General features: G+C 52.5%; 2 protein-coding genes and 1 long non-coding RNA gene across 4 annotated transcripts; 1 reads left to right on the top strand and 2 right to left on the bottom strand.

Annotated features, from left to right (window-relative positions):
* Positions 1-124,398: 124,398 nt before the first annotated feature.
* lypla1 (lysophospholipase 1) lies at positions 124,399-186,377 on the bottom strand. Of its 2 annotated transcripts, XM_048529387.2 has the most exons (9): positions 186,164-186,373; positions 179,685-179,716; positions 174,023-174,088; positions 160,370-160,417; positions 155,992-156,062; positions 147,767-147,840; positions 135,821-135,922; positions 126,819-126,995; positions 124,399-125,470 (listed from the first exon to the last, which is right to left on the bottom strand). In XM_048529387.2, the coding sequence occupies exons 1-9, from the start codon at positions 186,230-186,232 to the stop codon at positions 125,417-125,419; spliced, it is 693 nt and encodes a 230-aa protein (XP_048385344.1). In that variant the 5' UTR covers positions 186,233-186,373; the 3' UTR covers positions 124,399-125,416. The 2 variants fall into 2 exon arrangements, with proteins under 2 accessions (XP_048385344.1, XP_048385346.1); XM_048529389.2 differs by lacking the exon at positions 135,821-135,922 and having other exon boundaries at positions 186,164-186,377.
* Positions 186,378-186,423: 46 nt separating this feature from the next.
* On the top strand, positions 186,424-200,879 carry mrpl15 (mitochondrial ribosomal protein L15). The gene is made up of 5 exons (XM_048529386.2): positions 186,424-186,927; positions 195,890-196,047; positions 197,846-198,011; positions 198,912-199,035; positions 200,240-200,879. Exons 1-5 carry the CDS (start codon positions 186,826-186,828, stop codon positions 200,575-200,577), a joined length of 888 nt encoding a protein of 295 aa, XP_048385343.1. The 5' UTR covers positions 186,424-186,825; the 3' UTR covers positions 200,578-200,879.
* On the bottom strand, positions 198,879-248,347 carry LOC132209588 (uncharacterized). The gene is made up of 3 exons (XR_009445764.1): positions 248,161-248,347; positions 247,109-247,243; positions 198,879-199,110 (listed from the first exon to the last, which is right to left on the bottom strand). It is a non-coding gene; the product is annotated as an uncharacterized LOC132209588 (long non-coding RNA).
* Between the last annotated feature and the right edge of the window lie 40,011 nt (positions 248,348-288,358).

The raw sequence follows: 288,358 nt of genomic DNA, 5'->3' as shown, positions 1-288,358 counted from the left end.
CGAGACGGAGAAGGGCGAGAGACGGAGAAGGGCGAGAAACGGAGAAGGGCGAGAGACGGAGAAGGGCGAGAGACGGAGAAGGGGGACCGAGACGGAGAAGGGGGACCGAGACGGAGAAGGGGGACCGAGACGGAGAAGGGGGACCGAGACGGAGAAGGGGGACCGAGACGGAGAAGGGCGAGAGACGGAGAAGGGCGAGAGACGGAGAAGTGGGACCGAGACGGAGAACGGCGAGAGACGGAGAAAGGCGAGAGACGGAGAAGGGCGAGAGACGGAGAAGGGCGAGAGACGGAGAAGGGCGAGAGACGGAGAAGGGCGAGAGACGGAGAAGGGCGAGAGACGGAGAAGGGCGAGAGACGGAGAAGGGGGACCGAGACGGAGAAGGGGGACCGAGACGGAGAAGAAGGACCGAGACCGAGAAGGGGGACCGAGACGGAGAAGGGGGACCGAGGCGGAGAAGGGGGATCGAGACGGAGAAGGGGGACCGAGACGGAGAAGGGGGACCGAGACGGAGAAGGGGGACCGAGACGGAGAAGGGGGAACGAGACGGAGAAGGGGGAACGAGACGGAGAAGGGCGAGAGCCGGAGAAGGGCGAGAGAGGGAGAAGGGGGACCGAGACGGAGAAGGGGGACCGAGACGGATAAGGGGGACCGAGACGGAGAAGAAGGACCGAGACGGAGAAGGGCGAGAGACGGAGAAGGGGGACCGAGACGGAGAATGCGGACCGAGACGGAGAAGGGCGAGAGACGGAGAAGGGCGAGAGACGGAGAAGGGCGAGAGACGGAGAAGTGGGACCGAGACGGAGAAGGGGGACCGAGACGGAGAAGGGCGAGAGACGGAGAAAGGCGAGAGACGGAGAAGGGCGAGAGACGGAGAAGGGCGAGAGACGGAGAAGGGCGAGAGACGGAGAAGGGCGAGAGACGGAGAAGGGGGACCGAGACGGAGAAGGGCGAGAGACGGAGAAGGGCGAGAGAGGGAGAAGGGGGACCGAGACGGAGAAGGGGGACCGAGACGGAGGAGGGGGACCGAGACGGAGGAGGGGGACCGAGACGGAGGAGGGGGACCGAGACGGAGGAGGGGGACCGAGACGGAGAAGGGGGAACGAGACGGAGAAGGGGGAACGAGACGGAGAAGGGCGATAGCCGGAGAAGGGCGAGAGAGGGAGACGGGGGACCGAGACGGAGAAGGGGGACCGAGACGGATAAGGGGGACCGAGACGGATAAGGGGGACCGAGACGGATAAGGGGGACCGAGACGGATAAGGGGGACCGAGACGGAGAAGAAGGACCGAGACGGAGAAGGGCGAGAGACGGAGAAGGGGGACCGAGACGGAGAAGGGCGAGAGACGGAGAAGGGCGAGAGACGGAGAAGGGCGAGAGACGGAGAAGGGCGAGAGACGGAGAAGTGGGACCGAGACGGAGAAGGGGGACCGAGACGGAGAAGGGCGAGAGACGGAGAAAGGCGAGAGACGGAGAAGGGCGAGAGACGGAGAAGGGCGAGAGACGGAGAAGGGCGTGAGACGGAGAAGGGCGTGAGACGGAGAAGGGGGACCGAGACGGAGAAGGGGGACCGAGACGGAGAAGGGGGACCGAGACGGAGAAGGGGGACCGAGACGGAGAAGAAGGACCGAGACCGAGAAGGGGGACCGAGACGGAGAAGGGGGACCGAGACGGAGAAGAGGGACCGAGACCGAGAAGGGGGACCGAGACGGAGAAGGGGGACCGAGGCGGAGAAGGGGGACCGAGACGGAGAAGGGGGACCGAGACGGAGAAGGGGGACCGAGACGGAGAAGGGGGAACGAGACGGAGAAGGGGGAACGAGACGGAGAAGGGCGAGAGCCGGAGAAGGGCGAGAGAGGGAGAAGGGCGAGAGAGGGAGAAGGGGGACCGAGACGGAGAAGGGGGACCGAGACGGATAAGGGGGACCGAGACGGAGAAGAAGGACCGAGACGGAGAAGGGCGAGAGACGGAGAAGGGGGACCGAGACGGAGAATGCGGACCGAGACGGAGAAGGGCGAGAGACGGAGAAGGGCGAGAGACGGAGAAGTGGGACCGAGACGGAGAAGGGGGACCGAGACGGAGAAGGGCGAGAGACGGAGAAAGGCGAGAGACGGAGAAGGGCGAGAGACGGAGAAGGGCGAGAGACGGAGAAGGGCGAGAGACGGAGAAGGGCGAGAGACGGAGAAGGGCGAGAGACGGAGAAGGGCGAGAGACGGAGAAGGGGGACCGAGACGGAGAAGGGCGAGAGACGGAGAAGGGCGAGAGAGGGAGAAGGGGGACCGAGACGGAGAAGGGGGACCGAGACGGAGGAGGGGGACCGAGACGGAGGAGGGGGACCGAGACGGAGGAGGGGGACCGAGACGGAGAAGGGGGAACGAGACGGAGAAGGGGGAACGAGACGGAGAAGGGCGATAGCCGGAGAAGGGCGAGAGAGGGAGAAGGGGGACCGAGACGGAGAAGGGGGACCGAGACGGAGAAGGGGGACCGAGACGGAGAAGGGGGACCGAGACGGATAAGGGGGACCGAGACGGATAAGGGGGACCGAGACGGAGAAGGGGGACCGAGACGGAGAAGGGGGACCGAGACGGAGAAGGGGGACCGAGACGGAGAAGGGAGAGAGACGGAGAAGGGCGAGAGACGGAGAAGGGGGACCGAGACGGAGAAGGGGGACCGAGACGGAGAAGGGGGACCGAGACGGAGAAGGGGGACCGAGACGGAGAAGGGGGACCGAGACGGAGAAGGGCGACCGAGACGGAGAAGGGCGAGAGACGGAGAAGGGCGAGAGACGGAGAAGGGGGACCGAGACGGAGAAGGCGGACCGAGACGGAGAAGGGGGACCGAGACGGAGAAGGGCGAGAGACGGAGAAGGGCGAGAGACGGAGAAGTGGGACCGAGACGGAGAAGGGGGACCGAGACGGAGAAGGGGGACCGAGACGGAGAAGGGGGACCGAGACGGAGAAGGGGGACCGAGACGGAGAAGGGCGAGAGACGGAGAAGGGCGAGAGACGGAGAAGGGCGAGAGACGGAGAAGGGCGAGAGACGGAGAAGGGGGACCGAGACGGAGAAGGCGGACCGAGACGGAGAAGGGGGACCGAGACGGAGAAGGGGGACCGAGACGGAGAAGGGCGAGAGACGGAGAAGGGCGAGAGACGGAGAAGTGGGACCGAGACGGAGAAGGGGGACCGAGACGGAGAAGGGGGACCGAGACGGAGAAGGGGGACCGAGACGGAGAAGGGGGACCGAGACGGAGAAGGGCGAGAGACGGAGAAGGGCGAGAGACGGAGAAGGGCGAGAGACGGAGAAGGGGGACCGAGACGGAGAAGGCGCACCGAGACGGAGAAGGGGGACCGAGACGGAGAAGGGGGACCGAGACGGAGAAGGGGGACCGAGACGGAGAAGGGGGACCGAGACGGAGAAGGGCGAGAGACGGAGAAGGGCCAGAGACGGAGAAGGGCGAGAGACGGAGAAGGGCGAGAGACGGAGAAGTGGGACCGTGACGGAGAAGTGGGACCGAGACGGAGAAGGGGGACCGAGACGGAGAAGGGCGAGAGACGGAGAAGGGCGAGAGACGGAGAAGGGCGAGAGACGGAGAAGGGCGAGAGACGGAGAAGGGCGAGAGACGGAGAAGGCGGACCGAGACGGAGAAGGGGGACCGAGACGGAGAAGGGGGGGCGAGAGACGGAGAAGGGCGAGAGACGGAGAAGGGCGAGAGACGGAGAAGGGCGAGAGACGGAGAAGGGGGACCGAGACGGAGAAGGGGGACCGAGACGGAGAAGGGGAACCGAGACGGAGAAGGGGAACCGAGACGGAGAAGGGGGACCGAGACGGAGAAGGGGGACCGAGACGGAGAAGGGGGACCGAGACGGAGAAGGGGGACCGAGACGGAGAAGGGGGACCGAGACGGAGAAGGGAGAGAGACGGAGAAGGGAGAGAGACGGAGAAGGGCGAGAGACGGAGAAGGCGGACCGAGACGGAGAAGGGGGACCGAGACGGAGAAGGGGGACCGAGACGGAGAAGGGGGGGCGAGAGACGGAGAAGGGCGAGAGACGGAGAAGGGGGAGAGACGGAGAAGGGCGAGAGACGGAGAAGGGGGACCGAGACGGAGAAGGGGGACCGAGACGGAGAAGGGGAACCGAGACGGAGAAGGGGGACCGAGACGGAGAAGGGGGACCGAGACGGAGAAGGGGGACCGAGACGGAGAAGGGCGAGAGACGGAGAAGGGGGACCGAGACGGAGAAGGGGGACCGAGACGGAGAAGGGGGACCGAGACGGAGAAGGGCGACCGAGACGGAGAAGGGCGACCGAGACGGAGAAGGGCGAGAGACGGAGAAGGGCGAGAGACGGAGAAGGGGGACCGAGACGGAGAAGGCGGACCGAGACGGAGAAGGGGGACCGAGACGGAGAAGGGCGAGAGACGGAGAAGGGCGAGAGACGGAGAAGTGGGACCGAGACGGAGAAGGGGGACCGAGACGGAGAAGGGGGACCGAGACGGAGAAGGGGGACCGAGACGGAGAAGGGCGAGAGACGGAGAAGGGCGAGAGACGGAGAAGGGCGAGAGACGGAGAAGGGCGAGAGACGGAGAAGGGGGACCGAGACGGAGAAGGCGGACCGAGACGGAGAAGGGGGACCGAGACGGAGAAGGGCGAGAGACGGAGAAGGGCGAGAGACGGAGAAGTGGGACCGAGACGGAGAAGGGGGACCGAGACGGAGAAGGGGGACCGAGACGGAGAAGGGGGACCGAGACGGAGAAGGGGGACCGAGACGGAGAAGGGGGACCGAGACGGAGAAGGGCGAGAGACGGAGAAGGGCGAGAGACGGAGAAGGGCGAGAGACGGAGAAGGGCGAGAGACGGAGAAGGGGGACCGAGACGGAGAAGGCGGACCGAGACGGAGAAGGGGGACCGAGACGGAGAAGGGGGACCGAGACGGAGAAGGGGGACCGAGACGGAGAAGGGGGACCGAGACGGAGAAGGGGGACCGAGACGGAGAAGGGCGAGAGACGGAGAAGGGCCAGAGACGGAGAAGGGCGAGAGACGGAGAAGGGCGAGAGACGGAGAAGTGGGACCGTGACGGAGAAGTGGGACCGAGACGGAGAAGGGGGACCGAGACGGAGAAGGGCGAGAGACGGAGAAGGGCGAGAGACGGAGAAGGGCGAGAGACGGAGAAGGCGGACCGAGACGGAGAAGGGGGACCGAGACGGAGAAGGGGGGGCGAGAGACGGAGAAGGGCGAGAGACGGAGAAGGGCGAGAGACGGAGAAGGGCGAGAGACGGAGAAGGGGGACCGAGACGGAGAAGGGGGACCGAGACGGAGAAGGGGGACCGAGACGGAGAAGGGGGACCGAGACGGAGAAGGGGGACCGAGACGGAGAAGGGCGAGAGACGGAGAAGGGCCAGAGACGGAGAAGGGCGAGAGACGGAGAAGGGCGAGAGACGGAGAAGTGGGACCGTGACGGAGAAGTGGGACCGAGACGGAGAAGGGGGACCGAGACGGAGAAGGGCGAGAGACGGAGAAGGGCGAGAGACGGAGAAGGGCGAGAGACGGAGAAGGGCGAGAGACGGAGAAGGCGGACCGAGACGGAGAAGGGGGACCGAGACGGAGAAGGGGGGGCGAGAGACGGAGAAGGGCGAGAGACGGAGAAGGGCGAGAGACGGAGAAGGGCGAGAGACGGAGAAGGGGGACCGAGACGGAGAAGGGGGACCGAGACGGAGAAGGGGGACCGAGACGGAGAAGGGCGAGAGACGGAGAAGGGCGAGAGACGGAGAAGTGGGCCCGAGACGGAGAAGGGGGACCGAGACGGAGAAGGGGGACCGAGACGGAGAAGGGCGAGAGACGGAGAAGGGCGAGAGACGGAGAAGTGGGACCGTGACGGAGAAGTGGGACCGAGACGGAGAAGGGGGACCGAGACGGAGAAGGGCGAGAGACGGAGAAGGGCGAGAGACGGAGAAGGGCGAGAGACGGAGAAGGGCGAGAGACGGAGAAGGCGGACCGAGACGGAGAAGGGGGACCGAGACGGAGAAGGGGGGGCGAGAGACGGAGAAGGGCGAGAGACGGAGAAGGGCGAGAGACGGAGAAGGGCGAGAGACGGAGAAGGGGGACCGAGACGGAGAAGGGGGACCGAGACGGAGAAGGGGGACCGAGACGGAGAAGGGGGACCGAGACGGAGAAGGGCGAGAGACGGAGAAGGGCGAGAGACGGAGAAGTGGGCCCGAGACGGAGAAGGGGGACCGAGACGGAGAAGGGGGACCGAGACGGAGAAGGGGGACCGAGACGGAGAAGGGCGAGAGACGGAGAAGGGCGAGAAACGGAGAAGGGCGAGAGACGGAGAAGGGCGAGAGACGGAGAAGGGGGACCGAGACGGAGAAGGGGGACCGAGACGGAGAAGGGGGACCGAGACGGAGAAGGGGGACCGAGACGGAGAAGGGCGAGAGACGGAGAAGGGCGAGAGACGGAGAAGTGGGACCGAGACGGAGAACGGCGAGAGACGGAGAAAGGCGAGAGACGGAGAAGGGCGAGAGACGGAGAAGGGCGAGAGACGGAGAAGGGCGAGAGACGGAGAAGGGGGACCGAGACGGAGAAGGGGGACCGAGACGGAGAAGGGGGACCGAGACGGAGAAGAAGGACCGAGACCGAGAAGGGGGACCGAGACGGAGAAGGGGGACCGAGGCGGAGAAGGGGGATCGAGACGGAGAAGGGGGACCGAGACGGAGAAGGGGGACCGAGACGGAGAAGGGGGACCGAGACGGAGAAGGGGGAACGAGACGGAGAAGGGGGAACGAGACGGAGAAGGGCGAGAGCCGGAGAAGGGCGAGAGAGGGAGAAGGGGGACCGAGACGGAGAAGGGGGACCGAGACGGATAAGGGGGACCGAGACGGAGAAGAAGGACCGAGACGGAGAAGGGCGAGAGACGGAGAAGGGGGACCGAGACGGAGAATGCGGACCGAGACGGAGAAGGGCGAGAGACGGAGAAGGGCGAGAGACGGAGAAGGGCGAGAGACGGAGAAGTGGGACCGAGACGGAGAAGGGGGACCGAGACGGAGAAGGGCGAGAGACGGAGAAAGGCGAGAGACGGAGAAGGGCGAGAGACGGAGAAGGGCGAGAGACGGAGAAGGGCGAGAGACGGAGAAGGGCGAGAGACGGAGAAGGGCGAGAGACGGAGAAGGGGGACCGAGACGGAGAAGGGCGAGAGACGGAGAAGGGCGAGAGAGGGAGAAGGGGGACCGAGACGGAGAAGGGGGACCGAGACGGAGGAGGGGGACCGAGACGGAGGAGGGGGACCGAGACGGAGGAGGGGGACCGAGACGGAGGAGGGGGACCGAGACGGAGGAGGGGGACCGAGACGGAGAAGGGGGAACGAGACGGAGAAGGGGGAACGAGACGGAGAAGGGCGATAGCCGGAGAAGGGCGAGAGAGGGAGACGGGGGACCGAGACGGAGAAGGGGGACCGAGACGGATAAGGGGGACCGAGACGGATAAGGGGGACCGAGACGGATAAGGGGGACCGAGACGGATAAGGGGGACCGAGACGGAGAAGAAGGACCGAGACGGAGAAGGGCGAGAGACGGAGAAGGGGGACCGAGACGGAGAAGGGCGAGAGACGGAGAAGGGCGAGAGACGGAGAAGGGCGAGAGACGGAGAAGGGCGAGAGACGGAGAAGTGGGACCGAGACGGAGAAGGGGGACCGAGACGGAGAAGGGCGAGAGACGGAGAAAGGCGAGAGACGGAGAAAGGCGAGAGACGGAGAAGGGCGAGAGACGGAGAAGGGCGAGAGACGGAGAAGGGCGTGAGACGGAGAAGGGCGTGAGACGGAGAAGGGGGACCGAGACGGAGAAGGGGGACCGAGACGGAGAAGGGGGACCGAGACGGAGAAGGGGGACCGAGACGGAGAAGGGGGACCGAGACGGAGAAGGGGGACCGAGATGGAGAAGAAGGACCGAGACCGAGAAGGGGGACCGAGACGGAGAAGGGGGACCGAGACGGAGAAGAGGGACCGAGACCGAGAAGGGGGACCGAGACGGAGAAGGGGGACCGAGGCGGAGAAGGGGGACCGAGACGGAGAAGGGGGACCGAGACGGAGAAGGGGGACCGAGACGGAGAAGGGGGAACGAGACGGAGAAGGGGGAACGAGACGGAGAAGGGCGAGAGCCGGAGAAGGGCGAGAGAGGGAGAAGGGCGAGAGAGGGAGAAGGGGGACCGAGACGGAGAAGGGGGACCGAGACGGATAAGGGGGACCGAGACGGAGAAGAAGGACCGAGACGGAGAAGGGCGAGAGACGGAGAAGGGGGACCGAGACGGAGAATGCGGACCGAGACGGAGAAGGGCGAGAGACGGAGAAGGGCGAGAGACGGAGAAGTGGGACCGAGACGGAGAAGGGGGACCGAGACGGAGAAGGGCGAGAGACGGAGAAAGGCGAGAGACGGAGAAGGGCGAGAGACGGAGAAGGGCGAGAGACGGAGAAGGGCGAGAGACGGAGAAGGGGGACCGAGACGGAGAAGGGCGAGAGACGGAGAAGGGCGAGAGAGGGAGAAGGGGGACCGAGACGGAGAAGGGGGACCGAGACGGAGGAGGGGGACCGAGACGGAGGAGGGGGACCGAGACGGAGGAGGGGGACCGAGACGGAGAAGGGGGAACGAGACGGAGAAGGGGGAACGAGACGGAGAAGGGCGATAGCCGGAGAAGGGCGAGAGAGGGAGAAGGGGGACCGAGACGGAGAAGGGGGACCGAGACGGATAAGGGGGACCGAGACGGATAAGGGGGACCGAGACGGATAAGGGGGACCGAGACGGATAAGGGGGACCGAGACGGAGAAGAAGGACCGAGACGGAGAAGGGGGACCGAGACGGAGAAGGGCGAGAGACGGAGAAGGGCGAGAGACGGAGAAGGGCGAGAGACGGAGAAGGGCGAGAGACGGAGAAGTGGGACCGAGACGGAGAAGGGGGACCGAGACGGAGAAGGGCGAGAGACGGAGAAAGGCGAGAGACGGAGAAGGGCGAGAGACGGAGAAGGGCGAGAGACGGAGAAGGGCGAGAGACGGAGAAGGGCGAGAGACGGAGAAGGGCGAGAGACGGAGAAGGGCGAGAGACGGAGAAGGGGGACCGAGACGGAGAAGGGGGACCGAGACGGAGAAGGGGGACCGAGACGGAGAAGGGGGACCGAGACGGAGAAGAGGGACCGAGACCGAGAAGGGGGACCGAGACGGAGAAGGGGGAACGAGCCGGAGAAGGGCGAGACGGAGAAGGGGGAACGAGCCGGAGAAGGGCGAGAGAGGGAGAAGGGGGACCGAGACGGAGAAGGGGGACCGAGACGGATAAGGGGGACCGAGACGGATAAGGGGGACCGAGACGGATAAGGGGGACCGAGACGGAGAAGGGCGAGAGACGGAGAAGGGGGACCGAGACGGAGAAGGGCGAGAGACGGAGAAGGGCGAGAGACGGAGAAGGGCGAGAGACGGAGAAGGGCGAGAGACGGAGAAGGGCGAGAGACGGAGAAGTGGGACCGAGACGGAGAAGGGGGACCGAGACGGAGAAGGGCGAGAGACGGAGAAAGGCGAGAGACGGAGAAGGGCGAGAGACGGAGAAGGGCGAGAGACGGAGAAGGGGGACCGAGACGGAGAAGGGGGACCGAGACGGAGAAGGGGGACCGAGACGGAGAAGGGGGACCGAGACGGAGAAGGGGGACCGAGACGGAGAAGGGGGACCGAGACGGAGAAGAGGGACCGAGACCGAGAAGGGGGACCGAGACGGAGAAGGGGGACCGAGACGGAGAAGGGGGACCGAGACGGAGAAGGGGGACCGAGACGGAGAAGGGGGAACGAGACGGAGAAGGGGGAACGAGACGGAGAAGGGGGAACGAGACGGAGAAGGGCGAGAGACGGAGAAGGGCGAGAGAGGGAGAAGGGGGACCGAGACGGAGAAGGGGGACCGAGACGGAGGAGGGGGACCGAGACGGAGGAGGGGGACCGAGACGGAGAAGGGCGAGAGAGGGAGAAGGGGGACCGAGACGGAGAAGGCGGACCGAGACGGAGAAGGGGGACGGAGACGGAGAAGGGGGACCGAGACGGAGAAGGGCGAGAGACGGAGAAGGGCGAGAGACGGAGAAGGGCGAGAGACGGAGAAGGGCGAGAGACGGAGAAGGGCGAGAGACGGAGAAGGGCGAGAGACGGAGAAGGGGGACCGAGACGGAGAAGGGCGAGAGACGGAGAAGGGGGACCGAGACGGAGAAGGGGGACCGAGACGGAGAAGGGGGACCGAGACGGAGAAGGGGGACCGAGACGGAGAAGGGGGACCGAGACGGAGAAGGGCGAGAGACGGAGAAGGGCGAGAGACGGTGAAGGGGGACCGAGACGGAGAAGGGGGACCGAGACGGAGAATGGTGACCGAGACGGAGAAGGGGGACCGAGACGGAGAAGGGGGACCGAGACGGAGAAGGCGGACCGAGACGGAGAAGGGAGAGAGACGGAGAAGGGCGAGAGACGGAGAAGGGGGACCGAGACGGAGAAGGGGGACCGAGACGGAGAAGGGGGACCGAGACGGAGAAGAAGGACCGAGACGGAGAAGGGGGACCGAGACGGAGAAGAAGGACCGAGACGGAGAAGGGCGAGAGAGGGAGAAGGGGGACCGAGACGGAGAAGGGGGACCGAGACGGAGGTGGGGGACCGAGACGGAGCAGGGGGACCGAGACGGAGAAGGGCGAGAGACGGAGAAGGGGGACCGAGACGGAGAAGGGCGAGAGACGGAGAAGGGCGAGAGACGGAGAAGGGCGAGAGACGGAGAAGGGCGAGAGACGGAGAAGGGCGAGAGACGGAGAAGGGGGACCGAGAAGGAGAAGGGGGACCGAGACGGAGAAGGGGGACCGAGACGGAGAAGGGGGACCGAGACGGATAAGGGTGACCGAGACGGAGAAGAAGGACCGAGACGGAGAAGGGGGACCGAGACGGAGAAGAAGGACCGAGACGGAGAAGGGGGACCGAGACGGAGAAGGGGGACCGAGACGGAGAAGGGGGACCGAGACGGAGAAGGGAGAGAGACGGAGAAGGGCGAGAGACGGAGAAGGGGGACCGAGACGGAGAAGGGGGACCGAGACGGAGAAGGGGGACCGAGACGGAGAAGGGGGACCGAGACGGAGAAGGGGGACCGAGACGGAGAAGGGGGACCGAGACGGAGAAGGGCGAGAGACGGAGAAGGGGGACCGAGACGGAGAAGGGGGACCGAGACGGAGAAGAAGGACCGAGACGGAGAAGGGGGACCGAGACGGAGAAGGGGGACCGAGACGGAGAAGGGGGACCGAGACGGAGAAGGGAGAGAGACGGAGAAGGGCGAGAGACGGAGAAGGGGGACCGAGACGGAGAAGGGGGACCGAGACGGAGAAGGGGGACCGAGACGGAGAAGGGGGACCGAGACGGAGAAGGGGGACCGAGACGGAGAAGGGGGACCGACGGAGAAGGGCGAGAGACGGAGAAGGGGGACCGAGACGGAGAAGGGGGACCGAGACGGAGAAGGGGGACCGAGACGGAGAAGGGGGACCGAGACGGAGAAGGGGGACCGACGGAGAAGGGCGAGAGACGGAGAAGGGGGACCGAGACGGAGAAGGGGGACCGAGACGGAGAAGGGGGACCGAGACGGAGAAGGGCGAGAGACGGAGAAGGGCGAGAGACGGAGAAGGGCGAGAGACGGAGAAGGGCGAGAGACGGAGAAGGGGGACCGAGACGGAGAAGGCGGACCGAGACGGAGAAGGCGGACCGAGACGGAGAAGGGGGACCGAGACGGAGAAGGGGGACCGAGACGGAGAAGGGGGACCGAGACGGAGAAGGGGGACCGAGACGGAGAAGGGCGAGAGACGGAGAAGGGCGAGAGACGGAGAAGGGGGACCCAGTCGGAGAAGGGGGACCGAGACGGAGAAGGGGGACCGAGACGGAGAAGGGGGACCGAGACGGAGAAGGGGGACCGAGACGGAGAAGGGCGAGAGACGGAGAAGGGCGAGAGACGGAGAAGGGGGACCGAGACGGAGAAGGGGGACCGAGACGGAGAAGGGGGACCGAGACGGAGAAGGGCGAGAGACGGAGAAGGGCGAGAGACGGAGAAGTGCGAGAGACGGAGAAGGGGGACCGAGACGGAGAAGGGGGACCGAGACGGAGAAGGGGGACCGAGACGGAGAAGGGCGAGAGACGGAGAAGGGCGAGAGACGGAGAAGGGCGAGAGACGGAGAAGGGCGAGAGACGGAGAAGTGGGACCGAGACGGAGAAGTGGGACCGAGACGGAGAAGGGGGACCGAGACGGAGAAGGGCGAGAGACGGAGAAGGGCGAGAGACGGAGAAGGCGGACCGAGACGGAGAAGGGGGACCGAGACGGAGAAGGGGGACCGAGACGGAGAAGGGGGACCGAGACGGAGAAGGGCGAGAGACGGAGAAGTGGGACCGTGACGGAGAAGTGGGACCGAGACGGAGAAGGGGGACCGAGACGGAGAAGGGGGACCGAGACGGAGAAGGGGGACCGAGACGGAGAAGGGCGAGAGACGGAGAAGGGCGAGAGACGGAGAAGGGCGAGAGACGGAGAAGGCGGACCGAGACGGAGAAGGGGGACCGAGACGGAGAAGGGGGACCGAGACGGAGAAGGGGGACCGAGACGGAGAAGGGGGACCGAGACGGAGAAGGGGGACCGAGACGGAGAAGGGCGAGAGACGGAGAAGGGGGACCGAGACGGAGAAGGGGGACCGAGACGGAGAAGGGGGACCGAGACGGAGAAGGGGGACTGAGACGGAGAAGGGCGAGAGACGGAGAAGGGCGAGAGACGGAGAAGTGGGACCGAGACGGAGAAGGGGGACCGAGACGGAGAAGGGGGACCGAGACGGAGAAGGGCGAGAGACGGAGAAGGGCGAGAGACGGAGAAGGGCGAGAGACGGAGAAGGGCGAGAGACGGAGACGGAGAAGGGGGACCGAGACGGAGAAGGGGGACCGAGACGGAGAAGGGGGACCGAGGCGGAGAAGGGCGAGAGACGGAGAAGGGCGAGAGACGGAGAAGGGCGAGAGACGGAGAAGTGGGACCGAGACGGAGAAGGGGGACCGAGACGGAGAAGGGCGAGAGACGGAGAAGGGCGAGAGACGGAGAAGGGCGAGAGACGGAGAAGGGGGACCGAGACGGAGGAGGGGGACCGAGACGGAGGAGGGGGACCGAGACGGAGAAGGGTGACCGAGACGGAGAAGGGCGAGAGACGGAGAAGGGGGACCGAGACGGAGAAGGGGGACCGAGACGGAGAAGGGCGAGAGACGGAGAAGGGCGAGAGACGGAGAAGGGCGAGAGACGGAGAAGGGCGAGAGACGGAGAAGTGGGACCGTGACGGAGAAGTGGGACCGAGACGGAGAAGTGGGACCGAGACGGAGAAGGGGGACCGAGACGGAGAAGGGGGACCGAGACGGAGAAGGGGGACCGAGACGGAGAAGGGCGAGAGACGGAGAAGGGGGACCGAGACGGAGAAGGGGGACCGAGACGGAGAAGGGGGACCGAGACGGAGAAGGGGGACCGACGGAGAAGGGCGAGAGACGGAGAAGGGGGACCGAGACGGAGAAGGGGGACCGAGACGGAGAAGGGGGACCGAGACGGAGAAGGGGGACCGAGACGGAGAAGGGCGAGAGACGGAGAAGGGCGAGAGACGGAGAAGGGCGAGAGACGGAGAAGGGCGAGAGACGGAGAAGGGCGAGAGACGGAGAAGAGGGGGACCGAGACGGAGAAGGGGGACCGAGACGGAGAAGGGGGACCGAGGCGGAGAAGGGGGACCGAGACGGAGAAGGGGGACCGAGACGGAGAAGGGGGACCGAGACGGAGAAGGGCGAGAGACGGAGAAGGGCGAGAGACGGAGAAGGGGGACCGAGTCGGAGAAGGGGGACCGAGACGGAGAAGGGGGACCGAGACGGAGAAGGGGGACCGAGACGGAGAAGGGGGACCGAGACGGAGAAGGGCGAGAGACGGAGAAGGGCGAGAGACGGAGAAGGGGGACCGAGACGGAGAAGGGGGACCGAGACGGAGAAGGGCGAGAGACGGAGAAGGGCGAGAGACGGAGAAGTGCGAGAGACGGAGAAGGGGGACCGAGACGGAGAAGGGGGACCGAGACGGAGAAGGGGGACCGAGACGGAGAAGGGGGACCGAGACGGAGAAGGGGGACCGAGACGGAGAAGGGCGAGAGACGGAGAAGGGCGAGAGACGGAGAAGGGCGAGAGACGGAGAAGGGCGAGAGACGGAGAAGTGGGACCGAGACGGAGAAGTGGGACCGAGACGGAGAAGGGGGACCGAGACGGAGAAGGGCGAGAGACGGAGAAGGGCGAGAGACGGAGAAGGCGGACCGAGACGGAGAAGGGGGACCGAGACGGAGAAGGGGGACCGAGACGGAGAAGGGCGAGAGACGGAGAAGTGGGACCGTGACGGAGAAGTGGGACCGAGACGGAGAAGGGGGACCGAGACGGAGAAGGGGGACCGAGACGGAGAAGGGCGAGAGACGGAGAAGGGCGAGAGACGGAGAAGGGCGAGAGACGGAGAAGGCGGACCGAGACGGAGAAGGGGGACCGAGACGGAGAAGGGGGACCGAGACGGAGAAGGGCGAGAGACGGAGAAGGGCGAGAGACGGAGAAGGGGGACCGAGACGGAGAAGGGGGACCGAGACGGAGAAGGGGGACCGAGACGGAGAAGGGGGACCGAGACGGAGAAGGGCGAGAGACGGAGAAGGGCGAGAGACGGAGAAGTGGGACCGAGACGGAGAAGGGGGACCGAGACGGAGAAGGGGGACCGAGACGGAGAAGGGCGAGAGACGGAGAAGGGCGAGAGACGGAGAAGGGCGAGAGACGGAGAAGGGCGAGAGACGGAGACGGAGAAGGGGGACCGAGACGGAGAAGGGGGACCGAGACGGAGAAGGGGGACCGAGGCGGAGAAGGGCGAGAGACGGAGAAGGGCGAGAGACGGAGAAGGGCGAGAGACGGAGAAGTGGGACCGAGACGGAGAAGGGGGACCGAGACGGAGAAGGGCGAGAGACGGAGAAGGGCGAGAGACGGAGAAGGGCGAGAGACGGAGAAGGGCGAGAGACGGAGAAGGGCGAGAGACGGAGAAGGGGGACCGAGACGGAGAAGGGGGACCGAGACGGAGAAGGGGGACCGAGACGGAGAAGGGGGACCGAGACGGAGAAGGGGGACCGAGGCGGAGAAGGGGGACCGAGACGGAGAAGGGGGACCGAGACGGAGAAGGGGGACCGAAACGGAGAAGGGGAAACGAGACGGAGAAGGGGGAGAGACGGAGAAGGGCGAGAGAGGGAGAAGGGGGACCGAGACGGAGGAGGGGGACCGAGACGGAGGAGGGGGACCGAGACGGAGGAGGGGGACCGAGACGGAGAAGGGTGACCGAGACGGAGAAGGGCGAGAGACGGAGAAGGGGGACCGAGACGGAGAAGGGGGACCGAGACGGAGAAGGGCGAGAGACGGAGAAGGGCGAGAGACGGAGAAGGGCGAGAGACGGAGAAGGGCGAGAGACGGAGAAGGGCGAGAGACGGAGAAGGGGGACCGTGACGGAGAAGTGGGACCGAGACGGAGAAGTGGGACCGAGACGGAGAAGGGGGACCGAGACGGAGAAGGGCGAGAGACGGAGAAGGGCGAGAGACGGAGAAGGGCGAGAGACGGAGAAGGCGGACCGAGACGGAGAAGGGGGACCGAGACGGAGAAGGGGGACCGAGGCGGAGAAGGGGGACCGAGACGGAGAAGGGGGACCGAGACGGAGAAGGGGGACCGAAACGGAGAAGGGGAAACGAGACGGAGAAGGGGGAGAGACGGAGAAGGGCGAGAGAGGGAGAAGGGGGACCGAGACGGAGGAGGGGGACCGAGACGGAGGAGGGGGACCGAGACGGAGGAGGGGGACCGAGACGGAGAAGGGTGACCGAGACGGAGAAGGGCGAGAGACGGAGAAGGGGGACCGAGACGGAGAAGGGGGACCGAGACGGAGAAGGGCGAGAGACGGAGAAGGGCGAGAGACGGAGAAGGGCGAGAGACGGAGAAGGGCGAGAGACGGAGAAGGGGGACCGTGACGGAGAAGTGGGACCGAGACGGAGAAGTGGGACCGAGACGGAGAAGGGGGACCGAGACGGAGAAGGGCGAGAGACGGAGAAGGGCGAGAGACGGAGAAGGGCGAGAGACGGAGAAGGCGGACCGAGACGGAGAAGGGGGACCGAGACGGAGAAGGGGGACCGAGGCGGAGAAGGGGGACCGAGACGGAGAAGGGGGACCGAGACGGAGAAGGGGGACCGAAACGGAGAAGGGGAAACGAGACGGAGAAGGGGGAGAGACGGAGAAGGGCGAGAGAGGGAGAAGGGGGACCGAGACGGAGGAGGGGGACCGAGACGGAGGAGGGGGACCGAGACGGAGGAGGGGGACCGAGACGGAGGAGGGGGACCGAGACGGAGAAGGGTGACCGAGACGGAGAAGGGCGAGAGACGGAGAAGGGGGACCGAGACGGAGAAGGGGGACCGAGACGGAGAAGGGCGAGAGACGGAGAAGGGCGAGAGACGGAGAAGGGCGAGAGACGGAGAAGGGCGAGAGACGGAGAAGTGGGACCGAGACGGAGAAGTGGGACCGAGACGGAGAAGGGGGACCGAGACGGAGAAGGGCGAGAGACGGAGAAGGGCGAGAGACGGAGAAGGCGGACCGAGACGGAGAAGGGGGACCGAGACGGAGAAGGGGGACCGAGACGGAGAAGGGCGAGAGACGGAGAAGTGGGACCGTGACGGAGAAGTGGGACCGAGACGGAGAAGGGGGACCGAGACGGAGAAGGGCGAGAGACGGAGAAGGGCGAGAGACGGAGAAGGGCGAGAGACGGAGAAGGCGGACCGAGACGGAGAAGGGGGACCGAGACGGAGAAGGGGGACCGAGACGGAGAAGGGGGACCGAGACGGAGAAGGGGGACCGAGACGGAGAAGGGCGAGAGACGGAGAAGGGCGAGAGACGGAGAAGGGGGACCGAGACGGAGAAGGGGGACCGAGACGGAGAAGGGGGACCGAGACGGAGAAGGGGGACCGAGACGGAGAAGGGGGACCGAGACGGAGAAGGGGGACCGAGACGGAGAAGGGCGAGAGACGGAGAAGTGGGACCGAGACGGAGAAGGGGGACCGAGACGGAGAAGGGGGACCGAGACGGAGAAGGGGGACCGAGACGGAGAAGGGCGAGAGACGGAGAAGGGCGAGAGACGGAGAAGGGCGAGAGACGGAGAAGGGCGAGAGACGGAGACGGAGAAGGGGGACCGAGACGGAGAAGGGGGACCGAGACGGAGAAGGGCGAGAGACGGAGAAGTGGGACCGAGGCGGAGAAGGGCGAGAGACGGAGAAGTGGGACCGAGACGGAGAAGGGGGACCGAGACGGAGAAGGGCGAGAGACGGAGAAGGGCGAGAGACGGAGAAGGGCGAGAGACGGAGAAGGGGGACCGAGACGGAGAAGGGGGACCGAGACGGAGAAGGGGGACCGAGACGGAGAAGGGGGACCGAGACGGAGAAGGGGGACCGAGACGGAGAAGGGGGACCGAGGCGGAGAAGGGGGACCGAGACGGAGAAGGGGGACCGAGACGGAGAAGGGGGACCGAGACGGAGAAGGGGAAACGAGACGGAGAAGGGGGAGAGACGGAGAAGGGCGAGAGAGGGAGAAGGGGGACCGAGACGGAGAAGGGGGACCGAGACGGAGGAGGGGGACCGAGACGGAGGAGGGGGACCGAGACGGAGAAGGGTGACCGAGACGGAGAAGGGCGAGAGACGGAGAAGGGGGACCGAGACGGAGAAGGCGGACCAAGACGGAGAAGGGGGACGGAGACGGAGAAGGGGAAACGAGACGGAGAAGGGGGAGAGACGGAGAAGGGCGAGAGAGGGAGAAGGGGGACCGAGACGGAGAAGGGGGACCGAGACGGAGGAGGGGGACCGAGACGGAGGAGGGGGACCGAGACGGAGAAGGGTGACCGAGACGGAGAAGGGCGAGAGACGGAGAAGGGGGACCGAGACGGAGAAGGCGGACCAAGACGGAGAAGGGGGACGGAGACGGAGAAGGGGGACCGAGACGGAGAAGGGGGACCGAGACGGAGAAGGGCGAGAGACGGAGAAGGGCGAGAGACGGAGAAGGGCGAGAGACGGAGAAGGGCGAGAGACGGAGAAGGGGGACCGAGACGGAGAAGGGCGAGAGACGGAGAAGGGCGAGAGACGGAGAAGGGCGAGAGACGGAGAAGGGGGACCGAGACGGAGAAGGGGGACCGAGACGGAGAAGGGGGACCGAGACGGAGAAGGGGGACCGAGACGGAGAAGGGGGACCGAGACGGAGAAGGGCGAGAGACGGAGAAGGGCGAGAGACGGAGAAGGGCGAGAGACGGAGAAGGGGGACCGAGACGGAGAAGGGGGACCGAGACGGAGAAGGGGGACCGAGACGGAGAAGGGGGACCGAGACGGAGAAGGGCGAGAGACGGAGAAGGGCGAGAGACGGAGAAGGGGGACCGAGACGGAGAAGGGGGACCGAGACGGAGAAGGGGGACCGAGACGGAGAAGGGGGACCGAGACGGAGAAGGGGGACCGAGACGGAGAAGGGGGACCGAGACGGAGAAGAAGGACCGAGACGGAGAAGGGGGACCGAGACGGAGAAGGGAGAGAGACGGAGAAGGGCGAGAGACGGAGAAGGGCGAGAGACGGAGAAGGGCGAGAGACGGAGAAGGGGGACCGAGAAGGAGAAGGGGGACCGAGACGGAGAAGGGGGACCGAGACGGAGAAGGGGGACCGAGACGGAGAAGGGGGACCGAGACGGAGAAGGGGGACCGAGACGGAGAAGGGAGAGAGACGGAGAAGGGCGAGAGACGGAGAAGGGGGACCGAGACGGAGAAGGGAGAGAGACGGAGAAGGGCGAGAGACGGAGAAGGGGGACCGAGACGGAGAAGGGGGACCGAGACGGAGAAGGGGGACCGAGACGGAGAAGGGGGACCGAGACGGAGAAGGGGGACCGACGGAGAAGGGAGAGAGACGGAGAAGGGCGAGAGACGGAGAAGGGGGACCGAGACGGAGAAGGGGGTCCGAGACGGAGAAGGGGGACCGAGACGGAGAAGGGGGACCGAGACGGAGAAGGGCGAGAGACGGAGAAGGGCGAGAGACGGAGAAGGGCGAGAGACGGAGAAGGGGGACCGAGACGGAGAAGGGGGACCGAGACGGAGAAGGGGGACCGAGACGGAGAAGGGGGACCGAGACGGAGAAGGGCGAGAGACGGAGAAGGGCGAGAGACGGAGAAGGGCGAGAGACGGAGAAGTGGGACCGAGACGGAGAAGGGGGACCGAGACGGAGAAGGGGGACCGAGACGGAGAAGGGCGAGAGACGGAGAAGGGCGAGAGACGGAGAAGGGCGAGAGACGGAGAAGGGGGACCGAGACGGAGAAGGGGGACCGAGACGGAGAAGGGGGACCGAGACGGAGAAGGGGGACCGAGACGGAGAAGGGGGACCGAGACGGAGAAGGGCGAGAGACGGAGAAGGGCGAGAGACGGAGAAGGGCGAGAGACGGAGAAGGGCGAGAGACGGAGAAGTGGGACCGTGACGGAGAAGTGGGACCGAGACGGAGAAGGGGGACCGAGACGGAGATGGGCGAGAGACGGAGAAGGGCGAGAGACGGAGAAGGGCGAGAGACGGAGAAGGCGGACCGAGACGGAGAAGGGGGACCGAGACGGAGAAGGGCGAGAGACGGAGAAGGGCGAGAGACGGAGAAGGGCGAGAGACGGAGAAGGGCGAGAGACGGAGAAGGGGGACCGAGACGGAGAAGGGGGACCGAGACGGAGAAGGGGGACCGAGACGGAGAAGGGGGACCGAGACGGAGAAGGGGGACCGAGACGGAGAAGGGGGACCGAGACGGAGAAGGGCGAGAGACGGAGAAGGGCGAGAGACGGAGAAGTGGGACCGAGACGGAGAAGGGGGACCGAGACGGAGAAGGGGGACCGAGACGGAGAAGGGGGACCGAGACGGAGAAGGCGGACCGAGACGGAGAAGGGGGACCGACGGAGAAGGGAGAGAGACGGAGAAGGGCGAGAGACGGAGAAGGGGGACCGAGACGGAGAAAGGGGACCGAGACGGAGAAGGGGGACCGAGACGGAGAAGGGGGACCGAGACGGAGAAGGGCGAGAGACGGAGAAGGGCGAGAGACGGAGAAGGGCGAGAGACGGAGAAGGGCGAGAGACGGAGAAGGGGGACCGAGACGGAGAAGGCGGACCGAGACGGAGAAGGGGGACCGAGACGGAGAAGGGGGACCGAGACGGAGAAGGGGGACCGAGACGGAGAAGGGCGAGAGACGGAGAAGGGCGAGAGACGGAGAAGGGCGAGAGACGGAGAAGGGCGAGAGACGGAGAAGGGGGACCGAGACGGAGAAGGGGGACCGAGACGGAGAAGGGGGACCGAGACGGAGAAGGGCGAGAGACGGAGAAGGGCGAGAGACGGAGAAGTGGGACCGAGACGGAGAAGGGGGACCGAGACGGAGAAGGGGGACCGAGACGGAGAAGGGGGACCGAGACGGAGAAGGGGGACCGAGACGGAGAAGGGCGAGAGACGGAGAAGGGCGAGAGACGGAGAAGGGCGAGAGACGGAGAAGGGGGACCGAGACGGAGAAGGGGGACCGAGACGGAGAAGGGGGACCGAGACGGAGAAGGGGGACCGAGACGGAGAAGGGGGACCGAGACGGAGAAGGGCGAGAGACGGAGAAGGGCGAGAGACGGAGAAGGGCGAGAGACGGAGAAGTGGGACCGTGACGGAGAAGTGGGACCGAGACGGAGAAGTGGGACCGAGACGGAGAAGGGGGACCGAGACGGAGAAGGGCGAGAGACGGAGAAGGGCGAGAGACGGAGAAGGGCGAGAGACGGAGAAGGCGGACCGAGACGGAGAAGGGGGACCGAGACGGAGAATGGGGACCGAGACGGAGAAGGGGGACCGAGACGGAGAAGGGCGAGAGACGGAGAACCGGGACCGAGACGGAGAAGGGCGAGAGACGGAGAAGGGCGAGAGACGTAGAAGTGGGACCGAGACGGAGAAGGGGGACCGAGACGGAGAAGGGGGACCGAGACGGAGAAGGGGGACCGAGACGGAGAAGGGGGACCGAGACGGAGAAGGGCGAGAGACGGAGAAGGGCGAGAGACGGAGAAGTGGGACCAAGACGGAGAAGGGGGACCGAGACGGAGAAGGGGGACCGAGACGGAGAAGGGGGACCGAGACGGAGAAGGGCGAGAGACGGAGAAGGGCGAGAGACGTAGAAGTGGGACCGAGACGGAGAAGGGGTACCGAGACGGAGAAGGGGGACCGACACGGAGAAGGGGGACCGACACGGAGAAGGGGGACCGACACGGAGAAGGGGGACCGACACGGAGAAGGGGGACCGAGACGGAGAAGGGCGAGAGACGGAGAAGGGCGAGAGACGGAGAAGGGCGAGAGACGGAGAAGGGGGACCGAGACGGAGAAGGGGGACCGAGACGGAGAAGGGGGACCGAGACGGAGAAGGGCGAGAGACGGAGAAGGGCGAGAGACGTAGAAGTGGGACCGAGACGGAGAAGTGGGACCGACACGGAGAAGGGGGACCGACACGGAGAAGGGGGACCGACACGGAGAAGGGGGACCGACACGGAGAAGGGGGACCGACACGGAGAAGGGGGACCGACACGGAGAAGGGCGAGAGACGGAGAAGGGCGAGAGACGGAGAAGGGCGAGAGACGGAGAAGGGCGAGAGACGGAGAAGTGGGACCGAGACGGAGAAGTGGGACCGAGACGGAGAAGTGGGACCGAGACGGAGAAGGGGGGCCGAGACGGAGAAGGGCGAGAGACGGAGAATGGCGAGAGACGGAGAAGGGGGACCGAGACGGAGAAGGGGGACCGAGACGGAGAAGGGGGACCGAGACGGAGAAGGGCGAGAGACGGAGAAGGGCGAGAGACGGAGAAGGGCGAGAGACGGAGAAGGGCGAGAGACGGAGAAGTGGGACCGAGACGGAGAAGGGGGACCGAGACGGAGAAGGGGGACCGAGACGGAGAAGGGGGACCGAGACGGAGAAGGGCGAGAGACGGAGAAGGGCGAGAGACGTAGAAGTGGGACCGAGACGGAGAAGTGGGACCGAGACGGAGAAGGGGGACCGACACGGAGAAGGGTGACCGACACGGAGAAGGGGGACCGAGACGGAGAAGGGCGAGAGACGGAGAAGGGCGAGAGACGGAGAAGGGCGAGAGACGGAGAAGGGCGAGAGACGGAGAAGGGCGAGAGACGGAGAAGTGGGACCGAGACGGAGAAGTGGGACCGAGACGGAGAAGGGGGACCGAGACGGAGAAGGGCGAGAGACGGAGAAGGGCGAGAGACGTAGAAGTGGGACCGAGACGGAGAAGTGGGACCGAGACGGAGAAGGGGGACCGACACGGAGAAGGGGGACCGACACGGAGAAGGGGGACCGACACGGAGAAGGGGGACCGACACGGAGAAGGGGGACCGACACGGAGAAGGGCGAGAGACGGAGAAGGGGGACCGACACGGAGAAGGGCGAGAGACGGAGAAGGGCGAGAGACGGAGAAGGGCGAGAGACGGAGAAGTGGGACCGAGACGGAGAAGTGGGACCGAGACGGAGAAGTGGGACCGAGACGGAGAAGGGGGGCCGAGACGGAGAAGGGCGAGAGACGGAGAATGGCGAGAGACGGAGAAGGGGGACCGAGACGGAGAAGGGGGACCGAGACGGAGAAGGGGGACCGAGACGGAGAAGGGCGAGAGACGGAGAAGGGCGAGAGACGGAGAAGGGCGAGAGACGGAGAAGGGCGAGAGACGGAGAAGGGCGAGAGACGGAGAAGGGCGAGAGACGGAGAAGTGGGACCGAGACGGAGAAGGGGGACCGAGACGGAGAAGGGGGACCGAGACGGAGAAGGGGGACCGAGACGGAGAAGGGCGAGAGACGGAGAAGGGCGAGAGACGTAGAAGTGGGACCGAGACGGAGAAGTGGGACCGAGACGGAGAAGGGGGACCGACACGGAGAAGGGTGACCGACACGGAGAAGGGGGACCGAGACGGAGAAGGGCGAGAGACGGAGAAGGGCGAGAGACGGAGAAGGGCGAGAGACGGAGAAGGGCGAGAGACGGAGAAGGGCGAGAGACGGAGAAGTGGGACCGAGACGGAGAAGTGGGACCGAGACGGAGAAGGGGGACCGAGACGGAGAAGGGGGACCGAGACGGAGAAGGGGGACCGAGACGGAGAAGGGGGACCGAGACGGAGAAGGGCGAGAGACGGAGAAGGGCGAGAGACGGAGAAGGGCGAGAGACGGAGAAGGCGGACCGAGACGGAGTAGGCGGACCGAGACGGAGAAGGGGGGCCGAGACGGAGAAGGGGGGCCGAGACGGAGAAGGGGGGCCGAGACGGAGAAGGGGGGCCGAGACGGAGAAGGGGGGCCGAGACGGAGAAGGGGGGCCGAGACGGAGAAGGGGGGCCGAGACGGAGAAGGGCGAGAGACGGAGAATGGCGAGAGACGGAGAAGGGGGACCGAGACGGAGAAGGGGGACCGAGACGGAGAAGGGGGACCGAGACGGAGAAGGGCGAGAGACGGAGAAGGGCGAGAGACGGAGAAGGGCGAGAGACGGAGAAGGGCGAGAGACGGAGAAGGGCGAGAGACGGAGAAGTGGGACCGAGACGGAGAAGGGGGACCGAGACGGAGAAGGGGGACCGAGACGGAGAAGGGGGACCGAGACGGAGAAGGGGGACCGAGACGGAGAAGGGCGAGAGACGGAGAAGGGCGAGAGACGTAGAAGTGGGACCGAGACGGAGAAGTGGGACCGAGACGGAGAAGGGGGACCGACACGGAGAAGGGGGACCGACACGGAGAAGGGTGACCGACACGGAGAAGGGGGACCGAGACGGAGAAGGGCGAGAGACGGAGAAGGGCGAGAGACGGAGAAGGGCGAGAGACGGAGAAGGGCGAGAGACGGAGAAGTGGGACCGAGACGGAGAAGTGGGACCGAGACGGAGAAGTGGGACCGAGACGGAGAAGGGGGACCGAGACGGAGAAGGGGGACCGAGACGGAGAAGGGCGAGAGACGGAGAAGGGCGAGAGACGGAGAAGGGCGAGAGACGGAGAAGGCGGACCGAGACGGAGTAGGCGGACCGAGACGGAGAAGGGGGGCCGAGACGGAGAAGGGGGGCCGAGACGGAGAAGGGGGGCCGAGACGGAGAAGGGGGGCCGAGACGGAGAAGGGGGGCCGAGACGGAGAAGGGGGGCCGAGACGGAGAAGGGCGAGAGACGGAGAAGGGGGACCGAGACGGAGAAGGGGGACCGAGACGGAGAAGGGGGACCGAGACGGAGAAGGGGGACCGAGACGGAGAAGGGCGAGAGACGGAGAAGGGAGAGAGACGGAGAAGGGAGAGAGACGGAGAAGGGCGAGAGACGGAGAAGGGCGAGAGACGGAGAAGGGCGAGAGACGGAGAAGTGGGACCGAGACGGAGAAGGGGGACCGAGACGGAGAAGGGGGACCGAGACGGAGAAGGGGGACCGAGACGGAGAAGGGGGACCGGGACGGAGAAGGGGGACCGAGACGGAGAAGGGAGACCGAGACGGAGAAGGGGGACCGAGACGGAGTAGGGCGAGAGGCGGAGAAGGGCGAGAGACGTAGAAGTGGGACCGAGACGGAGAAGGGGGACCGAGACGGAGAAGGGGGACCGAGACGGAGAAGGGGGACCGACACGGAGAAGGGCGAGAGACGGAGAAGTGGGACCGAGACGGAGAAGGGGGACCGAGACGGAGAAGGGGGACCGAGACGGAGAAGGGGGACCGAGACGGAGAAGGGGGACCGAGACGGAGAAGGGCGAGAGACGGAGAAGGGCGAGAGACGGAGAAGTGGGACCGAGACGGAGAAGGGGGACCGAGACGGAGAAGGGCGAGAGACGGAGAAGGGCGAGAGACGGAGAAGGGCGAGAGACGGAGAAGGGCGAGACGGAGAAGGGCGAGACGGAGAAGGGGGACCGAGACGGAGAAGGGCGAGAGACGGAGAAGGGCGAGAGACGGAGAAGGGCGAGAGACGGAGAAGGGCGAGAGACGGAGAAGGGCGAGAGACGGAGAAGGGCGAGAGACGGAGAAGTGGGACCGAGACGGAGAAGGGGGACCGAGACGGAGAAGGGGGACCGAGACGGAGAAGGGGGACCGAGACGGAGAAGGGGGACCGGGACGGAGAAGGGGGACCGAGACGGAGAAGGGAGACCGAGACGGAGAAGGGAGACCGAGACGGAGAAGGGGGACCGAGACGGAGTAGGGCGAGAGGCGGAGAAGGGCGAGAGACGTAGAAGTGGGACCGAGACGGAGAAGGGGGACCGAGACGGAGAAGGGCGACCGAGACGGAGAAGGGGGACCGACACGGAGAAGGGCGAGAGACGGAGAAGGGCGAGAGACGGAGAAGGGGGACCGAGACGGAGAAGGGGGACCGAGACGGAGAAGGGGGACCGAGACGGAGAAGGGCGAGAGACGGAGAAGGGCGAGAGACGGAGAAGTGGGACCGAGACGGAGAAGGGGGACCGAGACGGAGAAGGGCGAGAGACGGAGAAGGGCGAGAGACGGAGAAGGGCGAGACGGAGAAGGGCGAGACGGAGAAGGGGGACCGAGACGGAGAAGGGCGAGAGACGGAGAAGGGCGAGAGACGGAGAAGTGGGACCGAGACGGAGAAGGGGGACCGAGACGGAGAAGGGGGACCGAGACGGAGAAGGGCGAGAGACGGTGAAGGGCGAGAGACGGTGAAGGGCGAGAGACGGAGAAGTGGGACCGAGACGGAGAAGGGGGACCGAGACGGAGAAGGGCGAGAGACGGAGAAGGGCGAGAGACGGAGAAGGGCGAGAGACGGAGAAGGGGGACCGAGACGGAGAAGGGGGGCCGAGACGGAGAAGGGGGGCCGAGACGGAGAAGGGGGACGGAGACGGAGATGGGGGACGGAGACGGAGAAGGGGGGCCGAGACGGAGAAGGGGGACCGAGACGGAGAAGGGGGACCGAGACGGAGAAGGGGGACCGAGACGGAGAAGGGGGAGAGACGGACAAGGGCGAGAGAGGGAGAAGGGGGACCGAGACGGAGAAGGGGGACCGAGACGGAGAAGGCGGGCCGAGACGGAGAAGGCGGGCCGAGACGGAGAAGGGGGGCCGAGACGGAGAAGGGGGGCCGAGACGGAGAAGGGGGACCGAGACGGAGAAGGGGGACCGAGACGGAGAAGGGGGACCGAAACGGAGAAGGGGGACCGAAACGGAGAAGGGGGACCGAGACGGAGAAGGGGGGCCGAGACGGAGAAGGGGGGCCGAGACGGAGAAGGGGGGCCGAGACGGAGAAGGGGGGCAGAGACGGAGAAGGGGGTCCGAGACGGAGAAGGGGGGCCGAGACGGAGAAGGGCGAGAGACGGAGAATGGCGAGAGACGGAGAATGGCGAGAGACGGAGAATGGCGAGAGACGGAGAATGGGGACCGAGACGGAGAAGGGGGACCGAGACGGAGACGGGGGACCGAGACGGAGAAGGGCGAGAGACGGAGAAGGGAGAGAGACGGAGAAGGGCGAGAGACGGAGAAGGGGGACCGAGACGGAGAAGGGGGACCGAGACGGAGAAGGGGGACGGAGACGGAGAAGGGGGACCGAGACGGATACGGGGGACGGAGACGGAGAAGGGGGACGAAGACGGAGAAGGGGGACGGAGACGGAGAAGGGCGAGAGACGGAGAAGGGCGAGAGACGGAGAAGGGCGAGAGACGGAGAAGGGCGAGAGACGGAGAAGGGGGACCGAGACGGAGAAGGGGGACCGAGACGGAGAAGGGGGACCGAGACGGAGAAGGGGGACCGAGACGGAGAAGGGGGACCGAGACGGAGAAGGGCGAGAGACGGAGAAGGGCGAGAGAGGGAGAAGGGGGACCGAGACGGAGAAGGGGGACCGAGACGGAGAAGGGGGACCGAGACGGAGAAGGGGGACCGAGACGGAGAAGGGGGACCGAGACGGAGAAGGGGGACCGAGACGGAGAAGGGGGACCGAGACGGAGAAGGGCGAGAGACGGAGAAGGGCGAGAGAGGGAGAAGGGGGACCGAGACGGAGAAGGGCGAGAGACGGAGAAGGGGGACCGAGACGGAGAAGGGGGACCGAGACGGAGAAGGCGGACCGAGACGGAGAAGGGGGACGGAGACGGAGAAGGGGGACGGAGACGGAGAAGGGGGACCGAGACGGTGAAGGGCGAGAGATGGAGAAGGGGGACCGAGACGGAGAAGGGGGACCGAGTCGGAGAAGGGGGACCGAGACGGAGAAGGGAGAGAGACGGAGAAGGGCGAGAGACGGAGAAGGGCGAGAGACGGAGAAGGGCGAGAGACGGAGAAGGGCGAGAGACGGAGAAGGGCGAGAGACGGAGAAGGGGGACCGAGACGGAGAAGGGGGACCGAGACGGAGAAGGGGGACCGAGACGGAGAAGGGGGACCGAGACGGAGAAGGGCGAGAGACGGAGAAGGGCGAGAGACGGAGAAGTGGGACCGAGACGGAGAAGGGGGACCGAGACGGAGAAGGGCGAGAGACGGAGAAGGGCGAGAGACGGAGAAGGGCGAGAGACGGAGAAGGGCGAGAGACGGAGAAGGGCGAGAGACGGAGAAGGGGGACCGAGACGGAGAAGGGGGACCGAGACGGAGAAGGGCGAGAGACGGAGAAGGGCGAGAGACGGAGAAGGGCGAGAGACGGAGAAGGGGGACCGAGACGGAGAAGGGGGACCGAGACGGAGAAGGGGGACCGAGACGGAGAAGGGGGACCGAGACGGAGAAGGGGGACCGAGACGGAGAAGGGGGACCGAGACGGAGAAGGGCGAGAGACGGAGAAGGGCGAGAGACGGAGAAGGGCGAGAGACGGAGAAGGGCGAGAGACGGAGAAGGGGGACCGAGACGGAGAAGGGCGAGAGACGGAGAAGGGCGAGAGACGGAGAAGGGCGAGAGACGGAGAAGGGGGACCGAGACGGAGAAGGGGGACCGAGACGGAGAAGGGGGACCGAGACGGAGAAGGGGGACCGAGACGGAGAAGGGGGACCGGGACGGAGAAGGGGGACCGAGACGGAGAAGGGGGACCGAGACGGAGAAGGGCGAGAGACGGAGAAGGGCGAGAGACGGAGAAGGGCGAGAGACGGAGAAGGGCGAGAGACGGAGAAGGGCGAGAGACGGAGAAGGGCGAGAGACGGAGAAGGGGGACCGAGACGGAGAAGGGGGACCGAGACGGAGAAGGGGGACCGAGAAGGATAAGGGGGACCGAGAAGGATAAGGGGGACCGAGACGGAGAAGAGGGACCGAGACGGAGAAGAGGGACCGAGACGGAGAAGGGGGACCGAGACGGAGAAGAAGGACCGAGACGGAGAAGGGGGACCGAGACGGAGAAGGGGGACCGAGACGGAGAAGGGGGACCGAGACGGAGAAGGGGGACCGAGACGGAGAAGGGGGACCGAGACGGAGAAGGGGGACCGAGACGGAGAAGGGGGACCGAGACGGAGAGGGGGGACCGAGACGGAGAAGGGCGAGAGACGGAGAAGGGCGAGAGACGGAGAAGGGCGAGAGACGTAGAAGTGGGACCGAGACGGAGAAGGGGGACCGAGACGGAGAAGGGGGACCGAGACGGAGAAGGGGGACCGAGACGGAGAAGGGGGACCGAGACGGAGAAGGGGGACCGAGACGGAGAAGGGCGAGAGACGGAGAAGGGCGAGAGACGGAGAAGGGCGAGAGACGGAGAAGGGCGAGAGACGGAGAAGGGCGAGAGACGGAGAAGTGGGACCGAGACGGAGAAGGGGGACCGAGACGGAGAAGGACGAGAGACGGAGAAGGGCGAGAGACGGAGAAGTGGGACCGAGACGGAGAAGGGGGACCGAGACGGAGAAGGGGGACCGAGACGGAGAAGGGGGACCGAGACGGAGAAGGGCGAGAGACGGAGAAGGGCGAGAGACGGAGAAGTGGGACCGAGACGGAGAAGGGGGACCGAGACGGAGAAGGGCGAGAGACGGAGAAGGGCGAGAGACGGAGAAGGGCGAGAGACGGAGAAGGGGGACCGAGACGGAGAAGGGGGGCCGAGACGGAGAAGGGGGGCCGAGACGGAGAAGGGGGGCAGAGACGGAGAAGGGGGGCAGAGACGGAGAAGGGGGGCAGAGACGTAGAAGGGGGACCGAGACGGAGAATGGCGAGAGACGGAGAAGGGGGACCGAGACGGAGAAGGGGGACCGAGACGGAGAAGGGGGACCGAGACGGAGAAGGGCGAGAGACGGAGAAGGGCGAGAGACGGAGAAGGGCGAGAGACGGAGAAGGGGGACCGAGACGGAGAAGGGGGACCGAGACGGAGAAGGGCGAGAGACGGAGAAGGGCGAGAGACGGAGAAGTGGGACCGAGACGGAGAAGGGGGACCGAGACGGAGAAGGGCGAGAGACGGAGAAGGGCGAGAGACGGAGAAGGGCGAGAGACGGAGAAGGGCGAGAGACGGAGAAGGGCGAGAGACGGAGAAGGGGGACCGAGACGGAGAAGGGGGACCGAGACGGAGAAGGGGGACCGAGACGGAGAAGGGGGACCGAGACGGAGAAGGGGGACCGAGACGGAGAAGGGGGACCGAGACGGAGAAGGGGGACCGAGACGGAGAAGGGCGAGAGACGGAGAAGGGCAAGAGACGTAGAAGTGGGACCGAGACGGAGAAGGGGGACCGAGACGGAGAAGGGGGACCGAGACGGAGAAGGGGGACCGAGACGGAGAAGGGGGACCGAGACGGAGAAGGGGGACCGAGACGGAGAAGGGGGACCGAGACGGAGAAGGGGGACCGACACGGAGAAGGGGGACCGACACGGAGAAGGGCGAGAGACGGAGAAGGGCGAGAGACGGAGAAGTGGGACCGAGACGGAGAAGGGGGACCGAGACGGAGAAGGGGGACCGAGACGGAGAAGGGGGACCGAGACGGAGAAGGGCGAGAGACGGAGAAGGGCGAGAGACGGAGAAGTGGGACCGAGACGGAGAAGGGGGACCGAGACGGAGAAGGGGGACCGAGACGGAGAAGGGGGACCGAGACGGAGAAGGGCGAGAGACGGAGAAGGGCGAGAGACGGAGAAGCGGGACCGAGACGGAGAAGGGGGACCGAGACGGAGAAGGGCGAGAGACGGAGAAGGGCGAGAGACGGAGAAGGGCGAGAGACGGAGAAGGGCGAGAGACGGAGAAGGGCGAGAGACGGAGAAGGGGGACCGAGACGGAGAAGGGGGACCGAGACGGAGAAGGGGGACCGAGACGGAGAAGGGGGACCGAGACGGAGAAGGGGGACCGAGACGGAGAGGGGGGACCGAGACGGAGAGGGGGGACCGAGACGGAGAAGGGCGAGCGACGGAGAAGGGCGAGAGACGTAGAAGTGGGACCGAGACGGAGAAGGGGGACCGAGACGGAGAAGGGGGACCGAGACGGAGAAGAGGGACCGAGACGGAGAAGGGGGACCGAGACGGAGAGGGGGGACCGAGACGGAGAGGGGGGACCGAGACGGAGAAGGGCGAGCGACGGAGAAGGGCGAGAGACGTAGAAGTGGGACCGAGACGGAGAAGGGGGACCGAGACGGAGAAGGGGGACCGAGACGGAGAAGGGCGAGAGACGGAGAAGGGCGAGAGACGGAGAAGGGCGAGAGACGGAGAAGTGGGACCGAGACGGAGAAGTGGGACCGAGACGGAGAAGGGGGACCGAGACGGAGAAGGGGGACCGAGACGGAGAAGGGAGAGAGACGGAGAAGGGAGAGAGACGGAGAAGGGCGAGAGACGGAGAAGGGCGAGAGACGGAGAAGGGCGAGAGACGGAGAAGGGCGAGAGACGGAGAAGGGCGAGAGACGGAGAAGGGGCACCGAGACGGAGAAGGGGGACCGAGACGGAGAAGAAGGACCGAGACGGAGAAGAAGGACCGAGACGGAGAAGAAGGACCGAGACGGAGAAGGGGGACCGAGACGGAGAAGGGGGACCGAGACGGAGAAGGGGGACCGAGACGGAGAAGGGGGACCGAGACGGAGAGGGGGGACCGAGACGGAGAGGGGGGACCGAGACGGAGAAGGGCGAGAGACGGAGAAGGGCGAGAGACGTAGAAGTGGGACCGAGACGGAGAAGGGGGACCGAGACGGAGAAGGGGGACCGAGACGGAGAAGGGCGAGAGACGGAGAAGGGCGAGAGACGGAGAAGGGCGAGAGACGGAGAAGGGCGAGAGACGGAGAAGGGCGAGAGACGGAGAAGGGGGACCGAGACGGAGAAGGGGGACCGAGACGGAGAAGGGGGACCGAGACGGAGAAGGGGGACCGAGACGGAGAAGGGGGACCGAGACGGAGAAGGGGGACCGAGACGGAGAAGGGGGACCGAGACGGAGAAGGGCGAGAGACGGAGAAGGGCGAGAGACGGAGAAGGGCGAGAGACGGAGAAGGGCGAGAGACGGAGAAGGGCGAGAGACGGAGAAGGGCGAGAGACGGAGAAGGGCGAGAGACGGAGAAGGGGGACCGAGACGGAGAAGGGGGACCGAGACGGAGAAGGGGGACCGAGACGGAGAAGGGGGACCGAGACGGAGAAGGGCGAGAGACGGAGAAGGGCGAGAGACGGAGAAGGGCGAGAGACGGAGAAGGGGGACCGAGACGGAGAAGGGGGACCGAGACGGAGAAGGGCGAGAGACGGAGAAGGGCGAGAGACGGAGAAGGGCGAGAGACGGAGATGGGGGACCGAGACGGAGAAGGGGGACCGAGACGGAGAAGGGGGACCGAGGCGGAGAAGGGGGACCGAGGCGGAGAAGGGGGACCGAGGCGGAGAAGGGGGAACGAGGCGGAGAAGGGGGAACGAGGCGGAGAAGAGGGAACGAGGCGGAGAAGGGGGACCGAGGCGGAGAAGGGGGACCGAGGCGGAGAAGGGGGACCGAGACGGAGAAGGGGGACCGAGACGAAGAAGGGGGACCGAGACGGAGAAGGGCGAAAGAGGGAGAAGGGGGACCGAGACGGAGAAGGGGGACCGAGACGGAGAAGGGCGAGAGACGGAGAAGGGGGACCGAGACGGAGAAGGGGTACCGAGACGGAGAAGGGCGAGAGACGGAGAAGGGCGAGAGACGGAGAAGGGCGAGAGACGGAGAAGGGGGACCGAGACGGAGAAGGGGGACGGAGACGGAGAAGGGGGACCGAGACGGAGAAGGGGGACCGAGACGGAGAAGGGGGACCGAGACGGAGAAGGGGGACCGAGACGGAGAAGGGGGACCGAGACGGAGAAGGGGGACCGAGACGGAGAAGGGGGACCGAGACGGAAAAGGGCGAGAGACGGAGAAGGGCGAGAGACGGAGAAGGGCGAGAGACGGAGAAGGGCGAGAGACGGAGAAGGGGGAACGAGGCGCAGAAGGGGTAACGAGGCGGAGAAGAGGGAACGAGGCGGAGAAGGGGGACCGAGGCGGAGAAGGGGGACCGAGGCGGAGAAGGGGGACCGAGACGGAGAAGGGCGAGCGACGGAGAAGGGCGAGAGACGTAGAAGTGGGACCGAGACGGAGAAGGGGGACCGAGACGGAGAAGGGGGACCGAGACGGAGAAGGGCGAGAGACGGAGAAGGGCGAGAGACGGAGAAGGGCGAGAGACGGAGAAGTGGGACCGAGACGGAGAAGTGGGACCGAGACGGAGAAGGGGGACCGAGACGGAGAAGGGGGACCGAGACGGAGAAGGGCGAGAGACGGAGAAGGGAGAGAGACGGAGAAGGGCGAGAGACGGAGAAGGGCGAGAGACGGAGAAGGGCGAGAGACGGAGAAGGGCGAGAGACGGAGAAGGGGCACCGAGACGGAGAAGGGGGACCGAGACGGAGAAGAAGGACCGAGACGGAGAAGAAGGACCGAGACGGAGAAGAAGGACCGAGACGGAGAAGGGGGACCGAGACGGAGAAGGGGGACCGAGACGGAGAAGGGGGACCGAGACGGAGAAGGGGGACCGAGACGGAGAGGGGGGACCGAGACGGAGAAGGGCGAGAGACGGAGAAGGGCGAGAGACGTAGAAGTGGGACCGAGACGGAGAAGGGGGACCGAGACGGAGAAGGGGGACCGAGACGGAGAAGGGCGAGAGACGGAGAAGGGCGAGAGACGGAGAAGGGCGAGAGACGGAGAAGTGGGACCGAGACGGAGAAGTGGGACCGAGACGGAGAAGGGGGACCGAGACGGAGAAAGGGGACCGAGACGGAGAAGGGGGACCGAGACGGAGAAGGGGGACCGAGACGGAGAAGGGCGAGAGACGGAGAAGGGCGAGAGACGGAGAAGGGCGAGAGACGGAGAAGGGCGAGAGACGGAGAAGGGCGAGAGACGGAGAAGTGGGACCGAGACGGAGAAGTGGGACCGAGACGGAGAAGGGGGACCGAGACGGAGAAGGGCGAGAGACGGAGAAGGGCGAGAGACGGAGAAGGGCGAGAGACGGAGAAGGGGGACCGAGACGGAGAAGGGGGACCGAGACGGAGAAGGGGGACCGAGACGGAGAAGGGCGAGAGACGGAGAAGGGCGAGAGACGGAGAAGGGCGAGAGACGGAGAAGGGGGACCGAGACGGAGAAGGGGGACCGAGACGGAGAAGGGCGAGAGACGGAGAAGGGCGAGAGACGGAGAAGGGCGAGAGACGGAGATGGGGGACCGAGACGGAGAAGGGGGACCGAGACGGAGAAGGGGGACCGAGGCGGAGAAGGGGGACCGAGGCGGAGAAGGGGGACCGAGGCGGAGAAGGGGGACCGAGGCGGAGAAGGGGGAACGAGGCGGAGAAGGGGGAACGAGGCGGAGAAGAGGGAACGAGGCGGAGAAGGGGGACCGAGGCGGAGAAGGGGGACCGAGACGGAGAAGGGGGACCGAGACGAAGAAGGGGGACCGAGACGGAGAAGGGCGAAAGAGGGAGAAGGGGGACCGAGACGGAGAAGGGCGAGAGACGGAGAAGGGGGACCGAGACGGAGAAGGGCGAGAGACGGAGAAGGGGGACCGAGACGGAGAAGGGGTACCGAGACGGAGAAGGGGTACCGAGACGGAGAAGGGCGAGAGACGGAGAAGGGCGAGAGACGGAGAAGGGGGACCGAGACGGAGAAGGGGGACGGAGACGGAGAAGGGGGACCGAGACGGAGAAGGGGGACCGAGACGGAGAAGGGGGACCGAGACGGAGAAGGGGGACCGAGACGGAGAAGGGGGACCGAGACGGAGAAGGGGGACCGAGACGGAGAAGGGGGACCGAGACGGAGAAGGGGGACCGAGACGGAGAAGGGCGAGAGACGGAGAAGGGCGAGAGACGGAGAAGGGCGAGAGACGGAGAAGGGCGAGAGACGGAGAAGGGGGAACGAGGCGCAGAAGGGGTAACGAGGCGGAGAAGAGGGAACGAGGCGGAGAAGGGGGACCGAGGCGGAGAAGGGGGACCGAGGCGGAGAAGGGGGACCGAGACGGAGAAGGGGGACCGAGACGGAGAAGGGGGACCGAGACGGAGAAGGGCGAAAGAGGGAGAAGGGGGACCGAGACGGAGAAGGGCGAGAGACGGAGAAGGGGGACCGAGACGGAGAAGGGCGAGAGACGGAGAAGGGGGACCGAGACGGAGAAGGGGTACCGAGACGGAGAAGGGCGAGAGACGGAGAAGGGGGACCGAGACGGAGAAGGGGGACCGAGACGGAGAAGGGGGACCGAGACGGAGAAGGGGGATCGAGACGGAGAAGGGGGACCGAGACGGAGAAGGGGGACCGAGACGGAGAAGGGGGACCGAGACGGAGAAGGGCGAGAGACGGAGAAGGGCGAGAGACGGAGAAGGGGGACCGAGACGGAGAAGGGGGACCGAGACGGAGAAGGGGGACCGAGATGGAAAAGGGCGAGAGACGGAGAAGGGCGAGAGACGGAGAAGGGCGAGAGACGGAGAAGGGCGAGAGACGGAGATGGGGGACCGAGACGGAAAAGGGGGACCGAGACGGAGAAGGGGGACCGAGACGGAGAAGTGGGACCGAGGCGGAGAAGGGGGACCGAGGCGGAGAAGGGGGACCGAGGCGGAGAAGGGGGACCGAGGCGGAGAAGGGGGAACGAGGCGGAGAAGGGGGAACGAGGCGGAGAAGAGGGAACGAGGCGGAGAAGGGGGACCGAGGCGGAGAAGGGGGACCGAGGCGGAGAAGGGGGACCGAGGCGGAGAAGGGGGACCGAGGCGGAGAAGGGGGACCGAGGCGGAGAAGGGGGACCGAGGCGGGGAAGGGGGACCGAGGCGGAGAAGGGGGACCGAGGCGGAGAAGGGGGACCGAGACGGAGAAGGGGGACCGAGACGGAGAAGGGGGACCGAGACGAAGAATGGGGACCGAGACGGAGAAGGGCGAGAGACGGAGAAGGGGGACCGAGACGGAGAAGGGCGAGAGACGGAGAAGGGGGACCGAGACGGAGAAGGGGTACCGAGACGGAGAAGGGCGAGAGACGGAGAAGGGGGACCGAGACGGAGAAGGGGGACCGAGACGGAGAAGGGGGACCGAGACGGAGAAGGGGGACCGAGACGGAGAAGGGGGACCGAGACGGAGAAGGGAGACCGAGACGGAGAAGGGGGACCGAGACGGAGAAGGGGGACCGAGACGGAGAAGGGCGAGAGACGGAGAAGGGCGAGAGACGGAGAAGGGCGAGAGACGGAGAAGGGCGAGAGACGGAGAAGGGGGAACGAGGCGGAGAAGAGGGAACGAGGCGGAGAAGGGGGACCGAGGCGGAGAAGGGGGACCGAGGCGGAGAAGGGGGACCGAGACGGAGAAGGGGGACCGAGACGGAGAAGGGGGGCCGAGACGGAGAAGGGCGAAAGAGGGAGAAGGGGGACCGAGACGGAGAAGGGCGAGAGACGGAGAAGGGGGACCGAGACGGAGAAGGGCGAGAGACGGAGAAGGGGGACCGAGACGGAGAAGGGGTACCGAGACGGAGAAGGGGTACCGAGACGGAGAAGGGGTACCGAGACGGAGAAGGGGTACCGAGACGGAGAAGGGGTACCGAGACGGAGAAGGGCGAGAGACGGAGAAGGGCGAGAGACGGAGAAGGGCGAGAGACGGAGAAGGGGGACCGAGACGGAGAAGGGGGACCGAGACGGCGAAGGGGGATCGAGACGGAGAAGGGGGACCGAGACGGAGAAGGGGGACCGAGACGGAGAAGGGGGACCGAGACGGAAAAGGGCGAGAGACGGAGAAGGGCGAGAGACGGAGAAGGGCGAGAGACGGAGAAGGGGGAACGAGGCGGAGAAGGGGGAACGAGGCGGAGAAGAGGGAACGAGGCGGAGAAGGGGGACCGAGGCGGAGAAGGGGGACCGAGACGGAGAAGGGGGACCGAGACGAAGAAGGGGGACCGAGACGAAGAAGGGGGACCGAGACGGAGAAGGGCGAAAGAGGGAGAAGGGGGACCGAGACGGAGAAGGGCGAGAGACGGAGAAGGGGGACCGAGACGGAGAAGTGCGAGAGACGGAGAAGGGGGACCGAGACGGAGAAGGGGTACCGAGACGGAGAAGGGGGACCGAGACGGAGAAGGGGGACCGAGACGGAGAAGGGGGACCGAGACGGAGAAGGGGGATCGAGACGGAGAAGGGGGACCGAGACGGAGAAGGGGGACCGAGACGGAGAAGGGGGACCGAGACGGAGAAGGGGGACCGAGACGGAGAAGGGGGACCGAGACGGAGAAGGGGGACCGAGACGGAGAAGGGGGACCGAGACGGAAAAGGGCGAGAGACGGAGAAGGGCGAGAGACGGAGAAAGGCGAGAGACGGAGAAGGGGGACCGAGACGGAGAAGGGCGAGAGACGGAGAAGGGCGAGAGACGGAGAAGGGCGAGAGACGGAGAAGGGCGACCGAGACGGAGAAGGGGGACCGAGACGGAGAAGGTTGACCGAGGCGGAGAAGGGGGACCGAGGCGGAGAAGGGGGACCGAGGCGGAGAAGGGGGACCGAGGCGGAGAAGGGGGACCGAGGCGGAGAAGGGGGAACGAGGCGGAGAAGGGGGAACGAGGCGGAGAAGGGGGAACGAGGCGGAGAAGGGGGAACGAGGCGGAGAAGGGGGAACGAGGCGGAGAAGGGGGAACGAGGCGGAGAAGGGGGAACGAGGCGGAGAAGGGGGAACGAGGCGGAGAAGGGGGAAAGAGGCGGAGAAGGGGGACCGAGACGGAGAAGCGGGACCGAGACGGAGAAGGGGGACCGAGACGAAGAAGGGGGACCGAGACGGAGAAGGGCGAAAGAGGGAGAAGGGGGACCGAGACGGAGAAGGGCGAGAGACGGAGAAGGGGGACCGAGACGGAGAAGGGCGAGAGACGGAGAAGGGGGACCGAGACGGAGAAGGGGGACCGAGACGGAGAAGGTCGAGAGACGGAGAAGGGGGACCGAGACGGAGAAGGGGGACCGAGACGGAGAAGGGGGATCGAGACGGAGAAGGGGGACCGAGACGGAGAAGGGGGACCGAGACGGAGAAGGGGGACCGAGACGGAGAAGGGGGACCGAGACGGAGAAGGGGGACCGAGACGGAGAAGGGCGAGAGACGGAGAAGGGCGAGAGACGGAGAAGGGCGAGAGACGGAGGAGGGCGAGAGACGGAGAAGGGGGACCGAGACGGAGGAGGGCGAGAGACGGAGGAGGGCGAGAGACGGAGGAGGGCGAGAGACGGAGGAGGGCGAGAGACGGAGGAGGGCGAGAGACGGAGAAGGGGGACCGAGACGGAGAAGGGCGAGAGACGGAGAAGGGGGATCGAGACGGAGAAGGGGGACCGAGACGGAGAAGGGGGACCGAGACGGAGAAGGGGGACCGAGACGGAGAAGAAGGACCGAGACGGAGAAGAAGGACCGAGACGGAGAAGAAGGACCGAGACGGAGAAGGGGGACCGAGACGGAGAAGGGGGACCGAGACGGAGAAGGGGGACCGAGACGGAGAAGGGCGAGAGAGACGGAGAAGGGCGAGAGAGACGGAGAAGGGCGAGAGAGACGGAGAAGGGGGACCGACACGGAGAAGGGGGACCGAGACGCAGAAGGGGGACCGAGACGGAGAAGTGGGACCGAGACGGAGAAGGGCGAGAGACGGAGAAGGGCGAGAGACGGAGAAGGGCGAGAGACGGAGAAGATGGACCGAGACGGAGAAGGGCGAGAGACGGAGAAGGGCGAGAGACGGAGAAGATGGACCGAGACGGAGAAGGGCGAGAGACGGAGAAGGGCGAGAGACGGATAAGGGCGAGACGGAGAAGGGGGAACGAGACGGAGAAGGGGGACCGAGACGGAGAAGGGCGAGAGACGGAGAAGGGCGAGAGACGGAGAAGGGCGAGAGACGGAGAAGATGGACCGAGACGGAGAAGGGCGAGAGACGGAGAAGGGCGAGAGACGGAGAAGGGCGAGAGACGGAGAAGGGCGAGAGACGGATAAGGGCGAGACGGAGAAGGGGGAACGAGACGGAGAAGGGGGACCGAGACGGAGAAGGGGGACCGAGACGGAGAAGGGGGACCGAGACGGAGAAGGGCTAGAGACGGAGAAGGGCTAGAGACGGAGAAGGGGGACCGAGACGGAGAAGGGCGAGAGACGGAGAAGGGCGAGAGACGGAGAAGGGGGACCGAGACGGAGAAGGGGGACCGAGACGGAGAAGGGGGACCGAGACGGAGAAGGGCGAGAGACGGAGAAGGGAGAGAGACGGAGAAGGGACAGAGACGGAGAAGGGACAGAGACGGAGAAGGGGGACCGAGACGGAAAAGGGGGACCGAGACGGAAAAGGGGGACCGAGACGGAAAAGGGGGACCGAGACGGAAAAGGGCGAGAGACGGAGAAGGGCGAGAGACGGAGAAGGGCGAGAGACGGAGAAGGGCGAGAGACGGAGAAGGGCGAGAGACGGAGAAGGGGGACCGAGACGGAGAAGCGGGACCGAGACGGAGAAGGGGGACCGAGACGGAGAAGGGGGACCGAGACGGAGAAGGGGGACCGAGACGGAGAAGGGGGACCGAGACGGAGAAGGGGGACCGAGACGGAAAAGGGCGAGAGACGGAGAAGGGCGAGAGACTGAGAAGGGCGAGAGACGGAGAAGCGGGACCGAGACGGAGACGGGGGACCGAGACGGAGAAGGGGGACCGAGACGGAGAAGGGGGACCGAGACGGAGAAGGGAGACCGAGACGGAGAAGGGAGACCGAGACGGAGAAGGGGGACCGAGACGGAGAAGGGGGACCGAGACGGAAAAGGGCGAGAGACGGAGAAGGGCGAGAGACTGAGAAGGGCGAGAGACGGAGAAGGGGGGCCGAGACGGAGAAGGGGGGCCGAGACGGAGAAGGGGGGCCGAGACGGAGAAGGGCGAGAGACGGAGAAGGGCGAGAGAGGGAGAAGGGGGACCGAGACGGAGAAGGGCGAGAGACGGAGAAGGGGGACCGAGACGGAGAAGGGCGAGAGACGGAGAAGGGCCATAGACGGAGAAGGGCGAGAGACGGAGAAGGGGAACCGAGACGGAGAAGGGGGACCGAGACGGAGAAGGGGGACCGAGACGGAGAAGGGGGACCGAGACGGAGAAGGGGGACCGAGACGGAGAAGGGGGACCGAGACGGAGAAGGGGGACCGAGACGGAGAAGGGGGACCGAGACGGAGAAGGGGGACCGAGACGGAGAAGGGGGACCGAGACGGAGAAGGGGGACCGAGACGGAGAAGGGCGAGAGACGGAGAAGGGCGAGAGACGGAGAAGGGCGAGAGAGGGAGAAGGGGGACCGAGACGGAGAAGGGGGATCGAGACGGAGAAGGGGGACCGAGACGGAGAAGGGGGACCGAGACGGAGAAGGGGGACCGAGACGGAGAAGGGGGACCGAGACGGAGAAGGGGGACCGAGACGGAGAAGGGCGAGAGACGGAGAAGGGCGAGAGACGGAGAAGGGCGAGAGAGGGAGAAGGGGGACCGAGACGGAGAAGGGCGAGAGACGGAGAAGGGGGACCGAGACGGAGAAGGGCGAGAGACGGAGAAGGGCGAGAGACGGAGAAGGGCGAGAGACGGAGAAGGGCGAGAGACGGAGTAGGGCGAGAGACGGAGAAGGGCGAGAGACGGAGAAGGGCGAGAGACGGAGAAGGGCGAGAGACGGAGAAGGGGGACCGAGACGGAGAAGGGGGACCGAGACGGAGAAGGGGGACCGAGACGGAGAAGGGGGACCGAGACGGAGAAGGGGGACCGAGACGGAGAAGGGAGAGAGACGGAGAAGGGGGACCGAGACGGAGAAGGGCGAGAGACGGAGAAGGGCGAGAGACGGAGAAGGGCGAGAGACGGAGAAGGGGGACCGAGACGGAGAAGGGAGAGAGACGGAGAAGGGAGAGAGACGGAGAAGGGGGTCCGAGACGGAGAAGGGAGAGAGACGGAGAAGGGGGTCCGAGACGGAAAAGGGCGAGAGACGGAAAAGGGCGAGAGACGGAGAAGGGCGAGAGACGGAGAAGGGCGAGAGACGGAGAAGGGCGAGAGACGGAGAAGGGCGAGAGACGGAGAAGGGCGAGAGACGGAGAAGGGGGACCGAGACGGAGGAGGGGGACCGAGACGGAGAAGGGGGACCGAGACGGAGAAGGGGGACCGAGACGGAAAAGGGGGACCGAGATGGAAAAGGGCGAGAGACGGAGAAGGGCGAGAGACGGAGAAGGGGGACCGAGACGGAGAAGGGGGACCGAGACGGAGAAGGGGGACCGAGACGGAGAAGGGGGACCGAGACGGAAAAGGGCGAGAGACGGAGAAGGGCGAGAGACTGAGAAGGGCGAGAGACGGAGAAGGGGGGCCGAGACGGAGAAGGGGGGCCGAGACGGAGAAGGGGGGCCGAGACGGAGAAGGGGGGCCGAGACGGAGAAGGGCGATAGACGGAGAATGGCGAGAGACGGAGAAGGGGGACCGAGACGGAGAAGGGGGACCGAGACGGAGAAGGGGGACCGAGACGGAGGAGGGGGACCGAGACGGAGGAGGGGGACCGAGACGGAGAAGGGGGACCGAGAAGGAGAAGGGGGTCCGAGACGGAGGAGGGGGACCGAGACGGAGAAGGTGGACCGAGACGGAGAAGGGGGACCTTGACGGAGAAGGGCGAGAGACGGAGAAGGGCGAGAGAGGGAGAAGGGGGACCGAGACGGAGAAGGGCGAGAGACGGAGAAGGGCGAGAGACGGAGAAGGGCGAGAGACGGAGAAGGGCGAGAGACGGAGTAGGGCGAGAGACGGAGTAGGGCGAGAGACGGAGTAGGGCGAGAGACGGAGAAGGGGGACCGAGACGGAGAAGGGGGACCGAGACGGAGAAGTGGGACCGAGACGGAGAAGGGGGACCGAGACGGAGAAGGGGGACCGAGACGGAGAAGGGCGAGAGACGGAGAAGGGCGAGAGACGGAGAAGGGCGAGAGACGGAGAAGGGCGAGAGACGGAGAAGGGGGACCGAGACGGAGGAGGGGGACCGAGACGGAAAATGGCGACAGACGGAGAAGGGCGAAAGACGGAGAAGGGCGAGAGACGGAGAAGGGCGAGAGACGGCGAAGGGCGATAGACGGAGAAGGGGGACCGAGACGGAGGAGGGGGACCGAGACGGAGAAGGGGGACCGAGACGGAGAAGGGGGACCGAGACGGAGAAGGGGGACCGAGACGGAGAAGGGGGACCGAGACGGAGAAGGGGGACCGAGACGGAGAAGGGGGACCGAGACGGAGAAGGGCGAGAGACGGAGAAGGGCGAGAGAGGGAGAAGGGAGACCGAGACGGAGAAGGGCGAGAGACGGAGAAGGGGGACCGAGACGGAGAAGGGCGAGAGACGGAGAAGGGCGAGAGACGGAGAAGGGGGACCGAGACGGAGAAGGTGGACCGAGACGGAGAAGGGGGACCGAGACGGAGAAGGGGGACCGAGACGGAGAAGGGGGACCGAGACGGAGAAGGGGGACCGAGACGGAGAAGGGGGACCGAGACGGAGAAGGGCGAGAGACGGAGAAGGGCGAGAGAGGGAGAAGGGGGACCGAGACGGAGAAGGGCGAGAGACGGAGAAGGGGGACCGAGACGGAGAAGGGCGAGAGACGGAGAAGGGCGAGAGACGGAGAAGGGCGAGAGACGGAGAAGGGCGAGAGACGGAGAAGGGCGAGAGACGGAGGAGGGGGACCGAGACGGAGAAGGGAGAGAGACGGAGAAGGGAGAGAGACGGAGAAGGGGGTCCGAGACGGAAAAGGGCGAGAGACGGAGAAGGGCGAGAGACGGAGAAGGGCGAGAGACGGAGAAGGGCGAGAGACGGAGAAGGGCGAGAGACGGAGAAGGGGGACCGAGACGGAGAAGGGGGACCGAGACGGAGAAGGGGGACCGAGACGGAGAAGGGGGACCGAGACGGAGAAGGGGGACCGAGACGGAGAAGGGGGACCGAGACGGAGAAGGGCGAAAGACGGAGAAGGGAGAGAGACGGAGAAGGGCGTGAGACGGAGAAGGGGGGCCGAGACGGAGAAGGGGGGCCGAGACGGAGAAGGGGGGCCGAGACGGAGAAGGGGGGCCGAGACCGAGAAGGGCGAGAGAGGGAGAAGGGGGACCGAGACGGAGAAGGGGGACCGAGACGGAGAAGGGGGACCGAGACGGAGAAGGGCGAGAGACGGAGAAGGGCGAGAGAGGGAGAAGAGGGACCGAGACGGAGAAGGGGGACCGAGACGGAGAAGGGGGACCGAGACGGAGAAGGCGGACCGAGACGGAGAAGGGGGACGGAGACGGAGAAGGGCGAGAGACGGAGAAGGGCGAGAGACGGAGAAGGGAGAGAGACGGAGAAGGGAGAGAGACGGAGAAGGGAGAGAGACGGAGAAGGGGGTCCGAGACGGAAAAGGGCGAGAGACGGAGAAGGGCGAGAGACGGAGAAGGGCGAGAGACGGAGAAGGGCGAGAGACGGAGAAGGGGGACCGAGACGGAGAAGGGGGACCGAGACGGAGAAGGGGGACCGAGACGGAGAAGGGGGACCGAGACGGAGAAGGGGGACCGAGACGGAGAAGGGCGAAAGACGGAGAAGGGAGAGAGACGGAGAAGGGCGTGAGACGGAGAAGGGGGGCCGAGACGGAGAAGGGGGGCCGAGACGGAGAAGGGGGGCCGAGACGGAGAAGGGGGGCCGAGACGGAGAAGGGCGAGAGAGGGAGAAGGGGGACCGAGACGGAGAAGGGGGACCGAGACGGAGAAGGGGGACCGAGACGGAGAAGGGCGAGAGACGGAGAAGGGCGAGAGACGGAGAAGGGCGAGAGAGGGAGAAGAGGGACCGAGACGGAGAAGGGGGACCGAGACGGAGAAGGGGGACCGAGACGGAGAAGGCGGACCGAGACGGAGAAGGGCGAGAGACGGAGAAGGGAGAGAGACGGAGAAGGGCGAGAGACGGAGAAGGGCGAGAGACGGAGAAGGGCGAGAGACGGAGAAGGGGGACCGAGACGGAGAAGGGGGACCGAGACGGAGAAGGGGGACCGAGACGGAGAAGGCGGACCGAGACGGAGAAGGGCGAGAGACGGAGAAGGGAGAGAGACGGAGAAGGGAGAGAGACGGAGAAGGGCGAGAGACGGAGAAGGGCGAGAGACGGAGAAGGGGGACCGAGACGGAGAAGGGGGACCGAGACGGAGAAGGGGGACCGAGACGGAGAAGGGGGACCGAGACGGAGAAGGGGGACCGAGACGGAGAAGGGGGGCAGAGACGGAGAAGGGGGGCCGAGACGGAGAAGGGGGGCCGAGACGGAGAAGGGGGGCCGAGACGGAGAAGGGGGGCCGAGACGGAGAAGGGGGGCCGAGACGGAGAAGGGGGGCCGAGACGGAGAAGGGGGGCCGAGACGGAGAAGGGGGGCCGAGACGGAGAAGGGCGAGAGACGGAGAAGGGGGACCGAGACGGAGAAGGGGGACCGAGACGGAGAAGGGCGAGAGACGGAGAAGGGGGACCGAGACGGAGAAGGGCGAGAGACGGAGAAGGGCGAGAGACGGAGAAGGGCGAGAGACGGAGTAGGGCGAGAGACGGAGAAGGGCGAGAGACGGAGAAGGGCGAGAGACGGAGAAGGGGGACCGAGACGGAGAAGGGGGACCGAGACGGAGAAGGGGGACCGAGACGGAGAAGGGCGAGAGACGGAGAAGGGAGAGAGACGGAGAAGGGAGAGAGACGGAGAAGGGCGAGAGACGGAGAAGGGCGAGAGACGGAGAAGGGCGAGAGACGGAGAAGGGCGAGAGACGGAGAAGGGGGACCGAGACGGAGAAGGGGGACCGAGACGGAGAAGGGGGACCGAGACGGAGAAGGGGGACCGAGACGGAGAAGGGGGGCAGAGACGGAGAAGGGGGGCCGAGACGGAGAAGGGGGGCCGAGACGGAGAAGGGGGGCCGAGACGGAGAAGGGGGGCCGAGACGGAGAAGGGGGGCCGAGACGGAGAAGGGCGAGAGACGGAGAATGGCGAGAGACGGAGAAGGGGGACCGAGACGGAGAAGGGGGACCGAGACGGAGAAGGGCGAGAGACGGAGAAGGGGGACCGAGACGGAGAAGGGCGAGAGACGGAGAAGGGCGAGAGACGGAGAAGGGCGAGAGACGGAGAAGGGCGAGAGACGGAGAAGGGCGAGAGACGGAGTAGGGCGAGAGACGGAGTAGGGCGAGAGACGGAGAAGGGGGACCGAGACGGAGAAGGGGGACCGAGACGGAGAAGGGGGACCGAGACGGAGAAGGCGGACCGAGACGGAGAAGGGCGAGAGACGGAGAAGGGAGAGAGACGGAGAAGGGCGAGAGACGGAGAAGGGCGAGAGACGGAGAAGGGCGAGAGACGGAGAAGGGGGACCGAGACGGAGAAGGGGGACCGAGACGGAGAAGGGGGACCGAGACGGAGAAGGCGGACCGAGACGGAGAAGGGCGAGAGACGGAGAAGGGAGAGAGACGGAGAAGGGAGAGAGACGGAGAAGGGCGAGAGACGGAGAAGGGCGAGAGACGGAGAAGGGGGACCGAGACGGAGAAGGGGGACCGAGACGGAGAAGGGGGACCGAGACGGAGAAGGGGGACCGAGACGGAGAAGGGGGACCGAGACGGAGAAGGGGGGCAGAGACGGAGAAGGGGGGCAGAGACGGAGAAGGGGGGCCGAAACGGAGAAGGGGGGCCGAGACGGAGAAGGGGGGCCGAGACGGAGAAGGGGGGCCGAGACGGAGAAGGGGGGCCGAGACGGAGAAGGGCGAGAGACGGAGAAGGGGGACCGAGACGGAGAAGGGGGACCGAGACGGAGAAGGGGGACCGAGACGGAGAAGGGCGAGAGACGGAGAAGGGGGACCGAGACGGAGAAGGGCGAGAGACGGAGAAGGGCGAGAGACGGAGAAGGGCGAGAGACGGAGTAGGGCGAGAGACGGAGAAGGGCGAGAGACGGAGAAGGGCGAGAGACGGAGAAGGGGGACCGAGACGGAGAAGGGGGACCGAGACGGAGAAGGGGGACCGAGACGGAGAAGGGCGAGAGACGGAGAAGGGAGAGAGACGGAGAAGGGAGAGAGACGGAGAAGGGCGAGAGACGGAGAAGGGCGAGAGACGGAGAAGGGCGAGAGACGGAGAAGGGCGAGAGACGGAGAAGGGCGAGAGACGGAGAAGGGGGACCGAGACGGAGAAGGGGGACCGAGACGGAGAAGGGGGACCGAGACGGAGAAGGGGGACCGAGACGGAGAAGGGGGGCAGAGACGGAGAAGGGGGGCCGAGACGGAGAAGGGGGGCCGAGACGGAGAAGGGGGGCCGAGACGGAGAAGGGGGGCCGAGACGGAGAAGGGCGAGAGACGGAGAATGGCGAGAGACGGAGAAGGGGGACCGAGACGGAGAAGGGGGACCGAGACGGAGAAGGGCGAGAGACGGAGAAGGGGGACCGAGACGGAGAAGGGCGAGAGACGGAGAAGGGCGAGAGACGGAGAAGGGCGAGAGACGGAGAAGGGCGAGAGACGGAGAAGGGCGAGAGACGGAGTAGGGCGAGAGACGGAGTAGGGCGAGAGACGGAGAAGGGGGACCGAGACGGAGAAGGGGGACCGAGACGGAGAAGGGGGACCGAGACGGAGAAGGGGGACCGAGACGGAGAAGGGGGACCGAGACGGAGAAGGGGGACCGAGACGGAGAAGGGCGAGAGACGGAGAAGGGCGAGAGACGGAGAAGGGCGAGAGACGGAGAAGGGGGACCGAGACGGAGAAGGGAGAGAGACGGAGAAGGGAGAGAGACGGAGAAGGGGGTCCGAGACGGAAAAGGGCGAGAGACGGAGAAGGGCGAGAGACGGAGAAGGGGGACCGAGACGGAGAAGGGGGACCGAGACGGAGAAGGGCGAGAGACGGAGAAGGGCGAGAGACGGAGAAGGGCGAGAGACGGAGAAGGGCGAGAGACGGAGAAGGGGGACCGAGACGGAGAAGGGGGACCGAGGCGGAGAAGGGGGTCCGAGGCGGAGAAGGGGGACCGAGGCGGAGAAGGGGGACCGAGGCGGAGAAGGGGGACCGAGGCGGAGAAGGGGGACCGAGGCGGAGAAGGGGGAACGAGGCGGAGAAGGGGGAACGAGGCGGAGAAGGGGGAACGAGGCGGAGAAGGGGGAACGAGGCGGAGAAGGGGGAACGAGGCGGAGAAGGGGGACCGAGACGGAGAAGGGGGACCGAGACGGAGAAGGGGGACCGAGACGGAGAAGGGGGACCGAGACGAAGAAGGGGGACCGAGACGGAGAAGGGCGAAAGAGGGAGAAGGGGGACCGAGACGGAGAAGGGCGAGAGACGGAGAAGGGGGACCGAGACGGAGAAGGGCGAGAGACGGAGAAGGGGGACCGAGACGGAGAAGGGGGACCGAGACGGAGAAGGGGGACCGAGACGGAGAAGGGCGAGAGCCGGAGAAGGGGGACCGAGACGGAGAAGGGGGACCGAGACGGAGAAGGGGGACCGAGACGGAGAAGGGGGACCGAGACGGAGAAGGGGGACCGAGACGGAGAAGGGCGAGAGACGGAGAAGGGCGAGAGACGGAGAAGGGCGAGAGACGGAGAAGGGGGACCGAGGCGGAGAAGGGGGACCGAGGCGGAGAAGGGGGTCCGAGGCGGAGAAGGGGGACCGAGGCGGAGAAGGGAGACCGAGGCGGAGAAGGGAGACCGAGGCGGAGAAGGGGGACCGAGGCGGAGAAGGGGGACCGAGGCGGAGAAGGGGGAACGAGGCGGAGAAGGGGGACCGAGGCGGAGAAGGGGGACCGAGACGGAGACGGGGGACCGAGACGGAGACGGGGGACCGAGACGGAGAAGGGCGAGAGAGACGGAGAAGGGGGACCGACACGGAGAAGGGGGACCGAGACGCAGAAGGGGGACCGAGACGGAGAAGGGGGACCGAGACGGAGAAGGGCGAGAGACGGAGAAGGGGGACCGAGACGGAGAAGGGGGACCGAGACGGAGAAGGGGGACCGAGACGGAGAAGGGGGACCGAGACGGAGAAGGGGGACCGAGACGGAGAAGGGGGACCGAGACGGAGGAGGGCGAGAGACGGAGGAGGGCGAGAGACGGAGAAGGGGGACCGAGACGGAGAAGGGCGAGAGACGGAGAAGGGGGACCGAGACGGAGAAGGGGGACCGAGACGGAGAAGGGGGACCGAGACGGAGAAGGGGGACCGAGACGGAGATGAAGGACCGAGACGGAGAAGAAGGACCGAGACGGAGAAGAAGGACCGAGACGGAGAAGGGGGACCGAGACGGAGAAGGGGGACCGAGACGGAGAAGGGGGACCGAGACGGAGAAGGGGGACCGAGACGGAGAAGGGGGACCGAGACGGAGAAGGGGGACCGAGACGGAGAAGGGGGACCGAGACGCAGAAGGGGGACCGAGACGGAGAAGGGGGACCGAGACGGAGAAGGGCGAGAGACGGAGAAGGGCGAGAGACGGAGAAGGGCGAGAGACGGAGAAGGGGGACCGAGACGGAGAAGGGCGAGAGACGGAGAAGGGCGAGAGACGGAGAAGGGCGAGAGACGGATAAGGGGGACCGAGACGGAGAAGGGGGACCGAGACGGAGAAGGGGGACCGAGACGGAGAAGGGGGACCGAGACGGAGAAGGGGGACCGAGACGGAGAAGGGGGACCGAGACGGAGAAGGGCGAGAGACGGAGAAGGGCTAGAGACGGAGAAGGGGGACCGAGACGGAGAAGGGCGACCGAGACGGAGAAGGGCGAGAGACGGAGAAGGGCGAGAGACGGAGAAGGGCGAGAGACGGAGAAGGGCGAGAGACGGAGAAGGGCTAGAGACGGAGAAGGGCGAGAGACGGAGAAGGGCGAGAGACGGAGAAGGGGGACCGAGACGGAGAAGGGCGATAGACGGAGAAGGGCGAGAGACGGAGAAGGGCGAGAGACGGAGAAGGGCGAGAGACGGAGAAGGGCTAGAGACGGAGAAGGGCGAGAGACGGAGAAGGGCGAGAGACGGAGAAGGGGGACCGAGACGGAGAAGCGGGACCGAGACGGAGAAGGGGGACCGAGACGGAGAAGGGGGACCGAGACGGAGAAGGGCGAGAGACGGAGAAGGGCTAGAGACGGAGAAGGGGGACCGAGACGGAGAAGGGCGACCGAGACGGAGAAGGGCGAGAGACGGAGAAGGGCGAGAGACGGAGAAGGGCGAGAGACGGAGAAGGGCGAGAGACGGAGAAGGGGGACCGAGACGGAGAAGGGGGACCGAGACGGAGAAGGGCGAGAGACGGAGAAGGGAGAGAGACGGAGAAGGGAGAGAGACGGAGAAGGGACCGAGACGGAGAAGGGGGACCGAGACGGAAAAGGGGGACCGAGACGGAAAAGGGGGACCGAGACGGAAAAGGGGGACCGAGACGGAAAAGGGGGACCGAGACGGAGAAGGGCGAGAGACGGAGAAGGGCGAGAGACGGAGAAGGGCGAGAGACGGAGAAGGGCGAGAGACGGAGAAGGGCGAGAGACGGAGAAGGGCTAGAGACGGAGAAGGGCGAGAGACGGAGAAGGGCGAGAGACGGAGAAGGGCGAGAGACGGAGAAGGGGGACCGAGACGGAGAAGCGGGACCGAGACGGAGAAGGGGGACCGAGACGGAGAAGGGGGACCGAGACGGAGAAGGGGGACCGAGACGGAGAAGGGAGAGAGACGGAGAAGGGGGACCGAGACGGAGAAGGGGGACCGAGACGGAGAAGGGGGACCGAGACGGAGAAGGGGGACCGAGACGGAGAAGGGGGACCGAGACGGAAAAGGGCGAGAGACGGAGAAGGGCGAGAGACTGAGAAGGGCGAGAGACGGAGAAGGGGGGCCGAGACGGAGAAGGGGGGCCGAGACGGAGAAGGGGGGCCGAGACGGAGAAGGGGGGCCGAGACGGAGAAGGGGGGCCGAGACGGAGAAGGGGGGCCGAGACGGAGAAGGGCGAGAGACGGAGAATGGCGAGAGACGGAGAAGGGGGACCGAGACGGAGAAGGGGGACCGAGACGGAGAAGGGGGACCGAGACGGAGAAGGGGGACCGAGACGGAGGAGTGGGACCGAGACGGAGGAGGGGGACCGAGACGGAGGAGTGGGACCGAGACGGAGGAGGGGGACCGAGACGGAGGAGGGGGACCGAGACGGAGAAGGGGGACCGAGACGGAGAAGGGGGACCGAGACGGAGAAGGGGGACCGAGACGGAGAAGGGGGACCGAGACGGAGAAGGGCGAGAGACGGAGAAGGGGGACCGAGACGGAGAAGGGCGAGAGACGGAGAAGGGCGATAGACGGAGAAGGGCGATAGACGGAGAAGGGCGATAGACGGAGAAGGGCGATAGACGGAGAAGGGCGAGAGAGGGAGAAGGGCGAGAGAGGGAGAAGGGGGACCGAGACGGAGAAGGGCGAGAGACGGAGAAGGGGGATCGAGACGGAGAAGGGGGATCGAGACGGAGAAGGGGGACCGAGACGGAGAAGGGGGACCGAGACGGAGAAGGGCGAGAGACGGAGAAGGGCGAGAGAGGGAGAAGGGGGACCGAGACGGAGAAGGGCGAGAGACGGAGAAGGGGGACCGAGACGGAGAAGGGCGAGAGACGGAGAAGGGCGAGAGACGGAGAAGGGCGAGAGACGGAGTAGGGCGAGAGACGGAGAAGGGCGAGAGACGGAGAAGGGGGACCGAGACGGAGAAGGGGGACCGAGACGGAGAAGGGCGAGAGACGGAGAAGGGGGACCGAGACGGAGAAGGGGGACCGAGACGGAGAAGGGCGAGAGACGGAGAAGGGCGAGAGACGGAGAAGGGCGAGAGACGGAGAAGGGCGAGAGACGGAGAAGGGGGACCGAGACGGAGAAGGGAGAGAGACGGAGAAGGGAGAGAGACGGAGAAGGGAGAGAGACGGAGAAGGGAGAGAGACGGAGAAGGGGGTCCGAGACGGAAAAGGGCGAGAGACGGAGAAGGGCGAGAGACGGAGAAGGGCGAGAGACGGAGAAGGGCGAGAGACGGAGAAGGGGGACCGAGACGGAGGAGGGGGACCGAGACGGAGAAGGGGGACCGAGACGGAGAAGGGCGAGAGACGGAGAAGGGAGAGAGACGGAGAAGGGGGACCGAGACGGAAAAGGGGGACCGAGACGGAAAAGGGGGACCGAGACGGAAAAGGGGGACCGAGACGGTAAAGGGCGAGAGACGGAAAAGGGCGAGAGACGGAAAAGGGCGAGAGACGGAAAAGGGCGAGAGACGGAGAAGGGCGAGAGACGGAGAAGGGGGACCGAGACGGAGAAGGGGGACCGAGACGGAGAAGGGAGAGAGACGGAGAAGGGGGACCGTGACGGAGAAGGGGGACCGAGACGGAGAAGGGGGACCGAGACGGAGAAGGGGGACCGAGACGGAGAAGGGGGACCGAGACGGAAAAGGGCGAGAGACGGAGAAGGGCGAGAGACTGAGAAGGGCGAGAGACGGAGAAGGGCGAGAGACGGAGAAGGGGGGCCGAGACGGAGAAGGGGGGCCGAGACGGAGAAGGGGTTCCGAGACGGAGAAGGGGGGCCGAGACGGAGAAGGGCGAGAGAGGGAGAAGGGGGACCGAGACGGAGAAGGGCGAGAGACGGAGAAGGGGGATCGAGACGGAGAAGGGGGACCGAGACGGAGAAGGGGGACCGAGACGGAGAAGGGGGACCGAGACGGAGAAGGGCGAGAGACGGAGAAGGGCGAGAGACGGAGAAGGGCGAGAGAGGGAGAAGGGGGACCGAGACGGAGAAGGGCGAGAGACGGAGAAGGGGGACCGAGACGGAGAAGGGCGAGAGACGGAGAAGGGCGAGAGACGGAGAAGGGCGAGAGACGGAGTAGGGCGAGAGACGGAGAAGGGCGAGAGACGGAGAAGGGGGACCGAGACGGAGAAGGGGGACCGAGACGGAGAAGGGGGACCGAGACGGAGAAGGGGGACCGAGACGGAGAAGGGCGAGAGACGGAGAAGGGCGAGAGACGGAGAAGGGCGAGAGACGGAGAAGGGGGACCGAGACGGAGAAGGGAGAGAGACGGAGAAGGGAGAGAGACGGAGAAGGGAGAGAGACGGAGAAGGGAGAGAGACGGAGAAGGGGGTCCGAGACGGAAAAGGGCGAGAGACGGAGAAGGGCGAGAGACGGAGAAGGGCGAGAGACGGAGAAGGGCGAGAGACGGAGAAGGGGGACCGAGACGGAGAAGGGGGACCGAGACGGAGGAGGGGGACCGAGACGGAGGAGGGGGACCGAGACGGAGGAGGGGGACCGAGACAGAGAAGGGGGACCGAGACGGAAAAGGGCGAGAGACGGAAAAGGGCGAGAGACGGAGAAGGGCGAGAGACGGAGAAGGGAGAGAGACGGAGAAGGGGGACCGAGACGGAGAAGGGGGACCGAGACGGAGAAGGGGGACCGAGACGGAAAAGGGGGACCGAGACGGAAAAGGGGGACCGAGACGGAAAAGGGGGACCGAGACGGAAAAGGGCGAGAGACGGAAAAGGGCGAGAGACGGAAAAGGGCGAGAGACGGAAAAGGGCGAGAGACGGAGAAGGGCGAGAGACGGAGAAGGGGGACCGAGACGGAGAAGGGGGACCGAGACGGAGAAGGGGGACCGAGACGGAGAAGGGGGACCGAGACGGAGAAGGGGGACCGAGACGGAGAAGGGGGACCGAGACGGAGAAGGGGGACCGAGACGGAGAAGGGAGAGAGACGGAGAAGGGGGACCGTGACGGAGAAGGGGGACCGAGACGGAGAAGGGGGACCGAGACGGAGAAGGGGGACCGAGACGGAGAAGGGGGACCGAGACGGAAAAGGGCGAGAGACGGAGAAGGGCGAGAGACTGAGAAGGGCGAGAGACGGAGAAGGGGGGCCGAGACGGAGAAGGGGGGCCGAGACGGAGAAGGGGGGCCGAGACGGAGAAGGGGGGCCTAGACGGAGAAGGGGGGCCGAGACGGAGAAGGGCGATAGACGGAGAATGGCGAGAGACGGAGAAGGGGGACCGAGACGGAGAAGGGGGACCGAGACGGAGAAGGGGGACCGAGACGGAGAAGGGGGACCGAGACGGAGAAGGGGGACCGAGACGGAGAAGGGGGACCGAGACGGAGAAGGGGGACCGAGACGGAGAAGGGGGACCGAGACGGAGAAGGGGGACCGAGACGGAGAAGGGAGAGAGACGGAGAAGGGAGAGAGACGGAGAAGGGGGACCGTGACGGAGAAGGGGGACCGAGACGGAGAAGGGGGACCGAGACGGAGAAGGGGGACCGAGACGGAGAAGGGGGACCGAGACGGAAAAGGGCGAGAGACGGAGAAGGGCGAGAGACTGAGAAGGGCGAGAGACGGAGAAGGGGGGCCGAGACGGAGAAGGGGGGCCGAGACGGAGAAGGGGGGCCGAGACGGAGAAGGGGGGCCTAGACGGAGAAGGGGGGCCGAGACGGAGAAGGGCGATAGACGGAGAATGGCGAGAGACGGAGAAGGGGGACCGAGACGGAGAAGGGGGACCGAGACGGAGAAGGGGGACCGAGACGGAGAAGGGGGACCGAGACGGAGAAGGGGGACCGAGACGGAGAAGGGGGACCGAGACGGAGAAGGGAGAGAGACGGAGAAGGGAGAGAGACGGAGAAGGGGGACCGTGACGGAGAAGGGGGACCGAGACGGAGAAGGGGGACCGAGACGGAGAAGGGGGACCGAGACGGAGAAGGGGGACCGAGACGGAAAAGGGCGAGAGACGGAGAAGGGCGAGAGACTGAGAAGGGCGAGAGACGGAGAAGGGGGGCCGAGACGGAGAAGGGGGGCCGAGACGGAGAAGGGGGGCCGAGACGGAGAAGGGGGGCCTAGACGGAGAAGGGGGGCCGAGACGGAGAAGGGCGATAGACGGAGAATGGCGAGAGACGGAGAAGGGGGACCGAGACGGAGAAGGGGGACCGAGACGGAGGAGGGGGACCGAGACGGAGGAGGGGGACCGAGACGGAGAAGGGGGACCGAGACGGAGAAGGGGGACCGAGACGGAGAAGGGGGACCGAGACGGAGAAGGGGGACCGAGACGGAGAAGGGGGTCCGAGACGGAGAAGGGGGACCGAGACGGAGGAGGGGGACCGAGACGGAGAAGGGGGACCGAGACGGAGAAGGGGGACCGAGACGGAGAAGGGGGACCGAGACGGAGAAGGGGGACCGAGACGGAGAAGGGGGACCGAGACGGAGAAGGGCGAGAGACGGAGAAGGGGGACCGAGACGGAGAAGGGCGAGAGACGGAGAAGGGCGAGAGACGGAGAAGGGGGACCGAGACGGAGAAGGGCGAGAGACGGAGAAGGGCGAGAGACGGAGAAGGGCGAGAGACGGAGAAGGGCGAGAGACGGAGAAGGGCGAGAGACGGAGAAGGGGGACCGAGACGGAGAAGGGGGACCGAGACGGAGAAGGGGTACCGAGACGGAGAAGGGGTACCGAGACGGAGAAGGGGGACCGAGACGGAGAAGGGGGACCGAGACGGAGAAGGGGGACCGAGACGGAGAAGGGGGACCGAGACGGAGAAGGGGGATCGAGACGGAGAAGGGGGATCGAGACGGAGAAGGGCGAGAGAGGGAGAAGGGGGACCGAGACGGAGAAGGGCGAGAGACGGAGAAGGGGGACCGAGACGGAGAAGGGCGAGAGACGGAGAAGGGCGAGAGACGGAGAAGGGCGAGAGACGGAGTAGGGCGAGAGACGGAGTAGGGCGAGAGACGGAGTAGGGCGAGAGACGGAGTAGGGCGAGAGACGGAGTAGGGCGAGAGACGGAGTAGGGCGAGAGACGGAGAAGGGGGACCGAGACGGAGAAGGGGGACCGAGACGGAGAAGGGGGACCGAGACGGAGAAGTGGGACCGAGACGGAGAAGGGGGACCGAGACGGAGAAGGGGGACCGAGACGGAGAAGGGGAAACCGAGACGGAGAAGGGCGAGAGACGGAGAAGGGCGAGAGACGGAGAAGGGGGAGAGACGGAGAAGGGGGACCGAGACGGAGAAGGGGGACCGAGACGGAGAAGGGGGACCGAGACGGAGAAGGGCGAGAGACGGAGAAGGGGGACCGAGACGGAGAAGGGCGAGAGACGGAGAAGGGCGAGAGACGGAGAAGGGCGAGAGACGGAGTAGGGCGAGAGACGGAGTAGGGCGAGAGACGGAGTAGGGGGACCGAGACGGAGAAGGGGGACCGAGACGGAGAAGGGGGACCGAGACGGAGAAGGGGGACCGAGACGGAGAAGGGGGACCGAGACGGAGAAGATGGACCGAGACGGAGAAGGGGGACCGAGACGGAGAAGGGGGACCGAGACGGAGAAGGGCGAGAGACGGAGAAGGGCGAGAGACGGAGAAGGGCGAGAGACGGAGAAGGGCGAGAGACGGAGAAGGGGGACCGAGACGGAGAAGGGAGAGAGACGGAGAAGGGAGAGAGACGGAGAAGGGGGTCCGAGACGGAAAAGGGCGAGAGACGGAGAAGGGCGAGAGACGGAGAAGGGCGAGAGACGGAGAAGGGCGAGAGACGGAGAAGGGCGAGAGACGGAGAAGGGCGAGAGACGGAGAAGAGGGACCGAGACGGAGAAGGGGGACCGAGACGGAGAAGGGGGACCGAGACGGAGAAGGGGGACCGAGACGGAGAAGGGGTCCGAGACGGAGAAGGGGGACCGAGACGGAGAAGGGGGACCGAGACGGAGAAGGGGGACCGAGACGGAGAAGGGGGACCGAGACGGAGAAGGGGGACCGAGACGGAGAAGGGGGACCGAGACGGAGAAGGGAGAGAGACGGAGAAGGGAGAGAGACGGAGAAGGGGGACCGAGACGGAAAAGGGCGAGAGACGGAGAAGGGCGAGAGACGGAGAAGGGCGAGAGACGGAGAAGGGCGAGAGACGGAGAAGGGCGAGAGACGGAGAAGGGGGACCGAGACGGAGAAGGGGGACCGAGACGGAGAAGGGGGACCGAGACGGAGAAGGGGGACCGAGACGGAGAAGGGGGACCGAGACGGAGAAGATGGACCGAGACGGAGAAGGGGGACCGAGACGGAGAAGGGGGACCGAGACGGAGAAGGGGGACCGAGACGGAGAAGGGGGACCGAGACGGAGAAGGGAGAGAGACGGAGAAGGGAGAGAGACGGAGAAGGGGGACCGAGACGGAGAAGGGCGAGAGACGGAGAAGGGCGAGAGACGGAGAAGGGCGAGAGACGGAGAAGGGCGAGAGACGGAGAAGGGCGAGAGACGGAGAAGGGCGAGAGACGGAGAAGGGCGAGAGACGGAGAAGGGGGACCGAGACGGAGAAGGGGGACCGAGACGGAGAAGGGGGACCGAGACGGAGAAGGGGGACCGAGACGGAGAAGGGGGACCGAGACGGAGAAGGGGGACCGAGACGGAGAAGGGGGACCGAGACGGAGAAGGGAGAGAGACGGAGAAGGGCGAGAGACGGAGAAGGGGGGCCGAGACGGAGAAGGGGGGCCGAGACGGAGAAGGTGGGCCGAGACGGAGAAGGGGGGCCGAGACGGAGATGGGGGGCCGAGACGGAGAAGGGCGAGAGACGGAGAAGGGCGAGAGAGGGAGAAGGGCGAGAGAGGGAGAAGGGGGACCGAGACGGAGAAGGGGGACCGAGACGGAGAAGGGGGACCGAGACGGAGAAGGGGGACCGAGACGGAGAAGGGCGAGAGACGGAGAAGGGAGAGAGACGGAGAAGGGCGAGAGACGGAGAAGGGGGACCGAGACGGAGAAGGGGGACCGAGACGGAGAAGGGGGACCGAGACGGAGAAGGGGGACCGAGACGGAGAAGGGGGGCAGAGACGGAGAACGGGGGCAGAGACGGAGAAGGGGGGCCGAGACGGAGAAGGGGGGCCGAGACGGAGAAGGGGGGCCGAGACGGAGAAGGGGGGCCGAGACGGAGAAGGGGGGCCGAGACGGAGAAGGGGGGCCGAGACGGAGAAGGGCGAGAGACGGAGAATGGCGAGAGACGGAGAAGGGGGACCGAGACGGAGAAGGGGGACCGAGACGGAGAAGGGGGACCGAGACGGACAAGGGCGAGAGACGGAGAAGGGGGACCGAGACGGAGAAGGGCGAGAGACGGAGAAGGGCGAGAGACGGAGAAGGGCGAGAGACGGAGTAGGGCGAGAGACGGAGTAGGGCGAGAGACGGAGTAGGGCGAGAGACGGAGTAGGGCGAGAGACGGAGAAGGGGGGCCGAGACGGAGAAGGGGGGCCGAGACGGAGAAGGGGGGCCGAGACGGAGAAGGGCGAGAGACGGAGAATGGCGAGAGACGGAGAAGGGGGACCGAGACGGAGAAGGGGGACCGAGACGGACAAGGGCGAGAGACGGAGAAGGGGGACCGAGACGGAGAAGGGCGAGAGACGGAGAAGGGCGAGAGACGGAGAAGGGCGAGAGACGGAGAAGGGCGAGAGACGGAGTAGGGCGAGAGACGAAGTAGGGCGAGAGACGGAGTAGGGCGAGAGACGGAGAAGGGCGAGAGACGGAGAAGGGGGACCGAGACGGAGAAGGGGGACCGAGACGGAGAAGGGGGACCGAGACGGAGAAGGGGGACCGAGACGGAGAAGGGCGAGAGACGGAGAAGGGCGAGAGACGGAGAAGGGCGAGAGACGGAGAAGGGGGACCGAGACGGAGAAGGGGGTCCGAGACGGAGAAGGGGGTCCGAGACGGAGAAGGGCGAGAGACGGAGAAGGGCGAGAGACGGAGAAGGGCGAGAGACGGACAAGGGCGAGAGACGGAGAAGGGCGAGAGACGGAGAAGGGGGACCGAGACGGAGAAGGGGGACCGAGACGGAGAAGGGGGACCGAGACGGAGAAGGGCGAGAGACGGAGAAGGGCGAGAGACGGAGAAGGGCGAGAGACGGAGTAGGGCGAGAGACGGAGTAGGGCGAGAGACGGAGTAGGGCGAGAGACGGAGTAGGGCGAGAGACGGAGAAGGGGGACCGAGACGGAGAAGGGGGACCGAGACGGAGAAGGGGGACCGAGACGGAGAAGGGGGACCGAGACGGAGAAGGGCGAGAGACGGAGAAGGGCGAGAGACGGAGAAGGGCGAGAGACGGAGAAGGGCGAGAGACGGAGAAGGGGGACCGAGACGGAGAAGGGAGAGAGACGGAGAAGGGGGTCCGAGACGGAAAAGGGCGAGAGACGGAGAAGGGCGAGAGACGGAGAAGGGCGAGAGACGGAGAAGGGCGAGAGACGGAGAAGGGCGAGAGACGGAGAAGGGCGAGAGACGGAGAAGGGGGACCGAGACGGAGAAGGGGGACCGAGACGGAGAAGGGGGACCGAGACGGAGAAGGGCGAGAGACGGAGAAGGGAGAGAGACGGAGAAGGGAGAGAGACGGAGAAGGGGGGCCGAGACGGAGAAGGGGGGCCGAGACGGAGAAGGGGGGCCGAGACGGAGAAGGGGGGCCGAGACGGAGAAGGGGGGCCGAGACGGAGAAGGGCGAGAGACGGAGAAGGGCGAGAGAGGGAGAAGGGGGACCGAGACGGAGAAGGGGGACCGAGACGGAGAAGGGGGACCGAGACGGAGAAGGGCGAGAGACGGAGAAGGGCGAGAGAGGGAGAAGGGGGACCGAGACGGAGAAGGGGGTCCGAGACGGAAAAGGGCGAGAGACGGAGAAGGGCGAGAGACGGAGAAGGGCGAGAGACGGAGAAGGGCGAGAGACGGAGAAGGGCGAGAGACGGAGAAGGGCGAGAGACGGAGAAGGGCGAGAGACGGAGAAGGGGGACCGAGACGGAGAAGGGGGACCGAGACGGAGAAGGGGGACCGAGACGGAGAAGGGCGAGAGACGGAGAAGGGCGAGAGACGGAGAAGGGCGAGAGACGGAGTAGGGCGAGAGACGGAGTAGGGCGAGAGACGGAGTAGGGCGAGAGACGGAGAAGGGGGACCGAGACGGAGAAGGGGGACCGAGACGGAGAAGGGGGACCGAGACGGAGAAGGGGGACCGAGACGGAGAAGGGGGACCGAGACGGAGAAGGGCGAGAGACGGAGAAGGGCGAGAGACGGAGAAGGGCGAGAGACGGAGAAGGGCGAGAGACGGAGAAGGGGGACCGAGACGGAGAAGGGAGAGAGACGGAGAAGGGGGTCCGAGACGGAAAAGGGCGAGAGACGGAGAAGGGCGAGAGACGGAGAAGGGCGAGAGACGGAGAAGGGCGAGAGACGGAGAAGGGCGAGAGACGGAGAAGGGCGAGAGACGGAGAAGGGGGACCGAGACGGAGAAGGGGGACCGAGACGGAGAAGGGGGACCGAGACGGAGAAGGGCGAGAGACGGAGAAGGGAGAGAGACGGAGAAGGGAGAGAGACGGAGAAGGGGGGCCGAGACGGAGAAGGGGGGCCGAGACGGAGAAGGGGGGCCGAGACGGAGAAGGGGGGCCGAGACGGAGAAGGGGGGCCGAGACGGAGAAGGGGGGCCGAGACGGAGAAGGGGGGCCGAGACGGAGAAGGGGGGCCGAGACGGAGAAGGGCGAGAGACGGAGAAGGGCGAGAGAGGGAGAAGGGGGACCGAGACGGAGAAGGGGGACCGAGACGGAGAAGGGGGACCGAGACGGAGAAGGGCGAGAGACGGAGAAGGGCGAGAGAGGGAGAAGGGGGACCGAGACGGAGAAGGGGGACCGAGACGGAGAAGGCGGACCGAGACGGAGAAGGGGGACCGAGACGGAGAAGGGGGACCGAGACGGAGAAGGGGGACCGAGACGGAGAAGGGAGAGAGACGGAGAAGGGAGAGAGACGGAGAAGGGGGACCGAGACGGAAAAGGGCGAGAGACGGAGAAGGGCGAGAGACGGAGAAGGGCGAGAGACGGAGAAGGGCGAGAGACGGAGAAGGGCGAGAGACGGAGAAGGGGGACCGAGACGGAGAAGGGGGACCGAGACGGAGAAGGGGGACCGAGACGGAGAAGGGGGACCGAGACGGAGAAGGGGGACCGAGACGGAGAAGTGGGACCGAGACCGAGAAGGGGGACCGAGACGGAGAAGGGAGAGAGACGGAGAAGGGCGAGAGACGGAGAAGGGGGGCCGAGACGGAGAAGGGGGGCCGAGACGGAGAAGGTGGGCCGAGACGGAGAAGGGGGGCCGAGACGGAGAAGGGGGGCCGAGACGGAGAAGGGCGAGAGACGGAGAAGGGCGAGAGAGGGAGAAGGGGGACCGAGACGGAGAAGGGGGACCGAGACGGAGAAGGGGGACCGAGACGGAGAAGGGGGACCGAGACGGAGAAGGGCGAGAGACGGAGAAGGGCGAGAGACGGAGAAGGGGGACCGAGACGGAGAAGGCGGACCGAGACGGAGAAGGCGGACCGAGACGGAGAAGGCGGACCGAGACGGAGAAGGGGGACGGAGACGGAGAAGGGCGAGAGACGGAGAAGGGAGAGAGACGGAGAAGGGAGAGAGACGGAGAAGGGGGTCCGAGACGGAGAAGGGCGAGAGACGGAGAAGGGCGAGAGACGGAGAAGGGCGAGAGACGGAGAAGGGCGAGAGACGGAGAAGGGGGACCGAGACGGAGAAGGGCGAGAGACGGAGAAGGGAGAGAGACGGAGAAGGGCGAGAGACGGAGAAGGGGGACCGAGACGGAGAAGGGGGACCGAGACGGAGAAGGGGGACCGAGACGGAGAAGGGGGACCGAGACGGAGAAGGGGGACCGAGACGGAGAAGGGGGACCGAGACGGAGAAGGGGGACCGAGACGGAGAACGGGGGCAGAGACGGAGAAGGGGGGCCGAGACGGAGAAGGGGGGCCGAGACGGAGAAGGGGGGCCGAGACGGAGAAGGGGGGCCGAGACGGAGAAGGGCGAGAGACGGAGAAGGGCGAGAGACGGAGAAGGGCGAGAGACGGAGTAGGGCGAGAGACGGAGTAGGGCGAGAGACGGAGAAGGGGGACCGAGACGGAGAAGGGGAACCGAGACGGAGAAGGGGGACCGAGACGGAGAAGGGCGAGAGACGGAGAAGGGCGAGAGACGGAGAAGGGCGAGAGACGGAGAAGGGCGAGAGACGGAGAAGGGGGACCGAGACGGAGAAGGGAGAGAGACGGAGAAGGGGGTCCGAGACGGAAAAGGGCGAGAGACGGAGAAGGGCGAGAGACGGAGAAGGGCGAGAGACGGAGAAGGGCGAGAGACGGAGAAGGGCGAGAGACGGAGAAGGGCGAGAGACGGAGAAGGGCGAGAGACGGAGAAGGGGGACCGAGACGGAGAAGGGGGACCGAGACGGAGAAGTGGGACCGAGACCGAGAAGGGGGACCGAGACGGAGAAGGGAGAGAGACGGAGAAGGGCGAGAGACGGAGAAGGGGGGCCGAGACGGAGAAGGGGGGCCGAGACGGAGAAGGGGGGCCGAGACGGAGAAGGGGGGCCGAGACGGAGAAGGGGGGCCGAGACGGAGAAGGTGGGCCGAGACGGAGAAGGGGGGCCGAGACGGAGAAGGGGGGCCGAGACGGAGAAGGGCGAGAGACGGAGAAGGGCGAGAGAGGGAGAAGGGGGACCGAGACGGAGAAGGGGGACCGAGACGGAGAAGGGAGAGAGACGGAGAAGGGGGTCCGAGACGGAAAAGGGCGAGAGACGGAGAAGGGCGAGAGACGGAGAAGGGCGAGAGACGGAGAAGGGCGAGAGACGGAGAAGGGCGAGAGACGGAGAAGGGCGAGAGACGGAGAAGGGGGACCGAGACGGAGAAGGGGGACCGAGACGGAGAAGGGGGACCGAGACGGAGAAGGGGGACCGAGACGGAGAAGGGGGACCGAGACGGAGAAGGGGGACCGAGACGGAGAAGGGCGAGAGACGGAGAAGGGAGAGAGACGGAGAAGGGGGGCCGAGACGGAGAAGGGGGGCCGAGACGGAGAAGGGGGGCCGAGACGGAGAAGGGGGGCCGAGACGGAGAAGGGCGAGAGACGGAGAAGGGCGAGAGAGGGAGAAGGGGGACCGAGACGGAGAAGGGGGACCGAGACGGAGAAGGGGGACCGAGACGGAGAAGGGCGAGAGAGGGAGAAGGGGGACCGAGACGGAGAAGGGGGACCGAGACGGAGAAGGCGGACCGAGACGGAGAAGGGGGACGGAGACGGAGAAGGGCGAGAGACGGAGAAGGGCGAGAGACGGAGAAGGGCGAGAGACGGAGAAGGGAGAGAGACGGAGAAGGGCGAGAGACGGAGAAGGGCGAGAGACGGAGAAGGGGGACCGAGACGGAGAAGGGGGACCGAGACGGAGAAGGGCGAGAGACGGAGAAGGGAGAGAGACGGAGAAGGGCGAGAGACGGAGAAGGGGGACCGAGACGGAGAAGGGGGACCGAGACGGAGAAGGGGGACCGAGACGGAGAAGGGGGGCAGAGACGGAGAAGGGGGGCCGAGACGGAGAAGGGGGGCCGAGACGGAGAAGGGGGGCCGAGACGGAGAAGGCGGACCGAGACGGAGAAGGGGGACCGAGACGGAGAAGGGGGACCGAGACGGAGAAGGGGGACCGAGACGGAGAAGGGGGACCGAGACGGAGAAGATGGACCGAGACGGAGAAGGGGGACCGAGACGGAGAAATGGGACCGAGACGGAGAAGGGCGAGAGACGGAGAATGGATAGAGACGGAGAAGGGGGACCGAGACGGAGAAGGGCGAGAGACGGAGAAGGGCGAGAGACGGAGAAGGGCGAGAGACGGAGAAGGGGGACCGAGACGGAGAAGGGGGACCGAGACGGAGAAGGGGGACCGAGACGGAGAAGGCGGACCGAGACGGAGAAGGGGGACGGAGACGGAGAAGGGCGAGAGACGGAGAAGGGCGAGAGACGGAGAAGGGAGAGAGACGGAGAAGGGCGAGAGACGGAGAAGGGCGAGAGACGGAGAAGGGGGACCGAGACGGAGAAGGGGGACCGAGACGGAGAAGGGGGACCGAGACGGAGAAGGGCGAGAGACGGAGAAGGGAGAGAGACGGAGAAGGGCGAGAGACGGAGAAGGGGGACCGAGACGGAGAAGGGGGACCGAGACGGAGAAGGGGGACCGAGACGGAGAAGGGGGGCAGAGACGGAGAAGGGGGGCCGAGACGGAGAAGGGGGGCCGAGACGGAGAAGGGGGGCCGAGACGGAGAAGGCGGACCGAGACGGAGAAGGGGGACCGAGACGGAGAAGGGGGACCGAGACGGAGAAGGGGGACCGAGACGGAGAAGGGGGACCGAGACGGAGAAGGGGGACCGAGACGGAGAAGATGGACCGAGACGGAGAAGGGGGACCGAGACGGAGAAATGGGACCGAGACGGAGAAGGGCGAGAGACGGAGAATGGATAGAGACGGAGAAGGGGGACCGAGACGGAGAAGGGCGAGAGACGGAGAAGGGCGAGAGACGGAGAAGGGCGAGAGACGGAGAAGGGGGACCGAGACGGAGAAGGGGGACCGAGACGGAGAAGGGGGACCGAGACGGAGAAGGGGGACCGAGACGGAGAAGGGGGACCGAGACGGAGAAGGGGGACCGAGACGGAGAAGGGCGAGAGACGGAGAAGGGCGAGAGACGGAGAAGGGCGAGAGACGGAGAAGGGCGAGAGACGGAGAAGGGGGACCGAGACGGAGAAGGGAGAGAGACGGAGAAGGGAGAGAGACGGAGAAGGGAGAGAGACGGAACAGGGGGTCCGAGACGGAGAAGGGCGAGAGACGGAGAAGGGCGAGAGACGGAGAAGGGCGAGAGACGGAGAAGGGCGAGAGACGGAGAAGGGGGACCGAGACGGAGAAGTGCGAGAGACGGAGAAGGGCGAGAGACGGAGAAGGGCGAGAGACGGAGAAGGGCGAGAGACGGAGAAGGGGGACCGAGACGTAGAAGGGGGACCGAGACGTAGAAGGGGGACCGAGACGGAGAAGGGGGACCGAGACGGAGAAGAAGGACCGAGACGGAGAAGGGGGACCGAGACGGAGAAGGGGGACCGAGACGGAGAAGAGGACCGAGACGGAGAAGGGCGAGAGACGGAGAAGGGCGAGAGAGGGAGAAGGGGGACCGAGACGGAGTAGGGCGAGAGACGGAGAAGGGGGACCGAGACGGAGAAGTGGGACCGAGACGGAGAAGGGGGACCGAGACGGAGAAGGGGGACCGAGACGGAGAAGGGGGACCGAGACGGAGAAGGGGGACCGAGACGGAGAAGGGGGACCGAGACGGAGAAGGGGGACCGAGACGGAGAAGGGGGACCGAGACGGAGAAGGGCGAGAGACGGAGAAGGGCGAGAGACGGAGAAGGGCGAGAGACGGAGAAGGGCGAGAGACGGAGAAGGGCGAGAGACGGAGAAGGGCGAGAGACGGAGAAGGGGGACCGAGACGGAGGAGGGGGACCGAGACGGAGGAGGGGGACCGAGACGGAGGAGGGGGACCGAGACGGAGGAGGGGGATCGAGACGGAGAAGGGGGATCGAGACGGAGAAGGGGGACCGAGACGGAGAAGGGCGAGAGACGGAGAAGGGCGAGAGAGGGAGAAGGGAGACCGAGACGGAGAAGGGAGACCGAGACGGAGAAGGGCGAGAGACGGAGAAGGGGGACCGAGACGGAGAAGGGGGCCGAGACGGAGAAGGGCGAGAGACGGAGAAGGGGGACCGAGACGGAGAAGGGGGACCGAGACGGAGAAGGGGGACCGAGACGGAGAAGGGGGACCGAGACGGAGAAGGGGGATCGAGACGGAGAAGGGGGACCGAGACGGAGAAGGGGGACCGAGACGGAGAAGGGGGACCGAGACGGAGAAGGGGGACCGAGACGGAGAAGGGCGAGAGACGAGACGGAGAAGGGGGACCGAGACGGAGAAGGGCGAGAGACGGAGAAGGGCGAGAGAGGGAGAAGGGGGACCGAGACGGATAAGGGCGAGAGACGGAGAAGGGGGACCGAGACGGAGAAGGGCGAGAGACGGAGAAGGGCGAGAGACGGAGAAGGGCGAGAGACGGAGAAGGGCGAGAGACGGAGAAGGGCGAGAGACGGAGAAGGGCGAGAGACGGAGAAGGGCGAGAGACGGAGAAGGGGGACCGAGACGGAGGAGGGGGACCGAGACGGAGGAGGGGGACCGAGACGGAGGAGGGGGACCGAGACGGAGAAGGGGGACCGAGACGGAAAAGGGCGAGAGACGGAGAAGGGCGAGAGACGGAGAAGGGCGAGAGACGGAGAAGGGAGAGAGACGGAGAAGGGGGACCGAGACGGAGAAGGGGGACCGAGACGGAAAAGGGGGACCGAGACGGAAAAGGGGGACCGAGACGGAAAAGGGGGACCGAGACGGAGAAGGGGGACCGAGACGGAGAAGGGCGAGAGACGAGACGGAGAAGGGGGACCGAGACGGAGAAGGGCGAGAGACGGAGAAGGGCGAGAGAGGGAGAAGGGGGACCGAGACGGATAAGGGCGAGAGACGGAGAAGGGGGACCGAGACGGAGAAGGGCGAGAGACGGAGAAGGGCGAGAGACGGAGAAGGGCGAGAGACGGAGAAGGGCGAGAGACGGAGAAGGGCGAGAGACGGAGAAGGGCGAGAGACGGAGAAGGGCGAGAGACGGAGAAGGGCGAGAGACGGAGAAGGGAGAGAGACGGAGAAGGGGGACCGAGACGGAAAAGGGGGACCGAGACGGAAAAGGGGGACCGAGACGGAAAAGGGGGACCGAGACGGAAAAGGGCGAGAGACGGAAAAGGGCGAGAGACGGAAAAGGGCGAGAGACGGAGAAGGGCGAGAGACGGAGAAGGGCGAGAGACGGAGAAGGGGGACCGAGACGGAGAAGGGGGACCGAGACGGAGAAGGGGGACCGAGACGGAGAAGGGAGAGAGACGGAGAAGGGGGACCGTGACGGAGAAGGGGGACCGAGACGGAGAAGGGGGACCGAGACGGAGAAGGGGGACCGAGACGGAAAAGGGCGAGAGACGGAGAAGGGCGAGAGACTGAGAAGGGCGAGAGACGGAGAAGGGGGGCCGAGACGGAGAAGGGGGGCCGAGACGGAGAAGGGGTTCCGAGACGGAGAAGGGGGGCCGAGACGGAGAAGGGCGAGAGAGGGAGAAGGGGGACCGAGACGGAGAAGGGCGAGAGACGGAGAAGGGGGATCGAGACGGAGAAGGGGGACCGAGACGGAGAAGGGGGACCGAGACGGAGAAGGGGGACCGAGACGGAGAAGGGGGACCGAGACGGAGAAGGGCGAGAGACGGAGAAGGGCGAGAGAGGGAGAAGGGGGACCGAGACGGAGAAGGGCGAGAGACGGAGAAGGGGGACCGAGACGGAGAAGGGCGAGAGACGGAGAAGGGCGAGAGACGGAGAAGGGCGAGAGACGGAGTAGGGCGAGAGACGGAGTAGGGCGAGAGACGGAGAAGGGGGACCGAGACGGAGAAGGGGGACCGAGACGGAGAAGGGGGACCGAGACGGAGAAGGGGGACCGAGACGGAGAAGGGGGACCGAGACGGAGAAGGGCGAGAGACGGAGAAGGGGGACCGAGACGGAGAAGGGGGACCGAGACGGAGAAGGGGGACCGAGACGGAGAAGGGGGACCGAGACGGAGAAGGGCGAGAGACGGAGAAGGGCGAGAGACGGAGAAGGGCGAGAGACGGAGAAGGGGGACCGAGACGGAGAAGGGAGAGAGACGGAGAAGGGAGAGAGACGGAGAAGGGAGAGAGACGGAGAAGGGAGAGAGACGGAGAAGGGGGTCCGAGACGGAAAAGGGCGAGAGACGGAGAAGGGCGAGAGACGGAGAAGGGCGAGAGACGGAGAAGGGCGAGAGACGGAGAAGGGGGACCGAGACGGAGGAGGGGGACCGAGACAGAGAAGGGGGACCGAGACGGAGAAGGGGGACCGAGACGGAGAAGGGGGACCGAGACGGAAAAGGGCGAGAGACGGAGAAGGGCGAGAGACGGAGAAGGGAGAGAGACGGAGAAGGGGGACCGAGACGGAGAAGGGGGACCGAGACGGAAAAGGGGGACCGAGACGGAAAAGGGGGACCGAGACGGAAAAGGGGGACCGAGACGGAAAAGGGCGAGAGACGGAAAAGGGCGAGAGACGGAAAAGGGCGAGAGACGGAAAAGGGCGAGAGACGGAAAAGGGCGAGAGACGGAAAAGGGCGAGAGACGGAGAAGGGCGAGAGACGGAGAAGGGCGAGAGACGGAGAAGGGGGACCGAGACGGAGAAGGGGGACCGAGACGGAGAAGGGGGACCGAGACGGAGAAGGGAGAGAGACGGAGAAGGGGGACCGTGACGGAGAAGGGGGACCGAGACGGAGAAGGGGGACCGAGACGGAGAAGGGGGACCGAGACGGAAAAGGGCGAGAGACGGAGAAGGGCGAGAGACTGAGAAGGGCGAGAGACGGAGAAGGGGGGCCGAGACGGAGAAGGGGGGCCGAGACGGAGAAGGGGGGCCGAGACGGAGAAGGGGGGCCTAGACGGAGAAGGGGGGCCGAGACGGAGAAGGGCGATAGACGGAGAATGGCGAGAGACGGAGAAGGGGGACCGAGACGGAGAAGGGGGACCGAGACGGAGGAGGGGGACCGAGACGGAGGAGGGGGACCGAGACGGAGGAGGGGGACCGAGACGGAGAAGGGGGACCGAGACGGAGAAGGGGGACCGAGACGGAGAAGGGGGACCGAGACGGAGAAGGGCGAGAGACGGAGAAGGGGGACCGAGACGGAGAAGGGGGACCGAGACGGAGAAGGGGGACCGAGACGGAGAAGGGGGACCGAGACGGAGAAGGGCGAGAGACGGAGAAGGGCGAGAGACGGAGAAGGGCGAGAGACGGAGAAGGGGGACCGAGACGGAGAAGGGCGAGAGACGGAGAAGGGCGAGAGACGGAGAAGGGCGAGAGACGGAGAAGGGCGAGAGACGGAGAAGGGGGACCGAGACGGAGGAGGGGGACCGAGACGGAGGAGGGGGACCGAGACGGAGGAGGGGGACCGAGACGGAGGAGGGGGATCGAGACGGAGAAGGGGGATCGAGACGGAGAAGGGGGACCGAGACGGAGAAGGGCGAGAGACGGAGAAGGGCGAGAGAGGGAGAAGGGAGACCGAGACGGAGAAGGGAGACCGAGACGGAGAAGGGGGGCCGAGACGGAGAAGGGGGGCCGAGACGGAGAAGGGGGGCCTAGACGGAGAAGGGGGACCGAGACGGAGAAGGGAGAGAGACGGAGAAGGGGGACCGTGACGGAGAAGGGGGACCGAGACGGAGAAGGGGGACCGAGACGGAGAAGGGGGACCGAGACGGAAAAGGGCGAGAGACGGAGAAGGGCGAGAGACTGAGAAGGGCGAGAGACGGAGAAGGGGGGCCGAGACGGAGAAGGGGGGCCGAGACGGAGAAGGGGGGCCGAGACGGAGAAGGGGGGCCTAGACGGAGAAGGGGGGCCGAGACGGAGAAGGGCGATAGACGGAGAATGGCGAGAGACGGAGAAGGGGGACCGAGACGGAGAAGGGGGACCGAGACGGAGGAGGGGGACCGAGACGGAGGAGGGGGACCGAGACGGAGGAGGGGGACCGAGACGGAGAAGGGGGACCGAGACGGAGAAGGGGGACCGAGACGGAGAAGGGGGTCCGAGACGGAGAAGGGGGTCCGAGACGGAGAAGGGGGACCGAGACGGAGGAGGGGGACCGAGACGGAGAAGGGGGACCGAGACGGAGAAGGGGGACCGAGACGGAGAAGGGGGTCCGAGACGGAGAAGGGGGACCGAGACGGAGAAGGGGGACCGAGACGGAGAAGGGGGACGGAGACGGAGAAGGGCGAGAGACGGAGAAGGGGGACCGAGACGGAGAAGGGCGAGAGACGGAGAAGGGGGACCGAGACGGAGAAGGGCGAGAGACGGAGAAGGGCGAGAGACGGAGAAGGGCGAGAGACGGAGAAGGGCGAGAGACGGAGAAGGGCGAGAGACGGAGAAGGGGGACCGAGACGGAGAAGGGGGACCGAGACGGAGAAGGGGGACCGAGACGGAGAAGGGGGACCGAGACGGAGAAGGGGGATCGAGACGGAGAAGGGGGATCGAGACGGAGAAGGGGGACCGAGACGGAGAAGGGGGACCGAGACGGAGAAGGGGGACCGAGACGGAGAAGGGGGACCGAGACGGAGAAGGGGGACCGAGACGGAGAAGGGCGAGAGACGGAGAAGGGCGAGAGAGGGAGAAGGGGGACCGAGACGGAGAAGGGCGAGAGACGGAGAAGGGGGACCGAGACGGAGAAGGGCGAGAGACGGAGAAGGGCGAGAGACGGAGTAGGGCGAGAGACGGAGTAGGGCGAGAGACGGAGTAGGGCGAGAGACGGAGAAGGGGGACCGAGACGGAGAAGGGGGACCGAGACGGAGAAGGGGGACCGAGACGGAGAAGGGGGACCGAGACGGAGAAGGGGGACCGAGACGGAGAAGGGGGACCGAGACGGAGAAGGGCGAGAGACGGAGAAGGGCGAGAGACGGAGAAGGGCGAGAGACGGAGAAGGGCGAGAGACGGAGAAGGGCGAGAGACGGAGAAGGGCGAGAGACGGAGAAGGGGGAGAGACGGAGAAGGGGGACCGAGACGGAGAAGGGGGACCGAGACGGAGAAGGGGGACCGAGACGGAGAAGGGGGACCGAGACGGAGAAGGGGGACCGAGACGGAGAAGGGGGACTGAGACGGAGAAGGGGGACTGAGATGGAGAAGGGGGACCGAGACGGAGAAGGGCGAGAGACGGAGAAGGGCGAGAGACGGAGTAGGGCGAGAGACGGAGAAGGGGGACCGAGACGGAGAAGGGGGACCGAGACGGAGAAGGGCGAGAGACGGAGAAGGGCGAGAGACGGAGAAGGGCGAGAGACGGAGAAGGGCGAGAGACGGAGAAGGGCGAGAGACGGAGAAGGGGGACCGAGACGGAGAAGGGAGAGAGACGGAGAAGGGAGAGAGACGGAGAAGGGGGTCCGAGACGGAAAAGGGCGAGAGACGGAGAAGGGCGAGAGACGGAGAAGGGGGACCGAGACGGAGAAGGGGGACCGAGACGGAGAAGGGGGACCGAGACGGAGAAGGGGGACCGAGACGGAGAAGGGGGACCGAGACGGAGAAGGGGTCCGAGACGGAGAAGGGGGACCGAGACGGAGAAGGGGGACCGAGACGGAGAAGGGGGACCGAGACGGAGAAGGGGGACCGAGACGGAGAAGGGGGACCGAGACGGAGAAGGGGGACCGAGACGGAGAAGGGAGAGAGACGGAGAAGGGAGAGAGACGGAGAAGGGGGACCGAGACGGAAAAGGGCGAGAGACGGAGAAGGGCGAGAGACGGAGAAGGGCGAGAGACGGAGAAGGGGGACCGAGACGGAGAAGGGGGACCGAGACGGAGAAGGGGGACCGAGACGGAGAAGGGGGACCGAGACGGAGAAGGGGGACCGAGACGGAGAAGGGGGACCGAGACGGAGAACGGGGGCAGAGACGGAGAACGGGGGCAGAGACGGAGAAGGGGGGCCGAGACGGAGAAGGGGGGCCGAGACGGAGAAGGGGGGCCGAGACGGAGAAGGGGGGCCGAGACGGAGAAGGGCGAGAGACGGAGAATGGCGAGAGACGGAGAAGGGGGACCGAGACGGAGAAGGGGGACCGAGACGGACAAGGGCGAGAGACGGAGAAGGGGGACCGAGACGGAGAAGGGCGAGAGACGGAGAAGGGCGAGAGACGGAGAAGGGCGAGAGACGGAGAAGCGCGAGAGACGGAGTAGGGCGAGAGACGGAGTAGGGCGAGAGACGGAGTAGGGCGAGAGACGGAGTAGGGCGAGAGACGGAGTAGGGCGAGAGACGGAGTAGGGCGAGAGACGGAGAAGGGGGACCGAGACGGAGAAGGGGGACCGAGACGGAGAAGGGGGACCGAGACGGAGAAGGGGGACCGAGACGGAGAAGGGGGACCGAGACGGAGAAGGGGGACCGAGACGGAGAAGGGGGACCGAGACGGAGAAGGGGGACCGAGACGGAGAAGGGCGAGAGACGGAGAAGGGCGAGAGACGGAGAAGGGCGAGAGACGGAGAAGGGCGAGAGACGGAGAAGGGGGACCGAGACGGAGAAGGGAGAGAGACGGAGAAGGGAGAGAGACGGAGAAGGGGGTCCGAGACGGAAAAGGGCGAGAGACGGAGAAGGGCGAGAGACGGAGAAGGGCGAGAGACGGAGAAGGGCGAGAGACGGAGAAGGGCGAGAGACGGAGAAGGGGGACCGAGACGGAGAAGGGGGACCGAGACGGAGAAGGGGGACCGAGACGGAGAAGGGGGACCGAGACGGAGAAGGGCGAGAGACGGAGAAGGGAGAGAGACGGAGAAGGGAGAGAGACGGAGAAGGGGGGCCGAGATGGAGAAGGGGGGCCGAGACGGAGAAGGGGGGCCGAGACGGAGAAGGGCGAGAGACGGAGAAGGGCGAGAGACGGAGAAGCGCGAGAGACGGAGTAGGGCGAGAGACGGAGTAGGGCGAGAGACGGAGTAGGGCGAGAGACGGAGTAGGGCGAGAGACGGAGTAGGGCGAGAGACGGAGAAGGGGGACCGAGACGGAGAAGGGGGACCGAGACGGAGAAGGGGGACCGAGACGGAGAAGGGGGACCGAGACGGAGAAGGGGGACCGAGACGGAGAAGGGGGACCGAGACGGAGAAGGGCGAGAGACGGAGAAGGGCGAGAGACGGAGAAGGGCGAGAGACGGAGAAGGGCGAGAGACGGAGAAGGGGGACCGAGACGGAGAAGGGAGAGAGACGGAGAAGGGAGAGAGACGGAGAAGGGGGTCCGAGACGGAAAAGGGCGAGAGACGGAGAAGGGCGAGAGACGGAGAAGGGCGAGAGACGGAGAAGGGCGAGAGACGGAGAAGGGCGAGAGACGGAGAAGGGCGAGAGACGGAGAAGGGGGACCGAGACGGAGAAGGGGGACCGAGACGGAGAAGGGGGACCGAGACGGAGAAGGGGGACCGAGACGGAGAAGGGGGACCGAGACGGAGAAGGGGGACCGAGACGGAGAAGGGCGAGAGACGGAGAAGGGAGAGAGACGGAGAAGGGAGAGAGACGGAGAAGGGAGAGAGACGGAGAAGGGAGAGAGACGGAGAAGGGGGGCCGAGACGGAGAAGGGGGACCGAGACGGAGAAGGGGGACCGAGACGGAGAAGGGGGACCGAGACGGAGAAGGGCGAGAGACGGAGAAGGGCGAGAGAGGGAGAAGGGGGACCGAGACGGAGAAGGGGGACCGAGACGGAGAAGGCGGACCGAGACGGAGAAGGCGGACCGAGACGGAGAAGGGGGACGGAGACGGAGAAGGGCGAGAGACGGAGAAGGGCGAGAGACGGAGAAGGGCGAGAGACGGAGAAGGGCGAGAGACGGAGAAGGGGGACCGAGACGGAGAAGGGGGACCGAGACGGAGAAGGGGGGCAGAGACGGAGAAGGGGGGCAGAGACGGAGAAGGGGGGCAGAGACGGAGAAGGGGGGCCGAGACGGAGAAGGGGGGCCGAGACGGAGAAGGGCGAGAGACGGAGAATGGCGAGAGACGGAGAAGGGGGACCGAGACGGAGAAGGGGGACCGAGACGGAGAAGGGCGAGAGACGGAGAAGGGCGAGAGACGGAGAAGGGCGAGAGAGGGAGAACGGGGACCGAGACGGAGAAGGGGGACCGAGACGGAGAAGGGGGACCGAGACGGAGAAGGCGGACCGAGACGGAGAAGGCGGACCGAGACGGAGAAGGGGGACCGAGACGGAGAAGGGGGACCGAGACGGAGAAGGGGGACCGAGACGGAGAAGGGGGACCGAGACGGAGAAGGGGGACCGAGACGGAGAAGGGGGACCGAGACGGAGAAGGGGGACCGAGACGGAGAAGGGGGACCGAGACGGAGAAGGGGGACCGAGACGGAGAAGGGGGACCGAGACGGAGAAGGGGGACCGAGACGGAGAAATGGGACCGAGACGGAGAAGGGCGAGAGAGGGAGAAGGGGGACCGAGACGGAGAAGGGGGACCGAGACGGAGAAGGCGGACCGAGACGGAGAAGGCGGACCGAGACGGAGAAGGCGGACCGAGACGGAGAAGGGGGACGGAGACGGAGAAGGGCGAGAGACGGAGAAGGGCGAGAGACGGAGAAGGGCGAGAGACGGAGAAGGGCGAGAGACGGAGAAGGGCGAGAGACGGAGAAGGGGGACCGAGACGGAGAAGGGGGACCGAGACGGAGAAGGGCGAGAGACGGAGAAGGGCGAGAGACGGAGAAGGGCGAGAGACGGAGAAGGGCGAGAGACGGAGAAGGGGGACCGAGACGGAGAAGGGGGACCGAGACGGAGAAGGGGGGCAGAGACGGAGAAGGGGGGCCGAGACGGAGAAGGGCGAGAGACGGAGAATGGCGAGAGACGGAGAAGGGGGACCGAGACGGAGAAGGGGGACCGAGACGGAGAAGGGCGAGAGACGGAGAAGGGCGAGAGACGGAGAAGGGCGAGAGAGGGAGAACGGGGACCGAGACGGAGAAGGGGGACCGAGACGGAGAAGGCGGACCGAGACGGAGAAGGGGGACCGAGACGGAGAAGGGGGACCGAGACGGAGAAGGGGGACCGAGACGGAGAAGGGGGACCGAGACGGAGAAGGGGGACCGAGACGGAGAAGGGGGACCGAGACGGAGAAGGGCGAGAGACGGAGAATGGACAGAGACGGAGAAGGGGGACCGAGACGGAGAAGGGGGACCGAGACGGAGAAGGGCGAGAGACGGAGAAGGGCGAGAGACGGAGAAGGGCGAGAGACGGAGAAGGGGGACCGAGACGGAGAAGGGGGACCGAGACGGAGAAGGGGGACCGAGACGGAGAAGGGGGACCGAGACTGAGAAGGGGGACCGAGACGGAGAAGGGGGACCGAGACGGAGAAGGGGGACCGAGACGGAGAAGGGGGACCGAGACGGAGAAGGGCGAGAGACGGAGAAGGGCGAGAGACGGAGAAGGGCGAGAGACGGAGAAGGGCGAGAGACGGAGAAGGGCGAGAGACGGAGAAGGGGGACCGAGACGGAGAAGGGAGAGAGACGGAGAAGGGAGAGAGACGGAACAGGGGGTCCGAGACGGAGAAGGGCGAGAGACGGAGAAGGGCGAGAGAAGGAGAAGGGCGAGAGACGGAGAAGGGCGAGAGACGGAGAAGGGCGAGAGACGGAGAAGGGCGAGAGACGGAGAAGGGCGAGAGACGGAGAAGGGCGAGAGACGGAGAAGGGGGACCGAGACGGAGAAGTGCGAGAGACGGAGAAGGGCGAGAGACGGAGAAGGGCGAGAGACGGAGAAGGGCGAGAGACGGAGAAGGGGGACCGAGACGGAGAAGGGGGACCGAGACGGAGAAGGGGGACCGAGACGGAGAAGGGGGACCGAGACGGAGAAGAAGGACCGAGACGGAGAAGGGCGAGAGACGGAGAAGGGCGAGAGAGGGAGAAGGGGGACCGAGACGGAGTAGGGCGAGAGACGGAGAAGGGGGACCGAGACGGAGAAGTGGGACCGAGACGGAGAAGGGGGACCGAGACGGAGAAGGGGGACCGAGACGGAGAAGGGGGACCGAGACGGAGAAGGGGGACCGAGACGGAGAAGGGCGAGAGACGGAGAAGGGCGAGAGACGGAGAAGGGCGAGAGACGGAGAAGGGCGAGAGACGGAGAAGGGCGAGAGACGGAGAAGGGCGAGAGACGGAGAAGGGGGACCGAGACGGAGAAGGGGTCCGAGACGGAGAAGATGGACCGAGACGGAGAAGGGGGACCGAGACGGAGAAGGGGGACCGAGACGGAGAAGGGGGACCGAGACGGAGAAGGGGGACCGAGACGGAGAAGGGGGACCGACACGGAGAAGAGGGACCGACACGGAGAAGGGGGACCGAGACGGAGAAGGGCGAGAGACGGAGAAGGGCGAGAGACGGAGAAGGGCGAGAGACGGAGAAGGGCGAGAGACGGAGAAGGGGGACCGAGACGGAGAAGGGAGAGAGACGGAGAAGGGAGAGAGACGGAGAAGGGGGACCGAGACGGAGAAGGGCGAGAGACGGAGAAGGGCGAGAGACGGAGAAGGGCGAGAGACGGAGAAGGGGGACCGAGACGGAGAAGGGGGACCGAGACGGAGAAGGGGGACCGAGACGGAGAAGGGGGACCGAGACGGAGAAGGGGGACCGAGACGGAGAAGGGCGAGAGACGGAGAAGGGCGAGAGACGGAGAAGGGCGAGAGACGGAGAAGGGCGAGAGACGGAGAAGGGCGAGAGACGGAGAAGGGTGGCCGAGACGGAGAAGGGGGGCCGAGACGGAGAAGGGGGGCCGAGACGGAGAAGGGCGAGAGACGGAGAAGGGCGAGAGACGGAGAAGGGCGAGAGAGGGAGAAGGGGGACCGAGACGGCGAAGGGGGACCGAGACGGAGAAGGGGGACCGAGACGGAGAAGGGGGACCGAGACGGAGAAGGGCGAGAGACGGAGAAGGGCGAGAGACGGAGAAGGGGGACCGAGACGGAGAAGGCGGACCGAGACGGAGAAGGCGGACCGAGACGGAGAAGGGGGACGGAGACGGAGAAGGGCGAGAGACGGAGAAGGGAGAGAGACGGAGAAGGGAGAGAGACGGAGAAGGGGGTCCGAGACGGAGAAGGGCGAGAGACGGAGAAGGGAGAGAGACGGAGAAGGGCGAGAGACGGAGAAGGGGGACCGAGACGGAGAAGGGGGACCGAGACGGAGAAGGGGGACCGAGACGGAGAAGGGGGACCGAGACGGAGAAGGGGGGCAGAGACGGAGAAGGGGGGCAGAGACGGAGAAGGGGGGCCGAGACGGAGAAGGCGGACCGAGACGGAGAAGGCGGACCGAGACGGAGAAGGCGGACCGAGACGGAGAAGGCGGACCGAGACGGAGAAGGGGGACGGAGACGGAGAAGGGCGAGAGACGGAGAAGGGAGAGAGACGGAGAAGGGAGAGAGACGGAGAAGGGGGTCCGAGACGGAGAAGGGCGAGAGACGGAGAAGGGAGAGAGACGGAGAAGGGCGAGAGACGGAGAAGGGGGACCGAGACGGAGAAGGGGGACCGAGACGGAGAAGGGGGACCGAGACGGAGAAGGGGGACCGAGACGGAGAAGGGGGGCAGAGACGGAGAAGGGGGGCAGAGACGGAGAAGGGGGGCCGAGACGGAGAAGGGGGGCCGAGACGGAGAAGGGGGGCCGAGACGGAGAAGGGGGGCCGAGACGGAGAAGGGCGAGAGACGGAGAATGGCGAGAGACGGAGAAGGGGGACCGAGACGGAGAAGGGGGACCGAGACGGACAAGGGCGAGAGACGGAGAAGGGGGACCGAGACGGAGAAGGGCGAGAGACGGAGAAGGGCGAGAGACGGAGAAGGGCGAGAGACGGAGTAGGGCGAGAGACGGAGTAGGGCGAGAGACGGAGTAGGGCGAGAGACGGAGAAGGGGGACCGAGACGGACAAGGGCGAGAGACGGAGAAGGGGGACCGAGACGGAGAAGGGCGAGAGACGGAGAAGGGCGAGAGACGGAGAAGGGCGAGAGACGGAGTAGGGCGAGAGACGGAGTAGGGCGAGAGACGGAGTAGGGCGAGAGACGGAGTAGGGCGAGAGACGGAGAAGGGGGACCGAGACGGAGAAGGGGGACCGAGACGGAGAAGGGGGACCGAGACGGAGAAGGGCGAGAGACGGAGAAGGGCGAGAGACGGAGAAGGGCGAGAGACGGAGAAGGGCGAGAGACGGAGAAGGGCGAGAGACGGAGAAGGGCGAGAGACGGAGAAGGGGGACCGAGACGGAGAAGGGAGAGAGACGGAGAAGGGGGTCCGAGACGGAAAAGGGCGAGAGACGGAGAAGGGCGAGAGACGGAGAAGGGCGAGAGACGGAGAAGGGCGAGAGACGGAGAAGGGCGAGAGACGGAGAAGGGCGAGAGACGGAGAAGGGGGACCGAGACGGAGAAGGGCGAGAGACGGAGAAGGGAGAGAGACGGAGAAGGGCGAGAGACGGAGAAGGGGGACCGAGACGGAGAAGGGGGACCGAGACGGAGAAGGGGGACCGAGACGGAGAAGGGGGACCGAGACGGAGAAGGGGGGCCGAGACGGAGAAGGGGGGCCGAGACGGAGAAGGGGGGCCGAGACGGAGAAGGGGGGCCGAGACGGAGAAGGGGGGCCGAGACGGAGAAGGGGGGCCGAGACGGAGAAGGGGGGCCGAGACGGAGAAGGGGGACCGAGACGGACAAGGGCGAGAGACGGAGAAGGGGGACCGAGACGGAGAAGGGCGAGAGACGGAGAAGGGCGAGAGACGGAGAAGGGCGAGAGACGGAGAAGGGCGAGAGACGGAGTAGGGCGAGAGACGGAGTAGGGCGAGAGACGGAGTAGGGCGAGATACGGAGTAGGGCGAGAGACGGAGAAGGGGGACCGAGACGGAGAAGGGGGACCGAGACGGAGAAGGGGGACCGAGACGGAGAAGGGCGAGAGACGGAGAAGGGCGAGAGACGGAGAAGGGCGAGAGACGGAGAAGGGCGAGAGACGGAGAAGGGCGAGAGACGGAGAAGGGCGAGAGACGGAGAAGGGCGAGAGACGGAGAAGGGCGAGAGACGGAGAAGGGCGAGAGACGGAGAAGGGGGACCGAGACGGAGAAGGGGGACCGAGACGGAGAAGGGAGAGAGACGGAGAAGGGGGTCCGAGACGGAGAAGGGGGACCGAGACGGACAAGGGCGAGAGACGGAGAAGGGGGACCGAGACGGAGAAGGGCGAGAGACGGAGAAGGGCGAGAGACGGAGAAGGGCGAGAGACGGAGTAGGGCGAGAGACGGAGTAGGGCGAGAGACGGAGTAGGGCGAGAGACGGAGTAGGGCGAGAGACGGAGTAGGGCGAGAGACGGAGTAGGGCGAGAGACGGAGAAGGGGGACCGAGACGGAGAAGGGGGACCGAGACGGAGAAGGGGGACCGAGACGGAGAAGGGCGAGAGACGGAGAAGGGCGAGAGACGGAGAAGGGCGAGAGACGGAGAAGGGCGAGAGACGGAGAAGGGCGAGAGACGGAGAAGGGCGAGAGACGGAGAAGGGGGACCGAGACGGAGAAGGGAGAGAGACGGAGAAGGGGGTCCGAGACGGAAAAGGGCGAGAGACGGAGAAGGGCGAGAGACGGAGAAGGGCGAGAGACGGAGAAGGGCGAGAGACGGAGAAGGGCGAGAGACGGAGAAGGGCGAGAGACGGAGAAGGGGGACCGAGACGGAGAAGGGGGACCGAGACGGAGAAGGGGGACCGAGACGGAGAAGGGGGACCGAGACGGAGAAGGGCGAGAGACGGAGAAGGGAGAGAGACGGAGAAGGGGGGCCGAGACGGAGAAGGGGGGCCGAGACGGAGAAGGGGGGCCGAGACGGAGAAGGGGGGCCGAGACGGAGAAGGGCGAGAGACGGAGAAGGGCGAGAGAGGGAGAAGGGGGACCGAGACGGAGAAGGGGGACCGAGACGGAGAAGGGGGACCGAGACGGAGAAGGGGGACCGAGACGGAGAAGGGCGAGAGACGGAGAAGGGCGAGAGAGGGAGAAGGGGGACCGAGACGGAGAAGGGGGACCGAGACGGAGAAGGGGGACCGAGACGGAGAAGGGCGAGAGACGGAGAAGGGCGAGAGAGGGAGAAGGGAGACCGAGACGGAGAAGGGCGAGAGACGGAGAAGGGCGAGAGACGGAGAAGGGGGACCGAGACGGAGAAGGGGGACCGAGACGGAGAAGGGGGACCGAGACGGAGAAGGGGGATCGAGACGGAGAAGGGGGATCGAGACGGAGAAGGGGGATCGAGACGGAGGAGGGGGACCGAGACGGAGAAGGGCGAGAGACGGAGAAGGGCGAGAGAGGGAGAAGGGAGACCGAGACGGAGAAGGGCGAGAGACGGAGAAGGGGGACCGAGACGGAGAAGGGCGAGAGACGGAGAAGGGGGACCGAGACGGAGAAGGGCGAGAGACGGAGAAGGGGGACCGAGACGGAGAAGGGGGACCGAGACGGAGAAGGGGGACCGAGACGGAGAAGGGGGACCGAGACGGAGAAGGGGGATCGAGACGGAGAAGGGGGACCGAGACGGAGAAGGGGGACCGAGACGGAGAAGGGGGACCGAGACGGAGAAGGGGGACCGAGACGGAGAAGGGGGACCGAGACGGAGAAGGGCGAGAGACGGAGAAGGGCGAGAGACGGAGAAGGGGGACCGAGACGGAGAAGGGGTCCGAGACGGAGAAGGGCGAGAGACGGAGTAGGGCGAGAGACGGAGTAGGGCGAGAGACGGAGTAGGGCGAGAGACGGAGTAGGGCGAGAGACGGAGAAGGGGGACCGAGACGGAGAAGGGGGACCGAGACGGAGAAGGGGGACCGAGACGGAGAAGGGCGAGAGACGGAGAAGGGCGAGAGACGGAGAAGGGCGAGAGACGGAGAAGGGGGACCGAGACGGAGAAGGGGGACCGAGACGGAGAAGGGGGACCGAGACGGAGAAGGGGGACCGAGACGGAGAAGGGCGAGAGACGGAGAAGGGCGAGAGACGGAGAAGGGCGAGAGACGGAGAAGGGCGAGAGACGGAGAAGGGGGACCGAGGCGGAGGAGGGGGACCGAGACGGAGGAGGGGGACCGAGACGGAGAAGGGGGACCGAGACGGAGAAGGGGGACCGAGACGGAGAAGGGGGACCGAGACGGAGAAGGGGGACCGAGACGGAGAAGGGCGAGAGACGGAGAAGGGCGAGAGACGGAGAAGGGCGAGAGACGGAGAAGGGCGAGAGACGGAGTAGGGCGAGAGACGGAGTAGGGCGAGAGACGGAGAAGGGGGACCGAGACGGAGAAGGGGGACCGAGACGGAGAAGGGGGACCGAGACGGAGAAGGGCGAGAGACGGAGAAGGGCGAGAGACGGAGAAGGGCGAGAGACGGAGAAGGGCGAGAGACGGAGAAGGGGGACCGAGACGGAGAAGGGAGAGAGACGGAGAAGGGAGAGAGACGGAGAAGGGCGAGAGACGGAGAAGGGCGAGAGACGGAGAAGGGCGAGAGACGGAGAAGGGCGAGAGACGGAGAAGGGGGACCGAGACGGAGAAGGGGGACCGAGACGGAGAAGGGGGATCGAGACGGAGAAGGGGGATCGAGACGGAGAAGGGCGAGAGACGGAGAAGGGAGAGAGACGGAGAAGGGGGTCCGAGACGGAAAAGGGCGAGAGACGGAGAAGGGCGAGAGACGGAGAAGGGCGAGAGACGGAGAAGGGCGAGAGACGGAGAAGGGCGAGAGACGGAGTAGGGCGAGAGACGGAGTAGGGCGAGAGACGGAGAAGGGGGACCGAGACGGAGAAGGGGGACCGAGACGGAGAAGGGGGACCGAGACGGAGAAGGGGGACCGAGACGGAGAAGGGCGAGAGACGGAGAAGGGCGAGAGACGGAGAAGGGCGAGAGACGGAGAAGGGGGACCGAGACGGAGAAGGGAGAGAGACGGAGAAGGGAGAGAGACGGAGAAGGGCGAGAGACGGAGAAGGGCGAGAGACGGAGAAGGGCGAGAGACGGAGAAGGGCGAGAGACGGAGAAGGGGGACCGAGACGGAGAAGGGGGACCGAGACGGAGAAGGGGGATCGAGACGGAGAAGGGGGATCGAGACGGAGAAGGGGGATCGAGACGGAGAAGGGCGAGAGACGGAGAAGGGAGAGAGACGGAGAAGGGAGAGAGACGGAGAAGGGGGTCCGAGACGGAAAAGGGCGAGAGACGGAGAAGGGCGAGAGACGGAGAAGGGCGAGAGACGGAGAAGGGCGAGAGACGGAGAAGGGCGAGAGACGGAGAAGGGCGAGAGACGGAGAAGGGCGAGAGACGGAGAAGGGGGACCGAGACGGAGAAGGGCGAGAGACGGAGAAGGGAGAGAGACGGAGAAGGGCGAGAGACGGAGAAGGGGGACCGAGACGGAGAAGGGGGACCGAGACGGAGAAGGGGGACCGAGACGGAGAAGGGGGACCGAGACGGAGAAGGGGGACCGAGACGGAGAAGGGGGGCAGAGACGGAGAAGGGGGGCAGAGACGGAGAAGGGGGGCCGAGACGGAGAAGGGGGGCCGAGACGGAGAAGGGGGGCCGAGACGGAGAAGGGCGAGAGACGGAGAAGGGGGACCGAGACGGAGAAGGGGGACCGAGACGGACAAGGGCGAGAGACGGAGAAGGGAGAGAGACGGAGAAGGGCGAGAGACGGAGAAGGGGGAGAGACGGAGAAGGGCGAGAGACGGAGAAGGGCGAGAGACGGAGTAGGGCGAGAGACGGAGAAGGGGGACCGAGACGGAGAAGGGGGACCGATACGGAGAAGGGGGACCGAGACGGAGAAGGGGGACCGAGACGGAGAAGGGCTAGAGACGGAGAAGGGCTAGAGACGGAGAAGGGCTAGAGACGGAGAAGGGGGACCGTGACGGAGAAGGGCGAGAGACGGAGAAGGGCGAGAGACGGAGAAGGGCGAGAGACGGAGAAGGGCGAGAGACGGAGAAGGGCGAGAGACGGAGAAGGGGGAGAGACGGAGAAGGGCGAGAGACGGAGAAGGGCGAGAGACGGAGTAGGGCGAGAGACGGAGAAGGGGGACCGAGACGGAGAAGGGGGAACGAGACGGAGAAGGGGGACCGAGACGGAGAAGGGGGACCGAGACGGAGAAGGGGGACCGAGACGGAGAAGGGGGACCGAGACGGAGAAGGGGGACCGAGACGGAGAAGGGGGACCGAGACGGAGAAGGGCGAGAGACGGAGAAGGGCGAGAGACGGAGAAGGGCGAGAGACGGAGAAGGGGGACCGAGACGGAGAAGGGGGACCGAGACGGAGAAGGGCTAGAGACGGAGAAGGGCTAGAGACGGAGAAGGGCTAGAGACGGAGAAGGGGGACCGTGACGGAGAAGGGCGAGAGACGGAGAAGGGCGAGAGACGGAGAAGGGCGAGAGACGGAGAAGGGGGAGAGACGGAGAAGGGCGAGAGACGGAGAAGGGCGAGAGACGGAGAAGGGCGAGAGACGGAGTAGGGCGAGAGACGGAGTAGGGCGAGAGACGGAGAAGGGGGACCGAGACGGAGAAGGGGGAACGAGACGGAGAAGGGGGAACGAGACGGAGAAGGGGGAACGAGACGGAGAAGGGGGACCGAGACGGAGAAGGGGGACCGAGACGGAGAAGGGGGACCGAGACGGAGAAGGGGGACCGAGACGGAGAAGGGGGACCGAGACGGAGAAGGGCGAGAGACGGAGAAGGGCGAGAGACGGAGAAGGGGGACCGAGACGGAGAAGGGAGAGAGACGGAGAAGGGCGAGAGACGGAGAAGGGCGAGAGACGGAGAAGGGGGACCGAGACGGAGAAGGGGGACCGAGACGGAGAAGGGGGACCGAGACGGAGAAGGGGGACCGAGACGGAGAAGGGCGAGAGACGGAGAAGGGAGAGAGACGGAGAAGGGAGAGAGACGGAGAAGGGCGAGAGACGGAGAAGGGCGAGAGACGGAGAAGGGGGGCCGAGACGGAGAAGGGGGGCCGAGACGGAGAAGGGGGGCCGAGACGGAGAAGGGGGGCCGAGACGGAGCAGGGGGGCCGAGACGGAGAAGGGGGGCCGAGACGGAGAAGGGGGGCCGAGACGGAGAAGGGGGGCCGAGACGGAGAAGGGGGGCCGAGACGGAGAAGGGGGGCCGAGACGGAGAAGGGGGGCCGAGACGGAGAAGGGGGGCCGAGACGGAGAAGGGCGAGAGACGGAGAAGGGCGAGAGAGGGAGAAGGGGGACCGAGACGGAGAAGGGGGACCGAGACGGAGAAGGGGGACCGAGACGGAGAAGGGCGAGAGACGGAGAAGGGCGAGAGACGGAGAAGGGCGAGAGACGGAGAAGGGGGACCGAGACGGAGAAGGGGGACCGAGACGGAGAAGGGCGAGAGACGGAGAAGGGCGAGAGACGGAGAAGGGGGGCCGAGACGGAGAAGGGGGACCGAGACGGAGAAGGGGGACCGAGACGGAGAAGGGGGACCGAGACGGAGAAGGGGGACCGAGACGGAGAAGGGAGAGAGACGGAGAAGGGAGAGAGACGGAGAAGGGCGAGAGACGGAGAAGGGCGAGAGACGGAGAAGGGGGGCCGAGACGGAGAAGGGGGGCCGAGACGGAGAAGGGGGGCCGAGACGGAGAAGGGGGGCCGAGACGGAGAAGGGGGGCCGAGACGGAGAAGGGGGGCCGAGACGGAGAAGGGCGAGAGACGGAGAAGGGCGAGAGAGGGAGAAGGGGGACCGAGACGGAGAAGGGGGACCGAGACGGAGAAGGGGGACCGAGACGGAGAAGGGGGACCGAGACGGAGAAGGGGGACCGAGACGGAGAAGGGCGAGAGACGGAGAAGGGGGACCGAGACGGAGAAGGGGGACCGAGACGGAGAAAGCGGACCGAGACGGAGAAGGCGGACCGAGACGGAGAAGGCGGACCGAGACGGAGAAGGGGGACGGAGACGGAGAAGGGCGAGAGACGGAGAAGGGCGAGAGACGGAGAAGGGCGAGAGACGGAGAAGGGGGACCGAGACGGAGAAGGGGGACCGAGACGGAGAAGGGCGAGAGACGGAGAAGGGCGAGAGACGGAGAAGGGCGAGAGACGGAGAAGGGGGGCCGAGACGGAGAAGGGGGGCCGAGACGGAGAAGGGGGGCCGAGACGGAGAAGGGCGAGAGACGGAGAAGGGCGAGAGAGGGAGAAGGGGGGCCGAGACGGAGAAGGGGGGCCGAGACGGAGAAGGGGGGACGAGACGGAGAAGGGGGGCCGAGACGGAGAAGGGGGGCCGAGAGGGAGAAGGGGGACCGAGACGGAGAAGGGGGACCGAGACGGAGAAGGGGGACCGAGACGGAGAAGGGGGACCGAGACGGAGAAGGGGGACCGAGACGGAGAAGGGCGAGAGACGGAGAAGGGCGAGAGACGGAGAAGGGCGAGAGAGGGAGAACGGGGACCGAGACGGAGAAGGCGGACCGAGACGGAGAAGGCGGACCGAGACGGAGAAGGCGGACCGAGACGGAGAAGGCGGACCGAGACGGAGAAGGCGGACCGAGACGGAGAAGGCGGACCGAGACGGAGAAGGGGGACCGAGACGGAGAAGGGCGAGAGACGGAGAAGGGCGAGAGACGGAGAAGGGCGAGAGACGGAGAAGGGGGACCGAGACGGAGAAGGGGGACCGAGACGGAGAAGGGGGACCGAGACGGAGAAGGGGGACCGAGACGGAGAAGGGGGACCGAGACGGAGAAGGGCGAGAGACGGAGTAGGGCGAGAGACGGAGAAGTGGGACCGAGACGGAGAAGGGGGACCGAGACGGAGAAGGGCGAGAGACGGAGTAGGGCGAGAGACGGAGAAGTGGGACCGAGACGGAGAAGGGGGACCGAGACGGAGAAGGGGGACCGAGACGGAGAAGGGGGACCGAGACGGAGAAGGGCTAGAGACGGAGAAGGGCTAGAGACGGAGAAGGGCTAGAGACGGAGAAGGGCTAGAGACGGAGAAGGGGGACCGTGACGGAGAAGGGCGAGAGACGGAGAAGGGCGAGAGACGGAGAAGGGCGAGAGACGGAGTAGGGCGAGAGACGGAGAAGGGCGAGAGACGGAGAAGGGCGAGAGACGGAGAAGGGGGACCGAGACGGAGAAGGGGGACCGAGACGGAGAAGGGGGACCGAGAAAGAGAAGATGGAACGAGACGGAGAAGGGGGACCGAGACGGAGAAGGGGGACCGAGACGGAGAAGGGGGACCGAGACGGAGAAGGGCGAGAGACGGAGAAGGGCGAGAGACGGAGAAGGGCGAGAGACGGAGAAGGGCGAGAGACGGAGAAGGGCGAGAGACGGAGAAGGGGGACCGAGACGGAGAAGGGGGACCGAGACGGAGAAGGGGGACCGAGACGGAGAAGGGGGACCGAGACGGAGAAGGGGGACCGAGACGGAGAAGGGCGAGAGACGGAGAAGGGAGAGAGACGGAGAAGGGCGAGAGACGGAGAAGGGGGGCCGAGACGGAGAAGGGGGGCCGAGACGGAGAAGGGGGGCCGAGACGGAGAAGGGGGGCCGAGACGGAGAAGGGGGGCCGAGACGGAGAAGGGGGACCGAGACGGAGAAGGGGGACCGAGACGGAGAAGGGCGAGAGACGGAGTAGGGCGAGAGACGGAGAAGTGGGACCGAGACGGAGAAGGGGGACCGAGACGGAGAAGGGCGAGAGACGGAGTAGGGCGAGAGACGGAGTAGGGCGAGAGACGGAGAAGTGGGACCGAGACGGAGAAGGGGGACCGAGACGGAGAAGGGGGACCGAGACGGAGAAGGGCTAGAGACGGAGAAGGGCTAGAGACGGAGAAGGGCTAGAGACGGAGAAGGGCTAGAGACGGAGAAGGGGGACCGTGACGGAGAAGGGCGAGAGACGGAGAAGGGCGAGAGACGGAGAAGGGCGAGAGACGGAGAAGGGCGAGAGACGGAGAAGGGCGAGAGACGGAGAAGGGCGAGAGACGGAGAAGGGGGACCGAGACGGAGAAGGGGGACCGAGACGGAGAAGGGGGACCGAGAAAGAGAAGATGGAACGAGACGGAGAAGGGGGACCGAGACGGAGAAGGGGGACCGAGACGGAGAAGGGGGACCGAGACGGAGAAGGGCGAGAGACGGAGAAGGGCGAGAGACGGAGAAGGGCGAGAGACGGAGAAGGGCGAGAGACGGAGAAGGGCGAGAGACGGAGAAGGGCGAGAGACGGAGAAGGGCGAGAGACGGAGAAGGGGGACCGAGACGGAGAAGGGGGACCGAGACGGAGAAGGGGGACCGAGACGGAGAAGGGGGACCGAGACGGAGAAGGGCGAGAGACGGAGAAGGGAGAGAGACGGAGAAGGGCGAGAGACGGAGAAGGGCGAGAGACGGAGTAGGGCGAGAGACGGAGAAGTGGGACCGAGACGGAGAAGGGGGACCGAGACGGAGAAGGGGGACCGAGACGGAGAAGGGGGACCGAGACGGAGAAGGGGGACCGAGACGGAGAAGGGCTAGAGACGGAGAAGGGCTAGAGACGGAGAAGGGGGACCGTGACGGAGAAGGGCGAGAGACGGAGAAGGGCGAGAGACGGAGAAGGGCGAGAGAGGGAGAAGGGCGAGAGACGGAGAAGGGCGAGAGACGGAGAAGGGCGAGAGACGGAGAAGGGCGAGAGACGGAGAAGGGGGACCGAGACGGAGAAGGGCGAGAGACGGAGAAGGGGGACCGAGACGGAGAAGGGGGACCGAGACGGAGAAGAAGGACTGAGACGGAGAAGGGGGACCGAGACGGAGAAGAGGACCGAGACGGAGAAGGGCGAGAGACGGAGAAGGGGGACCGAGACGGAGAAGGGAGAGAGACGGAGAAGGGAGAGAGACGGAGAAGGGGGACCGAGACGGAGAAGGGAGAGAGACGGAGAAGGGAGAGAGACGGAACAGGGGGTCCGAGACGGAAAAGGGCGAGAGACGGAGAAGGGCGAGAGACGGAGAAGGGCGAGAGACGGAGAAGGGCGAGAGACGGAGAAGGGGGACCGAGACGGAGAAGGGCGAGAGACGGAGAAGGGCGAGAGACGGAGAAGGGCGAGAGACGGAGAAGGGCGAGAGACGGAGAAGGGCGAGAGACGGAGAAGGGCGAGAGACGGAGAAGGGGGTCCGAGACGGAGAAGGGGGACCGAGACGGAGAAGGGGGACCGAGACGGAGAAGGGGGACCGAGACGGAGAAGGGGGACCGAGACGGAGAAGAGGACCGAGACGGAGAAGGGCGAGAGACGGAGAAGGGCGAGAGACGGAGAAGTGGGACCGAGACGGAGAAGGGAGAGAGACGGAGAAGGGCGAGAGACGGAGAAGGGGGACCGAGACGGAGAAGGGCGAGTGACGGAGAAGGGAGAGAGACGGAGAAGGGCGAGAGACGGAGAAGGGGGACCGAGACGGAGAAGGGGGTCCGAGACGGAGAAGGGGGTCCGAGACGGAGAAGGGCGAGAGACGGAGAATGGCGAGAGAGGGAGAAGGGGGACCGAGACGGAGAAGGGGGACCGAGACGGAGAAGGGGGACCGAGACGGAGAAGGGCGAGAGACGGAGAAGGGCGAGAGAGGGAGAAGGGGGACCGATACGGAGAAGGGGGAGAGACGGAGAAGGGGGACCGAGACGGAGAAGGGGGTCCGAGACGGAGAAGGCGGACCGAGACGGAGAAGGGGGACCGAGACGGAGAAGGGCGAGAGACGGAGAAGGGCGAGAGACGTAGAAGTGGGACCGAGACGGAGAAGGGCGAGTGACGGAGAAGGGAGAGAGACGGAGAAGGGCGAGAGACGGAGAAGGGGGACCGAGACGGAGAAGGGGGACCGAGACGGAGAAGGGGGACCGAGACGGAGAAGGGGGACCGAGACGTAGAAGTGGGACCGAGACGTAGAAGTGGGACCGAGACGGAGAAGGGAGAGAGACGGAGAAGGGCGAGAGACGGAGAAGGGCGAGAGACGGAGAAGGGGGACCGAGACGGAGAAGGGGGACCGAGACGGAGAAGGGGGACCGAGACGGAGAAGGGGGACCGAGACGGAGAAGGGGGACCGAGACGGAGAAGGGGGACCGAGACGGAGAAGGGCGAGAGACGGAGAAGGGCGAGAGACGGAGAAGGGCGAGAGACGGAGAAGGGCGAGAGACGGAGAAGGGGGAGAGACGGAGGAGGGGGAGAGACGGAGGAGGGGGACCGAGACGGAGAAGGGGGACCGAGACGGAGAAGGGGGACCGAGACGGAGAAGGGCGAGAGACGGAGAAGGGCGAGAGACGGAGAAGGGGGACCGAGACGGAGAAGGGCGAGAGACGGAGAAGGGCGAGAGACGTAGAAGTGGGACCGAGACGGAGAAGGGAGAGAGACGGAGAAGGGCGAGAGACGGAGAAGGGCGATAGACGGAGAAGGGCGAGTGACGGAGAAGGGAGAGAGACGGAGAAGGGCGAGAGACGGAGAAGGGCGAGAGACGGAGAAGGGGGACCGAGACGGAGAAGGGGGACCGAGACGGAGAAGGGGGACCGAGACGGAGAAGGGCGAGAGACGGAGAAGGGCGAGAGACGGAGAAGGGCGAGAGACGGAGAAGGGCGAGAGACGGAGAAGGGGGACCGAGACGGAGAAGGGGGACCGAGACGGAGAAGGGGGACCGAGACGGAGAAGGGCGAGAGACGGAGAAGGGCGAGAGACGGAGAAGGGCGAGAGACGGAGAAGGGGGACCGAGACGGAGAAGGGGGACCGAGACGGAGAAGGGGGACCGAGACGGAGAAGGGGGACCGAGACGGAGAAGGGAGAGAGACGGAGAAGGGGGACCGAGACGGAGAAGGGCGAGAGACGGAGAAGGGCGAGAGACGGAGAAGGGGGACCGAGACGGAGAAGGGGGACCGAGACGGAGAAGGGGGACCGAGACGGAGAAGGGGGACCGAGACGGAGAAGGGGGACCGAGACGGAGAAGGGCGAGAGACGGAGAAGGGCGAGAGACGGAGAAGGGGGACCGAGACGGAGAAGGGCGAGAGACGGAGAAGGGCGAGAGTCGGAGAAGGGCGAGAGACGGAGAAGGGCGAGAGACGGAGAAGGGCGAGAGACGGAGAAGGGGGACCGAGAAGGAGGACCGAGACGTAGAAGGGGGACCGAGACGGAGAAGGGGGACCGAGACGGAGAAGGGCGAGAGACGGAGAAGGGCGAGAGACGGAGAAGGGCGAGAGAGGGAGAAGGGGGACCGATACGGAGAAGGGGGAGAGACGGAGAAGGGGGACCGAGACGGAGAAGGGGGTCCGAGACGGAGAAGGCGGACCGAGACGGAGAAGGGCGAGAGACGGAGAAGGGCGAGAGACGGAGAAGGGCGAGGCACGGAGAAGGGCGAGAGACGGAGAAGGGGGACCGAGACGGAGAAGGGGGACCGAGACGGAGAAGGGGGACCGAGACGGAGAAGGGGGACCGAGACGGAGAAGGGGGACCGAGACGGAGAAGGGGGACCGAGACGGAGAAGTGGGACCGAGACGGAGAAGGGGACCGAGACGGAGAACTGCGAGAGACGGAGAAGGGCGATAGACGGAGAAGTGGGACCGAGACGGAGAAGGGCGAGTGACGGAGAAGGGAGAGAGACGGAGAAGGGCGAGAGACGGAGAAGGGGGACCGAGACGGAGAAGGGGGACCGAGACGGAGAAGGGGGACCGAGACGGAGAAGGGGGACCGAGACGGAGAAGGGCGAGAGACGGAGAAGGGCGAGAGACGGAGAAGGGCGAGAGACGGAGAAGGGCGAGAGACGGAGAAGGGCGAGAGACGGAGAAGGGGGACCGAGACGGAGAAGGGGGACCGAGACGGAGAAGGGGGACCGAGACGGAGAAGGGGGACCGAGACGGAGAAGGGGGACCGAGACGGAGAAGGGGGACCGAGACGGAGAAGGGCGAGAGACGGAGAATGGCGAGAGACGGAGAAGGGGGACCGATACGGAGAAGGGGGAGAGACGGAGAAGGGGGACCGAGACGGAGAAGGGGGTCCGAGACGGAGAAGGGCGAGAGACGGAGAAGAGCGAGAGACGGAGAAGAGCGAGAGACGGAGAAGGGCGAGAGACGGAGAAGGGCGAGAGACGGAGAAGGGGGACCGAGACGGAGAAGGGGGACCGAGACGGAGAAGGGCGAGAGACGGAGAAGGGCGAGAGACGGAGAAGGGCGAGAGACGGAGAAGGGGGACCGAGACGGAGAAGGGGGACCGAGACGGAGAAGGGCGAGAGACGGAGAAGGGCGAGAGACGGAGAAGGGCGAGGCACGGAGAAGGGCGAGAGACGGAGAAGGGGGACCGAGACGGAGAAGGGGGACCGAGACGGAGAAGGGGGACCGAGACGGAGAAGTGGGACCGAGACGGAGAAGGGGGACCGAGACGGAGAAGTGGGACCGAGACGGAGAAGTGGGACCGAGACGGAGAAGGGGGACCGAGACGGAGAAGGGGGACCGAGACGGAGAAGGGGGACCGAGACGGAGAAGGGCGAGAGACGGAGAATGGCGAGAGACGGAGAAGGGGGACCGATACGGAGAAGGGGGAGAGACGGAGAAGGGGGACCGAGACGGAGAAGGGGGTCCGAGACGGAGAAGGGCGAGAGACGGAGAAGAGCGAGAGACGGAGAAGAGCGAGAGACGGAGAAGGGCGAGAGACGGAGAAGGGCGAGAGACGGAGAAGGGCGAGAGACGGAGAAGGGGGACCGAGACGGAGAAGGGGGACCGAGACGGAGAAGGGCGAGAGACGGAGAAGGGCGAGAGACGGAGAAGGGCGAGAGACGGAGAAGGGGGACCGAGACGGAGAAGGGGGACCGAGACGGAGAAGGGCGAGAGACGGAGAAGGGCGAGAGACGGAGAAGGGCGAGGCACGGAGAAGGGCGAGAGACGGAGAAGGGGGACCGAGACGGAGAAGGGGGACCGAGACGGAGAAGGGGGACCGAGACGGAGAAGTGGGACCGAGACGGAGAAGGGGGACCGAGACGGAGAAGTGGGACCGAGACGGAGAAGTGGGACCGAGACGGAGAAGGGGACCGAGACGGAGAACTGCGAGAGACGGAGAAGGGCGATAGACGGAGAAGTGGGACCGAGACGGAGAAGGGCGAGTGACGGAGAAGGGAGAGAGACGGAGAAGGGCGAGAGACGGAGAAGGGCGAGAGACGGAGAAGGGGGACCGAGAGGGAGAAGGGGGACCGAGACGGAGAAGGGGGACCGAGACGGAGAAGGGCGAGAGACGGAGAAGGGCGAGAGACGGAGAAGGGCGAGAGACGGAGAAGGGCGAGAGACGGAGAAGGGCGAGAGACGGAGAAGGGCGAGAGACGGAGAAGGGGGACCGAGACGGAGAAGGGGGACCGAGACGGAGAAGGGGGACCGAGACGGAGAAGGGCGAGAGACGGAGAAGGGCGAGAGACGGAGAAGGGCGAGAGAGGGAGAACGGGGACCGAGACGGAGAAGGGGGACCGAGACGGAGAAGGGGGACCGAGACGGAGAAGGGGGACCGAGACGGAGAAGGGGGACCGAGACGGAGAAGTGGGACCGAGACGGAGAAGTGGGACCGAGACGGAGAAGGGGACCGAGACGGAGAACTGCGAGAGACGGAGAAGGGCGATAGACGGAGAAGTGGGACCGAGACGGAGAAGGGCGAGTGACGGAGAAGGGAGAGAGACGGAGAAGGGCGAGAGACGGAGAAGGGCGAGAGACGGAGAAGGGCGAGAGACGGAGAAGGGGGACCGAGAGGGAGAAGGGGGACCGAGACGGAGAAGGGGGACCGAGACGGAGAAGGGCGAGAGACGGAGAAGGGCGAGAGACGGAGAAGGGCGAGAGACGGAGAAGGGCGAGAGACGGAGAAGGGCGAGAGACGGAGAAGGGGGACCGAGACGGAGAAGGGGGACCGAGACGGAGAAGGGGGACCGAGACGGAGAAGGGGGACCGAGACGGAGAAGGGGGACCGAGACGGAGAAGGGCGAGAGACGGAGAAGGGCGAGAGACGGAGAAGGGCGAGAGACGGAGAAGGGCGAGAGAGGGAGAACGGGGACCAAGACGGAGAAGGGGGACCGAGACGGAGAAGGGGGACCGAGACGGAGAAGGGGGACCGAGACGGAGAAGGGGGACCGAGACGGAGAAGGGGGACCGAGACGGAGAAGGGGGACGGAGACGGAGAAGTGGGACCGAGACGGAGAAGGGCGAGAGACGGAGAAGGGCGAGAGACGGAGAAGGGCGAGAGACGTAGAAGTGGGACCGAGACGGAGAAGGGCGAGCGACGGAGAAGGGAGAGAGACGGAGAAGGGGGAGAGACTGAGAAGGGGGACCGAGACGGAGAAGGGGACCGAGACGGAGAAGGGCGAGAGACGGAGAAGGGCGAGAGACGTAGAAGTGGGACCGAGACGGAGAAGGGCGAGTGACGGAGAAGGGAGAGAGACGGAGAAGGGGGAGAGACGGAGAAGGGGGACCGAGACGGAGAAGGGGGACCGAGACGGAGAAGGGGGACCGAGACGGAGAAGGGCGAGAGACGGAGAATGGCGACAGACGGAGAAGGGGGACCGAGACGGAGAAGGGGGACCGAGACGGAGAAGGGGGACCGAGACGGAGAAGGGCGAGAGACGGAGAAGGGCGAGAGAGGGAGAAGGGGGACCGATACGGAGAAGGGGGAGAGACGGAGAAGGGGGACCGAGACGGAGAAGGGGGTCCGAGACGGAGAAGGCGGTCCGAGACGGAGAAGGGGGTCCGAGACGGAGAAGGGGGTCCGAGACGGAGAAGGGGGACCGAGACGGAGAAGGGGGACCGAGACGGAGAAGGGGGACCGAGACGGAGAAGGGGACCGAGACGGAGAAGGGCGAGAGACAGAGAAGGGCGAGAGACGTAGAAGTGGGACCGAGACGGAGAAGGGCGAGAGACGGAGAAGGGCGAGAGACGTAGAAGTGGGACCGAGACGGAGAAGGGCGAGTGACGTAGAAGGGAGAGAGACGGAGAAGGGCGAGAGACGGAGAAGGGGGACCGAGACGGAGAAGGGGGACCGAGACGGAGAAGGGGGACCGAGACGGAGAAGGGGGACCGAGACGGAGAAGGGGGACCGAGACGGAGAAGGGGACCGAGACGGAGAAGGGCGAGAGACGTAGAAGTGGGACCGAGACGGAGAAGGGCGAGTGACGGAGAAGGGAGAGAGACGGAGAAGGGCGAGAGACGGAGAAGGGGGACCGAGACGGAGAAGGGGGACCGAGACGGAGAAGGGGGACCGAGACGGAGAAGGGGGACCGAGACGGAGAAGGGCGAGAGACGGAGAAGGGCGAGAGACGGAGAAGGGCGAGAGACGGAGAAGGGGGAGAGACGGAGAAGGGGGAGAGACGGAGAAGGGGGAGAGACGGAGAAGGGGGAGAGACGGAGGAGGGGGAGAGACGGAGGAGGGGGAACGAGACGGAGAAGGGGGACCGAGACGGAGAAGGGGGACCGAGACGGAGAAGGGGGACCGAGACGGAGAAGGGGGACCGAGACGGAGAAGGGGGACCGAGACGGAGAAGGGGGACCGAGACGGAGAAGGGCGAGAGAGGGAGAAGGGGGACCGATACGGAGAAGGGGGAGAGACGGAGAAGGGGGACCGAGACGGAGAAGGGGGTCCGAGACGGAGAAGGCGGACCGAGACGGAGAAGGGGGACCGAGACGGAGAAGGGGGACCGAGACGGAGAAGGGGACCGAGACAGAGAAGGGCGAGAGACAGAGAAGGGCGAGAGACGTAGAAGTGGGACCGAGACGGAGAAGGGCGAGTGACGGAGAAGGGAGAGAGACGGAGAAGGGCGAGAGACGGAGAAGGGGGACCGAGACGGAGAAGGGGGACCGAGACGGAGAAGGGGGACCGAGACGGAGAAGGGCGAGAGACGGAGAAGGGCGAGAGACGGAGAAGGGCGAGAGACGGAGAAGGGCGAGAGACGGAGAAGGGGGAGAGACGGAGAAGGGGGAGAGACCGAGAAGGGGGAGAGGCGGAGAAGGGGGAGAGGCGGAGGAGGGGGAGAGACGGAGGAGGGGGAGAGACGGAGGAGGGGGACCGAGACGGAGAAGGGGGACCGAGACGGAGAAGGGGGACCGAGACGGAGAAGGGGGACCGAGACGGAGAAGGGGGACCGAGACGGAGAAGGGGGGCAGAGACGGAGAAGGGGGGCCGAGACGGAGAAGGGGGGCCGAGACGGAGAAGGGCGAGAGACGGAGAAGGGGGACCGATACGGAGAAGGGGGAGAGACGGAGAAGGGGGACCGAGACGGAGAAGGGGGTCCGAGACGGAGAAGGGGGACGGAGACGGAGAAGGGGGACCGAGACAGAGAAGGGCGAGAGACGGAGAAGGGCGAGAGACGGAGAAGGGCGAGAGACGGAGAAGGGCGAGAGACGGAGAAGGGCGAGAGACGGAGAAGGGGGACCGAGACGGAGAAGGGGGACCGAGACGGAGAAGGGGGACCGAGACGGAGAAGGGGGACCGAGACGGAGAAGGGCGAGAGACGGAGAAGTGGGACCGAGACGGAGAAGGGGGACCGAGACGGAGAAGGGGGACCGAGACGGAGAAGGGCGAGAGACGGAGAAGTGGGACCGAGACGGAGAAGGGGGACCGAGACGGAGAAGGGCGAGAGACGGAGAAGGGCGAGAGACGGAGAAGGGGGACCGATACGGAGAAGGGGGAGAGACGGAGAAGGGGGACCGAGACGGAGAAGGGGGTCCGAGACGGAGAAGGCGGACCGAGACGGAGAAGGCGGACCGAGACGGAGAAGGGCGAGAGACGGAGAAGGGCGAGAGACGGAGAAGGGCGAGAGACGGAGAAGGGCGAGAGACGGAGAAGGGCGAGAGACGGAGAAGGGCGAGAGACGGAGAAGGGGGACCGAGACGGAGAAGGGGGACCGAGACGGAGAAGGGGGACCGAGACGGAGAAGGGCGAGAGACGGAGAAGGGCGAGAGACGGAGAAGGGCGAGAGACGGAGAAGGGCGAGAGACGGAGAAGGGCGAGAGACGGAGAAGGGGGACCGAGACGGAGAAGGGGGACCGAGACGGAGAAGGGGGACCGAGACGGAGAAGGGGGACCGAGACGGAGAAGGGCGAGAGACGGAGAAGTGGGACCGAGACGGAGAAGGGGGACCGAGACGGAGAAGGGGGACCGAGACGGAGAAGGGCGAGAGACGGAGAAGTGGGACCGAGACGGAGAAGGGGGACCGAGACGGAGAAGGGCGAGAGACGGAGAAGGGCGAGAGAGGGAGAAGGGGGACCGATACGGAGAAGGGGGAGAGACGGAGAAGGGGGACCGAGACGGAGAAGGGGGTCCGAGACGGAGAAGGCGGACCGAGACGGAGAAGGCGGACCGAGACGGAGAAGGGGGACCGAGACGGAGAAGGGCGAGAGACGGAGAAGGGCGAGAGACGGAGAAGGGCGAGAGACGGAGAAGGGCGAGAGACGGAGAAGGGGGACCGAGACGGAGAAGGGGGACCGAGACGGAGAAGGGGGACCGAGACGGAGAAGGGGGACCGAGACGGAGAAGGGGGACCGAGACGGAGAAGGGCGAGAGACGGAGAAGGGCGAGAGACGGAGAAGTGGGACAGAGACGGAGAAGTGGGACAGAGACGGAGAAGGGGGACGGAGACGGAGAAGGGGGACCGAGACGGAGAAGGGCGAGAGACGGAGAAGGGCGAGAGACGGAGAAGGGCGAGAGACGGAGAAGTGGGACCGAGACGGAGAAGGGGGACCGAGACGGAGAAGGGGGACCGAGACGGTGAAGGGCGAGAGACGGAGAAGGGCGAGAGACGGAGAAGGGCGAGAGACGGAGAAGGGCGAGAGACGGAGAAGGAGGACCGAGACGGAGAAGGGGGACCGAGACGGAGAAGGGGGACCGAGACGGAGAAGGGGGACCGAGACGGAGAAGGGGGACCGAGACGGAGAAGGGCGAGAGACGGAGAAGTGGGACCGAGACGGAGAAGGGGGACCGAGACGGAGAAGGGGGACCGAGACGGAGAAGGGCGAGAGACGGAGAAGGGCGAGAGACGGAGAAGTGGGACCGAGACGGAGAAGGGGGACCGAGACGGAGAAGGGGGACCGAGACGGTGAAGGGCGAGAGACGGAGAAGGGCGAGAGACGGAGAAGGGCGAGAGACGGAGAAGGGCGAGAGACGGAGAAGGGCGAGAGACGGAGAAGGGCGAGAGACGGAGAAGGAGGACCGAGACGGAGAAGGGGGACCGAGACGGAGAAGGGGGACCGAGACGGAGAAGGGGGACCGAGACGGAGAAGGGGGACCGAGACGGAGAAGGGCGAGAGACGGAGAAGTGGGACCGAGACGGAGAAGGGGGACCGAGACGGAGAAGGGGGACCGAGACGGAGAAGGGCGAGAGACGGAGAAGTGGGACCGAGACGGAGAAGGGGGACCGAGACGGAGAAGGGGGACCGAGACGGTGAAGGGCGAGAGACGGAGAAGGGCGAGAGACGGAGAAGGGCGAGAGACGGAGAAGGGCGAGAGACGGAGAAGGAGGACCGAGACGGAGAAGGGGGACCGAGACGGAGAAGGGGGACCGAGACGGAGAAGGGGGACCGAGACGGAGAAGGGGGACCGAGACGGAGAAGGGGGACCGAGACGGAGAAGGGCGAGAGACGGAGAAGGGCGAGAGACGTAGAAGTGGGACCGAGACGGAGAAGGGTGACCGAGACGGAGAAGGGGGACCGAGACGGAGAAGGGGGACCGAGACGGAGAAGGGGGACCGAGACGGAGAAGGGCGAGAGACGGAGAAGGGCGAGAGACGGAGAAGGGCGAGAGACGGAGAAGGCGGACAGAGACGGAGAAGGGGGACCGAGACGGAGAAGGGGTCCGAGACGGAGAAGGGGTCCGAGACGGAGAAGGGGGACCGAGACGGAGAAGAAGGACCGAGACGGAGAAGGGGGACCGAGACGGAGAAGGGGGACCGAGACGGAGAAGGGCGAGAGACGGAGAAGGGCGAGAGACGGAGAAGGGCGAGAGACGGAGAAGGGAGAGAGTCGGAGAAGGGCGAGAGACGGAGAAGGGGGACCGAGACGGAGAAGGGGGACCGAGACGGAGAAGGGGGACCGAGACGGAGAAGTGGGACCGAGACGGAGAAGTGGGACCGAGACGGAGAAGGGGGACCGAGACGGAGAAGGGGGACCGAGACGGAGAAGGGGGACCGAGACGGAGAAGGGGGATCGAGACGGAGAAGGGCGAGAGACGGTGAAGGGGGACCGAGACGGAGAAGGGGGACCGAGACGGAGAAGGGGGAAAGAGACGGAGAAGGGGGAACGAGACGGAGAAGGGGGACCGAGACGGAGAAGGGGTCCGAGACGGAGAAGGGGTCCGAGACGGAGAAGGGCGAGAGACGGAGATGGGCGAGAGACGGAGAAGGGCGAGAGACGGAGAAGGGGGACCGAGACGGAGAAGGGCGAAAGAGGGAGAAGGGGGACCGAGACGGAGAAGGGCGAGAGACGGAGAAGGGCGAGAGACGGAGAAGGGGGACCGAGACGGAGAAGGTGGACCGAGACGGAGAAGGGGGACCGAGACGGAGAAGGGGGACCGAGACGGAGAAGGGGGATCGAGACGGAGAAGGGCGAGAGACGGTGAAGGGGGACCGAGACGGAGAAGGGGGACCGAGACGGAGAAGGGGGAAAGAGACGGAGAAGGGGGAACGAGACGGAGAAGGGGGACCGAGACGGAGAAGGGGTCCGAGACGGAGAAGGGGTCCGAGACGGAGAAGGGCGAGAGACGGAGATGGGCGAGAGACGGAGAAGGGCGAGAGACGGAGAAGGGGGACCGAGACGGAGAAGGGCGAAAGAGGGAGAAGGGGGACCGAGACGGAGAAGGGCGAGAGACGGAGAAGGGCGAGAGACGGAGAAGGGGGACCGAGACGGAGAAGGGGGACCGAGACGGAGAAGGGGGACCGAGACGGAGAAGGGGGACCGAGACGGAGAAGGGCGAGAGACGGAGAAGGGCGAGAGACGGAGAAGGGAGAGAGTCGGAGAAGGGCGAGAGACGGAGAAGGGGGACCGAGACGGAGAAGGTGGACCGAGACGGAGAAGGGGGACCGAGACGGAGAAGGGGGACCGAGACGGAGAAGGGCGAGAGACGGAGAAGGGCGAGAGACGGAGAAGGGCGAGAGACGGAGAAGGGGGACCGAGACGGAGAAGGGGGACCGAGACGGAGAAGGGGGACCGAGACGGAGAAGGGGGACCGAGACGGAGAAGGGGGACCGAGACGGAGAAGGGGGACCGAGACGGAGAAGGGGGACCGAGACGGAGAAGGGGGATCGAGACGGAGAAGGGGGATCGAGACGGAGAAGGGCGAGAGACGGTGAAGGGGGACCGAGACGGAGAAGGGGGACCGAGACGGAGAAGGGGGAAAGAGACGGAGAAGGGGGAACGAGACGGAGAAGGGGGACCGAGACGGAGAAGGGGTCCGAGACGGAGAAGGGGTCCGAGACGGAGAAGGGCGAGAGACGGAGAAGGGCGAGAGACGGAGAAGGGCGAGAGACGGAGAAGGGGGACCGAGACGGAGAAGGGCGAAAGAGGGAGAAGGGGGACCGAGACGGAGAAGGGGGAACGAGACGGAGAAGGGGGACCGAGACGGAGAAGGGGGACCGAGACGGAGAAGGGCGAGAGACGGAGAAGGGCGAGAGACGGAGAAGGGCGAGAGACGGAGGAGGGGGACCGAGACGGAGAAGGGGGACCGAGACGGAGAAGGGGGACCGAGACGGAGAAGGGCGACCGAGACGGAGAAGGGCGACCGAGACGGAGAAGGGCGACCGAGACGGAGAAGGGCGAGAGACGGAGAAGGGCGAGAGACGGAGAAGTGGGACCGAGACGGAGAATGGGGACCGAGACGGAGAAGGGGGACCGAGACGGAGAAGGGGGACCGAGACGGAGAAGGGGGACCGAGACGGAGAAGGGGGACCGAGACGGAGAAGGGCGAGAGACGGAGAAGGGCGAGAGACGGAGAAGGGCGAGAGACGGAGAAGGGCGAGAGACGGAGAAGGCGGACAGAGACGGAGAAGGGGGACCGAGACGGAGAAGGGGTCCGAGACGGAGAAGGGGGACCGAGACGGAGAAGAAGGACCGAGACGGAGAAGGGGGACCGAGACGGAGAAGGGGGACCGAGACGGAGAAGGGGGACCGAGACGGAGAAGGGGGACCGAGACGGAGAAGGGCGAGAGACGGAGAAGGGCGAGAGACGGAGAAGGGCGAGAGACGGAGAAGGGCGAGAGACGGAGAAGGGGGACCGAGACGGAGAAGGGGGACCGAGACGGAGAAGGGGTCCGAGACGGAGAAGGGGGACCGAGACGGAGAAGAAGGACCGAGACGGAGAAGGGGGACCGAGACGGAGAAGGGGGACCGAGACGGAGAAGGGCGAGAGACGGAGAAGGGAGAGAGTCGGAGAAGGGCGAGAGACGGAGAAGGGGGACCGAGACGGAGAAGGGGGACCGAGACGGAGAAGGGGGACCGAGACGGAGAAGGGGGACCGAGACGGAGAAGGGGGACCGAGACGGAGAAGGGCGAGAGACGGAGAAGGGCGAGAGACGGAGAAGGGCGAGAGACGGAGAAGGGCGAGAGACGGAGAAGGGGGACCGAGACGGAGAAGGGGGACCGAGACGGAGAAGGGGGACCGAGACGGAGAAGGGGGATCGAGACGGAGAAGGGGGATCGAGACGGAGAAGGGGGATCGAGACGGAGAAGGGGGATCGAGACGGAGAAGGGCGAGAGACGGTGAAGGGGGACCGAGACGGAGAAGGGGGACCGAGACGGAGAAGGGGGACCGAGACGGAGAAGGGGGAACGAGACGGAGAAGGGGGAACGAGACGGAGAAGGGGGACCGAGACGGAGAAGGGGTCCGAGACGGAGAAGGGGTCCGAGACGGAGAAGGGGTCCGAGACGGAGAAGGGCGAGAGACGGAGAAGGGCGAGAGACGGAGAAGGGGGACCGAGACGGAGAAGGGCGAAAGAGGGAGAAGGGGGACCGAGACGGAGAAGGGGGACCGAGACGGAGAAGGGCGAGAGACGGAGAAGGGCGAGAGACGGAGAAGGGCGAGAGACGGAGAAGGGCGAGAGACGGAGAAGGGGGACCGAGACGGAGAAGGGGGACCGAGACGGAGAAGGGGGACCGAGACGGAGAAGGGGGATCGAGACGGAGAAGGGGGATCGAGACGGAGAAGGGGGATCGAGACGGAGAAGGGCGAGAGACGGTGAAGGGGGACCGAGACGGAGAAGGGGGAACGAGACGGAGAAGGGGGAACGAGACGGACAAGGGGGAACGAGACGGACAAGGGGGACCGAGACGGACAAGGGCGAAAGAGGGAGAAGGGGGACCGAGACGGAGAAGGGCGAGAGACGGAGAAGGGCGAGAGACGGAGAAGGGCGAGAGACGGAGAAGGGCGAGAGACGGAGAAGGGCGAGAGACGGAGAAGGGGGACCGAGACGGAGAAGGTGGACCGAGACGGAGAAGGGGGACCGAGACGGAGAAGGGGGACCGAGACGGAGAAGGGGGACCGAGACGGAGAAGGGGGATCGAGAAGGAGAAGGGGGATCGAGACGGAGAAGGGGGATCGAGACGGAGAAGGGGGATCGAGACGGAGAAGGGCGAGAGACGGTGAAGGGGGACCGAGACGGAGAAGGGGGAACGAGACGGAGAAGGGGGAACGAGACGGACAAGGGGGAACGAGACGGACAAGGGGGAACGAGACGGACAAGGGCGAAAGAGGGAGAAGGGGGACCGAGACGGAGAAGGGCGAGAGACGGAGAAGGGCGAGAGACGGAGAAGGGCGAGAGACGGAGAAGGGCGAGAGACGGAGAAGGGCGAGAGACGGAGAAGGGCGAGAGACGGAGAAGGGGGACCGAGACGGAGAAGGTGGACCGAGACGGAGAAGGGGGACCGAGACGGAGAAGGGGGACCGAGACGGAGAAGGGGGACCGAGACGGAGAAGGGCGAGAGACGGAGAAGGGCGAGAGACGGAGAAGGGCGAGAGACGGAGAAGGGGGACCGAGACGGAGAAGGGGGACCGAGACGGAGAAGGGGGACCGAGACGGAGAAGGGGGACCGAGACGGAGAAGGGGGATCGAGACGGAGAAGGGGGATCGAGACGGAGAAGGGGGATCGAGACGGAGAAGGGGGACCGAGACGGAGAAGGGGGACCGAGACGGAGAAGGGGGAACGAGACGGAGAAGGGGGACCGAGACGGAGAAGGGGGACCGAGACGGAGAAGGGCGAGAGACGGAGAAGGGCGAGAGACGGAGAAGGGCGAGAGACGGAGAAGGGCGAGAGACGGAGATGGGGGACCGAGACGGAGAAGGGGGACCGAGACGGAGAAGGGGGACCGAGACGGAGAAGGGGGATCGAGACGGAGAAGGGGGATCGAGACGGAGAAGGGGGATCGAGACGGAGAAGGGCGAGAGACGGTGAAGGGGGACCGAGACGGAGAAGGGCGAGAGACGGAGAAGGGCGAGAGACGGAGAAGGGCGAGAGACGGAGAAGGGCGAGAGACGGAGAAGGGGGACCGAGACGGAGAAGGTGGACCGAGACGGAGAAGGGGGACCGAGACGGAGAAGGGGGATCGAGACGGAGAAGGGGGATCGAGACGGAGAAGGGCGAGAGACGGTGAAGGGGGACCGAGACGGAGAAGGGGGAACGAGACGGAGAAGGGGGAACGAGACGGAGAAGGGGGAACGAGACGGACAAGGGGGACCGAGACGGACAAGGGCGAAAGAGGGAGAAGGGGGACCGAGACGGAGAAGGGCGAGAGACGGAGAAGGGCGAGAGACGGAGAAGGGCGAGAGACGGAGAAGGGGGACCGAGACGGAGAAGGTGGACCGAGACGGAGAAGGGGGACCGAGACGGAGAAGGGCGAGAGACGGAGAAGGGCGAGAGACGGAGAAGGGCGAGAGACGGAGAAGGGCGAGAGACGGAGAAGGGCGAGAGACGGAGAAGGGCGAGAGACGGAGAAGGGCGAGAGACGGAGAAGGGGGACCGAGACGGAGAAGGGGGACCGAGACGGAGAAGGGGGATCGAGACGGAGAAGGGGGATCGAGACGGAGAAGGGGGACCGAGACGGAGAAGGGGGAACGAGACGGAGAAGGGGGAACGAGACGGAGAAGGGGGAACGAGACGGAGAAGGGCGAGAGACGGAGAAGGGCGAGAGACGGAGAAGGGCGAGAGACGGAGATGGGGGACCGAGACGGAGAAGGGGGACCGAGACGGACAAGGGGGACCGAGACGGACAAGGGGGACCGAGACGGACAAGGGGGACCGAGACGGACAAGGGGGACCGAGACGGACAAGGGGGACCGAGACGGACAAGGGGGACCGAGACGGAGAAGGGGGACCGAGACGGAGAAGGGGGACCGAGACGGAGAAGGGCGAGAGACGGAGAAGGGCGAGAGACGGAGAAGGGCGAGAGACGGAGAAGGGCGAGAGAGGGAGAAGGGCGAGAGACGGAGAAGGGCGAGAGACGGAGAAGGGCGAGAGACGGAGAAGGGCGAGAGACGGAGATGGGGGACCGAGACGGAGAAGGGCGAGAGACGGAGAAGGGGGACCGAGGCGGAGAAGGGGGACCGAGGCGGAGAAGGGGGACCGAGGCGGAGAAGGGGGACCGAGGCGGAGAAGGGGGACCGAGGCGGAGAAGGGGGAACGAGGCGGAGAAGGGGGACCGAGGCGGAGAAGGGGGACCGAGGCGGAGAAGGGGGACCGAGGAGGAGAAGGGGGACCGAGGCGGAGAAGGGGGACCGAGACGGAGAAGGGGGACCGAGACGGACAAGGGCGAAAGAGGGAGAAGGGGGACCGAGACGGAGAAGGGGGACCGAGACGGAGAAGGGGGACCGAGACGGACAAGGGCGAAAGAGGGAGAAGGGGGACCGAGACGGAGAAGGGCGAGAGACGGAGAAGGGCGAGAGACGGAGAAGGGCGAGAGACGGAGAAGGGGGACCGAGACGGAGAAGGTGGACCGAGACGGAGAAGGGGGACCGAGACGGAGAAGGGGGACCGAGACGGAGAAGGGGGATCGAGACGGAGAAGGGGGATCGAGGCGGAGAAGGGGGAACGAGGCGGAGAAGGGGGAACGAGGCGGAGAAGGGGGACCGAGGCGGAGAAGGGGGACCGAGGCGGAGAAGGGGGACCGAGGAGGAGAAGGGGGACCGAGGAGGAGAAGGGGGACCGAGGCGGAGAAGGGGGACCGAGACGGAGAAGGGGGACCGAGACGGACAAGGGCGAAAGAGGGAGAAGGGGGACCGAGACGGAGAAGGGCGAGAGACGGAGAAGGGCGAGAGACGGAGAAGGGCGAGAGACGGAGAAGGGGGACCGAGACGGAGAAGGTGGACCGAGACGGAGAAGGGGGACCGAGACGGAGAAGGGGGACCGAGACGGAGAAGGGGGATCGAGACGGAGAAGGGGGATCGAGACGGAGAAGGGGGAACGAGACGGACAAGGGGGACCGAGAGGGAGAAGGGGGACCGAGACGGAGAAGGGCGAGAGACGGAGAAGGGCGAGAGACGGAGAAGGGCGAGAGACGGAGAAGGGCGAGAGACGGAGAAGGGCGAGAGACGGAGAAGGGGGACCGAGACGGAGAAGGGGGACCGAGACGGAGAAGGGGGACCGAGACGGAGAAGGTGGACCGAGACGGAGAAGGGGGACCGAGACGGAGAAGGGGGACCGAGACGGAGAAGGGCGAGAGACGGAGAAGGGCGAGAGACGGAGAAGGGCGAGAGACGGAGAAGGGCGAGAGACGGAGAAGGGGGACCGAGACGGAGAAGGGGGACCGAGACGGAGAAGGGGGACCGAGACGGAGAAGGGGGACCGAGACGGAGAAGGGGGATCGAGACGGAGAAGGGGGATCGAGACGGAGAAGGGGGATCGAGACGGAGAAGGGCGAGAGACGGTGAAGGGGGACCGAGACGGAGAAGGGGGACCGAGACGGAGAAGGGGGAACGAGACGGAGAAGGGGGAACGAGACGGAGAAGGGGGACCGAGACGGAGAAGGGGGACCGAGACGGAGAAGGGCGAGAGACGGAGAAGGGCGAGAGACGGAGAAGGGCGAGAGACGGAGAAGGGCGAGAGACGGAGAAGGGCGAGAGACGGAGATGGGGGACCGAGACGGAGAAGGGGGACCGAGACGGACAAGGGGGACCGAGACGGACAAGGGGGACCGAGACGGACAAGGGGGACCGAGACGGAGAAGGGGGACCGAGACGGAGAAGGGGGACCGAGACGGACAAGGGGGACCGAGACGGACAAGGGGGACCGAGACGGACAAGGGGGACCGAGACGGACAAGGGGGACCGAGACGGACAAGGGGGACCGAGACGGACAAGGGCGAGAGACGGAGAAGGGCGAGAGACGGAGAAGGGCGAGAGACGGAGAAGGGCGAGAGAGGGAGAAGGGCGAGAGACGGAGAAGGGCGAGAGACGGAGAAGGGCGAGAGACGGAGAAGGGCGAGAGACGGAGATGGGGGACCGAGACGGAGAAGGGCGAGAGACGGAGAAGGGGGACCGAGGCGGAGAAGGGGGACCGAGACGGACAAGGGGGACCGAGACGGACAAGGGGGACCGAGACGGACAAGGGGGACCGAGACGGACAAGGGGGACCGAGACGGACAAGGGCGAGAGACGGAGAAGGGCGAGAGACGGAGAAGGGCGAGAGACGGAGAAGGGCGAGAGAGGGAGAAGGGCGAGAGACGGAGAAGGGCGAGAGACGGAGAAGGGCGAGAGACGGAGAAGGGCGAGAGACGGAGATGGGGGACCGAGACGGAGAAGGGCGAGAGACGGAGAAGGGGGACCGAGGCGGAGAAGGGGGACCGAGACGGACAAGGGGGACCGAGACGGACAAGGGGGACCGAGACGGACAAGGGGGACCGAGACGGACAAGGGGGACCGAGACGGACAAGGGCGAGAGACGGAGAAGGGCGAGAGACGGAGAAGGGCGAGAGACGGAGAAGGGCGAGAGAGGGAGAAGGGCGAGAGACGGAGAAGGGCGAGAGACGGAGAAGGGCGAGAGACGGAGAAGGGCGAGAGACGGAGATGGGGGACCGAGACGGAGAAGGGCGAGAGACGGAGAAGGGGGACCGAGGCGGAGAAGGGGGACCGAGGCGGAGAAGGGGGACCGAGGCGGAGAAGGGGGAACGAGGCGGAGAAGGGGGACCGAGGCGGAGAAGGGGGACCGAGGCGGAGAAGGGGGACCGAGGAGGAGAAGGGGGACCGAGGCGGAGAAGGGGGACCGAGACGGAGAAGGGGGACCGAGACGGAGAAGGGGGACCGAGACGGAGAAGGGGGATCGAGACGGAGAAGGGGGATCGAGACGGAGAAGGGGGATCGAGACGGAGAAGGGCGAGAGACGGTGAAGGGGGACCGAGACGGAGAAGGGGGAACGAGACGGAGAAGGGGGAACGAGACGGAGAAGGGGGAACGAGACGGAGAAGGGGGAACGAGACGGACAAGGGGGACCGAGACGGACAAGGGCGAAAGAGGGAGAAGGGGGACCGAGACGGAGAAGGGCGAGAGACGGAGAAGGGCGAGAGACGGAGAAGGGCGAGAGTCGGAGAAGGGCGAGAGACGGAGAAGGGGGACCGAGACGGAGAAGGGGGACCGAGACGGAGAAGGGGGACCGAGACGGAGAAGGGGGACCGAGACGGAGAAGGGGGACCGAGACGGAGAAGGGGGACCGAGACGGAGAAGGGGGATCGAGACGGAGAAGGGGGATCGAGACGGAGAAGGGCGAGAGACGGAGAAGGGCGAGAGACGGAGAAGGGCGAGAGACGGAGAAGGGCGAGAGACGGAGAAGGGGGACCGAGACGGAGAAGGGGGACCGAGACGGAGAAGGGGGACCGAGACGGAGAAGGGGGACCGAGACGGAGAAGGTGGATCGAGACGGAGAAGGGGGATCGAGACGGTGAAGGGGGACCGAGACGGAGAAGGGGGAACGAGACGGAGAAGGGGGAACGAGACGGAGAAGGGGGACCGAGACGGAGAAGGGGGACCGAGACGGAGAAGGGGGACCGAGACGGAGAAGGGCGAGAGACGGAGAAGGGCGAGAGACGGAGAAGGGCGAGAGACGGAGAAGGCGGACAGAGACGGAGAAGGGGGAACGAGACGGAGAAGGGGGACCGAGACGGAGAAGGGGGACCGAGACGGAGAAGGGGGACCGAGACGGAGAAGGGGGACCGAGACGGAGAAGGGCGAGAGACGGAGAAGGGAGAGAGTCGGAGAAGGGAGAGAGTCGGAGAAGGGAGAGAGTCGGAGAAGGGGGACCGAGACGGAGAAGGGGGACCGAGACGGAGAAGGGGGACCGAGACGGAGAAGAAGGACCGAGACGGAGAAGGGGGACCGAGGCGGAGAAGGGGGACCGAGACGGAGAAGGGCGAGAGACGGAGAAGGGCGAGAGACGGAAAAGGGGGACCGAGACGGAAAAGGGGGTCCGAGACGGAGAAGGGGGAACGAGACGGAGAAGGGGGACCGAGACGGAGAAGGGGGACCGAGACGGAGAAGGGCGACCGAGACGGAGAAGGGCGACCGAGACGGAGAAGGGGGACCGAGACGGAGAAGGGGGACCGAGACGGAGAAGGGGGACCGAGACGGAGAAGGGCGAGAGACGGAGAAGGGAGAGAGTCGGAGAAGGGGGACCGAGACGGAGAAGGGGGACCGAGACGGAGAAGGGGGACCGAGACGGAGAAGGGGGACCGAGACGGAGAAGGGGGACCGAGACGGAGAAGGGGGACCGAGACGGAGAAGGGGGACCGAGACGGAGAAGGGCGAGAGACGGAGAAGGGGGACCGAGACGGAGAAGGGCGAGAGACGGAGAAGGGAGAGAGTCGGAGAAGGGGGACCGAGACGGAGAAGGGGGACCGAGACGGAGAAGGGGGACCGAGACGGAGAAGAAGGACCGAGACGGAGAAGGGGGACCGAGGCGGAGAAGGGCGAGAGACGGTGAAGGGGGACCGAGACGGAGAAGGGCGAGAGACGGAGGAGGGCGAGAGACGGAGAAGGGCGAGAGACGGAGGAGGGCGAGAGACGGAGGAGGGCGAGAGACGGAGGAGGGCGAGAGACGGAGAAGGGCGAGAGACGGAGAAGGGCGAGAGACGGAGAAGGGCGAGAGACGGAGAAGGCGGACCGAGGCGGAGAAGGGGGACCGAGGCGGAGAAGGGGGACCGAGGCGGAGAAGGGGGACCGAGACGGAGAAGGGGGACCGAGACGGAGAAGGGGGACCGAGACGGAGAAGGGGGACCGAGACGGAGAAGGGCGAGAGACGGAGAAGGGCGAGAGACGGAGAAGGCGGACAGAGACGGAGAAGGGGGACAGAGACGGAGAAGGGGGACCGAGACGGAGAAGGGGGACCGAGACGGAGAAGGGGGACCGAGACGGAGAAGGGGGACCGAGACGGAGAAGGGCGAGAGACGGAGAAGGGCGAGAGACGGAGAAGGGCGAGAGACGGAGAAGGGGGAACGAGACGGAGAAGGGGGACCGAGACGGAGAAGGGGGACCGAGACGGAGAAGGGGGACCGAGACGGAGAAGGGGGACCGAGACGGAGAAGGGCGAGAGACGGAGAAGGGAGAGAGTCGGAGAAGGGAGAGAGTCGGAGAAGGGAGAGAGTCGGAGAAGGGGGACCGAGACGGAGAAGGGGGACCGAGACGGAGAAGGGGGACCGAGACGGAGAAGAAGGACCGAGACGGAGAAGGGGGACCGAGGCGGAGAAGGGGGACCGAGACGGAGAAGGGCGAGAGACGGAGAAGGGCGAGAGACGGAAAAGGGGGACCGAGACGGAAAAGGGGGTCCGAGACGGAGAAGGGGGAACGAGACGGAGAAGGGGGACCGAGACGGAGAAGAAGGACCGAGACGGAGAAGGGGGACCGAGGCGGAGAAGGGGGACCGAGGCGGAGAAGGGGGACCGAGACGGAGAAGGGCGAGAGACGGAGAAGGGCGAGAGACGGAAAAGGGGGACCGAGACGGAAAAGGGGGTCCGAGACGGAGAAGGGGGAACGAGACGGAGAAGGGGGACCGAGACGGAGAAGGGGGACCGAGACGGAGAAGGGCGACCGAGACGGAGAAGGGCGACCGAGACGGAGAAGGGCGACCGAGACGGAGAAGGGGGACCGAGACGGAGAAGGGCGAGAGACGGAGAAGGGAGAGAGTCGGAGAAGGGGGACCGAGACGGAGAAGGGGGACCGAGACGGAGAAGGTGGACCGAGACGGAGAAGGGGGACCGAGACGGAGAAGGGCGAGAGACGGAGAAATGGGGACCGAGACGGAGAAGGGGGACGGAGACGGAGAAGGGGGACGGAGACGGAGAAGGGGGACCGAGACGGAGAAGGGGGACCGAGACGGAGAAGGGGGACCGAGACGGAGAAGGGGGACCGAGACGGAGAAGGGGGACCGAGACGGAGAAGGGGGACCGAGACGGAGAAGGGGGACCGAGACGGAGAAGGGGGACCGAGACGGAGAAGGGCGAGAGACGGAGAAGGGGGATCGAGACGGAGAAGGGCGAGAGACGGTGAAGGGCGAGAGACGGTGAAGGGGGACCGAGACGGAGAAGGGTGACCGAGACGGAGAAGGGGGACCGAGACGGAGAAGGGGGACCGAGACGGAGAAGGGGGACCGAGACGGAGAAGGGGGACCGAGACGGAGAAGGGGGAGAGACGGAGAAGGGCGAGAGACGGAGAAGGGCGAGAGACGGAGAAGGGCGAGAGACGGAGAAGGGCGAGAGGCGGAGAAGGGCGAGAGGCGGAGAAGGGGGACCGAGGCGGAGAAGGGGGACCGAGACGGACAAGGGGGACCGAGACGGAGAAGGGGGACCGAGACGGAGAAGTGGGACCGAGACGGAGAAGGGGGACCGAGACGGACAAGGGGGACCGAGACGGAGAAGGGGGATCGAGACGGAGAAGGGGGATCGAGACGGAGAAGGGGGATCGAGACGGAGAAGGGCGAGAGACGGTGAAGGGGGACCGAGACGGAGAAGGGGGAACGAGACGGAGAAGGGGGACCGAGACGGAGAAGGGGGACCGAGACGGAGAAGGGGGACCGAGACGGAGAAGGGCGAGAGACGGAGAAGGGCGAGAGACGGAGAAGGGCGAGAGACGGAGAAGGGCGAGAGACGGAGATGGGGGACCGAGACGGAGAAGGGCGAGAGACGGAGAAGGGCGAGAGACGGAGAAGGGCGAGAGACGGAGAAGGGCGAGAGACGGAGAAGGGCGAGAGAGGGAGAAGGGCGAGAGACGGAGAAGGGCGAGAGACGGAGAAGGGCGAGAGACGGAGAAGGGCGAGAGACGGAGAAGGGCGAGAGACGGAGATGGGGGACCGAGACGGAGAAGGGCGAGAGACGGAGAAGGGGGACCGAGGCGGAGATGGGGGACCGAGGCGGAGAAGGGGGACCGAGGCGGAGAAGGGGGACCGAGGCGGAGAAGGGGGACCGAGACGGAGAAGGGGGACCGAGACGGAGAAGGGGGACCGAGACGGAGAAGGGGGACCGAGACGGAGAAGGGGGACCGAGACGGAGAAAGGCGAGAGACGGAGAAGGGCGAGAGACGGAGAAGGGCGAGAGACGGAGATGGGGGACCGAGACGGACAAGGGGGACCGAGACGGACAAGGGGGACCGAGACGGAGAAGTGGGACCGAGACGGACAAGGGGGACCGAGACGGAGAAGGGGGATCGAGACGGAGAAGGGGGATCGAGACGGAGAAGGGGGATCGAGACGGTGAAGGGGGACCGAGACGGTGAAGGGGGACCGAGACGGAGAAGGGGGAACGAGACGGAGAAGGGGGACCGAGACCGAGAAGGGGGACCGAGGCGGAGAAGGGGGACCGAGGCGGAGAAGGCGGACCGAGGCGGAGAAGGCGGACCGAGGCGGAGAAGGCGGACCGAGGCGGAGAAGGGGGACCGAGGCGGAGAAGGGGGACCGAGGCGGAGAAGGGGGACCGAGGCGGAGAAGGGGGACCGAGGCGGAGAAGGGGGACCGAGACGGAGAAGGGGGACCGAGACGGAGAAGGGGGACCGAGACGGAGAAGGGCGAGAGACGGAGAAGGGCGAGAGAGGGAGAAGGGCGAGAGAGGGAGAAGGGCGAGAGACGGAGAAGGGCGAGAGACGGAGAAGGGCGAGAGACGGAGATGGGGGACCGAGACGGAGAAGGGCGAGAGACGGAGAAGGGGGACCGAGGCGGAGAAGGGGGACCGAGGCGGAGAAGGCGGACCGAGGCGGAGAAGGCGGACCGAGGCGGAGAAGGGGGACCGAGGCGGAGAAGGGGGACCGAGACGGAGAAGGGGGACCGAGACGGAGAAGGGGGACCGAGACGGAGAAGGGGGACCGAGACGGAGAAGGGCGAAAGAGGGAGAAGGGGGACCGAGACGGAGAAGGGCGAGAGACGGTGAAGGGGGACCGAGACGGAGAAGGGCGAGAGACGGAGAAGGGGGACCGAGACCTGAGAAGGGGGACCGAGACGGAGAAGGGGGACCGAGACGGACAAGGGGGACCGAGACGGACAAGGGGGACCGAGACGGACAAGGGGGACCGAGACGGACAAGGGGGACCGAGACGGAGAAAGGGGACCGAGACGGAGAAAGGGGACCGAGACGGAGAAGGGCGAGAGACGGAGAAGGGCGAGAGACGGAGAAGGGCGAGAGACGGAGAAGGGCGAGAGACGGAGAAGGGCGAGAGACGGAGAAGGGCGAGAGACGGAGAAGGGGGACCAAGACGGAGAAGGGCGAGAGACGGAGAAGGGGGACCGAGACGGAGAAGGGGGCCCGAGACGGAGAAGGGGGACCGAGACGGATAAGGGGGACCGAGACGGAGAAGGGGGACCGAGACGGAGAAGGGGGACCGAGACGGAGAAGGGGGACCGAGACGGAGAAGGGCGAGAGACGGAGAAGGGCGAGAGACGGAGAAGGGCGAGAGACGGAGAAGGGCGAGAGACGGAGAAGGGGGACCGAGACGGAGAAGGGGGCCCGAGACGGAGAAGGGGGACCGAGACGGATAAGGGGGACCGAGACGGAGAAGGGGGACCGAGACGGAGAAGGGGGACCGAGACGGAGAAGGGGGACCGAGACGGAGAAGGGCGAGAGACGGAGAAGGGCGAGAGACGGAGAAGGGCGAGAGACGGAGAAGGGCGAGAGACGGAGAAGGGGGACCGAGACGGAGGAGGGCGAGAGACGGAGGAGGGCGAGAGACGGAGAAGGGGGCCCGAGACGGAGAAGGGGGACCGAGACGGATAAGGGGGACCGAGACGGAGAAGGGGGACCGAGACGGAGAAGGGGGACCGAGACGGAGAAGGGGGACCGAGACGGAGAAGGGGGACCGAGACGGAGAAGGGGGACCGAGACGGAGAAGGGGGACCGAGACGGAGAAGGGCGAGAGACGGAGAAGGGCGAGAGACGGAGAAGGGCGAGAGACGGAGAAGGGCGAGAGACGGAGAAGGGGGACCGAGACGGAGGAGGGCGAGAGACGGAGGAGGGCGAGAGACGGAGAAGGGGGACCGAGACGGAGAAGGGGGACCGAGACGGAGAAGGGGGACCGAGACGGAGAAGGGGGACCGAGACGGAGAAGGGGGACGGAGACGGAGAAGGGGGACCGAGACGGAGAAGGGCGAGAGACGGAGAAGACGGACCGAGACGGAGAAGGGGGACCGAGGCGGAGAAGGGGGACCGAGGCGGAGAAGGGCGAGAGACGGAGAAGTGGGACCGAGACGGAGAAGGGGGACCGAGACGGAGAAGGGGGACCGAGACGGAGAAGGGGGACCGAGACGGAGAAGGGGGACCGAGATGGAGAAGGGGGACCGAGACGGAGAAGGGGGACGGAGACGGAGAAGGGGGACCGAGGCGGAGAAGGGGGACCGAGACGGAGAAGGGCGAAAGAGGGAGAAGGGGGACCGAGACGGAGAAGGGGGAACGAGGCGGAGAAGGGGGACCGAGACGGAGAAGGGCGAGAGACGGAGAAGGGGGACCGAGACCTGAGAAGGGGGACCGAGACGGAGAAGGGGGACCGAGACGGAGAAGGGGGACCGAGACGGAGAAGGGCGAAAGAGGGAGAAGGGGGACCGAGACGGAGAAGGGCGAGAGACGGTGAAGGGGGACCGAGACGGAGAAGGGCGAGAGACGGAGAAGGGGGACCGAGACCTGAGAAGGGGGACCGAGACGGAGAAGGGGGACCGAGACGGAGAAGGGGGACCGAGACGGAGAAGGGGGACCGAGACGGAGAAGGGCGAGAGACGGTGAAGGGGGACCGAGACGGAGAAGGGCGAGAGACGGAGAAGGGGGACCGAGACCTGAGAAGGGGGACCGAGACCTGAGAAGGGGGACCGAGACGGAGAAGGGGGACCGAGACGGAGAAGGGGGACCGAGACGGAGAAGGGGGACCGAGACGGACAAGGGGGACCGAGACGGACAAGGGGGACCGAGACGGACAAGGGGGACCGAGACGGAGAAAGGGGACCGAGACGGAGAAAGGGGACCGAGACGGAGAAGGGCGAGAGACGGAGAAGGGCGAGAGACGGAGAAGGGGGACCGAGACGGAGAAGGGGGACCGAGACGGAGAAGGGGGACCGAGACGGAGAAGGGCGAGAGACGGAGAAGGGCGAGAGACGGAGAAGGGGGACCGAGACGGAGAAGGGGGACCGAGACGGAGAAGGGCGAGAGACGGAGAAGGGCGAGAGACGGAGAAGGGCGAGAGACGGAGAAGGGGGACCGAGACGGAGAAGGGGGACCGAGACGGAGAAGGCGGACAGAGGCGGAGAAGGCGGACAGAGGCGGAGAAGGCGGACAGAGGCGGAGAAGGGGGACCGAGACGGAGAAGGGGGACCGAGACGGAGAAGGGGGACCGAGACGGAGAAGGCGGACAGAGGCGGAGTAGGGGGACCGAGACGGAGAAGGGGGACCGAGACGGAGAAGGGGGACCGAGACGGAGAAGGGGGACAGAGACGGAGAAGGCGGACAGAGACGGAGAAGGCGGACAGAGGCGGAGAAGGCGGACAGAGGCGGAGAAGGCGGACAGAGGCGGAGAAGGGGGACCGAGACGGAGAAGGGGGACCGAGACGGAGAAGGGGGACCGAGACGGAGAAGGGCGAGAGACGGAGAAGGGCGAGAGACGGAGAAGGGGGACCGAGACGGAGAAGGGGGACCGAGGCGGAGAAGGGGGACCGAGGCGGAGAAGGCGGACAGAGGCGGAGAAGGCGGACAGAGGCGGAGAAGGCGGACAGAGGCGGAGTAGGGGGACCGAGACGGAGAAGGGGGACCGAGACGGAGAAGGGGGACCGAGACGGAGAAGGCGGACAGAGACGGAGAAGGCGGACAGAGACGGAGAAGGCGGACAGAGGCGGAGAAGGCGGACAGAGGCGGAGTAGGGGGGCCGAGACGGAGAAGGGGGACCGAGACGGAGAAGGCGGACAGAGACGGAGAAGGGGGACCGAGGCGGAGAAGGGGGACCGAGGCGGAGAAGGGGGACCGAGACGGAGAAGGGGGACCGAGACGGAGAAGGGGGACCGAGGCGGGGAAGGGGGACCGAGACGGAGAAGGGGGACCGAGGCGGGGAAGGGGGACCGAGGCGGAGAAGGGGGACCGAGGCGGAGAAGGGGGACCGAGACGGAGAAGGGCGAGAGACGGAGAAGGGGGACCGAGACGGAGAAGGGGGACCGAGACGGAGAAGGGGGACCGAGACGGAGAAGGGGGACCGAGACGGAGAAGGGGGACAGAGGCGGAGAAGGCGGACAGAGGCGGAGAAGGCGGACAGAGGCGGAGAAGGGGGACCGAGGCGGAGAAGGGGGACCGAGGCGGAGAAGGGGGACCGAGGCGGAGAAGGGGGACCGAGGCGGAGAAGGGGGACCGAGGCGGAGAAGGGGGACCGAGACGGAGAAAGGGGACAGAGGCGGAGAAGGCGGACAGAGGCGGAGAAGGCGGACAGAGGCGGAGAAGGCGGACCGAGGCGGAGAAGGCGGACCGAGACGGAGAAGGGGGACCGAGGCGGAGAAGGGGGACCGAGACGGAGAAGGGGGACCGAGACGGAGAAGGGGGACCGAGACGGAGAAGGGGGACCGAGACGGAGAAGGGCGAGAGACGGAGAAGGGCGAGAGACGGAGAAGGGGGACCGAGACGGAGAAGGGGGACCGAGGCGGAGAAGGGGGACCGAGGCGGAGAAGGGGGACCGAGGCGGAGAAGGGGGACCGAGGCGGAGAAGGGGGACCGAGGCGGAGAAGGGGGACCGAGGCGGAGAAGGGGGACCGAGGCGGAGAAGGGCGAGAGACGGGGGAGAGTATTGGAGAGACGGACAAGGGAGAGTAGCGGAGAGACGGAGACGGGGGAGAGACGGAGACGGGGGAGAGACGGAGACGGGGGAGAGACGGAGACGGGGGAGAGACGGAGACGGGGGAGAGTCGGGGAGAGACGGGGGAGAGTTGGGGAGAGACGGCGGAGAGTCGGGGAGAGACGGGGGAGAGTCGGGGAGAGACGGGGGAGAGTCGGGGAGAGACGGACAAGGGGGAGAGACGGAGGAGAGTAGGGGAGAGACGGAGTAGGGGAGAGGCGGAGAAGGGGGAGAGGCGGAAGAGAGTAGGCAAGAGACGGGGGAGAGTCGGAGAAATGGGAGAGACGGGGGAAGAGTAGGGGAGGGACGGAGTAGCGGGGAGGGACGGAGTAGCGGGGAGGGACGGAGTAGCGGGGAGGGACGGAGTAGCGGGGAGGGACGGAGTAGCGGGGAGGGACGGAGGAGAGTAGGGGGCCTGAGACGCAGAAGGGGGACGAGAGACGGAGAAGGGGGACGAGAGACGGAGAAGGGGGACGAGAGACGGAGAAGGGGGACGAGAGACGGAGAAGGGGGACGAGAGACGGAGAAGGGGGACGAGAGACGGAGAAGGGGGACGAGAGACGGAGAAGGGGGGCCGAGGCGGAGAAGGGGGGCCGAGACGGAGAAGGGGGGCCGAGACGGAGAAGGGGGGCCGAGACGGAGAAGGGCGAGAGACGGAGAAGGGCGAGAGACGGAGAAGGGCGAGAGACGGAGAAGGGGGACCGAGGCGGAGAAGGGGGACCGAGACGGAGAAGGGGGACCGAGGCGGAGAAGGGGGACCGAGGCGGAGAAGGGGGACCGAGGCGGAGAAGGGGGACCGAGGCGGAGAAGGGGGACCGAGGCGGAGAAGGGGGACCGAGACGGAGAAGGGCGAGAGACGGAGAAGGGCGAGAGACGGAGAAGGGGGACCGAGACGGAGAAGGGGGACCGAGACGGAGAAGGGGGACCGAGGCGGAGAAGGGGGACCGAGGCGGAGAAGGGGGACCGAGGCGGAGAAGGGGGACCGAGGCGGAGAAGGGGGACCGAGACGGAGAAGGGCGAGAGACGGAGAAGGGGGACCGAGACGGAGAAGGGGGACCGAGGCGGAGAAGGGGGACCGAGGCGGAGAAGGGGGACCGAGGCGGAGAAGGGCGAGAGACGGAGAAGGGCGAGAGACGGAGAAGGGCGAGAGACGGAGAAGGGCGAGAGACGGAGAAGGGGGGCCGAGACGGAGAAGGGGGGCCGAGACGGAGAAGGGGGGCCGAGACGGAGAAGGGCGAGAGACGGAGAAGGGCGAGAGACGGAGAAGGGCGAGAGACGGAGAAGGGGGACCGAGGCGGAGAAGGGGGACCGAGACGGAGAAGGGGGACCGAGGCGGAGAAGGGGGACCGAGACGGAGAAGGGGGACCGAGGCGGAGAAGGGGGACCGAGGCGGAGAAGGGGGACCGAGGCGGAGAAGGGGGACCGAGACGGAGAAGGGCGAGAGACGGAGAAGGGCGAGAGACGGAGAAGGGGGACCGAGACGGAGAAGGGGGACCGAGACGGAGAAGGGGGACCGAGGCGGAGAAGGGGGACCGAGGCGGAGAAGGGGGACCGAGGCGGAGAAGGGGGACCGAGACGGAGAAGGGCGAGAGACGGAGAAGGGGGACCGAGACGGAGAAGGGGGACCGAGGCGGAGAAGGGGGACCGAGGCGGAGAAGGGGGACCGAGGCGGAGAAGGGCGAGAGACGGAGAAGGGCGAGAGACGGAGAAGGGCGAGAGACGGAGAAGGGCGAGAGACGGAGAAGGGGGACCGAGACGGAGAAGGGGGACCGAGACGGAGAAGGGGGACCGAGACGGAGAAGGGGGACCGAGACGGAGAAGGGCGAGAGACGGAGAAGGGCGAGAGACGGAGAAGGGCGAGAGACGGAGAAGGGCGAGAGACGGAGAAGGGCGAGAGACGGAGAAGGGGGACCGAGGCGGAGAAGGGGGACCGAGGCGGAGAAGGGGGACCGAGGCGGAGAAGGGGGACCGAGACGGAGAAGGGGGACCGAGACGGAGAAGGGGGACCGAGGCGGAGAAGGGCGAGAGACGGAGAAGGGCGAGAGACGGAGAAGGGCGAGAGACGGAGAAGGGCGAGAGACGGAGAAGGGCGAGAGACGGAGAAGGGCGAGAGACGGAGAAGGGCGAGAGACGGAGAAGGGCGAGAGACGGAGAAGGGCGAGAGACGGAGAAGGGGGACCGAGACGGAGAAGGGGGACCGAGGCGGAGAAGGGGGACCGAGGCGGAGAAGGGGGACCGAGACGGAGAAGGGGGACCGAGACGGAGAAGGGCGAGAGACGGAGAAGGGGGACCGAGGCGGAGAAGGGGGACCGAGACGGAGAAGGGGGACCGAGACGGAGAAGGGCGAGAGACGGAGAAGGGGGACCGAGACGGAGAAGGGCGAGAGACGGAGAAGGGGGACCGAGGCGGAGAAGGGGGACCGAGACGGAGAAGGGCGAGAGACGCGGAGAAGGGCGAGAGACGGAGAAGGGGGACCGAGGCGGAGAAGGGGGACCGAGGCGGAGAAGGGCGAGAGACGGAGAAGGGCGAGAGACGGAGAAGGGCGAGAGACGGAGAAGGGCGAGAGACGGAGAAGGGCGAGAGACGGAGAAGGGCGAGAGACGGAGAAGGGCGAGAGACGGAGAAGGGCGAGAGACGGAGAAGGGGGACCGAGGCGGAGAAGGGCGACCGAGGCGGAGAAGGGGGACCGAGGCGGAGAAGGGGGACCGAGGCGGAGAAGGGGGTCCGAGGCGGAGAAGGGGGTCCGAGGCGGAGAAGGGGGTCCGAGGCGGAGAAGGGGGTCCGAGGCGGAGAAGGGGGACCGAGGCGGAGAAGGGGGACCGAGGCGGAGAAGGGGGACCGAGGCGGAGAAGGGGGACCGAGGCGGAGAAGGGGGACCGAGGCGGAGAAGGGCGACCGAGGCGGAGAAGGGCGACCGAGGCGGAGAAGGGCGACCGAGGCGGAGAAGGGCGACCGAGGCGGAGAAGGGGGACCGAGGCGGAGAAGGGGGACCGAGGCGGAGAAGGGGGACCGAGACGGAGAAGGGCGAGAGACGGAGAAGGGGGACCGAGGCGGAGAAGGGCGAGAGACGGGGGAGAGTATTGGAGAGACGGACAAGGGAGAGTAGCGGAGAGACGGAGACGGGGGAGAGACGGAGACGGGGGAGAGACGGAGACGGGGGAGAGACGGAGACGGGGGAGAGACGGAGACGGGGGAGAGACGGAGACGGGGGAGAGTAGGGGAGAGACGGGGGAGAGTCGGGGAGAGACGGGGGAGAGTCGGGGAGAGACGGGGGAGAGTCGGGGAGAGACGGGGGAGAGTCGGGGAGAGACGGGGGAGAGTCGGGGAGAGACGGGGGAGAGTCGGGGAGAGACGGGGGAGAGTCGGGGAGAGACGGGGGAGAGTCGGGGAGAGACGGGGGAGAGTCGGGGAGAGACGGACAAGGGGGAGAGACGGAGGAGAGTAGGGGAGAGACGGAGTAGGGGAGAGGCGGAGAAGGGGGAGAGGCGGAAGAGAGTAGGCAAGAGACGGGGGAGAGTCGGAGAAATGGGAGAGACGGGGGAAGAGTAGGGGAGGGACGGAGTAGCGGGGAGGGACGGAGTAGCGGGGAGGGACGGAGTAGCGGGGAGGGACGGAGGAGAGTAGGGGGCCTGAGACGGAGAAGGGGGACGAGAGACGGAGAAGGGGGACGAGAGACGGAGAAGGGGGACGAGAGACGGAGAAGGGGGACGAGAGACGGAGAAGGGGGACCGAGACGGAGAAGGGCGAGAGACGGAGAAGGGCGAGAGACGGAGAAGGGCGAGAGACGGAGAAGGGCGAGAGACGGAGAAGGGCGAGAGACGGAGAAGGGCGAGAGACGGAGAAGGGGGACCGAGACGGAGAAGGGGGACCGAGACGGAGAAGGGGGGGCGAGAGACGGAGAAGGGGGGGCGAGAGACGGAGAAGGGCGAGAGACGGAGAAGGGCGAGAGACGGAGAAGGGCGAGAGACGGAGAAGGGGGACCGAGACGGAGAAGGGGGACCGAGACGGAGAAGGGCGAGAGACGGAGAAGGGCGAGAGACGGAGAAGGGGGACCGAGGCGGAGAAGGGGGACCGAGGCGGAGAAGGGCGAGAGACGGAGAAGGGGGACCGAGACGGAGAAGGGCGAGAGACGGAGAAGGGGGACCGAGACGGAGAAGGGCGAGAGACGGAGAAGGGGGACCGAGGCGGAGAAGGGGGACCGAGACGGAGAAGGGCGAGAGACGGAGAAGGGGGACCGAGACGGAGAAGGGGGACCGAGACGGAGAAGGGCGAGAGACGGAGAAGGGCGAGAGACGGAGAAGGGCGAGAGACGGAGAAGGGCGAGAGACGGAGAAGGGCGAGAGACGGAGAAGGGCGAGAGACGGAGAAGGGGGACCGAGACGGAGAAGGGGGGGCGAGAGACGGAGAAGGGCGAGAGACGGAGAAGGGGGACCGAGACGGAGAAGGGGGACCGAGACGGAGAAGGGGGACCGAGAGACGGAGAAGGGGGACCGAGACGGAGAAGGGGGACCGAGAGACGGAGAAGGGGGACCGAGAGACGGAGAAGGGGGACCGAGGCGGACAAGGGGGACCGAGAGACCGAGAAGGGGGACCGAGGCGGACAAGGGGGACCGAGGCGGACAAGGGGGACCGAGGCGGACAAGGGGGACCGAGGCGGACAAGGGGGACCGAGGCGGACAAGGGGGACCGAGGCGGAGAAGGGGGTCCGAGGCGGAGAAGGGGGTCCGAGGCGGAGAAGGGGGACCGAGGCGGAGAAGGGGGACCGAGGCGGAGAAGGGGGACCGAGACGGAGAAGGGCGAGAGACGGAGAAGGGCGAGAGACGGAGAAGGGGGACCGAGACGGAGAAGGGGGACCGAGACGGAGAAGGGGGACCGAGGCGGAGAAGGGGGACCGAGGCGGAGAAGGGGGACCGAGACGGAGAAGGGCGAGAGACGGAGAAGGGGGACCGAGGCGGAGAAGGGGGACCGAGGCGGAGAAGGGCGAGAGACGGAGAAGGGCGAGAGACGGAGAAGGGCGAGAGACGGAGAAGGGCGAGAGACGGAGAAGGGCGAGAGACGGAGAAGGGCGAGAGACGGAGAAGGGCGAGAGACGGAGAAGGGCGAGAGACGGAGAAGGGCGAGAGACGGAGAAGGGGGACCGAGGCGGAGAAGGGCGACCGAGGCGGAGAAGGGGGACCGAGGCGGAGAAGGGGGACCGAGGCGGAGAAGGGGGTCCGAGGCGGAGAAGGGGGTCCGAGGCGGAGAAGGGGGTCCGAGGCGGAGAAGGGGGACCGAGGCGGAGAAGGGGGTCCGAGGCGGAGAAGGGGGACCGAGGCGGAGAAGGGGGACCGAGGCGGAGAAGGGGGACCGAGGCGGAGAAGGGGGACCGAGGCGGAGAAGGGCGACCGAGGCGGAGAAGGGCGACCGAGGCGGAGAAGGGCGACCGAGGCGGAGAAGGGCGACCGAGGCGGAGAAGGGCGACCGAGGCGGAGAAGGGGGACCGAGGCGGAGAAGGGGGACCGAGGCGGAGAAGGGGGACCGAGACGGAGAAGGGCGAGAGACGGAGAAGGGGGACCGAGGCGGAGAAGGGCGAGAGACGGGGGAGAGTATTGGAGAGACGGACAAGGGAGAGTAGCGGAGAGACGGAGACGGGGGAGAGACGGAGACGGGGGAGAGACGGAGACGGGGGAGAGACGGAGACGGGGGAGAGACGGAGACGGGGGAGAGACGGAGACGGGGGAGAGTAGGGGAGAGACGGGGGAGAGTCGGGGAGAGACGGGGGAGAGTCGGGGAGAGACGGGGGAGAGTCGGGGAGAGACGGGGGAGAGTCGGGGAGAGACGGGGGAGAGTCGGGGAGAGACGGGGGAGAGTCGGGGAGAGACGGGGGAGAGTCGGGGAGAGACGGGGGAGAGTCGGGGAGAGACGGACAAGGGGGAGAGACGGAGGAGAGTAGGGGAGAGACGGAGTAGGGGAGAGGCGGAGAAGGGGGAGAGGCGGAAGAGAGTAGGCAAGAGACGGGGGAGAGTCGGAGAAATGGGAGAGACGGGGGAAGAGTAGGGGAGGGACGGAGTAGCGGGGAGGGACGGAGTAGCGGGGAGGGACGGAGTAGCGGGGAGGGACGGAGGAGAGTAGGGGGCCTGAGACGGAGAAGGGGGACGAGAGACGGAGAAGGGGGACGAGAGACGGAGAAGGGGGACGAGAGACGGAGAAGGGGGACGAGAGACGGAGAAGGGGGACCGAGACGGAGAAGGGCGAGAGACGGAGAAGGGCGAGAGACGGAGAAGGGCGAGAGACGGAGAAGGGCGAGAGACGGAGAAGGGCGAGAGACGGAGGAGGGCGAGAGACGGAGGAGGGCGAGAGACGGAGAAGGGCGAGAGACGGAGAAGGGCGAGAGACGGAGAAGGGGGACCGAGACGGAGAAGGGGGACCGAGACGGAGAAGGGGGGGCGAGAGACGGAGAAGGGGGGGCGAGAGACGGAGAAGGGCGAGAGACGGAGAAGGGCGAGAGACGGAGAAGGGCGAGAGACGGAGAAGGGGGACCGAGACGGAGAAGGGGGACCGAGACGGAGAAGGGGGACCGAGACGGAGAAGGGCGAGAGACGGAGAAGGGCGAGAGACGGAGAAGGGGGACCGAGGCGGAGAAGGGGGACCGAGACGGAGAAGGGCGAGAGACGGAGAAGGGGGACCGAGACGGAGAAGGGCGAGAGACGGAGAAGGGGGACCGAGACGGAGAAGGGCGAGAGACGGAGAAGGGGGACCGAGGCGGAGAAGGGGGACCGAGACGGAGAAGGGCGAGAGACGGAGAAGGGGGACCGAGACGGAGAAGGGGGACCGAGACGGAGAAGGGCGAGAGACGGAGAAGGGCGAGAGACGGAGAAGGGCGAGAGACGGAGAAGGGCGAGAGACGGAGAAGGGCGAGAGACGGAGAAGGGCGAGAGACGGAGAAGGGCGAGAGACGGAGAAGGGGGACCGAGACGGAGAAGGGGGGGCGAGAGACGGAGAAGGGCGAGAGACGGAGAAGGGGGACCGAGACGGAGAAGGGGGACCGAGACGGAGAAGGGGGACCGAGACGGAGAAGGGGGACCGAGAGACGGAGAAGGGGGACCGAGAGACGGAGAAGGGGGACCGAGACGGAGAAGGGGGACCGAGAGACGGAGAAGGGGGACCGAGAGACGGAGAAGGGGGACCGAGGCGGACAAGGGGGACCGAGAGACCGAGAAGGGGGACCGAGGCGGACAAGGGGGACCGAGGCGGACAAGGGGGACCGAGGCGGACAAGGGGGACCGAGGCGGACAAGGGGGACCGAGGCGGACAAGGGGGACCGAGGCGGACAAGGGGGACCGAGGCGGAGAAGGGGGTCCGAGGCGGAGAAGGGGGTCCGAGGCGGAGAAGGGGGTCCGAGGCGGAGAAGGGGGACCGAGGCGGAGAAGGGGGACCGAGGCGGAGAAGGGAGACCGAGGCGGAGAAGGGAGACCGAGGCGGAGAAGGGAGACCGAGGCGGAGAAGGGAGACCGAGGCGGAGAAGGGCGAGAGGCGGAGAAGGGGGACCGAGGCGGAGAAGGGCGAGAGACGGAGAAGGGGGACCGAGACGGAGAAGGGGGACCGAGGCGGAGAAGGGCGAGAGACGGAGAAGGGGGACCGAGACGGAGAAGGGGGACCGAGACGGAGAAGGGGGACCGAGACGGAGAAGGGCGAGAGACGGAGAAGGGGGACCGAGACGGAGAAGGGGGACCGAGGCGGAGAAGGGCGAGAGACGGAGAAGGGGGACCGAGACGGAGAAGGGGGACCGAGACGGAGAAGGGCGAGAGACGGAGAAGGGGGACCGAGACGGAGAAGGGGGACCGAGACGGAGAAGGGCGAGAGACGGGGGAGAGTATTGGAGAGACGGACAAGGGAGAGTAGCGGAGAGACGGAGACGGGGGAGAGACGGAGACGGGGGAGAGACGGAGACGGGGGAGAGACGGAGACGGGGGAGAGTCGGGGAGAGACGGGGGAGAGTCGGGGAGAGACGGACAAGGGGGAGAGACGGAGGAGAGTAGGGGAGAGACGGAGTAGCGGAGAGACGGAAGAGGGGAGAGGCGGAGAAGGGGGAGAGGCGGAAGAGAGTAGGCAAGAGACGGGGGAGAGTCGGAGAAATGGGAGAGACGGGGGAAGAGTAGGGGAGGGACGGAGTAGCGGGGAGGGACGGAGTAGCGGGGAGGGACGGAGTAGCGGGGAGGGACGGAGGAGAGTAGGGGGCCTGAGACGGAGAAGGGGGACGAGAGACGGAGAAGGGGGACGAGAGACGGAGAAGGGGGACGAGAGACGGAGAAGGGGGACCGAGACGGAGAAGGGGGACCGAGGCGGAGAAGGGCGAGAGACGGAGAAGGGGGACCGAGACGGAGAAGGGGGACCGAGACGGAGAAGGGGGACCGAGACGGAGAAGGGGGACCGAGACGGAGAAGGGGGACCGAGACGGAGAAGGGGGACCGAGACGGAGAAGGGGGACCGAGACGGAGAAGGGCGAGAGACGGGGGAGAGTATTGGAGAGACGGACAAGGGAGAGTAGCGGAGAGACGGAGACGGGGGAGAGACGGAGACGGGGGAGAGACGGAGACGGGGGAGAGACGGAGACGGGGGAGAGTCGGGGAGAGACGGGGGAGAGTCGGGGAGAGACGGACAAGGGGGAGAGACGGAGGAGAGTAGGGGAGAGACGGAGTAGCGGAGAGACGGAAGAGGGGAGAGGCGGAGAAGGGGGAGAGGCGGAAGAGAGTAGGCAAGAGACGGGGGAGAGTCGGAGAAATGGGAGAGACGGGGGAAGAGTAGGGGAGGGACGGAGTAGCGGGGAGGGACGGAGTAGCGGGGAGGGACGGAGTAGCGGGGAGGGACGGAGTAGCGGGGAGGGACGGAGGAGAGTAGGGGGCCTGAGACGGAGAAGGGGGACGAGAGACGGAGAAGGGGGACGAGAGACGGAGAAGGGGGACGAGAGACGGAGAAGGGGGACGAGAGACGGAGAAGGGGGACGAGAGACGGAGAAGGGGGACGAGAGACGGAGAAGGGGGACGAGAGACGGAGAAGGGGGACGAGAGACGGAGAAGGGGGACGAGAGACGGAGAAGGGGGACGAGAGACGGAGAAGGGGGACGAGAGACGGAGAAGGGGGACGAGAGACGGAGAAGGGAGACTAGAGACGGAGAAGGGAGACTAGAGACGGAGAAGGGAGACTAGAGACGGAGGAGGGCGTGAGACGCAGAAGGGCGTGAGACGCAGAAGGGGGACTGAGACGCAGGAGGGGGCCTGAGACGCAGGAGGGGGCCTGAGACGCAGGAGGGGGCCTGAGACGCAGGAGGGGGCCTGAGACGCAGGAGGGGGCCTGAGACGCAGGAGGGGGCCTGAGACGCAGAAGGGGGCCTGAGACGCAGAAGGGGGCCTGAGACGCAGAAGGGGGCCTGAGACGCAGAAGGGGGCCTGAGACGCAGAAGGGGGCCTGAGACGCAGAAGGGGGCCTGAGACGCAGAAGGGGGCCTGAGACGCAGAAGGGGGCCTGAGACGCAGAAGGGGGCCTGAGACGCAGAAGGGGGCCTGAGACGCAGAAGGGGGACTGAGACGGAGAAGGGGGACTGAGACGGAGAAGGGGGACTGAGACGGAGAAGGGGGACTGAGACGGAGAAGGGAGACTGAGACGGAGAAGGGAGAAGGGGGCGGGGGGGGCGAGAGACGGAGAAGGGGGAGGGGGCGAGAGACGGAGAAGGGGGGGGGCGAGAGACGGAGAAGCGGGGGGGGGCGAGAGACGGAGAAGGGGGGGGCGAGAGAGAGAGAGAGAGAGAGAGTGAGTGCGAGAGAGAGACAGACAGAGAGAAAACGAGAGAGAGAGAGAAAACGAGAGAGAGAGAGAAAACGAGAGAGAGAGCGAAAACGAGCGAGAGAGAGCGAAAACGAGCGAGCGAAAACGAGCGAGCGAAAACGAGCGAGAGAGAAAACGAGCGAGAGAGAAAACGAGCGAGAGAGAAAACGAGAGAGAGAAAACGACAGAGAAAGACAGAGGAGAGAGAGAGAGAGGGGAAGAGAAAAAGAGATAGATAGAGAGAGACAGAGAGAGAAAAATAGACAGAGATAGAGAGGAAGAGAAAGAGAGATAGATAGAGAGACAGAGAGGAAGAGAGAAAGAGAGAGAGAGAAAGAGAGAGAGAGAAAGAGAGAGAGAGAAAGAGAAAGAGAGAGAGAGAAAGAGAGAGAGAGAAAGAGAGAGAGAGAAAGAGAGAGAGAGAAAGAGAGAGACACAGAGAGAGACAGAGGAGAGAGAGAGGAAGAGAAAAGAGATAGATAGAGAGAGAGAGAAAGAGAGATAGATAGAGAGACACAGAGAGACAGAGGAGAGAGAAAGAGAGAGAGAGGGAGAGAGAAAGAAAGAAAGAGAAAAGAGAGAGAGAGATAGAGAAACAGAGAGAGAGAGAGAGAGACAGAGACAGAGGAGAGAGAGAGGAAGAGAAAAAGAGTTAGATAGAGAGAGGAAGAGAAAAAGAGATAGAGAGAGAGAGAAAGAGAGAGAGAGATAGAGAGAGAGACACAGAGAGAGAGAGACAGAGGAAGAGAAAAAGAGATAGAGAGAGAGAAAGATAGAGAGAGAGAAAGATAGAGAGAGAGAAAGATAGAGAGAGAGAGAAAGATAGAGAGAGAGAGAAAGATAGAGAGAGAGAAAGATAGAGAGAGAGAGAAAGAAAGAAAAAGAAAGAGGGAGGGATAGATAGATAGATAGAGGTAGAGAAAGATAAAGTGAGATAGAGAAAGGGATAGATAGAGAGATAGCGAGAGAAAAAGATAGAGAGATAGCGAGAGAGAGACAGAGAGGAAGAGAAAAAGAGTTAGAGAGATAGAGAGAGAGAGAAAAAGAGATAGATAGATAGAGAGAGAGATAGAGAAAGAGAGAGAAAGAGAGAGAGAGAGAGAAAGAGAAAGAAAGAGAGAGAGAGAAAGAGAGAAAGAGGGAGAGAAAGAGAGAGAAACAGAGACACAGAGAGAGAAACAGAGACACAGAGAGAGAAACAGAGACACAGAGAGAGAAACAGAGACACAGAGAGAGGGGTAAAGAGAGAGAGAGAAAGAAAGAGAAAAAGAGAGAGAGAGATAGACAGAGAGAGAGAGAGAGACACAGAGAGAGAGAGAGAGAGAGAGAGAGAGAGAGAGAGAGAGAGACAGAGAGAGAGAGAGACCTACCCTTGCCACCAGTCTTCCAAAATATTCCCCTGCCTACCCCCAATACAAACCCAGAGAGTCAAGGAATAGGCCTGGGCCAGCAGACGCTGGGAACCTGAAGTGCTGGCCACTGATTGGCCAATAGTTTCAGATAACTCAGATCACCAGGGTCAAGACCTGTGATTCACTGAAAACCTCACCATGCTCATTATGTTAATAACCTAAATATGGACAATCTGACAAATTTTTATGGCATGTTAATTGTCACCTCAGGTGCTTGCCCCCACATAAAGTGGGAAACTCCATCCATAATTTACTTTCAAAATATTTCAACCTTGCAAGTAAATCACATTTGTTTTGAAGAGGTGTTATACCTGGTTTTCTACGGCAAATTAATATAAAAAAACTTTTTAAAAGCATGCAATTCCTATACAAAAAGCTATATTTCCAAAAATAAATTAAACACTGTATCAGTACTAACCACAAACTTAAAGTTAGTTGCTGCTGTTAAATCATATTAGTTTGATAATTGTGAAGCATGTTTTTAATCTGAAAGTTGTTTGCAATTTCGGATTGTGTCACACAAACTGCGCATCACATCTAAATGAAATCAATACTAATACAATTGGTTTAAAAATGTAATGCTTAAACATTAGGTAAATTTCACATCATACAAAAAGCAAATAAAATACACTATCCATATCCACCATTACAACATTTGCACATGTCTAACTGGAATATAAAAATTATCCCTGCACAGTTTTGTCCTTTAAGTTTACGGAAATGTACACAATTTCATTGTAGTTGCTTTGCTAATTATTCAACTCAGTTGTTTCTTACATTGGTACAATTGTAATACACCAAATAATGTTATCACAATAAAATGCAGTACCCAAATGGTATAATGCTGTACTTGGTTTCATGCTTAATTTTGATATCACCACTTTTTCAATAGATCACTTTTAGTGCTTTTCATAATGTTTTGTTTCGAACACCCTGTTGAAAAGTGTATTTAAGTGTACTGCTCTAATATACAAGATGCAACTACCACAATTTTGGAGTAAGCACCTTTAATTATCAATTACGATGATTATTTGATTTTCCATGTCAACGTCTGCTGTGTTCAGATTCCATCAAGTGACAATCTTTTTGGGAGCTTGTAGCTTCTTGTACTTTTTTTCATATATTGATACAGACCATCATCACAGTCAAAGCAAAAAGAATCAATGTGAACAAACGCAAAAGCAAACTGTAGAGTAGAGATTAGGGTGCTCAAACATCGGAACGAGCAGTTTAAATGTTCCCAGCAATTACTGCAGTGTTAAGCATTTAGAAACTGTATCACACACAGTGTCCATCTAATCATAACAGTCAAAAGTTCCACTGTGAAAAATTACAGAACGTAAATTGTGAAAAATGTGCAAGTATTAAAATGATGGATGACTGACATCTTAAAGAGTTAAATGAAAGGACGGATTAGAGTCTCTCATGATCGGATGCTGGTACAGCTTTAGAAAAATGCTTCTGATGTTCTGTTAGTTGATTGGAGGTAGCTGCTTTTCAATGAATTGTTTGACATCCATCATTTCCTAGTTATAAAACAAAAGATAATTAAAATTGGTGCATCACAAATAGGGAGACAGGCAGGGTAGAAAGAACAAGGCATACCCGCATTCAGACTAGTGGCATTTTGGTGTGTTCTGGAAATCCATTTAACACAAATGGCAGCAACCAGTTGTATGGCTCTTCCAAATTGTCTCAAAGCTACAAAATCCCTGGAATTCAGGTATGAGCAAACTACTCTGGCTGCTTGATCTGTACCATTCCTAGGTCAAGAAACTTTGTGCAAAGATACATCCTTTTACAGAAAGCCTGCAGTGAATGTGTGTAAGTATCCATTGCCACAGATATACTTAAATATTCATATTTAGTTGATTACTTAATTAGCTTCATAAATATGAATGATGACCAATACTCATTGGAGGCAATTAGTGGTATAATTGCTGGACTGTTAATCCAGAGGCTCAGGTCAATGTCCTGGAAGCCTGAGTTTGAATCCAACCATGGCAGATGGTGGAATGTGAATTCAATAAACATCTAGAATTAAATGTCTAATGATATGGAGATTCTGGTGCTGGACTGGGGTGTACAAAGTCAGAAGTCATGCAACACCATGTTACAGTAAAACAGGTTTATTTGAAATCACGAGCTTTTGAAGCGTAGCCCCTTTGTCAGTCCTGCTGGATTATAGTCTGGTGTCATGAGTCCAAATAATGATCTGAAATCCATTGGCAATTATTGGAAAACCCACCAATATCCTTTAGGGAAGGAAACTGCAACTCTTACCTGGTCGAGGCTACAGGTGACTCCAGATCGACAGCAATATGGGCAATGCTTAACTACACTCTGATCTTGCCAGAGAAGCCCACATCATATGAATTTGTTTTGAAACAAAAAGCATTTTTTTAAAATGCTATTAAAATTTAGTTACAATGTACATTGCCTATCTGACCACGGACAGTGTTGTATTATGATAGCCACCCTACAGCACAAAGCTCTATCACTATCCTGGATCATAATTAATGCAGCACAGACCAATGAACACATTTATAACCTTTCTAGTCCAACAAGCAGGTAACATATTCAATCGATTGAGACCGTTGGGTCAAAGGATGGGCAATAAATCAAACAAAATGTACACATTTCAATAAATGCCCTTAACAGTTTCAAGAAGAAATTACAAAAGCTCAATCCTGTCTTTTTAACAGCTATAAGATCAAAGTGAATTGGAATACTGCTTCTGTAAATTTATAGACATTAAAACACTTCAGTCACTATTAAAACCTCCAAATTCAACACTTCCTATTAAAACAATAAATGTTGACATTTTCAGGAATACATATTACTTGTAATATTTCAAGATATACAATTACTGACCTGGGGACAAGAACCGTGCATCATGCCTTCATAGGACTTGAAAACAACATTATCTGGATTGATGATAGTTTTCAATTTTTCAGCAGTGAAAGCACCAAATGCTAGAGGTACAAGAGGGTCAGCCACCCCGTGACACTGAAGAGCATGAATATCTTTGTTTGGACTATTAGCAGCTGCCTTAGGGAAACAAAATGGCAACAACTTGTATGATCTTTGCCCATACACGGTAGGAATAGTAGAAATAGGAATAACAGAACTGAAGTTGTACAAAAAGATTTACAGAAATTAGTTTCAGAAAAATTTATGCTACTTTCATAGTCTCCAAATTAGATTTCTGTTGAGTAAATGGAGTGTTTAGTCTGAGCATTAGCTGGAAACGTTTAAGTCTTATTTAACCTTTCTACAAGTGAGAAGACAAAGACTCAACAGCTGCAACTGGGTCTCTCAAATTTGTAGTTAAATCATTAAAAACAAAAAAACCCCAAAATCTACAACAGTATTTTCCTTGGGTTAAGGTTGACTATTTGCTACAGTGCATAAATATTAGCACCCTCATTTCAAGTATATGAAACCCAATGGATTATTCCAACACAGATAAAAGAAATCTCAACAGAGGTTTTGCCAGATTATTGAAGAAAATACTAGCAAGGAACAAGGTTTACACCAAGATTTTATCTGGCAAATCATTGTAAAAATTACAACAAATATCAATATTGGAAGTTTGTAGGTAAGAAATAAATTACTAATCATTGACATTAGCACCTCCAATTCCTTCATCTTGAAATATTCAAAATTAGTTAGAAACAGTTCATATAAACCAAGCATGATCAATAATGATAGTATGGAAACAGTAAAAACTCTTGCAAATTTTAAAGTCAGAAACAGGAACACAAGGAAAAGAAAGTCACCCTGCAGAATACTCTAAATAAATGTACACCTTTGTCAAAATCTAAAAACTTATCCAAAGATGCAACATTAAAGCATAACGTCTGCTGCATCATTATTATTAAGTGATCTTCAGCTTAAAACATTGACTGAGATTTCTGAATCTTTTCAATGATAACTATCTAAAACTAATAGGTTAAACACCAAGAATGTTCAATTAGAAAGAGATTGAGATCTGCAAATATTAACTAGCATAGGTAGCCTTTGCTGAAGTAAACTCAATTTAGTGAGTACAAAATGTATATTGAAAATAGTGTTTCCAACCTTAAAAGCATATATTGAATAAGTTGCATGTATGAAGAAATGGTTATATTTTCCCAAAGCAAACTTTGCAGTTTTCGTACTTGATGGAAAATAGTTATTCCTTCCTTAGTGCCAAACTTTCAATGCTAACATTTGCATCCAGATGCTTACCATGTTTAGCGTTGGTCTGCCAACTAGAAACTTCCTGTGCAGTACAAGAATTATCATGCACATGATGGTTAAATAATAAGTAATAAACTGTATACAGCATGCTTAGCTGATATGATGTACAAATATCAAATATTCATTAGTTTTACTCCCAACAGCTATTTCACATTCTTAACCAGACTTGAGAAAGACAAGATATTTGATACTCAAATAACTTTCCTATAATTCAACTTGGCACAAGGAAAAGCAGTATTCAATTAAAATACAAAATACCTTAATAAATAAAAAAACATCTCGTACCATTTCATACAAGTTGAAAGAAAGCAGCTCTTGTTTCTAGTACTTTGATATGAGGGATGACAGGATTCAAATCCAGCTCCCCAGAATATTATCTGGCTCTTTCGATTAATTGTCAACGATAATACCACTAAGGCCATTATATCCAATTTAAAATAATTAAATGTTCCTTGGTGCTTAATCACAGCACTACAAAAAAAAGTTATGACAATAAAGTCAGATAACCATATTTTTAAAGAAGTAGGTTTTCAAAGTATCTTCAAAGGATGCAGGCAAGATAAAGAGGCAGAAGGAGCAGCAGGGAACTGAAGATCTGGGAGCCCAACTGAAGACACAGCTGATTGGAATGCAAAAGATGTCAGAATTAGGGGAGGATTGGGACCCAAACAAAATGTCAACTTTCCAGATCCTCTGGTGCTGCCTGACCTGCTGTATTCTTCCAGCTCCACACGGTATTATCTCTGCTTTCTATTCACTTTATCCATGCCCCTTCTAATCTTATATGCCTCTGTTGGGTTTGTCCCACACCTTTTCTGCTCCAGCCTCACTTCCAAGCTGAAGTGCTCCATTACAAGTAGCATCCTGATGAATATCTTTTACACCTTCTCCAATGCAATAATTTCCTTCCCATAGTATGGTAACCAGAGTATTCCAGCCGTGCACGGAGTTCTGCACAGATCCAACATGGCCTCCTAGCTCTTGTAATCAATGCGATGACTGATAAAGGCAAGTGTATGCCGTCTTAATGACCATTAAGATGTCCTGCCATCTCAGGGATCTATGGGCAAGCACCCCAAGCTTTGTTCCTGAGCTTCCTAACGTCTTTACATTCATTAAGTACTCCCCTACCTTGTTCCCATTTCCAAAACGCATCACCTCATATGCCACTGATCTTTCCATCTGACCAAACCATTTAAATATTCCTATAACCTATAAACGTTTACACACACACACACCTGAAAAACCTCAGGTGTGGCAGCATCTGTGGAGAGAAAGCAAGTGAATTTTTCAGGTTCAGTGAGCCTTCAGCATTGATGGTAGGAAAAGGTTGGTACTTATGCAGAAGATGGAACAGGGAGAGGCAATAGGAGTGAACAATAGGTGGAGATAGAGCTCAAAGAGAGAAAAACAGTTGGACAGACAAAGGACTGAGGTAAAGGTCATTCTGGGATATTGACTAGCTGCTAATGGGAACTATTACGAGCTGATAATGAGTTGTGTGTGGTTAACAGCCAAGGTGATGACAAGGCCTGATGTGTAAGGGTTGGGATAAGGACATGGGGGAAGGTGCTCAAGCACTAAAGTTCTTCAACCCAATACTGAGTCCAGTAGGCTGACGAGTTCCCAGGAGTGATGAACTGTTCTTCCAGGTTTTGCTGTGCTTTGCTGGAGCATGGTAGCAAGCCTGAGACAGAGATGCTGGCCAGGGAACATGAACTGGTAGGAAACTAGAAGCTCAGGGTCTTTTTTGCAGACATAACAAAGGTGTTCTGCAAAGTGGTCACCCAGTCTACAATTTTCTGCACTGAAGAAACAGAGACCACATTGTAAGCAACAAATAGGTAAACTAGATTGAGCAAACTGCAGGCAAAATACACTACTTCATTTTAAAGAACTGTTTAGGGTCTTGGATGGTGAAGGAGGAGGAAGTAAAATGCACAGGTGCTATAGCTTCTGGGGAAGCTAACATAGGGGCATGGGGACATGTTGGGAGTGAAGGAGTGGAGGAACAGGGTGTCCTGGAGGAAACTATCCGTGAGGCTGTCTAGGGATGGGAGAAGACTAGGGACGGAGGAAGCAGAAATGGTGGCTAATGATCCTTGCTATTGTAGGAAGGAAGAGAGGCAGTGAGAGCTGAAGTGCAGGAAATGGGTCAGACCAGCTGAGGACCCTTTCAATCAGTGATAGGGAATCCTTGGTTAAGGAAGAGGAAGGTGTGCATTTGAGGTCCCATTGTTGAAGCTGCCATCATCAAAACAGATATGATGCAGACAGAGGAACTGGGAGAATGGAAGCGTCTTTACAGGAGGCAGGATGTGAGGATATATAGGCAAGGTAACCACAGGAGTCCCTTTGTTCCTGATTCACAGTATACGCAGTTCTTTTGGTTTTTCGAGCAACCTTGTTTTTGTAAGCATGGGAGTCAGTGGATTTTTATAAATGTTGATGGCCAGGCCAGCCCATCCCCACATATGAGAACTTAGAATCCACACAGTGTGGAGACAGGCCCTTCAGCCCCACAAGTCCACACCGACTCTCTCAGCATCCTACTCAGACCCATCCCCCCCATAACCCACCGAATCTACACATCCCTGAACACAATGGGCAATTTAGCATGACCAATCCACTTAGCCTGCACATCTTTGCACTGTGGGAGGAAACCAGAGCACTCAGAGGAACTCCAGACATGAGAACGTGCAAACTCCACACAGACAGTTGCCCATGTGTGGAATTGAACCCAGGTCCCTGGCGCTGTGAGGCAGCAGTGCTAACACTGAGCCACTGCGCCACCCCAAAATAAAAACAGATGTTGAGGAAGGGAATTGGGGAGTCAGAGATGGATCGGATGAACGTGAGACCGGGTGGAAACTGGAAGCAAAATAGATAAACTTTTCCAATTCTGAACTAGAGAGAGAAGCAGCACTGATGATGTCATTGGAATGCCTGAGGAAGGGTTGTGGGTGGTGCCTGGAGTAGGACTGAAGTAAGGAATGTTTCCACATACTTTGCAAAAGGACAAGCATAATTGGGATCCACGGGGGTACTCGTGGCCATGCCTTTGGTTTGAAGAAAAAGTCAGATTTAAAAGAGAGCTTGTTCAGAGTGAGGATGAGCTTGGCTAAGTGGAGGAGAATGACGGTAGATGGCGATTGTTCAGGTCTTTTTCACCCCCGAGGAAGAAGCAGAGAGCCGAGACCTGAGACCATCTCCCAACGTGGGACTGATATATAAGGGATTACATGACCATGGTAAAGAGGTGCCTGAAGCCTGAAAATTGGAAATTCTGAAACTGACAAGAGTTCGAGGAATTGCAGATATAGCTGGGAAAGGGACTGGATAGGGTAGGGGGAAAAACAAACAAACAAAAAAAAACAACTCAAGCCTGCAAGAAGTGTTTTTTGAGAGGCAGTAGGCAGAAACAATGGGTCTGTCCATGCAGTCCTGATTGTGAATTTTGGCAAGGAGATAGAAGTGGTGTTTTTGGGATTGGGAAGCCAAGAGCTTAGATAAGGGAGATCACCAGATGAACTGAGCTTAGTGAACCTTGTAGACACTGAGGCCTGGTGTTCCACGATGGAGTCATGGTCCAGGAATGATAGGAGGTGGTATCTCAGAGCTGGCACTTGTTCTCTGCAATGCAGAGGTCAGTATATCAGATACCAACAGCACCACTCTTCTTACCCACTGTCAACCACCTGGCCAGCATTTGGCATTAGCAAAATTACTTATCGTCCCTCCCACATTCTCAGTATAATTTATGACTATCAGGGCTCCAGTCACATAAACCACTTTCTACTACCCTCTGCCTCCCATCACTAAGCCAAATTTGCCTCATTATCCTGGGCCTCAGGGGCTTTTACCTGATCATTTTCCTGTGGGACCTTAAAGGCCTCGCTGAAATCTATGTAAAGTACATCAACTGCCCTACCGCCAAGAATTTGGCCACCTCCTCAAAACATTCTAATAGATGTGTTGGGTATGACCCCCTAAGATAAAGCCATACTGACAATCCCTGATCTCATCTTGCCTAGGTGGAAATTATTTTTCTCCTTCACTTCCCAATAGCTTCCCCACTAATGAGGTTAGACTCATTGGTCTATCTCCACCTTCCTCCTTATAAAATGGAGTCATAGTAGTCGTACCCCAGCACCTTCTGTGGACAGAGATTGTTTAAAGATTTGGGTCAGGCCCCATGTGCTTTATTCCCTTGTCTCCCACAGCATCCTGGGATATGACTCCATCCTGGGGATTTGCCTAATTTTAAATCTGCTAATAATCTCTAAGACCTCACTGCTGATGAACTTCACTGTCGACCTTCGAATTCTGTATGTGCACATTTTTCTGGTGAACACAGATGTGAAGTATTCATTTAACACCTAACCAATGTCCTCTAGCTTCATGCACAGGTTGGCCTTTTGTCCCTAATGGATCTTACTCTTTCTCTGGTTACTCACTTCCCATTTAACTTACTTGCAGAACATTTAGAATTTCCTATAATCTTGCCTACCAGCTTTTTCTCATGTCTCCCCTTTGCTGTTTTAACTGCTCGAGATCCCTCTTGCACTTCCCATACTCTTCTAGGACCTCTGTTGTTTTGCTACCTTTGTACTGTTATGTCCTTCTTTTCCCCCCTTTTGATTCAGTTTTGAATATTCCTTGATGTCCACGGTTCTCTGGGCTTGTTGCTCCTACATTTAACCCTAAAAGGGAAAATATTGGGTCTGTACTTCCCAGTACCTTTTTGAATGCGTCCCACTGTTCACTATAGATTTATCCTTAAGCAGCTTTAACCAGTTTATTTTGGCCAGAGCCTTCCTCATTTTAATTAAAATCTGCCTTACCCCAAGCCAAAAACCTTTTCTGCACCTTTTCTTTTTCACACTCCCATCAGCATGACTGCCACTTAAATTCTACCCATAAAGTCTCATTTGATGGCCCTTCCAAGATATCATCCCTCCTTATTGTAATAATTGACTTCAATAACTAATTACAGAGAAACGAGAGCCAAGTGGTATTATCACTGGACTGTTAATACACAGACTCAGATAATGTTCTGGGGTCTAGGGTTCAAATCCTGCCACGGCAGATGGAATTTCAATTCAATAAACGTCTGGAACTAAGAGTATAATGATGACCATGACCATGACCATGAACCCATTGTCAATTGTTAGAAAAACCTATCTGGTTCACTAATGTTCTTTAGGGAAGGAAACTGCCAACCTTACATGGTCTGGCCTACGTGTGACTCGAAACCATTGCTGTGGGTCAATTTGTAACTGCCCTCTGGGCAATTAATGCTGCCTAACCAGCAACACTCATCTCATGAATGCATTAAAGGAATAATGTGATACCACCTCAAATTTTTACAGCTTTGAGGAAGGATCACTTGACCCAAAACATTTGGTCTTATTTCTCTCCACAATTGCTGCCAGACCTGAACTTTTCTAGCAATTTCTATTTTTGTTTCCAATTTTACATCCTCTCCTGACCTGTCTGAGCGTTGTATGCCTAGAATGTTAAGTTCCCAGTCCTGTCCCTCCCTCAACTAGGTCTCTGAAGGTAACATCACAACTCTGAGTGTCAATCCATGCCTTTAATTCATCTGTTCCACTTCTAATACCTTTAGGTGTTAAAGTAGAAGCCATGCAGCCTTACCCTTCAATGATTATATTATTATTGAAATTAAGACATGGGTGGAGAACTTTAGTTATCCTCAAGTTTAGAGAAGTTGAATGTGGGAGGCCAGTTTGGTGTGCTTTGAAGTTGTCAAGTGTAGAGGAAATGAAGGCATTGATGAGGGTTTCAGCAGATGAGCTGAGATGCGTGAAATGGACCAATGTTATGCAGGTAGAAGATTTTAATTCTTTAGAGTCATCATAATTTTTCAAGTCAAGTAACTGTTTCTCTCTCCACAGATACTACCAGACCTGATGATTTACCCCAGCTGTGCTTCTAACAGACAGTTTGATCATGAAGTCAGAAGCTCACCCCAAAACCGTATGTGAGAGAGGTTGCAAACAGGTTGATTTAACTTCAAATTGTTGCCGGGATGAGGATGGAGTTGGTACCAAGGGAACAAAATTTGTAGCAGGGGCTGAAAACATCACTTTTGGTTCTGGATGTGAGTTTGCTCGCTGAGTTGCAAGGTTAGTTTTCAGACGTTTCGTCACCATTCTAGGTAACATCATCAGTGAGCCTCCGATGAAGCGCTGGTATTATGTCCTGCTTTCTATTTATCTGTTTAGGTTTCCTTGGGTTGGTGCATTGGTGATGTCACTGCCTATTCTTTTTCTCAGAGGATGGTAGATTGGCTCCAAATCAATGTGTTTGCTGATGGAGTTCCGGTTGGAATGCCATGTCTCTAGGAATTCTCGTGCGTGCCTCTGTTTGGCTTGTCCTAGGATGGATGTGTTGTCCCAATCAAAGTGGTGTCCTTCCTCATCTGTATGTAAGGATACTAGTGATAGGGGGTCATGTCGTTTTGTGGCTAGTTGACGTTCATGTATCCTGGTGGCTAGTTTTCTGCCTGTTTGTCCAGTGTAGCGTTTGTCAGTTCTTGCAAGGTATTTTGTAGATGACGTTCGTTTTGCTTGTTATCTGTGTAGGGTTTTTAATAGAAATAGAAAGCGGGACATAACACCAGCGCTTCATCGGAGGCTCACTGATGTTACCTGGAATGGTGACGAAATGTCTGAAAACTAACGTTCCAGCTCAGCGAGCAAACTCACATCGAGAAACTCAACCTGAGCTACAAATCTTCTCAAATCTCGCTATCACTTTTGGTCTTCGCAATATTTAAATGGAAAACATATTTTGTCACCAAATAAAATCACCTGGTGATTTAGCGACAGTGGAATTAAGTTACATTCCCTCTAATTTTCCCTATCATTGTGTGGACTTTCTCCAAGCTGCAGCACAGCTTAGAGAAAACACTGCTGTCAAGGGAGAGTGGCGAGCCTGGAGCTGGAGTCAGAGCATACATAAAAACTAAGATTCAGATGTTGTTGCTAAAAATATAATATATGAAGAGAAATAGGTCAGGGTCAATGTTAATTTCACCTCTGGCGACATCATGGTTTGAGGGAGCAGGAAAACAGAAGTGTGTGAACACCAACCATCTGATGATGAATTTTGGCTGCACATGCTCAACTTAAACTTTTTCAAAAATTAACCTGTTTTACAATTTAAAAAATTCTATTTTAGCACTTTATTCCTCTTAAATCTGCATTTCCATTTTTGTGGGTTTATTAGGTTTCTATCATTCTTTATTTCAATTTTGTTCAGAGATTTCTCTGCTAATTCGTATGCTCCTGGCTATCAGCAAGGCAGCCAGAAAGGTGAACATTGCAAGTGATTATCTGGCTACAGTTACACAGATGAGAATGGAACCAATTGGGAGTAATCCCATTCAGCTGTGTGAAAGCAAAGAGATATTGGAAGAGGATTGTTGTAGACACAACGAGGACAGAAGGATAGGTCCTCGATTTTAAGAGACACGATGCTTCTGAAGTCTAGATACTCAAGAGTTCCAACCTCTGAGTATTTAGGGTGGAAGACTGCTTTCATTGCAACAAATGTTTGTTGGTTGTTGAATAATCTCACTAATCAACAATAAGGACTATTAGTACCTCTGGAAAAGAGTTCCGAAGTGGAAGCCAACAGCTAAGGCCAATTACTCCTCCAAGTTTCTGATGTGTTGTTAGAGCAGTATACAATGATAGAGCTCCTCCCTATGGAATAAGTTACACCAAGAATTAAAAATCACTGTTACCTGCCAATAAACCAATCACGTCAATATTTTCCAGCAAAAAACTGTTTTGTTAAAAGCATTTTCTGCTTTCATTAAACAATGCTGGCTAACTATTGCTTTGTTGATCTATGCTGTAACCGGGATAATTTTGATGTTCATGTCAAATTCACATTAGATTTTTAAAGATGTTGAATATTAAAACAAAAAAAATTGGTAGCAAGATTTCCTTTACATAAACTGGTTATAAGCAATATTTACAATACTGAGATTATCTGCATCAAGTGTAACGTGCAGTTATAAATTTTGCTTATTTCACTATGCCAGGCTGATGCTCTGAAGGTTCCAGAGAAATTTAGTACTGCGTATATACACAATACATCTCAATTTTAAAAAACTGTTTTCTGACAACCCCGAACAAAGGCTTACTTTCACATATATGGAACACTTCCTGTAATTGTTTTTTCAACAGAAACATTTCTGTGCAACTACTGCATCAGCAGTATTGTCAGAAGCTTCTGTAGGAAGGAAAACATCCAGTCTCAAGGATATCATTCAGAAACGTTGAGCGATTTAACCTAGCAGTGAACAAGTGACACGTATACAGTGCCTCTTGAATTAGAGAAAATGTTCAAGATATTTCAGAGGTGTAATCAACAGACCACTCTAAAAGCAGAATAGGGGAAATTCAACATTCCAAATGTTTTGCAAACAAATTTGCACTGCGACCATTGAAAATGTTAAGCCAGAGGTCATTTTCAGAGGGCCCTGGATATGAAGGAGTTGAGAGAAAATTTCAGTGCACAGGCACCTTGGCTGCTGGAACCATGGTGCACAATACAGAGTTGAAGGAACAGCAAGTTCTGAAAAGCTTGCAGAATCTTATGAACATATTGTCAGCTTCAAAAATCAGTGCAGTGCCTATTTTATTTCCATAACTTTATATTTGAAATACTGTAAAATAGTCTACATCCATCCACAGTAACAAACAGTTCTCAAAGTCACAAATGCCATCCAGTAAATGCTTTTCAACTTGTCTGGAATTATTGACATAGATGCACATGCAATCTTCCTCCAATGCCTCTCCACAGTCATATAACTGGGTAGGACTGCAATTGCCTGGTTACATGCTCAAAGCCAGATAATAACAAACTTTTCTTTTTCTTCTTGCTGCTGAAGTCTGACCTCTGGTGCCCCCAGAATCTTTCTATTATTCATCACCATACTGCTCAAACCAACATCAAAAAAAGTCAGTTTCCACCTCCATGTTGATGACAGCTAGATCAACTTTGCATCTTTGATCAATCATTCCACTGCTTGCAAACAAAAGGCTGTTGGTTTGAGATTCAGTAAGCAGTAACTTCTTTCTGTTAAAATGCTGGAAATACTGAACCTATCAATTTCAGTTCTACTTATAAACTCTGTTCCTAAGCCAGTGACTCCAAGTCTCTACAGGCAACTACCTCAGACAGAACCATACTGCTTGTAGCCTCAGTCTATTTAGAGAGAAATTTCTGAGCACAAATCCACCCTTGCAGCCTGTCATCAACTCTCTACCTACTTGAGCTCATTTTCAATGTCTGCACACTCTAGACTTGACTACTCTAATGCATATTTTTGACCAGCCTCCCATATTCTGCAAGTTTGAAGTAAACTAAAACCTTTCTGCCAGCACCTTTAGTCTCAAAGTATCTTTCAGCCATCACCCATGATAGTTCCCCAATAAACATTGCCACAAATTTTAAAACCTACAAATATGCATTCAAACCTCACTGTGCACAGCATGGCTTTGCAATATGCCATCTCTAATCTCCACTGGGAGCACAACCCTTCATTGTTGCTTGGCCACCGTAATTCTATTAACTCTAGTACTGGTGATGATGCCTTAAGCTACCAAGGTTTTGACTATTAGATTCCCTACAGTGTGGAAACAGGCCCTTCGGCCAACAAGTCCACACTGCCCCTTGAAGCATCCCACCCAGACCCATCCCCCTTTAAATCACACACCCCTGAACACTACGGGCAATTTAGCATGGCCGATCCACCTAGCCCGACATCTTTGGACTGTGGGAGGAAATCAGAGCACCCGGGGGAAACCCACGCAGACACGGGGAGAATGTGCAAACTCCACACAGACAGTCGCCCGAGGCTGGAATTGAACCTGGGTCCCTGGCGCTGTGAGGCAGCAGTGCGAACCACTGAGCCACCATGCCGCCCCAATTATTATAGGTTATTTTCAGATTGATGGTAAATAAGGGAAATATTTACAGGTTACAATTAAAAGACCAGTACAAAATTTTTAAAAAATCAAATTAAGAACTAACTAGTTCAAATAAAGATGCTGGGCCACCTGATGTGCTGGAAATGCATGATGTGGGAGCTGGTGGACCCATCACAGTGATCATATCTGTAGTGTTGGATGCTTGAGGAACTCTTTGCTTGATGAGCTGGAGTCTGAGCTTCAAGCTTTGTAACACATTAGGGAGGTGAAGGTTCTGGAAAGCTGAAAAGAAGGTGGATAAATCACCAAGACCAGATCGATTACATCACAGAGTTCTACGGGTGTAACTGAGGAGATTGTAGATGCATTGCTGGTGATCTTTCAGGAAACAGTGGAGTCAGGGAACGTCCCAAAGGACAGGAAAATGGCTAATATAACACCCTTGCTTAAGAAGGGAGGGAAGCGGAATTCAGAAAACTATAGGCCAGTTAGCCTCACCTTGTTCACTGATCACCTCATAAGATTTTAGAGTCCATTATCAAGGATGAGATTGCCGAATACTTGGAAGTGCATGGTACAATAGGGCTGAATCAGCACAGCTTTGTCTAAGGGCGGTCATGCCTGATAAATCAGTTAAAGTTGTTTGAGGTGGTATCAAGGAAGTTAGATAAAGGATAGCCAATGGACGTGATCTACTTGATTTTCCAGAAGGCCCTAAACAAGGTGCCACACAGGAAGCTGCTAAATAAGGTAACAGCCCATGATGTTAGGGGCAAGGTACTGACATGGATAGAGGACTATCTGACTAACAGAAAGCAGACAGTAGGGATAAAGGGGTCTTTTTCAGAACGGCAGCCAGTGACTAGTGGAGTTCTGCAGGGGTTAGTGTTGGGGCCACAGTCAATCACATTATACATTAACAATGTGGATGAAGGAACTCAGGGCATTGTTCCTAGGCTCGCAGATGAGACATAGATAGGTGGAGGGACATGTAGTGTTGATGATGTGGGGAAGTTGCAGAAAGACTTGGACAGGCCAGGGGAGTGAGCAAAGAAGCGGCAGATGGAATACAATGTGGGAAAGTGTAAAGTTATGTACTTTGTCAGGGAGAATCAAGGCATAGGCAATTTTATAAACAGGGAATGCTTCAGAAATTTGAAGCACAAAAGGACTGGGGAGTCCTCATTCAAGATTCTCTTAAAGTTAACATGTAGGTCCAGTTGACAGGAAGGCAAATGCAATGTTCGCATTCATTTCGAGAGGCCTCGAATACAACAGCAGAGATTACCTGCTGAGGCGTATAGGGGTCTGGTCAGACTGCATTTGGAATATTGAGAGCAGTTTTGGTCCCTGTATCTGAGGAAGAACGTGCTAGCATTGGAAGGGGCCCAGAGAGATTTACAAGAATGATCCCAGGGATGAAGGGCTTCTCACATGAGGAGTGGTTGATGACTCTAAGGCTTTACTCAGTGGAGTTTAGAAGAATGAGAGAGGATATGACTGAAACCTCAGAACACAGAAAGGCTTGGGTAGAATGGACATGGAGAAGACTTTTCACTTGTAGGACAGACTAAAACCAGATGGCATAGTTTCAGAGTAAAGGGATGACCCTTTAGAACTGAGATAAGGAGGAATTTCTTCAGCTAGACTGTGGTTGATTCTTAGAACTCATTGCTGAGAAGAGCTGGGACGCCAACTCATTTAATGTATGTCAGACAGAGATAGATGGGTTCTTGATTGGTGAGGGAATCAAGGGTTATTGGAAGAAGACAAGAGAATTTGACTGAGAAACGTATCATAGAACATCGGACATTACAGCACAGTACAGGCCCTTCAGCCCGCGATGTTGTGCCGACCTGTCATACCAATCTCAAGCCCATCTAACCTACACTATTCCAAGCACGTCCATATGCTCTAAATTTGCTTTCTGTGGCGGCCTTTAACTTAACTGCAATAAAAAAATGAAGAAAATTTATCACTTCTTTAGAAGATGTGCAGAATTTAACTGTTTTTAAAGAATGTCTGAAAATGAATTTAAAAAGCGTGCATAAATTGTAAAAGGCAATTGCAGTTTTTTTGATAACAAGAAACACTGTTCAGATGACACCACTACCATGACCTGGAAACAATGCAAACAGGAAGGAAGAAAGAAGCCAAGTGGTTAGCAGATACAAAAGGAGAACTACTAGATGAATTGGAAGGTGAACACAATCAACCTGGAATTCAAACCTTTAGAATTTTATTCCATCTATATTTTTCCGCTCTTAATGTCAGCGTCAAATTGTGTCTTTTGCCTCTCAATCTAAACAATTACACGCACTTGGAGATTTTAAAAGGGATATAGTGAAGTCGCATGTAGTAAGTTAGTAATCGTTTCATTTCTCTACTTTTCATAGATGGGTTCCAATAAATACTTATTTTACATGTCAAAACCTGGTTTGAATTGCTTTTGTCTTGAATAGTAGTCAGGCAAATTGGTCTACCAATATCTATTTCAAGCCCACCAACTCCTACAGTTGTCTAGACTACATTTCCACTCATCCACCTTGCTACAAGAATGCGATCCCTTATTCCCAATTCCTCTGCCTCCACCACATATGCTCCCAATTTGGGGGCATTCCACTGCCAAACATCCTAGATGTCCTCTTATTTCAAGGACTGCAACATCCCGCCTTCAGTGCTCTATTACATCTCTTGCATTTCACGCACCTCTGCCCCCAAATCCTATGCCCCGCACCCCTGCCGCACAAAAAAAGACAGACAGAATTCCTCCCTTGTCTTCCTGCATCACCCCACTCATCTCCGGATTCAACATATCATTCTCTACCACCTACAATCTGACTCCACAACTAAGGATATATTTCCTTCCCCACTCAATGTGCCTTCCATAGGGACTGCTCTCTTCATGAATCCCTCATCTGCTCCACACTCACCCCACCACCCCCTGCACCTTTCCCTGTAACCGCAGGAAGTGCTACACCTGCCCCACACCACCCCCCTCACCTCCATCCAAGGAACCAAAAAATCTGTTCAGAGATTCACCTGCACATCCACGAATGTAGTCCAGTGCTCCTCATGTGGCCTTCTCTACATTGGTGAGACCAAGTGGCAGCTCAGAGACCACGGTGGAGCAGCTGTTCGTGACAAATGATATCACCTTCCAGGCATGAACCACTTCAACTCCCCCTCCCTGCACAACATGTCCGTGCTAGGCCTCCTCTAGAGTCACAATAATGTGACCCGGAAACTGGAGGAGCAGCACCTCATTCTGCCTTGGAAGCCTACAACCCAGTGGTCTCATTGTGGACTTTACGAGCTTCAAAATTTCCCACCCCTGGTCTCATCCCATGACCAACCATTCCTCTCATGCCTGCCTCCTTGACCTGACAATCTGTCAGTCAGTCTTCTCTCCCACTTATCAACTCCTCCAAGCTCACTGACCAATCCCCACCACTGCCTCCCTGCACTCACTCATCATCCCATCTACCTTCTTCAGCCCCACCCCTCGTCTCTTTATTTTTAAGAACTCCTTCCCTCCACCATTTCTGAAGAAGGGTCCTGACTGAAAACATCAGTTTTCAAGCTCCTCGGATGCTGCCTGGCATGCTGTGCTCCTCCAGCTCCACACAGTGTTATCTAAATTTTAGACAAATTGTGTTGGCTTGTGGAACACTAAAGCATGATTTTCAGAAAACAGTTCCCAGATAAGTCTTACAAAATTTTACAGAAACACATTTGTGCAAAGAGGGATGGGAAAAGTAAAGTCATGAAAAATAGCCTTGGTTGCATTGACTAAAGTGAAATTTACTATTTTATTTGAAGTACCATTTGCAAGTAATTCATGTGCATGCGGGAATTTAGTGGTGGTAACACCAGCAAATATCAAGGGCCAGTGGTTCTCTCTTACTGGAGATGGTCATTGCCTGACATTTCTGTGACATAAATGTTACTTACCTGTCAGGATAAGCCTAGGTGGGTGCGCTGAGGTTCGGCATGGACTTGATGGGCTAAAGGGCCTGTTTCCACACCGTATGGATTCTATGATCTGGATCTTAAAAAGAACAAGCTAAGGATGCTAGAAATCAGAAACAAAACCAAATTGCTTGAAAAACTCAGTAGGTCTGGTAACATCTGCCTAAATACCAACCAGAACTAATGGTAGCTCAGAAAGGAAGGCAACTTATTGGACCTGAAAGATTAACTGATTTCTCTTTACAGATGTTACCAGACTTGCTTAGTTTTTCCAATAATTTCTGGTTTCTGTATTATCCAAACCTTGATGCATTTGAACATGGGTCGCTTCACACCCGAGTTACAAACCAAACAACTCCCCCAAATAACAACTGATTTCCTTTACTTTCTCCCTTGAGACCCTGTATTGATTGCTCATAAAGTGGCGAGATATCCAGCAGCGTGAAATGCACCACATAAGTGAAAAGCTCTCTTATCTGTACATGGTAGAGCGTAGAATTTGACTTGTATTGCATCTGTAAAGTGCTTTAGGAAGTTCTGACTGCGTACCACATACACAGTTTCTATTTGGTGAGCTTCTAGATTCAGGTGTTACAGTGCTAGAGAGCAAGAGGACGTGGTGGGACTTAAGCAAGAAGCTAATTTTAATAAGAGACAGTGGCTGGCTGGGAGTCAACATTTGTCAGCTACTACTATGATGGGTGAACACATGTAGAAGTTTGGATGAGTTGAAGTTTACAGAGTATGCAGGAAAGATCTAGTCTCCTGCTATAATCTTGGCTGAAGTGACAAAGGCATACATAAAAATTTCAGATGGCCCAAGGCAGAAACAGCAGCAGGTAAAGTTGAGAAGATAGGCGTCCAAATCTTAGCATCATTGTGGCAATGTTGTGAACTATTGTGAACCAGGGAGTTGATTAGAATAAATATCAAGGGCCAAGGAAAATAGCTCGGGATAATGGTCCACGTCACTTATTCCTTTCCCTGAAAATATGGAGAAAGTTATTACTTAGCATTACAAAATATCACAACTTGACTAACGAATGGAGCAATGGAGAGGATGAAAGATGCAGTACAAAGGAAGAATTGAGTAATCCAAGAGTGGAATTTGAGGCACTACAGTCCCCAGTTCCCTTCCTCATACACATGACTAAAAGACTGAGATGCAGTCCAGTCCAATCAGCCAAAGAATGGTTACCCTACAGGAAAAGAGACAGAAAATGAACAGACTACAGGGATTATTAGATCCACCTCAGCCCCCACCACCACCAGCAACCAGTCCTTGGCGAAGAATAGATCAGGCTGAATGGGAGGAAAGCTATTCCAACTGCTGATTAAATCTTGGTGGCATACTATTGCCAAAAATGCTGTCAGGGTCTTTATAACCTTTGCTCAAAGTACGAATTTAAGCAAATTAAAAGTGGCCCCAAAGGAAGAGAATGCATTCTCAAATGTTGAGCATTACATATTTTACACATAGGAATATCTAGCTTGGCCCACTGACTTTTGAAGTAGACAATAAGTTTTCTGTGTTCATTTCAATTTCTCTCATTTGATCAGGGGTACACTTCATTGGCTTACTTTCCCATTGGTGCCAGCCAGCCTCTGATACAAACTCAGTGTTGCAGAAAAATTCAATTCTTTCCTCACCCGAGATCCACATGCGCACATTTTTACAGAAATCGCAGAACAACAGATAGGGAATTGCTTAAATATTCAACAGTTCCAGCAGCAGAGAGAAAACAATTTGCAATTCAGGTCAAATTTCTCAATTCAGATAAAGGTCACTGACCTAAAATATTAAGCATTTCTCTTTTCCCAGGCCAATTAACTATTCTCAGAATTTCCTGCTTTATTTCATTTCATATTTTCAGCAAGTGATATTGTTATTGCATGAATAGAAATGTTATCTGTTACATTACAATTGCATTAAGGTCAAACTCTTGTTTTTGATTTTAATATTGTTGTAAAAATCTAGTTAATCATTTGTCTTAGAATATAAATTTTAGTTTTAGGAATTAAAGTTTTAATTGTAGAGTAAAGGAGGCATTTGTTTGAAAAGCTGATGTGCAATCCTGAGGCTAATGCAATTGGAACAAGTTTGAAGTTAATTATAATTAAAAGTTGACCTGTATTCAAGCTTACCAGAAGCAGATGTCAGAAACTTGAATGGAATAAAGTTTACACTTGCTTCAATAGAATATTTAAATAATGTTTGTATTTCCCAGTTCCAAAGGAGACATAACAGATTGGAAACAAGAGTTCCTGAACAGGGTCAAAAATTCAGGGGATTAAAAAAAAAAGAGTACAACAAGATAGAATTAGAATGTGTGTTACAGAATCATTCCACATAGCCAGAGGAAGTTATTTATGGTGGAGTCTTAGTTAAAAAGTTCCTAGTTTTATTGTACATTTTGTTCTACAAATCAAGCAGCTGAGATTGGGAAGAGGTTTTGGTGGAGGTTGTGTCAAAGAACCCACATGGATTTTGCTCTGTTCTTGGGGCAGAACTGAGTATTGTAACATTTAAAAAGGTATATAATTTACTGAGCTTTGTCAGATTTGACCACAGAACAGAGACTGAACCTTATTGGGAGTTTTCACAATGCACAGGCAAGAGCAGAAGAGGTTGAAAGGTATTCATAAGCCCAGTGCAGATAGGGGTTGGGGTTCAGAATTGCCCTGAAGCAGTCATCTTAGTACTGCAGAAGTAAAAACTGCTATAAAAGGTCACCAAGTTAAAGTAAACTAGAGCTATCTGCTCTGTGAAGCTGGCACTTGGAGCAGGAAAGGCCCTTGAGCAGTGATCAACTGATAGAGTTTGGGAATGTGCCAGTGATTAAATGCATGGGATATAGCTTAGTAATTCTAGTGGGATGCAGTCACAGGAAAACAACTGAGCAAATGGGAAGATGAGCAATTATTAGGGGAGTCTGAATTTAATGTCCCTCAGCAGTTGAGGCTATAATCCTCAAAAGATAGATGAATTCCTTTGGGAAGAAAACAGTTGACTTGATGAATCCAGGCAGGTTGGTGAAAAATTCATAGCATCTGTCTTGGGTCTATGTTTTTGTAGTGTTTAACCAAAATGCCCACTAATTAAGTCTACCTAACTACATCTAATTCTGGATGCCAAAAGTATAAGGTTGATAATGATTGTCAATTATTATACAGTAACATTTGTTTCAAAAACAGCATCTTCAGGCATACTGCTTAGTAAATGACTGGAATTTCAAATTTGGTTTACCTTAAAACAATAGTTACAGATCCCTCACTGGATCGGAGCAATTTTGGCTACTGTCCAGGTATGTAACAAAATTGGACAGTCACTGAATGGGGTGCACCAATGAAATTACTCGAGTGCTGACCTGGCTAATTATAGAAAACACAAACTTTACAAGGATTGCTTGGGGGGGGGGGGGGGCCTTGAACTCAGTTTGGAAATACAGGGCAAAAGGCAGCTAAAAGTTACCTGTGAGGTTTAATGGAGAAAATCTACACTGACCCTCAAAAGAGCCTCATGGCAGAAAGCAGTCAGCTTCAACAGTTATTTTAAAAAGGTACATGCAGCTGCGGGAGCAGACAGGAGGCTAAAGTTTTTCTAAAAAAGTCCACAATCATGACATTAAGAAAATGTGGAACATTGATTAGCTAAAAGCTAATGGAATAGGTTCCATAAATCTTGTGCACCTTGGAGAAAATTGAAATACTGAAAATTAGAAGTACATTTTGAAGGACTGTGCCATACCTTTGGATCAGACTCAGGAAAAACTAATAAATCTTCAGGATTTCTTAAGAGAAAAGAGAACACCTGGTTTGGGTGGGTGGGGGGTGGTGGAGGCAAATATTAAAATAGGGTTTCTAAGCACATGATGCTTGTTTTGCTCATCTGGAGACATACAGCACAGAAATGGACCTTTCAGTCCAACCAGACAATTACGAACATAATCCTAAACTAAACTAGCCCCACCTGCTGGCTCCTGGCCCATATCAACCAACACCCACTCTGCCCAACCTTTCCTATTCATGTACTTATGCAAATATGTTTTAAATATTGTAATTGTGCCCACATCCATCATTTCCTCAGGAAGTTAATTCCACACATGAATCATCCTGTTACGTGTACAGTTCTGATCTACTTAACTTGAGGAAGATGTTCTGGCTATTGAGGAGGACATCTTTATATAAAGTTAAGAATAAATTTGGTGGAATAGTTCTGTTAAATGCTGAGTGCTTAGATTTTTCTTTAACTATTAACTGGCCCTAGCAGGATGATAATATACGTAATTTAAGTGCTCACATTAAACAAAAAATTAATAAAAACATGAATACTTCTATCAGAAGGAGACTTTGAGGTAGCAGTAGCCATTTGTCATCTGATTCCAAGGTTTTCTTATCCATTATTGTTCAGCTGATTAAGTTTATTATGCAGAAATAAAATTAAGGAATCTTGGATGAAGTCTGTTTTACTGCACCTTTCCCACAAACAAACGTGAAATAAGGTTATAATTACTTTGAACATGAATAGGTTGATGTTGAATACCCCTTGGTAACTTCCACATCCATTCCAACAAGGCTGCAAACCAAACATCTACAAGCATTGAAAAATTCAAATAATCATTAATTCTGTAAATTCTTGTGCTCTGGCATGGGCTTTTGCCTCTCCTCTGCCTTTTGGCCGAAGCAGCAGCCTTTTCTCCGCCTGTTTTAGTTTCTATGTCAATGATACAAATGAGCATCTTGAGGATAGTGGGCATACATAAAATGGAGGTTTCAAACCAGTATTTCACCCAAGTTTGAGAAACTTATTACATAAATTTAAACAGATATTACAATAAAGAAAGTCTTTGGAACTCGTTTCCTACAGCTGGTGAAAGCAGGGTCTGAACATTAAGGCAGAAGTAGGTAGATTCTTGATGTAGGATGAAAAGGTCATCAGGCAGCAGGATTTTGTGTACTCAGAGATCAGCCATGATCTTATTGCTAAGAATATTGGAGCAGGATCAAGTGGTACTCTCCTGCTTATAATTCAGATTTTCATATCAGAATATAATTTGCAGAACAGTCACTTTGGAGAAAAGCACAAGGTAACTGTCAGCATTGTCTAATCCCACCCAAAATCCTCAACCTATACCGTTATGAGAATAGCTACCTCCATTCATCATAAAATGTTGCCAAACTTTAAGATCTTTTGACTTTACTAAATTGGCTATGTTACAAGCACTTAATATTTGGAATAAACTGACAGGCACTTGAATTGCAAAATTTCTTTGAGATTTTGGTGCAAACAAAAATAATCATGCAGATTGACAATACTTGAATGCTGTCAATTTAACAGTGTCACAGAATGGAGAGTTCTGAAAATCTAAGTTTTAAAGCAAGTTCTAATCAAAATATAAATCACTAATAATGCACAGAAAAAAACATTTAAATTGTCAACACAAAGTAATGTGAAAAGCTGTATCATGTCAAAGATTGCAAAGATTGGGATTTATTATGCTTCAAATTTTGTCATGATCTTTTCTATAGTCGCACTATAATGGAAATAATAATGTAATTGATTATTACTTTAAGTCACCTTACACCAGCCTAAAAATGGTAGAATGTCTTGTTCATAAGAATGAAATACATCACCTGAGAAAATCCTCCCAAAATAATTCGATGGGACGGTATTCCATTCTTAACTTCCAGATCTATCATGGCTTTAACTGCAAAATAAACAATAATGAAATTAAAACAGGTTATTTACTCAAAGCACAGAAAATGATGCAATGAAAGATTACTCATATTTTCATTTTAAAAAAAATTAAGAAGTCATGGTCCTCTCCCGGCTCCAGCTCTCAATTCCAAAAAGAAGCCTTGAAAAATCCTCTCAGCATTACTTATTACTACTTGGATGGTTTCAATGCCTTCAACTGCTGAGGCAAAATATACTCATTTACTGTTTTTTGCCATGTGTTCTTTTATTAACTCATTAGCTACTTTCTTTATGATTACAATCCAGTAGTCTCACTTCATTATGCATCTTATTCCTAATTTATACTACTAGTTGCTGGTTCTCACTCCCTTGTGGTTTACCTTAAAACCTTCCAAACCACGTGTGAATTTAAACCATGGAGAACATTGATCTTGGCCACGTTGGGGTGTCACTTGTCCCTTTGGAGTAGATGTCTCTAGTCTGGAGGACTGGTTCAATGATTCAAGAATCTCAAGTCACACACTGATCCCATATTCTTCTTCATTTGATAAACACAGGACTTACCAAGAGTAATCTTGAGACTACAACCTTTGGGAGTCTTTTTTTAATTATAAACTAAAAGCTTTCTTCCTAGCTCCTGAAAGTCTAATTGTAGGATTTCACTATCTTTTTTCAAAATCTTTCCTCTATGCTACTGGTATCACCATGTATAAAAACTGCTGGCCCATGCCCTTCTCTCTACAGTATATTGTGCACCCTCTCCATTACGTCCTTTATTCAGTACCAGCAAGGTAACACCATAAAAAAGGTACTCACCATGTTTATTAGAGCTGCCTACCTTTGGGCAGCACGATGGCATAGTGATTAGCACTGCTGCTTCAGTGCCAGGGACCAGAGTTCGATTCCAGCCTCAGGCAACTGAATGTGGAGTTTGCACATTCTCCCCGTGTCTGCGTGGGTTTCCTCTGGGTGCTCCGGCTTCCTCCCACAGTCCAAAGATGTGCAGGCTAGGTGGATCGGCCATGCTAAATTGCCCGTAGTGTTCAGGGAGGTGTAGATTACGTGAGTTATAGGGGGATGGGTCTAGGTGGGGTCCTCTGAAGTTTGGTCTGGACTTGTTGGGTCAAAAGGGCCTGTTTCCACACTGTAGGGATTCTACCTACTATAACAATTGTATCTTTATTCCTTACTGTTATCCTACCTTCCTCTTCACAAAATCCCTTGCTCATTGGAGACAGGTAGAAGCAACACTCCAAGGAGTAAATCAATCCTAACAGCCTTGAATGCCAAAAAGCAGTACATGAATAACACTCACCATGAAGACTCCTGTGCTTGCCTCCTCCTACTCTTCCAAATAGTGATCCATCTGCTATCCTGAAGTGTACATGTATACACACGTCTCTAACTTAAGATCAACTTACTTAGACCATAAGACATTGGCCGACCTTTCTGCTCCTTTCAGCCCATTGAGTCTGCTCTGCAATTCAATAATGGCAGTAAGTTTCTCCAAACCCAGTTTCCTGCTTTCTCCCCATAACCTTTGATCCCCTTGACAATCAAGGCCCCATCTCTGACTTAAATGTACTCAATGACCTGGCCTCTACAGCCCTCTGTGGCAGTCAATTCCACAGATTCACCACTCTCTGGGTGAAGACGTTTCTTATCTCCATTCTAAAAGGTCTTCCTTTTCTCTAAAGCTGTCTCATCAGGTCCTATTCTTTCCTGCTAATGCAAACATTTTGCCAATGTCCATTCTGTCCAGCCCATTCAGTGCTGTTACTTTCAGTTAGATCCCACCCTGCGCTACCACCCCCCAACCAATCCTTCTAAACTCCAATCAATATAGGAACAAAAATAAAGTTGCTGTAAAAGCTCAGCAGATCTGCAAAGGGAATAAAAGTTAACATTTCAGGTCCAGTGACTCTTCCGCAGAAATTTTCCATCGAGTGTAGACCCAGAGTCCTCAAATGTTCAGTAGGAAGAATACAGGCATGGACTACTTTCTAAAAGGGGAAAAACAGAAATCTGATGTACAAAGGGACTTCGGAGTCCTTGTCCAGGTGAACCCTGTCATTCCTGGGATCATTTTCGTCAACCTCCTCTGGACACTCATTTGGGCCAGTACACCCTTCCTGAGGTATGGGGCCCAAAATTGCTCAAAGCCTAAATGCAGTCTGACCAAAGCTTTTAAAGCCTCAGAAGGATAACCCTGCTTTTATATTCAAGTCCTTTCAAGATAAATGCCAACATTATATTTGCCTTCCTACCTACCAACTGAACCTGCAAATTTACCTTGAGAAATCTGGACAAGGACTCCCAAGTCCCTTTGTACATCAGATTTCTGATGTTACCCTCCTTTTAGAATATAGTGCATGCCTCTGTCCTTCCTAATGAAGTACATGATCTCACACTTTCCTACATTGTACGCCACCTGTCACTGATTTGCCCACTTTCCTAACTTGTCCAAATCTTTCTGCAGCCTCCCCACTCCCCAATACTACTTGCCCCTCCATTTACCTTTCTATCATCTGCAAACTTTGCCAGAATGCCCGCAGTTCCCTCATTTAAATTGTTTATATAACTGAGAAGTTGTGGTCCCAACATTAACCTTGTGGAACACCACCAGTCACCAGCTTCCATCCTGAGAAGGGCCCTTTTATCTCTACACTGCTTTCCGCCAGACTGAAAGTCTTCTATGTTAGTACCTTGCTTCCAACACCGTGGACCCTCATCTCACTTAGCAGCCTCCAGTGCAGCACCTTATCAAAATGCTTTTGGAAGTCCAGATAGATAACATCCATGGTCTCTCCTTGTTCTAATCTGATTGTTATCTCCTCAAAGCATCCTAACAGATTTGTCAGGTATGATCACCCCTTGATAAACCATGCTGACTGCGCTATTTTCCCACACACTTCCAAGTATGGAGAAATCTCATCCTTCACAATGGACTCAAATCTTACCAGCGACTGAGATCAGGCTAATCAGACTATAAATTTCTTGTCTTTTGTCATACCCCCTACTTAAAACGAGAGGGTTACCTTAGCAATTTTCCAGATCTCTGGGACCCTCATTGACTTTAGTGATTCCTGAAAGTGGAGGCATTAATACTAACCTCTCTTCAGCCATCGCCTTCAGAACTCTGATGTAGCCCATGTGGTCCAGGTGATTTATCCACCTTCAGACCTTTCAGCTTTTCCAGCACCTTCTCCTTGGTGACAGATACCATATTCACCTCTGCCCCTTCAACTCAAATTTTTGAGGTACAACTCACGTCTTCCACAATGAAGACCAACGCAACATACTTAATTAAGAAATGGCTAGGGAACTGATTAAATATGTTGCGTTGGTCTTCATTGTGGAAGACATGAGTTCCTCATTACTACTTCTCCAGCATCATTTTCCAGCAGCCCTATGTCCACTTTTGCCTATATTTTACTCTTTATACATCTAAGAAACCCTTGCAAATTTTTTTAGATATTACTGTCTAGCCTAACCTCATTTAATCTTCTCCATCATTCATATTTTGTTATCCTCTGTTCATCTTTGCAGGCTTCCCAATCCTCTGGTTTCTCACTGCCTTTCGCCACATTACACGCTTTCTTTTACTTTTATGCTGTCCCGACTTGTCAGTCATGGTTGCCTCTACCTCCCTTCAGTATGCTTCATTGTCCCCGGATGATAAATTTTTGCTGTGTAGCTCGAATTACTCCCCAAAACTCCTGCCATTGCTGTTCCACTGTCTTTGCTGCTAGGCTCCTCTACCAGTCAACTCAGTTATGCTTATTATGAAATATTAAAATAGGAGTTTAAAAACTGCAAACCAACACATCAGATAAAAAAACTGAAATACCAACCAATACTTAAATTTATTTTCGACAACATCCAACTTTGACATTTTGTTCCCAAAGCTAGTCAGTCCACTCCAAAGCAGCATTCTATTTATGTCCAACAGCAATAGTATGGGATAAGGTGGAGGTTCTGAACTGGGTAAGTAAAGACATCAACCTTGTTAATTGGGCATACTGACGTCACTACGCAACTAAGGAAGTCAGCTGACTACCCAGGAATTTTCATGGCTTTGGTTGGCCATCATTAGGGGCTTCCTGAAGATAATCACTATAGGGTTTACAGTGCAAGAACAGCTTTGTTTGATCAACCATTGAAGGTATGGATAAAATAAGAATAATTAGTTTTAATAATCAAACATTAACTTTTTCAAGAGGGTGGTGAGTGTATGGACTGAGCTGTCAGAAGGAGGAGGAGATAGGTACAATTACAACATTTTAAAAGGCATCTGGATGGGTATATGAATAAGAGGGGTTCAGAAGGATATGGGCCAAATGCTGGCAAATGGGACCAGGTCAGAGCAGTTGAGTTGGACAAAGCTATATGACTGCATAACTAATGACTCTTGTTCCAGATCCTAACTCTGCATTTGCACTGTTCAGTTAGGTGGTGTGTTAATGGAGGGCCATGCACAATTAGCAACTATTTGGTTCAGAAATTTATCCGTTTCCCTGGTGTCCTGTCCCCTTGTCTCTCTCTAGGGCCATTAAGATCCCATGCACACAAAATACATGCTTCAAGGTAGATTAGAGGCAAGAGCTTGATTTGGGATCAGCCCCAACTTCTGATTCCTGCCTTTGAGGAAAAGATTCAGCCCTCTCTGCTGGTCTTGTTCAAAACTCACTCCAAGTCAGTTGTGAGCCTCCTCTCCAACACTATATATTCTCCACAGTTCTAAGAAAGAATTGCAAGATACGTACGATTTACATCAAAGAGGACAGAAGAAACATCAGTTTAATGTATCATTTAAAAAAAGGCACTCAAGTGCAGAATTCCAATTCCATGCCTCGGAGTATCAGGCTGGATTTTATGCTTAAATCTGGAGCTAAATTTGAAACTTCTGAAGAAAAGGCAACAAAACCAACACTGAACCAATGCTGATATCTTGCCGTATTAAACAACACCTTCACCCAGATTAGTAAAGCAAACTGAAGTGATCTAGAGCAAGTATATTCTTCGACAAGAAATTAACTTAAGTGGTCCAAAACAGCTTATCACATTCTTTGTTTAGTACACGGAATAAAAGGTGAGCAATTGAAAACTATACAATCCATGTATTATGAATATATTAAATTTAGAGAGATACAAATAATGTACTTAGCTTTTCAAAAAAAATAGTGCATTCCAGGGACCCATTGAGACAGAACCTCAAAATGACAAGAGGCCACACATTTTTATTTTCCTGTAATGTCAACTAAGTAACTATCACTAGAAGAAATATGCATTCCACAGGGCTCAATTTATTTATTTATTTTTTACAAAGCTCCCAGAGTACACCAGAAGTGGAGATGGTGGTATATGCAGAGCTGGGAATAAAGTGTGGCCCTTTGGCCCAACAAGTCCACACTGCCCCTTGGAGCATCCCACCCAGACCCATCCCCCTATAACCCACACACCCCTGAACACTGTGGGCAATTTAGTATGGCCGATCCACCTAGCCTGCACATCTTTGGACTGTGGGAGGAAACCGGAGCACCCAGAGGAAACCCACGCAGACACAGGGAGAATGTGCAAACTCTACACAGACAGTTACCCAAGGCTGGAATCAAAGCTGGGTCCCTGGCGCTGTGAGGCTGCAGAGCTAACCACTGAGCTGCCCTAATTTTGCTTTTGATTCCTTACTTTAAGCCTGGACTCCTGTTAATGCTTTCTCCTGCATTTCTCTTCAGTCTGAAGTTATTTTGCTTTGCCGTCTGCAACTCTGATTCAAGACCCCAACTCACACTCAAACCCTCTCAGACTTTTTAAACAAGTTATTTATTCCCAGCTCTGCATATACCAGCATCTCCATTTCTGGTGTACTCTGGGAACTTTGTAAAAAATAAATAAATTGAGCCCTGTAGAATGCATATTTCTTCTAATGCTGTTAGTTACTTGGTTTGCATTACAGGAAAATAAAAATGTGTGGCCACTTGTCATCTTGAGGTTCTGTCTCAATGGGTCCCTGGAATCCACTACTTTTTAAAAAAATTAAGTACATTATTTGTATCTTCCTAAGCTTAATATATTCAAAATACATGGATTGTATCGTTTTCAATTACTCACCTTTTATTCTGTGTACTAAACAAAGAATGTGATAAGCCGTTTTGGACCACTTAAGTTAATTTCTTGTCAAAGAATATACTTGCTCTAGATCCCTTCAGTTTGCTTTACTAATCTGGGTGAAGGTGCTGTTTAATAGAGCAAGTGGGTTCAGATCATAAAGTTGACTCCTTAATGCAGAAGGACTAGGTCAGGACAGAGATAGCTAATAGGTGATAGGCTTTGTAAGAAAGCAAAATTAAGACAGTCCTAGATTAAGACCGTAAGACTTAAAAGTGGAAGTAAGGCCATTCGGTCCATCAAGTCCACTCCACCATTTAAATCAAGGCTGATGGGCATTTCAACTCCACTTCCCTGCACTCTCCCCGTAGCCCTTGATTCCTTGTGAGATCAAGAATTTGTCGATCTCTGCCTTGAAGGCATCCAACGTCCCGGCCTCCACTGCACTGAATTCCACAAGCCCACCACACTCTGGCTAAAGAAATGTCGTCTCATTTCAGTTTTAAGTTTACCCCCTCTAATTTTAAGGCTGTGCCCACAGGTCCTAGTCTCCCCCCCAACAGAAACAACTTCCTAGCGTCCACTCTTTCTAAGCCATACATTATCTTGTAAGTTTCTATCAGATCTCCCCTCAACCTTCTAAATTCTAATGAGTACAATCCCAGGATCCTTAGCTGTTCATTATACATTAAACCTACCATTCCAGGGATCATCCATGTGAATCTCCGCTGGATACGGTCCAGGGCTAGTATGTGCTTCCTGAGGTGTGGAGCCCAAAATTGGACAGAGTATTCTAAATGGGGCCTAACTAGAGCTTTATAAAGCCTCAGAAGCACATCGCTGCTTTCATATTCCAACCCTTTTGAGATAAACGACAACATTACATTCGCTTTCTTAACTGAAGCTATTAGAAGGTTAAACAGGGACAAGGGGCAAGTTTAGGTTCAAGCAAGATGCTGGACGTTGTGCACCACTGGGTTTATCAAAAAAAAAATAAAAATAACATTTGGTGGGTTTGGCACTAAAGTAATCCTAGTAGTAACAGCAGTCAACCAAAATAGCTTGCTGCTTGTCAGATTTTTAAGATCAACAGGCAAAAAAAAATACTTTAAAGTATCTTGAAAGAAAATCTTAATATAATAACTGTCTCCAAAAAAGACTGACAATTAGTGCTAGAATGTAAGATGCCCTTTAAGCCTTGAAAATTCCTCCAAAACCAGGATGCACCTGCATATTGAATATGAAAGATGATCCACCAGCATGGCTATTCACCATCTTTGTTGTTCATCAGGTGGTATCTACTTTGCAGAGGTGCATTTTAGATTCCCAAGTATTTTTACAACATAGCTCACATCATCTGCTTGACATCTTACAAACGGTCCAAGGGATAAGTAAACATCAACCTATGATGTGAATAATTGAAGCTGATGACTAATGCAAGTGTACATACTATGTCCTGGTCTTTTAGTTGGGGGCATTAAAGTTTAGGCTGAAAATAAGTAAAATTGTGACTTTTCAGTCAAGAGATATGGTGCTCTCTTAAACTGGACAATCTACAAGTTTCCTTTGCTGGTAAACAATGAGGTAGGCTAAGGTACAATGCCTTGCCAACACAACAAAACTAGTTTTCTAAAACTTTTGGTGGCAATATCTTACTTTAACCCTATTAATCTAAGGAGTTGCAAGTTAATCATTTCATGAGAACACATGTAGACGCTAAAATTTATTTTAGCTCATTGCCAATGTTTTGTTTTAAAACCACATGAAATCTTAAAGATAGGTCAAAGAGAAGAATTTTGTGGTGTGCCGGAAATTGTGCAACAACAGTAGCATATCCAAGAATATTGGTGTCTTAATCAGGTTGCAAATGAGCAGTGTAAATATTTAATGTTATCCGTCATCATAAACTTTCAAGAGCAATTAATTGCTGAAGCAGAGGTTCCAATTCAGCCTACCTCTGGAAATTCTTAACATGGGCATGATGATTTTGCCAACAACATCAATTCTTCATTTAATTAAGTCAAGTTAGACATGAGAAGTTGCATAAACTTACTGCTTTCTGCTGCATTCTTTATTCCACCTTCATCTTCAACAGAATCTGCAGAAAGTCCAATGATATCAAACCTACAAAAATAAATGTTTTCTTGACAAATCTGTAAAGAACAAACTTGCTTTTGATTCAAATTCAGTTCTCACAGTTTGTGTTGTTTGACCATCTCAAGTGGAGTCACGGGGGGATAAGGAGAGAAATGGAGAGAGGGAAGAGAGAAAGAATAAGTAGTTTGACCAAAGGCCAGACCAGGGAAGGAAGTCAGTTGAAAGAGTTACGCGAGTTAAACTTAAGGCTTATAAAATCAACAATAAAGCAAAACTAGCAAATCATGTGGAAAACTAACAAACCAGACATTCAGCATGCGTAGCAACTAGAAGCCATACTATCAGAGGCCTTTGAGAATTGACAATGCCTACAGAGTGTGGAGAAATCAAAGAATGTGGTGACATATGGATATTACGATGTAGGAATTGTAATGTGCATGCTGTAATCTGTATAAAACTTGAAGTTATTGTGACTCAACAGAAATGAGAATTCTAAAAACTTTGTTAAAGCTTCCTCTACGTAAAAGACGATTATTTTTGTTTACCTAAAGTTTTCTTGTCAATTTCTCAAGTTGGCCCCCATAATATCTGCCAGCCTTACCTGACAGACCTTAGTGATATAACAATAAATATCTGGTCAGTGATACGAGGGTAAGCTTGACATTCCAGGTTTTACTAAATTCTATCAGCCATTGTGGTGCAGTGCCCTCAACATTAGTCCTCTAGCAGGATTGCTGGATTACAGTCCATTAACATTACTCAGTTTAGCATAGATGGAGCACCAGAGGAAGACAGTAACACAACAGCAAAGGCAGCAGATTACCTTTTCCAAAAGGGACAGTGAGCTCAGACAAGTGTTTAGCTTTACATTCACCATTACAAGGTGTTTTTAATATTCCAACTTCATGGATTTAAATTTCATCATTTGGTGTTTTGGGATTGGAACTCACGCCTACCAGGCACAAGTCTGGACTTCTAAATTAACTCAGTATTACTACTACCCTACTATTCCTGTCTTCACAGTCGTGACTTTATCCCTGGGATTATGAAAAGCACTGACAATTGTAAGAGGAGTTATTTGTTAGTGAGCTTCCAGCCTCTCTTTTCGATCAGATACGCAAAATAAAAAGTTATTTTTCATTATCACAGTCTCAAAATGCTTTGCAATCAAAGTATTTCTGAAGTGTAGTGATTGTTGTGGGCAAATTGGTTGGTTTACAATATGCTGCCATGAACAATGTTATTGAAAATAAAAATTGTCTGGTCACTACCAAGGAAATGTTGACTGAGGGATGAATATAGCGGAGGACACTATGGATAGCTCCCTGCTCTTCACGGAAACACGGTCAAGATTTTTATGCTCACCACAGGACGAGTACAGCATCAGTTTAAAAACTTACCCATAGGCAAAAAAAAGAGAGGCCTCCAACAATACTCTCTCCATACTGACCACAATGCCAGTTTACAGTTTTATACTTGAATTTCTGAAGAATTGAGCTCAAACTTTTGACTTAACAGGGGGCAACATGACAAACTGAGCCATGGCTAGGAACAAAGCAACAGTTTCATTTGGGACAGATAAGAATGCTACTACGGATGGAGTTCAATTAAGCATATTTGATGCCATTCAAAACTTGAAAGCTATTTTCTGAAGCAGTAAAGAGAAACTTGGAAATCCAAGTTAAAGCTTCATTAAAATCAGAGAGAGAAAGAAAAACCTTAAGAATCATGAACTGCTGATCTTTATCTCAAAAATGGGCTAAATACAAAAAGGGGAAGTTGTTAAACCTTCTATTGAATACAGTCTTGGTCAGAAACGATCTGGAACAGAGCATTCAGGCACCTCCACCTCAGGAATAGCAGAATCAGGAGGTGTGCATCACAGAACAAGCTATATGATAGCAGAACTGAGGATCAAGTTAAGAGAACATAGTAGATAAACTTTGCTTTCACTCCTTCCTTTCAGTACAGGGAATGGAGAAGGGGTCTGATCAAGATGAGTAAAAACGTTCAAGTACTGGCTAGAAAGACATTGAAATAACTCCATGAGGGCAGATATCCTGTCATCAGGTCATGTGCATAGTACATAACACGGGCCTAGCTAGTTCAGAGCCAACCCTCAGTAAGCAAAACCTCTGACATTTGTTTCTGTCAGCCAGCACCCTCCAAAAAAAATAAAAAGAGGACCAGGTTAACAGCCCCAATGACGGAACTCATGAGGTCCAACTGGCTGAACTTGTTCCAATCACTGCAGACATGAACTGTTGTGCATGGTGGTAGAGTAAAAAGATAAAATCTTAAATCACAGTGAGAATTTCAGAATAAAAATCAGGAAATATTTTTGCACACAAAGGCTTGAAGAAATGTGGAATTCTCTCTCAAAAGGCTTTCAAAACAACTTTGAAGACCAGTAAACAGATTTTTGCTAGATGTGGGTATCAAATTGATACAGATTGTTGGACAAACTGATTTAGGATGTAGATCTGAATGGCTGAGCAGATTTGAGGTTGAATGGCCTACCTGCTTCCAATGTGACTCTGGCCAGCTTATCATGCCTTACCATTGAAGTGGTTGATTCAGTCGAGGTTTGGTCGAAAGATACTTCCGAAATGTTAGCCCAATACTCAGGAATGACAGTGTTAATGAAAGTTGTGAGAAGCACTTAGATTGTCTTTGTTGAACAGTCATTCCATCACACTGATATGTAGCAAATACTATTTACCATTTCATAGGCTAAACTGTTATTCATATCCTGCTGTAGACTACTTTCAGCTGCTGTACAGATCGTAGGAAATAGGAGCACTGGGAGGCCAACTGCCCCACTGTTCAATAGGATCATGGCTGATCATTCTACTTCATATCCTGTTCTTGTTTTCTCCTTATAGCCTTTAACCCCTCTAGCCCCGAGAACTCTATGCAACTCTTCCTTGAAAACCTTCAAGGTTTTGTTCCCAATTATTTTGTGGCAGAGAATTCCACAAGCTCACTACTCTCTGGGTAAAGAAATTTCTCCTCATCTCAGCCCTAAATGGCCAACCCATATCCTGTAAACCCTTGCTTCGGGGTTCCTGGTAGATGGGAACATCCTTCCTGCATTTATCCCGTTCAGACCTTGCAGAATTGTATAGGTTTCTACAAGATCTCCTCATTCCTTTCAATTCTAGTGAACATAAAAACCATCTAGTATATAAAAAGTGTGAAGATGGATGAACACAGCAGGCCAAGCAACATCTCATAAACACAAAATCCGACCCCTTTGGGGACTGCTTTGCAGAACACCTCCGCTCGGTTCGCAATAAACAACTGCGCCTCCCAGTCGCGAACCATTTTAACTCCCCCTCCCATTCTTTCGACGACATGTCCATCGTGGGCCTCCTGCAGTGCCACAAGGATGCCACCCGAAGTTTGCAGGAACAGCAACTCATGTTCCGCTTGGGAACCCTGCAGCCCAATGGTATCAATGTGGACTTCATCAGCTTCAAAATCTACCCTTTCCCCACTGCATCCCAAAACCAGCCCAGCCTGTCTCTGCCTCCCTAACCTGTTCTTTCTCTCACCCATCCTTCCTCCCACCTCAAGCTGCACCTCCATTTCCTACCTACTAACCTCATCCCGCCTCCTTGACCTGTCAGTCTTCCCTGGGCTGACCTATCCCCTCCCTACCTATACTCTCCTCTCCACCTATCTTCTTTTCTCTTCATCTTCAGTCCGCCTCACCCTCTCTCCCTATTTATTCCAGAACCCTCTCCCCATCCCCCTCTCTGATGAAGGGTCAAGGCCCGAATCGTCAGCTTTTGTGCTCCTGAGATGCTGCTTGGCCTGCTGTGTTCATCCAGCTTCACACTTTATTATCTTAGATTCTCCAGCATCTGCAGTTCCCATTATCTCTGATACAATAGTATCCCTTTATACTTCAGTACTACCAGCCCAGGAATCAGACCTGTAAACCTTGGTTGCACTCCTTCCAGAGCCAAAACATATTTTCTCAAGTAAGGAGATTAAAATGGCAACATTCCAGATGCAGTCTCACCAAGGCCCTATACAACTGCAGCAAGACATCCTGCTGCTGTACTTGAATCCTCTCATTAGAGGAGCAGAGTTTGCAACTACGTACGGTCAAACAAGACATTAAATGCTAAAAATATAACTGATAGACAGATGAACAGTAATTGACAGATAAAGGGCGCAACTCATTTTCAACATGACAGTAACTTGCAAAAATTAATACTCTAAGGAACATTACAAAATGTTTTCAAGATTCTTGCTTGCACATACAGTACATGCCAAACTCCACTGGTTATTACAAATGACATCTATTCTAATGTAACACTTACCAAGATGACATATTCATTCTGAAGTTCATAGTGACAGGAGCAATAGGTCTAAAACAAAAATTGAACTGTATGTTAATTTAAAAACAAAACGCATTCATGGGATATGAATAATGCATTGCTATATTGTCCTGACTAGTTTAAGGTTGTGTTAAGCTATCTTCTTGAAACATTGAACAACTGAAGCCCTTGTTATGTAATCGGACCCGCATTCCTGAGGGGGAAGGGATTTCCAGGATTTTAACTCAGCAACAGTGAGAGAACAGTGATCCATTTACAAGTCAGAATGGTGCGGGACTTGGAGAAGAAGCTGAAGGTAGGGGTTCACCACATGCTGTCTGTATTGCTTCATCTAGGTGTTAAGGGGTCATGGATAAGGGTTTACATTTTTTAAAGTTCATTGGCAGGATGGGAGTGTCACTGACTATACGAGCATTTTACTGCCCATCAACTAGAGTCAATCACACTGCTGTGGGTTTGGAGTCACATGTAGGCCAGATCATGAAAGGACATCAGTTTCCTTCGCTAAAAGGACATGAGTGAACCAGGTGGACAATTGACAAGTTTCGCGGCCAAGGTTAGACTCTCACTGAATTCAAATTCCACCATCTGCCATGGTGGGATTTGAACCAGGGCTCCTGAATTAACAGGCCAGCCATACTACCACTAGACCATTGCCTCCTCTTTGTAATTTAACTGAGTTTTGAAGTTCCTTTGGAACTTGGTTAATGACAGCTCTTATTGCGGCTGAGGGATTTTAAGGAGCTAGAATTCAAATCAATAGAGTCCCAAAATATAATAATACTCGAGTATTGCTGAATGTGCATGACCCCAAAAATGATGCAGCAGTCACATGTTCCAATGCATTGGATATTGACCACAACACAGCAGAAAGAGGCAATTGTTCTTTTTGGAGATCTACTTAAACTGGGGAACAGCATCCTGATGGATCAAAGCTGTAAACTGTTAAAAGGAGGTGATGGTAGTGAAGGAGTGGGTGGCGAAGCCTGAGGAGAAGCAATCACTTTTTTAGGGGGGGGGGGGTGTAGTTTACAAACCCATGAAGAAATGAGAAGGATATGGAGTACTCGAGATAATGGGAACTGCAGATGCTGGAGAATTCCAAGATAATAAAATGTGAGGCTGGATGAACACAGCAGGCCAAGCAGCATCTCAGGAGCACAAAAACTGACGTTTCGGGCCTAGACCCTTCATCAGAGAGTGGGATGGGGAGAGGGAACTGGAATAAATAGGGAGAGAGGGGGAGGCGGACTGAAGATGGAGAGTAAAGAAGATAGGTGGAGAGAGTGTAGGTGGGGAGGTAGGGAGGGGACAGGTCAAGGAGGTGGGATGAGGTTAGTAGGTAGCTGGGGGTGTGGCTTGGGGTGGGAGGAAGGGATGGGCGAGAGGAAGAACCGGTTAGGGAGGCAGAGACAGGTTGGACTGGTTTTGGGATGCAGTGGGTGGGGGGGGGGGGGGAAGAGCTGGGCTGGTTGTGTGGTGCAGAGGGGGGAGGGGATGAACTGGGCTGGTTTAGGGATGCAGTAGGGGAAGGGGAGATTTTGAAACTGGTGAAGTCCACATTGATACCATATGGCTGCAGGGTTCCCAGGCGGAATCTGAGTTGCTGTTCCTGCAACCTTCGGGTGGGATCATTGTGGCAGTGCAGGAGGCCCATGATGGACATGTCATCTAGAGAATGGGAGGGGGAGTGGAAATGGTTTGCGACTGGGAGGTGCAGTTGTTTGTTGCGAACTGAGCGGAGGTGTTCTGCACAGCGGTCCCCAAGCCTCCGCTTGGTTTCCCCAATGTAGAGGAGGCTTTTGTGCTCCTGAGATGCTGCTTGGCCTGCTGTGTTCATCCAGCCTCACATTTTATTATCTAGGGTACAGTGGATGCAGTATACCACATTGGCAGATGTGCAAGTGAATCTCTGCTTAATGTGGAATGTCATCTTGGGGCCTGGGATGGGGGTGAGGGAGGAGGACCCCCATCCCAGGCCCCAAGATGACATTCCACATTAAGCAGAGGTTCACCTGCACATCTGCCAATGTGGTATACTGCATCCATTGTACCCGGTGCGGCTTCTTCTACATTGGGGAAACCAAGCGGAGGCTTGGGGACCGCTTTGCAGAACACCTCCGCTCAGTTCGCTACAAACAACTGCACCTCCCAGTCGCAAACCATTTCCACTCCCCCTCCCATTCTCTAGATGACATGTCCATCATGGGCCTCCTGCACTGCCACAATGATGCCACCCGAAGGTTGCAGGAACAGCAACTCATATTCCGCCTGGGAACCCTGCAGCCATATGGTATCAATGTGGACTTCACCAGTTTCAAAATCTCCCCTTCCCCAACTGCATCCCTAAACCAGCCCAGTTCATCCCCTCCCCCCACTGCACCACACAACCAGCCCAGCTCTTCCCCCCCCACCCACTACATCCCAAAACCAGTCCAACCTGTCTCTGCCTCCCTAACCGGTTCTTCCTCTCACCCATCCCTTCCTCCCACCCCAAGCCGCACCCCCAGCTACCTACTAACCTCATCCCACCTCCTTGACCTGTCCGTCTTCCCTGGACTGGCCTATCCCCTCCCTACCTCCCCAGCTATCTTCTTTACTCTCCATCTTCGGTCCGCCTCCCCCTCTCTCCCTATTTATTCCAGTTCCCTCTCCCCATCCCACTCTCTGATGAAGGGTCTAGGCCCGAAACGTCAGCTTTTGTGCTCCTGAGATGCTGCTTGGCCTGCTGTGTTCATCCAGCCTCACATTTTATTATCTAGGATATGGAGTACTGTAGTGTTTGGTTAAAGAAAGCAGTACCATAGAAAGGGATTAAAAAAAAGTGTTTACAATAATAGTATACCAGCAAACCGTAAGATACAGGAACAGGAGGTGGCTGTTAAACCCTTCAAGCCTGGTCTGCAATTTAATTGCTTCACCTGACATTCCTCATGTCAACTTTCCTGTCCTTTCCCCATTATCCTCAATTTCCCTACAGATCAAGAATCTCACCCTTAAATTTGCACAAAGACTCTGCCCCCAGTTTTTTTTGCATTCCAAAGACTCAACCCGCAGAAGAAATTCCTCCGTATTTCAGTCTTAAATTGGCACTTCTTTATTCTAAGACTACATCAACTGAGCCTAGACTCTCCCATCAGGGAGACATCCTCAGCACTTACATATTGCAAAAGATTATCTCTCATTCTACAAAACTCAAGGAGTAGAGTGCTTACTTGTTTAGCGTTTGCTTTTAAGGAAATCCCTCCAGGCCAGCAATTATCCCATGTGAACCTTCTCTGAACCACCTCCAAATGAAATATTTCTTTAAATAATGGAAGCCAAAACTGCTCACAGTTGCTCCAGATGCCTCACCAGCACCTTGTACAAGTACTGGTGATTTGCCAGCCTTTAACCTTTAATGAATGATGGGCAATAATTTTGTTGCTAATACAGAATCCTTCAATTCTGCCTCCTCACCAGCACCTTGATTGCTTGACATTTCTGGGAGTCTCTTTGTACCCTCTTTTGTGAGGATAGAACCAAAGCATGTTCAATTCTTCTGCCATTTCTTTGTTCCCATTATAATTTCCCTCAGCCTCTGTCTCTAAAGGGACCTACGTTAGCTTTTACTAAATTTGTTTTCTTCACACTTCTATAGAAGCCTTTATGGTCAGTTTGTGTTCACTTGAGTTTTACTCTCATACTCTCTTTCTCCATTGCATGATCAAGTTTTTGTTTCCTTACTAATTTCTGAAATGCTCCCAAATCCTCAGGGTTGATGTTTCTTCTGGAAATTTTACATTCATTTTCTTTAGATCTGATATTATCCCTAATTTCTTTTGTAAGCCTTCCACTTCTATTTTTATGCTCGACACAAACAAACAATTATTGTAATTTGTGTACAAGTATGAACCATTGCCTACCCAGTCAGGTTCCTCAATCAGGTTTGCTGATTCACACCACATACCCTCATTGTTCCCTTTAGATACATCACCCCAAGGGAATCCACAGAAGATTTATCATTTATCCTTTCATTGCACAGTATGCAGTGTAAAATAACCTGCTTTCTACTAGATTCTTCAATGTATCCGTCTTAAAAAATAAATCCATCATCACATACACACTCTAGGACGTCATCCTCCACAGAACTGATTAAAATGCAAATTTAATTCACCCTTGAATACAGCTGTACTCTTATTGTATGTGTCTCCGATTTCTCAATTAATGCCTTCCCTTGTGTCTCAATTACGATTTGGGCACCTGTGGACAACACCCGACATTTGCTGCCCCAAGCACGGAGCCTTGCTGCACCCCATTAGTCATTGCCTGCCACTTAGAAAAAGTTGTTTTTTCCACACTTTAGTGGATAGACAAAAAAAAATTTCAATCCATGCCAATAGATTACCCCATTCCATGTGGTTTAATTTTTCCATTAGCCTTGAGGGACCTAATCATAAGCCTAAAGCCATCCAGACCAGGTAATATCCCAGTCAGCCTTCTCTGCACCCTCTCCAAAGCATCCATGTCCTTCTGGTAGTGTAGTGACGAGACCCATATATGCAATATTCCAAATGTGGTCTAACTGAAATTCTGTACAGCTGTAACAACTTGCCAACTTTTATAACAGAGATAACAAGGCGTAGAGCTGGACGAACACAGCAGGCCAAGCAGCATCAGAGGAGCTGGTAGGCTGACGTTTTGGGCCTGGACCCTTCTTCAGAAGAAAAAGTGTTACTTCCGGTGGTAGGTGAACCTTTAAAAAGCAAGTTTAGTCAGCCTTCTCACATTGAAAAGAAATTGAGAGTGAGTTGAACTATTTAATAAAGAATGCCAGATAGAAATAATGCTCACATTATTCAGGCTATTTTACACTGCATACTGTGCAACGAGAGGATAAATTATCAATCTTCTGTGGATTCCCTTGGGGTCAAGTGTCCTAAAGGGTACAATGAGTGTATGTGGTGTGAATCGGAAAACCTGATTATGCTGAAAGTGAAGATATGTGGTGTGAATCGGCAAACCAGTGAATATGCTGAAAAAAATTCAAAAAAGAAAGCAAAGAGGAGGTAACAAGGTGTTGAGCTGGATGAACACAGCAGACCAGCAGCGTCAGAGGATTAGGAGAGCTGATGTTTCAGGTCTGGACCCTTTTTCAGAAATCATCTTCTTTAGAAGGGTCCAGACCTGAAACATCAGCTCTCCTAATTCTCTGATGCTGCCTGGCCTGCTGTGTTCATCCAGCTCCACACCTTGTTACCTCAGACTTCAGCATCAGCAGTTCCTACTACCTCTAAGCAAAAGGTGGAAATGTTATCTGTTACAACAGAATGAAAAAGAAGTGCAGATGATTCAGAATTGGAAAAAATGAAGGCCTCAAACTGGGAGAAACTGAGTCATCTTCCAGGGAAAAATCAAAAAATGACCTGAAAGAATTATAATCATCATGTGAGGTCGTATGTGGAAATAAGCTGGGAAGCACTGATCTGATAACACATGCTGTAGGTATAGGAAATGCTGTACCAGTTAAGCAACATCCTTATAGATGCTACCCTCTAAAGTTAGCACAGGTTCAAGAGTTTGAATGCATGCTCAAAGACAACATAATTGAACTGAGTTGCAGCAAATGGAGCTCACCCAGAGCAATGATTCCAAAACCAGATGGTACCCAAAGACTGTGTGGACTCTCAAAGTCAATGCAGTTAAAAAAATCTGATTCATATCCTACTCCAACTTTGGAAGACTTTGGAAGGGGAAACAGCAATTTGTACCTCAAAGTTGGACTGATTCAGATGATACTGGCAAGAACCTTTGTCTGAAAGAGCAAAAGGAAGTTTTCACTTTTGTGGTGTTAAATGGACTGTACCAGTTTGATGCCATGCTGTTTGGTATGAAAAACATACCAGTCAATTTTAAAAATAACCAAAAAAAGTTATTTTGGGACTACACAGTTGTGGTGTTCACTGACTTGCATACAGTGGTGGTGATCTTCTGTCAAATGTTCCTGTCACAAGTGGAACGTCTATTGAAATTGGTCAAGCAACTTCAGAAGGCAGACTTGGTGAGAAACTAAGACCAAGTTTGCAAAAGCTCAAGGCACATTAATGGACCATGTAACTGGACATGGAAAGTTGGCCCCCTAAAAAGTGTTACTGGAGAGTTTCCCCATACAAATCGGCAAAGAGGAAAGTATTACGATTCCTGGGACAGTGGTTTTTAATCAGAAGTTTGTACAGAATTTTAGCAGTGTGATTGCTCCACTGACAGACCTATCGAAGGACAGAAAACTTCAGTGGACAGGAATGTCAGAAGGCATTGGACAGCCTGAAAGCTGCATTAATCTGTGGCCCAGTATTAGCCATATCTAATTAAGCAAAGCTATTCAAAGTGGCTAGAGGAGTGTTGGTGTTGTACTTGTGCAAGATGACGACAAGCTGATAGACCTTTTTTGGAAAGCAAAACAGAAAACTGAATCATCAACAGTAATAATCCACGATTGAGAAAGAGACCTTGAGCTTGGTGGTGCAACATTTATGTTGCCAGTAAAGTGTAAGAGATAAAAATTCTAGCCTGTTTGGCTGAAGTTATATGCTCCAGCTATTTAGTTTGAAAATTATACACATGGCCACTTTGGTACTGTAATTGCTGACACGTCGCAACTTTGATGAAGATGGTGGCAGGAAAAGTGGACTGAAATGACCGTAGTAATGAAGGTTTCCATGCTTAGGTCAACGTAGCATACATATTATGTAGTGTATGTACAGTGCAAGACTAAAGGTTTTAAACATGAAGCCAATTTTTTTGGCAGGGAGGTAGTGTGATGATACTATGGCTCGTCCTGGGATTCTTTCTTCACCAGGCCAACCCTCACGAAGAAAGATTGAGAGAGAAAGATGGTGAGCAATCTAATCAGAGCTACTAGCATAAGCAGTTCAAAGCACCATGGTCTGTTTTTAAAAATGGCTGGAACAACAGAAACAGCCTGAACAGATGGGGTCAAGCTCGCACAGAACCACAATTTTTAATTTAGTTTTTTCAGTAGCAGCAGTTACTGGGGTCTTGAAGCCAGGATTAGAAACTGCAGTACATCCTTCCCTGTTGCTCTCTGTGTTAGAGTTTTATCACAATGCTTCCCCCTGCCCCGGACTAGAGAATTGCCTGTAAGACAGAATCTATTTTACTGAATTTTCTTTTCGCCAAGGGCGCATTTAAGGGATGTTACTATATTGGAATAGTTAATTAATAGTAGTTAATAAATCTATTATTTAGTTAAGTATTGATTGTTACAGATAAGCCAATTCTTTTATGTTTATTTTGTCTTATTTTTACACTACAGTTAAAATACAAAGTCTGTTTTGGTTAACGTCAAGGATTTTGACCAACTAACTTGCATCTGGAATGCAACATTTTACAGATAAATGTAAGAAAAATAGTTAGGGTCTAGACTATCTTCTGAACATACTTTGAGGGGGTTTCAGTCTGATCTACAAAATTGGGCAATACGGATGAACATAGATCTGGTGTCCCTGTGCATTCAGTCACTAAAGTGGATAGGCAGTTGCAGCAAAGGCAATTCAAAACAAAATAGTATATCAGCCTTCATTACAATAGGATTTGAGTTCAGAAGTAGGAATGTCTTGCTGTAGTTATACAGGGCCTTGATAATATCACACAGTACTACATGCAGTTTTGATTTTCCCCACCCAGGAAGGGAAATGAAATATTTGCTATAGATGGAGTGCAGTGAAGGCTCATTAAGCTGACACCAGGGTTGGCAGGACTGCCTTATGAGGTAGGATTAGTGAATAAAGGCCCAGATGAACCAGAGTTTAGAAGGATGACAGAGGATGATTGAAACAAAACTAACAGGACTGGACAATATTTTCCCTGGCTGGGGAGTTTAGAACCAGGAGTCACTATCTCTGGGTAGTGGGTGAACCATATAGGACAGATGAGGAAATATTTCTTCACTCAAAGGGTACTGAACTTGTGAAATTCTACAGCAGGCTGTGGACGTCAAGTCACTGAATATATTCAATAAACAAATAGATAAACTCTTAGGTTTTAAAGGTATCAAGAGGTATAAGGAGGAAGCAGGAATTTAAGGATCAGCCATGATCAAACAGAATATTGGAGCAAGCCCACAGGGCTGAATGGCCTATTCTTGGTTTCTGTTGTTTTTGAATTTGTCCACTTTGTCAGGAAGATCTCACATACATTCCATCCACCAAAGTTTTGCTCATTCATTTGAACAGTGCTATCCTTTTACAGATTATATATAAACTCCTCACAACTTGCCTTCCTACTACCTTCTATTTTAGCCTGGTTTGCTGACAAAACCATTCACTTGTTAAGGATTTAACATCGGAGGACCCAATATTGGATTATGTTTCCACTAGCTACAGTTTTCAGCCTGAAAGTGACCCACCGATCTGATGAATTAACTGCACAAATACAGGTTGAGAGAGTATGGTTTTATAGCCATTAGAGAAAAAAAAAGAGAGAATTTCAACATGAACATTCAGTGGGGTGCAACTTCTCAAAAAAAAAGGACAGACAGGAAGGAAGGAGAGTGGTGGCATGGCATTGTTGGGGCGTAACAAACACAAGAAATAATATTGAATCAGACGAAGCAGAATCCATACAGATGGAGAAAAGAAACAAGGGCAAGATAAGACTGGTGGGAGCAGTCCACAGCCACACTAACAGTAGCCATATGGTGGGATGGAGCATAATTCCTGAGGTAATGAGGACATATAATAAAAGGCAGCACACCAAGTATGGTGACTTTAATCTTGATGAAGGTTGAAGCAGTCAGATTAACAGAAGAGGGCATGAGAAAAGATTCAGAGTACATTCAAGATAGTTTTTTGATCTATGCTGTGTCCAGCTAGGGGAGGAGACTATTTTAGGTCTGGCAATCTATAATGAGACAATGCCAGTAAAAGATTCCCTCAAGGGCAGTGACCATAACATGGCAGAATTTACCATTCAGTTTGAAAGGGAACTTGGATCAGGAAAATTGTACTAAGCTTATATAAAGGGTAACAGACTAAAGGAATGAGAACATTGGTTGCTGGACTATACTGGCGAAGAAGCTTAGCAGCAAAAACCATTGAAGATGAATGGCAGGCATTTAAGAAAATTGTTAATTGCTCACAGCAACATATTCTAATAAAGGAATAAGCAAACCATGTTTAACCAGGATAGCATCAGATTGAAAGGCTTAATAAAGTGTGGCAAATACCTGTGGTAAGCCAGAGGATTGGGAAAGTCTTAAAAAAACAAATAAAATTTGAGGTTGGGAAAAATAATAATGCAGAAGCAGAGAATGGCAGAGTTCAATAAGTGCTTTGCACCAGTCTTCAGTGGAAGACACCAACAACATTTCAAAACTAAATACTCAAGGGTTTTAAATAAAAAGGACTGGAAAAAATACATAATTATCGTGACAAAAAAAAGTACTAAGGAAACTAGTAGGGCTAAAGCCAGCAAAATTCCTGACCATATCTGTCCATGAATCCTTAAGATTCAAGAAATGTCCCAGAGGATTAGAAAACTTCTTTCTAAAGTAGGAGACAGAAAACAGCTAACTTTAGGCCAGAGATAGTAGGGAACTGCCATTGTTGGAGTCTGAGATAACAAGGTGTAGAGCTGGATGAACACAGCAGGCCAGGCAGCAGAGGAGCAGGAAAGCTGACGTTTCGGGTCTGGACCCTTCTTCAGAAATCTAAACCTTCAGAACCTTTCTGAAGAAGGGTCCAGACCCAAACGTCGGCTTTCCTGCTTCTCTGATGCTGCCTGGCCTGCTGTGTTTATCTAGCTCTATGGCTAACTACAGGCCAGATAGCTTAATGTCCATTATTGGGAATACATTATAAAGTCTATTATAAAACACGTAACAGTAGGGCTTATCTAAGTGCATGATTAAGCAAGCTTAACAAGCACTCATGAAGGGGAAATCATGCTTGACAAATTAACTGTAATGCTTTGAGGAAATCAGAAGCAGGATAGTTAAACAGAGTAGATGTAATGTATTGTAATTTTCAGAAGGAACTTATAAAAAAGGTACCCTGCCTGAATCCACTTTATGTAAGAATTGGAAACAATATTGTTCTTGGTCCATCACTAATAGAATAGTCAGAGTTGGAATAGGGGAGGCATTTTCAGGCTGGCAACCTGTAACTGGGATCACGTCTGGGGCCACAATTACTTACAACATGGTTAAGAGGAGAGTGAATGTACTGCTGCAGCCAAATTTACACGGTACAGAAGTAAGTGGGGATGCATGTGGAGAGATCAGAATCTGCAGAAGGATTCGGACGGGTTAAGTGAGCAGGCAAAAACTGGGTAGATAGAACGTAATGTGGGGGTGGGGGGAATAGAGTTCTGCACTTTCACAGATCTAACAGCGGAGCTAAAGATTATTTAAATTGAGAAAGGCTGCAGAAAGCTATTGAACAGAGGATTTAGGAGATCTCATCCATGCATCATAAAAATTAGAATCCAAGTTAATTGGGTAGTAAGGAAGGCAAATAAACTTTAGGCCAATGAGAGTGGAATACAAGAGCAGTGAGGTTTTGCTAAATCTATTCAAGGCACTAGACAGACCACAGCTTACATACTGTGAACACGTCCGAGGAAAGCATTTAAAAAAGAAAAGACATACTGGCATTGAAAGCAGTCCACAAAAGGTTCTTTAGACTGATACCAGGTCTTAAGAGGAGTTTCAGTAAGTCCGGACTGAACTCAGAATATAGAAGATTGAGAGGTGACCTTTATGAAACAAATTAGAATCTCAGAGGACTTGATACAGTTGATGAGAAAAGGCCGTTTCTCCTTGTGGGAGAATCTAGGATCAGAGGGTATAATCTTAGAATAAGGGGTCACACATCAGGAGGAGGAGGAGAGGGGGAGGGAGGGGGGGGAGAGGGGGAGGGATCGGGCAGCGCAGTAGTTAGGACGACTGCCTCACAGCACTAGGGACCTGGATTCAATTTCCACCTTGGGCGGCTCCCCGCATCTGCGCGGGTTTCCTCCAGGTGCTCCGCTTTCCTCCCACAGTCCAAAGTTGTGCAGGTAAGTGGATTGCCCATGCTAAATTGTCCCTAGTGTTCAGGGATGAGTAGATTGGACGGATCTGGGTGGGATGCTGTGAGGGTTGGTGTGGACTTGTTGAGCAAAAGGCCCTGTTTCTACACTGTAGGGTTTCTATAAAATGAATTTCTTCAAAGATGAATTTGAGGAATTCTTTACCACAGGTGGATGCTGAGACTGGCTGATCATGTATAGTCCAGTGTCAGATTTTTCATCAATAATGGTAATTGAGGATTATGTCGCAAAGGCAGGAAAATGGAACTGACAACCAGATCAGCCATGATCTCAATGGAGTAGCATTTTAGATTTGATGGGCTAAATGGTCCCCTTCTCTTTGTTTCTCATCAATAGCAGCCTTGGTTTCCTGTTTGATAGACAGTTGCTTATTCATGCTAATATCAATCCAGTAGTGCAAGTTTTAATCTCGGATATCTTATCAAATGCCTTTTGGGAATTCAAATGCAGTAAAACTACCAGTTTCTTCAAATATCCTGCTTCTTCCATCTTCAGAACTTCAAATTTGTATGACAGGATTGCCACAGCACCAAGCCATTGTCACGTATTGTAGCAACATTATGTTCTAAATGCTCAGCTACTACCTCTTTAATAAAAGATTCTAGTATTTTTTTTCCCCAAAGGCAGAAGTTAGACTAGCTGACATTATTTCTTGCTTTGTCTCCTTCCCTTTGCGAAGAAGCGTGTAACACCTGTATTCAACTCGGAGAGCAAGATTGCAACCAATGCATCCACTAACTCTGGAGTCACTTCTTTGAAGACCTTAAAGCCACAGGTCAACAGCCTCAAGAACCACCAGCCTCATAGCCCAAATGCTTTCTCCATTACCTCTCCTATAATGCCTTCTTCTTTAAAAGAAGAGAGAGAGAGAGAGAGTCAGGACACAGAAGCAGCCCTTTGGCCCTTCAAATGTTGCTGACCTATATATACTAATCCACCTTCCAGCACCTGTTTATAGCCTTGGATGCTATGACATTTAAAGTGCACATCCATGTATCTTTATAAAGGTTGTAATGTTTCCTGCCTCTACCACCCTCTCAGGCATTGCACCCCAATGGTTGTTTTAAATTCCATTTTACTTTTTGCCTGTGGAATTGCAACTATTCTTAGATATTTTTGTTCCCTTCATAATGAGAGAGTCAAAGTACCAAACCATTTCCCATTATTTATTTACTCACTCAGTCACCTGTCGAAGCACTTGTCATATTTTATATATTTCTAGCTAGTTTTCTCACATACTCAAATTATTTTTCTTTTAAAATACACATTCTTTGCTCATGTCTACACCAAAGTACACGAAAAGACGAAAGGGCTTGAATGGATAAATGCTAATAGTTATTTTTTCTGGGGGGGAACGGGGACCTAGAATTAGGGAGTATCGCCAGTTTTGAGAAGATTTGTAGCTCAGGGTGAGTTTCTGGATGTGAGTTTGCTCGCTGAGCTGGAAGGTTAGTTTTCAGACATTTCGTCACCATTCTAGGTAACATCATCAGTGAGCCTCCAGTGAAGCGCTGGTGTTATGTCCCGCTTTCTATTGAGCTGTTTAGGTTTCCTTGGGTTGGTGATGCCATTTCCTGTTCTTTTTCTCAGGGGATGGTAGATTGATTTGGAGCCAATGTGCTTGTTGATGGAGTTCCGGTTGGAATGCCATGCTTCTAGGAATTCTCGTGCGTGTCTCCGTTTGGCTTGTCCTAGGATGGATGTGTTGTCCCAATCAAAGTGGTGTCCTTCCTCATCTGTATGTAAGGATACTAGTGATAGTGGGTCATGTCATTTTGTGGCTAGTTGATGTTCATGTATCCTGGTGGCTAGCTTTCTGCCTGTTTGTCCAATGTAGTGTTTGTCACAGTTCTTGCAAGGTATTTTGTAGATGATGTTCGTTTTTGCTTGTTGTCTGTATACGGTCTTTTAAGTTCATTAGCTGCTGTTTTAATGTGTTGGTGGGTTTGTGGGCTACCCTGCTGCCAAGGGGTCCGAGTATTCTGGCAGTCATTTCCGAAATGTCTTTGATGTAGGGGAGAGTGGTTATGGTTTCTGGGCCCGTTTTGTCTGTTTGGTTGGGTTTGTTGCTGAGAAATCGGCAGACTCTGCTCATTGGGTAACCCGTTCTTTTTGAATACGCTGTATAGGTGATTTTCTTCTGTTCTTTGTAGTTCCTCTGCTGTAGTGTGTGGTGGCTCGTTGGAATAAGGTTCTAATGCAGCTTCGTTTGTGGATGTTGGGATGGTTGCTCCTGTAGTTCAGTATTTGGTCCGTATGTGTTGTTTTCCTGCAGACACTGGTTTGAGGTTCCCCGGAAATGATTCCCAGAAGTGTCTTTCAAAATCAGTATCAGCCTCTGTCCATTAGCACTTAAATTTTTTTATTTCTAGCCATCAAAATTCAGTTGTGTTTTGCAACTTTTGCACAGGAAGAAAAATACAATTATATTCAATTGACAAGATCTTTAATAACGTGCTAAAATTCAGTAAAACAGTCAAGTGTAGCTTTATTTTGGTACAGGCACAAAAGTCAAAATGGACGATATGAAATTAAAGTACTTACGCATGTGGGCATACATATTTCACATGTGGGGTCTTGATAGCTGTTAAGCCCTCTGCCCAGCCATACCTAGAAAATAATGCAAAGATATTAGCTACAAATTTTACACAAAAATGTGAAATACTCTCAGCCAAAATGTACTCTCTAACTCACCCAAGGGATAAATGTCAGTGAATACCATCATTCACTAGATAGAAAATTACATAAATGTAATGACTTTTTCTGATCTGCTACCAGACTGTACACATTCTGCTCAGGGTAGTGATCAGAAATGGAAAACCTTCTTCCTTTCATAATTAAGAAGTGGCAAGGCCCAAGCAAAGTTTGCTGGAAATGTCAGACTGATAGAAGATACATACCTCCAAAAATGACATTTTATGTTTAACCAAATACTTTAAGCAAGTTGTAAACTTTCAGCAATAGACTAAGTTTCTGTTGCATGCCATCACACTTAAATGACGCACAACATAAAACACAGTTGAGTGGCTGCATGCTGGAGACTCGCTGTAACAAGATACATTTGATCACCACTAATTAACAAGAACAGCATATGTAAATCTATTTAATACATTTCTCTAATTTTCTTAAAAATAGATATTTCCATTATCAAAGTCGAAACTATTGAGGTATTTCCCTTCTGCCCATCACAGGGCCGAGAGACCAATATGTACTTTTTGACCTGTTGGCTAAGGAAATCCTCCGAGAGAAACCTTGTGTATTATAGCTTCCAGAGATACCTGTTGCCAAACAAACCAAATAAAATAGATAAAAATTCACCAGGAGCTCTGCAATAATGAATCAAATCATGAAATGATTTCAAAGAGATGAAAATATGAAAGCGTCTGGGGAGACAAAGCATTAACAGCTCAGCAGAAGACTTATTCAGAACTCTTTCTTGCATTCATCCAAAGCATTTGACAAAGTAAATGAAGCAGCTCTGGGCTGTACTTCAAGATATGAACAACCAAGGAATTTCACAATTCTGCAAACACTTCATAATGACTCCAAAATGTCAAGTGGAAGACCTGAAACAGATGAGTCTGGATTGTTATGAAGCAAGATGTGGGATTGTCCCCAAACTACTTTTAACAAGTCAAGCTGCCTAGTGTAAATGATTGTTGCCTATAATTTAGCATTTCACAAATGTTTCACTGCTTAAAACAACTAACGCTGACAACATGTGTTTAATAGCAATTAGTATACTTAATTCTGTATTAGTTGTGGCTTTTTCCTCTTACTTTGTTCAATCCTATTAAATTGTTCAATCGTCATCTCATTTCCAACACTGAAAATGAATTTGTACAGATTAATTTCTCCTTTCAGATGACAAGTTAAAAATGTCTCCTTCTAGATGTTGTTTTTGACTCATTCGGTATTACACTGATTACAGGTTTGCTTAGTTCCATGAATGGCGATGCTTGGGACTGAGTAGTAATGGTGCATATTGCTTAAAGACAACTACAATGAAGTGTTGCCATAATAAATTGTGAGGTGAGGCAGCAGCAAATTGGAAATTTGTTCATGTATCTGCTCTTTTAGAAGGCGGACAGAGAAATCTGGAAATACACACCAGCTAGCCTAACATTGGTGGTGGGTAAAATTGTTGGACAATGTAAATCCGGGATAGGGTCACTGATCACCTCAAAAAATTCATTTAAACAGGGACAGTCAGCATTGATTCACAAAAAGGTAGGTCATGTCTGACAAACCTCAGTTTTTTGAAGAAGTGACAAAGGTGGTGGACAGAGGCAAGTCAATGGCTATTGTTTACAAAGATTTCCAAATAACTTTTGATAAAGTCCCACACAGATTGTTAGCAAAGATGGAAGCCCATGGAATCTAGGTCAAATTATTGACATGAATAGGAAACTGGCTGAGCAGCAGGAAACAGCTAGAGTAATGAGCAAGTACTCAAATTAGCAGGACGTGAGTAGTGGTGTCCTGTAGAGTTTGTGTTGGGGCCTCAATTATTTACAATATTCATTAACATCCTGGATAATTCCTCCCACAGTTCAAAGATGTATAGGTTAGGTGGACTGGTCGTACTAAATTGCCCAGTAGCATCCAGGGATACGCAGGCTAGGGGATTAGCCATGATTAATGCAGACTTCTGGGGATAGGGTGGGGTGCTCCTTGGGATGGAGCAACATGGCTTCTACTTACATTGTAGAGATTCTACGAAAGTCAGGATAGATACTACTTCCACTGGCTGAAAGTTCTAGAAGCAAGGGGCATAGTTTAAGTATTTGGGTCAGGCCATTCAAGAGAGATGTTAGAAAGAACTTCTACGTACAAAAGAATAGGGGAGGTGTGGAAGCTGTTCTCAAAACAAGTGTCAATTCTATTTAAATTTAAATCTCAGACAGGCAAATTTGTATTTAAGTAGAGTTATCAAGGGATACAGGCTACAGCAAGCAACAAGATTCCAGTCACAGATCAGCCATGATCTTACTTAATGGCAGAGGAAGCTCACGGGATTGAATATCTTATTCTGTTTCTAGGTTCTTGCTTTATTTTTAATCTGACTGTAGTTTGCAGAAAAACAACTTTTCAGGTACATCTGCAAAAATGAAAACAAAAGACAGCGTATGCCCTGTACAGAAAAGACCAAACTAATTTGTGTTGCCTCGGTCTCAACCCACAAAATATTAGCTAATACATGAAACATTGCTGAATTAACATCAAAATTACTGTTTTGTAAATGAGTTTGTGCTTCTTCCACATTTCCAGTTAAATATTACTCAATTTTATATGGGAAGCACTCGAATTGTCAAAGGGTTTCCACTGAATTTTTAGATTATCCAACAACTAATAATCATGTTTAATTATGTGTTACCTGTATTCCTCCCCACCACCCCCCCCCCCCACCCCCAAACTGCCCCGAGAGTTTGGCCAAATGCATATTTATCACATACAAGAAGAATGGTTGTGGGGTGCCAAGTCATCATGGAAGCAGGAAAAAAAAATTAAAAAACAAACATTCACAGGATAAGTGTTGACTAGGCCAGCATTTAGTGCCAATCACTAAGTGCCCAGATGGTTAAAAGTCAAACACATTGCTATGGCTCTGAAGTCACATGCAAGCCAGGCAAGGCAAGGACAAGCAACATCCTTCCTAAAGGACTCAAGAGAACAAGGTAAGTTTCTACCTGTCAATTGACAATTGTTTCATGGTCATCATTTGACTCTTACATTTCATTTTTTTAAAAAAAAATCTGAAGTCAAGTTCTGTCACGTTCAATAGCAGGATTCAAAATCCCAGTCTCCAAAACATTATCTGCCTCTCTGAATTACTAGCAATAAAGTCATTTGGCCATCATGTCCCCATAAGTAATCGACCCCGTCCTTAACACTAAAACTTGGGCCTGATCACATATCTATGCTGGTTCATGGGGAAATAAAAGAGTACCGAAAATAGACATTTTTGCTCCATCTGTCGATGAGAGGGGCCAAGGGCTCTTGCAGTGCCAATCATTCTGAAGATGGGTAGCCAGTCAATCAGATTTAAGGAGTGGGACATGTGGTTGTCACACCACACCAGGGGTACATTTATTAAGATAATGAAGTGTGAAGCTGGATGAACACAGCAGGCCAAGCAGCATCTCAGGAGCACAAAAGCCTTCTGGAGGGAGGAAGGTAACTTCAGGTTACGCGTCCCTGGAAGAGGCTTCGCAGTGAGGTTAAAATTGTATCAGAGGTAATGGGAACTGCAGATAGAACATAGAACATAGAACATTACAGCACAGTACAAGCCCTTCGGCCCTCGATGTTGTGCCGACCTGTCATACTGATCAAGCCCATCTAACCTACACGATTCCACGTACATCCATATGCTTATCCAATGACGACTTAAATGTACCTAAAGTTAGCGAATCTACTACCGTTGCAGGCAAAGCGTTCCATTCCCTTACTACTCTCTCAGTAAAGAAACTACCTCTGACATCTGTTCTATATCTTTCACCCCTCAATTTAAAGCTATGCCCCCTCGGGCTCGGCGTCACCATCCTAGGAAGAAGGCTCTCCCTATCCAACCTATCTAACCCTCTGATTATTTTATATGTCTCAATTAGGTCACCTCTCAACCTTCGTCTCTCTAATGAAAACAGCCTCAAGTTCCTCAGCCTTTCCTCATAAGACCTTCCCTCTATACCAGGCAACATCCTAGTAAATCTCCCCTGCACTCTTTCTAAAGCTTCCACATCCTTCTTATAATGCGAAGACCAGAATTGTACACAATACTCCAAGTGCGGCCGCACCAGAGTTTCGTACAGCTTCACCATAACCTCTTGGTTCTGAAACTCGATCCCTCTATTAATAAAAGCTAAAACACTGTATGCCTTCTTAACAGCCCTGTCAACCTGGGTGGCAACTTTCAAGAATCTGTGTACATGGACACCGAGATCTCTCTCTGCTCATCTACACTACTAACAATCTTACTATTAGCCCGGTACTTTGCCTTCTGGTTACTCCAACCAAAGTGCATCACCTCACACTTGTCTGCATTAAACTCCATTTGCCACCTCTCAGCCCAGCTCTGCAGCTTATCTATGTCTCTCTGCAACCTACAACATCCTTCGTCACTATCCACAACTCCACCGACCTTAGTGTCGTCTGCAAATTTACTAACCCATCCTTCTATGCCCTCATCCAGGTCATTTATAAAAATCACAAACAGCAGCGGACCCAACACCGACCCTCGCGGTACACCACTAGTAACTGGTCTCCAGGATGAACATTTCCCATCAACTACCACCCTCTGTCTTCTTTCAGCAAGCCAATTTCCGATCCAAACTGCTATATCTCCCAAAATCCCAATCCTCCGCCTTTTGTACAATAGCCTATTGTCGGGAACTTCATCGAACGCCTTGCTGAAATCCATATAAACCACATCAACCGGTTTACTCTCATCTACCTGTTTGGTCACCTTCTCAAAGAACTCAATAAGGTTTGTGAGGCACGACCTTCCCTTCACAAAACCGTGCTGACTATCCCTAATCAATTTATTCTTTTCTAGATGATCATAAATCCTATCCCTTAAAACCTTTTCCAACACTTTACCAAGAACTGAGGTAAGGCTCACTGGTCTATAATTACCAGGGTTGTCTCTACTCCCCTTCTTGAACAGGGTAACCACATTTGCTATCCTCCAGTCATCTGGCACTATTCCTGTAGACAATGACGAGTTAAAGATCAATGCCAAAGGATCAGCAATCTCCTCCTTGGCTTCCCAGAGGATCTGAGGATAAGTCCCATCCGGCCCAGGGGACTTATCTATCTTCACCCTCCGAAGGATTTCTAATACCTCTTCCTTGTGAACCTCCATCCCACCTAGTCTAGTAGCCTGCATCTCAGTCTTCTCTTCGACAACATTGTCGTTTTCTAGAGTGAATACTGTTGAAAAATATTCATTTAGCGCTTCCCCCATCTCATCTGACTCCACACACAACTTACCACTACTATCCTTGATTGGGCCTATGACTGTCGTTATTCTTTTATTCCTTAAATACCTATAGAAAGCCTTAGGGTTTACCCTGATCCTATCCGCCTGCTGGAGAATCCGAGATAACAAAGTCAATATTGAATAAAACCAAACTAATTTTCACTATGCACCTGTAAAGTTATGTATTATACACAAGGACTGTTTTTAAAAAAAATAAAAACTTACCCAGTGTCTCCCAATCCATGGAGAAAAATAACCTGCAGGTAAAAAGGGGAATAAACAAAAAGATTTTAAAAAAACTAGCAATAAATCTTAACATGAAGTGAATGCCTTAAAAACAAAACACAAGATTACTATGCAGAAAACAGGAATGAGGCAAAGAAAGGACAAGTCTACAGTTTCCTCAATAAAAATGGTTCAAACATTCAAACATCTCAGGTACAATTAGAAATACCGTACCCATTGTCTGAAACATCTTCTGCCTTATAAATAGCTTGCAATACAAATTGGCCACAGCTTGACAAGGGCAACGGAGCATTTGAAATCCTGGTAATTGACGTGACCATAAAGTTATAAAATGACAAAGCACAAAAGGCCACTTTGCCCATCAATGCCCAAACTGGATTTTTGAAAGAACTATCCAAGTATTTGGGTCACTAAAGTCCTTTGGGGAAAAGGAACTGCTATCCTTAACTACATACTTGATCCGGCCTACATGTGACTCCAGCCCCACAGCAATGTGGATGACTCTCAACTGTTCTCTGGGCGATTAGGGATGAGCAATAAATGCTGCCTAACCCAGAAATGTCCCTTTATCCCATGAATGAAGAAAATAAAAACACACCTTACCATTCAGTTTATAGCACCTCTTCAGGTCAGCCAAAATGAATCATTTCACACCTCTGAAAAATTTAATCATATTCCTGCCTGTTTCACTCGTAATAAAGCATCACAAAATCCAATTTGGCCAGTAACATCACTACTTAACCATTCATATCAGCAAAGCAAGAGAAAACACTTAATTTAACGTGAAGCTGGATGAACACACCAGGCCAAGCAGCAAAGGAGCAGGAAAGTTTGACATTTTGGGTCAAGACCCTTCTTCAGGAATGGAGGAGGGTAAGGGGATTCTGAAATAAATAGGGAGACAGGGGAGGTGGATAAAAGGAGAAGATAGGGTGAGAGGAGACAGATAGGTCAAACAGCAGGGGTTAGAGTCATGGGAAAAAGGAGCTCCAACAGTTAATCCACTTCACTAACACCTGCCACCCCAACCTTAAGTTTACCTGGACCATCTCTGACACGTCTGTCTCCATCTCTGGGATTCACCTGGAAACTGACATCCATTTTAAGCTTACTGACTCCCACAATTACCTAGAACATTCCTCCTCTCACCCACCTTCTTGTAAAAAGGCCACCTCCTATTCCCAAATCGTTTGTCTCCACCACATTGGCTCCTGAACATCCCAGATGCCCTCTTTTTTCACAAACCGCAACTTCCCCTTCACATGATCAAAAATGCCCACGACCATGTCTCCCGCATTTCCGGCAACTCATCCCTCACACTCCCTATCCACAATAATAACCAAAACAGAAACACTCTCGTCCTCACATACTACCCCACCAACCTCCAAATCCAACGCATCATCCTCTGACATTTCCGCCATCTGCAATCTGACGCCAAAGGCATTTTTCTCTCCCTCACCCTTGTGTTTTCTGGAGGGACCACTCTCTCCGTGACTCCCTTGTCCGCTCCACACTCCTCTCCAACCCCACCACCCCTGGCACTTCTCCCAGCAACCGAAGCAAGTGCTACACTAGCGCCCATACCTCCTCCCTCACCCCCATCCCAGGGCCTAAGACGACTTTCCACAACAAATAGATGTTCACCTGCACATCTGTTAATATGATATATTGTATCTGCTGTTTCCGTTGTGGCCTCCTCTACATCGGGGAAACCAAGCAGAGGCTTGCAGACTGCTATGCGGAACACCTATGCTCGGTTCGCAACAAACTACACCTCCTGGTCACAAACTGTTTCAACTCCTCCTTGTCCCCCGTCCACCAAAAAAAACCTCAGATGACACATCCATCCTGAGCCTCCTGCATTGCCACGATGACGCCAGCCGAAGGCTGCAGGAACAGCACTTCATATTTCGCTTGAGAACCCTGCAGCCCAAGGGTATCAGTGTGGACTTCAAGTTTCAAAATCTCCCTTCCCAACCATATCCTAGAACCAGCCCAGCTAGTCCCCGCCTCCCTAACCATTCCTCCCACATCAAGCCCCACCCCAATCTCCTACCCACTAACCTCATCCCGCCTCCTCGACCTGTCCGTCCTCCCTAACTCCCCACCTGCATTCACCTTCACTGGCTCTAACCCCACCTCTTTGAGCTGTTTGTCCCCTCTCACCCTATCTTCTCCTTTATCCATCTTCTTTCCACCTCCCGGTCTCACTATTTATTTCTGGATCCCATTCCGCTCCCCCATTTCTGAAGAAGGGCCTCAACCCGAAACGTCAAACTTTCCTGCTCCTCTGATGCTGCTTGGCCTGCCATGTTCATCCAGCTTCACACCGTGATATCTCAGATTCTCTAGCATCGGCAGTTCCTACTATCTCTGTAACACACTTAATTTGATGTTCAGTTTGTATTTTGCCAAAAACACTCACCCCCTAGACCTCCCCACAGCCTTGATTCAAAATGAACAGGAGTTGAATTGCAGAGATAACATTGAATGTCCTTGATAGCAAAGCAATTTTGTGGCAAACAAACCTAGTAGATATTGATGGGAATTGAAGGAAAGCCTCAACACTGGAATCATACCTGGTACAAAAGGAAGATAGTTGTGGTCATTCATAGTAGCCCCACCACAGCAATACACGAATTCTTGGGAATATTCTCCAGCCAATAATCAGTAACTTAATGAATCAACTATATACATACAGTTGCTAGAACAGCAAGTCTGAAACTGGTCCTATTCTGTAGGTAATGAATTATATCTTGCTTCCCCAAAGCCCTTCCACCATCACCAAGACATGAAGAAGTCGTCTAACAGAACACGCTTCAGGCGCCTGGACGAATACAGTTCCAACACTTGGAAAACAAAATCACTGATGACTTAATAGCTTGCTGGATTGACACCAAACACCCCATCTGAACTATTCATACTAATACACCATAGCAGCATTATGACCGATGACCTACCACTCACTAAGTTTCAATAGTATTACTTGCAATCCTCCTCGTCGGATTCTTGAAACTTTCAGTCCTTTTTTCAAACCACCTTTAACCGTTCACACTTCACTGTGCAATATTAGAATGCTCTTTTTTGGAATTGTTGTTTCGGGAGAAATTCTCCTTAAAAAAAAATCAATGATATTGGCATCGTCTTCACCTGGAAGTAATGTGGCAAATCTCTGTTTGAGATTCGTAGAGTCTTGTAATTTTTTGTGCAGTTTCTTCAATGCATTCATGTCCTTCCTACTATGTGGAACGAAAGCTCAACACAGCTAAGAACTGACAAGTATTTTATATGCTCACGCCCAGTGCGACAAAACAATTGTGCCTCTAAGTTTTTTAATCACCCTACGAGCTGCATGGTGTTGCTTACTATGATCTGCCTGTACTGTTCGTAAACAAAGTTTTTCACTTCACTTAGGAACACTGGAGTTAATTATTTCAAATTCAAATCTTTTTTCTTGTATACTCTACGCTGCTATTAAGGCTAGGATACTATTGTTTTATTCATGGCTCTCAACTGGTCCTGCCACCTTGAGGGGGGGGAGAGGGAGGGGGAAGGGGAAGTGAGGGGGGAGAGGGAGGGGGAAGGGGAAGTAGGGGTGGAGGGGAGCGAGGGGGGGCGGAGGGAGAGAAGGAACAGCGGCGATATCTGGACACTGGCAATAGGGACAACCTGGTTGGTCGATCAGATTCATCCTCTGCTTGGTAGCTGGAAGGGAAGGGAGGAAGCAGGGCTGGAACGGAAGCCAGGGTTGGGGAGGTTATTTTGAACTTAGAGAACTCAAACGTTGAGTCCTCTGGGCGGTAGGGTGCCCAGGTGGAAGATAAAAGGTGTTGCTCGCCAAATTTGTGTTCTGAATCATAAGAACTAGGAGCTGGAGTAGGCCATCCAGCTCCTCAAGCCTGCCCCGCCATTCACTAAGGTCATGGCTCATCTTTGAGACTCAGCTCCACTTACCTGCCCGCACACCATAACACTTAATTCCTTTGCTGTTCAAAAATTTATCTAGTCTTGCCTTAAAGACATACAGCGAGGTAACTTCAACTGCTTCACTGGGCAGGAAATTCCACAGATCCACAACCCTTTGGGTGAAGAAGTTCCTCCTGTCCTCAGTCCTAATCTGCTTCTCTTTATTTTGAGGCGATGTCCCAAGTCCTAGTTTCACCTGCTAGCAGAAACAACCTCCCTGCCTCCACTTTTATCGATTTCCTTCATAATCTTATGTTTCTATAAGATCTCCCCTTATTCTTCTGATTCCCATGAGTATAATCCCAGTCTACTCAGTCTCTCCTCATAATCCAGCCCTCAATTCTGGAATCAATCGAGTGAACCTCCTCTGCATCCCCTCCAGTGCTAGTATATCCCTTCTCAACTAAGGAGACTAAAACTGCACACAATATTCCAGGTGTGGTCTCACTAGGACACTATACAGCTGCTGCACAGACTCCCTGATTTTAAACTCCATCCCTCTGGCAATGGCACACAAAATTCCATTTGCCTTTTCAATTACCTGCTGCACCTGCAATCCTACTTTTAGCAATTTATGCACAAGCACACCCAAGTCCCTCTGTACAGCAGCGTGTTGCAATTTTTTATCATTTAAAACATAGTTCATTTTGCTGTTATTCCCAAAATGAATCACGGCAACACTGCAGGAGGCCAAGGGCAGACATGCTGGAGGCATTGCAGGGAGGTGCAATGGGCAGCGACTGGGAGATAAAGCTGCCTGTTACGGGCCAGATGAAGCTGCTCGTGAAATGGTCACCTAGTTTACATTTGGTCTCACCTATATAGAGAAGACCACTTCAGGTGCAGTGGATGAAGGTGAAGCTCTGCCTCACTTGGAAGGACTCGGCAGCATCTGGCCCTGAATGGGGGTGTGGAAGTTGGTGTGTGAGCAGGTATTGCAATTTTAACAGTTACAGGGAAAGGTCCTTGGTGGGAAGTATGACATGAACTGGAATAGTCCTTGTAGAAGGCAGAGAGGGCCGGGGAGTGGAAGATGTTCTGGGTGGCAGGGTCTAATTGGAGTTGGTGGAAATGTTTGAGGATGATACATCGGATGCAGAGCTGGTGGGGTGGAAAGTGAAGACAAAGAGGACCCTATCTCATCAGTTTCGGGGGGGGGGGGGGGGTGTTAAAAAGCTGAGTAGGCAATAGATAAGACACGCTGGAGAGCTGTCTCTCTTCTCTGCCGACACAGTCAATTTACAGTGGAAGAATTGGGAAACAGTACGAATGTACTTACTGGTGCAGTTCATCCCTTAATCCAATTTTTACCCAAATTACCCATCGCATCTGCTCTGAGGAGGAGGCATTCCATTCCCTCTCATCCCGGATGTCCTTTTTGTCCCCCAATGTCCTTTTCTTCTGTCATCCAGACATCTCTCCACCACGCTTCAAAACTCTAAACCACCCTCACCCTTCAAACATAACAAGACATATACCCTACCAGCTCTGCATCCAACATATCATCCTCAAACATTTCCAACTCCAAATAGACCCACCACCCAGAATATTTTCTACTCCCCACTCCTCTCCTGAAATGGTTCTCTATGTTGGTGAGACCAAACATAAACCAGATGACAGCTTCACGAGCATCTTCGACTGGCCTATAACAGCCAGCTAGCCTCCCAGTCAGTGGCCATTTCCTCCATATGCTGCCTGGCCTGCTGTGTTCTTCCAAACTCCTGCCTGTCCACCTCGTGGGTTTTTTTTGGTCTCTTTCCTACAGGGACAATTGAAAAGAATTGAAAAAGCTGCTAAGACTTTGGGATATCAAGAAAGGTGCTGAATTATTTCAAGCTTTTCTTACTTCTTGTTCCTAGTCTTTGTTATCCATATTTTCCTGACCTTAGAGATGTAAGCAAGGAGCCCTTAAAAACATATGCCCTCTCTCTTTTCCAAGGCTCAGCTGAATATCATCTAATCAGATTGCTTAATTTCTTTCAAGATTACAAAAAAAAGATGACATCCACACTTAATTTGTCTCCAACTTTCTGCTAGTCGTCGGTAGAACACCACTTCCAAAAATTGATGGCCGTTACAAAAGATTAATTTACGATCCCCGGGAACGCTTCAAATTCTTTAATATTAAATAGTCCTTTGCTGTCTAATACCGTTGAGAAAGCTCTTAACGTTTCCACCCCATTTTCATGCATTTTTCCCCCAATAGTCTTTTAAATTGCCCTGATAGTTGTTTCCTGCAACTGTACATTATGAATGCTTTTCCCCACAAAAATTGCATCGTTTAACTACGAACAGATCAGAATAGTAGAGCACAATTGATCATCGATAGCAACTACCAAGACCCATCAATAATATGTCCCTTCCCTTGCAATCAGTGGACACGCTTTCTCTACTGTACCGGGCCAACGCACAGTTCTTGTTGTTATGCTGCAAGTCACACACTGGAAAACTGCACCCGCCCTTTGCCCATCGCTTTTCCAGGTGAGACTCACCGCGGCTGTGGCTTTTTTTGCAGCAGGGACAATAGCAGGAATTGGCGCTGACATGTTGTTACCGCACATACACAATCAAAACGAAGGCGTCCAGCTAACCCACAGGTCACCACCACTACAAACAGCCCCAACCGCCGTTCTCCACACTCCTCCTCCCGCCCGCGCTTACACCACCAGATATCCCGCCGCCGCCGCCTCCTCCTCGGACGAATTTGACGTCCTTACAACGGAAACCCGTGTTACGCCATATGATTGGCTGAGCCCGATGTTAACAGAGGAAACAATGGGCGGCTGATTGACTGCGCAGTTGCAGTGGCGCGCTTGTCGACTGAATAATCTGTTTTCCTTTTCACTCCCCGATGTATCCCTGAAAGACATGTACAAGTATTAGCGTCAATCAGAATGATAATAAAACTGGATTTGGCTGTTGGTCAGGCTTCCGGTATTTTTTACTTCCGTGATTTGCATTTTTAAGCAATGAACTACACAGAAAGGAGTTTAAGAATCATACAAGTGTTTTTTTAAACAAAATTCAGCAACTAGAAATTAGAGAATAAATGGGTCATCTAGAGGTTTTAGGTACTCGCCGCTTCCGCACTTGTCGTAAAGACGCGTTGCTCTGAATTTTGCGACACAGCAGTCTGTCTTGGCGGTTGGGAAAAATGGCGACACGAGGATTTGGATCGACTGGGCTCGAGCTTCTCCGGCGGCTGCCGCGGGTCTCCCTCGCCAACCTGAGACCAAACCTGGGAGCGAAGAAGAGGGTAAGTGCTCTATAAGCATATATATCACCCTTTTCCAATCAGTTCTGCAGGAGGGGTACTGGAGCCGAAACATTAACTCTGCTTTCTCCCACAGATGTTGCCAGACCTGAGTTTTTCCAACAATTCCGGATTTTGTTTTTGATTTCCGCTGTTTTGTTTGTTTGGTGTCTAAGCGAGTTGGACAACCATGTGACGAGAACATCTGCAAAGTTATGGGGAATGGGTAGAAAACCATCTGAGCTGCCCTTACAGAATCATTCCGACACTCTGGGCCGAGCAGTCCCTCTACCACTGTCCGTGCTACAATTATTATTTTGTGAGCAGAATTACGCGGTTAAGTTGCACTCCCTCGCGGTCATCAATTTCTAAATGAGACTTTGAAAGGAAGCGACTCAGGGCTTGTGACAGTGGGAGCGGAAATTCACCCACTATCTCAATTTCGGCGTCCTTTTCCCTGCTGAAAAAGGACTATTTGTCTCTCCTGCTGTGAAGCAGCAGCCTCGTTAACTCTTGGGGGGTGGGGGGGGAAAGAGAGGGGAGGAGATATTAACTATTCACCCTATCCATGTTTGTCATGATTTTATAAACCTCTAGAAGATCGCCCTTCAGCCTCTGACAATCCAGGGGGAAAACTGGCCCCAACCTATTCAACCTCTCCTCTTATCTCAAATCTTCCAACCCTGGCAACATCCCTGTAATTCTTTTCTGAACTCTTTCAAGTTTAACAACATCTTTCTTACACTGGGAGACCAAAATGGACTGCAGTATTCTAAAATTGGACTCACCAATGTCCCCAACATAACATTCCAGCTCCTGTATTCAGTGCATTGACCAATGAAGGCAAGTATGCCAACTGCCTTCTTCACTACCCTGTCTACTTCGCATTCAAGGAGTTATGCACCTGAACCCTAGGTCTCTTTGTACGGCAACACTCCCCAGGGACTCAGCACTAACTGTCCAAGTCTTGCTCTGGTTTGCCTTAGCAAAATGCAACCCCTCACGTTTATCTAAATTAAACTACATTTCCTCATCAGATCAATGTCTGATTGTACTCTGAGATAACTTTCTTCTCTGTCCACTACACCAGCAATTTTGGTGTCATTTGCAAACTTACTAACCATACATCCATTATTAACATCCAAATCATTTATATAAATGATGAAAAATAGTAGACCCAGCACTGATCCCTGTGGCAGACTGCTGGTCACAGGCCTCTAGATAGAAGACAGCCTCTGCCTCCACCTTGAAACCAATGTTATATTCAGTTGGCTAGCTCCAATGGACTCCATGTGATCCAATCTTGCTAACAAGACTACTCTGTGGAACCTGTCGAACACTTTACTGAAATCCGTAAGGAAAACATCCGCTGCTTTGCTGTCATCAATTGAATGTGATGTATATAGACTTTCAGAAGACTTTTGATAGTTTCCCACATAAGAGATTAGTGTGTAAAGTTAAAGATGGATAGAATGCTGGTTAGCAGATGGGAAATGAGGCTTTTTACCGCACAGTGGGGATCAATGTATGGATCCCTGCTATTAATAATATTGATTTAGATGAGACAATTAAAAGTAATATTCCCAAATTTGCTGAAGACACAAAGCTGGATGATTTGGATGACAGAAATTTTTCCAAGTTTGCAGACAATACAAAATGAAATGGGAAAATCAAGTAGTGAGGATGACAAAATTAGTCTAAAGAGGGATATAGACAAGTTAAGTGATTGAGCAAAAAATTTACAGATGAAATATAATGTGGAAAAATGAGGCTATGCACTTTAGCAGGAAGAATACAAGAACTGAATACTTAAATGGAGAATGACAACAGAAAGCAGCAGCTTGAAAATATTAGTGCGTCATAAAAATCTAGCTTCCGAGATCAGCAAGTAAATAGGCAAATGGATTTTGTTAGCCTTCATTTCAAAGTAAATTAAGTCTAAAAATATGGATGCCTTTTTGAAGCTATTAAAGGAAGCTAGGCTGAGCACAGCCAGAATAATGTGAACAGTTTTTGTTCCCTTATCGGGGGAAAGATTAGAGGCAGCTTAACGAAGGTTCACTATGTAAATCCTGGGTACCTGGGATTTTTCTTATGAAGACAGGTTCAGTAGGTTGGGCTTGCACTAGTTGGATTTGTTCATAAAGAGAGGAGACTTTATTGAAACATATAAGGTTATTAAGGGGATAGACGTAATAGATGTGGAGAAGTTGTTTCCTCATGCAGGAAAATCTAGAACCAGAGGATGTAATTTCAGAATTAAAGGTCCACCACCTTTGAAGATAGATGAGGAGGAGTTTTTCTGAGGGTAGTGAATGTATGGAATTCTTTACCACTGAGCGCTGTCAAGGCTGAGAAGTATATTCAGGCCATGGTAGATTTTTAATCAGTAAAGGAATCGAGTGTTCTACGGAAAGCATAGAAAAATGGAGTTGAGGATGATCAGATCTGCTAAAATTTCATTAAATCATAGAGCAGATTCAGTGGTCTGATTATTCTACTTCTGCTTCTCCACGTTGTGATCGCAAATAAACAAGGAGATATTCAGGGAAGAGAAAACAAACCTGATAACCTTAGTAGTTTTGATAGCATCTGTGCAGAGGGAAGAATTGCATTAATACTCAAATATTGGACTCGGCGTTAATTGTTTCTCTCCACAGACACTGCCAAATGTGTTGTATTTCTTGTTACGGAGAATAGCCGAACCCCTCTGATAATTAAGCCAAAACACAAACCACAATCTGCCATGACGGGTAGAGGTTCCCTTCTAATAATTAGCCTTTCCCCTCACAATCTATAAACAGGGTAGTTAAAAGAAAGAAAATCCCTGATTTTCTCTTTACAAGTAACAAGAAACAATTTATTTATTTAACCCAACAATGAACAAGTTAACACACTTACAAACAAACTGACAATCCCCCCTTAGACTACTAACTATTTCCTAACTGGTCTAAATTCTATTGGAATACTGCTCAAATAAACAAGTCTCACTTCTATAAACCCAATTAATAAGACAACAATAAATGAAAAGTTAATCCCTCTAAACATGCACAGACTGTGTATCTTCTGGAACTCTGCGCAAATACCTTTCTTCTGCGAAGCCTGCTGTTAGAAAGGTTTCCCTGCAATTTTGTTGGAGGAGTCTGTAATGTAAACTGCCATGGCACTTTGGGTCTGTTTGAGAGAGCCAGGTTTAAACTTCTTTTTGCTGCAGTCGAACGCTCACTCACTTTTTCAGATGGCAGTTAGCTCTGTGCCAGTTTTCAAAAAAATGCTTTCTTACATGCCATAGATAATGTAGAAAATTCTCACAATATGATTGGCCTCAGGCTGTCAACACCATCAGTTTTTAAATTTAATTGGCTTTGAACTGCTGAGTGTTTTGTTTAATTGGCCAAAATCAAAATTATCGTCAAAACATCAAAATAAACTTAAGGTATCCATCAACAAAACCAATTGTTACATGTTTCCATTTTAGAACTGCCTGTACTTTTTACCATGTGCTCACAGACCTTTGTTTTACTCTGAGTTTAAAAACACTATCCCTCTTAAAGGGACCACACTTTGCTTTTTAATTCACGATTATTCTACCAAACTTCGTAGCAGCTCCCGTCTTAAGAGGGAAAAAAAAATCATTATGAAAAGAGATAGTGGGAACTGCTAATGTTGGAGAATCTGAGATAACAGTGTAGAGCTGGATAAACACAACAGACCAAGCAGCATCAGAGGAGCAGGAAAGCTGACGTTTCGGGTTGAGACCCTTCTTCAAAAATGTCCGCTTTTCGGCTCCTCCGATGCTGCTTGGCCTGCTGTGTTCATCCAGCTCTACAACGTGTTATCTCAGATTCTCCAACATTGGCAGTTCCCACTGAGATAACTAGGTGTAGAGCTGGATGAACACAGCAGGCCAGGCAGCATCGGAGGAGCCGAAAAGCTGACGTGTTTGAAGAAGGGTCTCGACCCGAAACGTCAGCTTTCCTGCTCCTCTGATGCTGCTTGGCCTGTTGTGTTTATCCAGCTCTGCACTGTGTTATCTCATCAGTATAAAAAGATGGCTTTTTTTTAATCTTAACACTCTTATCATGAAATACTTAATTCAGTACCCTAAAGTTATAACTTACATACTAATTTTACATATATGTAGAACACTGGATTGTATTAGTTCTATCTTATCTGCATTTTCTTTAAACCCATGATAATGCATCTGGAACACTTCTATGACCTGCAACATGTACATTATGTAAGTGAAAAGCCTGTAACGTAGGATTCCAACAAAATAGTCTCATATTTTTGTTGACTAAATTTTTCCAAAAAGATGAGAGGGTTGTGGTCTGTATACTCAACCATCTCCAAAATTTTGTTCATAACATAAACATTAAAATGTTGTAAGGTCAGTACCAAACTCAATTTTCTTCTTTCAACTTCTCTGATGAATATTGAGTTTCTTTGAAAAATCCAATTGTCCTTTCAATTCCACTATCTTCCTCCTGCATCAACACAGCTCCAACGCCTGTATCCCTGGCATCGATAGCAACTTTAAAGGGTTTCAAGAAATTTGGTGTAGCTGAAACTGGTGCAGTTCTCAAATGCCATCTTAGCATTGCTCTGTCCACTGAAATTTTGTGTTCTTCTTTAGCAAATCTGTAAGTGGTGCCACCATGCTACTAGTTTGTGCAAACGTCCAGTAAAATCCACTCAGCCCTAAAAATTGAAGCACCTCTTTCATAGAACATCACTGCGCAGTGCAGGCCCTTCAGCCCTCCCTGGTTTCGCAGGTCAGCACAACAATCTGAAGCCCATCTAACCTACACTATTCCATTATCTTCCATATGTTTATCCAATGATCATTTAAATACCCTTAAAGTTGGCGAGTCTACTATTGTTGCAGGCAGGGCATTCCACGTCCTTACTACTCTATGAGCAAAGAACCTACCTCTGTCTTCTGTCCTATAGCTATCACTCCTCAATTTAAAGCTATGTCCTCTTGTGCTAGCCATTATCATCTGAGGAAAAAGGATGTCACTATCCACCTATTTAATCCTCCGATCATTTTGTATGTCTCTATTAAGTTGCCTCTTAACCTTCTTCTCTGTAACCTTCTTCTCTGTGCCTCAGCCTTTCCGCATGAGAACTTCCCTCCATACCAGGCAACATCCATCTCCTCTGCACCCTTTCCGATGCTTCCACATCCTTTCTATAATGCAGCGACCAAAACTATATGCAATACTCCAAGTATGGCCGCATCAGAATTTTGTACAGCTGCAACATGACCTCATGGCTCCAAAACTCAATTCCTCTACCACATCTCAGCCCATTTCTGCAGCTTATCTATGTCCCTCTGTAACCTGCAACATCCTTCCGCACTATCCACAACCACCGACTTTCGTGTCATCCGCAAATTTACTAACCCATCCTTCTGCACCCTCATCCAGGTCATTTATAAAAATGACAAACAGCAGTGGCCCCAGAACAGATCCCCACTAGTAACTGAACTCCGGAATGAACATTTCCCATCAACCACTACCCTCTGTCTTCTTACAGCTAGCCAATTTTTGACCTAAAATGCTAAATCACCCTCAATCCCATGCCTCAGTATTTTCTTCAATAGCCTACCATGGGGAACCTTATCAAATGCTTTACTGAAAACCATATACACCACATCAACTGCTTTACCCTCATCCACCTGTTTGGTCACCTTTTCAAAGACCTCAATAAGGTTTGCGAGGCACGACTTACTGTTCACAAAACTGTGTTGACTATCCCTAATGAAATTATTCCTTTCTAGATGATTATGAATCCTATCTCTTATAATCCTCTCCAACACTTTACCCACAACCGAAGTAAGGCTCACTGGTCTGTAATTACCAGGGCTGTCTCTACTCCCCTTCTTGAACAAGGGGACAACATTCGCTATCCTCCAGTCTTCTGGCACTATTCCTGTAGATAATGATGACATTAAGATCAAGGCCAAAGGCTTTGCAATCTCTTCCTTAGCTTCCCAGAGAATCCTAGGGTAAATCCCATCTGGCCCAGGAGACACATCTATTTTCACACTTTCCAGAATTGCTAACACCTCTTCCTTGTGAACCTCAATCCCATCTAGTCTAATAGCCTGTATCTCAGTATTCTCCTTGACAACATTGAATACTGACGAAAAATAATCATTTAGTGCCTCCCCTGTCTCTTCGGACTCTATGCACAACTTCCCACTACTGTCCTTTACTGGCCCTAATCTTACTCTAGTCATTCTTTTATTCCCGACCTACCTATAGAAAGCTTTAGGGTTTTCCTTGATGCTACCTGCTAAAGACTTCTCATGTTCCCTCCTGGCTCTCTTTAAGCTCTCTTTAGGCCCTTTGAGGATGGTCTTGGAAATTCCTCTGGCCTTCATTGCGTTCCTTCCATGATCAATGTTATGTCCCAAAAACGTCACTTCTGCTTTCACGAATTCAGTTTTTGCTAAGTTTGTAACCAGTTTTGCCCCCCATAATCTTTCAAATAGCCCTGCCAAATGCACCATGTGATCTTTCTATGAATGGCTAAAAGACCATGATGTCATCTATATTGATGGTACAATTATTCAATCCTGCCACAACTCTGTTCATAAGCTGTTGAAATATGGCAGGTACATTTCTTCGCCCCAAAAGGCATTACTTTAAATTGATGTAGTCCATTTGGAGTTACAAACGCAGAAACGTCCTTTGCACTGTCTTACAAAGGTACTTGCCAGTAACCACAGAGTAAGCCCAACTTGGTGATTTAAGTGGCTTGTCCAGCATTTTTCACATACCCAATCCCAAGGCTGGAGGGACTATGAGTCTGATTTAGTTATCGCGTTGACCTTCCGATAATCCACACAGAACCACTGGGTACCATCAGGCTTTGGAACAACACAATTGTTGAGCTGTATTCACTTTGATTTGGCTCAGTGACATCTTCTTGGAGCATTGCTTCTACTTCCTTCTATACCTGTGCAGCTTTAAGAGGATTAAAGATTATCAGAACAGCAATCCCTACTTCAACTTTGTGCACTGTAGTACTAGTCCTTCCCATTCTGTTCCCACATATGTCCTCCTATTTCTGCAAGAAACCTTTCAATTCAGTCCTCTGTTCCTAATTTAGAGAGCTCACTATTCTATCCTGTTTTCTAAGGAATTATTTAACTTCCTTTGAGGCATGTCAAGATGAAATGATTCTGATTCCACACTCTGAGGGGGAGAAACTAATACCTGTTTCTCTGGTTCCCTGCCTGTATATTAGTAGGGTTTTGGTATGTTCACATGACATACCTGATAAAGGTTTTCTTTAACACATTACCATACAATTCATCTGACTCAACTTCTCAGTCTGATAGGGACCACTAAACCTTGCTTTGAAGGGATCTCCTACAACTAGTAACAGCACTAATACTTTATCCCCATGGGCAAACATCCAGGTTTTAGATTTCTTATCTGCTTCTTGCTTCATTAGATGTGCCACCTTCAGATGTTGTCTAGCTAATTCACTGACTCTGCTTAATCTTTCTTTCAACTCAGGTTCATAATCCAATTGTGAAATCTCTGACTTCGGTCCTATCACCTTTTCCTTAATTAATTTTAAAGACCTCCTTTATGTCTGAATACCAACTCATGGAGTAAACTGAGTTTATTCATTTGAGGCATCTCTGATGGCAAACAATATAAATGGGATACCTTTATCCCATCTGCTCACAGACCTCTTCTCTGTTTAATTCTTAAGCTTAAAAACCTTTTACCTCTTAAAGGGACCACACTTTGCCTTTTAATTCACGATTATTCTACCTAGCTTTGTAATATTCTGTAGCATTTTGTTTCTGTTTCAGGTCTCCAACTATGCATTATTTTGCTTATGAATGAAAGAAGTGGCTTGGTGAAGTTTTATTTCATTGATTCTTTTATGAGATGCTGACATGACTGGCAAGGCCATCATTTGACCATCTTCAATTGTCCTTGAACCAAGTAGCTTATTAGGCCACTGTAGAGAATTTTTTAAGAATCAACCCCATTGCTGTAGTCCAGACTTGCTTCTTGGTCACACCAGGTAATAACGGAGATATCCTTCTTTTAAAAGGTGTGAGAGAGCAAGATCGGTTTTATTGTAATTGACCATAGTTTCATGCTCAACATTATTGAGATTAACTTCATCTTCCAAGATTTATTAAGTGAATTCAAATTCCACCAACTATTTTAGTTGGATTTGAGCCCATTTGCTAATTAGCTGGTTCTCTGGATTATTAATCAAATGACATTGCCATTATGCTATCATCTCCTCTGAGGATCTTGGAGGAAGGTAGAGCTATAAAACGGAGCACATAGAAAATAGGAACAAAAGTAGGCCATTAAGTCTGCCGTTCATGATTATGTTTGCTCCTCTGTCTCAAAGCTATACTTCTGCTGTACCCCCCCCCCCCATACCCATTGCTGTCTTTAAAGTCTAGAAATCTGTCCATTTCTTTCTTAAATGTATTCAGTGACTTGGCCTCTAACACCTTTTCATGTTAGAGAATTTCAAAGCTTCACAAACCTTCGAGTGAAGAAATTTATCTTCATTCCGAAGTGGTCTATACCATATCCTCTGAACTCGATCATGTCCCCTTCTTCTAAACCTTCTTGTCAAGAAGAACATCATCCCAACACCTGTTTGCTGTTGTGCTGATGGACGTTAACTCAAATTGATTACTCTTGAATCTTCCTAGAATCATTTTACAAATTGCTTTAAAGTAATATAAGGTAGTAATGAAAATGCTAAAGCCAATTAGCAATATTTCTTGGCCATACTTTCAAATTCATGCAAGCCCAAATACAACTTTACTCTAATTTCTGAAATGAGTATTCTTCTCCTTTAGATGTTTGTTGCTAGAGCAGGGAATAAAAAGTTTCACAACTAGCTATGGTGAAGAAAATATATATTGTTGGTAATTAACTAATAGATAATGCTCAACTTCCAGGAAAAAAGACGTGGCAGGGGAATCCATGGAGGGAAAAAGAGTGGCCGAGGTCACAAAGGGCAGACCCAGCGTGGAAATCGGCCACGATTAGGATTTGAAGGTGGACAGACTCCATTTTACATTGTTATTCCAAAATATGGATACAATGAGGGGCACAGGTTTGTGAAAAAAATTTACTTTATTGACTATGCAGTGGTCATCCACATTACAAACTTATTGGTATGCTGTATCTTGGAAATGTGATTTTCATGGAAGATATACATGCATTTCATTATACATGTAATGTACAATGGGATCATGCATATTTAAGCATTTTACATGAATATACCTACCTGGGTTCCTGTGTATTGATACTTTACTGTATACATGCTTATACATGTCAATGCCAGCATATATCTGATTATGTGTATACCAGTGCATACATAAGTGATTGCATGTGTGTATTTTTGCACATGAATATGTACATACCTGCTGCTTACGTTTGCTTGTTGCACACTTGTTTGCAAGTGGCTGGGTATACAGTAACTCTTCTGTATCTACAAGGGTTCTGTTCCTGAGAGCCCCTGCCGATGATGAAGTTTGCAAGTGCGGAGCTTGCTTGTAAAAAGGCTAAAAATTGCAGAATTACGACTTTTGCCCACGTATGTTGAATTTTGCTGCTGCTTACTACTTGATGTATGTAGGCAAATTAGCCATTCATGATTTTGCAGATACAGATAGTCTGTTATATCTGTTTATATGTACATATGCACTCATATCATTATGTTCTAGTCTCTGTGCTGACCTTTGCATGGAGCCTGGAATAAGAAGAGAAAGATGCTGTTAGAGATAGCAGTGCAGTCAGCGAAAGATAACGGAGGCGGAAAAGGGAAAGCAAAAGGCTGAAGGGGAGAAATGGCTTGGAAAAAGAAAAATCCACATTCCATATCAGCAGTCAGTAGCTATTAGACAGACTGTAAGTCGGTCTGTGGTCGATGAGGGGTTGTATGAATTTTTGAGCTTTATCTTTGGTCTCATATGCTCCATCTCACTGTTCTGTTATTTGTTCTTGGAGCATATATATTACATGGTTTGTGTGTTGCATCTCAATGCATTCTTGGGTGTTGATAATAGACCACCCAAGTTTCACAATTTTTAGATGTATTTTAGGAATATGATTAGCCTTGTAGCCTGCAACCTTTGTATTGTCTGAAGATGATGTTAAATGAAGACTTGAGTAAGAAGCTTCCCAAAGAAGGAGCTCCCTCACTGGATTCAGTGATGCTGGGGTTCTGTTGCAAGTTCCAGTTTTGGATGGAGGAGGACTTTTGATTATTCAGATGAAACACCTGAGCTTGATAAGTTTGGACAAAAACACCAAGGGTTGTTTTCTGTATCCTATGCAGGCGTATTTTTTCCATGACATTTGATAGAATTCTCATTTCTGAATCACAAAGTTCACAATGCTGGGGTCTTAAGGCCCATTCCACAACTATGCAATTGGTCATTTTTTGTTGTTGCTGCTAATCCCACTGTATGACAATTGCCTGTCTTGTTTTCTGCATTAATGCAGAATACCTGTTTCTCTGGTTCCCTGAGTGTATATTAGTAGGGTTTTAGTATGTTCACATGACATATCTGATAAAGGTTTTCTTTTCTCTACTATAAAGCAGTATGGACTTTTTAAACTTGTGAAATGCACTGTTTGAATGTGTGATTTCATGAATGGACAGAGAGGAACGTGGAGTTTAAACCACAATGAGATCAGCTGTGATTTTATCCGATGGTGAAACAGCCTCAAGGGACTGAATGGCTTACTCTTGTTTCTAATTGTTATGTACTTGTTTGTACATCTGCGTACCTACATATAATGGGTATTGATTTGCATTGAAGAGCAGATGACCTGTACTGGAATTGTCATTTCTTGCACAATATTTTAAAAATAAAATATTTTTAACTTAAATTTCTTCTGTCCAGTTATCGACGACAATACCAACCACTAAGTCTGAATCGACTTCAGTATTTGATAGATCTGGGTAGAGTGGATTCCAGCGAACCTATTGATTTGACCCAATTAGTGAATGCGAGAGGAGTTACTGTCCAGCCACTCAAACATGACTATGGAATCCAGCTAGTAGAGGAGGTAATATAAACCAGCATTGTTCTGTGCTAATGGCACAAAGTCATAACTCTATTTCTCAAGTAGAGTCAGCAATTTTTCCAGTTGTTGCTTTGTTACTTCAGGAAATCTGTCTTTATATGGAAACAGTAAGAAACAAATCTGCAACTTCTTAAAATTCTGGGCAGATCTACGGCATGGTAGCTAAGTGGTTAGCACTGCTGCCCCACAGTTCTAGGGACCCGTGTTCGATTTCGGTCTGTCTGTGTGGAATTTGCAGTTTCTCCCCATGTCTGCATGGGTTTCCTCTGGGTACTCTGTTTTCCTCCCACGGTCCAAAGATATGCAAGTTAGGTAGATTGACCTTGCTTTTAAAAAAAAGTTACCCCGTATTGTGTAGAGATGTTCAGGTTACGTGTATTAGCCATGGTAAAAGTGAGAGCAGCTTGGTACCAGACACAATAAGAGCAACTAAAGTTTAGTGAGAATATAAAATGGGAATCAATCCAGGAGACGATGAAAATACTCAATTTTATAGCTTAGGGGAAGTTTCTGCATTTTTAAAAAATTATGTAACTTCTTTATTAACTGTTTTGTTCTTCTTGCTAACATATGAACAGCATAAGCTAAACAAAGCCATTTGTTTTGTTTTGGACAGTTATTTCTTTTACTGCCATTAGATGGAAGCAAATGCAAAGTATTTTGTGAAATTGTACACTATTCCTCTAGGAGGTTCTTCATAGTTTATCAAGAATATTAGGACTTGAGAAATCTTTTTGTATTCACAAAGGCAGTTGTTAGTGTAACATTTTTATATAGATTACTACAAAATAACATCTGCAGGTATAAACCAATAATTTATTACATTCAAAGAAGTTACAAGAACTACTACAATCCCCACAGCTCTTGCTTAATTTCTTATAGGGGGCTGACAACTTTGTAGCAAAGGTAAACATTGAAGTCCAGTGGGCATCAGAACTTGCTATAGCTGCAGTTGAAAAGAATGGTGGAATTATAACCACAGGGTTCTATGATCCACGGAGTCTGGGTAAGCATCATTCAATTTACCAACAATTTGTGTATATAATTGTTTAAATCAGCCTTTCGCTGTGTCTGGCAGCATCTATGGAGAGAAAGCAGAGATAACGTTTTGAGTCCAGTGACCCTTCCACTCCTCAGTTTCTCCAGCAGTATCTGTTTTTGTTTCAAATTTCCATCACTCACAGTTCTTTGTTTTATTTAAGATTCTTTCACTGTTGAGATTATCTAAAATCTATTTCATTCTAATGCTTTATGCTGTTGATTTTTGGCCTAGGAATTTGCAAATTACATGCTTAATTTTCAGGATTTTAAAGATGCTTGAACATCAGATGTGGAAAGTTGAAAGCATACTTAGAATAATTTTTAGTCTTGCAAAGGCAAACTTGGTGCCTAATGCATGTTGAGGTTCTCTATGCAAACTTACATGAATTCAGCCAGCTCATATACTTATCAAAAAATCCAAATGTCCTGTGTAATTTCATAGTGGGAATAGATGTAAAGCACTAAACTACTCACAATTGGCGCTAAAGTGACAGACTTAGCATGACTGAGATTTGCACAAGATGAGTAAGTATGCAGCATTACTGATCAACAGAAAATTGGAGGTCAAATGTAAGCATATGAAATGTTATTAGAAGCAAATGTTTGTAACAGGTATGATTTACACAACCATTCATGGATTTTAGCAATAAACTTATGCATTTAAAAATCTTAACTGGTTCTGGATGTGAGTTTGCTCGCTGAGCTGGAAAGTTAGTTTTCAGACGTTTCATCACCATTCTAGGTAACATCATCAGTGAGCCTCCGATGAAGCGCTGGTGTTATGTCCCGCTTTCTCTTTATCTGGTTAGGTTTCCTTGGGTTGGTGATGTCATTTCCTGTTCTTCTTCTCAGGGGATGGTAGATTGGCTCCAAATCTACCATCCCCTGAGAAAAAGAACAGGAAATGACATCACCAACCCAAGGAAACCTAACCAGATAAATAGAAAGCGGGACATAACACCAGCGCTTCGTCGGAGGCTCACTGATGATGTTACCTAGAATGGTGACGAAACACCTGAAAACTAACCTTCCAGCTCAGCGAGCAAACGCACATCCAGAACCTCAACCTGAGCTACAAATCTTCTCAAAACTCGCTTTCTTAACTGGTATCAAAAAAGTTATGTATCAGCATGGTTAACCATTTTAGGAATGTTCTTGCATTTCAACAGATGTTTTATGTAAGCCAGTGCCCTTTTTTCTAAGAGGACAACCCATTCCAAAACGTATGCTTCCACCTGAAGAACTGGTTCCTTACTATACAGATGCACAAAATCGTGGTTATTTAGCAGATCCAGCAAAAATTCAAGAAGCACGGATTGCACTTGCTAAGAAATATGGCTGTACTCTACCGGACATTACTAAAGATGAGATGTACAGCATGTTAATAATGCGTAAGGATCCTCGACAAATTTTCTTTGGGCTTGCTCCTGGGTGGGTGGTAAACTTGCCTGAAAAGAGAATTTTAAAACCAACTGACGAAGACTTGTGTAGTTACTATAGTTCTTGAAGCTGTTAATGATGTAGTTGTAAATTAAAAGTCAATGATTATTTGCCAATGTGAGCGAATTATGAATTAAAAGACTGTTTTTTCAAAAAACTTCCTGGGTTATTTATTTGAGTTGAATTTTCCTATTGAGTTTTAGTTACTGGCATTATATGTTAAACCTTAGCTAGTAACTGGTGGTACTGCTCATGGTAATTTGCACGGTATACTGTTGTCCTGTGGTTTAATGTACAATATGTTTTACATTGCATCCTTCTGTATTTCTGCTCTGAGAAAAATTAAAATAAATTAACTTTTAATCCTTAGTGTATTGTTTTCTACTCCTCTATTGTTTGTTAATTTTGTATTCTTTCTTTTGTTCTTTTTTCTTTGATATGTTTCTCTTTTATTCTATTGCTTGTGTGAATTCTTTCCTTTACTGTGTCACTTCTGTATTTCTCTTAATTTGCCTGTATGATTCTGACACTAGTAGTCAAGTTCCACGTGTTATTTTTTACGCTTAAGATGCACACAACTTAAAACCAAGAAGACGTTAGGAAATCACGACTAGAATTTAAGACCAGAAAGAATTGCTACAGGATGTAAATACCATGCAGTGGTGTTTGGGTTTTAAGGGATTAATTTTGATTGAGATGTGAGAACGGGTGCTAAGTGGGTGCCTTATCAAGAAGGTAAACTTGATTGGAATTTGGTGATGAATTATTGATTAGCTCCATGTCTGGACAATAAACTAGCTCCTAAACTATTGGAGGCAAATCCCCGAAGCCTGTTGTTTCACGGTACTGAGCATTAGTAACAGGTTCTGATCCATCCCAATGGATCGGAAATGCCAATACAAATTCACCTTCACGTTTCAAAGCCAGCAGTACACCTGGACCTATCTCCCTTTGGGATTCCGTACCTCTCCATCTTCCATTAAGGGTTGTTCCAGGTCCTAGAAATATTTTCGAAGCCAAAATTTCTAATACAATATGTAGATGATCTGTCACTACAGGTAGTTACTAGTCAGGAGCACCTTGCGTTACTGACAGAATTATTCACCCCATTAGCCAAACTAGGACTGGGGATCAAACAGCCTAAATTATGAAGACACCGGTTTCATACTTAGGAACCACCATTACCTGTGGGAAATGTGAGATTGAACAGAAGAGCATTGGGACTGTAACTGCTCTACCTCTGCCAAAAACTCAGCCCCCTGTGCTGCCTTCTAGGACTCAGAGGAAATAGTAAAACCACATTGATCATTTCACTACAAAGTATACCCTTGGATCCCAAATCTTAAAGACACACATGGAATTTGACAGAACAAGTTATAAACACCATTTTAAAACTAAAGCAACGTTTAGCACAGGCACCAGCCTTGTGAATCCCAGATCCTGAATTATTCTTTGCACTAGATGTAGTACCACTGACGTTCTTTGTAGCCAATAACCTTGTATTCTGTGCTCTGTTCTATTACCTAATGCACTCTGATACGATCTGCCTGTACTGCATGCAAAACAAAACATTTTGCTGTACCTAGGTACACTTGAGAATAATAAAGCAAATCAAATCAATGTTAAACGTATGTAAGTACTCCCCTTCTTGGCTGACAATTTCAACCACTGTGTTGATGTGCACCAGTGCCAAATCATAATTGCCAGCAGTCCCAAAGAGCCACTTCTACCTAAATTAAAGCTGCAGCCATTAAAGACTTTAATTGATGGGCCCTCTAGGGTCAAGAATGGGAGTAGGAACACAGGCTGTGATTTATGTGTTGGGGATCTTGGGAGAACCCCTGTGATGGAAACGGCCTTAAAGCTTCTCCAGCCATGTGTGTGCTCAAGCTATCGGGCTTGCTTCAATCACACATATTGTAGCTGATCAGCAACAGTTCCTGCCATGGCTACCTATGGTAGACTTACCTGATGCTGCAGTTGGGTGGATGGGATTCTTTAGATCCACCATGTGAAATTTGTTAATTTTGGGTGTAATTATCAACTAATGGTGTAAATGAACATAGGGATTACGGATGATTGATGGGATTTCTCTGAAAATGGGTACATGGGAGGGGGATGCCTATTGCACAGCCTGGACAAAGGGTTAGAGTTTGGTTGATGATTTCCTGGAGGCCACACCAGGGAAAATTTCTAGAATATGAGGTTTTAAAACAGACCAAGGGTAGTAGTAAAAGCTCTTCCCCCAGCATGTCCCACAAGCATTCCATGTCCACATAACAAACAGCTGATTAAGTCCACAGGCAAAATTTTGTTTCACAATATATTGGGGAACTGTGACCTGTTGCTAATAAGCATGAAAGAATGGAATTCCATAATGATCCAGCTACAGCATATGGGCAAGAGTGTCAATAGTTTTACTACTTGATTTGGCTACTTTGGATAATAGACTCAGGGTCTTAGCCCAACAAATGAAGAAAGCCTTGGAAGGAATTAAAGGAGGTCAACCGACAGGAGGCAACAGGACAACTGACAGGGAACGAGCTAGCCACCTCCCAGTGAGCATATTTAAAAATTAATGAGAAAATAATGAATCAGATCATCCAGGGTGAAATCATGGATGATAGCGAGCAGCAAAATTGCACCCTGTGTAGCAACCATGGGAACTGGATAGTTGGGCAACTGATGGAGGATCTCAGACAGGCTAGCCAAGGTAAAGCACTATGCTGGATCAGAGAGCACGGAGTCCCGCGTCACGGAGCTGCTCGGGACGAACCTCGACAAATACCACTGCATCCCCCTCCAGACTTCCTGCGCATAGGCACACTCCAGAAGGAGGTGATCGACAGTCTCATTCCCGCCCCGCAGCCGCCTCGAGGGCAGCGTGCGGTGGCGCAGAGATTCCGGGCATGCATAAAGGATCTCACTGGCAGAGCCCCTCTCACCGCCAGCCAAGCAATGTCCTTGTGCTTGTTTGAAAGTTCTGGCGATGAGGCATTCTGCCAAACGACTTTGGCAGTCTGTGTGGGGAACCACACGACGGGATCCACCCTCTCCTTTTCCCGAAGGGTCTCGAGGATACTACGTGCTGACCACTGCCTGACGGCCTTGTGGTCAAAGGTGTTTCCCTTCAAAAGTTTCTCCACGAAGGACAGGTGGTACAACTACTCAGAGCGTTCCACGGCAACGAGGCCAGGCCCATCTTTCGCAACACCGGGGACAGGTAGAACCTCAGTAAGGAGTGACACTTGGTATTTGCATACTGAGGATCTACGCACAGCTTGATGCAGCCACACACAAAGGTAGCCATCAGGGCGAGGGTGGCGTTCGGTACGCCCTTTCCCCCATTTTCCAGGTCTTTGTACATGGTGTCCCTGTGGACCCGGTCCATCCTCGACCCCCAAATGAAGTGGAAGATGGCCCGGGTGACCGCAGCGGCGCAGGTCCAGGGAATAGGCCAGGCCTGCACCACATACAACGGTACCGAAAGCCCCTCGCACCTGACAACCAGGTTCTTACCCGCGATGGAGAGGGACCTGCCCAGCTTCTGCTTCAGTTTGGTGATACGCTCCTCCCAAGTCTTAGTGCACGCCCCAGCTCCACTGAACCAAACACCCAGCGCCTTCAGGTAGTCTGTCCTGACGGTGAAGGGGATGAAGGAGCGGTTGTCCCAGTTCCCGAAGAACATGACCTCGCTCTTACCCCTATTGACTTTGGCACCCGAGGCCAGTTCAAACTGGCCCCAGATGTCCAGCCTACTCACCGACCGACGGTCGGTGCAGAAGACAGCGACGTCGTCCATGTACAAGGAGGTCTTGACCTGAAGGCCTCCGCTGCCTGGGATAGTCACGCCCTTCAGGCTCACGTCCTTCCTGATGGATGCGGCGAAGGGCTCCACACAGCACACGAACAAGGCAGGAGAGAGCGGGCAGCCCTGCCTGACTCCAGATCTGACGGGAAAACTGTCCGATTCCCACCCATTGATCGAGACTGCGCTAACGATGTTGGTGTAGAGCAGCCAGATCCAATTGCGGATGCCCTCCCCGAATCCCAACTTGGAGAGGGCGTTCCCTCATGTAAGCATGAGAGACCCTGTCGAAGGCCTTCTCCTGGTCCAGGCTGACGAGGCAGGTGTCCACCCGCCTGTCCTGCACGTAGGCGATCGTATCCCTGATGAGCGCGAGGGTCTCAGCGATCTTCCTGCCCGGCACAGCACAGGTTTGGTCAGGGTGAATCACCGACTCCAGGACAGACCTGACCCAGTTGGCTATGACCTTGGCCAGGATTTTGTAGTCCACGTTCAATAGTGAAATGGGACGCCAATTCTTCATTTCTTGCCTCTCCCCCTTCCTCTTGTAAATGAGGGTGATGATGCCCTTCCTCATGGACTTGCACATTTCCCCTGCCCGAAGCGCACTATCGTACACCTCCAGCAGGTCCTGGCCGACCAGGCCCCACAGAGCGGAATACAGCCCTACCGGTAAGCGGTCGCTCCCGGGAGTCTTATTCCTCTCCAGGGACTTGAGGACTCTGGTCAGCTTGTCCAGGGATATCGGCCGGTCCAGCCACTCCCTCATGCCGTCGTCTAAGACCTCCGTGATAGACGACAGGAATGACTCGGGGGCGTGCTGTCCGTGGGCTTCGTGTCATACAGTCCAGCATAGAAGGATCTGCTGATCCTCAAAATGTCGGGCTGTGACAACGTCACCGAGCCGTCATCCTCCTTCAGCCGGCTAAGCACAGAGCTCTCTTTGTGCACCTTCTGGAAGAAAAAACGCAAGCACGTCTCGTCCTGCTCCACGGAGCGGACCCTGGAGCGGAAGATTATCCTGGAGGCCTCCGCGGCGAAGCGCGAGGCTTGCTGGCCCCTCACCTCACAGAGGTCCTCCGTGACATCGACCCCCATCAACTACAGAAGGAGCAGGTTCTGCACCCTTGTCTGGAGTTGTGACAGCTTCCCCCGCCTCTCTCTCGCCTTCCGAACACCCTTGAGAACAAAGAACCTCTTGATGTTCTCCTTCACCGTCTCCCACCAGTCGCCCGGAGACTCAAAGAGGGGTTTCACGGTTCTCCAACCGGCGTACTCCCTCTTAAGCTCCTCGACGTTCTCTGGGGTCAACAGAGTAGTGTTGAGCTTCCACGTCCCCTTGCCGGCCGGCTGGTTGTCCTGTAAGTGACAGTCGGCCAGCAGGAGGCAGTGGTCAGAGAAGAACACCGGCTCGACGCCGGTGGACCTGACCGAGAATGCCCGTGACACAAACAGGAAGGCTATCCTTGAACAAATAGACCCGTCTGGCCCCGACCAGGTGTATGTCCGCTGCGCTCCGTCTGCAGGGGTGCTGAAGACATCGAGCAGCTTGGCGTCCTTCACCGTGCCCATCAGGAATCTGGACGTGATGTCCAGTTGACTCCCCCCACCCGCTGTCCCCACGCCGGATCTTCCATCTGCATCGATGATGCAGTTGAAGTCTCCGCCTAGGATGACCGGCCTGGACATAGCCAGCAGGGGTGGAAGCCGCTGCAGGACGGCCGACCGCTCACTCCGTACCGCTGGGGCGTACACGTTGATCAGCCTCAGGAGAGCGTTCCTGTTGGTGACGTCAGCCACTAGGAGGCGCCCCCCCACCACCTCCTGAACTTGAGAGATGGTGAAGTTGTGCCCCTGCAGCAGAATAGCCAGGCCCGAGGAGCGACAGTCATTACACCCCTGACCAGATTGAAGGCCCGCAGGTCCAGGCGCCAGACCATTTCCTGTACCTGCTGAGGTGCAGTATCCCGCACTCCTGCAGAAACAGGAGGTCCGCCTTGACGGTGGTCAGGTAGGCCAACGTGGACACGCATCTTGCGGTGGACTTGACGCTGCGCACATTAATGCTCGCATCTCGCACCCCCATTGTGGGCAGTGACCGCAGTACCCTCCCCAAGTCCAAGGTCCAGCCCCTCCATCTGTCCCTTCATGCCCATTGCCCGGGTTAACTGCTGGACGCTCTCCAGGCTGAGGAAACCGTCCGTGCTGCCTTCCGGGTGGCATCCCCCCGTCGGGGGTACGGAGGCAGGAGAGTCCAGCTCTGGGTCACGCTGGGGACGCGCTGTTTCCTCCTTCCCGCCTGGAAGTTCCGGGGGGCCCTCCAGGGCCCCAGCGGCACGTGACTGGGTGTCGCCGGGAGCCTCAGGATGCCTCCCGTCACCTGGAAGCGGGGTGCTGCTTTCCTTCTCCCTTGAGATCTTTAGCTTCTGCTTTGGGCGGGCCCCCTCCGAATCTCCCTCGTCAGAGGAGCTCTTATAGCTCCCCTGTAGCTGCCTCTTCCGGCCTGATGGTTGCGGTTCCTGGGCCCGCCGACGCGCCTTTCTCCTCGCTTTCCGGACCGTCATCCACTCCCCTGGGTCGCCTGTCGCCGCCTCCATCGACTCCGGGTTGTCGGGGTGGAGCGGAGGCTGAGGGAGCGCTTTGCTGGCCTCGGGCCCATCCTGCGGGGCTGGGCCCTCCTGCACGACCTGGCCCTCCTGCACGTTAGTGGGGTCCTTGCAGGGGCCTGGTGCCTTCCTCTCCTCCGGGGGGGCTGGCCCCGCATTGCCCCTGCCGGCAACCTGGGCGTCGGTGGTCCCCCGCCGCGGGCATGCCCTATAGAGGTGGCCCGCTTCCCTGCAAAGATTGCAGCTTTTTCCTTGTGGGCAATCCTTTGCAAGGTGTCCCTCCTCCCTGCAGTTCCTGCAGATGGTGGCTTTGCAGTCGGCCGCCACATGACCTGACCTACCACAGGCGTGGCAGACTTTAGGTTGCCCTGCGTAGGTCAGGTAACCCTTGCTCCTGCCGAACACGAAGCTGGATGGTGGGTGTACAATGATTGATTGGGACAACACATCCATCCTAGGACAAGCCAAACAGAGACACGCACGAGAATTCCTAGAGGCATGGCATTCCACCAGAACTCCATCAACAAACAAATTGATTTAGAGCCAATCTACCATCCTCTGAGAAAAAGAACAGGAAATGACATCACCAATGCAGGAAATGACATCACCAACCCAAGGAAACCTAAACAGATAAATAGAAAGCGGGACATAACACCAGCGCTTCGTCGGAGGCTCACTGATGATGTTACCTAGAATGGTGACGAAACGTCTGAAAACTAACCTTCCAGCTCAGCGAGCAAACTCACATCCAGAACCTCAACCTGAGCTACAAATCTTCTCAAAACTCGCTATCCTACCTGCAGACAAAGGACGCTTGACAGTCATCTTAAACCGAACAGACTACATTGAGAAAGCGAACGCACTGCTTGCAGATACCGACACTTACCAACAGGCGACGATAGACCCGACCCCACAACTAGAGAACCGAATCACAGCCTTACTCAAAAAACTTCAAAAACCTGGAGAACTAAACAAGAGAGACTTCCAAAAAATGAAACCAGATGGATCCAACACACCACACTTCTACGGACTACCAAAAATTCACAAACCAGGAGCCCCCCTCAGACCCATAGTGTCGCTACCTGGAACACCAACCTACAGATTAGCCAAGGAACTACACCAAAGACTAAAACACCTAGTAGAAGACTCCCACCACTCCATTCGCTCCACCCAAGAATTCCTGAACACCATCAAAGACACCAAGATAGAAGAGGATGAAATAATGGTCTCCTTTGACGTAACAGCCCTGTTCACATCCATCAACATCAACCTGGCCAAAGAAACACTGACTACACTATTAGAAGAACCGAGACACATACACCAGACACCACCAACCTCATCAGCAAGGACAACATCCATCAAGCTAGTTGACCTATGCCTCACCACCCACTTCACTTTCAATAACAAAACCTACAGACAAACCAATGGTACACCTATGGGATCTCCGATATCAGGGTTCTTAGCAGAGGCAGTAATGCAGAGACTCGAACAAACAGCTCTGCCAATCATCCAACCCAAACTTTGGGTCCGCTATGTGGATGACACCTTTGTCATCACTAAACAAAACAAATTAGAGGAAACCTTCAAGACCATCAATAATACCCTTACTGGCATAACATTCACAAAAGAGGAGGAAAACAACAACAAACTGCCATTCCTAGATGTCACAGTAGAGCGATTAGCCAATGGGGAACATCAAGCCAGCGTCTACAGGAAAACAACACATACGGACCAAATACTGAACTACAGGAGCAACCATCCCAACACCCACAAACGAAGCTGCATTAGAACATTATTCCAACGAGCCACCACACACTGCAGCACAGAGGAACTCCGCAGAGCAGAGGAAAATCACCTATACAGTGTATTCAAAAAGAATGGGTACCCTATGAACACAGTCCGCTGATTCCTCAGCAACAAACCCAAACAAACAGACAAAACGGGCCCAGAAACCATAACCACTCTCCCCTACATCAAAGACATTTCCGAAATGACTGCCAGACTACTCGGACCTCTTGGCATCAGGGTAGCCCACAAACCCACCAACACACTAAAACAGCAGCTAATGAACTTAAAAGACCCTATACAGACAACAAACAAAACAAACGTCATCTACAAAATAACTTGCAAGAACTGTGACAAACACTACATTGGACAAACTGGCAGAAAGCTAGCCACCAGAATACACGAACATCAACTAGCCACAAAACGACATGACCCACCATCACCCATATCCTTACATACAGATGAGGAAGGACACCACTTTGATTGGGACAACACATCCATCCTAGGACAAGCCAAACAGAGATACGCACGAGAATTCCTAGAGGCATGGCAACTGGAACTCCATCAACAAACACATTGATTTGGGGCCAATCTACCATCCCCTGAGAAAAAGAACAGGAAATGACATCACCAACACAGGAAATGACATCACCAACCCAAGGAAACCTAATCAGATAAATAGAAAGCGGGACATAACACCAGTGCTTCGTCGGAGGCTCACTGATGTTACCTAGAATGGTGACAAAACATCTGAAAACTAACCTTGCAGCTCAGCGAGCAAACTCACATCCATAATTATACCATTTTGGATACTGTTGGGTTGCGGGGGGGAACGTGACCTACCAGAGGAAGGCCATAGTGGACAGGTCTCTGGCACTGAGCCTGGCCCTGTGGCACAGAAGGGAAGGAGGAAGAATAGGAGAGCAATTGTAGTGGGGGATTCAGTAGTAAGAGGCACAGACAGGTAGTCTGTGGACGCGAAAGAGATGAACAGATGGTATGTTGCCTCCTGGGTGCCAGTGTCCATGATGTCTTGGTCATGTCTTCAGCATCCTTAGGGAGGAGAGTGAGTAATCAGCAGTCAAAGTACACATCGGTACCAATGACATAGGTAGAAAAAGGACTGAGAATGTGAAAAACAAGTACAGGGAGTTAAGTTGGAAGCTGAAGTCCAGGACAAACAAGGTAGTTACCTTTGGATTACTACCAGTGCCACGTGATAATGAGGTAAGAAATAGGGAGAGAGTGCAGCTAAACATGTGGCTGAAGGTCTGGTGTAGGAGGTAGGGCTTCCATTATGTGGTTAACTGGAGCACATTCTAGGGAAGCTGGGACCTGTACAGGGAGGACGGGTTGCACCTGAACCAGAAGGGCACAGCTATCCTGGGAGGGAGGTTTCCTCGAGCTATATGAGATGGTTTAAACTAGACCGACAGGGGCTTGGGAACCGGATTTGTAATTCAGAGGATGAGGTATTCAGCCTTCCAACAGACACAAAAGGGAGTGAGGTTGTTAATAAAGAAATGCCATTGATGGAGCATAATTATGGATGCAGGGATGGTTTGAGATGTGTATACTTCAATGCTGGAAGTATCAGACATAAAGCGGATGAACTTAGAGCATGGGTCAGTACGTGGAACTATGATGTTGTGGCCATTACAGAAACTTGAGTAACTCAGGGACAGGAATGGTTGTTGGAAGTTCCGGGATTTAGATGCTCTGAAAGAAATAGGGAGGGTGGTGAAAGAAGTTGGGGAGTGACATTGCTAGTCAGGACTAATATAGCAGCTACTGAAAGGCAGTTTGAGAATGATACCTCAACAGGGTCAGTTTGCATTGAGGTCAGGAACAAGAAAAGAGCAGTCACTTTGGCGATTTTTTTTTACAGACCCCCTAATAGCGGAAGAGAATTGGAGGAGCGGTTTGGGAGGCAGACACTGGAAAGGCGCAGAGGTCACAGGGTTGTAGTCATGGGTGACTTCAACTTTCCAAATATTGATTGGAAACTTTTCAGTTGTAATAGTTCAGACGGAACGGATTTTGTCCAGTGCGTTCAGGAAGTATGTAGACCAATGCAAGGAGAGGCCAGTTTGGATTTGGGGCTTGGTAATGAACTGGGCCAAGTGTGAGACCTGTTGATAAGAGAACATTTTGGCGGTAGCGATCATAACTCTGTTACTCTTACAATAGGCGTGGAAAAGGACAGGTATGTACAGCAGGGTAAGATTTATAAGTGGGGGAAGGGTAATTACAATTCTGTTAGGCAAGAACTGGGCAATATAAAATGGGAATAGATGCTGTCAAGGAAGAGCACACCAAAACACCAGCTTTCCTGCTCCTATGATGCTGCTTGGCCTGCTGTGTTCATCCAGCTCTACACCTTGTTATATCTATTGAAATGTGGAGTGTGTATAAGGAATGCATACAGCATGTGCTCGATATGTTTGTCCCTGGCAGGCAGAGAAGATGCAGTCAAATGAGGGAGCCTTGGTTGTCAAAAGAGGTCGAATGACTGGTTAAGAGGAAGAAGGATACTTATGTAAAGGTTTTAGAAACAAGGAACGGAAGAGGCTATAGAGGGATACAAGTTATCCAGGTAGGAGCTGAAGAAGGGGCTTAGGAGAGCTATAAAGGGGCATGAGAAAACCTTAGCAGATAAGTTCAAGGAAAACTCCAAGGCTTTTTACATGAACATGAGGAATAAGAGAATGACCAGAGAAAGGGTAGGGCCAATCAAGGATTGTAAAGGGAATTTGTGCACGCACGGAGCCTAAAGAGTTAGGAGAGGTCCTTAATGAATACTTTTCTTTGGTATTCACAACTGAGAGGGTCCTAGTTGTAGAGGAGGACAGTGTGAAGCAGGCTGGTAAGCTAGAGGAGGTGGCTGTTAGTAAGGAAGATGTACTAGGAATTTTGAGGAACTTGAAGATAGATAAGTCCCCTGGGTCTGATTGGATTTATCAAAGGATTCTATGGGAAGCGAGGGAAGAGATCGCTGGGCCTTTTGATCTTTTCATCCTTACTGTCGACAGATATAGTGCCAGAAGATTGGAGAGAGGCAAACGTCATTCCCCTGTTCAAAAAAGGAAATAGGGATAACCCCGGAAATTACAGGCCAGTTAGTCTTACATCAGTGATGGGCAAATTATTGGAAAGGGCTCTGAGGGATAGGATTTATGATCACTTGGATAGGCACAGTTTGATTCATGATTGTCAGCATGGATTTGTGAGGGGTAGATCACGCCTCACAAACCTTATTGTATTCTTTGAAGAGGTGACCAAACACATGGATGAAGATAGAGCAGTGGATATGGTATACATGAATTTAAGTAAGGTGTTGTTTGATAAGGTTCCCCATGGTAGGCTCATGCAGAAGATAAGGAGGCTTGGGAAAGGGGGAAATGTAGCAGATTGGATTCAGAATTGGCTGACCCTTAGAAGACAAAGGGTGGTAGTGGATGGAAAATATTCAACATGGTGCTCAGTTACGAGTGGTGTACCACAAAGGATCTGTTCTATGTCCTCTTCTATTTGTCATTTTTGTAAAGGATTTGGATGTAGGAGTGGAGGGTGGATTAGTAAGTTTGCGGATGGTATGAAGGTAGGTTGAATTGTGGATAGTGCGGAGGGCTGTTCTAGGTTACAAAGGGACATTGATAGGATGCAGAGCTTGGTTGAGAAGTGGCAAATGGAGTTTAACCCTGAAAAGTGTGAGGTGATTCATTTTGGAAGGAAAAACTTGAAAGCAGGAAACAAGGCTAATGAAAAGATTCTTGGCAGTGTGGAGGAGCAGACAGATCTTGGCGTTCACGTCCACAGTTTCCTGAAAGTTACCATCCAGGTCGATAGAGTTGTTAAGAAGGCGTATAGTGTGTTAGTTTTCATTAATAGAGGGATTGAGTTCAAGAGCCATGAAGCTATGCTCCAGCTATACCAAGCCTGGTTCGGCCACATCTGGAGTATTGTGTCCAGTTCTGGTCACCTCATTATAGGAAAGATGTGCAAGCATTAGAAAAGGTGCAGAGGAGATTTACCAGGATTTTGCCTGGAATGGAGGGAAGGTCTTATGAGGAAAGGTTGAGAGAGCTAGGGCTTTTCTCTTTAGGACCATGAAAGATGAGACGTGACTTGATAGAGGTGTACAAAATGATCAGAAGTATAGGTGGAGTGGACAGCCAGAGACGAGGGGTCAGAGTTTTAAACTGAGTGAAGGTAGATATAGGGGAGACATCAGAGGTAGGTTCTTTACTCAGAGAGTGGTCGGGGCCTGGAATGCATTGCTGGAGAGGGTAGTGGAGTCGGCCTCATTAGGGACATTTAAGCAGCTATTATATAGGCTTATGGATGATAGTAAAAGGTAGAGTTGGAGATTAGATAGACCTTAGGATTAGGGTAAAAGTTCGGCACAACATTGTGGGCTGTAGGGCCTATGCTGTGCTGTACTGTTCTATGTTTAATGTTCATACATCCTAATTTAGGACAAGATCAAAACAATATGGTCTTGCAGTAAAATTTATTACCAACCTTCAATCACAATGGTCTAGCCATAAAGGGACCTATGGGGCCCAGGGTGCCTTGATATTGCCTAAAAGTTGTTGGAAAGACCAGTTGCAGAGTGAATCAGTGGGAGGAAGGGAATTAGGAAAAGGAGCTGCTTACTGAGTTAATGTGTCGTGAGAATGTGATAATTAGATAAACCCTTGTCCCAAAAAATTTCAGTTCTGTTTTGCCTATAGCCACTCTCATCCCTGATTATCCTTCAGGCCTCAGTCAGTTTGTGAGTATTGCCGCTACTAAAGAATTTTTAGTGATGAACGTTAACATTTCCCATCCAAAGTATAACCTGTATCCTTGCTACTGATAAAATGTAAGCCTTTATACGAAGGTTACGGTTCAAACTCTATTTAATTCAAGACAAAATGGAGGAAAAAGGCCCTGTAATCAGTTCGAATTCTGCTGAGCAACAAGTTTGGGAGCAAGTGTTACCAAGGTGATCGGTCATAGACGCAGATTGCTCATAGCCGAGAATGAAAACAAGAGCATCTGAAGTGACTGTTGACATACTTCTAGTTTTCAGTCTTTTTGACAAGAGAGATTACTCACCGAAAGTGAAAAGTGTCCCTCAGAGAGATGAAAGGTTGTTGTGGTAATCAAGGAGAAAAACACTGGTGCAATACAGTGAATTGTTTAATTGTCCACCACCATTCATGACTGAATGTGGCAGGACTGCAAAGTTGTTAGTCTGATCTGTTTGTTGTGGAATTACTTTATTTTGTATATCACTTGCTGCTTATGCTGTTTGTATGTGTGTGGTGTGTTTGGTGGCGTCCCAGGCTGATGCGTCAGTTTCAGGTATGTCTGCTGCTACTCCTGTCATATCCTCCTGCATTGTCTATTGAACCAGGGTTGATACCCTGACCTGATGGTAGCAGTTGAGTGGAGGATATGCCAGGCCATGAGGTTACAGATTGTGCTGGAGTACAATTCTGCTGCTGTTGTTGGCCACATCACATTATGGATGCCAGTCTTGACTTGAGAGATCTATACGAAGTCTGTCCCATTTAGCGCAGTGAGAGTGCTACACATCACGATGGAAGTCATTCTCAATGTGAAGGCTGGACTTTGTCTCCATAACCTTACTGATACTGTCATGACTGAGGCATCTGTAGCTGACACATTGGTAAGGATGAGGTCAAGTATGTTTTCCCTGTTGTTGGTTCTCTCAACACCTGCTGCAGACCCAGTCTAGTAGCTATGTGCTTTAGGATCCAGCCAGCTCAATCAGTAATACTGCTGCCGAGCCAACCTTGTTGATGGATATTGAAATCACCCACATTTTGTGCCCCTGTCATCTCCAGTGCTTCCTCTCAGTGTTGTTCAATGTGGAGGAGTACCAATTCATCGTCTGATGGAGGATGGGGTACATGGTAATCAGTAGGAGGTTAAGCTGAAACCATGAGATCTTATGACGTCTGGAGTCAATGTGGAGGACTACCAGGCCAACGCGCTCCTAACTGTATACCACTATGCTGCCACTTCTGGCAGTAGTACAGGACATATCCAGGGATATTGATGGTGGTTTCTGGGACATTGTTTGTGAGGTATGATTCCATGAATATGACTGTGTCATGCTGTTGTCTGAGACAGCTCTCCCAGTTTTAGCATTCTTTTCCAGATGTTAGTAAGGAGGCCTTTGCAGCATTGTTCTGCCATTGTCTTTTCCCATACCTAGGTCGATGCCGGGTGATGCATCCAGTTTCATTTCTTTGAGACTTTGTAGAGACTGGAGCAACTGATTGGTTTGCTAGGCCTTTTCAGAGTGCAGTTGAAGTTAACCACATTGCTATGTGTCTGGAGTCACGGAAGCAAGACCAGGCGAGGTTGGCAGATATTCCAGAAGGATATTAGTGAACCAGATGGGTTTTTCTGACAATTGACGGTGTTTTCATGGCCATCAGTAGATTCTTAATAAACTGAACTGAAATTTCACCAGTTAACATAGTGGGACTTGAACCCGTGTACTCAGAACATTAGCTGAACTTCTGGATTAATAGCCTAAGCAATAATACCACTAGGCCATCACCTTCCTCCATTTGCCATTTTATCAATCATAGTAAAGTATTGTTTTTTTTCTAGCTTAAAATATAAGTTGCTTACTTGGTAAGATTCATGTTATTCTACCTTTACTTGTTTCAGTAAAGGTCTTGAAATTGACTTGTGCAATTCCTTTGCATTGTTCTCTGGGTATTGTCACAAAGTTGTCCTAACACAATTATTAATCTATTGATTTCATTGACTAATTTAATACCTGGGATGTTCATGCAAAATAAACCACCATTAAATGGGCCAGGACACTGTTTCAAAGTAGCTGTTGAGGCCTCCTGACCTAAAGGGGGGCCAGATTTCTATAAAACCCTGATGTGGATTAACAGGAGATATGTCTGAGTAGCTCCCTTACACAATTTCACACTTATCATTGTTTGAATAACTGAGGGAAGTAAACACCCAAGGACAATAAACAACAGCCATATTATTTGTAGATATTGCTTTAAATAAAAGAACATTTACCAAAACCTATTGAAATACTTCAACACATTTATGCGCAATGATAAGTTAGTGGCTTTGACAAGTAGTCACAAAACTCCTTCAGTAATATGATTTGTCCCTATATGATATGATTTGATTCAATTTGTTATTGTCACATGCATCTGAGTACAGTTAAAAGTATTGCTTTATATGCAGTACAGGCATATAATACCATACAAAGTTCATAGGGTGAATAAACAGAGCGAGGAAGTTGGAAGAAATTATAACCTGTTTGGTAGAGATCTTTCATTATGTTGGCCGCCTTTCTGTGACAAGAAATGATGTAGAGAAAATAAATGGAAGGTTGGCTTGCGTGATGGTCTGGGCTGTGTTCACAACTTTCAGTGATTTCTCTTGGCCCTGGACAGAGTAGTTGCCTGACCAAGCCATGATTTGTCCAGATAGAATGCTTTCTATGATGTATCTATAGAAGTTAGTGCAGGCCCTTTATAGACATGCCAAATTTCCTTAGCCTTCGGAGGAAGAAGAGGCACTGTTGCGCCTACTTGATCATTGCATCAACATAGGTGGCCCAGGACAGATTGTTGGTGGTCGTCAGTCATAGCAACTTGATGCTCTCGAACATCTCCTCCTCAACTCCATTGATATAGATAAGGTCATGCCCTCCTCCTTGCTTCCTGAAGTTGATAATCAGCTCATTAGTTTTGCAGACATTGATGTAGCGATTGTTAACTTTGTACCATGTCAACAAGAACTCTGTCTCTTTCCTGCATTCTGCCTTGTCATTGTTTGATGTCTCTCCTACAGTGGTGATGTCATCAGCAAACTTGCAGATGGAGTTCAGACAAAATTTGGCCATACAGTCATGAGTGTACAGTTGGAGGCTGAGTATGCATTCTTGCAGGGCACCAGTACCGAGACTTGTTGTGGAGAAGGTGCCATTGCCTATCTTCACTTACTGTGATCTGTGGTTCAGTAAGTCAACCAATGAGCCCATAGCCATCTGTCATATGATTAAGCCCACACCCAATTTTTGTTTTGCTTTTTTGTTACAGAAGAGTAACTTCAAGAAAACTAGTAGATAGAATAGTAATAGCAGCAGTCTCTGGATAGTTTTCTGTTCAAACTCAAACCCTACCTCCACTACAATTGGGAATGCAATATAGAGATAGGGAATATTAAAATAAAACAACTTAATGTGCTATAACATCCGTATTGGGGAAAAAGAGGGCTTGCAGCCCATAAGAGAAGAACAGCAATTCAAATTGACTGCAACCCTAATGGAACCTCAAAATCACCAAAGATGCCTCAGAACATAGAACTTTTTTTATTTATGAACTTTAACTTTTACTAAGTTTTATACTTCACCAGAATGAGTTTGACCATAAAAATAACTTAAGTAACATGATATTCGAAGACACAGAAGACCCAAAGGTCATGAAGCAAGGATTCTTTTGTCCACTGGCACCAAATCATGAATGAAGATTAGTTAAGGAATTATTTACATGGAATCGAGTAATCCTTTGCCTGCCTGCTTCTTCTCGTGAGGCCTTATTTCGATAAAAACGTCCTTTTTTCCAGAGAGGGGACATTCACCTGCCTCACCATTACAAAAGCTGTTGTAGTTTATGTTTCTTTTGTTAAGTCAAAAGGCCTAGCCTATTTCTTCATCTGGTTCATAACAGACATAGTCAAGTACATATTAAATTTAGAAAACGCATCTTTAAACTAAAATTCTGCTAACGTCAACCTCAACGAATGTAGTCACTGTTCCAGACTTGGCTTTAACAGTATTCGAATTATGTGTATTAAGTTATTAGCCTCAATGGGGATCATAGTACCATCTTCAATGATTTTTCCAAACTGTGTTCAACAGGGAGGAGTATTGATCAACTGAGGGATGGCAATTACGTTTCTTTGCTCACATTAGACCTGATGGGGCTTGGAATCATTTTAGGACTCACTCCTTTCTGACCATAGTATGGCTGCTATGTTCTGGATTTGTTGATGTTTAATGAAGCAGACTTAATTACAAGGTGAAGGAATCTCTAGGGTGCAGTGACAAAGACATGAAGAAGGAACTGCTCAGAGTTTATTGGAAAGGAAGCTTGCTGGGGAAGATGGCAGAGCAGCATTGGCAGAAGTTTCAGGTGATAATTCAGGATGCATCAGAAATTCATCCAAGGAAGAAGAAACATACTAAAGGAGGATGAGGCAACCATGGTTGACAATGGATGTCAGGGACAGCACAAAGCAAATGAGAATACATACAATGGGGTGAAGATTAGGAGGAGTCCAGACAAATGGGAAGCCTTTAAAAAAGAGCAAGGGGTAACTAAAAAGGCAACAAGGGGAGAAGATGAAATACATGAGTAAGCTAGCCAGTGATTTCAAAGAAGATTGCAGGGTTTTTTAAGATGAGAAAAGGAGGAGAGAGGCAAGACCACTGGAAAATAAGACTAGAGAAGTAGTAATGAGGAACAAAAATTTGGCAGAAGAATTGAATAAGTGGAAGGTACCAACAACTGCCAGAAGTTCAAGAAAGTCTGGGGACAGAAGAGAGTGTAGAATTCATCACTAATATGAAAGTTCTGGGGAAACTGAAAAGTCTGAAGGTGAATAGACCAGACACAGAAGACAGGAAGGTATAAGTTGATTAGCCCGACCTTATTGTTGGAAATATTTTAGAATCCATTATTATGGATAAGATTGTGGAAGTGCATCGTAAAATAGCAGAGTCAACATGCCTTCATTGAGGGGATGTCATGCCCGATAAATTTGTTAGCATTCTTTGAGGAGGTAATGAGCAAGTTAGATGAGGGACGGTCAGTATCTTATCACCAATTCTTGGCACATGGAGAATCTTTGACACTGATCCAGCTCCTCAGAGCTGGCTATAATAGTGAACAGAACCTCTGACACTCCTATTTATGTCTGTCAGCCAGGGCTATCTGATTGCTGCCGTTAATCTGGTCCAATCAGGGAACTTGTATTCTATGAGGTACGTGGCTAACCCTGTTATAATCACTACATCCCTCTCCCTCTGAATCTGAGGACACTGGCTGGTTATTTTTTAATTGCTGCCCCTGGGGCATTTTAGCGAGTCAGGTTGCTCCAACTCATCTCTTGCACCCAGATCATTTTGGAAGAAATTCATTCTCCTCTTCAGGTGGTAAAGCCATCAAAGCAATGATATCAGCTACGTCCATCTCAGATACGTGAAATATTCAATGCTTGACTGAGAGGGAAAATGTGTGTGTTCTGGAATAGTTGGAAAGGCAGTTGGGGAGACAGGTAAGTTTGCTCTTGCACTGTTAGTGAGTTCACAGCTTTTGTATGGCCTGAATGCTTGGTCAGGACCGTTGCACCTACCTGAACATTATATGTCACTGGCTCTGACCTCTTGTTGACCACGCAACTTAGCTATGCAGGGCCATTCCTATGGTTTTTACATTAAACTTTGTCTTCTGAAGTAAACAAACTCTCGCTGAGCACACTCCTGTATCTGGCTTTGGAGTTACTAATGTTGTTTCGCCCTCAGCTCCAGGCCCAGGAAGATCAATTTTAACCTGGTTCAGAGTCTTCTCCTCATTGGTGACTCTGCTGGAGCTATACTACAGCTGAATGAGGGTATGTTCTGATAATCAAATAGAAACTGGGACAGTTCTGAATCTAGTCAAGCTGTAGGCTGTTCCGTTAAGCTTGCCTTCAGAGTTTAGACTGTTCTTTCCACCAAACCATTGGATGTTGGATGGAATGGAGCTGTCCTTATATGATGAATACCATCTGATTTTAGTAAATACTCAAATTCCTTGCTTGTAAATGATGGCCCATTACCTGTGACAACATTTTCTGGAGTCCATTTATTGCAAAAGATGCATCCAGTTTTACTATATTTGTCAACGTGTTTGATGAATAACCTCTGTCTGTCCAATCTTTGATTGGGCATCCACAGTGACTTAGAACATTTAGTCCATGAAAGCACCTGCATAATCGACATGTAACTGAGTTCAGGGTTTAATTTGCTGTTTATGCAAATGTGTGGGAGCCACTGGTGGTAATTTTATCCGTGTTGGTACTCTGGGCACTGCTCCACCCATGCAGTTATGTCTGCATTCAATCCTGGCCACCAGACATAAACACTTGCCTGCGTTTTCATTTTGGAGATGTCTGGATGTATCTGATCGTAACCTTTGCTCAGGATAGCCACACTTCCTCCCCATAATAATATACTATCCTCTGATCTCTCCGAGTTTGAAAAGGTTTCAATTCTGGTTCCAGTGGCTCTTTGATTTCAAAGAACAAAGAAAATTACAGCACAGGAATAGGCTCTTCGCCCCTCCAAGCCTGCAGCGATCCAGATCCTCTTACCTGTCACCTATTTTCCAAGAATCTGTATCCATCTGGTCCCTGCCCATTCATGTGTCTGTCTAGATACATCTTAAATGCCCGCCTGTACCACCTCCACTGGCAAAGTGTTCCAGGCATCCACCACCCTCTGCGTAAAGAACTTTCCAAGCATATATCCCTTAAACTTTTCCCCTCTCACCTTCATCACCACTGATCACCACCAGTTGTTTCAGTTTTGCCAGGACCAGATCCTTCTGTGTCCAAAATCTGAATATGTCAGCTGTGACTGGAAGTGTGTGTAGAAAGTTTCAAACTATTGCATGTCTCTTCCAGTGGCGCTATCACCAGTGATGTATCTGCCAGCGGGAGGTGGCTCAAAGCATTTGCATTTGCTACTTGTCCACCAGATGATGTTCCAAATTATAATTATACTGACTTAGTATAGAGGTCATCACTAAATTTGGCCTGAAGCTATTGATGGCACCACCTTGACTGCTTTAAGTAGACCTAGCAGGGATTTATCGACCATTATTGTCACAAGTTTACGTCCATAAAGATATTGGTGGAATTTCCTGACTCCAAGTATGATAAACAAATCTTACTTCTCTATCTAGGTGTATTTACATTCTGCATTAGTCAATTCCTGGATGCATACGCTATTGGGCTTTCCTCTTCTTTGGGCCACCTATGAGCTAATACAATGTCAATGCCATACGGGCAAGTATTGCATGTCAATACCAGATCTTGCTCGGGATCACAGTGTGCCAACATCTTAGAGGATGATAGTTGTTTCTTCACTTCCCTAAAAGCTATGGCTTGACTTCATGACCATTTCCAATGTTGATCCTTTCTTGTGAATTGATGCAATAGTGCCAGGATGGACACAAGGTTATGTGTGAACTTTCCATAGTAATTCACCAGGCAGAGGAAAGACCTAGGCTCTGGTACAGACATCAGAGCTGGGATACATTTGATCGCCCCCTCTTTATCTTCCAATGAGTGACCCAGTCTTATCAACTGTGTAGCCCAAGTAGGTCACTTGGGATGCCTGGAACACACGTTTCTTCTTTTGAAGACATATACCTGTCTAGAAGAAATGTCTAAGGACTATGTCCAAGTTCTCGATGTGCTCATTGTTGGTCTTCCCTGTTATTTGCACATCATCCAGACAAATGATCACTTTTGGCTAGATGTAGCAAAACATTTTCCATCATCTGCTAAAAAATTGCACAGGCTGACAATACCCTAAATGGCAGTCTCCTATATTGATATAAATCTGAATGGGTATTAATTTTTGCATATTTTTTGAATCCTCAGTTGCAATTGTAAATCTGCATGGCTCATGTCCAGCTTTATGAAGAACAGCACTCTCCCATCTGCATTTGTAAATGAAACCTCTGTGTGAATGATTGAGTGTTTATCCAGCTGCAAAAAGTGTTTTTTTTGTTTGTTTAACATCCCCACAAAGGGAAACCAACCCCTTAGGCTTCACTATCAGTGTACAAGTGCAGCTCATTCCACAAAATGGATATGTTTGCTGATTTCTTCACTTTACAGCCTTCCGAATTCTGCTCTACTTTTTGTCTATTTGGCAAATGGGGCTAGGCAGGCCTTGCAAATCATGCAGTTGTTTCCTGGTCCACCCACAAGGTGACCTTACCTCTTTTGTTAAGTCCCTAGACCTTCCAGAAAAAAAAACTGCTGGGTATTTAATTATGGACTTCAGTCAGGCAGCCATTTTCTAATCAAAAAATGTTGAGTCAATCTAGATGAGTCTTTCTCAACCAATTTCACCCCGTCAAGTTTGAGCCCGAGCATCTTTCTACAAACAGTGGTAACTGAACCAGCCGCTTTTCATAAGAGACTAGAAATGAAGTTGTACCCTTAATCTGTAAAGATGCCCCTGTATACGTTTTCAGTCTTGCCAAAGTCTTGTGCAACTTAAGAACTGGAGCCCAGAGTGAATTTTGTTAAAGATTGGTTCTGCAATCACTGAAACGGCTGCACCAGTATCCACCTCCACTAGAACTGGGTGACCATTTAACCACAAAAATAGAAATTGCTGGAAAAGCTCTGCAGGTCTGATAGTATTCGTGGAGAGAAATCAGCATTACCCTGACCTGAAAAATTAACTCTGGTTTCTTTCCACAGATGCTGCCAGACCTGCTGAGCTGTTCAGCAATTTCTATCTTTCTGCTTGATGTACAGCTTCTAAAGTCCCATTGACCATTGTTGACCATTAGACCAGATGTTTATTTTCATTAGTTCTGATTTGGATATTGCTGAGCAATTTAACAGTTCCAAACCAAATGTAGTTGGAGTTCCCAGGGTGTTCAGCCTCTTGCATAAAGACTATGAGCTCTCTTCCTCAATTTAGGTTTAGTGGGATTCTTTTGCTGTCTTGAGTCCACATACTAGCAGCAATTACAATGGTTTGCTGGCCCAGATCCTCGAAAATATTAACTGTTTGACTGAGGCTTGGCTTTGTTTTGGGGTTTTTCTGTTGGCTGATCTACAGTCTCTCTGTTTAGGATATGTCCTGAGTGAAGCTGTGCAATTACCTTCACTCAAGTGATAAAAACCAAAAGAACTGTGAATGCTGTAAATCAGGAACAAAAATAAAGTTGCTGGAAAAGCCCTGCAGGTCTGGCAGCATCTGAGAAGGAAAAAACAGAATTAGCATTTAGGGTCCAGTGACCCTTCCTCAAAAGTGTTCTGAGTAAGGATCATCGGACCCTAAATGTTAACTGTTTTGTTCCCTTCACAGATACAGCCAGACCTGCTGGGCTTTTCCAGCAACTTTATTTTCGTTCACTCAAGTGATGTTCCCCAAGCACAGTCGGAGTAGCGAGGGTGCCCACTTCCATCAGCACACCCTGTAAGTTATATGCTCCACTTGTGGGATTTTCCAATGATAAAGCCAGTTGTAGTGTCTGTAGTCTAGTTGGGCTTCAGATAGTAGGTTCTTTTGCATGATTACAACATTAATCTCACTCTTCTTGCCAATGAAATGATTTCATAGAGGCTGGTATTCCATCACCAAGCCACCCTTTATTTACATGTGGAGAGTCCATGACACTGAGATAACAAAGTGTCGTGCTGAATGAACACAAGCAACATCTTAGGAGCACAAAAGCTGGTGTTTCAATCCAGCTTCTTAAGAGCCAGCTGTCAGAGTGACTAGAATCTCCGAAACTCCTGTTTATATCTGTCAGCCAGGGTCCTTTGATTGGACCAGATTGACCGCCCTAATTAGCGACCTCATATTCTATGAAGTCCTCCATGCTGACTTCATTATAATGATGACTGTACAGTAAAAACGTTTAATCTGATTTCCTCAATTAACAGGCTTCAGCTGTCCTAAGTAGAGACAGAGAGATCTTGTATAATCTCAGTTCAAATCTCTTATGGCATAACAGTAATGTCCTTACCTCTGATCCAGAAGGCTTGGGTTCAAGTCCCACTTGTTCCAGAGGTGAGTCATATCAGGTAGGTTTTATTAAAAAATCATTTCCGGACAATGAGTGTCACTGGCTGGCCAGTATTTGTTGCCCATCTCTAGCTGCCTTTGCACTGAGTGGCTTGCTTAGCCATTTCAGAGGGCAGTTGAGGGTCAACCACATTGCTGTGGGTCTGGAGTCATGTGTAGACCATATCAGGTGAAGATGGCAGAGTTCCTTCCCTGAAGGATATTAGTGAGCTTGGAGATAATGGGAACTGCAGATGCTGGAGAAGATGGGTGGAGAAGAGAGTATGGGTGGGAAGGAAAGGAGGGGATAGGTCAGTCCGGGGAGGACGGACAGGTCAAGGGGGCGGGAGGTGGGAGGAGGGGATAGGTAAGAGGAAGAATAGGTTAGGCAGGCGGGGACAAGCTCCCCAACCTCACATGGCCCACTTCTATCTCCTTCCCAAAATCCACAAACCCGCCTGCCCGGGTCGACCTATTGTCTCTGCCTGCTCCTGCCCCACCAAACTCATCTCCACCTATCTGGACTCCATTTTCTCTCCCTTGGTCCAGGAACTCCCTACCTACGTCCGTGACACCACCCACGTCCTCCACCTCCTCCAGAAATTCCTATTCCCCAGTCCCCAGCACCTCATTTTCACCATGGGCGTCCAGTCCCTATACACCGGCATTCCCCATGCAGACGGCCTTAAGGCCCTCTGCTTCTTCCTGCCCTGCAGACCCGGCCAGTCCCCCTCCACCGACACCTTCATCTGCCTAGCCGAACTCGTCCACGCCCTCAACAACTTCTCTTTTGATTCCTCCCACTTCCTACAGACCAAGGGGGTGGCCATGGGTACCCGCATGGGCCCAAGCTATGCCTGCCTCTTTGTAGGTCATGTGGAACAGTCCCTCATTTGCACCTACACTGGCCGAAAACCCCACCTGTTCCTACATTACAGTGATGACTGTATCGGCGGCGCCTATGCTCCCAAGAGGAGCTCAAACAGTTCATCCATTTCACCAACACCTTCCACCCCAACCTCAAGTTCACTTGGACCATCTCCAACATATCCCTGACCTTGCTGTCTCCATCTCAGGCAACCACCTACAAACCAATGTCCATTTCAAGTCCACCGACTCCCACAGCTACCTGGAATACACCTTCTCCCACCCACCTTCCTGCAAAATTCCATCCCCTATTCCCGATTCCTTCGCCTCTGCCACATCTGCTCCCAGGATGTGGCATTCCACTCCCGCACATCCTAGATGTCTTCGTTCTTCTTCATAACTTCCCCCCCTGCAGAGGTTGAGAACACGCTCGACCATGTCTCCCGCATTTCCCGCACCTCATCCCTCACACCCTGCCCTCGCAATAACCGCCCAAAAAGAATCCCCCTGGTCCTCATATATCACCCTACCAACCTCCGGATACAACGCATTATCCTCCGATGCTTCCGCTATCTACAATCTGACCCCACCACTAAAGACATTTTTCCCACCCCACCCTTGTCTGCTTTCCAAAGAGACCACTGTGTCCACAGCTCCCTCGTCCGCTCCACACTCTCCTCCAATCCCACCACACCCAGTACTTGCCCCGCAACCGCAGGAAGTGCTACACCTGCCCCCACACCACCTCCTTCATCCCCATTCCAGGCCCCAAGATGACTTTCCACCTCAAGCAGATGTTCACCTGCACATCTGCCAATGTGGTACACTGCATCCGCTGTACACTGTGGTTTCCTCTACATTGGGGAAACCAAGCGGAGGTTTGGGGACCGCTTTGTGGAACACCTCTGCTCGGTTTGCAGTAAACAACTGGGCCTCCCAGTCGCGAACCATTTCAACTCCCCCTCCCGTTCCTTAGATGACACGTCCATCCTGAGCCTCCTGCAGTGCCATAATGATTCCACTTGTAGGTTGCAGGAACAGCAACTCATATTCCGCTTGGGAACCCTGCAGCCCAATGGTATCAATCTAGATTTCACCAGCTTCAAAATCTCCCCACCCCCCACTGCATCCCAAAACCAGCCCAGCTCATCCCCGCCTGCCTAACCTGTTCTTCCTCTTACCTATCCCCTCCTCCTACCTCAAGCTGCACCTCCATTTCCTACCCACTAACCCCATCCCGCCCCCTTGACCTGTCCGTCTTCCCCGGACTGACCCTCGCCCCCCATATTCTCTTCACCTTTCTTCTCCTCTATCCATCTTCAGTCCGCCTCCCCCTCTTTCCCTAATTATTTCAGAATTCTCTCCCCATCCCCTATTAGTGAGCTTGTTGGGTTTTCCCAACAATTAGCAATGTTTTCATGGTCATCAATAGATACTTAATTCCAGATTTTTTTTATTGGATTCAAATTTGATCATAGAGTGTAATGGTGGAAATTGAACACAGGTCCCCAGAACATTAGCTGAGTTTTGGATTTATATCCTGGCAATAATACTACAAAGACCATCACCTGTCCTATTAAAATAATCAGGATGAATCTAGTATTTGAAGAGCAAATTACAGTTAAACAATAAATGGTGAGGCAAACAAAATTGAATGTTTGGAAAGAGATTAAGAACTGCATTCTCATCAAGTTGCCACCAATCTATTCCAAAGTGCATTCATGTGACTCTAGACCACGACAATGTGGTTAATTCTTAAATGCCCTAAAATTGACCAGCAAGCCAAATTGATCGAGGACAGTTACAGGTGGGCAACAAATGGCAGCAAACAAAATGCCATGAAAGAATTAGAGAAAATGAATATAGGATGTACAGACCTTGTACTACTGCAAAAGAAACTTCATACTATTTTGGGAATGTTGCTGAAATTTCCTAGAAGGCTATCCCAGCAGTCTTTCGTACAGCATAGCGACTTTGGTGGAAGGTATGGGAGGATATGTAAATAGTAAATGGGGATAAAGACTTTGAAGGAAATATGGAGTAAAGGCGTACCTGTGGCAACATTCTAATGATCATGTATATAAAGAATTATAACAAATGGCAGAAACCAAAGGACTAAGTCTCATTGGAAGAAGGCCCCAGCGAGACCTTGGTCTATAACAGACCATAAGAAATAGGAACAAATGTAGTCTTTTTCGCCCTTTGAGCCTGCCCACCATTCGAAAGGATGATGGCTGATTCAATACTCATGTCCACTTCCCTGCCCTTTCACCATAACTCATTATGTAAATAGTTCACGGGGAATAACTATTAATTCTTCATCCTAGTCTTGTGTTCAACCTTTGTTTGTCTCAAACTACTAGAAACTCCAGATGATATTTATGTACTATGATCTCTACTGAGTTGAATAGTAGACCGTTTCAGCAACTTATGTTACAGCCGTCAAACAGAAAACCATTTGTTTTAGAGACTAGTGTGTTAATTTGTATTTATCCTGTATTATGGGAACATATATTGGAGTGATTATAATTTGTGTCATATATACATTAAATATATTTACACTCTTAGTTAAGTTTCAAATGATAATGCAGGTGACATGGAAGTAGTGGGGAAAATATGCTAATTGTGTCAATGAAAACAGGAAACAGATGCTTGCTTACTAGCAGTGATAGGACTGCAAGATTGAGTGGACGTGATGTTAGACAGGGAGCAGCTGTATCCTGGTTACGATGCTGTCTTGTTTTGCATACTTACAAATTGCATCAGAGTCTGATCTGCACTGAGTTGCAATTTTTTACTAAGTTTGAGCATTGACTAAGCATGAAATGGTAAATAAGTTTTAATTGGTATGGTATGCATTGATTCATTTTTAAAATCAATATAGCACCTGACTTGCTGTAGGAATGAAGCCTATAGGGATGAGTATGACTGATTTTAAATATTGGGATTACTCTTATTGTATTTTGTTTATACCTAAGATCAGTCTTAAAAGCTTCTTTTACACCACTCCACACAAAAGAATCTTGATCAATGTAACACCTTAAGCTCTCCCATTTTACAACTTAATTTAGTAAAGGGAAAAATGTAAACAATTCGCTCGAGCTGTGAATTTGACTTATTGAGAAAATAGTTTACTATTTGCTGTAGTACTACTACATACAAGTACAATATATTTTTATATAGTTCTGGAAATTGAATGATGTTTCTTACTGTAATTTTTCAGTGTTGTAAATAAATTGTGAGTTTGCTTTTAGAACATAGAACAATACAATGCAGAACAGGACCTTTGGCCCTCAATGTTGCGCTGACCTGTAAACTAATCTAAGCCCATCCCCCTCCACTATCCCGTCATCATCCGTATGCTTATCCAAGGACTGTTTAAGTGCCCCTAATGTGGCTGAGTTAACTATTAATTTAAACAGCATTTATTATTGACTTAAATTAAGGTTCCGGAAGAGGTACCTGTTCTTCCTCTCACCCATCCCTTCCTCCCACCTCAAGCCGCACCTCCATTTCCTACCTACCACCTCATCCTGCCTGCTTGACCTGTCCATCTTCCCTGGACTGACCTATCCCCTCCTATCTTGTCATCTATACTCTCCTCTCTACCTAACTTGTTTTCTCTCCATCTTCGGTCCGCCTCCCCCTCTCTCCCTATTTATTCCAGTTCCCTCTCCCCATCCCCCTCTGATGAAGGGTCTAGGCCCGAAATGTCAGCATTTGTGCTCCTGAGATGCTGCTTGGCCTGCTGTGTTCATCCAGCTCCACACTTTGTTATCTTACCCTCTGTCCATGCTGCTTTTTCTCAACTTCATTTTTCCTTTCATTGTATAAGCTTAGTCCAGTGTACCACTCTTGTTTCTGAATCAGAAGCTTTTATAATTAAGCCCCCTCCAAGACTTTAGTGCATTTAGTCAGGACAATTGCACATAGTACAAAGAACAAAGAAAATTACAGCACAGGAACAGGCCCTTCGGCTCTCCAAGTCTGCGCTGATCAAGATCCTCTGTCAAACCTGTCATCTATTTTCTAACGGCCTGTGTCCATTTGTTCCCTGCCCATCCATGTACCTGTCCAAATATATCTTAAAAGACGCTAACATGTCTGCGTCTACCACCTCCGCTGGTAATGCATTCCAGGTACCCACCACCCTCTGTGTAAAGAACTTTCCACACATATCTCCTTTAAACTTACCTCCTTTTACTTTAAACTCATGACCCCTAGTAATTGAGTCCCCCACTCTGGGAAAAAGCTTTTTGCTATCCACCCTGTCTATACCCCTCATGATTTTGTAGACCTCAATCAGGTCCCCCCTCAATCTCCGTCTTTCTAATGAGAATAATCCTAATCTATGCAACCTCTCTTCATAGCTAGCACCCTTCATACCAGGCAACATCCTGGTGAACCTCCTCTGCACCCTCTCCAAAGCATCCACATCCTTTTGGTAATGTGGTGACCAGAGCTGTACACAGTACTCCAAATGTGGCCGAACCAAAGTCCTATACAACTGCAACATGACCTGCCAAATCTTGTACTCAATACCCTGTCCAATGAAGGAAAGCATGCCATATGCCTTCTTGGCCACCCTATTGACCTGCATTGTCACCTTCAGGGAACAATGGACCTGAACACCCAGATCTCTCTGTTCATCAATTTTCCCTAGGACTTTTCCATTTATTGTATAGTTCGTCCTTGAATTTGATCTTCCAAAATGCATCACCTCGCATTTGCCTGGATTGAACTCCATCTGCCATTTATCTGCCCAACTCTCCAGTCTATCTATAGTCTGCTGTAATCTCTGACAGTCCCCTTCACTATCAGCTACTCCACCAATCTTAGTGTCATCAGCAAACTTGCTGATTAGACCACCTACACCTTCCTCTAGATCATTTACATATATCACAAACAACAGTGGTCCCAGCACAGATCCCTGTGGAACACCACTGGTCACAGGTCTCCAATTTGAGAAACTCCCTTCTACTAGTACTGTCTGTCTCCCGTTACTTAGCCAGTTTTTTATCCATCTAGCTAGCACACCCTGGACCCCATGTGACTTCACTTTCTCCATCAGCCTGCCATGGGGAATCTTATCAAACGCCTCACTGAAGTCCATGTATGTGACATCTACAGCCTTTCCCTCAATCATCTTTGTCACGTCCTCAAAGAATTCTATTAAGTTGGTAAGACATGACCTTCCCTGCGCAAAACCATGTTGCCTATCACTGTTAAGCCCATTTCCTTCCAAATGGGAATAGATCCTATCCCCCAGTATCTTCTCCAGTAGTTTCCCTACCACTGACGTCAGGCTCACTGGTCGATAATTACCTGGATTATCCTTGCTGCCCTTCTTAAACAAGGGGACAAATTAGCAAGTCTCCAGTCCTCTGGGACCTCGCCATGTCTAAGGATGCTGCAAAGACATCTGTTAAGGCCCTCGCTATTTCCTCTCTCACTTCCCTCAGTACCCTGGGATAGATCCCATCCGGACCTGGGGACTTGTCCACCTTAATGTCTTTTAGGATACCCAACACTTCGTCCTTCCTTATGTCAACTTGACCTAGAGTAAGCAAACATCTATCCCTAACCTCAACATCTGTCATGTCCCTCTCCTTGGTGAAGACCTGATGCAAAGTACTCGTTAAGAATGTCACCCATTTTCTCTGACTCAGTGCATACCTTTCCTTCTTTGTCCTTAAGTGGGCCAATCCTTTCTCTAGTTAGTAGGTTAGATGCAAACATATCAGTCAACGTAGGTCAGGTTTAGGGACAATTTGTCAAAGTTGGCAGGAGGAGGGGTGACAAAGGTCTTGTGTGGTTGCAGTCTAGATATCCATCTCTAGTTTCAGAAGGGGTTGGGAATGGGGATAGACAATGGGGGATCTAAGGGTCATGGAGCAATCTGAGGGAGCTGGAAGGGGACCCTGTAATGCTGGGATTCAGGGGACAGGGAAGACAGTTGTAGATGAATTTCAATTAGGTGGGTTTCCACATTCAGGAGTGGTTGGGTTGAAGTGGACTCTTGGGGTAGTGTGAGGTAATGGGGACATACATACTCTGGGTCCACACCTGGCAGCCAGACAGAGCCTGGTGCTGATTATGTCCACCACAATATATCTTTTCCCCTGCTCTGGATGCAAAACGCTACTGTAGAACGGCTGGAACAACATCAAGGGTAGGTGGAGTCAGTGTCAATTTGATAGGCAAAAGTTCAGGACCTCCATTTGCTGGATGACACAACATTGTGCTGACAAAATAATAAAGCAGCAATTTACACAACAGAGCTACATTTCTGCTGAAATCATTTCATTGCCCATTTCATTAAAATTCAATTGATGCTACTTATGTGTCATGTGCTAGTCAATATTGGTTTACAACATGCCATTATCAGAGTCCCTACAATGTAGTAACAGGCCATTTGGCCCAACAGGTCCACACCAACTCTCCAAAGAGCATCCCACCCAGACTCACCTCAGTAACCTATCCTCATATTAGTCACAGCTAACCCATCTAACATACATATCCCCAGACACTATGGTCAATTTACACACCCAATCCACCTATCCTGCATATTTTTGGACTGTGGTAGGAAACACATACAGCCATGGGAAGAATGTGCAAAATCCTCGTAGACAGTCTGCTGAGGTTGGAATTGAACCTGGTTCCCTGGTGCTTTCAGGCATCAGTGCTAACCACTGAACCACCTGGGGACAACTGGGAATGGGCTTTATATCTGGAAGCTTTGGTGTTCAACAGAGGACTGATGATAGGCTTTATGTCTGAGCTGGGGGTAGCCAAAATATTATTGATGGGCTTTCAGCCTGGAGAGCTGGGGGCAATAGCTGATGAATGGCTTTAAGCCTAGAAAGCTGGTGGTGGGCAGACTGGCAGGCTTTATACGTGGAGGGCTGGGGATAGCCAAGGGCTGAACACCTGAGGGCTGGTGGTAGGCAGGGGGTTGATGGACTTTATGCCTGCAGTGAGAGGTTTGTGCAGGGGTCTGATGATTGGGCGTTATGCCTGAATTGAGGACTGGCTACATAAAATTGATGGTTTCAGGGGGGTGGCAATGATTTCTAATGTTTATTTTGCAGGTTAAACAGACTATTATACTATTAACCTGGACCATGAGTGAAATGAAATTGCTCATCAAGAGATGGAATCCTGCTTCAGCATTTGCCTTTTTGATCATGATTACTTACAAGGCTCTTGTAGAAGCCTATGAAATTCTAATATGACTAGGCAGGGATAAATGCAGGAAGGATATTCCTGATGATCAGGGAGCCCAAAATCAGAGATAGCAATTTCAGAATATAGGGTAAGCCATTTAGAACTAAGGTGAGGAGAGATTCCTTCACGTCTGTGAAATTCTTTGCTACTGACAGTGGTTGAGGCCAAAATTTTCAAGAAGGAGTCAGATATTGTTCTTAGGGCTAAAGTGAACAAAGGTTATGTGGAGAAAATGGGAACAGGGTATTTATTTGGATGATCATTCATGGTTATAATGAATGGCCAAGCAAACTGAAAAAGTCAAATGGCCTGTTCCTGCTTCTATTTTCTTATGTCATGCTTAACTGGGGCAACTAATATTATACTTCTTGCATCAAGAAGTGGGGCTGACTCTCACACCATCTACCAGGGTTCACATTTAAAGTAATAAAGAAACTACAACAATCTATAGCTCGTGCACCATCAGACCACTGAATCTTTATGTCAACTAGGAGAACATATATATCTGAACTACAGTTCCCAAATGGGTGCATTGGACAAGGACACAACCACAGAAGGTGGCTTCAGACACCTCAGAGGTATCTCAGGCACACAAATAATAGAACACATTATTATCTTTTACTCCACTCACTCTTTGACTAACAGAAATACAAATCATTCAGAACACTACAGATGCCCATCCCCTCAAGGGGCAGGATGGTGTCAGAGTGCACAGGGAGGAGGAGGGGCAGCTATTTTGGAATTGTCATCCTAGAAGACTTGAGAGTTTCCTTGTCTCTCTGTCTCCCCTCTGCCAAGAGCCAATCATCTCTATCAGATTAGTCCAAGGTGGATACATCTGCACCTGTGGAGGATATCCTAGCAAGCCAGAGATCTTCAGGATCCATACCACCAGAGGATCCACCCAAAGCCATCTGAGGCAAGCTGATGGAGCAGCCAATAGACTTCCTTGAGTTTAGCTGTGGCCATTGAGATAGCACTCTGATGTAGTAGCAGCAGCAGAAGAAAGATTCAAAAGCCTTAACTATTTTGGGTGCTCAGGTATGGATGTTGTGGAGAACCAAAGCACTTTTCACAAATTTAGCACTTTGTATGACATTAGTGTAGTGTATTTTTTTTATATATGTTAAGGCATCAGATTGGTTTTGTTTCTCTAATTTGTTTTACTTATGGGTGCCAATAGTTTAATTATATATACAAAAGTTGCTTATAAATGAGTAAAGTCTGATCCTATGCCATAAGCTTCTATTTCTTTAGCCTTTTCTAGGAAACCTTTTGCTTCTGAACAATATCCACCTTGGGTTTTGGAACAATCTTTTTTTTTCAGTGAGGATCATCTCTATGTGGGGCATGGTGATATCAGGTATGGGTTGATAAGACTAGGAGCACAGTAGTTCTGTTAGATCCCTTATTCACTTGGGTATGATCAATCACTGGAGTATCCACAACCAGACCTTTGCGTTCAGCATTGCATTTTTTAGCGTGTGCAGCAAGAACATCACCAGGCCATAGTTTGAGAACACTTGCCATCTCCACCATTTAATGTCAGAAAGGAACACACTACCTCTTGTTCACAACATTTTTTAGGAACTTTGTCACTTTGTGATATGCATGTTTTTGACGTTCTAGGCAGTATTCTTGAAGCATACTCTCAAGTTCCAGACACCAACCTTGCACAATTTAATTGTGTTCTCTTGGTCTAATCAATAACAGACCATTTTCCGAGAACTCCAATGGGTGCTGAGACTATAGGTGATTACATGTCCAGTACATGGCACTATGACCAGAATACTGAGGCTGCCAGTCTCTCTGAACTTTGTGAAGTACAATTTTAAGTCACGTATGTGGGCTTAGGGAGTCATTCAGCATTGTATAGGCCTTCCATATCCTTGCAATAAATGAATACTATTTGGTCACTGATGTTCAAGGAATAGAGATGCAGCCTTAGGGGATTTTTGCATAACTCCATACATATGCTCTCGTATGAGAAACATTTAGGAGGTCATTGCAGCAGCGTTAACAAAATAACTTTGTGTGTCAAAGAAAGGAGAATAAAGTCTAAACATTAATAATAGAACATGCCCTTCAGCACAAGAATGTCTCTCGGCCACAGTTGACTCCTAGTCATGGGTGTTCACAAATGTTAGTATAAAATCATTCAGTCTCAAATCTAATTGGTATGAGGTTCTCACAGACCTGTCTGGCCATCTCACTATTGTCCTGGCTTCTTCAACAGCAGCAGTATCAGCTTCACCTCCCTTAGTTTATCTGCCAGGCTCCCTTTTGTCCTCGTCTGAAGAAAACTATAGCTGATCCATCTAATCCTTGGTAAGATTTGCTTAGAGGATATGTTTCCTAAGAAGGGTATCCACGAACTCATGAATACACTTGTGGTGAATGATTGCAGTACGCATTTGAGGTTTAAAAGGAGCCAGTGGTGAGGAAGTTGACTGTCACTGTGATCTTTGGTTTTACCATTAGAGTACTTTATTCCAAGCTGCACAGCTGCATACTTCCCTGCAAGAAGTGGCAGATGATGGTGATGCCATTCTAATTCATGCAAAGGTGTCTGTGGCATTGACATTCAACCACCTACGATAGATAAAATACTTCTGGTAAACTCTTGTTCTACACTGCTCAATGGTGCTGAAGGTCCTCGTTCTCATTTTCAGATGTAGCTTCATGCTTCATACTTGAGCCATCTAGGTTACATGATCTATGATTGTTTGCCCTATTCCTCATTCAGCCATGTGCAAGATATATGTGGCTTTGAACATTACTTGCATGTAACACATAGCTCACTTTGACTCCTCGTGGAGTTCATTATCTCTACAAATGTATCACACTGTTAAAAGGCTGCTTTAATTTGCTTAAGGAAACTCAAAGAGGAAAGGTTTAACGTACACTGTCAAGTATCCTGAGATGTATGAAGACATATATTTGAGGATGTCAAACAATACATGGGAATGTACAATAAACAGGAGGGTACCAAGAGGAATAGAGGGCAACGAAGATCTTTGGGTTCACATCCGTAGGTCCCTAAAGGTAGAGCAGTAGATAAGTACAGAGAAGATTTTCAAAAATTTTGCCGGGACTTAAATTGCAGCTACGAAGAAAGATTGGATAGTAGGGTCATTTTCCTTAGAATGGAGAAGGCTAACAGGTGAATTAATCGGATGTCAAAAATAATGTAGGACTTGGTGGGCAGAAAAGATTTGTCTTTCCGAGTGGAGAAGTCAATTGCAAGCTGTCAGAGATTTAAGGTGATGGTAGAAAGTTTAGAGGGGAATGAGGAAAAAATCTTTTTCACACTGAATGTTAACTGCATGTTTTTGCCCAGTTGGTGGTTGAGTCATATATGCCACCTCATTTAAAAGCAATCTTAGACTCCAACTGAAACACTGTAACCTACAAGAGTTCAAACCAGGTGGTAGAAAATAGGATTAGAATGGATGGCTGTTTATTCAGCCAGTACAGCCATGATGTGCTGAATTTGCTTTTCTGTGTTGTAATATTTCTATAGTCCGAGGTTCAATGGTTCATCCTGATACGCAGCAGCAGTGTATAACATTTACAAGATACATTGCATTAACTCACCAAGGCATCTTCTAAAGGACTGTCTGAAAATATGATCTGTCATCTAAAGGGACAAGGGCAGCATATGCATGGAACCACCACTACCCATAAGTTTCCCTCCAAGCTTGACACCAACCTGAGTTGGAAATGTATCACTGGTCCTTTACTGTTGCTAGTTCCAACTCTCTTCCTAACAGCACTGAAGGGGTCTCCACGATCCAAAGACTGCAATAGCTATAAAAGACAGATCACCAATACCTGCCCTTATAAAACACCAACTTTGGAACAACTAAGCCTGAAATTTGCAGAGATTTAAGGTGATGGTAGAAAGTTTAGAGGGGAAAATTCAAGAGCAATATCAAACATGGTTACTGGTCAGTATCATTATATCTTGCATAGGAGCCCCAAGAGCTCCCTGCATTCTGTACCCATTTGGATGAAACTATTTTTGCAAAATTCCCTTTGGGTTGTGTGTTAGAGGATGTCTTTCAAGCTAACTAAATTGCATCCATTACAACTGGATTCATTTTTATTGCTGATGACATTGCTATGATAGGAAAAACAAAGCAAGAACAAAACCACATTGCACTTGGCACAAAATGAAAAATTTGAACTCAAAAGTCAGAATGCCACATCAGAGTTTCAGAGATGAACCTTTCTGGTTCTATTTATTTCAGGGTGGATATATGTTTTGATTGAAGTGAAAAGATTCAGAAAGCCATGTCAACTCATTAAGACGAGAATAATTTTTGAAGATGTGTAAGCCTCTTTAACTTCTTGTTACCAAACATTTAGAAATGAGTATCATCTTATTTTTGAGACATTTATCAAGTACCTAATTATTTGGCAACTGCACAATACTTCAAGCTCAATTGGCACATTCCCTCTAAGCTCTACCTTTACTCAATTCAGCACAACTAGAGATATCACAAAGGACACTGGTCCACAATTTATTTGTAAGCCATTCCAGGCTGTGTGTGAAATGGAATATTGGTCACACGATTTATTCCCCTCATTATCCAAGGTTCAATGACCCAGTTGGACATGATTTGCACAGTCAGAAATATAATCCTCAAAAGTATTATCACTGGACTGTTAATCCAGAGACCCAGCCAATATTCTGTGGAAACAACAGGCCAAGCAGCATCATAAGAGCTGGAAAACTGACGTTTCAGGCCTAGACCCTTCTTCTGAAGAAGGGTTTAGGCCCGAAACCTCAGCTTTCCTGCTCCTATGTTGCTGCTTGGCCTGCTGTGTTCATCCAGCTCTACACCTTATTATCTCAGATTGTCCAGTATCTGCAGGTCCTACTATCTCTGAATATTCTGTGGAGCTGGATTCAAATCGTATTGTGGCAGAAGATGCAATTTGGTTTCAATAAAAATCTGGAATTAGGAATCTAATGATGACCACAAAACCATTGTTAATTGTCAGTCAAACACATCTAGTTTGTTAATGTCCTTTAGGGAAGGAAACTGCCATCCTTACTTGGTCTGGCCTACATGTGACTACAGACACACAGCAATGTAATTGACTCTTAACTGCCCTATGGGCAATAAATGCTGATCTAGCCAGTGATACTCTTATCCTGTGAATGAGTAAAATATAATTAGACAAACCAAGCAAAATCTACAAATTGCTAAGCTATATTTGACAGCACTACCCAAATGCAATCCCTCTATCACTAGTGGAGCTCAGGTTGGGCACAGCTAGTTGTATCAATTAATCAACTGTCATCCAAAGTACCCGCCCTGAAATTAAAGAGCAGATAGTAAAATTGCAAGAGAAGATGATCAGTGAGTGCTAGTAAAACTCAGGCAAAATATCTTCTGGGGTTTCCTGAGTTCCTGCCTCACTTAGTTTTTGCCCCTAATTTATGGCGTCCACAGTTCTTTTGATTTTTATTTAGTATTTAACTCACCGCCACATTTCTTCTAGGCATTCCCTCAACTTGAAGAAGTTCTGCTCCTCTCTCCGACAGGATTTCCATTCCAATCTTCCTTCTTCTGCACTGACCTCAATTTCGCTGTCACGCCTGGTGTTTGACAGGATAGGGTAATAATCTATATCATTTCACCAGGCTTCTGCAAAGTACTCAAAAGTTATGACAGGAAATTGGGAAAATCCCCATGAAAAGCCCAGGTGTGAATACAAGAATGTTGGGGAATTAAGAGAAAATGTTTCTATTCAGTGTCTGTTCATGTATGGGGTGCACTATTTTTTAAAAGAAAGGACATGAAATTACTGGGTAAAATTAAATTTTGTAACGTGCCAGCACTAAAATGGATGATTTCTGTGGAGTTACTTCCCTTGGTCTAAAAAGATTCCACCAGTCAATCACCAATTACCTGCCTCCGATATATGCAGTTAGCCTGAGTAGTGTAGGAGCCAGCAAATGTCTCACTGTTTTTAATTGGTGAGTTGCCTCAGAGTGCCTATTTGACATTAATAATTCACAAGTCATGGACAAATGACTTTTAACTAGTAGGTTCAGATGTCTGCAATGAATGGGTTAAAGCAATGTGATTACAATGCCTTGCCACCTATTTGTTGATAAGACCATAAAGAAGTAGGATTAACAATAGAAATTGTTGAAAAAGCTCAGCAGGTCTGGCAGTGTCTGTGGAAAGAAATCAGAGTTAATGTTTTGGGTCCAGTAACCCTTCCACCGGTTGCTGGACCCGAAATGTTAAATCTGATTTCTCTCCACAGATGCTGCCAAATCTGCTGAGATTTTCTAGCAACTTCTGTTTATGTTACAGTGTCTGCAGTTCTTTTAGTTTTTACCTAGGTGCAGAATTAGGCAATTCATTCCAACAATTCTGCTCTGCTATTCAATCATGGCTGATATGTTTTTCAACCCCACTGCCTTCTCCCTGTAACCCTTGATTGCCTTACTCATCAAGTACCTATCTATCTCTGTCATAAATACAATGACTTGGCTTTCACAGCCCTCTGCAGCAATGAGTTCCACAGATTTACCACCATCTGGCTGAAGAAATTTCTCCTCATCTCAATTTTAAGGGGTAGTTCCTTCACCCTGAGATTGTGCTACCAGGTCCTAGCTTCTCCTATAATTGGAAAAATCTCCACCATGTCAATTCTATCCAAGTCTCTCAGTATTCTATGTTTTAATCAGATCGCCCTCTGTTTTTCTAAACACTGTCGCACCCAAACCCAGAGTACTCCTCAATGAGATCCTCCCTTATTCTTCTAAACACCATTGTGTTCAGAGCTGCTTTTTTGCTGACAAGCGATTCATCCCTAAAATCATTCTTATGAAACTCCTCTGGACCTCTCCAAGACAAGCACACCCTTCCTCAGATACAGAGCCCAAAATTGATCACAATATTCCAATGCATTCTGACTAGAGCCTTATACAACCTCAGGAGTACATCTCTGCTCAATTGTAGACCTCTTGAAATCAATACCAATATTGCTTAAGCCTTCCCAACCACCAAGTGAACTTGTCTGGCAGCATCTGTGGAGAAAAAAATCAGAGTTAACATTTTCGGTCCAGTGACCCTTCCTCAGAACTAATAGTGGCTGGGAAAATGTCAGCTTATATGCAGAAAATAGGAATGAGGTGGGGTAGGGAGTAAGCAATAGGATAGACCCTAAGGAGAGAGAAGAGCAGTTGGACAGACAAAGGCATTGATATTGATCTGGCTGGGAGGGTGAATAGTTTTTAATGGGGACTGTTAGATCCTAAAAACAGGTGGTGTGTAATGGCAGGCTATGTGATAACAAGGCAAAGGAGGCTGAGACATGGGACAGTTTAGGCCATAAAGTTATTGAACTCGATATTGAGTCTGGAGGACTCCCCAAGTTGAAAATGAGGTGTTGTTCTTCTCGCTTGCTTTGAGCTTCACTGGAACATTGCTGCAAGCCAAACACAGATATTGGCCAGGCAGTATGGTGGTGGCCAACATTAGTAGTTAAGGGTCTTTTTTGTGAGCAGAATGTACATATTCTGCGAGGCAGTCACCCAGTCTATACTTTGTTTCCCCAAGCTAGAGGAGACCACATTTGTGAGCAGCAAATGCAGTAGACTAGATTCTGGGAAGTGCAGGTGAAGTGTTGCTCCATCTGGAAGGTATGCTTGGGCCCTTAGATAGTGGGGAGGGAGGAGGTAAATGGGCAGGTGTTGCACCTTCTCCGGTTACAGGGGAATGTGCTGTGGGGGTTATTGGGGATGAAGGAAGTGTGGACCAGGGTGTCCCAGAGGGAACGGTCCTTGTGGAAGGTGGGCAATGAAGGGGAGGGGAAGAGGATGGTGACTTCTTTACCTTACTTTCAAATATTAAAATTCTGTTTGACAACTCAGTTGGATAACTGTGTATTTTCTTCATCTTTTAGTTTAAATTAATCTGTTTTAGATTTCCTGACGCATGAATACTTCATATCAACTTTTGAGGAGGTGTGATTTTTTAGAGCTGACATCATGTGGCTCACACCAGTAACAACTTCCTACAATGCAGCCTGGCAGCAGACTTTCCTGTTATGGCAGTTCTGTAAAGTCAACCAGAAATCTGGTATTGTTTATATAAATGTCTCAACAAACATAGGAAATAAAATTGAAGCTGTCACAGCTGATAATTTTCAGTGTATAAACATATCATAGATTCTTGTATTCCCAAAAGGGGAGAAAATTTTTTTTACATTATGCAGCAGTATCACAGAACTGAAAAATGCACTATGTCTGCACATTGGAAAGATTCTATAAACTAAGATATGTGATATAAATAATCAAAATATTCTGATTATAAAGTGCATCCATATTGTAGATACCAAGATGTAGAGCAGGATGAACACAGCAGGTCAAGCAGCATCAGATGATCAGGAAGGCTGATGTTTCAGGCCTAGGCCCTTCTTCAGAAATCTCTTCAGATTTCTGAAGAAGGGTCTAGACCTGAAACACCAGCCTTCCTGCTCTGCTGATGCTGCTGTAGTGGAGAAACTACCAGGAGACGCAGAGAATTCTTCAGGAAGTTAAACTTTTATTTGCAAACAAAAGCTGTGACAATCAGAAAATGGTTTCCCGATTGCCCCCGATCCTTGGGGCTCGTCATTTTTTATACCTTTTTGCTAACATATTTTCTTCAAATTAATCGGCATGCCCAGTGGTATTAATTGGTAAATAACTTATGTCACTACTCTTAGATCATTTCTATCTCACGACAGAGAGCCATTGCACCTGCACTTGAAGGTCAGTTAGAGCGGTTAGTACTCCTCTATCTTATCAGGTTACTGTTGTATTCTGAAAGGCGCATTGTCTACTATCTTCCTTTGCAGCAGTCTGAGGGTTAGTGATTTATGTAGCTCTAGCAGAATTAATAAAGTTTGCAGCCTAGAAGCCATTTTGTTGCTAACTTACATCGAGAAGCCATCTTGTGCCTGTATCCAAGTTTCTTACTTATTACTACATCTGCCACAATGTTCCTTCGCCTCGGGTTGACCCCATTACGTCATGCTAGTCCTTAGTTCTACGTTACATGCTTTAATTAACCTAATTAAGTTGCCGTTAATAGCTAGCCTAGGTGTCCTACCTTTGTTTTACACTCCCTTGACCTATGCTCAAGTACTTTATTCTGTTAAGGTACAGCATTCTATTGATTATTATAACACTCCATAAATCAGTACATCATCCTGCTGATCACTGTAAGATTTAACCCTTCGCCTGCCCTTATAATTTTAATTTCCATCATTCCCCCCTTTGAGACTTTCTGATCTCACTCAAAGGAAGAAACCAATAAGTATAGACCTCCTGTGTGCCAATGAAAAACTTATAGAACCCAACACGGGCCAAATGAATTTTGAGGTCCGATGCTTAAAGGGTTCTTCCCCTGATCCTGGAGTCCTCTGGGCCAAAAACTTGTCCCCCAAAAGCTAGAACAGGGTAAAAGACCCACGGATCCTCACAATCTAAGACCTGCGCATCCCGCAGAAGAGACTTTTGCGTTTTCTTTCGAGCACGTCTCCTGCACTGTATCAGATGCCGGCTCGTAGCAGTAGAGCGGTACAATGCTGTCAAAGGAGGGGATGCATTCGGGGGGGGGATTGGCGGAAGAACCAAGAGTTGCCATGTAGTAATGCGCACTAGAAGAGACTTAAGAAAAGGTAAGGCACAACAAAAAACAAAAGCAACGATGAGTAGTACAATACCGACGATAATTCCAATCTTGGCAAACCAAGCCCCCATTCCCCTAATACGCAATCCAACCAATCAAAAACCTGATGGCCAAAACCTGCGTTGTCCTTAATCTCCTGCCTTAACCTCTTCAGCTTCTCCATCACCTTAGTAAAAGACCCCACTGGAGTGGTATTGTTAGGTATAAAGGTGCAACAGTGATTCCCAAACGTTACACATACTCCTCCTTTCCCAGCTAACATCCAATCCAGAACCTGTCTGTTTTGCCATGTTATTTTGGTAGTTGCATCCAACTGCTCTCCCAAAGCTGAGGGGGCATCATCAGCGTAGTTAATACATCTTTGTTGGTTGCTAACTCCTATAACCCGGATAAGAGCTTCCCATCCGCTGTTACAGGCATATTCCGTTGAGGGTTTATTTCTATCTCTTTTGGGTTGCCTACCATATCAATGTGTACTATAATTTTAACATAACCATCATCCTCCTAACTCCTGGTGCTATTATTCACCAATCCCTAACTGTTTCTGCTTGTTTAGTCATAAGCCCGAGGTTAGATTGGTACCCCTAATTTACGAGTATCATCACATGGGGTGCGGCTCCTGGCACATTGTACCATTTTTCCAAAAATTCGTTCTTCCTAATTTGTAGCACTGCTCCCTGTTTTCCTATCATTATAGCTTCATCCACTAAATGCTGTGGAGTGTTAACACTACACCGCCACGATTATTCCAATACCTCACCCTGAGTCTCATCAAATATTACTGTGCAGTGTAACGCAGACTCGGGTGGTTTTGCCCTTGGTAACATTGTCTCCCATTGTTCCCAAACACTCTGAATGTAATAGGCTATATCACCCATCCAATACACATTGACATCTGTAGCTTTCTGCATTACTAACTGTGTATTTGCTTTTTCTACACTGAAACCCTGCTGTGTACTTTCTAATTTCAATTCTAATTACAGTAAAGCATCCCTACCTAACAAATGAATTGGTGTCCCTTTGGACACTAGTATTGACAAGACTATCTTTTTGCCTTCCATTTCTAAATTTACTGGAGCTGTGAATCAAGTTAGCTGTTCTTTCCCCGAGAACACTATAGTTTTAATAAATTTGCTTGACGTGGGAAGCATACTGAGGCTGCACACACGTATATGTGGCTCCAGTGTCTATCGTCACTGGCGTCAGCCGGCCCTCTGTACTAGCGTGTACAATTGGTTCTTGATCAGTCTCTCATGTAATTGCAGGATACAGCCCCTTCCCATCCAGGTTCTCAGGGCACCCCTAGCACATCCCATAAGGATTAACGGGTCCCGTTGAGCTCGAAAGCATCTGGGGTTGGGCTGTCAGGTATTCCTGATTCCTAGGTCTGTTATGTGTCGGGGCGGCCCAATTCCAATAGGGGCAATTCCTTCTGAAATGGTCTGGTTGGTAACACCCCCAGCATACTATGTCTGCCCCCTCTTGCATTTGGTCTCCTGCTATGTTTTTCAATCCCCCACCCCTGCGCCCCTGTCCTCAGGGACGTCAGTTGTGTCTGGGTTGCTGTTTAATTTTTACCTGCCTTGGGTACTGTGTCTGTGGGAAAACTTTCCTAGAGATTTCTATTGTTGGCATGGGATTTTCCAATCCTTGCCTGGCAATGTGAGGGGGCCCCCCTTGTGCTGGCGCTCAGCTCATGTTTGCATCAACCATTGAGTCGGTTCTCATGGGTAGTACCTTTTTGCCCTTTTCTTTTTCTTTCTTTTTGAACTCTTCGAGCTGCATTTGTGCCAGTTTTCTCTGCACCTCTTCCTGCTGCTCAGACAGTTTCTCTTTGTCTTTTCGGTACTTTTCAACTACATGGGCTAGGTGGCCTCTGAACTCTTGGTGGCCCATTGTTGTCAGTCCCGCCACTTCCTCCAATTTAGACCTGACTTGAAGGGCATTGCATCAACAACAGCATTTTGAAATATTGCAGTCAGCAACATATTACCCTCTATGTCTTGTTCCGTTTTCCGCCTCCATTTTCTCAGCTGTTTCTCTAAATAGTCTGCTGGGTTTCAACTGTCTCCCATTTTGTCCCCTTTTAGCGCTCGAGGGTCCAATTTAGGTGGATAACATTCTCTGAGGGCCTGCCATACCCTCTGTCTCACTTGATCGAACCCGACGCTGTCCACCATCGGGTTGTCCACAACATTTTTCACACTGGCTCGGTCCATTATTTCTTTTAACTTCAGGAGCCCCATTAGCCTTGCCAGCAACGCCTTCAAATCTCCCGTAGTCAACAGTCGTCCTGTGGTCTCATCTTCAAAAGCTCTGATCCACTCCCCTGCTCCCATGTAAACTGGGGAGCGCATTTCTCAACCCTTCCAAATCCTGGGCTCCCCAAGGAACATATTGTGGCTGTTTCTTCTCTTTAATAAGTAATGGCAGCATCTTTCCTTGTGGGGGCTTCTTCCCTTTTCTAGAACTGTTGCATTCTGTTTCCTGTTCAGATTCTGACCATCTCCAATTCATCCCATCCTTTACTCACTTTTCCTACTCGGGTTCCTCTTTTCGCCTGTTTCTCTTCTTCCTCTTTTGCCTTTATATCACTTCCACTCCTTCCCTGCCATGCCCTCCTCTTATTTTCCAGAAACTCCTCATACTCTTTTTGTTCCCATAGTCTTTGCAATGTATTAATTTCTTGTCTTAATTCCTGCTGTTCATGCTGTATAGCTTCCATTTCTTCCTGCCTCATCTTTCTTTCTGCCTCGCTTTTTCCTTTAAGATATTCTTCTCTTTTTCACCCCTGTCCCATTCTAATTCTCCCTCTATCTCCACTGTTCCCCTTATTGCAGGGCATTGCCTCGCATTTTCACTGTCTACATAGGGAGGGGGTCTATCCATCCCCTCCAAGCTTGGGTATAGGGAGGATTTCTTTTCTGGTTCTTCTACTTCTGTAGTCAGCTTAACCTGTTCTTTAGCACCCTTCCTGGTCACACCTGGTGCCTGGTATGCTTTTCTCAACTCGCCCCCTTCTTTGCTATATAGTTTTAATATTTCCATCTCCTGTTCCCTTTTTTTTTACTTCTTTTTCCCGATTTATCTGTTGATCTGTAGTTCTTAATTAACCCTTCCATGTCCTCACAAAAGCTGTTATCAAAGGTACCCTCTTTTGACCATTTAGTCAATAACTTCTCAGTTCTTTTTGCCCATTTCTCAGAAATTTTTACAATGTCATTTTTTTTAAATTTTATCACTGTCAAGGCTTTATTATTAGTGGCTAGAAAGGTCTCAATCCATCTACTAAATACATCAACAATAACAGGATAATACCTATAGCAATGTACTTGCGGCAATTCAATAAAATCAAGCTGAATGCACTCAAATAGACCACCAGGCAAGAATGTTTTCCTGTTATGCACTGCACTCCTTGACCAGTCAATAAGCATTGATAACAAAGCATCAGGTATACACACTTGGCCAACTGGAGTGACCCAGAGGCCTTTTGACGCAGAGCACGAACACCCATACATCTTCCACAAATGTTTTTCAGAGCCAGGGGCATCCCCCTTGTAAAAGCTGAACAGTGACAATATCTGGCATGCCTGTCGTATTTGAGGAAGGCAAGCAATTTATTACCTGCTTGCTCATAGAGGGCACAATAAAAGTTTGATCTGCGGCAGCCTGATCAACCTGAGCGTTACTCACAGAATCATCAGAGGCATGGGCAGCGTTCTATGTTTATGGAAGAGGATTGTCTGGAGAATGTTTTTAACATACAGTGAATTCTGGATAGGTGTACCTGAGCATGTTTTTTTTTCAGGCCTCCCCTGTGTGTTTTAAAAGAACCCTACCCTCCTTCCTTTTGTCAATGCTCTCATGATCTTGGTTAACAGTAGAATTTTTTTTGGGCATCTGCATGTTCTACTGTTTCACATAATCTGCATCGCATGTAACGTTTTATTTAAAGTTGCCTACTTCCTTCTCCAGTCCTCCTCGTCTTACGCATTTGTATCATTATTTTGGAACAACTTCGGCAAGCCAGATATGTCAGGAGGTACCTCCTTTTTATTTCCCGTACGGTAATTCAGCCTGGCGTTTCACTCCTAATTCTTTATTCTGCATTTCCTTTCTCAATCTTTCCTGTTCTGCTTTACTCCCCACACTGCTGCTTTGATACCTCCTGTGATTTAAAGTTTCCCTCATGATCACATACTCTAATCCCTCTTCGAGGTGCATTATTATCCCAACTCGCCAGTTTAGAGTTGCTCGTTATTTCCTCAGTGCTTTTTCTCCATGTGGATATTCAAGTTTTTCATTTTGTCCCTGAATTGCATTTTCAAATTGCTTCTTTCACTTTTATGTATTTATCTGCATCCCAAGTTTCCCCACCTGACCAAATTTCATTCCCTAATTTATTATTAAGGCATGCTGACAGACGCCTGAATCGCTCCTTGTCCTCAGAATTATCTCGGCACATTCAATGTAGAGGAGCTCCACTGCCGGATTTATCCAAGGTTTAACTCATTTTTAGCGCTTTTACATTGTTGCTTATTTCTATATACTACAAAAAAGTGTCCTTGGTCTCAACACCCACTTCAGGGTCCTGACCTTCGCATGGGGGATTTCCCCTCTTAACAGCCAGTCTAAGGCAGGGTGTTTGAGACAGACAGACACTGTACTTATCCTATACTTATAGCCGAATACTTATTCTACTTTATTCCTGCTTAGGGGTGCGAGGCGCAGATAGGAACACCAATCATCCAAATCCGAATTTTCATTGTCTCCCGCACCCCAACCAAAGCCAACCATTGAATTACACAACTCTTTTTGTTTGTCAGTCACCGGTGACTTTTCTTTTTGTTTCTGTTGACATTTGACTCGAGTACATTTGTTTTTGAGGACCTCAATTAATTTTATGGTACCATTATCAGTCAGTTCAATTCCCAATTTGGTGGCAGACTCCTGCCATGAATTTAATACCAATTGTTTGTGGCTTTCATCACAACATTGTTGCCACAGCCCAATCAATTCTTCCATTTTTTTGAGCCCATGTTTCATCACCAAATCAACTACTGGGCTGATTTAACCAACTGATTATTTTCAGGGCCACTTAGTAGCCACTGTTCATCATCTAATTTCTTATTTAAGGCACCAGAAAGTTTATGCAGGGCTTGAGATTTATCCGGATACTTTGCACACAGTTTCACCGTGAGGAAGATAGATCTTCTCTCTTATCTACCATTATTATCCATCTTAAACAAGTTTCCGTTATAGTGCCGACCCAAAACTTCTACTAATCAATCATCTGTCAACGAACAGCAGATTAACTACTTCCACAAAAAGTTTCACTACTCCGAAGACCTTGACAGTCTCGTTATAATATATTGCGATACTCCTTGGTGTCACCTTTCACAAACTAATTTAGAAATCACTTTAAACATTGCTAATTTGACCAGATTTGAGTCCCTGACTCATTTAAAGTCTTCAATACTCAGGTCCCCGACCTGTCTATTTTTGTCTCTCATTTCACAATGTTAGCGTCCTCAACTCTATTCTGGATCCCCGATCTGTAGGTCCCAGACCTTTAAATGGAGTCCCTGACTCCCTCTTTACTCATTTAAAATTTCCCTCTTATCTTTCCAAGACCGATGCTTTTTCGGGCTGGACTTAGACTATAGGCAGCGAAGGGTGGAGTCAACCGCTAATTTGAATGAGAGGAAAACCAGATGGAAAAAAATACTCACGTCTGGCCGGCCGATTCCTCTACACTCAATAGTGGAGGACTCGAGGCGCTTACACCGCTGTCCAAAATCGGTCCGTACCGAATCTGAATCACAGCACCGTATGAAAATCTCCAACCCCGGTGCGGTCTCTCGATTCTGTAATCAATCAATGAGCACTCGCCGTCAGTCTGGCTGTTTAAGGCTTAACCCTTTATTTCTCAATATGGCCGGGTTCTGAGCATCCAGAAGCACAGAAGTTGAGCACTTCTGTATTCCTCGGAGGAGCTGCACACCACAGGTTAATGCAAAGACATCTTTGATACTTCTCTTAAAGGAGGCTACAAGGTGCGATCGTACAGTATATTCACACAATTACTAATCAGTATATAATAGTGCTCCATTGATAGTTACTAAGGCCAACTGTCAAAAAATTGTTCTCTCTACAGAGCTCTGTAACCTGATACTACTTCTAAAACTGCTACTGTTCCCTGCTTTTTTGTTTCAGCCAATTACTAATGATGTATCCCCCTTTAATTTAAACCTGATTCAATAATACTTGCAATACAGCACTCTCTGCTTCACTTGTTCTGCCCGTACAGACCCCTGTTTTTTCAGAGGGGTATCCACAGAACTCTCTGCCCTGCCCATCCGGCCCCTCGCTACCTACAAGGCAGTATCCACAGGATTCTCTGCCCTGCACGTCCAGCCCCTTGCTACCTGCGAAGCAGTATCCCCAGAACTCTCTGCCTTGCCTGTTCAGCCCCTCACTACCCGCGAGGCGGTATCCACAGAACTCTCTGCCCTGCATGTCCAGCCCCTCGCTACCTGCGAGGCAGTATCCACAGAACTCTCTGCCTTGCCCCTTCAGCCTCTCACTACCTGCGAGGCGGTATCCACAGAACTCTCTGCCCTGCACGTCCAGCCCCTCGCTACCTGCAAGGCGGTATCCACAGAACTTTCTGCCCTGCCCGTCCAGCCCCTCGCTACCTGCGAGGCGGTATCCACAGAACTCTCTGCCCTGCCCGTTCAGCCCCTCGCTACCTGCGAGGCGGTATCCACAGGGACTTACTTACACTACGTGGAATTTTACTTCAACCAATCTTTTTCGCTTATTTGTCCCTTAGCCCGCTGCGCAGTTTTCTTGAACAGTCCTCCACACCTCCTTCAACTTTAAATTATTTCCTGCTGTCTGGATCTTTGGGTCGGAGAGACCGTTCGGCAGCTTCCCCACACTTCTGAGTCCCCAAGGACCTCCCAAGTTAACAGAATATAGTCCGAATCAGAAGCAAAAATGCTTTTTGTTTGTTTTGGGTGCATCCTTATTCTGTCAGTTTCAGGAGTGTCCCCACCAGACCAGGAAGTGCCCTGTTGCTGCCACCCCTCTACAGGAAGGTCTCTTCACGGCCCTGCTCGTTGCGCCAAATTTGTAGTGGAGAAACTACCAGGAGACGCAGAGAATTCTTCAGGAAGTTAAACTTTTATTTGCAAACAAAAGCTGTGACAATCAGAAAATGGTTTCCCGATTGCCCCCGATCCTTGGGGCTCGTCATTTTTTATGCCTTTTTGCTAACATATTTTCTTCAAATTATCGGCATGCCCAGTGGTATTAATTGGTAAACAACTTAGGTCACTACTCTTAGATCATTTCTATCTCACGACAGAGAGCCATTGCACCTGCACTTGAAGGTCAGTTAGAGCGGTTAGTACTCCTCTATCTTATCAGGTTACTGCTGTATTCTGAAAGGCGCATTGTCTACTATCTTCCTTTGCAGCAGTCTGAAGGTTAGTGATTTATGTAGCTCTAGCAGAATTAATAAAGTTTGCAGCCTAGAAGCCATTTTGTTGCTAATTTACATCAAGAAGCCATCTTGCGCCTGTATCCAAGTTTCTTACTTATTACTACATCTGCCACAATGTTCCTTCGCCTCGGGTTGACTCCATTACGTTATGCTAGTCCTTAGTTCTATGTTACATACTTTAATTAACCTAATTAAGCTGCCGTTAATAGTTAACCTAGGTGTCCTACCTTTGTTTTACACTCCCTTGACCTATGCTCAAGCACTTTATTCTGTTAAGGTACAGCATTTTATTGATTATTGCAACACTCCATAAATCAGTACATCATCCTGCTGATCACTGTAAGATTTAACTCTTCGCCTGCCCCTATAATTTTAATTTCTATCACTGCTTGGCCTGCTGTGCTCATCCAGCTCTACACCTTGGTATCTCAGATTCTCCAGCATCTGCAGTTCCTGCTGTGTTTCTCCATATTATTGTTTATAGCTGTAAATGCAGGATTGACCAGTTTTTTGAATTGTAATCTGATCGTTTGTTGTGACAGTGAGAGGATTGCACAACATTGTCTGCTTGGTTCAATTGTGTTCAAAGGTTGAGCATCCAATCCTCACCTGATATTTACGTTCATGATTGAATCAGATACTCTGATAGTGTGTGAAGCTGGAGGAGCACAGCAGGCCAGACAGCATCAGATGAGCAGGAAAGCTGACGTTTCAGATCAGGACCCTTCTTCAGAAATGTGTTTATCTGACTCCAGCATTTCTTACTAACTCTGATAGAGTGCTGTGTTGTTGGTGTTGCTGTTTTATTCTGTTAAGACTAGGGCCATGTTAAGGCATTTATGGCCGAAAGTGAGCCTTCAGCTTAATGTCATCCACAATTCAAATTCAACAATGAATTATTCACGCATACTAATTATCTGCAGCCTACCCTCACTCATATCAGACTCTTTCTGTTTTGCAGCACAATGATTCCTCAGTGTCATTAACTAGATTAGATGCTCTGCTTGGGCACCTCCAGTGAGACTTCAATACCTGCATCTTTACAAAATCTACCAGAAATTTTGAGAAGTTGAACATATGGCACCTTTATTTTTTATTAACCAGCATTATAGTTTCCCCACAGACAGTTTTAATATATTTAACAGTCAGTACGTCAGTATACCTTCTGGAGAAAAGCTTGCACAATCACTACTATAATAATCGCACATGAACTTAATATATTAACATTTCCAGTTCCACATTACTCTGGGATTACTTGAAGCATAAAATGCAACTGGAAAAATGCTGCTGTGAAGTAATGTAATAGTTTAATATTAGCTGAAATACTTGAGTAAGTGAGAAACTTAAGGAAAATGCTAACAGGGTCTGAGTGGCATGGACAATAGTGCAATTTGTGGCAGAATCAGAAGAGTGGTCCATGATGCTTATCTGATGCCAAGAGGATCTCATACCACATTTTCTGTTTTTGACAAGCAGCAAGACCAATCACAGCAACAAGTTGTCAATTAAAGGGATTATTGTGCATTTCTTGGCTCTTTGTTGTCATTGTGCTCATTCACTCTGAACCTGTTTGAATGCTCACAGGATCCTGTGTTGCCTTGGTGTGCTTTGTCCTCTCAGCTAGAGATACCAGGCTCATATTACTTCTGTTTTGCTGTGCTATTTAGTGCAAACACAAAGGCAGGAAGCTGGTCATGATTGTCATCAGGCCTCGGTCAAGTCAAGGGGATTAGTTTTATGTCAGGGAGTCCAAGTATAGGAAGTCAAAGACGTCAGTCAGGATTCTCTCCACACAATGGGCGAGAACCCAAAGGCACATGGCCCACCACCCATCTCATCTGTCATCTCCAAAGGGGGCTGTTCCCCCCTAGAATTAGAACAGGGCTGAGGAGCATAAAAAAGTGGGTGGCACAGCCGTTACTTTTGATGCAGAGGCATCCCAAATGAGTGAATAGATAGGGCAGAGGACATGGAATGTTAGTGGTGTTGTGGTGGCTGACAGTGAGTGAGGAATGATGTTGCAGGCAATAATGAATGTTGACAGAGCATGAACCCGGCTGTGTGGTGGGTACAGTGGTAGAGACAGAATGAATGTGAGATATCTGAGAAATAATGGTTACATGTACGATAGGAGAGTGGAAAAGATCATTGACTTCTTCCTGCAGTCCTGTACATTCCTCCATCTGTGACTGCTTTAACCTGGGTATCAATCTTGGGACAGACCTCTTTTATACTAACCCATCCAGCAAGACTTCTGAGATTCTGCATCAAATTAGGCTGCTGATTTCCCGCATCTGTTATGTCTAGGGCAAATGCAGGAGCATGCAGAACAGTTCTAGAATGAAGTACATGTTCAGTTGCACAATCAAAGATGATGCATACTCAAGGTTGTCAATTAAATCAGGATATCAACAAGTAGTGAGTTGTTCTGGAAATGGCATATGATAAGCAGGGCAAGAGTTGGATATGACGGATACTATAGGGTCAGGGAAGGTAGCTATTAAGATGTTTTTGGTAAGATATGTGAGAGAGCTCACTATAATCCTTTAGATTCTATATGTCTTGTGGTTAATAAAAACCCTCCAAAAACCCCATGTCAACTGAACTTAGCCAAATATACATACGTTTCAGTCCAGTATGATTAAATCATGCCAGAGTAAAAGGATGAAAGGGAAGAATGATCAGGAGCTAGCTGACAAGCCTGTACAAAGCAAGGAAGGCTGATGAACCACTCGCTAATTTATAATTTTTTTAAAAATTGTGAGTGGTATTCTTACACTGATTCTTTTCAAAATGTCTTCCGTCCACATTTTCAGGCATAATTCCTCTCTATCTGTTTCCATTTTTGCTTGTACCTTGGTCAAATCTGTTTCATGGCTTGTATATTTACATAAAGAGCTTACGAATTGCTGCATTCAGGGTGAGATTACATACACAAATTGTGCATACACGAATTTGTGCATATACAAATAAGATCAGAATAAACCATTCAGCCTCTTAGTCTGAGTCACCATTCTATAAACTCATGATTAATCAGCTTGTAAATACATTTCTACACTCCGATCTACCAACCATTATTCTAGAAGTTAATGCTGGCTAACATGAATTTAGCCCCTTCTCTGTCTTAAACGTTTTGAATAACACTAAAGCATTGACTTCTGAGACACAGCATTCCAAAGTTGTACAACTATCTGAGAGAAAAATAATGTGCTCATCTTTGCCTGTAAAAGGGTTAGTCCTAGTTTTAGTACTGTGCCTCTTAGATTTGGGCTGAAATACAAGGTAAAACATTTGAACAACAAGAAGAAACATCCTTTCCATGTCCACTTGTCAAGGAATTATATGCTTCAATGAGATCATCTCTTCTAAACACAGCAAACAGGCCCAACTTGTCCAAATGATCCTCAATGATATCAGAGTAAAATACTCCCTTGGAAGTAGCGATCATACCGTGATAGAATATTAAATTCTATTTGAGAGTGAAAAATTTGGGTCAGAAACAACTACATTTAACTTAAATAAAGAAAATTACAATGAAATGAAGGCAGTGTTAGCTAAAGGTACATTTAAGTCGTCATTGGACAAGCATATGGACGTACATGGAATAGTGTAGGTTAGATGGGCTTGAGATCGGTATGACAGGTCGGCACAACATTGAGGGCCGAAGGGCCTGTACTGTGCTGTAATGTTCTATGTTAAGGTGAACTATGTGGATAGATTAGCAAGAATGACAGAAAGCAAGCACTGACAGGCATTTAAGGCGGTAATTCATGACACTCAACAAAAATATATTCCAGTAAGGAAGAAAGACTCACAGAGCGACAAACAAATCACAGCTAAGCAAGGACGTTAAGGAGAATATTAAGTGGAAAGAGAAAGCACGTGAGGAGGTGAAAGTGATTGATAGTCCCAAAGACTGGAATAAATTGAAAATCCAGCAGAAGAGGAATAAAAAGATAATAAAAACAGAAACAATAAACCACAAGGACAAATTAGCAAAGAATGTAAAAACTAACAATAAGAACTTCTTTAGATATATACAAAGTAAAGCAGGAATCAAAGTGAACATAGGCTTCTTAGAAAACAAATCTAGGAAAAGGTGATAGGGAAACAAGGAAATAAGTGGAGGGGTTAAACTGATATTTTGCATTATTCTTATGGTGGAAGATCCTTCAAAACTCCCATTAATACCACTGAATGTGGGGGACAAATTAAGTATCATCACCATCATTAGAGAAGTAGTATTAGACAAAATAATGTGTCTAAAGGCAGTAAAGTCCCCTGACACTGATGGATTTCATCCAAGGATCCTAAAAAAAGAAATAGCTACAGAGATAGTGGATCTTTTGCTTATAATTTTCAAAAAATCCTGGGATTCTGGATAAGTGCCAGGTGACTGGAGAAGTGCCTGCGTGACATCCATATTCAAAAATGGGAAGGGAGACAAAAAGTGGGTATTGTTGAAAAAGTATTGGAGCAAATTATTGAACTAATAGTATTGCATTTGGAAAATCATAATCTAATCAAACAGAGTCAGCTCGGTTTCATGAAAGGGAGATGGTGTCTACTTGATTACAGTTTTTTGAGGGAATCTCAACAAGAGTGGATAGAGGGGATGTGTTATATTTGGAACTCCAGAAGACATTCAACAGGCTACCTCATGAAATGTTATCATAAGCTAGGAGCTCACTGTGTTGTAAGTAATATGTTAGCATAGATAGAAAATTTGCTAATGGGCAGGAAACAGTGATTGGGGATAAGGGATTATTCTTCAGGTTGGTGAGCTGTGACCAAGGGGTTCCATGAATCAGTGCTGGGACTGCAATTGTTTATAATACATATTAAATGACTTGGAAAAAAGGAGCAAATATATTGTAGTCAAATTTGCAGATAACACAATAATAAATGGAAAAGCGGGTCATGAGAAGGATAACAAACTATTTACAGAGAAATATTGATAGATTAAGTAAGTGAGCAAGAAGTTGACAAATGGAAAATAATGTGAGAAAATGTGAAGTTGTTCATTTAGGGAGAACAAAAGAGCATAGTTTTATTTAAATGGAGAAGTATTGCAAGATAAAGGGACTTGGAGGCATTTGTGCATGAAGCACTGAAATCCAGCACACAAGCATAACAAGTAATCAGGAAGGCTAATGGATTGTTGGCCCTCATTTCAAGGGGTCAGAGTATAAGAGTAGGGAAGTCCTGTTACAACTATACAAGATGCTGTTTGGGCCACAAGCGGAGTACTGTGAGCAGTTTTGGTGCCCTTATTTAAGAAAAGATATTATTTCATTGGAAGCAGTTCAGAGAAGGTTCACTAAGATACTTCGTGGTATGGAGGGAATGTCATGCTGATGACTCCTAGCCTCTACAACAACAATCTGCCTCTGCGGACACTCAAAGCATCAGTGTAAAAACAATTCTCAATTAATTACAAAAAGCTTGATTTTAAAAGTGCAACATCTACCTTCTAAAGTCATTGGTTTAAACAGTCCTTTTCCCAATTTATTTCACAATACAAAATAAATAAATAAAAAGATGTGGTCTTTACACATGTTACTCCTTTGAAGAACTCCAATAAATTGTAAAATAAAATTTCCTTTTGGTATCACTACATTGACACTTCCTGTTTACCTTGAGTTTTTTGAAGCACAAAGCTGTAACTTCATTAATGATTGATTCTAATATTTTCTCTATGATAGATCTCAAGCAAATTAGCCTACAGTTTCCTGTTTTCTGCTATCCTTCCTTCTTTAATGGTGGGGTCATATTTGTTATTTTCCAGTATGATGGAACTTTTCATGGATTGAGGGAATTTTGGAAAATTAACTCCAAAGCAACTACCATCCCAATAGCCACTTCTTTTGAGACTCGGAGATTAAGTCACCTGGACCTGGGGAATTGCCAGCCTCCATTTCCATGAATTTACCTTGCACACTTATCTTGTGATTAAAATTTGTCACTAAATTGTCAACTGCCTACTTCCTCCAAATTTACAGATACTACATTTATTGAAATCTAGTTTTGTTTCCTCTATAATGAAGACAAATGCAAAATAGATGTTCTTTTCATCTACCATTGCCATATTTCTACTATTAACTACCAATATATCTCTCTAGATGGCCAACACTCACTTTACTTCCCCTCCTCTCCCTTGTCAGCCTTCCATAATGACCATTCCCTCTGGGACACCCATATCCACTCCTCCTTCATTCCCATCACATCCCCACAGCCATAAAGCATCTTTCCCTGCATTCACAGAAGGTGTAACACGTGCCCATTCACTTCCTCCCTCCTCACTATCCAAGGGCCCAAACACACCTTCCAGGTGAAGCTACTCTTTACCTGCACTTCATTCAATCTAGTCTACTACATTTGCTGCTGACAATGTGGTCTCCTCTACAATGGGGAAACTAAGTGCTGACTGGATGACCATAAGACCAAAGACATAGGAGTGGAAGCAAAGCCATTCGGCCCATTTAGTCCACTCTGCCATTTAAATCATGGCTGATGGGCATTTCAACTCCACTTCCCTCCAGTCTCCCCGTAGCCCTTGATTCCTTGTGAGATCAAGAATTTATCAATCTCTGCGTTGAAGGCATCTAACGTCCCAGCCTCCACTGCACGCCAAGGCAATGAATTCCACAAGCCCACCACTCTCTGGCTGAAGAAATGTCTCCTCGTTTCCATTTTAAATTTACCCCCTCTAATTCTAAGGTTGTGCCCATGTGTCCTAGTCTCCCCATCTAACGGAAACAACTTCCCAGCATCCACCCTTTCTTAGCCATACATTATCTTGTAAGTTTCTATTAGATCTCCCCTCAACCTTCTAAACTCTAATGAATACAATCCCAGGATCCTTAGCCATTCATCGTACGTTAAACCTACCACTCCAGGGATCATCCATGTGAATCTCTGCTGGACATGCTCCAGGGCCAGTATGTCCTTCCTGAGGTGTGGGGCCCAAAATTGAACACAGTATTCTAAAAATGGGGCCTAACTAGAGCTTTATAAAGTCTCAGAAACACATCACTGCTTTTATATTCCAACCCTCTTGAGATAAACGACAACATTACATTCGCTTTCTTAATCACAGACTCTACCTGCAAGTTAACTTTTAGAGAATCCTGGACTGACTCTCTCAGATCCCTTTGTACTTCTGCTTTACGAATTTTCTCACTGCTTAGAAAATAGTCCATGCCTGTATTCTTTTTTCCAAAGTGCAAAACCTCACATTTGCTCACATTGAATTTCATCAGCCATTTCCTGGACCACTCTACTAAACCGTCTAAATCGTTCTTCAGTCTTCCCACCTCCTCAATACTACCTGCCTATCTTCGTATCATCGGCAAACTTCGCCAGTATGCCCCCAGTCCCTACCTCCAGATCATTAATACATAAAGTGAACAGCTGCAGCCCCAACATTGAACCTTGTGGGACACCACTCGTCACCGATTGCCAATCCAAAAAAGAGCCTTTTATCCCAACTCTCTGCTTTCTGTCAGACAGCCAATCCTCAATCCAAGCCAGTAGCTCACCTTGAACACCATTGGCCCTCACCTTGCTCAGCAGCCTCCTGTGAGGCACCTTATCAAAGGCCTTTTGGAAGTCTAGACAGATAACATCCACTGGGTTTCCCTGGTTTAACATACTTGATACCTCTTCAAAGAATTCTAACAGGTTTGTCAGACACGACCTCCCCTTACTAAATCCATGCTGACTTGTTCTAATCTGACCCCGCACTTCCAGGGATTTAGAAATCTCATCCTTAACAATGGATTCTAGAATTTTACCAACAACCGAGGTTAGGCTAATCGGCCTATAATTTTCCAGCTTTTGCCTTGATCCTTTCTTAAACAAGGGGGTTACAACAGCAATTTTCCAATCAGCTGGGACTTTCCCAGACTCCAGTGACTTTTGAAAGATCACAACCAAAGCCTCCGCTATTTCCTCAGCCACCTCCCTCAGAACTCTAGGATGTAGCCCATCAGGGCCAGGAGATTTATCAACTTTTAGATTTTTTAGCTTTTCTAGCACTTTGTCTTTTGTAATGCCTACCATACTCAACTCTGCCCCTTGACTCTCCCTAATTGTTGACATACTACTCATGTCTTCCACTGTGAAGACAGACGCAAAGTACTTACTAAGTACTTCACCTATTTCCTTATCTCCCATCACTAGCTTTCCAGCATCATGACTGCTTTGCAGAACATCTATGTTCTGTCTGCATAAAAAAACCCCAAGTTTCCAGTTGTTTGCTACTTCAACATACCACCGTGTTCCCTAACCAGGTCTCTGCAACTGCCTTGCTACAGTGCTCCAGTGAAAATTAGTGCAAGCTGGAAGATCAGTACCTCATTTTCTACTTGGGAACCCTGCAGCCTTCTGGTCTTAGTATCAAGTTTAATAATTTTAGGGCTTGAGAACCTTTCCCCATTGTTTCCCAAACTCCCCCACACACCAGGCCTTGGCATCACGTAAACTGCTATCACACACTATCCATTGTCAGTCACTAATAGTCTCCATTTGCAGCTATTCATTCTCCCAGATCGACCTTTAACCACTTTTTTGTCTGTTCAACTGTGTTACTCTCTCTTTGGCTCTATCTCCACCGTTCATTTCCTTTTCCCCACCCAATATTCTGTATAAAAACCATATTTTCCTACCTATCATCAGTTCTGAAGAAGGGTAAGCAGACCTGAAACATTAACTATGATTTCTTTCTGCTGATGCTGCCAGGCCTGCTGGAGTTTTCCAGCAATTCCTGTTTTTGTTTCAGATTTCCAGCATCGGTGGTTCTGTTTTTTTGTCTATTTGAGAATGATAATACACCAATTTACATATGCAATTTAAGACTCCTAGAATGAGGTATACCTTACACTTAATTAGCTATTGCATATTTAATTACTTAAATGCCTCTCATCAAAAACGTACATAAATGACATTGTGTAAACAGCAATTTAGCCCTGTGAGATAAACGGGTGGAAAATGAACTCCACTGCATTCCCAACATAATTGCTCCTGTCACCAAAGAGTCCAGATATTTTCCCCAATACTAACATTAATTCCTGAACTTGTATTTAAGATATATTTTAATTTAAATAAGGCTGTTGGATATGTTACCAATAAAAGGCATGGATACATTCACATTTCAGCATATTTATGGTTATAAAGATGAACATGTAATTAGAACATATCTGTTAAATATGCAATTCACTTCTGAACTTGAAACGAATGCCTTCTGCTGATCAAATGTGAATTTTGTTTTGTAGGAACCATCTGTTGGATGGTTACCATGACGATTTCTCTCATGAATTAATTCAGTAAGAAAACAATTTTTTTAATGGTTTGCTTTAAGCTGACTTAAACTCCTTCCTATGCCATAATTAACTTTGGAGAATGTCATAAATTATATGCCTCAATCTGGTAGGTGATTTCTGATTCTGAATTCACCATTTACTCCACCAAAGTGGGTCAAGAGTTTTTGTTTTTGATTGCAATCTTAAATTAATCATCTCGTGTTAAGATGTTTGATTTGTTTTTTTGTGAATACAAAGTTCATTTTAGACATCTATTGATATTTTGAATTCTGGAAGATTTGTAGTTTACAGAGTTCTGTAACCTCTGCTTGAAAATATTGGTGTGATTTTAAAAAAAAACCTTGGAAACAAGAGGTTGTTTTTTGTTGGCACACTTTTGCATGAATGAGGCTTGCTAACAAATTCAAGGCAGAAAGCTACTTGAAAAATGTACTCTGAGTGTGTTGCATAGTTTTCTGACCAGATACTCAAGAAGAATACAGAACTATTATATATGTGACTGTAGTGGATAGCTCCAAAGTATGAGCATGAGAATCGCAATTTGTTCATTGAAATGTCGACATCCAATAACTTGGCTGGACACGAAAGCAGGGGACTGACATAGTGAGTGGCTAGCATCACTTAAAGTTAGCCTAAATTGATTAAAACTATCATGAAAGTCATAAAGGGGCTTGTGGCTGGAATACTTGCTGACTGTTGTGAGTTGAAGAGAATTTGACTTTATAAAGAATGAGTAAAAGCTTAACAAGTATAGACACAGGCTCTTAAGCTTCTGAACTTTGTATTGTTGGTGGCGGAGGAGATGGAAGATTGAAGAGTTCTCCAGCACTTATAGGGTGGGGAAGGAGGTCCTTCAGATTCTTGGTTGTGTGGAAGTAGAGGCAGGAACTCGCCAAGTTTGATGCCATCGTCAAGTGTTGAATGCGTGGATGCAGCTCCCTAAAATGTTCAAAACTATACACAACTGGTCAAGATAATTTTGTGTATTTTCAAAAGTCATATCCTACCAATTATATTATTGACCTCAGCCACTGCTCAAATCATCACACCTGTAACACTCACTAACTGTAAACACTATCAATCAGGTCTCATCCCCAACATTCATATGCCTTATCTCTCACCCACAATTTTAACACTGACCGAACCCTCCCATCTCAGAATACATGCACTGCCAGCTATTCAACAACTACATCAGCCCAACAAATTCTATGACTCTGAACTGACACAATTCTCTCTGTTCTACAGGATGAGGCACCACATAACTGAAAACAGCAGGAGCTAACCAATGCTTGAAATGCATGCTTGCAAATTCTTAGACCTATTCAGGAGGTGTTGTTGACGATTATTGGGATGCCTACTGCTGTAGCCAATGGCAGAGCTGAAACTATTGACGAAGATAGTATCCTTGTACCTAATCCTCATTCTTATGTTTCAGTCCACATTTCTCTCATACACTCTGCTGATTAACAATTTGCAAATGGTATAAGCAAGCATCTTATTTACCTCAGGTATATAATATTGTCAGAATGAAAGCTGTGAGACAGTTAATGAATGAGAGCTGCTGTTACTGATATCACATTCAGTTGAGTTCTTCAGGATAACCTAAGTAAAAAGGATGGTTTAAATTTTCTCCTAAATCTTCATCATTCTCTTTGTGCTCATCTTCTCCTTGTTCCTGCTTTGCAGTGACTTGCCACATAGCGGGTGATTAAGAAAGGGCTGTCCAGTTACAATGGCACAGCTGAGTAGCACTCAGTAGACCATGCCAAATCTTGACAAGGAATACTGCAATGGTGCTTCTGATCAGACTAAATAATGGAAACATTATTTTTGGAAAAGCATGACAGCTGTCATACTGCACGATCTGCTTTCAGGCAGCTCTGCTGGTCACGTCAGCAATGCTGGTTTGATTTAAATATACAAAGCTAGATCTTAAACTCATTACAGGACCTTTCTCTCAACTTAGCTGAAAGCCCATTGTATATTGACACTGCAGAAATTTACATTTGCTCCTTAAAAGAAATCAACACTTGACAGCATCATCATTGCAAACATCCATCTCCAACATCCCTTTTTCCTTTAAAGTTCTTGAACATGTTGTCACCAAAATCCACTCCCATCTTTCCGAGAACTTCATGTTTGCTCCTCTGTAACAGATTTGGCAATCCTATTGTGATGATGTTGTGGCTTTCAAGAGGGGTCATTTTGTCGGTTTTTTTTGAAGACAGGTTGGAAGGCAGAGATATCAACCGTTTCTAAGAAAGTAAACAACTTGAGACCCTAAGGTTTTTGTTTAATTTGGAACAGTGAAAACAGCCTAGGTGTGGCCAGTGTGCACAAATAAGGCTCTCCAGTTTCTTTTCATTTTTTAGATTTAGCTTTCAGAAGAAGCTACTGGAGCCTCAAAAGAGTTGGAAGCTTCAGGGACTGCCTCCTGACTGTTACTCGCTCTTAATTTTCATGATGTTTTTTTTTCTCCTGGTTTAGGGAACTACTTGCGAGAATCTGTGTCCAAATTTTCCTTTGTTTTGCCAAGGTGTGTGTTTATGAGATGTTACTATATTGGAACAGTTAATTAGTAATAGTTACTGTATCTATTATTCTGTTGTTTCCAATAGAGTTCAGTTTTCTAAATTCCTTTATCTTTAGATGTATTTTAACTACAGTGTTTAAATAAATTGTATTTTATGTAACATCGAGTAGTTTGACCAGTTGCATTGCATTTAGAATAGACACTTTACATTTGCCCTTAAAATAAGAAAATGTTAAGGTCAAGATTACCTTCTAATCCAGAACACTATCGTAGTGCCAAAACATCTCTTATCAATGACATACATATCATCCTTTGCGATTGACAAAGCTGAATGTTTTCTCTTCATCTCCCAGACTTGTTGGCAGCCTTTGATGTAGTTGACTACGCCATCCTTATTCTGTGCCTCATTACTGTTATCCAGTTGGACGAGACTACTTTAACCTGGTTCTATTCTCAAGTGTCTGATTGTAGAGAATTGCTTACAATGGTCTGTCTGCCTGCCATCACACTGCTATCTCTGGCGTTGTCTAAGGTCTACTCATATTTCTCATTGATATTCAATCCCTTTGCGACATCAACCTAAAGTAAGCATAAGTTTTCACATTTATGCTGATGGGATCCCAACCGTGTATTACCATTCATCTTTTCACTCTGGCACTGTTCTTAAACGGCTTGCTTATCTGACATTGTGTACTGGGTAAGCAAATATTTCTTCTAATTAAATATAAAAAGGCCGATGTCATTCATTTTGGACCCTGTTTCAAATTTCATCCATCTTCCTGACAACAAGCTGATGTTAGGTTGGCACGGTGGCTCAAGTGGTTAGCACTGCAGCCACACAGCGCCAGGGACCCGGGTTTGATTCCAGCCTCGGGCGACTGTCTGTGTGGAGTTTCCACATTCTCCCCATGTCTGCGTGGGTTTCCTCCGGGTGCTCTGGTTTCCTCCCACAACCCAAAGAGGTGCAGGCTAGGTGGATCGGCCATGCTAAATTGCCCGTGGTGTTCAGGGGTGTGTGGGTTAGAGGGGAATGGGTCTGGGTGGGATGCTTCAAGGGGCGGTGTGGGCTTGTTGGGCTGAAGGGCCTGTTTCCACACTGTAGGGCATCTAATCTAAACCAATCTATTCTCAACATCAATAATGTATTTGATTTCAAGATAAGCTTCTAACATCACGTTTCCAGAAAAGGGACTTTAAATGTACAAAAGTTCTAGTTTTGAGACTCTATCCCATTGGCAGTAAACATAAACAGAATTCAGAGAGGACACATTGGAAACTCTGAGATGACACAGTGTGGATTAGAGGAACACAGCAGGTCAGGCAGCATCAGAGGAGCACAAAAGTTTGCATTTGGGATCAGGATCCTTCTTCAGATTTTTGAAGAAGGGTCCCAACCGGAAATGTCAACTTTTCTGCTCTTCCGATGTGCCTGACCTGCTGTGTTCCTTCAGCTCCACACTGTGTTGTCTCTGATTCCAGCACCTGCAGTCGTAACTATCTCAACATTGAGAAGGGAGAGATACAAAAGGGTCCAGATAGGCAGTGCTTTCATACAGAAAGTGATGAGTGTCAGGAATGGGCTGCCAGATGCAATGGTAGAGGCGAGCATAATTTTGTCATTTAAGAAACAATTAGACAGGTACATGGATGGTATAAGTTTGGAGGGATACAGACCAAATGCAGTCATATGGGTCTAGTTTAAATTATGAAAATTGTGCATCATGAGTAAGTTGGACTGGCGGGTGTGATCTCATGCTGTAGACCCAATGACTCTATAAATCTATGTGGTGGTTAAATTATTGAGTATATTCAGAACAAGTCTTGATTGATATTAAAGATGTCAAGGGATATGAAGAAAGTGCGAGAAAATGGCATTGAGGTAGATCAGTCATGATGTAGTTGAACACGAATGGCTTGACGGGGCCAAATAACTTATTTCTGTTCATATATCTTACGCTCTTTCAAAGAAAGTAATTCTAAAGTTTGGTGCTTAAATTGTGAAATCCGGGTATGTACGCAAAAATGTGATATAGGTCAAAACGCGGTGAACTCTCAAAAATTGCAGTTCAGTGATTATTTATGTCATGTCCTCAAATACACAAACTATATGAAATAAGGATTTCTTGATGAGTTGAATTTGTTTAAGAGGATGAAAGTCACTGACAGCTCAAAGAAAAAAAATCAAACTGGTTGAGAGCTCTGGTTCAAAACGCTAAAACAAACAGTTAGGAGCTTAGCTTCAAAGTCAACTCAATGTCTGGGAGCTGCCAAACTTTTTGTCTTCCCATGGTTGTAGCACAAATTTCCACACCTCTCTTAAAGCCACCCAAAATCTCAAGTAACCACAGCCATAGAAAAGCCCATGCATGATACCAACCCCACCCACCCCACCCCCACACCCCCACTACTGTCATCACGAATGACATCAGAGCAAGTCTACAACCAGCGCAGCAACTGCAGGGTTCAGTGCTGAGGTTGGTCTCTACAACCTCACCTGTGTCAAAAGTCTGATGTATTATCACCTGACATTCCCCTGCCTCAGCATATCTGTTGCTGAAACTCAGTTATATCCAGACATGGCAATCTCACTGCTCTATAGCTGACACATTCCCCTTCTTAATCTTGAGGTCTTTCTAGACCTTGCTGTTCCTTTATCAAATCTCTGTTTGCTGACATACATTAGCTCCTGATCAACTAATGCCTTTTCTTTTAATTTATAAACCCTGTTTTCAAATTCCTTTCTGGTCTCCCTTCCTTCATATCTCAGTAATCTCAAGTTTTATGCTTCTCCACTTCTGCCTCTTGTGCACCTCCAATTATAGTTGCTCCAACATTGGTGGCTCAGGTCTCTAGTTATAGAATCACATGTCAGCCTTGGTCTCCTCCCTTAAGACGCTCCTTAAAACTTAACATTTTCACTAAGCTTTTTAATCAGTTCATATATCTCCTTATGTGACTCAGTCATTACTTTATTTTATAATGTTCCCGTGCATTAATTTAGGATGTTTCATTACTTTAAATGTGCTACAGAAATTATATTGCAACTGACTGATTCATGGGCTAAAATGAGTTTTCAAACTACTTAGCCCTAAGCTGGTTGTCAATAAAAGCCCAGGAAAAAGGCAACTGTAACCTAAGTTGAAATCAATAGATGGCACTGTCAGTCCTAAAATTCCAGTGTAATACAAAGCAAACATCCTCATTTCATATGTTTTCTAAGGAAGTAACTTAGGGTGAGTTCAGGAGGGATAGGGGATACGGGCAGGTGACGTGGGTGGAGTAAGTGCATATTGTTGTTATAATCCACAATGCTGTTTAATTTTAAAATTATTTTTCTTTTTCTCCCAAATCCCTGTAATCTCTTCCACCCCAAGACTTTCCATAATAACTTTGTCCTCCAGTTCCGGTAGACTGTGTATCCCCAATTTCAAATGCTTGGCCATTATTTGTCAGGCTTTAATTGCCTGGTGCTGAGCTTTGGAATTCACTCCCTAAAGTTCTTCACCTCAGTTTTTTCTATTGTGCCCTTTAAATGTTGTTGACCAAGCTTTGATCATCTGACCTAATTTTTTTCCCAAGGGATTCAACGTCATAACTTGCTTTTGAATGTTTCTGTTCAATGCCTAGGGACATTTCATTTAGCTAAAATGTCTATGTTAACATGCAAATGCCGTTATTTCAGCCAAAGTTTGGTAATTGTAGAATACAAAGCACAATCAGCAACTACTTGAGTTCTAAAGCCAAGTGCTTCAGTCCATATCCATTTGCAGTAAGGCTTGGTCAACTTTTAGACTTTGGCTGATAAGTAACAAGAAAATTTATGCTACACAATTTCCCAGGCAATGACCATTTTCAACAAATGAGAATCTAACCATCTACCCTTCAAAGTAAATGGCTTTACCATTATTGAATTCCCCAAAATCAATATCCTGGTGATTATTGTTAACCAGAAATAGATCTGAACCAATGACATAAATGCTGAGGTTACAAGCACAGATCAGAGGCTAAGAATTCTGCAGTGAGTAACTTACATCCTGTCTTTCAAAACCACCTAAAGGCACAAGTCAAAAGTGAGATGGATTTTCTTCAGTGATAATGGGAACTGCGGATGCTGGAGAATTCAAGATAACAAAGCGTGAGGCTGGATGAACACAGCAGGCCAAGCAGCATCTCAGGAGCACAAAAGCTGACATTTCGGGCCTAGATGAAGGGTTTAGGCCCGAAACGTCAGCTTTTGTGCTCCTGGGATGCTGCTTGGCCTGCTGTGTTCATTCAGCTCCACACTTTGTTATCTTGGATTTTCTTCACCTGGCTGGCTGAGTGCAGGGAACACCAGACACAAAAAGCTTGACACCAGTCCACTTCATTTGCATTCCATTCAACGTTCGACAATCATTTCTTTCACCCCCAAAGCGCAGTAACAGTGTGTACCATCTACAAAATGTATTACAGTAACCAGCCAAGACTGCTTAGACAGTATCTTCCAAACTCATGACCACTACAATCTAGGAGCACAAGGGCAGCAGATGCATGGAATTAGCACCACTTGCAACATCCCCTTCAAGCCACACACCATGCTGCCGTAGAACTATGTCATTGTTCCTTCGCTGTCACTAAGTCACATTCCTGGAATGCCCTTCTGAAGAATATACTGTAAGGGCAGCGGCAGTTCAAGAAGACACCTCACCACCACTTCTCATAAGCAGTTATAGATTGCAATAAATGCCGGCCCAACCACCAATACCACCATCCCATGAGTGAATAAAGCTAAAATTACATTCAAGTTACAAAGAAAATGTCCATTCTTGTCATTGCTAACATGAATACTGCAGGAGTGACAGCAGCAAGGCAACATTAAAGCAAAAGGACCTGATAAGTCTCTTCCTGATGCACACTTTCAAGATCACAAAAAGAGTGTACATTAGAATGCTAACAGTAAGACACCCTTGAAAAACAACTTCCAGAGCAAAGTTGTTTGATGTGCTGTTTATGTTCAAGAAGCAAGGAACTGAATTAGTGTTAGCTAGAAACAGCAAAATAGACAAAGGATAACACAAACGCTGAATTTAAAGGAAATTTCTGACTTCTGCTGGGTTCTTTTGGCCCATAGGGTTCAGATCCAGAAATTGGATTCCCAATTCTCAAACATCAAGAAGGCTCTCATAATGAGTGGTTTAATCAATATTACCACTTATACATTATCACACAAAATTAAAGTTAACCCAATAAATATTAACTGAGTCTTCATCTGATTGTATCTTTCCAATAAGAAGAAACAAAAAATACACAAGAGTAATTTGTAAGGAGTCCAGACCTTTAGGGAAGTATGAAGTCAATGTGCCACCAGATCCACCCATACCTAGTTCTAAAATTACACACTATCTTGTGATGCAACAGAGATGAAAGTCTGTGGGTAACAGTCATGCAATCTGGGTGGTATGGCTGCCATGGTTGAAAAGCTGAGTATATGCAACTTGTGTAACTGGGAGAGTTGTGTGAATACTAACTGCGTGAGGATGTAGTGAAACGTCAACGTCATATCAATTGGCTAATTTAAAGAGATTCTTGACAGATGAATAAAGTGGGTGTGATGTGAAACTGAAGGTAGTAGTTTGCTAGGATATATTATTGAAAATTAATTCACTGACGTCAACAACACCAGGGACTGCAGCTATTCAAGAGTGCAGCTCACCACCACCTTCTCTCATGGGCAACGAGAATCATAGAGTTATAGAGTCATATAGCATGGTTCAACTAGTCCACGCTGACCATGTTTCTAAACTAAATTAATCCTGCCTGCCTGCATTTGGCCCATATCCCTCCAAACCTTTCCTATTTATGCATTTATCAACATGTCTTTTAAACGTTGTAATTTCGAATTTGAAAGCTGAGTACAGGATTAAGGATAGGATTCTTGGCAGCGTGGAGGAACAGAGGGATCTTGGTGTGCAGATACATAGATCCCTTAAAATGGCCACCCAAGTGGACAGGGTTGTTAAGAAAGCATATGGTGTTTTGGCTTTCATTAACAGGGGGATTGAGTTTAAGAGTCGTGAGATCTTGTTGCAGCTCTATAAAACTTTGGTTAGACCGCACTTGGAATACTGCGTCCAGTTCTGGGCGCCCTATTATAGGAAAGATGTGGATGCTTTGGAGAGGGTTCAGAGGAGGTTTACCAGGATGCTGCCTGGACTGGAGGGCTTATCTTATGAAGAGAGGTTGACTGAGCTCGGTCTCTTTTCATTGGAGAAAAGGAGGAGGAGAGGGGACCTAATTGAGGTATACAAGATAATGAGAGGCATAGATAGAGTCGATAGCCAGAGACTATTTCCCAGGGCAGAAATGGCTAGCACGAGGGGTCATAGTTTTAAGCTGGTTGGTGGAAAGTATAGAGGGGATGTCAGAGGCAGGTTCTTTACGCAGAGAGTTGTGAGAGCATGGAATGCGTTGCCAGCAGCAGTTGTGGAAGCAAGGTCATTGGGGTCATTTAAGAGACTGCTGGACATGCATATGGTCACAGAAATTTGAGGGTGCATCCATGACGATCAATGGTCGGCACAACATTGTGGGCTGAAGGGCCTGTTCTGTGCTGTACTGTTCTATGTTCTATGTAACTGCGTCTGCATCCATTACTTCCTCCAGCAGTTCATTTCGCAATCTTTGTAAAAAAAAACTTGCTCACCACATCCTTTTTAAATCTTTCTCCTCTCCTTAAAAATGTGCCACCTAATTTTGAACTTCCCCACCTTAGGAAAAAGACCTTGGCTAGTCACCTTATCTATGCCTCTCATGAATTTATAAACCTCTGTAATGTCACTCTGCAATTTCCTATGCTCCAGTGAAAACATTTCCAGTTGATCCAGTCTATTTTTATAACTCATCTCAGTCCTAAATAGTTTACTCTATATCCTCAGACTGTGACCCCAGTTCTGGACTCCCCTGCCACCAGGAACATCCTTCCCGCATGTGCCCTGTCTTGTCTTGTCAGAATTTTATAGGTTTCTAAGAGATTGTCTTCATTCTGAACCCCAGCAAATATAATCCTAGCAGATTCAACCTTTCCTTATATATTAGCCCTGCTATCCCAGGAATCAGCTTGGTAAACATTTTGCTTCACTCCATTCCTTTATAACAAGACCATCCTTCCTCAGGAAAAGGAGACCAAAACTAAACAGTATTCTAGGTGTGATTTCACCAAGGCTATGTATATTTGTAGAAAGACATTCTTGCACTTGCAGTCAAATCCTCTGGCAAAGAGGGCCAGTCTTTATCATCTGCTGCACCTACATGCTTGCCATCAATGATTGCACATAAGGACCCTCAGATCTCAGTGTGCATTCCCTTGATTCAATTTATAGCTGTTCAGAAAATAACATGCTACCAAAGTGCATAACATCACATTCACCCACATTATAGCACATAGGCCGTACTGAATTCAATGCTATAGTTTGGTCAGTAGTCTCTGCCAGTACAATTGGCTTCCCCCATGTGTAGGGCACCATAAGCTGTATGTCCTGTCAACAGTGTGGAATCATAATGTGACTAAAACCAGTAAAAGGAAAGGGTTCCATTTTGCTTATGCTCAAATCATCAGAGCTCATTGGTATCACATCTGAGAGGTCTGCATCACCTATCCTGAAGCTGGCTTTTTAACGATATCCTTGATAACTCTCAGATACTGTTTCATTCCAAGTGTTGGATCCCTTATGAGTACGGCTCCTGTAAGACAAGTGCTACCATCTCTGACTATGTCTGGTGACCCAGTCAGGGAAACTTAAGCGGCAGCACATGCTTCCACCATGAAACAGTCAAGAGGCCTCTGAGTTGAGGCTCTTAAGCTTGAATAGATAGGGGGATGGGGTGCCTTGAAGTATCCTCCAGACATTATCCTAGCCATGCTGTTCTCTTAATAATTAAATCAAGCAAAGAGAGGCTGTGATGGACAGTGAACAGCTGAATAATTAGCAGTAGCATTCATCTGAGAAGGAAGATGAGGACAATGAGCAGGAGGAATATAAACTTCTTCATAATAGAGCAGTATGTATCAGCTGTAATAAGCCAGGCAGGATTTAATTGACCCCCACTTACAATAGATCTGAGTTAGGTGAAAACAAAATTCATTGACTCTAAATTTGTTGCAGCTCCGAGGGCATGCAGTCCTTGTTTGAGCCAAAAAGCAAATTGCATCTTTGTTTCTTTAAATCCTTATTTCTCTGTCGATTTTCCTGTTCTTTAATCAAAGTTAATGTTAACAATGGTTTGAAGACTTCACAATTTTTGTCACTTCCACAGTCATAAAATCATAGAAATGTATAGCATTGGAACAAGCCCTTTGGCACAACTTGTCTATGCCACCCAATTTTCATAATTAATCTTGTCCCATTTGACTGTGTTTGGTTAAATTCCCTCCATACCCATTCCAACCATGTATCTGTCCACATGTTTCTTAAATGACAAAATTTTACTTGCCTCAACCTCAACATCTGGCAGCACATTCCAGACATTCACCACCCTCTCTGTGAAAAAAAATGATCCTTTTGGGTGGTTTTGTACCTCTCTCCTCTCAGCTTAAACCTATGTCCTCTAGTTTCAGATTCCCTTACCATGGGGAAATGGTGTTGGCAATTGTCTTAACAATGTCTTTCATGATTTTATAGACCTCTATAAGGTCACCCCTCAGCCTCCTATGGCCCAGGGAAAAAAGTCCCAGCCAATTCAGCCTCTCCTGATAACCCAAATGTTTCAGTCCATGCAGCATCCTAACAAACCTATTCTGTACTCTTAGATAATAAAATGTGAGGCTGGATGAACACAGCAGGCCAAGCAGCATCTCAGGAGCACAAAAGCTGATGTTTTGGGCCTGGACCCTTCATTTGTGCTCCTGAGATGCTCCTTGGCCTGCTGTGTTCATCCAGCCTCACATTTTATTATCTTGGAATTCTCCAGCATCTGCAGTTCCCATTATCTCTGATACTATTCTGTACTCTTTCTAGTTTAATAATATCCTTTCTATGGTAGGATGACCAGAACTGCATGCCATGCCCCCAATGTGGCTTTACCAATGTCTTGTACAGCTGCAAGTAGATGTTCCAATTCCTATCCTCAATGTTCTGACTGATAAAAGCAAGCATGCTAAAAGCCTTCTTCACCACCTTGTCTACCCATGACTCCACTTTCAAGGAGCTATGAACCTGGTCTCCTAGAGATGGGCAATAAATACTGGCATAGCTAGCAACACTCATTACCCATAATGAATAAAGTCGAAGTTAGATTCAAATTGCCAGGAAGATGCCTACGTACATATTCTTGTTACAATCAACATGAAAACCTCAGCCTGCATGGTGTTGCCTTTCTTCTATGTGGTGTCATTGCTCGATGCTTCCCAGGTCAGATTATCTTCCTGTATGACTGGCAGATCCTGCATAAGTTGCAATGCACCTTTTTCTCTTTAAGCAGTATAGATATTTTCTAATCAACCATTCAAAATTGTTACTACACATCCCTGGGACCTGAGACTTCCTGGCTCACATTACCACTGCACCACATGATCTCTACTCTTTAAACAGTGTCAGATAGCTATATGTAGTGTGAGCTGCTTGCAATTTTGGCCTCCTGCTGAAGTATCCAGCCAATCAACTGTACCATTAAAATTGGTGTGCTGCCTGCATTGCATACATTGATCAGTCATATATCACAATCTCCATGCTCATTTTTGTGCTTGTATAAATATAGTTTCTTACTATTCACCATTCATTTACATTATGGTAAGGCACAGCAAAATCCTAAGTTATTCGCCTTCATTTTGCCATGTTGTGATGTCTGAGTAGTCTTAGTTGCCTCTCAAGAGTAAAATGGAAATCAAACCTTAAGCATTTAAGGGCATTATTAGAGAGCATACATCTCTCTCATGTAGAATTAAAATATCAGTCAGAAGGCAGTGTTAAACTTTTCCAGAAATTTGTAAGCTTATAAGGAAACTATATCAGGTAAAAAATGATGCTATTCTCATAAATAACCTGACTGTAAGGCTGCAAAAGAAACAGTTCTGAAACTGATTACCTTCAAGTAGCAAAAACTGAAGCTATGCAGGTCCAACAGCATCTGTAGAGAGAAATCAGAGTTAACATTTTGCTTCGAGTGACCCTTCCTCAAAAGGGCTTCTGAAGAAGGGGCGCTGGACCCAAAACATTAATGCTGGTTTCTCTTCACAGATGCTATCAGACCTGCAGATCTTTTCTAGCTCTTATACAGAAGTTAAAACCCCGTTGATAGCTAAAAGCGAAACACTCATTGAGTCTTATCTTACTTCATAATTAGTCAAAAGAAGTGTGAAAAGTGGAATAACCTTTTGTCTCACCCCCCAATCTGTCATAAAGGAGCTGTTAAATGAAACCAAATTCTTTCAGTCACTCTATAATCAACAAATAACTATTTATCTAACTCTAGCTGTGAACAAATTAACAGAACTACTAACAAACTGAACAATTTCCCCCTTAACTGTTGCTGAATAAGACAAAATTCTAGTGGTATGCTGTTCCAATAAATACAAATACCACTTACAATAAATCACAATAATAACAAAATAAAGTAAAACTTAATCTCAAAGTTACAGCCAGGATTTGCCTGCAGGAATGCTCTGCACACTCTTCAGTCAGGAATGGATTTCTCTGTCAATTTTGTAGCAGGAATATTAGCTATGTGTGCTGCTGTACCTTTAGTCAGATGATGATTTTCTGAGAGCTTAGAGAATTCTGAGAGCCAGTAATTTTTTTTTCTTTACAACTGATGGTTGTTACCTCTAAGAGATGGCAATTGCACTGACACCAATTTCCAATTCCCTTTAATTTTATGCCCTTCATGATCTATCTGTTTCTTACAATAGGATTTCCTAGGTTGTCAAAACTATCAGATTTAAATTTAATTGGATTTTAGTTTCTAAGTACTTGATTTAAATTAATTGGCTTATTTTAAACTGGTTGCCTTAATAACAAAAGAAACCACTGCCTGAGTTAACTGCACAGATGTCTAATACAATGTTAGGAGCTCTCTGTGCACCTGCACACATTTTAAAGCTGCAAGCCTCACAAAAGTACATAATCTTTTAAAGGGATACATGCTCATTCTCCCCCCTACCATTTTACAAATATCAATATTTTAAAAACACTAAAATTCTAACGTTCTGACTTCCAATCCACAAGTATTCTACCCAACTTTGCAAAACAGCAATTTCTGTTTTTTGACCCATTAACTTTTTCTTTAGCCCAGTGAGACTGTGTATTAGATTTTGGTCCTGACAAAGAGCCTTTCTGTAGCGATGGAAATGGCAACAGAACAGGAAAATCATGGCAGCTTCCACTTTCAGGGTATGTATTGGGATTCATGCATGCACATTTTGTAGAGACAACTGCCTCAACTCCTATGATTTTGGTGTCTTGCATGTCTAAAACGTGAAGCATGCAGATTTGATTTAGTGGTAGCAGAGCTAAACTTTGTGAATTTGTTTGTATCGCCAGGGTACGTGTTTGTTGAGGGTAAGTACCCCTTGAGAAAGTGAAATGCCCTTTGTGGGAGGGCCAGTGCCCTCTGAGAGATGTAACATGTCCTTTAGGGATTGTTAAAAGCATGTGCAAAATGTGTGAAATTCTCATTGAATTGTGAAGATCTCTGAAACTTTCATGTGTTGTGACACAGGAGCTATGAGGGCCCATCAGAGTAGATGAAGGGGAATAGATTGGAATAGAGGATGTGGGGGCTTATAAGGGGTGGAGAGGACTCATAGATTGGTATGGAGCATTTGAGGAGTCACTGCAATTTTTGGGGGCATAAGTTGCATGTTGAGTCTGGGAAGGCATATTTTGACATTAGTGAGGCATGGAGACTGTGTGGAGAGTGTGAGAGGATGTGAGGCAAGAGGTTGATATTTTCTTCCTTTATTAAGCTCTATGTAGTTTTCCTATGCACCTGGCAAGCTCCACACACATTCCAGGATTAGCCATTCCAGTTCCTGGGGAGCCTGTTATCCCAGAATGAAAATACAACTTCTGGGCTACTCTTCTCTGAATTTACTTTGCCAACCTCAGAATTGTCCTAACTGTGTGTTCATGACCCAGAAACAAAAATTCAGTCTGAATTCTCTGTCATTCAGCTTAACCCGTTTTCTACCCTACCACAGATTATCCTTTTGCCTCTGCCCCCATGTCTTGCTTAAACATGGAAACTGGGAGCATGATTAGGATATTTAGCCTTTTGAGCATTCTGCCATCAATACAATCATATCGATTCTCTATCTCAATGTCATATTCCCACTTTCTTCCCATTTTAACACCTAAGATTTAATCAATCTCTTTCTTGAATATGTTCAGTGATTTGGTCTCTGCAGCCTTCGGTTGTAGAAAATTTCATAGTGCCCTTTGAGTGAAGGCATTTTTCCTCATCTCAGTCCTAGATGGACTATCCTATCTCCTGAGACTGTGTACCTGGTTCTAATTTCCCCAGGTTGGGAAAACATTCTACCTGAATTTAGTTTATCCAGCCCTATTAGCACTTTACCTATTTCAATCAGATTGTCTCACATTCTTGGTGAATACAATACAGCTGAACCAATTTCTTGTCAAAGGACACTCCTGCCATCCACAGTATCAATCCAATGAATCCATAGCTCTCTTCTGTGGGTAGAACAGAATTGTCAGCTTGGGCAAATGTGGAAGATCCACATGTGAATGTGAAAGAGCAGCAAATGGGAATCTCACAGAAGTGAGCGATGAGAGGCCTATTTATGTGCCTTACAATGCCATTATTACCTAAGCTTGCCTCATTTATATGCAGTTTCCCACTATCCCACCAATCTGAAAGTAACTAGACAGTGACCATTCCCAACATGAAATTCGGTATAGCTACCTGGCAATTTCAGCTTGGCACTTGGGCCTCCATTTTGGACAACTATTATCAACATCTCAGGGCATCTTCCATGATTGCAATCATCAGCAATCATCACCCAGGGAGATTGGCACAAACCAAAACTAAGCACCTCCACATCCTTATGCAATATTTCTAATCCACTTACAGTATGGTTCTGTATTTCAGTGCTGCATTTTGAGCACACTGTCATCATCCTTTGTTTCCTGCCATCAGAACATTTTGTGCTAGATGTCATAGAATAATAGAATCTTTACAGCGTGGAAACAGGCCCTTTGGCCCAACAAGTTCACATCAACCCTCAGAATATCCCACCCAGACCCATCCCCTTAAACTCACCTAATCCACACATCCCTGAACACTAGGGGGAATTTAGCATGGTCAATTCACCTAGCCTGTGCATCTTTAGACTGTGGGAGGAAACCGGAGCACTCGGAGGAAATCTACATAGACACAGGGAGGACATGCAAACTCCACACAGTCAGTCACCTGAGGGTGGATTCGTACCCGGGTCCCTGGTGCTGTGAGGCAGCAGTGCTAACCACTGAGCGACAGTGCCACACCATAAAGGCATCCAACTGAAGGGTTAGATCTGGAAGTATCTTTTGCTTTCTTGCTTGCTTTCTTTGCATTAACTTGAACCTACGTGGTTGCTTACAGCATCTCTGCCTTGCTTTGCTTTTTGATGCTTTGCCTCCACAGTCAGGCCTGAAGGTTCACTGTACTTCTGTCTAACTTTGCTGTTTAGTGCAGACACAAAGCCATGCAGCTTATCATAGTTGTCAGCAGCCATCAGTCAAGGGTATGGAGATATTGCCGTATGGCACTGGGCTAGTTCAATCTCACAAGTGTGTCATATGCCAGCATCTTACACTAAGTGCACTACATGTGCTTGAATCAAATGGCCATGTCCCAAAGTATGGGGTGGAGTGGATTTGAACCTCAGTCGACCAAGTTTGATAGCCTTCAAATAAGTGCCACCAAGTGGCAAACTGTCTGTGTCCAATCTCTTGGACTGATAGTGGATGACGCCCATAACTTACTGAGAAACGACCATAACTGAAAGTTGTCTCCCTTGGTCTGGCTGAGGCTCCTGGTCAGGATCAGGGGGTCTTTACTGCTGCAGTCCTCTGGCTCCAGGGCAACCAGTCAGGTAACCTGGATAGGGAGCCACACACAGATCAATCAGGAGTCTACTCAGTCATCAGTTGGAGCTGTCTGCCCAAGAGGCTCGACAATAGGCCATGGTCAGTCATGGGGTCAACTCAGTGAAAGTCAGTGGGGAGGTTTATTAGGGACCTTTGCTGTGGTAAGGAAGTTGGGGAAGATGGTGAATTCAGTTAAGGGGTTTGGAGACAGCATGCTCGGATCCAAAGGGGACAATAATTGTGAAAGAGAGTAACTCAACATATAAGATGTGAGATGACAGTTCATTGGACAATATTGGTTACATCCACCTTGGCTTTGTCTATGGGACAGTGCAGCATGATGGTTGGTATGACTGAGCTGTGGAGTCTATTGAACATTTGGGGAAAGGTACCACTTCCTTAGGCAGCATTCTAAGATGGGATGAGGCGAAGGATGAAATACCTCTGTAGCTTTGTTTATGAATTGCATTGCATGTGTATTTGCAATGAAATGTCAGCAGCCAGCTATGTATCCTGAGAAATATTAATTTTGGTCCGTCTCCCACTACATGCACAGTGAAGAGTATGTCCTGGCTGGTAATGCTCGATCAGGAGCACAGTCGAGTTTCAAAAATGATGCTGGCACCAGGGAACCTGGCAGCTCTGGTGTTGACAAATATTCCTGTTTCTGGTGAGTAGGAAAATAGGATATGTAGGGCACTGTTGAGGCTTGGAGGATATGTAGTAAAGTAAGTTTTGGAGAATAGTGTGAGAAATCTCACTAGAACTCATGGAGTGAAATACTTCATGAAACTTGTCAAAATTAACATTTTGTAAAATTCAGATTGATATTTTAAAAGTAAGCCATTGGCTGCATATGGCTTTGAGGTGTTCATTGTTCATGAAAAGTTTTATTACTGACAATGAGAAATCCTGAGGTTGGAAAATCTTATTACAGATACAATGGATGTCCTTCAAATAAAATTCCTAAATATAGACAATAATACGCACTTACTTTACAGGTCTGTATCCCTCACTGTGTGAGAAACAAATTTGTAGTGATCATGAATGTATAATACTGTATTACAAACACCCTACACACACTCAGACCCCACTACATCACAGACTATTTTGTTTATGTTTTCCCTATGAGTCACAAATAAACTGTTCATACTAATATGTTGAGACATGCCGGGAGCAAATTGATTGCATCTAAAAGGAGTTACACTGTATTATTAATGGAATAAAGCCTTTCATTATTACATTTTCTATGCTACTAAAATATGTTGGTATCAGTCATCAATTTTGTGAAGATGAATTAATGAACATTTTAAATCGTGAATAATATGTATCAATGTTTGGAAAGGGTAAGAACCATACCAGTTCTACTTCATTTAAGCAAGTATTTAAAGTCAAAATTTGATTTAGTAGTGTTGATACAAGGTTTTCAAGAAATGGGTTGTGGATCTCATAATTAAGTCGCAAATACAATGATGGTTAATAAATTAAAGTCAAACTAACAGTCAGTTCGACAGCAATCACAATTACTTATGCACAAAAGATACACAGCTTCAGGTGACAGGCAGATGGAGAGTGGAGATTAAAGGCAGGAATCCAAACAATAGTGACAGAGACGTTATGTTTTGTAGTTAGCCTCATGTAGATTGCTATCTGCCTCACCGATGAATGTATTAATCATACGTTGCTGGATTTACATGATAAAGATGAACTAAACTTGCACTGTGAGTTGTCTTTACAAGTTCAATTATTGTTTGCTTAGAAAGTGAATACTGTTAAAATTTTTAAGACTGAAAATTAAGCATTACAAATGTAGAGCTTTGTTTCCTCAGATGTTAATTATTGGAGATTATAACAATATTAAACTTGTTTTTTGTTTACTTTTCCTGGTCATCTCTTTTAATTCTTTCTCAATATAATTTTTCTTTCTGTTTTTATTGGCATTTCCTAAACTTGATGTACACTTCCCTTCTCAGTCTTTGGCACTTCATGAGCCTTTAATCAGGTTGGTTAAAGAGGCAAAAATAAAGAATTGCTGTCACTGGAAATCTGAAACAAAATCGAGGAAGTGCTGGAGAAGTTCAGCAGCTCTGGTAGCATCTGAAGAGATAAAATGTGTCCAGTGATGAAGGGTGTCAATAAGTTAACTCTGTTTTTTTCATCACAGATACTGCCAGACCTGCTGAGATAATCTGGTTAAAAAGAGATATGCTATCACTTGTTCTGAATAATCAGGCCCTGATGACCAGCTATCCAAGCTGTTATCAGCTTGCACTTTCAACACCTTGTTATGTGAAAAGTCTTAAAACCTAAACATCCATGGTGCATAAAATAAGCTTTTACAATAAATTATGAGTCAATAAAATACTTTCTGTACTTCTTAGCTAGCCCCTCATTTGAAGCAAGAATAAAGGAGACAGAGGTATCTTGAGTTAAAAATAATAAGATAAATGTAATCTACGCCATTATGTTGAAATGTTTTTCCACCACTACCATCTCCGCGACCACTTCTTCAAGCAGGGCTCCACACACCCCACCCAGTTCCACTGATTCCTTCACCCACTTCCAGTGTTGACTCTCCACATGAAACCCTTCCTCTGGCCTCTTCATTTCAATCCCTTCATGCCAGCATGACATCAGCCGTCTGAAGTTCTCTGCTCCTGTCACTTACAGTAACCTGTCCACTTCTGAAATTGCCACACTTCGCTCTCTTAGGTCCATTCTAACTTTGTTATCAACCCACCAACAAAAGTGGGGCCGATGTAGTGTGCTACACTGATCATTATACTGCAGAGCCTCAACGCCAACTCTCCGACATTTCTTCCTACCTCCTCCTAGACCACAACCCCACATCCAACCATAAAGCCATTGTTGCCAGAACTGTCACCGACCTCATTACATCTGGAGCTTGTCCCCAAGTGCCTCCAACCTTATAGTCTCCCAATGCCAGATAGCTAATTCTGCCTCCTTCCCAAAATCCACAAACTCCACTGCCCCAGTAGGCTCATCATATCAGCCTGTTCCTGCTCCACCCATCTTAGTTCCTCCTACCTTGACTCCATCTTTCCACTTGTCCAGACCCTGCCTAACTAGATCCGCAATTCCTCTGATGCCCTCAGTCATATTGATAATTTCCAGTTCTCTAGCCCTAACTGCCTCCTGTTCACCATGGATGTCCAATACCTCTATACTTCCATTACCCACCAGGGTCGTCTTGGAGCTCTCAGCTTCTTCACTGACCAGAGGCCTAAACAATCCCTATCCACCACCTCTCTCCTCTGCTTGGTTGAACTTGTTCCCTCACTGAACAATTTTTCCTTTAATGTGTCTTACTTCTGCTAAGTCAAAAGAGTGACAACAGGCACCCTCATGGGTCCCAGTTATGCCTACCTCTTTATGGGATATGTGGAACAATCCTTGTTCTAGTCCTACATTGGTGTCATCCCTCACCTCTTTTCTCAGTACATCAATGACCGTTTTGGTGCCTCTTCATGCTCCTGCCTGGACTGTGAAAAATATGTTCCTTTTTGTCTCCAATTTCCACACCTCTCTAACTTGCACATTGTCCATTTCTGACACTTGCCTTCCTTTCCTTGACCTCTCTGACTCCATTTCTGAGAATAAACAGTCCACTGCCATCCATTACCAAGGCACTGGTTCTCATGGCTTTTTCCACTGCAGCTTTTCTCATCACATTATGCAAGGATTCTACCCCATTCTCCCAGTTCCTTTGCCTAAGTTATATCTGTTTGAATGATGCCACCTTCCATAAACAGTGTTGCTGGCATGGCTTCCTTCTTCCATATCAGTGGTATTCTGCCCAGTCTGGTTGACAAGGCCTTCAACCACATCCAACCTATTAGCTGTGCTTCTGCCTTTGCCCGTTCCCATCACTCACAACAGTGTGATTGGGTTCCACCTTGTTCTCACTTTTAATCCTCACAACGCCAGGGACCCAGGTTCAATTCCAGCCTCGGGCAACTGTCTGTGCCGAGTTTGCACATTCTCCCCATGTCTGCGTGGTTTCTTCCAGGTGCTCCAGTTTCTTCCCACAGCCCAAAGATGTGCAGGCTAGGTGGATTGGCCATGTTAAATTGCCTGCAGTGTTCAGGCATGTGTGGGTTATAGGGAGATGGGTCTGGTGGGATCCTCCAAAGGGTGGTGTGGACTTATTGGGCCGAAGGGTCTGTTTCCACATTGTAGGGAATCTAATCTGATCTAATCCCACCAGTATCCGCATTAAAGTGATCGTTTTCTGCCATTTCAGACAACTCCAGCAGAAAGCCACCATGAGACACATCTTCTCACTTCCCCTGTGTTCATTTTGTGGGTATTGTTGGCTCTGGGACACCCTTGTCCATTTCTCAACCACCAACACCACCCCTCCTTCCCAAGGTATCTTCCCACGTAACTGCAGAAGTTGCAAAACCTACCCATTCACCTCCTCCCTGCTCACCATCCAGGGGCCTAAACAGTCTTTCCAGGTAAAACAGCATTTCACCTGTACCTCCTCCAATCTTGTGTATAGTATTTGCTGTGCTCAATGTTTCTCCAATGTAGAGTAGGCCACATTTAGTACACATTGAGTACAGGTGACCTCTTTGTAGAACACCTCCAGTCCATGTGCAAGCATGACCCTGACCTTCCCGTAGCCAGTCATTTTAACACAGCATAATAAAATGTGGGGCTGGATGAACACAGCAGGCCAAGCAGCATCTCAGGAGCACAAAAGCTGACGCTTCGGGCCTAGACCCTTCATCAGCTCTCTGATGAAGGGTCTAGGCCCGAAGCGTCAGCTTTTGTGCTCCTGAGATGCTGCTTGGCCTGCTGTGTTCATCCAGCCCCACATTTTATTATCTTGGAATCTCCAGCATCTGCAGTTCCCATTATCTCTGATACCATTTTAACACAGCATTCTGTTTGTCTCTTGGCATGCTGCAATGTTCCAGGAAAAATTGGCAGAACAACATCTCATCTTGAAAGCAGGCACTTTACAACCTTCTAGGTTCAATATTAAGTTCATCAACTTCAAATGGTGAGTCCATTCCTTCTCTTTCTCTAACTTTCCTTGCTACATTCTCTATCACCATGCCCTCTCTCCTCTTCCCCCAGTCCGTTCTTTTCACTCCGGCAATCAGACACTTCACTGTTGTGCCATTCTCACATTCTAATCACATAATCTGAATATCCACATCCTTTTTCCTACCCACATTCTAACCATGCCTGCCCCTCCCACTATTACATAAATGCTGCCCCGTCCTCACTTCAGCTTTGGTGAAGAGCCATCTAGACCCTAAACATTAGCTTGCTCTCTCTGTGGAAGCTGCCTGACCCGCTGTGATCACCAGCTTTTTTGTTTTCAATGCAAATTCCTGCATTTTCAGTAGTTTGCTCCGAAGATAAAAACAAAATGAGGAGAAAATGCTTATACAGATAACTGATCATATTGCTATTTTTATGGGATAGTGAAGAATCTTATAAATCTTGCTGCATGTTTGTTTTCTCTGTTGCTTGATATGACAACTGAAATCAGACACTTACAAAATGTTCAGAGGATGCTAAAAACTAAGCATGATTTATCAATTTCAGTTCATTGGCAGGGTTTATAAATTTTCAAAAACCAAACTAGGATAATCCAGGTAATTATCGACCGGTGAGCCGACGTCAGTGGTAGGGAAGCTACTGGAGAACATACTGAGGGATAGGATCTATTCCCATTTGGAAGAAAAAGGGCTTATCAGTGATAGGCAACATGGTTTTGTGCAGGGAAGGTCATGTCTTACCAACTTAATAGAATTCTTTGAGGACGTGACAAAGTTGATTGATGAGGGAAAGGCTGTAGATGTCATATACATGGACTTCAGTAAGGCGTTTGATAAGGTTCCCCATGGCAGGCTGATGGAGAAAGTGAAGTCACATGGGGTCCAGGGTGTGCTAGCTAGATGGATAAAAAACTGGCTAGGTAACGGGAGACAGACAGTACTAGTAGAAGGGAGTTTCTCAAATTGGAGACCTGTGACCAGTGGTGTTCCACAGGGATCTGCGCTGGGACCACTGTTGTTTGTGATATATGTAAATGATTTGGAGGAAGGTGTAGGTGGTCTGATCAGCAAGTTTGCTGATGACACTAAGATTGGTGGAGTAGCAGATAGTGAAGGGGACTGTCAGAAATTACAGCAGAATATAGATAGACTGGAGAGTTGGGCAGATAAATGGCAGATGGAGTTCAATCTGGGCAAATGCGAGGTCATGCATTTTGAAAGATCAAATTCAAGGGCGAACTATACAGTAAATGGAAAAGTCCTAGGGAAAATTGGTGAACAGAGAGATCTGGGTGTTCAGGTCCATTGTTCCCTAAAGGTGACAATGCAGGTCGATAGGGTGGTCAAAAAGGCATATGGCATGCTTTCCTTCATTGGACGGGGTATTGAGTACAAGAGTTGGCAGGTCATGTTTTGGCAGGTCATATAGGACTTTGGTTTGGCCACATTTGGAGTACTGTGTACAGTTCTGGTCGCCACATTACCAAAAGGATGTGGATGCTTTGGAGAGGGTGCAGAGGAGGTTCACCAGGATGTTGCCTGGTATGGAGGGTGCTAGCTATGAAGAGAGGTTGAATAGATTAGGATTATTTTCATTAGAAAGACGGAGATTGAGGGGGGACCTGATTGAGGTCTACAAAATCATGAGGGGTATAGACAGGGTGGATAGCAAAAAGCTTTTTCCCAGAGTGGGGGCTCAATTACTAGGGGTCATGAGTTCAAAGTGAGAGGAGGAAAGTTTAAAGGAGATATGCATGGAAGGTTCTTTACACAGAGGGTGGTGGGCGTCTGGAACGCGTTGCCAGCGGAGGTGGTAGATGCTGACACGTTAGCGTCTTTTAAGATATATATGGACAGGTACATGGATGGGCAGGGAGCAAATGGACACAGACCGTTAGAAAATAGATGACAGGTTAGACAGAGGATCTTGATCGGCGCAGGCTTGGAGGGCCGAAGGGCCTGTTCCTGTGCTGTAGGTATCTTTGTTCTTTGTTCTATTAACACTTCTGTTGTAACATTTCATATTTCTGTTGTTATTTTCATTCTTTAATATTCTGATCACTGACAACTATGACTGTTTCAAATATTATACCTTTTCCATAAAAACAGCTTGTAAAATTTGAACCATATTGCGCTTTCTGGAAAATGTGAAGTATAAAGTATTTGTATTTATGTAGCATCTATCATGTGGTCAGGACATTCTGAAACCATTTCACATTAGTTAGTTCATAAATTAAACTTTTAAGTGCAGCTACATTTGTAATGTAAGCAAATGTAGCAACCATAAATATACAGCAAAACCTACAAAATGGAGCCTTCAGAATGATTCTTGGAATGCTGTCAGGGGCTTTTGTATTTAAAGAATTTGGCGCTTTCAGCCATTTCATATGTTGAATGACTGAAGAATATTGGATGATACACCAAAGAACTCTCTTGTTCTTCTAAGTTTAGGTCATGTAGGAACTTGGACCTCCATCAGTGAGGAACATTCTCAGCTTTAACATCTCAAGTGAAATTTGCATCTGAGACGGTTGACCTCTTTCCATTTTGAAGTCAGAACACAAAATACTCAGAGTGGGGATAAATTCTCAAGGCTGACATCCTGTGAACTATAGCAGCCTATGCGTTTTAGTCATGAAAATGCAGATGAAATTCCATAGATAACAAAGTGTGTAGCTGGATGAACACAGCAGGCCAAGCAGCATCTCAGGAGCACAAAAGCTGACGTTTCGGGCCTAGACCCTTCATCAGAGAGGGGGATGGGGAGAGGGTTCTGAAATAAATAGGGAGAGAGGGGGAGGCGCACCGAAGATGGATAGAGGAGAAGATAGGTGGACAGGAGCGTATAGGTGAGGAGGTGGGGAGGGGATAGGTCAGTCTGGGGAGGACGGACAGGTCAAGGAGATGGGATGAGGTTGGTAGGTGGGAAATGGAGGTGCGGCTTGAGGTGGGAGGAGGGGATAGGTGGGAGGAAGAAGAGGTTAGGGAGACGGGGACGAGCTGGACTGGTTTTGTGATGCAGTGGGGGGAGGGGATGAGCTGGGCTGGTTTTGAGATACAGTGGGGAGGGGGAGATTTTGAAGCTTGTGAAGTCCACATTGATACCATTGGGCTGCAGGGTTCCCAAGTGGAATATGAGTTGCTGTTCCTGCAACCTTCGGGTGGCATCATTGTGGCACTGCAGGAGGCCCATGATGGACATGTCATTTAAGGAATGGGAAGGGGAGTTAAAATGGTTCGCGACTGGAAGGTGTAGTTGTCTATTGCGAACCGAGCGGAGGTGTTCTTCAAACCGGTCCCCAAGCCTCCGCTTGGTTTCCCCAATGTAGAGGAAGCCACACCGTGTACAGTGGATACAGTATACTACATTGGCAGATGTGCAAGTGAACATCTGCGTAATAAGGAAAGTCATCTTGGGTCCTGGGATGGGGGTGAGGGAGGAGGTGTGGGGGCAAGTGTAGCACTTCCTGCGGTTGCAGGGGAAGGTGCTGGGAGTGGTGGGGTTGGAGGGGAGTGTGGAGCAGACAAGGGAGTCGCGGAGAGAGTGGTCTCTCCGGAAGGCAGACAAGGGTGGGGATGGAAAAACGTCTTGAGTGGTGGGGTCGGATTGTAGATAGTGGAAGTGTCGGAGGATGATGCATTGTATGCGGAGGTTGGTAGGGTGGTATGTGAGGACAAGGGGGATTCTCTTAGAGCGGTTATTGCGGGGGTGGGGTGTGAGGGATGTGTTGTGGGAAATGCGGGAGACACAGTCAAGGGCATTCTGAACCACTGCGGGGGAGAAGTTGCAGTCCTTGAAGAACGAGGCCATCTGGGATGTGCGGGAGTGCAATACCTCATCCTGGGAGCAGATGCGGCAGAGACAAAGGAATTGGGAATAGGGAATGGAATTTTTGCAGAGGGGGTGGGTGGGAGGAGGTGTATTCTAGGTAGCTGTGGGATTGCAGGGGTGTGGGTGGGAGGAGGTGTATTCTAGTTACCTGTGGTAGCTCTGATGAAATTCCATAGGTTGTTATTCAAGTCTTCTGTAAATACAGTGGCCCTCTTATAAAAATGCCATAATTGGTTATTTTCAAGAATTTTCAGGATTTTATGGGACTCACAGGGGCTATTTGAGAGATGGAGGAGAACAACACTTTGGCAAGTGGCTGAGGGATGGAGTGCCTATCACTTTTCTGCCGCTGTGGCATTTTGCCAGGGCGCGTCAAGATTGAGAACAATCTTTTTGCCCATTGGCAAATTGTGCTACTTAAATGGCTAATTAAGGGTCTTACGCTTTAACATTTTATTGGTGGTGTGTGGGCCTTCTGACATACAGAAAGATTGTACAATCTCCCTGTGCACTTAGGCTCCCTTGCCTGAATGGCCATTCAGAAGAGGAATTTGTCCCATGTATGGCTACAATAATTAATCCCATGGCAACTCTCCAACCTTGCCAACTACCATCTCCTGCACTCTGTCACCATGGTCTGCTTAACTGGGCCCAATGACTCCTAACCCAACTTATCTTGATGTGAGTCTGGTAATAATTGCAACTCACTGCAGTGACCACTGTGCCTGGTAGACCTGCTGGGACAAGGAATGCTGGCCGCACTTAAGAGGCCACAATCCCTCACTACAGCTCATTATCTTTAAGCAGTGTCACTAAACCTGACTAGGGCTCCATCAAATCCATGAGGCAGGGTTTACTCTGGCTTTCCTGTCCAACGTTGAGGGCACCAAAGCTCCAATAAAATTCTAGGTTTTGTTTCTCTGTGAGCCCTGCCCTTAGTTATTTCCCAAGACTGAAAGAACAAAAAATAATTGCATTGCCATAAAATCATGGGGTTTACATGTTGAATTTCCTGAGATGCATTCACTGCAGTTCAACCTCCCGAAGAGCAATAGCAAATTTCACCCCCTAGGATATTGGTACCCCCCTGGTTCAGGTGTAGACCATCCCTTTTGTAGAAGCCCCCCCTACCCCAGAATGTGCCCCAATTATCCAGTTATCTGAATCCCTCCCTCCTGCACCATTCCTGCAGCCATGTGTTCAACTGATCTCGCTCTCTATTCCTCACCTCGCTAGCACATGGCACGGGTAACAAACCAGAGATAACAACTCTGTTTGTTCTAGCTCTAAGCTTCCACCCTAGCTCCCTGAATTTTTGCCTCACATCCCCGTCCCTTTACCTACCTGTGTCATTGGTGCCTATGTGGACCACGACTCGGGGCTGCTCCCCTTCCTCCTTAACGATCCTGAAAACGCGATCTGAGACGTCACAGACTGTGGCACCTGGGAGGCAACACACCAACCGCGAGTCTCTCTCGTTCCCAAAGCATCTCCTATCTGTCCCCATAACTATGGAGCCCCCAATGACTAAGCAACCACACAAATATATTTTCTCACTTACCTTCTTGTCAGCATTCTAGCTCGCACTGCTGCCGTTGAAAACAAGAGGGCTGCTGCTGCACGAAGTGAGTTTTTATACCCAAAAAAAACTACCTTACCTTCCCATCGGCACTCTGTCTCACGCTGCTGCCACTGAAAACAACAGCGCCACTGCTGCATGAGATGAGATTTTAATACCCAAAAATAATGACCTTACCTTCCCATTGGCACTCTGGCTCATCCTGCTGCTGCTGAAAACAAGTTTACTTCATTTTAATCATTCATGAGATGTAAGGGTGCTTCGTTAGGCCAACATTTATGGTGTTTGAGAAGGTGATGGTGAGCTGCCTTCTTGAACCACTGCAATTTATTTGTTGGAGACAGTCACACCCATTTTGAACCAACAACCCTGAAGGAATGGCTAATGCTTTCAAGTCAGGATGGTGAGTGGCTTGGAGGGGAAGCTTGCAGATACTGTATAATATGCATTGCACTTTATGAATGTAAATGTTACCTCTATGTTGTGATAGTACTTCTCGTGTACATAAAACTTTGAAAATTTCAGCAACTTAGCATATTGGTGATACGTGAATATGCAAATGTGTGATCTGAGAAAACTAAGTTCTTAGTATTAGTTCTGAGAGGTGTAATCGCTAAATTGCAACTAAAATACAGTTCATTTTTAAGGTATGAAGGGGCACTCACTGAGATTAACTCAATTGTAGTTTAACCTTTAAAAATGGTCCTTCATAAAAGTAGAAATCTGTATTATTTTAAATCTAAGCGTTGTCATTTTATTTTCCAAGCAAGCAAGATTTAGACAGTTTCATATGCAAACCAATTGTTTAGCTGTAGCTGCAAAAGTCATTTGCACACGCAATCATATTAGAAAGAATATGCAATGCTTATAACCATGGAGGTCTGAATGATAAAGGGATGCAATTTTGGACTTAGGATGGAAATTTAGAATATCTGTTCGAAATCATATCAACCTTAACTACAGGTTTTTTTTCACTTTTACACCCTAGTGGAATTATATGCTTTGACTGTTTAAAACCAGTAAATAAAATAGAATTAAATTTCCACAGAACGCAATTTGCAACACATTTAAGCATCTGATTCTAGCTGTTTGATTTGTAAGACCTATGCTGGTGGCACTGGTACCACATGACTCTTTCACTCTACTAGTGGGACCTTGATCAGATAGGCAGGTGGGCCAAGAGTGGCAGATCGGGTTTAGATAAATATGAGGGCTGCATTTGGAAAGGTAAATCAGGGCAGGACCTATTGGTAAGATCCTGGGAAGTGTTGCTGAACGAAGAGACCTTGGAGTCCAGGTTCATAGTTCCTTGCAAGTAGAATTGAAGGAGACTAGGCAGTGAAGAAGGCGTTTGATATGCTTGCCTCTATTGGTCAGTGCATTGAATACAGGAATTGAGAGGTCATATTGCACGTGAATGGAACGTTGGTTAGGCCACTTTTGGAATACTGCATGCAATTCTGCCTTGGGAAAGATTGTTATGAAGCTTGAAAGGGTTCAGAAAAGATTTACTAGGATGTTTACAGCCTTGGAGGGTTTGAGTTATAGGGAGTGGCTGACTATGCTGGGATTATCTTCCATTGGAGGCTGAGAGGTGACCTTACAGAAGTTTCAAAATCATGAGGAGCATGAATAGGATGAATAACCAAGGCCTATTCTGCAGGGAAGGGGACCTCAAAACAAAACTGAAAAGGTTTAAAGTGAGAGGAGAAAGATTTTAAAGGGACCTAAGGAACAATGTTTTCTTGCACAGGGTGCTGAGTATATGGAAAGAGCTAGCAGTAGAAATGGTGGAGGCTGGTTCACTTACCACATTTAAAGGGCTTTTGGATGGGTATGTGAATAGGAAGGCTTTAGAAGAATGTTGGCCAAATGCTGACAAATGGGACTGAATTAATTTAGGATATCTGGTTAGCAAGGACGAGTTGGACCAAAGGGACTGTTTCCATGATGCACAGCTCTATAACTCTATGACGCTAGTGTTGGATTGAAACATGAAATTTTATTTTTGAACTGCAGCAAGTAACATGAAGCTAAGACATAGGACATTGTTGATAAAAACAAGAAATAATTTATGACTACTCAAAAGGTCTATTGCATTTATTATTAATTTCCAGTGCATTGTAGCACAAATTTTTTAAAAGCTAAATGGAGTATGATACAGAAAGGATATCTCTCCTAGCTGCAGAACCAGGAGATAAACTCTCAGAATAAGGGGTAAACTATTTAGGACCAAGATGAAGATGAATCTCTTTTTCCAGAGGGTAGTCAGTCTCTATCCTGAAGGGCTGTCTGTGCAAGCTCAGTCACTGAGTATATCTAAGAAAGAAATTGATGAGTTTCTAGATATTAATGACATCAATGGATATTACAGGAAATATCTTTGAGGCAGATGTTTACTTATGATGTAAAGTGGTGCAATTGCTTCAAAGGGTTGAATGGTCTTCTCCTGCTCCAAAGTTCCTGTGCTCCAAATTACAGTTTTGAGTTCAGAGCAAAGTGATATAGCTGGTATCGTCTGGTTGTGAGGTTACTGAGCTGATGGTGATTGACATATTAGCAAATGCTATGAGATTACTTTGATGGATTTATTTCACATCTCCATTCAGAAAAGTAAATATTGAATCAGTTCTAAAGTTGTTGACATGATTCCCAAACTGGCTTTATCCATAAAAATCATCATTTGAAGATGACTGTTGTAATCTCAGATTTCAATGAAGGTAAAATCACCATATTATCAAACAAGAAGGATGATTTCAAAAGGTGACTGGTGTTGGTTTAACATCTCACATGGGGGGAATTGTTGAGAAGGTGAATCCTTCATGGTAACCTCAACCAATGCAGGAATCAAGCCCATGCTGTTGGCATTACTCTGCATTGCAAATAAGCTGTTCAGCCAACTGAGTTAACTGACTCCCAAAGGTAAGGTATTCCTACCAGATCATACAGCTGCTTCCTAATTAGAGAGAAGCAACTGATGGTGTCTTAACCCGAGGATGTCTATATCTCAGATGAGGAGAGAGGTTGAAAAGGAGAATCCTTCATGGTAGCTTCAGCTTGTATGGAAATTGATCGCATGCTGTTGGCATCACTCGGCTTCACA

Source organism: Stegostoma tigrinum, chromosome 5 (genome assembly GCF_030684315.1).
Source record: "Stegostoma tigrinum isolate sSteTig4 chromosome 5, sSteTig4.hap1, whole genome shotgun sequence".
Taxonomy (NCBI): Eukaryota; Metazoa; Chordata; class Chondrichthyes; order Orectolobiformes; family Stegostomatidae; genus Stegostoma; species Stegostoma tigrinum.
Note: the sequence above shows the minus strand (reverse complement) of the source record. Positions and strands in the feature narration are given on the sequence as shown.

Excerpts from the sequence above, each read along its gene's own strand:
- mrpl15 (XM_048529386.2), top strand. The coding sequence starts at position 186,826 with ATGGCGACACGAGGATTTGGATCGACTGGGCTCGAGCTTCTCCGGCGG. Across the intron at positions 186,928-195,889 it reads ACCTGGGAGCGAAGAAGAGG|GAAAAAAGACGTGGCAGGGG; the intron begins GTAAGTGCTCTA and ends CTCAACTTCCAG. Across the intron at positions 196,048-197,845 it reads GGATACAATGAGGGGCACAG|TTATCGACGACAATACCAAC; the intron begins GTTTGTGAAAAA and ends TCTTCTGTCCAG.
- lypla1 (XM_048529387.2), bottom strand. The coding sequence starts at position 186,232 with ATGTGCGGTAACAACATGTCAGCGCCAATTCCTGCTATTGTCCCTGCT. Across the intron at positions 160,418-174,022 it reads AAATATGTATGCCCACATGC|ACCTATTGCTCCTGTCACTA; the intron begins GTAAGTACTTTA and ends TTTTTGTTTTAG. Across the intron at positions 156,063-160,369 it reads AGAATGAATATGTCATCTTG|GTTTGATATCATTGGACTTT; the intron begins GTAAGTGTTACA and ends TTATTTTTGTAG.